The sequence below is a fragment of the Elephas maximus genome, chromosome 9, assembly GCF_024166365.1.
Source record: "Elephas maximus indicus isolate mEleMax1 chromosome 9, mEleMax1 primary haplotype, whole genome shotgun sequence".
Lineage (NCBI taxonomy): Eukaryota > Metazoa > Chordata > Mammalia > Proboscidea > Elephantidae > Elephas > Elephas maximus.
The window spans coordinates 81,215,171-81,499,484 of NC_064827.1; the positions used below are offsets into that span (position 1 = coordinate 81,215,171).

General features: G+C 50.4%; 2 protein-coding genes across 7 annotated transcripts; both read left to right on the plus strand.

Annotated features, from left to right (window-relative positions):
- The first annotated feature begins 765 nt into the window (after positions 1 to 765).
- On the plus strand, positions 766 to 161,575 carry HMCN2 (hemicentin 2). Of its 4 annotated transcripts, none has more exons than XM_049896977.1 (98): positions 766 to 1,143; positions 20,608 to 20,678; positions 21,928 to 22,086; positions 22,980 to 23,102; positions 31,243 to 31,414; positions 32,069 to 32,175; positions 33,107 to 33,227; positions 35,824 to 36,087; positions 38,438 to 38,582; positions 39,095 to 39,216; positions 40,898 to 41,170; positions 42,335 to 42,476; positions 42,972 to 43,099; positions 43,839 to 43,952; positions 44,240 to 44,389; positions 52,700 to 52,882; positions 54,028 to 54,123; positions 54,421 to 54,548; positions 56,753 to 56,897; positions 60,381 to 60,493; positions 60,609 to 60,768; positions 62,420 to 62,585; positions 71,457 to 71,584; positions 74,318 to 74,572; positions 75,415 to 75,501; positions 79,966 to 80,160; positions 81,334 to 81,464; positions 81,795 to 81,942; positions 82,405 to 82,531; positions 85,372 to 85,526; positions 86,554 to 86,832; positions 88,698 to 88,976; positions 89,710 to 89,818; positions 90,007 to 90,176; positions 91,065 to 91,219; positions 91,616 to 91,712; positions 92,481 to 92,576; positions 93,508 to 93,684; positions 94,879 to 95,036; positions 96,018 to 96,141; positions 97,584 to 97,759; positions 98,173 to 98,269; positions 98,416 to 98,535; positions 100,510 to 100,671; positions 101,618 to 101,899; positions 103,262 to 103,429; positions 104,671 to 104,784; positions 105,299 to 105,385; positions 106,826 to 107,017; positions 107,891 to 108,064; positions 108,202 to 108,318; positions 108,803 to 108,945; positions 109,657 to 109,807; positions 111,134 to 111,352; positions 113,494 to 113,607; positions 114,033 to 114,220; positions 114,966 to 115,062; positions 115,900 to 116,061; positions 116,223 to 116,336; positions 117,486 to 117,688; positions 118,410 to 118,491; positions 120,112 to 120,243; positions 122,748 to 122,891; positions 122,982 to 123,141; positions 123,230 to 123,354; positions 123,818 to 124,001; positions 125,895 to 125,992; positions 126,733 to 126,999; positions 127,574 to 127,758; positions 128,168 to 128,249; positions 128,342 to 128,478; positions 129,071 to 129,212; positions 129,295 to 129,439; positions 130,192 to 130,319; positions 130,911 to 131,067; positions 132,073 to 132,194; positions 133,073 to 133,237; positions 135,193 to 135,300; positions 135,621 to 135,755; positions 136,145 to 136,279; positions 137,691 to 137,881; positions 138,328 to 138,541; positions 139,433 to 139,567; positions 140,579 to 140,769; positions 143,058 to 143,139; positions 145,845 to 146,114; positions 149,999 to 150,148; positions 151,733 to 151,870; positions 151,967 to 152,088; positions 152,537 to 152,774; positions 154,053 to 154,115; positions 154,239 to 154,361; positions 155,114 to 155,248; positions 156,403 to 156,531; positions 157,053 to 157,373; positions 158,295 to 158,414; positions 159,484 to 159,610; positions 160,688 to 161,575. In XM_049896977.1, exons 1-98 carry the CDS (start codon positions 894 to 896, stop codon positions 161,031 to 161,033), a joined length of 15,210 nt encoding a protein of 5,069 aa, XP_049752934.1. In that variant the 5' UTR covers positions 766 to 893; the 3' UTR covers positions 161,034 to 161,575. The 4 variants fall into 4 exon arrangements, with proteins under 4 accessions (XP_049752934.1, XP_049752935.1, XP_049752936.1 ...); XM_049896978.1 differs by having other exon boundaries at positions 108,205 to 108,318; XM_049896979.1 differs by lacking the exon at positions 145,845 to 146,114.
- A 15,480-nt stretch (positions 161,576 to 177,055) lies between these two features.
- On the plus strand, positions 177,056 to 232,032 carry ASS1 (argininosuccinate synthase 1). Of its 3 annotated transcripts, XM_049896997.1 has the most exons (16): positions 177,056 to 177,153; positions 182,006 to 182,067; positions 183,971 to 184,080; positions 186,529 to 186,597; positions 189,689 to 189,877; positions 194,639 to 194,695; positions 197,148 to 197,222; positions 200,974 to 201,044; positions 201,709 to 201,739; positions 206,499 to 206,589; positions 209,663 to 209,747; positions 210,397 to 210,461; positions 219,193 to 219,324; positions 224,865 to 225,021; positions 230,297 to 230,362; positions 231,720 to 232,032. In XM_049896997.1, exons 3-16 carry the CDS (start codon positions 183,976 to 183,978, stop codon positions 231,763 to 231,765), a joined length of 1,239 nt encoding a protein of 412 aa, XP_049752954.1. In that variant the 5' UTR covers positions 177,056 to 177,153; positions 182,006 to 182,067; positions 183,971 to 183,975; the 3' UTR covers positions 231,766 to 232,032. The 3 variants fall into 3 exon arrangements, with proteins under 3 accessions (XP_049752954.1, XP_049752955.1, XP_049752956.1); XM_049896998.1 differs by lacking the exon at positions 182,006 to 182,067 and having other exon boundaries at positions 177,072 to 177,153; XM_049896999.1 differs by lacking the exons at positions 182,006 to 182,067; positions 183,971 to 184,080 and having other exon boundaries at positions 177,085 to 177,153.
- The last annotated feature ends 52,282 nt before the right edge of the window (positions 232,033 to 284,314 follow it).

Here is a 284,314-nt window from a genome sequence, read left to right on the forward strand (position 1 = left end):
AAGAGGGCAGAAGGGTATCATCCAACTTCTGGATTCACCAAATGACCTGCGACAACATTTAGGGAGACAGCAGAGACCAAGGGCTGTCTCTATCACTTGAGAACTCTGTGGCCTTGGCTAGTGACTCCACTTCACAGAGCCTCAGTTTGTTCATTGGTAAAATGGGTTTAATGTTAGTGTCTCCTGGGGTTGCAGTGAGAATTCAAGGAAATAGTAACTATGGAGATCTCCTAGCACGTGGTAGGTGATCAGCTTATGGTGGTTGATTATAAATAATTGTAATAATCACAATAAATTTGGGAAGCACAGAGCCCTGCAGAAAGATGAGGCCTTGTAGAGTTTGTGTGTGTGTGGGTGGGGGATCTCTTGGGGGGATTGGTGGCAGAGCCACAAAAGCCAGGGCCCACTTTGGCTAACTTGGGGGTAGAGGGGAAAGGCCTCGCATCGCCCCCTCCTCTCGCTCCTGCAGCAAGTTGAGCCCGGAGCGCGCCATTGGTGGGCGGCGCAGGTGTCTGCTCTGTCCAGTGCATCCTCATCCCTCGTCGCCTTGGCCGCGGCCCCAACTCCCTTCGGCTAGCCGCCCCGCGTCCTCCCCTAACCTCAGGTCTGGACTGGAGAGCAGCGGGGCCGGGAAAGTTTGAGTCACGGTGGGGGGGAGGGGAGGAGGCGGGCCCGTGACCCAGAACGGAATGGGCTCTAGGACCCGCCTCCGGCTCCCAGTAGGAGGACCCCGCCGCGAGCCCAGGTCCCGCGCGCACCGGCTGTTGCCTGACAGGAGCGAGGCGCCGCGCTGCAGCAGCGCGTCGGGCTCCCGCTGGTGCGCTCGGGCGACCGCGCCGCGCTCCGAGCGACCCGCGTGCCTCCACCCGCAGCAGTCGGCCGCGCCCAGCACGATGCCCGCGGCGCTGCTCCTGCGGCTGCTGATGGCCCTCTGCGCTGCAGCGGCCGTGGCTGGAGCGCCGGAGAGCGCGCTGACCCCTACCAAGGGGGACGCCTCCCTGGCCTTCGTCTTCGACGTCACTGGCTCCATGTGGGACGACCTGATGCAGGTGATAGACGGCGCCTCGCGCATTCTGGAGCGCAGTCTGAGCAGCGGCAGCCACGCTATCACCAACTACGTGCTGGTGCCCTTCCACGACCCAGGTAGCGTCCCCGTGGCCCCCGCCGGGCGCCCGGTCGCTGTGCGCTTACCTGCCCGCCCGCCCGCGACTGCACCCCGGGCGTATCTGGACGCCCATAGACTGCACGGCGGCCAGCCGCCACCTTCTCAAGCACATTCATCCTGCTTGGACCCGGGGCCCTCGGGGCAGGCCTTGCAGCCACCCTTCCCTCCCCGGGAACCTGCTCGCCCTCCTCTCTGGCGCCTCCCGGGCTCTCGCTCTCGGGCGTTTGGTGGAGAGTTGGGGTAAGGGGAGAGGGGCGCCACTTGTCCAAATCCCGCGCAGCCACTTCCTGGCTGTGTGACTTCGGCAAGGGAGTTCACCTTCCTGAACCTCACTTCCCCAATTTATGAAATGCGGGTGAGAAACTTCTAGAGCAGTTGAAAGGAGGTATTCGCATCAAGGGCCTAGCATGGGATGAGCGTTTGCAGGATTCTTGTTTTTACTTTCGTTAATACTTAGAATTCGCTCCCAGCCTGGGCTTTGAAGGCCAGAAAAGCCCAATGGCGGGACATGGGCTCCACTGTGGGATGCAGGGAAGGAGCAAACTCATCCTTGCCCTGTCTTGCCCCCTCGCCTGTTCTCCCTGGGAAAACAGCAGCACCCCTCACCTGCCAAGGTATACCCTCGCCTTTTCCCGCCCTGTTCTCATTGCCACCCCACCCCACACCTTGTCTACCCTGCGGGGCGTCACTTCCCCTTCCCCAGGATCCACCTTCTTTCAGCGCTGTGTTAGGGGTCCACCCCTGAAAGAGGTCCCTGGGAGACCCCACTGTGGGGGTTTCAGGGAGAACGCTGCAGAGTATGTCTGAGGCTCCCAACCTTCTAGAGTAGAAGGACCTTCCCCACACTCCAACATTTTATCATGAAAATTTTCAAATTTACAGAAGTTTTGAAAGAAAATCGAACATCGGTAACCGCCTAGATTCTATGATTACTATTTTGCTCTGTTTGCTTTATCAGATATCTCTCCATCTATCCTCCCCTCCATCCAGGATAGCTTTATAAAGCCATACATACATACGTACATTCATACATACATAAATTTCACAGATCTCCTGCAAAATTGTACTGCAGGGTGTTCCGCTGCCGAGAAAGTACACAATGACCAAGGCTGTAGGAGTTAGTACGCCCTTTTAGGAGGATTTGCATTTATTAATCACAACATCATTGCAGATATTTGAAAAATAGGCAACAGTGGGCAAGGCGTGGTTCCATGCAGTCTTCAGGCTGTGTTTGTTGTCTGGGGGCTTTGAGGCCCCCTGCTTCCAGATGTTCCGGACTCTTCAGGGCTCTGCAAACCCAGAAGCCAGGGATGTGGAAAAAGGTTTCTAGGAACATCAAAAGGACAGTCCTGACCTGGGGGTCAGGGAACAGCACGGCTGAAGGAGGTGGGGAAGGTTAAGTGTGTGGAGTGTCCTAGGACTTCAGCAGACACAGACCACCCTCAGTACCCCTAACTCTCTCACCTTGTTTCTGGATTGTCCTTGGGCTTCCAAAGACATTATTACATTGAGGGAGTTAAGAGATCATACCTAGTTCACCCCTGTCTTACAGATGGGGAAGCTGCGGCTCAGGACACTGACGGGACTTACCAAAGACGACCTACCAGGGTGACTTCAATTCCGATTCATAACCCATATTTGTCTCTAAAATACCTGGCTTCAGTTGCAGGGCAGGATAACAGCCTTTGAGAGCCAGACGTGGTGTCCCGAGGCCCAGACCAGGGCTCCTGAGGGCTCTCCCTACTGCACCCACCTCTGACCACCAGCTTCACGAAGCCCTCCTTCCATCTCCCAACCTCTCCCTTCTCTCTGGGGCCCGAGCTAGTGTGAAACTCTCCAAGCTTCTCCGGGTTCATCCTGTCATTCCATCCTCTTAGAAACAAAAGCCCAACCCCACTTAGCCCATTCCCCAAACTACCTCCCTCCAAACACCCAGGTCCAGATGTGGAAGGGACTTCAGTGCTTATTGAGCACCTGTTGTGTGCAGAGCCCTGTGAGGCTTGCAGTGTGAATGGGGCAAGGTTTGTGCCAAGCAGTTGGCAAGTGTGTTGGCAACAGGCTAGGCGGAGAGTAGAAAGTGTCACGTGCTATCTCAGGTACAGCTCCTGGCCATCAGTCAGCAAGGAAGGGAACTAATAAAAGACTACCTGAGCAAGAAGCATTGGGTAAGTAAATAAGTGTTTGTTGGGTTCTGTGTGCTGGCTCATACTAGGTGCTGGGGATACGGTGAGGATGGAGAGCTCCCTACGCCTGGCTTGCTGGGTCTTCTAGAGGATGGTCTGGATGGTTGACACGGAGGGACAGGTGTGTGGGGAAGGCAGGGTGTAGGAGGAGTGAAATGAGAAACGTGGGGAGGGGAGAAATGGGGTCCGGCCATGCCTGCCAGGCTGAGTTTGCAGGATTTAGATTTCCTTCTATGGGTTGTGAGCAGCCACTGAAGATTTCCGAGCAGCCATTGGAGCTGTGGTTTAGGTTTACTTGCGCCTTTTGAATCAGCAAAGGAAATTCTCTTTGGTGGAAGAGGCACTTGAGAAATAGAGGCTTCAGGTCCCCAGGGCTACATACTGAGAGCTTTTTAAAAAGAAAGCCTATCTTAAGTCCCAAGAGGTGGGTTGGAACCAGCCTGGCGTGGGGAGTGCAGGGCAAATATGGTGGTTCTGGGCTGCATACACTTGGAAATAAACCGTGTAACTGGTACTTTGGAAATTTAAAAAAAAAAAAATTTTTTTTTTTAATGATATGATTACGTTCCCAGAGTAGAGAAGTTACAATTTGGCAGACTATGTCATTTTGATGGCAGAAATGGTTAAGCACTCAGCTGCTAAGTGAAAGGTCAGAGATTCAAGCCCACCAGCTGCTCTTCCGGAGAACAGACCTGACGATCTGCTCCTTTAAAGAGTTCAGCCTAGAAAACCCTGTGGGGCAGTTCTACTCTGTCCTTTATGGTCGTTTGGAGTTGGAAGCCACCCGACAGCACAGAAGAACAACAACATGTCATCTTGGCTGAAAATTTAGATTGTTTTTCATTTTTCTCTATTACACTGTTGCAAAAAATCCTGTTGTGTGTGAATGTCTGCATCCTTGACTGGTTTTTCCCTAGGATTAAGTTCCTCAAAGTGGAGTTCCTAGCCCATTTTTAAGGCATGGAGTAGGTCATTTTCCAGAACGTTCTGGGAGTTTAAACTCCTTCCAGAAGCATTTGAGGGCCCATTTCAGTGCAGTTGCCCCCAACACTGGGAATCAGGAGCAGAACATTTTTTTTCTAATTGTAAAAGCAGAAAATAACATCTCATTGTTTTAGTTGCTAGTGAGGTTCAACACATTTTCAGACATTCACTAGATTTTTTTTGTGTCTGTGTATTTCTTCTTTTGTACATTGTATACCTTTCTGTTGGAGTTTTAGTGGTTTTTCTTATCAGTTGGCAGGAGGACTACGGATTGATGATATTTTGTGTTTTTGGTATATGGTTAGTACTTTTCCTGGTTGTTTGCCTTTCAGTATTGTTTGTGAGTCCTGATTTCTGAAGTTTAAGCATTCAGGTAGAGAAATGTATTTTTTCCCTTTGTGATTTTTTCCCTTGCATGCTGAGAAAGTTCATAAAATCAATTTCATAGTCGTTCTAGTTAGGTTTTTTTTTTTTTTTTTTTTAAATGTTTTCTCTCTCTTAACATTTAATTCTTTAACCTGGAAATTACAAACATTGGTGCATGATGTAAAAAAAAAATCTAATTCCTCTAGAATGGGGTAATTAATTGTTCAGGTACATTTTAACAAATAGTCCTTTCCTTTTCATTCACTTGGATCCTGAGTCTCAAATTACTGTAACAGGAATATATCTGGGCTTCACATTCTGTCCCATTGTATGATATGACAATTCTTGTGCCTGAAACACACCATAATAATTATTTGACCTTATAATCTGCACTAATAGGGAACATTCTTCCTCACATTATTTTTTTCCAAATATTTTTGGAACAGCTCATTTATAGAATTAATTGCAAAGGTAGTACAGAAAGTTCCCATGTATCCCTTCTAGGCCTTCTTATTGACAGAGCAGGGAGATATATGTGTATGTACTAACCTGTATGTATACCAAAAACCAAACCCATTGCTGTCAAGTCGATTCTAACTCATAGTGACCCTATAGGACAGAGTAGAACTGCCTCATAGGGCTTCCAAGGCTGTAACCTTTACAGAAGCCGACTGCCATATCTTCCTCCCACAGAGTGGCTAGTGGTTTGGAACCAATGACCATTGGGTTAGTAGCTGAGTACTTTAACCACTGTGCCACCAAGGCTCCTTTGTATATATACACATATCTATAACTACTTCTATATGCACCATCTCTATGTTAAGCTAAGATGAGTTCTTACTGATGTCTCAGACTCTAATCAATAAGCACATGGATCATTCTAACCTCCTCCCCTTGCTTATCTATAACCTCCCACTCAAACAGTGACAAACCTGGCTCCTACCATCCGCCACCCACCACCATTTACATAATTGTTCAATTCCTGAGTACATTTATAGTGTTTTTAGAGTTGTTAGCCCGTACTCCCCATTCAACAACTTTATTAACTAGAGTACAGCTCTGTGCCTTAGTCTTACAGACTCCACTCATTTCCAAAGTTTCAGTATTTTTTTCACAAATAATGTACCCACACATATAACCCGCAGAAATGATAAAATTAAATTGGCAAAAAAAGTATAAGTGCACATTATTCGCAAGAAATATGGTACTTATGTCAGCACCTTATTCATATTCTTCCTTTTCAAAAAAAATTTTTTTTTATTGTGTTAGGTGAAAATTTACAGCTGAAGTCAATTTCTCTCACAAAAATTTGTACACCTATTGTTATGTGACATTAGTCGTGATCCCTATAATGTGACAGCACACCCCCCCTTTCTACCTCGGCTTTCTTGTGTCCATTCAACCAGTTCCTGTCCCTTCCTGTCTTCTCATCTCACCTCAGGACAGGAGCCCCCCATCTGGTCTTGTGTATCCACTTGAACTAAGAAGCAGTCTTCATGGGTATCATTTTATGTCTTATGGTCCAGTCTGTTCTTTGTGTGAAGAGTGGGTTTTGGGAATGGTTTTAGCTCTGGGTTAACAGAGTGTCCAGGGGCCACGGCTTAGGGGGTTCCTCCAGTCTCAGTTAGACCATTAAGTGTGGTCTTTTTACGTGAATTTGAGTTCTGCTCCACACTTTTCTCCTACTCCATCAGGGACTCTCTGTTGTGTTCCCTGCCAGGGTGGTCATTGATGCTAGCCAGGCACCATCTAGTTCCCCTGGTCTCAGGCTGATGGAATCTCTGGTTTATGTGGCCCTTTTGTCTCTCGGGCTAATATTTTCCTTGTGTCTTTGGTGTTCTTCATTCTCCTTTGCTCCAAGTGGGTTGGGACCAAATGATGCATCTTAGATGGGCGCTCGCAAACTTTTAAGACCCCAGATGCCACTCACCAAAGTGGGATACAGGACATTCTCTTAATAAACTTTGTTATGCCAGTTGACCTAGATGCCCCCTAAAACCATGGTCCCCAGACTCCGGCCCCAGCTATTCTGTCCCTCAAAGTGTTTGGTTGTGTTCAGGAAACTTCTTAGCTTTTGCTTTAGTCTGGTTGTGCTCACTTCCCCTGTATTGTGCATTGTCCTTCCCTTCACCTAAGAAGATTCTTGTCTACCATGTAGTTAGTGAATTCTCCTCTCCCTCCCTCCCCACCCTCATAACCAGCAAAGAATGTTTTCTTCTGTGTTTAAACCTTTTCTTGAGTTCTTATAATAGTGGTCTCATACAATATTTGTCCTTTTGCAACTGACTAATTTCACTCAGCATAATGCCCTTCAGATTCATCCATGTTGTGAGATGTTTCTTGGATTCATCATTGTTCTTTATTGTTGCATAGTATTCCATTGTGTGTATGTAACATAATTTGTTTATCCATTCATTCATTGATGGGCATTTAGGTTGTTTCCATCTTTTTGCTATTGTGAACAGTGCTGCAGTGAACATGGGTGTGCATATATCTATTTGTGTGACAGCTTGTGTTTCTCTGGGATATATTCTAAGGATTGGAATTTGCTGGATCATATGGAACTTCTATTTCTAGCTTTTTAAGGAAGCGCCAAATTGAATTCCAAAGTGGTTGTACCATTTTACATTCCCACCAGCAGTGGGTAAAGGTTCCAATCTCTCCACAACCTCTCCAACATTTATTATTTTGTGTTTTTTGGATTAGTGTCAGCCTTGTTGGGGTGAGATGGTGTCTCCTTATAGTTTTGATTTGCATTTCTCTAATGGCTAATGATCGTGAGCATTTCCTCATGTATCTGTTAGCCACCTGAATGTCTTCTTTGGTGACATGTCTGTTATATCCTTTGTCAATTTTTTAATTGGCTTGTTTGTCTTTTTGTTGTTGAGGTGTTGCAATATCTTGTAGACTTTAAAGATTAGACCCTTATCGGATATGTTGTAACCAAAAATTTTTTCCCAGTCTGTAGGTCCTCTTTTTACTCTTTTGGTGAAGTATTTTGATGAGCATAAGTGTTTGATTTTTAGGAGCTCCCAGTTATCTAGTTTCTTTTCTGGCATTTGTGCATTGTTAGTTATGGTTCGTATTCAGTTTATGCCTAGTGCTCCTAGTGTTGTCCCTATTTTTTTCTTCCATGATCTTTATCATTTTAGATTTTCTGTTTAGGTCTTTGGAAACCCTGGTGGTGTAGAGGCTAAGTGCTATGGCTGCTAACCAAAGGGTTGGCGGTTCGAATTCGCCAGGTGCTCCTTGGAAACTCTATGGGGCAGTTCTTCTCTGTCCTATAGGGTCGCTATGAGTCGGAATCGACTCGACGGCACTGGGTTTGGTTTTGGCTTTGGTATTTAGGTCTTTGACCCATTTTGAGTTAGCTTTTGTACATGGTGTGAGGTATGGGTCTTGTTTCATTTTTTTGCAGATGAATATCCAGCTATGCCAACACCATTTGTTAAAGAGGCTGTCTTTTCCCCATTTAATGGGCTTTGGTCCTTTGTCAAATATCAGCTGCTCATAGGTGGACCTTGAATATTCTGGAACATTTATTCTTTCAGATGAAATAAAGAAAAACTTAGTCAATTTCCAAAAGAAAAAAAAAAAAAAACTTTTCCTGCTGTGATTTTGCTTGGAATTGTGTTAAATCTTGATTTTGGGAAGAACCATCATTTAAAAAAAATTCACTTGTTTCCATCCAGGAGCATGGCGTGGCCCCTTTTGTGTTCATGTATTTGTTTCCTTTAGTAAAGATTTATGGTTTTATTTCTATAGTTTCCACCCATTTCTGTTTGAGATCATTTCTAAATATTTTGTTTTCTGTTGCTATTTTGACCTGGATTTTTTTTTCCATTACATTTTTTTGCAAGTGAGTATTGCTGGTATGTTGGGAGGCAATTCATTTTCATATATTTATTTTGCTTCTAACTTTTTTTTATTGAAAAAAAAATTTTTAACCAGTTTTAATTTTTTGGTAGAATCTTTTTGAGTTTTCTGGGTGACAGTGTAGCCTATCCAAATTTTAGTATCGTCTCCTTTTTGTAATCAGTTATTTTGCTGTATTATTGATCAGCTAAACTTTCAAAACAACATTAAATAATGGTGGTGGCAGCTGTCATTCTGGTTTTGCTTCTGATTTTATGCCATTGTATGACCTTGGCTTTTAGTTTGAGATTTTATTTATCAGGTGGAGTATGAATACCTTTAATTTATTAAGGCCCCCCCCCCCAAGAAAAAAGAAAGAAAGAAAATATCCGTATGGGTGCTGAATTTTAGCAAGTGACTTTCTGGCTTCGGCTGAGATGTTTGTATAATCTTTTTCCGGTTGCCTGTACTATTCCTGTACTGATGTGTTTTCTTAATTTTTAACTATCTCCGCATTGCTTGCTTCAGCCCTGGTTGGTCATGGTGTATTATTCTTTTAATGTACAGCTGGATTCTATTTGCCAGTATTTTGTTTAGGATTTTTGCATATCACTTCGATAATTATGATTTTTTTTTTAAGGGATGGTCTTTCTTTGTGCTTTGTCAAGTTTGTTTTTTTTTTTTTTGTAGAAGAATTTATTTTCTCACAGTTCAGTGGGCTAGAAGTCTGAATTCAGAACACAGTTCTGGGGGTGGAGAGTGTCCTTCTTTGTCTCTCTCAGCTTCTAGTAGCCAGAGATTCTTGGAGTTTCTGGCTTATAAGTGCATCTGCCATGTGTGTCTGTGTTCATATAATGTCTCCCCCTGTGCCTGTCGCTGCATCTGTTCTGTTCCGTTTGCTCAGAGATGATTAACCTACTCAGATATGACCTAATTAACGTACCAAAACCCACATTTTCAAAAAGGGTTATATTTATAGGTACAGGGCTTAGAATTTCAACACATATTTTGGGGGGCTTTGTCGAGTTTTGACATCAAGACTTAGTTCTTTCAGTTAATAACCCCTTTCCTTCAAAAATTGCAACATTAATACATGCTTGTAAAATATTCTAATAATACTACTCTCAAGAGATGCAAACACTGTTAATAATTTAAAGGCCTTCCAGACTTGTGTGTGTATGTGTGTGTGCACATTCACTTGTATACGTGTTGTTAGTTGCTGTTGAGTTGGCTCCGACTCATGTTGTTGTTGTTAGGTGCTGTCCAGTTGGTTCGAACTCATAGCGACCCTATGTACAACAGAACGAGACACTGCCCTGTCCTGCGCCATCCTTACAATCGTTGTTATGTTTGAGTCCCTTGTTGCAGCCACTGTGTCAATCCATATCGTTGAGTGTCTTCCTCTTTTCCTCTGACCCTGTACTTTACCAAGCATGATGTCCTCCCCCAGGGACTGATCCCTTCTGAAAACATGTCCAAAGTATGTAAGATGCAGTCTCATCACCCTTGCTTCTAGGGAGCATTCTGGTTGTACTTCTTCTGAGACAGATTTATTCATTCTTTTGGCAGTCCATGATATAGTCAATATTCTTCACCAACACCACAATTCCGACTCATGGCAACCTTATTACATACCATAGAATGAAGAGTTGCCTGGTCTTGCACCGTCCTCAGATTGTTGATATGTTTGAGCCTGTTGTTGCAGCCGTTGGGTTAATCCATCTCGTTGAGGGTTTCCCTTGTTTTCACTGACCCTCTGCTTTACCAAACATGGTGTCCTTTCTAGCGATCGGTCCTTTCCTGACAATGTGTCCAAAGTAAGCAAGACCAAGTCTCGCCATCCTTGCTTCTAAGGGACATTCTGGCTGTACTTCCTCTAAAATTGATTTGTTCATTCATATACACACCTATTTTTTTTTTTAATAGGGGTAATGGGATTATAGTAGACATACTGTTTTGCTTTTTCCCCACATAATATATCATGTATATCTTCCTATGTCAGGAAATATACTAGATCTACCCCATTGTTTTTAATGACTACATAAGATGCTATAGGAGGGATTATCTTAATTTATCCAATCATCCTACAATTGTGGAAAGTAGGTGGGTTAATTTCTTTACAATAAACACACACACACATGCATTTGCAAATTTATCTCTAGGAGAGATTCCCAGAAATGGAATTGCTTTTTTAAAGTGTATGAACATTTTCAATTTTGATAGATCCCACCAACCTGCTCTCTAAAAATGCTGTACCATTTTGTCCTTCTACTGGCGGAGTATGAGACTGTGTTTTTCCCACACCCTTGCCAGCATCTGGAACATGACTTTTTGTCAATTTTTGCTAATTTGATAGGTGAGGAATGGCATCCTGTTTTAATTTGCATATGTTTGATCTTTGTTGAATTCAGGCTGCTTCTAGGGTTTCTCCCACTGCAGCCTCTGGGTGGCCAGGCTCACTGTAAGCTTTTCTCTGCTTGGAGGCTTGGGCGGTCTCAGCGCCAGTGAAGTATCAGCTGGATTAGGTATGGCCCTGTCATTTTGAGGCCACCAGCCTGTGGGAGCTGCTTGGCTGGGTCAGATAATGCTAGGTGGCAATCTGTGCAGGGAGGGTGCGAGGAGAGAGAGACAGGATAGGGGCAACTTGCAGAGGAGGACAAGCAGGATAAGGAAGTAGGAGGGTCTGGGGTGGGCTGGCGCATTAGGCAACTTTTACATGTGTTGGTCTGGACTCTGGGATCCCCAGCAGACCCATTATTCATTAATTCAGTAGGCAGTTCTTGAGGGCTTTCTGTGGGCCTGGCACAGTGCCAGGCCCCAGAGACCCGGTGAGCCAGCTTGCTATGGCACCTTCAGTCCAGCCAGGCAGGCCCACAGTCAAAAGCCAAGTTCACAGCTATTTAATCACAGTTGTGGGTGGGGGGAATGGGGGAGGGTCAGTAAAGGACTGGGAAGAGTGCTCCAGGCAGAGGGAACAGCATAAACAGTGGCTCTGAGGTTGGAAGAAATGTGGATGTCAATATCTTCTCTGAAGACAGAGGTGGGAGTTGGGGGGGGGGAGGAGTGGTGGGCAGGGTGGGGGTGGGGTAGGGTTTAGCCGATGAGGACACCTAGGGCATGCCGGGTTCAGAATCCATGAGCTGTTCATGGAAAGGCCTAGCTGGCTTTCTTGAGGAGGCTCAGAGCAGACTCGGGTTCTGGGGTCAGTTTAGCTCCTTTGGGCAGAGCTGCTTGCCCAGTTGTTTCCTGTCCCACCATGTCTGTCCTTTGGAGGTGTCTTCAAGGGAATCATGTTTGCCTAGACTTGGGCTCAGGAACCGTTGCAATTCTAGAAGGCTAGAGGTCATTTTCTCTAGCTCCTGCCTTTTTGAGATGGGAGAATGGAGGCCCAGAGAGGGGAGACAGTGTGCCCATGATGATGGCCGAGTGTGGACCTGAGACTCTCTGAACTACACACACCCTGCCTGGGTCCCTGTGCAGTTGGAGGAGCGGGGGTGGGTATCCAGGGTTGGCCTCAGGATTTAAGCCCTGCTTTCGGGTGAGGATAAGGGGTGAGGACAGGCCTCAAGATGAGCTCTCAACATGAGGTCTTTCTGAGCACTGGACTCCGACAGCCTGGCTGTAGCCTTGACTGTCTGCACTAGCACAATGAGTGCCTGACTTCCCACTCTGGGGCCCAAGAGCTTGGGTGAGGGTTGTCCAACAGCTGGAGCACCACCTGGGCCATCTGCCCTTGCGTGCTCCTCACATGTCCTAGGAGTCCTCCAGGTCAGGTCCACCTTCTTCTTGAGAAGTGGAAAAAACGTGCCTATAGAAAGATGGTTTCAGGCCAGGCTTCTGGGGCTCATATGCATGGGGCATGAGCCAAGGTCATGGGTTTAATCATTGCTGAGGCCAGCAGTCCCTGCTTGGAGGGACTGCACGCCAGAACTGCCCAGCTGTTTGGCAAATGCCCACCTCTAGTCACAAACCTGTCCCTTCCTCCTCAGGAGCAGGAATGAGACACTGGAGAAGGAGCTGGGAGTATCTGCAGCTTCATGCCTGGTTGAGAGCTTGGATCTGGGGTCAGACTGACCCACATCTGAATCTCATCTCTGCTTATTCCTAGTTGTGAGTCCTTGGATATGTCACTTTACATCCCTGGGCCTCAATTTTCTCATTTGTAAAATGGAGATAATAAATAGTAGACTACATAGGTTGCTGGAAAATCTTTAAGTGTGAAGGTACGCCAAGTGCATAGAACAAAAGCTAGTGCTTAATAAGTGGTAAATCAATGATAGCTATCATCATCATCATTATCACCATCATTGTCTTTGAAGGTAGTGTAGCAAGTGTTGAAGTGCATGGGCATTGGAGCGAAACAGATGTGGGTTTGGGCATTAACTACCACTTAGTAGACGTGTGAGCTTCACCAGGGGGCTTAACTTCTCTAAGTCTTGACGTCCTCAGTTGTACCAAGGAAATGTTAATAGAATGGACTTCAGGAGATGTTAGAAGGATTTGGTGAGCTGAAGCCTGTAAAATAAGTGATCAGTGCATAGAAGCTGTTGTTTCCACCACCAGCATCCTCCCCTCATCATCATGCCCTTCTCTAGGAAGGGGCAGCACCTTAAGATGTAAGGTGGTCTGAGCTTTTTAATCCAGATCCAGCTCTGCCTGCACAGGGTGAAGGAGGGAGATGGTGAGGGACTCATGGGTCAGAGAGAGAGAGAGAGAGGACATGCTATGCTGCTGGCTTCGAAGATGGAGGGAGGGGCCACGAGCCAAGAAATGTAGGCAGCCTCTAGAAACTGGGAAAGACAAGGAAATTATTCTTCCCTAGAGCCTTTATGGTTTAGAGCGTTTAGGAGGAACGCAGCCCTGCTGACACCTTGCTTTTAGAATTTGAGATAAATAGATGTGTGTTGTTTTAAAACCACTAAGTTTGTGGTGAATTTGTTAGAGCAGCAGTAGGAAATGAACAAAGGCCAACCTTAATTCTTTCAAAGGCTCCCCAGCCTCTGGGATCCCTCCTGGCTCCTGAAATTTCCCAGGCCTTGCTTTAGCCGTGTAGTTCCTGGCACTGGGATGTCCTGACTGAGGACTTGGGGCATGAGGAAGTCACATGAGGAGGTCACTGTTTGGGGAAGCCTGGGCCTTGTTGAGTATGTGGGGGAGTCAAGATTGGATGGTTTCCTAGAAGAACTTGCCTCTCTCCCAGGGTGCGGAATCTTCCACAACTGTGATGGTGATAGAAAGCAGATCTTAGGTGGTGGGTTCGCCAAACTCCCCACATCTCAGCCACAAAGCTGGCCACCCAGACTTCAAGTTTTTCAATTCAGTAAAACTATTAAAAAAAAAACAAAAAACAAAAAACTAAAGGAAAAAAACCAGAGGGAACTGACATAGGTGGCCAACGTTTTGTCTTGCCAAGTAGATCCATGAACAAAATCAACTCCTTTTGCTATTGTTGTCCTCCCATGAGGGAAAGAGCAATTTCTAACCCCTCAAGTAGGAAGCTTATGCACCATAGAACAAAGGGCAGCCCTCCCAATCAGAATGTTTTATTTATGAAAACCCACTTCATTTTTCTCATGTGGCTGCAATTGGGGGAGAACGTGGTCAGTCTAGCTCTGGCCCAGCATGGGGAATGGCCCAGGTAGGTGGGCATTGCTGATAGGTCTTGGTGGAGGAGACAGGGCCAGGTAGGTGGGCATTGCTGATAGGTCTTGACGGAGGAGACAGGGCTGACCAGATTTCAGCACTGGAACTGCAGAGGCTTCGCTGGGTTTGCAGGCAGTGAACTGTCACAGTTGATCCTCAAGCTGGGGGAATGTGAGCAAAGTCGTGATCAAGGTACCTTCTCTGGCACTGGCAAGCAGGATGGATGGGAGGCAGGAGTGTCTGGGATGAAAAGACTGCTATGAGATTACTGAATTTGTATCTTTACAAGTGCCCTTGACCATCCATCCAGTCATTCTATTTATGGGAAGTTATCCCCAGGAAACAACTGAACTAGTGCCTAAAAGCTATGGCTACAAAGATTTTTTTTTTTGTAATATAATTTTATTTTTTTAAATTGTACTTTAGGTGAAAGTTTACAACTCAAGTTAGTTTCTCGTACAAAAATTTATACACACATTGTTATGTGACCCTAGTTGCTATCCCTATGTTGTGACAGCATGCTCCCTCTTTCCACACCAGATTTCCCATGTCCATTCAACCAGCTTCTATCCCTTTCTGCCTTCTCATCCTGCCTCCAGACAGGAGCTGCCCATTTAGTCTTGTGTATCTACTTGAACTAAGAAGCGCACTCTTCACAAGTACCATTTTATGCCTTATAGTCCAGTCTGACCTTTGTCTGAAGAGTTGGCTTTAGGTATGGTTTTAGTTCTGAGTTAATAAGAGAGTCTGGGGGCCGTGTCTTCTGGGGTTCCTTTAGTCTCAGTCAGACCCTTAAGTCTGGTCTTTTTACTGGAATTTGAGTACTGCACCCCACTTTTCTCCTGCTCTATCAAGGACTGTCTGTCGTGTTCCCTGTCAGGGCGGCCATTGGTGGTAGCCAAGCACCAGCTAGTTCTTCTGGTCTCAGGCCAATGGTGTCTTCGGCGTATGTGGCCCTTTTTGTCTCTTGGGCTAATATTTTCCTTGTGTCTTTGGTGTTCTTCATTCTCCTTACAAAGAAGTTCTTAATAACATGGTTCGTTATAATAAAAATTGGAAACCAAACAATATGGGCTTGGGCAAGTCCATTATGAGGCTTTTATACAAAAGAAATACATTGTAGCCATTAAAATGATGTTGAACTAAATATTTAACCTTCTGGAAAGATGTTCACAAATGTTATTCACTGAAGAAAAAATCAGGTTAAAAGTAGTATGTTATATATGCTTTAATAAAAATATTCTGCTTAAAATAGTATGGATTTATGTATGATATATTTATATGTTTACAAATATACATAAAAGTTTTGAAAGCTATATACAAAAATAAAAATGACTATCTCTGGTTGGCAGAATTACAGGTAATTCTACCCCCACCCTTTTATTTTTTTTCTGCTTATCTGAAATGTCTATGTAAGTTTCTTGGGTATAGTAGTTAAGAGCTTGGGTTCTGGAGTTGTGCAGACCTGGGCTATATGCCAACTCTGTCACTGACTGGCTGTGTGTCATTGGAAAGTTACCTAACCTCTCTGGGCTTCCATTTTCTCTTCTGTAAAATGTGGGTGAGACTGGGACCTACCAGGTACTGGAAGGATTCACTGAGCTAATACTCGGGAAGCATCTTAGTGTGCAACCTGGTGCTAAGTGCTTAATATATGTCAGTATCAATGCGATATTGATTTTTCTTACAGTGAATATGTATTATTAGGAGTCCCTGGTTGTGTAAGTGGTTAATTCACTGCTAACCAAAAAGTTGGAGGTTCAGAGCCACCCAGAGGCACCTTAGAAGAATGGCTTGGGGATCTACTTCCGAAAAAATCAGCCATTGAAAACCCTAAGGCTGGATTAAGGCATGTGAGGGCCCTAAACACTGAAAATCTGTGGTGCCCCCTCCTCTGCTAACTCACGAATTCAAATAGGATGTGTGAGTTATACATATTCTTGTGTATATGTATGTGTGTGTGTATATATATATATATATATATGGAGCCCTGGAGACGCAGTGGTTAAGAGCTTGGCTGCTAATGAAAAGGCTGGCAGTTCGAATCCACCAGCCACTCCTTGGAAACCTTATGGGGCAGTTCTACTCTGTCCTGTAGGGTCCCCATAAGTTGCAATAGACTCTATGGCAATGGGTTTGGCTCTCTCTCTCTCTCTCTATATATATATATTCAGCCCCTGGCTGAAGTTGTTGGATCAGCAGACATGAATGTACAAGATGGTTCTCTCGAAATGGAAGCGGTCTTTTTCCCATTGTTATGGGTTGAATTGTGTCCCCCAAAAATGTGTATCAACTTGGCTAGGCCATAACTCCCCGTATTGTGTGATTGTCCACCATTTTGTCAACTGATATGATTTTCCTATGTGTTATAAATTCTGCCTCTATGAAGTTAATGAGGCAGGATTAGAGGCAGGTATGTTAATGGACAGAATTCAGTCTACAAGATTAGGTTATGTCTTAAGTCAATCCTTTTTGAGGTATAAAAGAAAGAAGCAAACAGAGATACAGGAGGACCTCATACCACCAAGAAAGTAATGCTGGGAGCAGAGCATGTCCTTGGAACCCAAGATTCCTGCACTGAGAAGCTCCTAGACCAGGGAAAGATTGATGACAAGGACCTTCCTCCAGAGCCAACAGAGAGAGAAAGCCATCCCCCAGAGCTGGTGCCCTGAACTCGGACATTAGCCTACTAAACTGTCAGAGAATAAATCTCTGCTCGTTAAAGCCATCCACTTGTGATATTCCTGTTATAGCAGCACTAGAGGACTAAACCAAAAAAAAAAAAAAACAAAACACCAAACCTGTTGCTGCTGAGTCGGTTCCAACTCATAGAGACTCTATAGGACTGAGTAGAAGTGCCTCATAAAGTTTCCAAGAATCACCTGGTGGATTCGAACTGCTGGCCTTTTGGTTAGCAGCCGTAGGTAGCATGTAACCACTACACCACCAGGCACCTATTAATATAGTCCATCCTTGCTCAGTAACTGCTCATGTTGGATCCAGTTATATATTGGGTGAATGTAGCAAGAGTTAGACTCAACATCCCACTCCACCTTTTGTTTATTAAAAAGAAATAGTATACTCCCAAGAGACCCACTGAGATGAAGAGTTTCTATTACATGGGAGGAGACTGTAGGGGACAGATGTCAATGAAGGTATTGAAGTGATAGGGGCCTCGTAGCTTAAACAACCTTTCCCATGGGTGCCCTCGTGACCTTTCGTGAACTTTATTTCTGGCCAGCACATTCTCACATACTGGAGCTGGCATCAGTTTCCCCTGTTGCCTTCCATGGTGGCACCCTCTTTTTCTTGTGTCCTGTCTGCTTGGCATCTGTGAGTCTTTGCTTTGGACAGCTGGTGCCTCTGTTTTGTTGATGCCCTAAGCACGTGCTCACCTTGATTATTCAGTAATCTGTCCCTGGAAAACTCTGTAGGGTACAGTTCTACTCTGACACACAAAGAGTTGCCACGCGTCGGAATGAAGTTGACTGCAACTGTTCTTTTCAAATGTATTATTAAGTAATAAAGAAATAAGCAAAGTTGGGTAAAATTATTGCTCTTCTTAGTCAGAATAGAACTTGAGGACCTCATATTTAAGCAGGGAATCTTCTTTGAATATTTTCATAGTGTAAAGCTGCCTCCTGGAGCACGGACAATCCATGCTGATATCCGCAGTGCAAGCTCTCATTTGCGGAGACTTTGCTGTGTGCCAATCTCCATGCTAAGTGCTTACCTACCTGGCTTCACTGAAGTCTCACAGTAATGACTCAGTATGGGGAGGTGGTGTTCTTATGTGCCCCATTTTACAGACAAGGAAACTGAGGCTTGGGACAGTGCAGTGAGCTCCACGAGTTCCTGTAGCTGGTGAAGGATGGAGCCAGGATGCTACTCATGTCTGTCTTCAGTCAAAAGAGCCTGCAGATGTGACTGAATTGCTGCAATCTTATGATAAAACTTTAATGGATGAGGAGTTGCTTCTTATGGATGAACAAATTAAGTGGTTTCTTGAGGTGGAATCTACTCCTGGTGAAGAAGCTGTGAACATTGTTGAAAAGACAATAAAGGATTTAGAACATTACATAAACTTAGTTGATAAAGCAGCAGCAGAGTTTGAGAGGATTGTCTCCAATTTTGAAAGAAGTTCTACTGTGGGTAAAATGCTATCAAACAGCATCATTGCGTGCTACAGAGAAATCTTTTGTGAAAGAAAGAGTCAATCCATGTGACAAACTTCATTGTTGTCTTATTTTGAGAAATTGCCAGAGCTACCCCAGCCTTGAGCAACCAGCCATCTGATCAGTCAGCAGCCTTCAACATTAAGGCAAAACCCTCCACCAGCAAAAATATTACGACTTGCCGAAGGCGCAGATGATCGTTAGATTATTTAGCAATAAATATTTTTTAATTAAGGTATATACTTTTTTTTTAGATATAATGCTATGGCACACTTAAAAGACTACCAAGCCGAAGCCCGTTGCCATCGAGTCGATTCCGACTCATAGCGACCCTATAGGACAGAGTAGAACTGCCTCATAGAGTTTCCAAGGAGCGCCTGGTGGATTTGAACTGCTGACCTTTTGGTTAGCAGCTGTAGCACTTAACCACTATGCCATAGTGTAAACATAACTTTTATATGCACTGGGAAACCAAAAAAATTGGTGTGATTCACTTTATTGTGGTGGTCCGGGATCGAAACCGCAATATCTCCAAGGTATGCCTGTAATTGTAGGTGAATTCTGGATAATTCCGTGGGCTTCACTTTCTAAGAAGGACTGGGGCCTCTTGAGTAATTACCGAGCATGGAAGTTTTTTGTTTTTTAAGTGACTGGAATTTAGAATTCATAAGCTAAAAATAACCCATTACTAGAGTTCACCAAGGACTCAAATTAAATATTTTCATAATAAATCTCGTGTCCACACAAGCTTACAAAATCCCGATTGTATGCATATCCACAGGGCTAGCTGGAATTCTAGCTGTTTTCAGTCCACTGATAATGTCTTGTGTTGGCTGTGGTCTTCAATTACTATCTAGTCTTTAAAAACTTTTTATTACAGAAAATTTCAAATAAATACAAAGTAGAGTAGTATAATGAATCCCCATGTACCCATCACCCAACATAAAAATTATATATAAAAAATCCTGCCATTCTTGTTTCCATCTATACTTCCACCCACTCCCCACCCCCCACTCAATTATCATTTTTTATAGTTCTTTTTTTGTAAGCTAAAATTTACAGTCATTGAAATGCACAAATTTTAGCTGTATAATTTTGACAAATGGATACACCCGTGGAACCCACACCCCTATGATAATATAGAATATTTCTGTCTCCTCAGAATGTTGCTTGTATCTCTTCCAAGTCAACTCCTCCAACCCCCAGGCTACCTCTGTTCTGATTTTTTTTTTACCTTAGATTTACTTTGACTGTTCCAGAACATTTTATAAATGGAACTCAATAGTATGTACTCTTTGTGTCTGGCTTCTTTCGTGTAGCAGTGTGTCTGTGAGCTTCATGCACGTCATTGCCTGTATCAGTAGTTTGTTCTGTTTTATTGCTGAGTAATATTTGATTACATAAATATAGCACAGTTTGTTTATCCATCACCTGTTAATGAACATTTGGACTGTTTCAGTTTTTGTCTCCTAGAAATAAACACTCTTGTGCAAATCTTTTGGTGGACATATGCTTTCATTTCTCTTGGGTATATACCTAGAAGTGGAATGGCTGGATCATATCATAGGTATATGGTTAATTTTTACAGAAACTCCCAACTGTCTTCCAAAGTGGGTTTAACCATTTCTGCATTCCTATCAACAGTGCATATAAGTTCCAGTTGCTCCACATCCTCGTCAGCATTTGGTGCTGTCAATCTTTGTAATTTTAATTGCTGCTCTTTTAAAGTTAACTAATATATGCATAGAGTTTCCAGGAAGTTTTGCTGTTATTGATCATTCTAGTGTTGGGTAGTTGCTCTGTGATCCATTTCGATTATTTGTTCATTTCTTTGTCTTCCTAGAGTTCTTTTTTCCACTGAGAGTAAGGATGAGTGAGATGGTAGAGGGGAGGCTCTAAGGCAGCCTTGGTCACAACAGGTTGGGAACTGCTGTTCTGAGGGAGGCACTGAGGTTTACCCCTCTGCCCCCATCTCTGGGCTCCCCTCAAACGCGAGGCCCTAGTTTGGAGCAGGACAGGGGACTAAGTGGTCTGTACTTCCTTTCCAGGCCAGGTCCTTGGACGGGCAGCCCTGGAAGCTGCTCTCTTATCTCTTCTCATTTTGTGGGAGTTTCCAAGGCTCAGGCCTCAGTTCCTCTCTCCTCTGATCAAAAGTAATGTAACTGCTGTCTTGGCCCACTGGGGCTGTGTATCTGGGAGTCCCAGCCCACCAGGCCTTGCTGTCTCTTCCCCGCAGATATTGGCCCAGTGACCCTCACGTCGGATCCAGCAGTGTTTCAGAGGGAGCTGAGAGAACTCTACGTGCAGGTGGGCTAACTCCTCCCCTGACTGCTAGCTATGCCATTTTCCAAAGCTGCTTGTCCTCTGCACTGTCCTTCCCAGTCCACACCAAAGGCCAAGGTTTTTGCCCCTCCCAGAGGCCAAGATGGCAGCTTCCTCCACCCATCATGACCTGCCTCCCAGCTCTGCCCAGCTTGGGATTTCTGGTGATTCTGTACTTACTGGAGTTCCTTACTTCATTCAGTGAACCAAGCACCTACAGTAGCCTCTGTGCCTGGCCCTGTGCCTGGCACATAGTAGATGCTTTTTTATGTACTGACTGAACGAAGAATGTGGAAGTGGGAGGCATTGATGCCCAGTTTAGAGTGTGTGTGGTGGCTGGGGGAGAATCAGAGATGGCTCACGTCAGCTCCCACAACCATACCTGAGATTGGGTCAGCTGCCCCGTGGCCACCTGTGCTGTTTTGACACACCGAGTGCCCTGGTTCAGTGTCAGTGCCCTCCTCCCCCACCCCCACTGAGGCCATGAGCTTCCTGGAGACAGGGACCACACATATCAGTCTGGTTCACTACCAGATCCTCTGGGGCCTAGAATAGGGCCAGAAACATGCAGGGGACTCAGTAAGTCATTGTGGGGTGAATGAGTGAGTCAAGGAAAGAGTGTTTGCTAAGAAGTTGCCTTGTCAAATCCTGCTGCTGGGTGCACAGACTGGGGCAAGATGAAGAGGTGCTTCCTCTGGCAGAGAGCTCCCATGTGGTGGACAGGGAGGGGAGCGTGTGTGTTTACTTGGAATTGGTACCAGGGCAGGCCACAAAGATTTTCACAAGCGACTCTGAATGCTTTCCTTTTCCTCAATGCCCACCTCTGCCCTCCCCTGGCTGACCCCTCCAATCCTTCAAGCTTTGGCTTACATGTAGCTCCTTTGGGCCCTTTCTTAGATGTTCTCATGGCTCCCCCCCACCCCCGCCCCACTGTAGCACTCATCGCAGTGGTAACTAAATAATCATGTGTGCTTGATTATTCATGTCACGTCTGCCGCCAGTACTAGATTCCAGGAGGAATGGATGGGTGTGTGGATGGATGGATGAATGATGCTGCTTGTCCTAAGTTAAAGTTGGCTGGATGCTCCATTGTGTTTCAGGGGAAGGAGTGGCTGGGGTTGTGGCCTGGCCCCTGGCTGGGGCCCCCTAACTCCTGATGGTTTAGGAGGTACCTGTGGGTGGTCCCCAACTGGAGGAGGTGGGCAGCAGCCGCCGAAGTTCTCCTCTCCTACAGGGAGGTGGTGACTGCCCAGAAATGAGTGTGGGGGCCATCAAAGCTGCTGTGGAGGTTGCTAACCCAGGCTCCTTCATCTACGTTTTCTCCGACGCCCGCGCCAAGGACTATCACAAGAAGGAAGATGTACTGCGTCTCCTGCAGCTTAAACAATCGCAGGTGAGCCACTCAGCCTTTCGGGGCTGGCACTGGGGGGCCACAAGAAGGTCCCGAGGAAGCTTGGGTCTCCCACTTGGACAGCCCTAAGCACCCACCTGGAGGCAGTGGGCTGGGTGCTTTTCTTCGACAAGGCACGGCCAGTGAGCCATGCGAATGAACCAAGCAGGTCTGGTGAATTCCAAGTGTGTTCTCATCCTCTGGGCCCCCTGCCCACCAGCCGGGCTTACAGCCTCTCTGGTGAGGCATGCTCTTGATAAAGACCACACCACCCTCCTCCTTTTACACCCTGTCAAAGTCAGTGCAATCCATCTTCCTCCTGGCTTGGCCTCCGCTCCTTGTTTCTGCAGCTCACGTTGTCTCTGCAGCTCACGCTGCCCTGTTCCCAAGGTCTCAGGGTTTGGAAGATGTGTCAGGGCTCTCTGATTTTTGCATTCTGCCCTCCAGCAAGGGCTAAGGGAAGGGATGTGAGTGGGGAAAGGGAGTAGGACTGGCCCCTGTGACTTCCTAGGGTGAAGACCTTGAGGGCTGGGGCAGCTTCTCTGCTCCTGCGTCTAGAGCAAACTGGAGCTCTCTGAGGTTCTTCTAACTCTGAAGCCTCTGGGGGTCACTTGGAGATGAGGTGGTTTCTTTTCTTTGTCATAGGTTTAATAACATCCCCGATTTATTGAGCACCTACTGTATTCCTGGCTTTGTGCTGAGCGCTTGACCTGCATTAGCTCCTAATACCCATGAGATGGGTACTATTAATATTTCCGTTTTACAGATGGGTCACCTGAGCCCAGAGAGAGGAAAGAGCTCTCCCAGGTCACCCCTCCCTGGCTCGGAACCTACCGCTTACACCTGAAGTAGGTGGCTGGGGAAGCTGTGAGCCAGGTTACATGTCTTTCTTCCAGGTGGTCTTTGTGCTGACAGGGGACTGTGGTGACCGTACTCATCCTGGCTACCTGGCCTTCGAGGAGATCGCTGCCTTCAGCTCTGGACAAGTGTTCCACCTGGACAAGCAGCAAGTGACTGAGGTGAGCCAGGGAGGAAGAATCTTCCCCTGACCTCCTGAGCCTGTTCCCTGGGGACGGTGAGGACATTGAGCACCTAGTATCTCTGGGCAGCTTTGCTTGATGACTGAAGAGCTATCATAGCTGACAGTGCTGAGCTCTTACCTCGAGGCAGGCACAGGATGTGCTGTGCCCAGGGGCTTTACAGCATCCTCTCACCAAACCCTCCCACCTACCCAAGCCTGGTACTGCGGGTTTTCCTATTTTGCACATAAAGAGGCTGAGGGTCAAAGAAACAACCTGGGTTTTGGCCTGGGTCCCACAGCTGACCCAGGCTGGTGGGGTGGACCTAGCAAAATCTGGCAGAAGTGTGGGCGTGGGGTTTCTTCTGAGCTTCCTCCAGAGTCAGGGAACTTAGGGGTGGCTGGAGGAGTGTGTGGGGAAGCAGAGGGTCACTGGATTCTAGCTGTGTTGCTGGGACAGAAAATCCTGCTTGGGGGCTGGTGGGTAGGAGCTGTCTCAGCTCTGTGGCCTGAGGTACAGGGCTGCTGATGGTCTGGACTCACTCAGAGCCCAGCGCTAAACAGGTGTCTGCATTCTGGTCTTGCTCCTGGACCACATGCCTACTCTTCCTCCCCTCCAGCTCCCTCTGCCTGCTCAGGGCTCTCCCTACATTCTCTTTCCCTCACACTTCCATTCCTTCCCAGAAAAAAAATTTTTTTTTTCCCAGAAGCCAGAGAAATTCTTCCAGTGGTATACAGGTAAATGTTTAACATTAGTCTTTATGGAAAGAACAAAGATGCCCGTTTCCATGGTGTAAATACTCCCACCTTGGCCAATTGCAAGCTACCGTCATGAAGTTACTGAATGAGGAGTTGGGAGGTGATGCTAACAATTGACTTCCATGAGCTGATGTGATCTGGCTCCTAAATACCACTGGATCCTTCTAAAGCAAATCCAGCCAAATCCCTCCCGGTCACCCCCTGGAGAATGCCCAGGCCCTGATCTGAACCCTCCTTCTCTCTGATCTCATCTCCTGTGTTCTCCACCTTATCTACTACTGACCTCTTCTCTGTTTCTTCAATGGCCGTTACTTTTCCTCAACCCAAGACCTTTGTTCATGACTTGTGTTTTTTCCGGTCCCCTTTCTCTGGCTTTTTTGCATCTTCCCAGTCTTAGCTGAAATGTCACCTCCTCAGGGAGGCCTTCCTTGATTTCCCGTCAAGATTAAATCTTCTTTCATATCTTCTCCAGCTCTTTATATAATTGTAATTATACAATTATTTAATGTGACTAGGCTGTAGCTGTCCAAGGGCAGTGACACTGTGGGTCCTGTTGGCCACGGTGTCCGCAGCACCTAGCACAGAGACCAGTGCACAGCAGGTGCTTGGTAAGTAGCTGACGACTGAATGGACATGGGTCCCTCGAGCCTGGGGCCCCCAGAAAAGGAAGGCGAGAGGCAGTGGCTCTGAGGCAGCTCTGGCCTCGAGCCAGCCTTGCTGTCTCCTCCAGGCCAGTGTTTCATGTGTTGTATATTTATAAACTGCCGAGGACGGTCTCCAGGGCTGTATTTAGATTAGCATGCCTTAACTCCCTGTTGACAGATGGCGTTTACGGTTCTCTGAGACACAAGAGGCTTTGTATTTTGGCATATCAGCCTACCTGGCACTGAGCTGCCAAGAAAGGGTGGAAGTATTCCACAGCAAAGCGTCAACCTGGTCCTTGCTTTTGGGGTAACTCATCTGGGCAACTTGCACAGAAACTCAGTTCCTGCCAGGGGCTGATCAGACAGCAGGGCAGCCAGGCAGGTTGGGGAAGGAAAGCTTGCCAAGGTGTGGGGCTGGAGCTCCTGGTCTCTCTATGGACACAGGGACCTGGGCTGACTCCACCGGGTCCTGGCTGTGCTACCTGACCTGCTCTGAGAGCCTGGCTGGGCAGCTCCTGCCTGACTCGGTGTGGCTGCCAATGACCAGGACTGGCCACCTCCGGGTAGGGGCCTGGATTCTTCGCCTACCCGGACACAAAGCTCTGTCCTTCATTAGCTTAATGCCTTGGACCTGGCCCCTTCCAGATGTTCCCAGACATTTAGCAAGCCTGAGAAAGTGGCCGGAGCAGCCAGGGCTGTGGTCATCCCCTCAGGAAAAGCAAATAGTACCTTTGCCAGAGCCAAGGGGGCTCCAGCTGGGAGAAGGACTCTTCGGAAGTTACACAAGTCCCCAAACCAGGCACGTGCAGCTCAGTCTTTTACCTTCTAAAAATACGTCCAGGGCTGTAGGAAGGAGCGGCATTAAAAAAAAAAAAAAAGTTTTATATGTAACAAAAAGTTGGCTGTTTTAGCCATTTTTAAGTACACAATTCAGTGACATTGATTATGTTCACCATGTGCAATCATCGCTACTATCTATTTTCAAAAATTTTACATCACACCAAGCAGAAACTCAGCACCCTTTTAGCAGTAACTTCCATCTCCCCTCCCCCAGTCCCTGGTAACCACTAATAAGCATTGGCTCTATGTATTTGCCTATTCTAGATATTTCATTCAAGCGGGATCATACAGTATTTGTCTTTTTGTGGAACCGCACATATTGCATTATCTCTTCTGCTCAGTTATTGAGTGCCTGCTGTGTGCCAGGTACAGCTATAGGTGCTTAGCATGGAGGAGGTAATTGCTCAAGCTTAGTTTCCAGCGATTTTGAGCATTTAGATTTTTCCTGTTGTGGAGTTGGCCTCACTAGTACCAGGAGCCCTTTAGGGGTGTCAGTGTAGCTAAAAGAAGGTGAAGAGTCCCCTCCTTCCCGGTGGGAGGAATGTGGAGTTTTACCATCCTTTAACAGATAGAACCATGACAGAGGCAGGTGGTGTGGCCCCTTGAGCCTGTCCCAAAGGTGAGCAGTTTTGATCAAAACTTAGATAGGTTCAACAGTCCCTTTCCCCCCACATAGCATCCCACAGGCTTCCCCCAGCTCGAACTGAGCTGGCTGCGGTCACCAGCTCCAGTGGTGTAGGTGGGGACTGGGTCAGAAGGGCGAGACAAACCATATCATGTCGCAGCTTTCCCCGGGTCCCAGGAAGTCCTCTCTGTCTTCCTGTAAGGAGGGCTCTGGGCTTCTCATTCTCCTTTGCATCCTCCCTCTTCCCCCTCCCAAAACACACACCAGCACAGACAGTTCTGGGGGCTTGGGGCCCTTCCCACATGTAGCACCAGTGGGTATGGATACTGCAGATTGCCCAGCTATTCCCCATATCAACTGGGGGAAAGGCGGACACCTTCTAAGACAGTAAGGGGGAAGGGAAGCTTCTGACCAGCTGGTTCCGATTAACAGATAAGGAAGCACAGGCCTAAGAGATGACTTCATCGTGGACCCGCCCTAAAGGGAGGCTGTGCAGTGAAGTGGTTAAGACTTGGACTCCAGGGCAAGATGCCTGGCTTCAAACCCCAGCTCTGCCACCCATGTGCTGTGTGACCTTGAGCACAGTACTTTACCTCTCTGGGCCTCAGTTTCCTTGTGTGCACAGTTGGGTTAACAAGAGCCCTTACCTCATAAGATGGTGGTGAGGATGGAAGGAAACAGCTCATGAGCAGCACCAGGCATGGAGCCGGGCACCCGGGAAGCCTTTGGTGAGAGCTATTAACATTACTGTAACTGCAGCCCCCCATGCTCTATGTGGGATCTGGAATATGCCTCCAGTTCTGTGGAGGACCCCTGAAGAGTAGAAGCTCTCTCTAGAGAAGGTTCTTGGAAAGGTAAAGCCTGGACGAGTGTCCAGGGGTCCAAGCTGGTGAAGGCAGAGCCCTGAGCCGTGCTGTTTCTCTGACCCTCCACACTGAGCTTCCTGACACAGGTCCCCCATACCCCAACCCCTCAGTTTTCTGATCTGCAGCTCTGAGGCCCATTTGGCCTCCTGGCTCCCTGCTTTGCTTCCCTAGCCGCCCTGGCTGTCAAGTGTCCTGGAAGGAGCCACAAGGGATGATTTATCTGCTGAGAACGGCAGAGTGGCAGCCATCTGGCCGGGGCAGCAGTGCCAGATTCTTTTGTTCTTTCCCCATCAGAAGCAGAGAGATGAGCCCGAATGCATCGCTGATCCTACACCCCCCTCACCCCGCTAACATCTGGAAGCCATTGACTTCGCCAAATAAACATTGAACTTGCTTAATGAAGGTTCTCTGCTCAGAAAGCTCCCCAGATTCCACTCTGGAGCCCTGAGGAGCATCACAAAGCCCAGAAGGCCTTGCCCCCAGGCCTGGGCCTATCGGGCAACCAGCTTCACTGTGGACAAGAGGGTCAGCCCCCAGCTCCCGAGTGGTGCTGTGCTTGCAGGGCAGGCCCACCTCTTGGTCGGGTCACTGGCATCCTGTCTTGTTGTGTTTCCTCTCTCTCCTTGGTTCAGTACCCTGAACTCCTGGGCATCTTCCCTTCCTAAGAACATCCTAGAACAAGCTTGTAGTGACAGTTGCAACACAGTAGCGGATGTGACTTGTCTGGGTAATTATTGACTGGTGCTGCCACCACCTTCTGGTAGCTGTGCTCAGTTACACTTTCCTCCTGGTCACTGACAAGTCCCAGCCCCCCGGGGAAAGAAGGCAGTGGTCATAGCTGCTTCTTTGCTGTCAAGGGAGTTGCCTTGCTTACTTGGCTAGCTTCTGTCCACCTCTCCAGCTGGGATTCTTTGGCTGCTGTTTCCTTCCAGTCCACCCCCACATGAACGTAGTACCTTATCCTCAGTGAAGGCAAGTGGGACCTTTTCAGAAGAAATATTACTTAGAAAGCTAGGCAACACAAAAGAATGAAGTAGCTCCAAGTATAACAAGAGATGAGTTTTCAGAACACAGCATTCTTATCCTGTGATAGCTGAAGTCTAGCCACAAACTTCAGCTCAGTCCAAAGAAAAAATATACATATTCTAAATCTCAAGAAATTCTTCCAATTCCCTTCTTTTCCTCTTCTCTCCCATGAAAGCTCATATGGTAGGCAGAGCTGAAGGGCTATGATTTAGAAGAATGGCAAATATGTAGCATACAACACACCACTTTCTAATCCTACATCCGTGGCAGACATTGCTAATCAATCACAAAACTTCTTCTGACTAAGGCTGAATGTGGCCTTGCATTGCTTCTAAAAACAGTACTCCAGGAAGCCATTCTCACTTGACTGGAATTGGCATGCAACAGGAAACTGCTGTGTTTGCCTAGGTGTATATTAAAATCATGGCATGTATGTCCTTTTTAAATGACTTTTACTTAAAAAAAAAAAAAACTTACTATGAAAAGTTTCAAAAATACAGAAAAGTAAAAAAAGAATATACCTATCCACTAGAGTCAGCAATCGTTAACATTTTTTTCTCTACTTGCTTCATCTCTCTCTCTGTATTGTTTTTGCTAAATCACGGCACCTGTCTTAGCTAGGCTGCCTTCACAGAAATATCACGAGTGGGTGGCTTTAAAGAACAAAAATTTATTTTTTTACAATTGGGGAAGCTAGGAGTCCAAGTTCAGGGTGTGGAGCTAAAGGGAAGTCCTTCTTTACTTATTTCAGCTTCTAGTGGCTGGTAATCCTTAGAGCTCCTGGGGCCTGTGATACATCTGTCTCCATTGTCCATCTCCCTCTTCCTCCCGTGTGTGTCTCTGTATCGATTCTCTACTTTTTATAATTCAGAAGTGATTAGGTTTGGGACCCGCTCTACTCTGGTATGACCTCATGAACATAACAAAAGAAACCTCTGTTTCCAAGCAGGACCATATTTACAGATTCAGGGCTTAGGATTTCAACACGTATGTTTTGGGGAGACAGTTCAATCCATGACAACACCTTATCCATAAACAATTTACCGTGGATCTTAAAACAAACAAACAAACAAACAAAAAACTTCAATGCAACCACAATAGTATCTAATAAAATTAACTATTGTTTCCTGATATCATCTAATACTCAGCCCATACTCAAATTCCCTGCTTGTCCTCAAAATGTCTTTTATAACATTTTTTGCCAGATCAGGATTTAATCAAGGACTGTGCATTTCATTTGGTTGTTATGTCTATAAAGTCCCTCAAAACTGGAGCAGTTCATATGTGTATATATATATATATATTTTTTTTTTCCATGACACAAACTAGTTGAAGAGTGGTAATTTGTACCATGTCCTGTGTCCCAGATTTATCTGATTGTTTCCTTATGGTGTTGTTAACTTGTTCCTTTATCCCCTATGTCTTCCCTAAACTGGGAGTTACGTCAAAAGGGCTGATTGGATGGAGGCTAACGTTTTTAACAAGAATGTTTCATAATTGATGCTGTATGTACTTTCCGTTGTCTGATTGTCCTACTATTAATGATGATAAGTTTGATTACTTGGGTTAAGGTGATGACAGGCAGCCCTCTGAATTGTAAAGCCATATTTTCCGCTTGTGACTCAAGTCATCTATGGCATCATGCTCTGGCTCCATGAGGACACCTAGTCCCCCATCAGCTTTTCATCCAATGGTTTTAGCATCCACTGAGGGTCCTCACCTGAAACAACTATTTCATTAGAAACTACAAAACGGTGATTTCCTAATTACATTATTCTTTCCACATTTATTAGCTGGCATTCTCCTAGGATCAAGAACTTTGGCTCATCAAAAGCAATGATTTGGTTTCTCTGAAGGGCAATCCCTATTGAAAAGGCAGGAATCACATTTAGTTCTTTCTCTTTAATTAAGAAGTCACCTCCAATGGTGGCAAAGGAGGTTTTATTATGATTTGCTTTGTATTTTGCCTTCTCTTTTTGAGTATCCGAGTATCCTTAGGGACACATGGAGCCTTGGTGGCTCAGTGATTAAGAGCTTGGCTGCTAACCAAAAGGTCGTCAGTTCACATCCACCAGCTGCTTCTTGGAAACCCTATGGGGCAGTTCTACTCTGTCCTATGGGGTCACCATGAGTCAGAATAGACTTGATGGTGACAGGTTATGTACACATGGGTTATTTAATTCAATGTGGTTCAAATAATTGCAGTCATTATTCTTTAAGTCATTATTCTTAAAGTTGTCCCAAATTTAGCCAATGGGAGCTTCTTCAGTTTAGTTCCTGTGTCCTTTTGACATGACCCCATTAGTCTTTGAATACTTCCTTGCTTTATGGACTATCCAGTTATCCCAGGCTTACCTTGAAAATTCCCTGTCGCATACCTGGAATCAGCCGTTTCTCCAAGGATCCTTAGTTTCCTTTAGTAGAGAATGGTATTTAAAAAATAAAATGTGGGTACTGGAAGTGGTCATTAATACTGGGATATTGGGGTGTCATTGCTTCTGGGTATATATGTATATGTACGTTGAAGTCCATTTGGAGAAACTAAATAAATTTGTGCTCAGTGAGATACCGTCTTAGACTAGTTCAAGTGTTGTTAACATGGGGTCATGGACTGACATGGTCTTGGATTCATGGGGCATTTCTGAGGGAGTTTGAGAGCTGCCTAAAATCATACCTAAATGTATACCTAAATGGTATGATGTTCTAGGGAGAGGGCCCTTAGCTTTTATTTGATTCTCAAAGGGACCTGTCCAAAACCTGTAAGATTTTAGATGGAATGAGCAATTATAGAAACCAAGGACTTAAGATTTCTCAGTGTTGCAAAAAAGTCAGTCCATTTATTTCTTCCCTTTTGTGAATCAGGAAGAGATTCTGTGTGACTTTGTAGCAGATCCTCCCTGTTCTGCTTAGACAGCATGGTGCCCTTTGTGGGTGAGCATGAACTACATGGTCTGGGGAAGATTCCAGATCTCCAGGGTCATCCATGTCCAGGAAGCATCAAGAAGGCTTCTTGAAAGAATTGATGGGCATAGTAGAAGTTGGCCAGGTGAAGAAGATGGGAAGAGTCTTCCCAGTCCAGGGAATACCTTCTTGCTTCTTTCCTCTGAGCTGAGTCCTCTGGATGCCTCAATTCAAGTGTCACAACTCCGAACCCTCAGAAGCCAGGAGGGTAACAATGTGTGAGTGGGGCCTGGTGTAGGCAATGGGGAGTGGTGTGGCCTTGGCTGACCTGGAAAGCCTGCACACAGCGTTAAAGTCTATGAGAAACTGGATTCTGCCTGCAGTTGGCACTCAGTTAAGGACCCCACCTTGGATGGGCCAGACACAAATAAGAGGTTATGGGTACCTGCTAGCATCAGCTTCTGCTACCTGTTTCCACAGGTGCTGAAGTGGGTGGAGTCAGCGATCCAGACCTCCAAGGTGCACCTGCTGTCCACGGACCATGAGGAGGAGGGCGACCACACGTGGAGGATCCCCTTTGACTCCAGCCTGAAGGAGGTCACTATCTCCTTGAGTGGACCAGGGCCTGAGATTGAAGTCCGAGATCCGCTGGGTATGTTTTGCCCCTGGGTGGGCCTCTTCTTTAACCCTGAGACTGAGGTAGGTGCTCAGGGTAGAACAAAGAAAGAGACTCAGGGTGGCAGGGGGTTTGGACACAAGCTCCGATAACAAGGCAGGCAGGGAGGACCCTGAGGGGGAGGGTAAAGAGGGTGCCCTTGGTGGGTCAGGAGGCAGGTAGGCAAGGAGCAGCCACGCAACAGAAACTGAAATAATAACAGTTCCTGGAGTTTGAGTCTCATTCCAAGCTTTCCACATGTTACTTTATGAGTTGATCAGGATGACAATGAGTAGCACATTTTCAAATGGGAAGCTGGGGCTCTGAGAGGGGAGATTGCTTATCAAGGTCACACAGCCGGGCAGGGTCAGGATGATTTGGACTCAGTCACCTGACCCCACAAAGCTCTGAGGATGCCAAGAATATCCAGGTCTAGAAGCCAGGTGTACAGCCAGCACCTGGGCAGGGATGAGAGTGGCTTACTGAAGAGGGTGGAGTCTGAGGACCTCCATAGCCCAAAGGCCCTCACATCAGTTCCTCCCGGCAGCCTGAGGCTGGAGTTTGGTGGCCATGGGTTCCTAGGGATAGGGTGGGGCCCCTATCACTCCTAGGAAAGGGTTGAGAACTGAGCAGTCTTTGGGGCACCCACAGGGAGGATCGTGCAGAAGGATGAGGGTCTCAACGTGCTCCTCAACATCCCTGATTCAGCCAAAGTGGTGGCCTTTAAGCCTGAGCATCCTGGGCTGTGGTCCATCAAGGTAGGGGGCACTGAGTTGGGGGAGACTTGTTTCACTGGCCTGGGGCACCATCTCCCTCTTTCCCGCTCTGGGGGGCCTGGGGCCCTGGGAAGCTGGGGACTGGGGCTTGGGTGGGGATGTCTAGGGCATATCAATAGAAGTAAAGGGCCAAGAACAAAGGAGGGGCATTCTGTTTTGCACCAGTGAGAGGAACCCACATGGAGTGGTGTGGGGTTAATTTGGGAACATTTCAAGACTTGGAGTGTCCAGAGGTGAGTGACCAAGCTGGCTTATGACTCAGACACATGTCCTGTGAAGAATGCACAAAAGAAGCAAGGGTGGCTTTGGAGGGTTGACTCAGAGAGACAGAGCTGGCAGGGGGAGTGGGATCTACTCTAATCTGCAAGACAGGCACTGGAGACAAGCTCACGTTCAAGCTACTCTGGCTAAGCATCCTGGGATAGGACAGGTGGGTGCCTTGGAAGGAGGTGAGCGCCTGCTGATTGGGAAAATGTTTATTGTGCACCTCCTGGGTGCCAGAAACTATATTAGGTGCTTCAGGTGAGGTGTCAGCATCAACCACTTGCCTTTCAAACCCTGAGCTTCTTTGAGCTAAGAGCTACAAATGCCAATGGGGAAGGCAAAGCAGGAGGTTAGACTTGAGGTGGGACAGACAAGGCCTGCAGGAACTGGTAGAGAACTGGGAAGGCAGAGCAGCTTCAAGAGTCCCACTCAGGATAGTGTTGTAAGCTGGGTTTCTTCCACTTCATTTGGGGGGTGCCATGCTGGGCCATCAGGGAGCAGGTAAGTTGCTCACTTGTCTGCAAAGGCTGCACCCTGGGTGTGGCAGCCTCTCCCAGCCCAGAGTTTGGTTAGGTTGGCTGCCCCCTCTCATATGGCTGGAGTGCTGGGGTTGGATGCTTTGATGATGTGGGACCTGGGCCTGTGCTAGGTCTACAGCAGCGGCCGCCACTCAGTGAGGATCACGGGCATCAGCAACATTGACTTCCGAGCTGGCTTCTCCACTCAACCCTCTCTGGACCTCAACCACACCATTGAGTGGCCCTTGCAAGGTACTGAGATCCTAGCCCTGGAGGTGATGTTGAGTTGCCTTCTGGACAGATGGAACTTGGTTTTGGAAAGTGGTGGAAGTTCAGGGTCTGGCTTGGCTGTCTGTCTATGTGACTATGGACACAGCAGAGGCTAAATTTGGGTCATTTTCCCATGTCATAGTCATGTAAACAGAGTTCCCAGGCCAGCGTCACCTCTGTCAGTCCCAGCCCATGTCCAAAAAAAAGCCAAACCCATTGCCGTCAAGTCGATTCCAACTCATAGCAACCCACTAGGACAGAGTAGAACTGCCCTATAGGGTTTCCAAGGAGGACCTGGTGGATTCGAACTGCTGACCTTTTGGTTAGCAGCCAAATTCTTAACCACTATGCCACCAGGGTTTCCTAGCCCATGTCACACTGTGATAATTTGTCCTTAGAACATCCTCTCTGCAACCAAAGGCCTCCAGGACCCCTATGCTGTCCCCCTTATTACTGAGTTTACACCTTACCCTTTCTTTTTCTCCTTTTTTTGTTTATTCTGTTTATATATATATAAAATAAAACATTTGCCATTGCAACCATTTTTACGTGCATAATTCAGTGACATTAATTATGTTCGCCATGGTTTGCAACCATCACTACTGTCCATTTCCAAATTTTTTCATCACCCTTAACAGAAACTCAGTGCCCTTAAGCTATAACTCTCCTCCTTTGCCCTGTACCTGCCCCTGGTGACCACTAATAAACTTTGGTCTCTACTTCCCCTTTCTTTTTATCAAAACCTGTCTGTCCCAAATCCCATGTTGTCAGTTTTCCAGTAAATACCGGGTTACCCATATCCATACCCATTGCTGTCGAGTTCATCCTGACTCATAGCAACCCTGTAGTTAGTTGAATAAAATAATAGGTGCTAATGAGTTGATAACTTGGCCTCAAAGGAGAAGAGTTCCATACTACAAAGAAATGAATGTCCTAGTCAACCTCTAGACTCCCCAGATGCTGATGGGGGTTGAAGTAGCCTGGAAGGATGTTGAAGTTGGAGGCTCAGGGTCAGAGTTTCCTGTCTGAATCAGCCCGCCTGGGTCTGAGGGTGTCTGAGCACCCCATTCCTGTTCCTGGGCCCCAGGGCAGACGGGAACTCTGGCTTAGCCTGCATGAATGCCACACCAGAAAATACCATCTGATGGACAGATCAGGGGTCCCAACTTGGGGTTTGGAAAATGCAGTCCTTCACCATGGGGTCACTTGGCGGAATTTGCTGGAGTAGCTCACAAGAGAGGCTGAGAGGGGCCTGAAGCAGGTCACACTGACTCTGTGGACCACTGAATAGTGACCAGGGGCCATGTGTGCCAGACCCTTAGATCTTTCTTTTGAGGCTGTAATCTATAATGTTTGCTGTTCTTGTCAGTCCTCATCAGTTTCCCTGCCAGGGCCAGCAGTGATATCTTTAAAGTAAAAAGTGGGCTGCTGGCTCATTTTGTGTTTGTTTTGCAAATAGCAAGAAGGAGGAGAAGGAGAGAAACTTAGGTCCTGCTCCAAAGCCAGGCTTGGAGAGAGAAGAAATTCTAAATGTAGTGCCAGAGTGGGGATAGAAAACTGAAATGTCCCCAGGGCAAGTCCCCAGTGGGAGTGGGTGCTGGGAGCCACATGACCTTCTTTTGCGTCTCTGCTTTTGATAGAGATGGTGGGTCCAGGACAGTTTTATAAGGAAAAGCTGCAGGAACATTGCAGTGATTAATAGTGATTGACACTTGGCCTCAGGGAATGGAGGAGGCTGTGGCTAATTGGACACTGGACTCCCCAACCACATGGAGCAGCCACCACATCCCAAGAGCGGGTTGTCATCATGTGGGGATAAGGACCTGGGATCGATGCATTTCATTTTTCAAAAGAATTTGGACATCTAGATTTTTATGAACATTTTCCAAATTGTTCAGTGTTTCTTCAAAAATTTTAAGGCATTTCATGGACCAAACCAACCACAGCCACAGGCTCCTGGTTTGTGATCTCTGAGAGAAAAAAAAAAAAAAAAGAATAACTGGAAAGAGAAAGACCTGACCAAAGTTCCAAAATCAACTAAGGAAATTATGAAACTTGAGTCCAGTTCCATCTGCTCTGAGATAGTGTGTAAAGTACCACATTTACGTCAAGTTAGAAAGGAAAATCAAAGAGGAGCCGAGCCTAGGGAAAGATTGGGCAGAAGTCAGAGCCCCCAAACTAGGTTGTGTACCTTATCAGAGGCCGTTCCCAGAAGCCTGCCTGGTGATGGCCAACCCCTGAGCTAATAGAGGTGGTGATGGAAGGAAATGCTCCTTCCCAGTTCTACCCCATGAGAAATAGAGTCTGTGGAGATGGGGGAAGCAGTGCAAACATCTGGGAAGCATGCCCTGGATGGACAGTGGTGTTTCAGGACCATGGACAGCAACAAGGGCCCCTCTCGCCTTATCTTACCCCCAGCATTAGCTGGAACAAAGGTAGGTAGAGAAGGTAGGGGAGTGGGTGAAGGAAGGCCAAGAAGGTTGGGTCCCTCAGGTATGGCCCTGAGGCCCCTGCTTGGGGAGGACCACGGAGTCCACTGCAGATGCCAGCATCTCTTTCCTCACCCTTTCCCCTGCAGGGGTACCCATCTCCCTGGTGATCAACTCCACGGGCCTGCAGGCACCTGGCCACCTGGACTCGGTGGAGCTCTCAAACAGCTCAGGGCAGCCCCTCCTGACATTGCCCACCCTGCCCCTCTCCAATGGATCCACCCATCAGTTGTGGGGCGGGCCGCCCTTTCAAGCCCCCCAGGAGCGCTTCTACCTCAAGGTGAAGGGCGAGGACCATGAGGGGAACCCCCTCCTTCGTGTCTCTGGAGTTGCCTACAGTGGAATGGCCCCAGGTGAGTGGTTGGCTCACTTATCCTCTAGCTCAGCTGGCTCCCTTGGGGCCCATCTCTTCTTGGAAGACTCCTTCAATTAGATTAGATCAGCAAATATTTGTTCTTTATGCATCTGTGGGCAGCTATTCCTTGTAAGGTATTATGCTAAATATTGGAGGTGTTTCAGATGTGGTCCTCAGTTCAAGGATTTAATACAGTCATCCATCCATCCATTTATCAATCCATTCATCATCCATCCATCCCTGTATCCATCCACCTGTCCCTCCAACATCCATTCTGAGCATTTACTATATATCAGTCATGGTGCTGGGCACTGGAGACACAACTGTGGGCAGGGAAGACATGGGTATTTGCTCTTTCATCATCATCATCATCATCATCATTCTTATTATGGTAATACTTATTCTACCAACCATTTTTGAGCACTTCCCATAGGCCGGTCCTTGCCATGCATTAGCTCATTGACTGTTTACACTAGTTCTGAGATGTGTACCCATTTTATTGATCAGCAAACTGAAACCACCCACCTTGCAGGGCTGCTCTGAGGGTTTCCTAAGCTAATGCACATAACGAGACTGCATGTGGGTGCTCAGAGGTTGCACTCAGGCTATGGGAGCTGGGGACCAGGGCCTTCCACAAGTGGCAGCTGCCATTGCATTCTTCCCGCTCACTTCCCCCCTTCCTCTGGGAGCAGCCTGGGAGGAGCTCACAGAGCTGGATGTTATTGACATTCTGGCATCTCTTCGCCAGGGATCTCCATGAGAGTCAGACTCCTCTGTCCGTTTCAAAAATACATAGAGGGAGGGAAGATGCCCTTCTCCTGGGCAGCTCCAGAGGCTGGCCAGGGTGCCCACAGTGGGGCAGGGGGTTTTGAGGACCTGAGTGGGGCAGGGCAGGACAGGGCTGGGTGGGGGAGCTAGGATCCCTTCTTTTGATCCTGCTGGCCTCCACTTCCCTGCTGAGGTTCCTCATTTGGTCTTCACAGCTTTGAGGAGGGATTTTCAGGAGGAATTTCTAAGGGGGAATAACAGCCTCTGTTTTCTCTCCCCTGTTCTTTGACAGATCCAAGAGCTTAGAGCTCAGCTCTGGCTTTTGGTCTCCATCTCAGCTCCAGATTACAGAGGCGGGAAGTGGTTTGGGCTTTTGCTCTCTCTTCAACCCTCCAGGCCTGGGAGGCTGGAAGCTTGGCTTAGAGCAGGAGGCTCTGAGCTTGGAGATACGGGGGCTGTGAGCTCTGGACCTGGGGTGGGGATCCCTGAGCCCTTTTGGCTCATGGAAGCTGGGAGCCTGTACTAGCTGTGCTGAGGCTGCCAGTATGTGTGGGTGAGCAGCAGCCGCTTTGCACACAGCTGAGGACGTGGCTGGATGGTTCAACACCCCTCTCCCCTGGGAGGTGGCAGGGAGCCTATAGAATGATGTCACCACCTCCCTCCCCACCCCCAGCTCTGTGTTTTGAGGAGGTCTAGCACATTGTCTCACCCTTGGAGCATCTCTGCTGGGGAGAGGGGAGAGGACAACACAAGAGGTTGACTGCAGGCCAGGGGAGTCACCACCCAGTGAGACACTCTCGGGCTGTGGTTGACCCCGTGGTGGAGTTTCTCAGACTTTTCCATTGAAGTAGTTCCAACAGCCAAGGAAAGCGAATGTGTCATCTCGAGACCAAGGGTCAAGGAGGGGGGCAGTGGTGTCTGGTGGGGGCCCCAAGGGGCTGATCATAGCCATGAGATTTCACTGAAGTCTCTTGTTTTATCTTAAAAATGCGTGTGAATTTTGCATTCACGGCCATGCTTTGGCAATGGTTATTTTTAAATAAAAGGCTATCCTCCAACATTTTTGGGTAAAGCGGACCCTCCAGACAGAGGACCAGTTGCACAGCCCCACCCATGCCCCTTGGGAGCCTGATCCCAGACTGGTAGCATTTCAGCAGCTTTCAGAATGGCTGCAACTCCTCTGTCAAACACAGTTGAGCAAATGGTGACCCAGAGTCGGGAAGGGACTTGTCCATCTGGCTAGTCTCAAGTTAAATAGTCTCATAAGCCAGAAAATAACACTAGCTTTGATTGATGGTACTTTCGATGCATTGTGCATTATGCCAAGTCCTTTCATGCACCAGCTCCCACAACAACAGAATGAGAACAGTACTGCGATTACCCCCATTTCACAGAGGTAGAAAGTGAGGCTTAGTGAAGTGAAACAATCTGTTTGTGGTGGCCACCAGACGGTGGAGCCAGGGCTTGAGTCCTGGCCTTCTTGCCCCTGGTTCCTCCCTAGGGGTCTCTATGTACCTGGCTGTGGGGAGAGCAAGCTGTGAGTGGGAGGGAGGAACCTTGAGTCCTGGTCCTTGCTGCAGGCTCCCCACTGGTCAGCATGCCCCCCAGGATTCACGGCTACCTGCAGCAGCCCCTGCTGGTCTCCTGCTCTGTGCACAGCATCCTGCCCTTTAGGCTGCAGCTGCGAAGAGATGGAGCGAAGCTGGGTGAGGAGAGGCACTTCTGGTGAGTGGCCAATGGCCGGCCCAGTGTTCCCACCTCAAGGCTCCTGGGAACCTGGTGCCCTGGAGGGGCCTGAGGGGAGTGGGTGACAGGAGAGGGACCTTAATCTCAGTCATATCGTCCTCCTGGGCAGGGACGGAGAGTGGGCCCTGAGACCCAGCACCCCATGAAATTGCCATGGGCCTTCCTCAGCCTCTGGAAAAGGCAACCCACACAGGGCCTGGCTGCTGACAGGCTCTCTGGGATCAGGGCAGGAGGACACTCCGAGACCCTCCCCTTTGGATAGAAGTCTACAGCTCAGAACAGGGAAGGGGCTCCCCCAGAGTCACGCAGCAGATCATGGAATTTGCAAGGTCTTCGCTGCTGTTTCATCTTCCCAAGCCTCACAGAGGATTTGGGGCCTCCCCTCTGGGCAGGATTCAAGGGACTAAGGTCCCTGAGGTGCCCATGAGACTGTGGGGGACCCTGACCGGGGCCAGTGTGATTGTGTGTCTCCCGCTGTTCCCTGTTGACAGGGAGTCAGGAAACAGCAGCTGGGAGATCCCGAGGGCCTCCAAGGCTGAGGAGGGGACATACGAGTGTATGGCGGTCAGCAGGGCTGGGACCGGACGAGCAAAGGCCCAGATTGTCGTCACAGGTCTGTCCTTTTGGCCCCCTCCAAGTCTCCCCTCCTACCGCCTGGCTAGATTCTTCCCTCTAGGATTTCCTCCTGGGATGTCCCCATCTGTGGGGTAGCATGCCAGCCAGCCAGCTGCCGGGGGCTGTTCACCAACCAGGGTCTGGCGGTCTGTACTGCTGCCTGCCTGTGGGCCCCCGTTTGGGGCTGTCTCTCCCGGGAATGGCCTGTGGGTCTCAGTTAGAGAAAGACTGAGAACCTCGGCTTGGGCCGTGCCTGCCCTGCCCAGCCTTAATCCTACCCTGACTTCTTGGTCTGGCCTTTGGGACGTCCTGATCCCAGGTACTTGCAGAGATCTTATTGTCTCACATCCTTCATCCCTTGTTGCCTCCAGTTCCCCACCCAGGATGGCAGTATCGAGCTCAGAGGAGGTTGGAAATGACACGGACCATCTCAAAATGAAATTGGTTTTATATTATGAACTTTAGCTGTCTTGAAGAGAAGAAAAGGAACCTAATGAACGTGGAAAGATTAGCTACTCCACGTTCTTTAATCTTAAAAAAAAAAAAGACACATGTTCCTTGTAGAAAAGTTGAAAAATATAAGCAAGCAAAAAGAAGATCAAAATAACCTGTAATGCTTCCACTCTAGAGATAACCTCAATAGCATTTTCATTTAGTTCCTTCCAGACCTTTTCTTGTGTATGCATTTTACAAAAAATGGGATAGCATTAGACTGACTCACAACCTGCTTTTTATCACCCAGTAATATAGCATGTCAACAAATTTGCTTCTATGGCATAAATTAATAAAATTTTACTTTTTATAAATTATGAGTACAGAAGAGTAGAGAGAATAGTATAAAGAAATGTATACACACATTGCTTAGATTTAACAATTTTTTTAATATCTTGCCAGGCCAGGGTCATTAGTGGTTCAGTGTAGAATTCTTGCCTTCCATGTGAGAGACCTGTGTTTGATTCCCGGCCAGTGCACCTCAGGCTCAGCCGGCCCCCCCACCCCCTCAGTGGAGGCTTTCGTGTTGTTATGATGCTGGACAGGTTTCAGCAGGGCTTCCAGACTAAGATAGACTAGACGGAAAGGGCTGGTGATTTACTTCTGAGGAGCTGTTTCGGTTCAGCTTTTTTCTGGTGGCTCTGATGCTCATATCCGTGTGTTGGACAGTCTCCAAACTTGTCTCTCTTATGACTTTTTCCTATCAAGAGAGCGGTTTGCTTAGTTCTTCCCTCATCTGGGACAGTGACCATATTTCTGAATTTTGGCTATTATAAATGACCCTGGTGTTTGCACAGAGAATAGCTTTGTACACAGTATGCTTTCACCCTTGCTGTTATTTCCCAGGCTTTATTCCCTAGGGTGGAATTATTGGCTCAGGGGGTGTGAAGGGTGGTGGAGTGCTTGTTAAATACTGCTGCTGGCTTTGGTGTGGAAGGCACACGTGTGCCATGCAGCCCTGGGAGGGTGTGACGGCAGGGGTGGAAGGAGCCCTCCCTCAGGTGGCACTGCCCCTGGGGATGGAGAACAGACTCTGGTTAACTGTGCTGCCGGCCAGCGTGTCCTCAGGGCTGTGGTGTATGATGCGGGCTGACCAGAGCCTCGGGGTCAGAGCTGCAGCTGGGGCAGGCTTCTGGAGTTTGGGCCGTGTCAGTGCCTCAGACCCTCCTGTGCTCTTATCCCTGCAGATCCCCCACCACAGCTGGTCCCTGCCCTCAACGTGACCGTGTCCCCAGGGGAGACTGCCCTCCTGTCCTGCCAGGTCCTGGGTGAGGCCCCCTACAACCTGACTTGGATTCGGGACTGGCGAGTCCTGCCGGCCTCCACGGGGCGAGTCACCCAGCTGGCCAACCTGTCCCTGGAGGTCAGTGGCGTCATCCCTAGTGACAGCGGGCGGTATCAGTGCATCGCCAGCAATGCCAATGGGGTCACAAGGGCGTCCGTCTGGCTCCTGGTGCGAGGTGAGGCCCTTCTTGTCACTGCTATCTCTGCAATTCAGCACGCTACCTAACATTTAGCTCAGAAGGCATCTGTCTGCCCCTCTGCCCCACACATCATCTCTGGCAGGCAACATCAGCCCTTCTGTGTTTTCTGCACCTTTAGGGAAAGAGGAAGCTGTAGCCTCCTGTGACTGCCTGTGCCAAAGCCTAGTGGTCCTCATTGTTGGGAAGTTCACCCTAATATCTAACCTGAGTTTCTACTGCTATAGGCCAGACCAATTTTAGCTTCTTCTGTTCTTTTCTCCTGCTATTGAGTACCTCTGTTGTCCTTCCCCTCATCCCTCTTCTCAAGGCGTAGGACAGGTATCAGGATACTGGAAACTTGTGAAAGTCCAGAGGTCAGATGTGCTTGGCAGGGTTTGGACAGCAGCAACCAGAGGGGTGTGGAAGAAGCAGGGGAAGAACACTGGTCTGGGAGTTATGAGACTTAGGTTGTGGCCTCAGGTCTACCCAGGATTTAGACAGATCCTCCATCTTAGGATGCTTTTTCCCAAGTGTAAAAATAAGGGCGTTGGAACAAATTTTCTCTCCCATGCCAGCTACTCTTGCTTGACAGTGGCTGCCTCGAGTGTGTTGAGAGGGATTCTGAGGCCATAGCCAGGCTCTGCAGGAAGGAGATCTATTAGTTATGTCTGCCGCGGGTGTGGGAGGGGTATGCTTGCCATTTCTAGATGAGATGGCCAAGATGTCTGTTTGAGCCTGACAAGTCTGTTGTACTGTGAGCTTCAGAGAACCAGGACAGAACATAAGTTTGGAGCCAATTCTGGGGTAGGCCTTGTGGTTCACCAAAAGGCCCCTGGGGACCAGAGCCATCCCAGCTCTGGCAGCTGCTTGACATCTCCTTAAGTCTCTCAGAGTAGGACTCCAGGGAGCTTGGAACTCCCAGGCTGAAGGGTGTTGGGAAATCCACTCTCCATGTTACTCAGGGGTGTCTTCTGGGTGGCCTCCTTGTCCACCCATTCCCAGGGAAGTCACTCCCAGGGGTTCAGGTCGTTTGAACCTTTGCTTCTTTTCCCTAGCACATATGTGGCTACGGGGAAGGGGGAGAAGGCTGTGCCCTGGTGCCTGGAATGGCACGGCTGCTCTGAAGGGCTCTTCCCTGTCTGCCCACTCTTTGGGCCCCAGAGGCCCCACAGGTCAGCATCCACACCAAGTCCCAGCGCTTCTCTCAGGGTATGGAGGTGAGGGTCAGCTGCTCAGCCTCTGGGTACCCCACACCCTACATCTCCTGGAGCCGAGAGGGCCATGCCCTGCAACAGGACAGCAGGTGAGGGACCCAGGATGCAGGGCTCTGGGACTGGGAGCAGGTGGACAAGCGTCCCAGGGCACTTGTGCCGTGTGGTCTCTGTGGACCTCAGTCTTCTTGCCTGTAAATGGGGGAATGCATTTGCCCTGCCTTCCCCCGGGATCATTTGAGCCTCAGGAACATCAAGAGGCAGCAGGGTGGGTGCAGCGGTCAGGAGCACGGGCTCTGGAGTCTGACAGACGTGTGCTTGGATCCTGCCTTGACCATGCAGGCTGGTGACCTCGGGCGAGTCCCATCACCTCTCTTAGCCTCGTGAATTAAATGAGACAATGCATGTAAAGTGCCCAGCACATAGCTCGGCACAGAGCAGAATGGCGTTCAGTGGAGAATGTGGTCACTAAGGATGTGGTGAATTAATTTGTTATTAGTGATGGCTGTAGAGCACCCCTTTGACCTAACCAGCCTGACCTAACCAGCCCCTGCTATGGGACATGTTGTTTTACGGCCTGACTCCAGAGTCTTTGTGGATGCCCAGGGAACGCTGATCATTCAAGGAGTAGCCCCAGAGGATGCTGGGAATTACAGCTGCCAGGCTACTAATGAGGTTGGCACAGATGAGAAGACTGTCACCCTGTACTATGCAGGTACTAGGGCCATGAACATCGTGGGAGAGGGCCCCTCCTCCTTTCCTCCCTCCATCCCTCCCTCCCTCCATCCCTCCCTCCCTCTGTCCCTCCTGCCCTCCCACCCACCCACAAATCTTTATTGAGCGTCTACTGTGTGCCAGGCTCTGAGGTACAGCAGTGAACACATGGCCTCCGTCCAAGTGGAACTTATGTTTAACAGGGGAGGCAGGAAAGAAACATGCAAATAGATAACTCAGTTAGATTCTTTCTGATGGTGAAGGTCCTTTCAAGAAAATAGAGTGGTGTGGTGTGCCGGAGTGATGTGAGGGTGGGGCTGAGAGGGAGGTGGCTCTGAGGAGGTGACCCTGGCCAGAGCTGTGGACGGGAACAGCATTCCAGCAGAAGGACAGGCAGGGCACAGGTCCTGCGGTGGGAATGGGCCTGGTGTGCTCAAGGGGCTTCAATGATGCTGGGAGGGGAGCGGGGGGAAGGAGTGGGACCTTACAGGATTTTGGCTTCTATTCCAGGTTCAATGAGGAGCAGTAGGGGGCTTGGGGAGGTTTTGGTCAAGAGAGTGATCGACTTTAATTTAAGGTCCTAGGTGGGTGGGAAGCTTCTAAAAAACTAGCTGTAGCCAGATCTTTCTGGGGTGACTGTCTCTGATGTGTGGAGGTGGGGAAGAGGCAGGGCCCTGGAGTGCCACCTCTGTCCCCTCAGGTCTGATGCCCGATCCCACATATTCCCCTCCTCCGCACAGAACCGCCGTCAGTCTCTGCCGTCAGTGCTGTGGTGCTTGCTGCCGTTGGAAAGGAGGCCTTGCTGGTGTGTAAGGCGTCCGGGGCCCCCCCGCCCCGGGTCGTCTGGTATCGAGGTACGCTGGGTGGGGAGGGGAGCCTGAGGAATTGTACACTGAGCCTCTGGAAAGTCAGCTTCCCAGAAAGGTCATTGGGGAACAGTAGGAGTGGGGTGTCTGGAAGGGTTGGCCGGTTCCAGCAGCCCCTACCCTCACCCCCAGCCCAGTCTCAACACAACTATACAGGGTCCTAGTGTCATGAAGTCACAGGAGCCCCTGGGGTCAGTAGGGCTCGAGCAACCTGACACCCTGGCCTCCTGTGGTGATCTCCTACTTGTCCCAGTGCTTTCTTGTCTTTGTTCCAGGGGGTCTTGAAATGATTCTGGCCCCAGAGGGCTTCAGCTCTGGGACCCTGCGGATCCAGGCAGCTCAGGAGAGGGATGCTGGCGTCTATACCTGTCGAGCCATCAATGAGATGGGCGACGCCTCTGCAGAAATTCGGCTGGAGGTTGGACGTGAGTGTACACCTTGTCCCCACCTTGCCCGTCCTTGCACCCCTTCCAGCCCTGGGCCCAGCCCTGAGAAGGAAAAAGAGAATTCCCCAGAGTAGACTGCCAACATGGAATTGCATCATGTGAACCCAGAGCATGTGGGTACACGGGTTGAATAGAAAGACAACAGCGTATGAGTTATCTCTTGCTGTGTAACAAATTGACCTAAAACTCTGTGGCTTAAATAACACATATGTATTTCTCATAGTTTCTGTGGGCCAGAAATCAGGGCGTGGCTTACTGGATAGCTCTGGCTCAGGGTCTCTCATGAGATTGCCATCAATACGTTGGCGAGGGCTGCAGTCACCTGAAGGCTTGACTTGGGCTGGAGGGTGCACCCCCAGCTGACTCATACGGTTGTAGGCAGGAGGCTTCAGTCCCTTGCCACGTGGGTCTCTCGGTAAGGCTGCTCACGACATGGCTTCCCCCAGAGCAAGTGCTGAGAGAGACAGAGACAGACAGAGAGGGAACCTGAGATGGAAGCCACAGTCTTTTATAGCCAGCCACAGTCTTGGAAGCGACATACCACTACTTCTACCTTATTCTGTTGGTCACGCAGACCAACCCTGGTACAATGTGAGAGGGGCCATCCGAGGGTGTGAATACCAGGAGGTGGGGATCTTTGGGGTCGACTTAGAAGCTGCCTACCACAGAGACAGTTTGGTCAAGCTTGGGCATTGCAATCCTGAAACATGCATGCCAGTCTTGGCTCCATCACTTACCATCTACCTGCTTTGGTCAAGTTGTTGGCCTCAGTTTCCCCATCTGTAAAATGGGGCTGACCATATGTCCTCCCTCACTGGGTTGCTTTGAGAGTTAAATGAGTTGGGCCTATAATGCTAAGCTCAGGGCCTGGCCCATAGTGAGGACTTAATGAACGAAGGGATTATCGTCCCCTTTTTGCAGATGCGGAGCTTGGATTTTTCTGTGACTGGTACATGGCCTTGTCTGTGGTTCCTGTGATGCCTAAGTGCCAGGCCTGGATTCCAGGCACTGGGGATTGCTCGGAAGCCGTGGGCACAGCTCCTTGGCATGCTGAGCCAGGACGGATTGGGCTCTGAGGGTTTGCTGTGGCCACAGCGGGAGAGACAGGTGCTGGGAGTTGGGGAAGCACAGAGAACTGAGAATGTGCTTATCCAGGCCAGGTGGCCGGGCACTGGTCTCCCAAGCACTCAGCCGGGGCTTTGAGTCAGCCCAATTAGAAGGGTCTGGCCCCCGGCAGAAAGAGTGCCACCTCAGGGTTGGGGTCCTCCCAGGCTTGGAGTGCCCTTTGCCTTCATTCCTTTATTCATTCCATCACTCGCTTCTCCAATATGTGGCCTTTAGGGTGCCTGTGTGCCAGGCCCTGTGTTGGTGATACAGTGGCCGACGAGTCACGCTTCTGCCTGTGTGCGGCTCATGGAGTTGAGGAAAGAGAAGCGTAAACAGGCAATTAGAATCCAGTGTGCCAAGTGTTTGGAAATGGCATCCTCAGGGGTCCATGGGAACCCAGAGAAGGGGGCTAACCCTACAGTGGGGACCAGAAAGGCTTCTTGGAGGTAGTGATGTCTAAGCTGAGGCCAGAGGAATCAGACAGGTGAAGAGCTGGGGGACAGTGTTCCAGGCAAAAAGAACAACATGTGGGAATCTCCCAGTGGCACAGGAAGTGAGGCAGTGAGTGAGATACAGAGTGGGCAGGGAGAGGCGAGGCCCTGCCTGCTATGGATCACCCTGAGCCTCAAGAGCTGGGCGTAGGAGTTTGGGCTTTGTCCTTCGAGTGGTGTTGGGAGGTTTTAAGGAAGGATGTGCTCAGACTTTCCCTTATAAAGAGCGCACTGCGTGGCTGGACTCTTGGGTGGGGCAGGCTGGGTGTGGGAAGCTGTGGGTTGGGAGCCTGATAGTAACAATAATACAAATATTAGCTAACACTTCTATGCTATTTGCCGTGTGCCAGCTCTAAGCACATTTCATGTACTAGCTTATTTAATCTTCTCAACAACGCCTTATCATTTTTTATAGATGGGGAAAACGAGACACAGAGCAGTTAGGTGACTTACCCAAAGTCACACAGGTGGCAAGCGGCAGAGCTGGAATCTGAACCCCAGATTCTGTGCCATTAATCTCTGTATACTGTGGCTTCCAGGGCTGGAGCTCGACAACCTTGAGAAGAGGTCACTTCTCCTCTCTGAGCCTCAGGCTCCTCATCTGTAAAATGGTCTTAGAGATGTTGTGGGAGTGAGAGATAAGAAATGCCTGGGCCACAGTGTGCTCTGGCAAATGCTGCTGTCACTCTTATTGGATGAGCAGAGAAGTGAGGGCACCCCGGGGGCAGTGGGGCTGTACTTGACATTGCTGTGGGCAGGTATCTTTGGTTCCCAGACTGATGCATCTGCCTGGTCCTGTTCTTTTACCTCTGCCTTTAGCCTTGGGGTCGTTTCCCCATGTCAGAGGAAGTAGGTGGCTGGCACCTCAAAGCAGAGCTTCTGAGCCATGGGGCCACTGGCAGCCTCTGGCCTTAGGTCAGGGAAGGGCTGGAGAATGGCCCAGCACCTGTGGGGCTGGGGCGAGCCAGCTTGGCGATGGTGGTGGGAAATTGAATTTCCTGCCCATCTGGGTGGCAGCTGTGGTCCAGCCTTCCTGGCCAGGCTGGGCCTTCCGGGACAGGGAATGGGTGGGAGCCAGGCCTACTTCCTGCTGTTGAGTTGGGAACTGGCTTCCTGGAGGAATTTGGGGCCCAGGAAGGAGGGCAGCCTCCTTCTGCACCAACACTGAATGCCTGTGCTCACGGGCCAGCCTGCAAAGAACTTTTATAGCATCTTCTGGGCCTGGCTTTTGGCACTTCAGGGTCCTAGGTCAGTGTCTGGGTCCTGCTGCTCGTTTGGCCAAGTTACTGCTCTGAGCCTCACTTTTCCCGTCTGTGAAATGGGGATTATAATAGAGCCTTGCTCAGAGGGTTCTTGAGAGATTTAATGAGATAATTTGCTTAGCTCAGGGTTTGCATGAAATAAGATACTTAAGCACCCTTCCCCTAACCCCTGCCTTCTGTGCTATGGCTTGGGCTGGGCTGACAAGGGCTTGGTGAGGGGGTGACTAGCCCATGGCTGGTGACCAGGGCTGTGTTGCTGGCACCTGCTCCTCAAGTTAGTACCCTTTCTATTGCTTGAAAAAACTGCCCCGAGCTAAGATGTCTGTGCTCTCTCTCTATCTTTTCATTTCAGTCTCTGCTTCTTATTCCCTTACCCCAGAAGCCTCTGGTTGCTGGATGAATGAGCAGGGAAGCAAGGTGCATGCTTTTGAGTGTGCTAAAGACCCCGTGGCCAGCCTGAGGGAGGGCAAGAAGCAGGGCCAGGCTCTGTGATAGGTGTGGCCAGCAATGGGGCCTCCCCAGCAGATGCAGCCGGTGGCTGGGAGCCTGCGATACATTTTAGGGGCCCATGGAAATGTTCGAATTTTAACTTCTTTTAAAATCAGAAGAAAAAAATGAATATAATAATAATGATGAGTAGATAAAAATGAATTTGCTTGGGTTGTATTTGTCTTTATACCATTGCAGTCATAAAGTATCACTTTTATTATTTTGTAACAGAGGAAGGAGCCCGTGACAGTCATCCTGTGGCCCTGGCCAGTGTGGCTGTGACTCCAGGACCAATTGCAGGAACTTTCAATGGGGGAAGGATTCTGCAAGCCCTCAGGGGAGGGTCTGTGGGGGCCATCTCCCCCCACCCACCCCCCTAGGCTAGGCCCTGCCCTGGCTCAGTCACAGACACATCAATGACTCTGAAGGCGTCCCCTAAATGCAGGTGGGCCTGAGGCTGGCCTCTCCCCCAGCCCACTTTGTCCACCTGCACACTTTCAGGGCTCCTCAGGCTCAGGACGGCTCTCCCTCCCTCCTCTCACCCTCCTGGAGAGCTGGCTGCACTACCAGCAGCCCTGCCTTGTGGGCTCTGAGCTAGGGAATGGGAGGATGGCAGAGGAAACTGGGGGCTGCAGGGCCTGTGGTCTCGGGCAGCAGAAGGAAGGAACCTTGGGATTTTAAGATATTAGAAATTTAAGGTATTTTAAGGGTAAAAACCAAGTTACCTCTTTGCAGAAGGGGAAATTGAGCCCCAGAGTGGTGAGGGGATTCATCCACAGTTGCCCTGTGGGGCAGAGGCAATGTGGGGGCCTGACCACGCCTTGGGCCTTCAGGCTGGTGGCCCAAGCTCTAGGGGCTGAGTAGGAGGTAAGGAAGGCGTCACCTCTGTCATTGTCAGTTTACCTTGGGTGTTAAGAGTCCACAGGGGCATTTCCCCCTGGGAAACCCCCAAGAGAGGAGTGTGGCTGGGACCTGCAAGGTCCAGTTACTGGCATCCTCAGCTCCTCGGAAGAGCGCCTCCCTGCAATTAGTAGCCTCACTGCAAGCAGGAAGAAAAGAAAGTAAGCTTTTAAACTGCTTCAGCTACCATACTCCCCTGGGGTGTGCATCCTTCCCTCCTTCATTCTATCCATATTTCCAGAGCACCCACTGTGTGCCAGGTGCTGTGCTGGGCACTGGGGGGACAGCCTTGGACAGGTGGGCAGTCCTGCCCCATGAAGCCCCTGTCTGATTTACTTGATCTGGGTCTCTGTCTCCCTGGGGCTGTGAGCACCAGGAGGGCAGGACTGTGGCTGGCAAAACCCTCCTGTGTCCCCAGGGCTGGGTTGTAGCAGGGCTTTCAATACATATTTGCCAGTATAAGCAAACCTAATGGATGGAGGGCAGGGTGGAGGGTGAGGCTGGTGGCACAGCTGGACTGCAGGACATCATGAGCCTTTCTAAGGCACCCAGACTTGGTCCTGAGCGTCTCGGGAGCCACAGACGCATCTTCAGCAGGGGAACCAGAGTTGGACTGGTGCATGGAAAGGCCACTCCTGCTCCCACAGTGAATGTGGGTCGGTGTCGGTGTGGGAGGCAGGGAGACCAGCCTGGAGAAGCCATGATGGCTGGGTGGGTGCTGGGAGTCTGAAGTCAATGGGGAGTGATGGCATGAGGAAGAGGCAAGATGGCAGGGATGGTAAGAGGTAGGACCCTGCACCGCTGGGAGGTGATAGGGAGGGCAGTGCCAGGGGTCCTGGCTCACCCTGTGGGCAGTGGTGAGTGGGGGTGGGATGTGGGAGCAGCAGCGGTTTGGGGGCCATGAAGGGCTCGGCTTTGGATTTGTTGTGAGTGAGGGGCCTAGGGGACACCCAGGGGGAGGCTGAATGAGGGCAATTGGACACAGGGTTTGGAGCTCAGCACAAGACCTGGGTTGGAGAAAGTTTTGGGTGTGGGTGTCTCCTTGAGTGTGGCCAAGATTCCGGGGTGTGTGGGCAGGGAAGGGGGAAGGGCAGAGGCAGCCCTGAGCAGCCCAACAGCGGGACAAGGGCATCCCCTAAGGTAGCCAGACCCTCCTGTCCCAGCCCTCCCCCACTCCAAGTGGCTGGCATTCTTCAAGGGGCCCTTCTTTCCTACTGGGTATTCCAGGTTCCCCACACAGAGCCCCTTCCCCACAAACTGGCAGCTGTGGCCATCTGCTGCAGTCTATTCCAGCCTCGCTGAGGCACCATCCAGCTGCCTCTGGGCCAGGGCAGAAGGCTCATGCCTGGGGAAATGAGATGGCAGTGGGGACAGCTCGCCGGTCCCTCCCTGAGTTACTGCAGAGGGTTACCTGGGGTCTATGTGAGGAGGGGGCTCGGAGCCTGGGAGGAGAGGTGGCTGAGCCTTGTGAATGAGGCTACAGGAGGAGCACTGGGCTGGGAGTCCACCTCTCCCAGCCCTGCTCTGCTGATGTGCTGCAGGACTTGGGACCAGCTCTCTTCTCTGGGCCTCAGTCTCTCATCTGTACAGTGAGAGGGCAGATGAACAGAGAACCTTCTAGGTCTGGCATGCAAGGGTTCTGGGTGCCACCTTGTTTGGGGGCTCCAAGTGAAGGGGGGCACAGACTACACAGAGAAGCCTATGTTGCGATTTTCCAAGCAGGGCAGCTGAGCTCAGGACGTGGGCTGCTTTGGGGTTCACCCAGACAAGAGGATAGAGGAGGTTGGTGTGGCTGTCCCCAGCTCTTGGAGGAGGCAGGACACTTGGTGGTTGAGAGCTGGATTTAAGCATCAGCCAGACCTGGCTCTGATCCCAGCTCTACCATTGACTTCAAGCTGTGACCTTGGGCAGATTCCTTAAGCTTTCTGCTCCTCACTTTCCTCATCTGTGAAATGGGGATTGTGATAATATCTGCCTCAGGAGTTTACTGAAACAGTGAATGAAACCATGTTTCTGAAAGCACTTATCACAGTGCCTGTGACTTAGTAGGCATTCCAAATGCTATCCTTTATGCCTGTCATTTGCTTCCCATTATAAATGACCTGTCCCTTCTCAGGTGGGAGGCTCAGGACCAGGCACTAGGAGGGGTGTGGGAAAGAGAGTGGGCTTCAAAGGATCCCAGAGTCAGAGACAAAGTTGGGTGGGGAGGGGGGACAAGAAGCAGTCTGAGGGTGGCTGGAGGAGGGGAGGAGCTGGGCAGAGCTGGGCAAGGCAGGCTGTCCTGGATCCTGGCCCTGGGGTTCAGCCTCAGCCCTGCCCAAGGTGGAGGAGGGGAAAGCCATACCTCCTGGGGCCATGGTTCAGCAGGACCAGTGACCTCGTCTGGCTCAAGCCTGGAGCTAATGCTTTCTGGGATTCTGAGTCAAGGCGGCTGCCAGATCCCATGAGAAGGGAAGAAGTGCTTGGGTGGTGTCCGAGGTTAGGTCCAAGGCTGTCTTCCTCCTTGCAGTAATTTTCCAAGTTGTGTTTATATCACCCTGGAACTTCCCTAATCCCTGAAGCCAGGGGGAATTTTGATGTCATGATTTGGATGGGCCAGGGAGATTTCTGGAAAGGGATGGAAAGAACAAAGGGATGGAGTTTTTCCATGTCGCTGGACTCAAAGTGTTAAATACAGGACGGGGACCTCTCTGGTGAGTGGGTCTGGGGAGAGCGACCTGACCTGTGGACAATGCCAGGAAGTGGGGCCTGGGCCTATCTGGGGCTGGACCTACCTACTGCTGGCCTGAAGAAGGACAGATAGGATCAGGAATTTCTTCCCCCTGACCCTGCCGCCCCCGCCCCGCCCCATGTAAAAGTAACACAACACTTAGAAAATAGGTTTGGAAGAAACGCCACACATTAACAGTGATTCCTTTCGGGGAAGGGTGTAAGATTTGGAATGGGTGGGGCAAGAATTAGGGAACATTCCACCCCTTTTGTATTGTTTGAATTTTTTATATCTCAGGTGAGTGGGATTGTCCTTGTTTGGGCCTATTGTCATGATGTAATTATTAAATACACCCCCTTTTTACTCTTGGGGAGTCCCTGGGTGGTGCAAACAGTTAAAATGCTTGTTGGCTGCTAACAGAAAGGTTGAAGGTTTGAGTCCACCCAGGGTGCCTCGGAAGAAATGCCTCACCTACTTCCGAAAAATCAGCCATTGAAAACCCTGTGGAGCACAGTTCTACTCTGACACGCACGGGGTTGGTGTGGGTTGGAGTTGACTCCACGGCGACTGGTTTTGGTTTGCTTTTTCACTCTTGAGCATCTCTGTTTGGACCATAAGTTATAAGGTCACGCTATTTATAATAAGCACGTTTTAATTTTGTAATAGAATCTTACATGCTCGTTACACTAAGTTCAGCACACACAGAAAGGTGTAGACAAGATTACAGATGACCTGTAATTCCCTCTTGAAGTTGGCCCTTTGCAGTGCTTCAAGTAGAAAGGGCCGTGGACGTGGTTGCCTGAGCCCAGCCAGCCCTCCCTGGCCTTGTTCTCCATTTGCAGAGGAAGCCCCCTATGGCCAGGGAGATGGAGGTGACAGGGTGGGCAGGGGAGGAGAGTCTGAGAGACGGTGGGTCTCACCTCCAGCCCCCATGTGGGTCCCTTCCTGGCCAACCACGGTCAGGATCAAACTTGGCAACATGCATGTGCCTGTGGCTGGGGGTATCGTGCAGCGCCTCAGAGATGGGCTTCTGGGGAAGCGTTTTAGCCAGGAGTGGGAATGTTGTTCCCCCGCACAGTTAGGGCAAACGGGGCCCCTGTGACCTCACACAGGGGTGCACAGGCTGGTGGTGGCCACCATTTCACGAAGCTTAGATTGGACCTGGAGCCTTGGACAGGAGTCAGCCCCACGGGCTCACAAGGGCAAGGCTGGACGAGGGGAACCTCCCAGTGATGGAAGGGAAGCAAAGGGGAGACAGGCGTCTGGAACAGTCCCTGGTGGCTGGGTGAGGCCAGCTGCCAGACACGGCTGACCGGTCACTTCTCTGCAGATGCGCCCCGGCTGATGGAGCCGCCGCGGGATGTCACTATGGAGCTGGGGCGGAGCGCCCTCCTGGTGTGCCGGGCCACAGGCCGCCCACCCCCAACAATCACCTGGCGCCGCCGAGATGGCCAGCCGCTAGGGCGGGGCAGCAGGACAGGGCAGCCGGATCCAGGAGTGCTATTCTTTGAAAGTAAGAGATTGGGGCTGTGGTTGGGGAAATGCCACTGTTTCTGACGCCCTAAACCCCCAGGCCAGGCCAGGAGCAGGACTCTGACCTCCAGCACTGACCATAGTCAGGCTGACATGTGGCCATGTATTGGCTGGGTAAGCCTGGCCAAGCTGTTCCTCCACTCTGAACCTAGTAATAATTGTGGTAATGACACTACCTACCACCTGGGGTTAACAACAGTACCACATTCTAGGGTTGCTGTGTGGGTTACATGAGGTAATACACAGTAAGCACTTAGCACAGTTCCTGACATATAAAATAAAAATCAAACCAGTTACCATCAAGTCAATTCCAACTCACAGAGACCCTATAGGACAGAGAAGAACTGCCCCACAGGGTTTCCAAGGAGAGCCTGGTGGAGTCAAACTGCCAACCTTTTAGTTAGCAGCCATAGCTCTTAACCACTACACCACCAGTGTTTCCAAATAAACAACCACGAAGGGACTTGAAGCCTCAGTCTTCTGATCTGGTATCAGACGCCTTACCCATGAGGCCACGTGGCCACTCCTGACACATAAGCGCTATGTAAGTGTTCGCCATTACAACTACCACTACTGCTACTGCTGCTACTATTTCTACTACCACTGCTCCCACTAGTACTTCCACCACCGCTACTGCTACTTCTACTATTTCTACTTCTACTGCTGCTAATTCAGCTACCACTGCTACATCTACTGCTGATAATTCTACCGCCACTGCTTTTTCTATTGGTTCTTCTGCTACCGCTGCTATTTCATGCTACTGTAGTAGTGTGCTGGGTGCTTTATTTGCATCGTTTCATTGACCGCTCCCAATTACAGTAATTATTCCCATTCCACAGATGAGCAAACTGAGCCCTTATCATCCTTCCAAGGCCCAATTATGTCCCCTGATCCCTCTTCTCTCTGCCATCCCAGCCCTCTCACCTGTACTTTGTAGGGCCAGGCTGTGTGGCCTGCCAGCCAGCCTCAGGGGTGGCCTCTGCCCCAGGACACAGCCCCAAGGGGCTCTCATAGGCCTCTGGGGGTACAGAGGGATTTCCCCACAGCCTGGGGAGTTGGAGATTGATGGGGGCTAGAGCCAGGGCATGTGCTGGTGGTCAGGTTTGCCTGTTTTCTGTCTTTCAGGTGTGGCATCTGAAGACGAGGCTCCGTACGTCTGTGAAGCTCGCAATATCTTCGGGAAGGTGCAGGTGGAGGCCCGGCTCATTGTCACCGGACATGGTTCGCTGGTGTTCGGGAGAGGGAAGGTGGGGGAGGAGCAGCCAGGTCACAGGCATTCCCGGGGAGGCCTTCTATGACTACCCCTGTCCTATGGGACAGATGTGTCCATGTCAAGTTCTCCAAGAGGCACATCTCTATCCCCACTTCCTGGGCAGTGTCTGGGGGCCCTTTGACCCTTTAGGATCCCCAATCCTGATGTGCCCACTTGGGAAGGGGAGGGTGGGAAGCAGGGCCTCTGTGTTCTGACGACACCACACAGGGAGTCCAGCATGGCTGACACCACCTCTCTCCCCACAGTTGCCCCGCAGATCGCCAGCAGTGCCTCCATGGTCCGGGTCCTGGAGGGGCAGCCCGTGTCCCTGCCCTGCATCATCCTGGCGGGGAGGCCCCTTCCGGAGAGGCGCTGGGTGAAGGCCGGCCGGCCTGTGAGTGCTGGGCCTCTCAGGGTGCAGTGGGCGATGGTCCTCAGGATGTGGAGGGGGCTGCTCACTTTCACACCTCAGCCTTCGCTGTGCTGGTCCTCCTTTTTGGAATGTCCTCGTCCTCCCTCTCTTTCCTGCCCCTTTCCAGAACCTTCTGTGATAATGCACTGATAGCACCTGTCGCCCTCTAAAGCCCTGCTGATGGATGGATGGTGGCTGTGGCCGCCATGGGGCTCAGCAGGAGCACCTTGGTCATTATCAGTGTGCGGGCTGGGGGCCAGGGAAGTGGCAGGTTAGTCTCCATCCAAACGCAATGCATTCATCACCCCTGTTCTCATTGTTCCAGGGTAGAGATGTGACATTGGCTAGTTTAATATTTGCCCTGAATACCTAGCACATTGACATGCTTGGGTATAGTTTACCTACTGAATGAATGAATCAAATTCATTCATATCGATTTGATTTTCTTTATTTTCTTCTGTTTCTGCTCTCCTATTCACTCTTTGCCTTTCCCTTTTCCTTCAATTTTCTGCCCTGTCCTCAGACATGCCAGGAGTCCCTGTACCCTTGAGTCTATAAAGAGGTGTCCTTATCTCTGTTTTAACTGAAGGGGCCCCAGACAAGCAGAACATAGACACCAGGCCTTGCCTTCCCCTCTCAGGCTAGTACCAGAGCTTCCTGACAGGGCTCCAGCCAGGACCACCCACTGCCTACCAAAGTCAGTACCAGCCCCTTAGCCTATGTGCCCAGCCCCACCTGTTGCCATTTTAACTATTTCCCTGTATCTGTTTCATGTTCCTGCCAGGCCTTACAACTTACTGCTCCCCAAATGAACCTTCTGCTTTCCTGCAGCGGTGCTTTAGCACGTGCCATTCCTGCCACCAGGAACACCTTTCCTTGTCATTTCCACCTGCCTATCCTTCTCCTGTCCTTTAACAACAGCAGTTATAGAAGTAGAGCGGCTGGGTGTTGAGTACACAGAGGCCAGTGCTGGGCATGCCCCCATGGGTGTTTTCTCTTTCAATCCTCACACCTAACCTGGAAGGAGGGGTCTGTTGTTTCCCTCATTTTACAGGTGAGGAAACTGAGCCTTATTTAGCAAGATTAAATCACGTGTTCAAGATCACAGAGCTAGTCAGTGGCCAAGCTAGGACTGGCACCCAGGTCTGCTGACTCCACAGCCCATGCTTTAAAACCTGAGGCAGGAGTTAGCAAACTACAGCCCGCGGGCCGCGGTCTGCTTTAATAATCCACGTTTTATTGGAACCCAGCTGTATCCACTTGCTTATGTTTCATATACAGCTGCTTTTATGCTACAACAGCAGAGTTGAGTGTGCCAGAGATCATATGACCTAAAATACCTACTCTCTTTGGCCTTTAGAGATTACATGCCATCCCTCCATAAGGCCTTTGTTGGTTTCCCTAGCTCGAGGGATCTCTCTCTATACATCCCTATGGTTTAGAATTAATTACCTGTTTTTTTTTCCCTCTGAAAAAAATTTTTTTTTTAATTTTGACAGAAGATGCAGCCAGGGCTCACAGGACAGGGATGAGGGCCACCAAAAGCAGGCTCAGCCCTGGTGGGAAGGCTTTATGGGTTTCTTCTCCAGAATGGACTGCCTGGAAATCCTTATAGGGTTTGTCCTAGGCCCTGTCTGGACCAACACTCACCCACCTCACCCTAGTCCTGAGGTGGACAGACTGGGGAGCCACGAGGAGCTGCTTTCTCTGCCTCTGTCTCTGGGATCATAGCTCAAGTGGTGCCACCTTGCTCTGCTCTGTTCCCTTCTTCTCTGCCTGAAGGCGGGTTGTCCTTCTTCTCTGTGGCCTCAGAGCCCTGGGCTTCAGCCCCAACTAGTAAAGACTCTGGCCTCAAGCCCACTTCCCAGGAGACACTTCAGGTGGTCCTGCTGGTTCAGATGTCCAGTCGACCCTGGTGCAGCCAGCCATGGGAGAGGTGGGGTCGGGTGGGCAGGGCCCAGACCCACAGCCCTGCAGGGTCTGTGGGGGGTGGACGAGTCTCAGAGTAGGGGTGGGGGCTGGGCAGTCATGACACCACCCATATCACATCCCTCAGCCCCTCAACCCTGGCTTCTTGATCCCTCCTGTTCCCTGCTGGGCTGGTGGACAGTGTGGTTTCTTGAGAGTCCTCTCGTAGCTGGCTCTGAGGGGCCCATGGCCCAAGGTGTGTTTCCCACCCTCACCAGCTCCCGCCTGGCAGCCGACACGCTATCCGAGCGGACGGCAGCCTCCACCTTGACCAGGCACTGCAGGAGGACTCGGGGAGGTACAGCTGTGTGGTCACTAACACCGCTGGCTCTCAGCAGCGGAATGTGGAGCTAATGGTCCAGGGTGAGTCCCAGCCCCAGGGCGGTGGCAGTGGGTGGGAGTAGGTTGGGGTGGGGGAAGGTGCATGGGGGAACTTGGCCTTGAGACACTTTATATAAAAAAAATCACACAAATAATACATATTCACTGTAGGAAAATTAGGGATTTGACAGGTAAAAAAACCCAAAAACAAACCTGTAATACCACTTTTCTAATACCACTAGCTAAGAATAACCGGATTTTACATTTTAATGTGTATCTTTTTGTACTGTATACACACGTGAACATGTACACATACTATATATAAATGCCATGCTATGTATATCTGTGTGCCAGTGTGTTTAAAGGTCCCTGGGTGGCATAAATGGTTTATGTTCAACTACTAACCTAAAAGGTTGGCTGTTGGAACCCACCCAGAAAACCCTGGCCATCTGCTTCCATAAAGATTATAGCCAAGAAAACCTTATGGAGCAGTTCTACAGCGTAACACATGAGATCACCATGAGTCAGAATCAACTTGATGGCAATGGGTATACGTACAGGTATTCCCTGATTTACGATGTATTCATGTTATGACAAACCACACTTACGACCGTTCTTTATTTTTGTACATCTTATTGTTAGTAATGGAAACCCTGGTGGCGTAGTGGTTAAGTGCTATGGCTGCTAACCAAAGGGTCAGCAGTTCGAATCTGCCAGGTGCTCCTTGGAAACTCTATGGGGCGGTTCTACTCTGTGCTATAGGGTTTCTATGAGTCGGAATTGACTCGACAGCACTGGGTTTGGTTTTTTGGGGGGTTTTTTGTTAGTAATATGTACTACATTGAATGTTGCCATGTGTAATTTTCTTCTGTTGTCATTCTCAGATGTAATGTTTCCAACCCCTAAAGATAAATGAAGATTGGATTTATAAAGATACTGATAATAAAAGGCAACAATAATGAAAAAAATTGTTAAATGAGGTATTTGACTTGTATCAGAACCAACTTATAATGGTGTAGACAGAATAGAACCCTGTCGTAAATTATAAATTTCTATGTATTATATATAGAAATTATATATATTCTTATATATATATCTGCATATTTATATCTATAAATTCTTCATATACCAAAAAATCAAACCTGTTGCCATTGAGTTGATTCCGACTCATGATACGAATAAATATTTTGAAACCAAACTGGGCTGCATTGTATTACTGTCCTGCAGCCTAAGTTTAACAATGTATCCTGACTGTTTTCTCTGTTACTAAGCATCGAAAGCACAGGTTTCATGGCTGCCACGCTCCGTTTGAAAGTGCCATGATGCCCTCTGCCTGCTGTCTTGGATGTGCCATGATGCCCTCTGCCCGCTGTCGAGTTTTTCACTAGTGAGAGTGAACATTCATGTACTAGAGCTCTGCCCACACGACCAGTTCTTTCCTTAGCATCACTTAATTATTGTGGATTGATTTTGAGTCACGGAAAATGCACTTTTAGTGTATTTGGCCCAGTTGTCCTCCCACTCCCAGCGTCTGAGGGTTCCTGCTTTCCTGCCCTCGCCCAACCTGGTCTTACTGTTCTTTTTAATGTAAGGTGAGAATTTTAAAACTAAGTTTGGTGATATTTTGTAATTTACCAAGCACGTTAATATTCCCCCCTCCCCGCAATCCCCCATTTGTTTCATAAAACTCCTGAGAGGTAAGCAGGAAGAACACCCTTCCCAGTTTTAGAGAGAAAGAACCAGAGTTCAGAGAGGGGCTGAGCCTGGAACCAGGTGTCTTCTCTCCCTCAGTCCCAGTAAATAATCACAGTGGAAGGCTGAGCACTTTCCACATGCCAGCCCTCTCCTGGGGTCTGTATTTGTTTTCACTTAAATTTTAATGGACTTTTCTTTTTTAGAGAAGTTTTAGGTTTACAGAAAAACTGTACAGAGAGTACAGAGGGTTCCCATATGCCCTCTCTCCCCCTGCACACATCTTCTCCTCTGGTTAACAACATCTTGCATCCGTGTGGTCCATCATCTGTCATAACTGATAAACTAAAGTCCACAGTTTACACTAGGATTTACTCTTTGTGTTGTACAGTTTTATGAGTTTTGACAAATGCATAATGTCATGTATCCACCATTACAGTAGCATACGGAATAGTTTCACTGCCCTAAACTGATTTCTTTTCGTCACTGGATAATAAAACACCATCGTATGGGGCTTTCACAACTACCCTAAGAAGCCTGGAGCCCTGGTGGCTCTGCTGCTCACCAAAAGGTTGGCCCTTCAAATCCATCAGCTGCTCCTCAGAAACCTATGAGGCAGTTCTTCTCTGTCCTGTAGGGTTTCCATGAGTCAGAGTTGACGTGACAGCAATGGGTTTTTTTCCTAAGAGGCAGGCTTTTTAAAGACTCCACATTTTGAAGTTAAGGCAGCTGAGAGGTGAGGTAACTCACCAAGACCACACACCAGCAAACAGCACGCCTGGGATAGACCTGGACTACCTCCTGCACAATGTCACACCCCTGACTTCCCACCCTGCATGGCACAGCCCATCTGCAGGGCTGGCTTGAACCAGCACGGTCCCTCTTGGCTCAATTCATTTCTATCCAAAGAATATTTATTGACTTGTTGGCCACGGTCCCTGGATGGCACAAATGGTTTGCATTCAACTGCTAACCTAAAGGTTGGCAGTTCAAACCCACCCAGCAGTACGGTGGAAGAACGGCTTGGTGATCTGCTTCCATAAAAAATTACAGCCCCCACCCCCTGAAAAAAACCTATGGGGCAGTTCTACTCTGTAACAGATGGGGTTGCTATGAGTCAGAATCGACTTGATGGCAATGGGTTTGATTTTTCTTGGTTTTGGCTTTGGCCATCTAGGAGACTCCAGAAGACATTTCTGTCCTTAATGGAGCTTCAAGTGGTACAGTTGGAGGCCATGGCTTCTGGCTCCCCTCCTGACTTTTCCACGCCCAATTTCCCCTTCCCTCGCTTTTCTAGAGACCACCGTTTTCACGGCTGCAGATCTGGGTGGTGCCCAGCATGGGTTTGACACCTTTTTTGAGTTCTCTGTGTTCCGTGAACACTCTTTTCTGCCATTTCTCATCTGTCTATCCCTGCGGGAGTGGGCAGAGAACTGGAGTTAATTTCTCCTTTTTTACTGATCAGGGAATATGGGTATAAGAGATTAAGTGGTTTATCCAAAGTCCCAGAGCAAAGAAATGAGCACAGCTGGTTCCTGACTGCAGGCAGCCCTCTCATTTGGGGCAATGAATTCGATCATGGTCAGGCACTGGTGGAGCCCTGGTGGCACAGTGGTTAAGAGCTCAGCTGCTAACCAAAAAAGGTTGGCAGTTTGAATCCACCAGCCACTCCTTGGAAACCCTGTGGGGCAGCTCTACTGTGTTATATAGGGTCACTTTTTTATGAATTGGAATCAACTTGACGGGCAACAGGTTTGGTTTGGTTCAGGCACTGGTAGCTGTAGATGCAATGTCATTTTTATTCTCCTATTGAAATTGGTTTACTTTTAAAAGTGCCACCTAGAATCCAGCCCACTGCCACCCACCATGTCACCAGTGAAGGCATCTCAGCCTCTCTTCCCTGCTTGGCCTCAGGAGTTCCCACACCAACCATTATGTGGACCAAGGTAAGTAGAGCCCAACACCAGATAGGTGAGCCCCAGTACATCATGGGAGGGGGACTGATGCAAGTTGCTGTGGGGTGTGAGGGCTCTGCTGATGTCACCTGTGGCTCTGCCCTAGGAAACCAACGCCCTGACTTCCAGGGGTCCCCGCTACAATGTGAGTAAGGATGGCACTCTGGTCATTGCCCAGCCGTTCGCCCAGGATGCAGGGACCTATGTGTGCACGGCCACCAATGCTGTGGGCTTCTCTAGCCAGGAGATTCGACTCTCTGTGAACAGTGAGTGATGATGGCCCCAGTCCTGGGAGAGGGGCAGGGGATGGACAGCCTGACTGTACCTGCATCTTCCTTGCAGTGACCCCTGGCCAATCCTGTATCTAAATTGTTTTCTTCTGAAAGTACATAAACCAAAGTTCTCCTCTCTTGGAGCACTGTCCCAAGTGGTGTGGGTAGACTTTAAGAGCAGTTCCAACCAGCCCCTTGTAACAAGCCTGGGAAAGACCACAAGGCCTTGCACTAGACCTCACCAACATCCCCTCTCTCCCAGTTAGTCCCCTCTCTAGCCTCTTTCCCTGCTCTCTGTGCCCCAGACCCTCTGGCCTCCTTTCATTTTCTTAAATGCTCCTTCCTGCCTCAGGGCCTTCGCACATTCACTTCCCTCTGTATGAAATGCCTTCCTCCCCTCCCCTCACCTCTTGTCCCAGCTGACTCCTCCAGCCATCAGATCTTAGCTCTCGCCTATCTTGCTGCCTGGATCAAGTCATCTTGCTGTAAACGTTCTGGAAGTTCCCTTTCATAGCAGTCAACACAATTGTGATTAAACAGTACTTGCATATTGAGCTGACTGGTGCCACTATTCCCCATGCATCTTAAGAACCATGAGGATAGGGACTAGGCCTGTCTCCTTTGCTGGTGTGTCCCCAGCATCCATGACAAGGCTGGGCACTCAGTAGCTGTGTCAGTGTTGAGTGAACAAATACACAAGCCAATCTTTTCCATCCTACTCTCTTGGAGCCCTGGAGGTGCAGTCGTTAAAAGTTTGGCTGCTAACCAAAAGGTCAGCAGTTCAAATTCACAAACCACTCCTTGGAAACCCTATGGGGCAACTTTACTCTGTCCTATAGGGTTGCTGAGTCGGAATAGACTCAACAGCAATGGGGCTTTTCTTTTTTTTCTCTTAGAGCCAATATTTTTATCTTGCAACCTTTTTTTTTTTTAAGGGAGAGTTTCTTTCTGAATGAATGACTCCTGGTGTGATTGTGTGGGGGACAGATGAAGGCTAGATGGGCTGATGTCCCCACCTGGCTGGCTTGTTTAATTACTGTTGTCAGACATGTCTCTGGTGCCTTCACTGTATGAGCACAAGCTAGACATTGGGGGTGGGGGCATAAGGAAGGAGGAGTACGATGTAACCTCTGCCATCAACAGCAATTTTCAGCTTAACAGGAGACGGAGGTGATGTGCACAGGTAATTATAAATCCCCTGCTGGGCTTTGAGAGAACCAGAGAGAGAGTTTGGTGGATGTCTGGGGAATAAATGAGATGATCAAGCAGGAGAAGGGAGAGAGGAGGATGGAATTTGCCAGAATGTCCCTGGGGAAGGGACACCAGGATGAAGAGAAGCCAGAGGAGGTATAGGCACTGCAGCAGGAGAGACCATGTTCGGGTCATCAGGGAAAGAAGTTTCTGAGGGAGAGTGGTTGTGGGGGGCGGGTGGAGGGAGAGGATTGAGCGAGAACTTTTGGATCTGAGCCCCACTGGTAGCCTGTATCCTCCCTGTTATAACAGAGCCACACCCACCTTCTGGGCCTCCTGGGGGTCACAGCACCACCTCTGCTTCCTTGGGGAGCTGCTCTGGTCTCCTCTGCACCCCTCCCCCATCCTATTCATCCCTGTGCCGCTCATAGCTCCTGCTTGCTTTCACCCACAGCCAAGCCCAAGATTCATGTGAATGGCTCACAGGATGCAGACGGGTCCCTGAGTGTCACGGCTAAGGCCGGTGAAGAGGTGACCCTGGAATGTGAGGCCCAGGGTTCCCCATCCCCACTGGTCACCTGGATGAAGGATTCCCGCCCGATGCCGCTTGTCCGGGACAGGTAACCAGTCGAGCAGCCTCGGGTGGAGGAAGGGGTAGAGCTTGGGGGTTGAGGGATAACTGGCCTCAAGGCAACCAATGACCAAGCAAGTGTGTTGTTGGACTGTGTGGACCCCCTAGGGGGTGTTCATTCGCTTCCGAACACAGGCGTGTTCCGCAGGGGATCCATAGACTTGAAGCTTCTCAGTGGACCTCTAAGGGTGCATGGACATCCAGGGCGAGAGCCCCTTCTGAGTACCCCACGCACTGCTGCTGGGTCAGTTAATCCTCTCAGCAGTCCCTGTGATCTGGACTAAGCTGGGGCGATTGAGGCTCAGAGAGGTGGGGCAAGTGGCTCATGGCTCTGCAGCAAGAGAAGAGAAAGCCAGGGTTGGGACGGCGTCCTGACTGTTACACAGGCTGCCAGCGCGCCTACTGCCGCAGACCCAGGTGTTTGGCAGCCGGGTGTTTGGACTCAGAGTTTTTATCCCTCACCCCTCCAGGCCCTTGGCAGGCCCCACCTTGGGATACTGGGGGTGGGCAGTGAGCTAGGAGGCTAGCTGGTGAGCTAGGAAGCTGGCTGGTGAGCTAGGAAGCTGTCTTTGGGCATTCTTCAAAGCCAAGCCTTACCCCCCAGGGAGGAGTGTGTGGGATGGTGGTTCTGGCCTATGGGACAGGAATCCTTGACCTTGAGAAGGGACTGCAGCTCTGGCCAGTGACATCAGCTCTGGCAAGGTCTTTGAGAAGTTCCAGATTGAGCAGGTGTCCAAGCAGCCCCCTCTCCCTGACGACACCCACACATGTGTCTCTGTGTCTCAGAATGTCTGTTTGGTAGGCCGTTCCAAGCCTTAGCCAATACCTGTGCACCCCAAGCATGGCTGGGGACCTCTGCCAGCTGAGGGAGAGAGCTGCGAGGGCTCCGGGCTAAGTCTGCCATGTCTCTCCACCCCTTCCCCCAGGTGTGGATGAAGCTCTGTGTCATGGGGAAGGTGTGTAGGGGACTTTTCACTCTTAGCTGGGTCCAGAGGAGTCTGCATCTCTCCCCAGAAGGCGTGGTCCTGAGCGCCTAGGCTGGGTGGCGTGGGCCACATGCTTGTTTATTTATGGCCTGTTACTGAAATGGGGAGCCACATTCCTATTTGTCCACCCCTCCTTGTTGTGATGCGTTAATAGGTCAACCGGGAGCGATAAATTTGCAAGAAGTGCTTTTGCAATCCCAGAATTTTGTTCCGTTCTTTCTCCTTTGCCCTCTCCACTTCTCGCTGGCTTGCATTTTTCCCTTGAGATTTATGAGATTCTGGGAGTTTATCTAAATGAGGAAGGAAAATATGCCTTGGGCAGAGGGGTGGGGGAGGGGCAGTAGGTTAAAAGCTCAGACGGGGAGTTCATCAGACCCGACTGTGAACCCACACTGCTTCCTTCCTGGTTTCGGGTGAGCTCCGGTGGCTACTAGTCCTCTGGGCCTGTTTTTCCATCTATAAAGTGGACATTATTTAAATACCACTCTTGTGGTATACAGAGGTGACTGGCGTTTTTCACAGGCCATGGAAAACAAAAGCACATGGTTGTAGGGGAACTGGGATCCCCAGCTTCTACCTCCCAGGCCTGGGCCTTAATGCTTACACAGATGTGTACACATAGACACCCACATAGGCACGAACATATGCAGACATGCACAAGACGTGAGCACACACAGGCGCAAGGATACAGGCAAGCACACAGACACAGCACACATACATACAAACATGCACACAGACACAAATATCCACAGATATGCACAAAGACACACACACACACACACACACACACACACACACACACACACACGCTTCCCGGCCCAGGTCAGGCAGGCAACTGTTTTCTCAGGAGATTCTGGAGAATATTTTAAACTCATAGGTATGCTAGATCCCCAGAGTCAGAAAATTCTATTAAAAGAAAACATATCAGGGGCTCAAGTAGCCATTGAATTCTAAACGACCCACCTGTGTCCACAGTCCCTTCTGCTTCGTTGATGAACATGTAGATGCTTTTTAGAACCTAACTTTGTGTGCCTTGTATTCTGGCCTTATTATTGATTTCCCCCCTTTATCCCTTTTCTTCATTCATCCTGGCCCTTGTCACTTGCTTTCCATTTGAAAGGGCAAAAGGACATTCCAGGGCGTTCAGCTCCCACCATTGCTAAGCTGTCCCTCTGTTCGGGGCATGTGATTAATTGCCAGTTTTAGACAGCACTAGATGGGGCTGCTGGAACGTCTTTGCACAAATGCTCCTCTTTATCTTCTGGGTTATTTCCTTGGGGTACAGTCCCGAAAGCAACGGCTAAGTCCAAGTGTGGGAATGATCATCGGATGCTTATTTTCCTGAGGGGCTGTTGTGTTTGAAAAGAGTGTCTGGGTTGTGGACTCACAATTGAAGCCTACAGCATTTATTGAGCAGTATCATGTGCCCAGGACTGTGCTGAAATAGCACCTGGGAGAGAACTCATTGGACACGTGAATTAAGGTGGAAAGAGGCCTGGGTTCTGATCCCAGCTTTGCCCCAATTCACTATGTGAACTTGACCAAGACCTCCCCCACTCTGGACCTCAGTCTTCCTGTCTGAGAAATGAAAGGGTTGGACGGGCAGTGGTCTAGCAGCTCTGGTCCCATGATTCAGCCTGGGGATGCTGGGGCGAGGCGGTGTTTCTAGGCAACAGTGTTTGTTTGGGATTCTGATGTGTGGCTGGGACAGCTGTGAGCACTCCTGGCTCCGGCTCTGGCTCCCGGGGGCAGCCGGCCAGGGTCCCAAACGGGGCCAAGTTCAACTGCAATCGGGGGAGGCAAGGGGAGCAGTGGTGGAGAGGGGGCGGTGAGAGGATGGCGCTGCTTCTGTCTTGCTGCTCCTAGTTTTCTTATTTTTATCCTCCCATCACCCTTCTCCCCTTCCCCACTCCAGAAGATGCTATAGGGTAGTCAACTCATCCACCGCCTCCTCTGCAAGGGAGCTAGGCCCCAGGTAACCCAGAGCTGAGAGGTGAGGGCAGCAGCTGGGGTACACGTGACCCAGGAGAAAAGCTTCTCGCTCCTCGTAAGCCAGTGGTGTGGCCTGGACAGGCCAGGGGCCCCTTGTGGGGTGTCCACCTTAGTAGATTGTCACAGCTCATGCTGGTTCCTGGCCTGGCAGCTCAGAAGCCGGGTCACGTTAGCCTGAGGGAACAGTCATATTAACTAAACCTCAGAGTTGGACATTTATATCACCACAGCAGTGAGGAGCATGGCTGCAGTCCAGGAGTCGAGTCTCACTTCTGTCCTGAGCAGCTGTGTGGCCGTGAGCAGCAGGACTTCATCACCCTGAGTCTCAGTCTTCTCCTCTCTAAAAGGGGGTGAAGATGGTAGGACCTGCCTGACTTACAAGTGACTTACATTCAAGTGAGAATGTGCATTGGAGGTGCTTAGCTGCATGGCGGCACACAGGAGGCGCTCAATAGTTGACAGATGCTGCTGGCGTCTGCACCATCGCTGGAAGACCTGCCTTATCTGGGCTTTTGGGATGTCATATTCTCTCTCTCATATTGTGTTTGGCTGTTAGGTTTCCAAAGCTCTGTATCAAGCCCCTCTTCCTAAATTTTTCCAGCTTAGCTTTTCCATTTGTGGCTGTTTATAAGGGTCAGTGATGGTTCAGCCACAGTACGGAGATGAGGGCCAGGGCTGCCACTTGTGGCAAAGGGGCCCCTCCAGGCTGACAGGTCCCGGTGGGTGGGGCCCTTGTCTGGCCCAGGATCAGTCCCTGCCCAGCCCCAGCAGACACAGGGCCTGGCATGAAGTTGGCATGCAATGGGCATCTGTTGAGTGTTGCCCAACTGTGTGCCCTGTGGGTTAGGCTCAGCCCTCAGTGGGATGGGTAACTGTGGAGAGTGCAGTTCCTTGAATGGCCATTGATGGGACTCATGAAGGTCTCTGCTGACACCATGAGGCTGGGAGTTTGGGCCCATTATAAATTGAGGCAGCAAGATGAACATCACGAGAGACAGCAAGAGGGACTGGGGCACAGGTGACGAAGCCAAACTTTAAGCTCCCTGAGGACAGGGTCATTTCCTCAGCCTCAGCAGCACCTGGGCTGCCTTGAACCCATGGCTCTTTATCAAATGAATGAGTGAGCAATTGGCTGAACTGGGCTTGATGCAGCTCAGAGCAAGAAAGTTGAACTTGGCCTGGAGTCATCAGAGAAGATGTCATGGAAGAGTTGAAGCCTGTGCAGTCTTGAAGAGGGGCTGGAGAGCACAAGAGGCTTTGAGACAGATGGGGGAACAGTGCCGTGGACAGAGGACAGCTGGAATTTGTCATCAGGTATTTATTGAGCACCTATTATGGGCCAGGGCCTGGGCTAAGAACCAGAGATACTCTGGGACCAAGGCAGACCTGGCTTCTCCTTCCAGGCAGTGACAGGTAGTCACAGGTGTGATAAACCACAGGTGTGAAGTCTTCAGGAGCGTGTAACTGGGAGCCAGCCTCATCTGAGTCACAGAGGGTAAGCAAGAGTTGGAGAGATGAGCCGGAGCGGGGCTGCCTAGGAGGTGTGAGTGGGGAATGAGGTAGACAGGTTGCCTGGAGATGTGCATTACCCAAGTACTGCCCTTTGGTCTCTCTGGCAGGTGGGTCCTCTGTGGAGCTCTAGGGCAGCGTTCTGCCTGTGAGGTCACCTCTGGGGCCCCGCTTCCCCCATCTGAGCGCGTGGGGCTGGCTGTGCGAGCTTTGCTGCTGATGGGGAAGGCTCAAAGCCTGGTGGATGTCATAAACAGGAAATTCCCCACAAACCTCACTGTGCTCTCATCTGGGTGCTGCATGGAGCCATCTGGCTACATGCACCACGGTGGAGTCCTTTCCACTAATTACGCTGCACGCTCCACAGCTGCCTGTTCCTTGGAGAGACTCGGTGTCTTCCCGTTTCCTCCCACCTCTCCTGACAGGCTGCAGTTCCAAACCTCCAGCTAAGCCTCCGGCAACAAAGAAGGAGAGCTATGAGGGGACAGAGGCAGGAGGTAGTGGGCTGCCCTGGAAGCCCCCGTGGCCACCTCCTGTCCAGCCAGGCCCAATTGCTCCTGCTTTACCCTTTGCCCAAGTCTCACTGGAGCTCGACCAGGGGTCACAATAAAGGGCATTGCTCTGGGCTAGATTAGGGCAAGGTTCTGGGAATACAAAGCCTGATGGGAATGTGCTGTTTTGGAGCCCACAGTCTAAGGGGGAGTCAGGCAGGTAACAGGCAGTCATAAGCCAGTGTGGTAAGAGCTGTGATGGGGGAGGTGCAGGCAGCTGAATGAACCCATAGGAGGCACTTACCACCCTGGCACATCCGGGCAGGCTTCCTGGAGGAGGTGGTATCTAATTATTGAAGGATGAGCAGATGCTATCCAGGTGAACAAGAGCTGGAAGAATATCCCAGGGAGAAAGAACGGCAATGTATGTGTGGAGGTGACATGGACCTGCCCCTCTAAGAAAGGACAAGTGATCCAGGGCCACCATGCAGGAGATGCATGTGGTAAGGTCAGGGGACAGAGGGGGCTGGACCGTGTAGACCCCTAAAGGCCATGCTGCTGAGCTTGGACTTTGTCTGGGGAGAAGTGGGCAGCCATGGAGGAAGCAGGGCAGTGACATGGCCAGATTAGAATTTAGAGCAGGCACAGGCTCTGCAGGGCAGACACTGGGTCCTTTGGCCTTTCGAGGCCTCAGCTTGTAAATCTGTAAAATGGATTCTCCCTTCTTCCATTTCTCTTTTGTGATACAGCACCCCTTTTCTGAGAAATGATCTGGGTGTGCTGGTTATAAGAAGGGCAACATGGTGCCTACTCTTATTGTTGAGCGTTGTTTCCACTTTTGGAAGTTTCTTGTATATTTTTTTCCCACGGTACTCCCACCTCCTATCCTTTTAAGGGCTGGACGAGGGAGGGAGTGAGGGGTTCTATGGTCTTTAAAGTTCTCAGAAGAACTGAAAGGCAACCTCTGAGATAATTGAGTGCCTTTCTGAATGTGAAGAATGTGAAGCTCAGAGATGTCAATTGCCCTGCCCAAGGTTGCCCAGCATGTCTGTAGCAGAGTTGGACCTTGGACCCACAGCTCCGGATTCCTGGTCCAGACCTTTTCCCACTGACCCCTGTTGTCCCTGTTTTGCTAGCTGAGGGGTTGCAACAAGGTCTGGGGCAGGAACTGCATCCTAGCTCTGAGTGCAATTGGGTGTATATGATTCAGCCTCAAACGAATTTGGCCTTGCTTGGTGAGTGTTGACACGTCAATATGATTTAACTTAAAAAACGCCGTGGATGAGAAAACCCAGGCTGGGGAAGTGGAGTCATGCAAGGGAAGTGTTTACCCATCCTGAACAAATAAACATGTATGGTCTTTTTCCTCTTTTTCCTCCACACTTTAAAGATAAACTGACCGGCTCAGGGTTGCCCAGCTGATTGGAGACTGGGAGGCTAGAACCCAGACACTAGCAGGGGTTCGTGTCATACTAATAGTAGGGCCATCCACTGAGCACATGCTATGTCCCAGACACTGAAGCTTTACAAGCATCTTGTCATTTCATACCATGTCCATGAAATGGATATGCTTATCATTCCCATTTTCCAGATAAGGAAACTGAGGCTCAGGGACATGGAATCCCTGGCACAAGGTCAGCCTGTAAGTGGCAGAATGGTAGTTCACATCAGGGCCACTTGCTGCCAAAGCCCTGCTCCTATCTGCTCTGCTTCCTGGGGCAGAGGCAGTTCTTTGTATCCCTGGACAGTGTTCCCAAGGGGTGATCCTCTGACCACCTGTATCAGAGCGGCCCCCTCACACATACACACACACATACACACACACATACGGAGTCAGGAGTCAGTCTCTGGGGAGGGGCCTGGGAATCTGCACATTTCACACACCCCTGGGAGATTCTGATAAGGGCTACTGCCCTGCAAGGAATGAGCGCTGGACTCTGCCTGAGCCTGCGGTCTAGCAGTGCCACCCCTGTGTATGAGAGACAGGAGTGACAGCACGCAGAGGGCTCTGTTGGTGAGGGGGGTTTGGGAAGAGAGAACAAGAGGGGAAGAGAGACAAAGCAAGGAGGGAGGGGAAGGAGGGAAGGAGAAAGAGAGAGAAAGCAAGCAAGCAAGAAAGAAAAGAAAGGAGAAACGAAGAAAGAAAACAAAAAGGAAGGAGAAGAGAAAGAAACTAAGTGCCTAAATATCCACCTAAAGGGGAATTCATTAATAAAATCTGGGATGGTCACACAAGGGATACCATATAACAGTGAAAACCAATGAACTAGCCTGTACACTTCCACACGACACCATTTACGTCAATGTTTTAAAACATGCAAAGCAGTGTTGTGTATCCTATGCGGAAGCGCAGCCATCACCGTGGTAACAGCTGCCCTTTGTTGAGGCATCTCTGCCCCAGGCACTGTTCTGTGAATTATCATTCAATCCTCTCGACAACCGTGTGAGGGGTGATATTACCGTCTCTATTTTCCAAAATGAGACAGCCTCAGGCAGCAAGCATATGGCAGAGCAGGATGGAGACTCAGGTGGTCTGGCCCAGGGTTGGGGTCAACAGTCCTCAGAGAACTTGTCCCATGTGCATGCTAGATGCTTGGGACAAACTGACGGGGGGATGTCACTGGGCAGGAGGATTATTGCTCCATTTTACAGATGGAGAGACTAAGGCCCAGCAGGGCAAGGCGAGTAGTTTGAGGCTGCACAGCGAGTGAATTGACCTGTTTGGTAACTCTGTCCCCCTGAGCTTTGCTTGTAGCACCTCACGTGATCCTTACAGCTGCCTGAGAAGTGGGGGCTATGATGATCCTATTTTACAGAGGAGGAAATTGAGACTCAAAAGAAAGGGAGGTGGGAACCAGGACTGGAACCCAGGCCAGTCTGGCTTCAACACCCAGCTGGTAACCTTTAATGGGCTAGACCCTGGAGGACTGGCCTTGGGGTTTTCCACCCCAGTGCTGGCTGCTTGCTCTTAGGGCCATCCAGGGCCAGTGGCCATAACTTCCCTCTCTTTTATGGGGGCAAGGACTGCAGGGAGCTAGCACATGTGGGCTGGTGACATCATGTCTGCAGGGGCCCCTTGGGGTCTGGCCCAGCTGCAGGAACCTGGCTGGGGATCCCAGATTACTGTGGGATGAGGGTCAGGTGACTTCAGCAAGGTGGGCTGGGTTGAAGGGGGGGTCGGTGAGGTGGGGGCTCAGCAGCTTCCTCCTGGAGGGCCCTCAGCACAGATCTGGGCAACAGAACAACAAAAGGCACTGATTCAGGAATCAGGCTGGCCCCAGCACTGAGAGCAGAAGACCTTGGGGCTGGTGGCCATCTTCTCAAAGCCGTGGTGTCTTCCTCAGTGGGGTTTATCCCCACCATGCAGGCTGTTGCCAGCAGTCAGCAGGGATGGCACGGTAACCAGGTGCCAGGCCTTGGCTGGGCCCACAGTGGATTGATTCTTCACCAGCCCCAGGGGCAGGCCCTTATTCCCATTCTCCAGATGAGGACACAGAGGCACCAAGAGGTGAAGCGACTTGCCCAAGGGGACATAGCTAGGAAGGGTTCAGAGTTTGGACCCAAACCCAAGCTGGTGAACTCATCTAGTGCTCTTTCCCTGTTACACCAGGAAGGGTGGGATTTGGCCCTGGCCTGGCAGCTCCTGAGCCTTTGCTCAGGGAAGTAAATGTGGGGTGGGGTGGGGGTGGGGGTGGGGGGAATGGAGGACATGCTGGATTCTGAGGGCCGAGCCTGAAGGGGGCCCAGATGTCAACCTGATGAAAACTGATGTAGTCTTGGAAGGCCTCCCAGGGGAGGCGGCTGGTTCGAGTTCGGTCCTGAGGCCTTTCCAGTGGTGCAGGGGTTGGTTAGGGTCTCACCAGTGTCCCTCTCCTTCTGCAGGCACAGCCTCCTCCCATCTGGCTCCCTACGTCTGACCCAGATCCAGGTCAGCGACAGTGGCCACTACCAGTGCAAGGCCAGTAACCCCGCAGGGTCTGCCACCCGCCACTACATCCTCGGGGTACAAGGTAGGGCCTGGGTCTCTCTCCCTCAGACCCTGCTCCCCAGCCCTCAGTGCCCTGCTCTTCCTTCTGTCTTTTCCTTAGCCCTTCTCAGCTCACCCCTGATCTCCCTCGACTCTTGTTTCCATGCCCAGCTCTGCCATTCCATCCATGGCACCCTACAGCTCTTCCTGTCCTTCCCAAGTCCTGTCTCTCCTTCTCCTCCAGCCCCTTTCTCTATCTCTCTCTATGCCCCTCAGTTGGGCCTGGACAGGCTCTTCAGAAGCCCCATGAAAATAGAGGGCAGGGCCTAGCAGGGGCCTAGGCTGGTGGGGGACTTGGGTTTTCAGAGGGGCACTGTGAAGGGGAGCAGTGACAAGTGGGGCCTGAGAGCGTCTCTGCCCAGTGCCTGGGCCCAGCCACAGGGGCCCAGAGTTTGTAGGTGTCAAGAGGCAGTGGCTCATGGGATGCCTGCTCTGAGCCTCCTCTTGCCCCTGCTGCTCCCAGAAGAGGCCCTTCCCAATCCCCCACCTATGCCCAGTCACTGAGGCACTTGGAACACCAACCACGGTAGTCCTTGCCACCTAGTGAGCACCGGCTGTGTGCCAGTCCCCATGCTGTGCTTTCTACGTGCGTCGCTTCCTCTTTTGGTTCATAGACCTGGGATCCCACAAGTGAGCATTCACCTGGGTGTCCAGGACTCACTCAAAGGAAGCCAAACCAAACCAAAAACACAGTGCCATTGAGTTGATTCTGACTCATAGTGACCCTATAGGACAGAGTAGAACCACCCCATAGAGTTTCCAAGGAACGCCTGGCGGATTCGAACTGCCAACCCTTTGGTTAGCAACCATAACACTTAACCACTATGCCACCAGGTTTCCCAAAGGAAGCTAGTCAATTACCACATCAAAGAGGCAGAGAGTTGACATCTCAAAGAGCCCAAGGGGTCATCTAAGACAGGGGTCAGCAAACTACAACCTATGGGCCAAATCTGGCCAACGACTTGCTTCTGTATAGCCCTCAGGGAAGAATGGTTTTCCCATTTTTTTAATGACCAGAAAGAGAAAAAATTCAAATTTCAGTGTCCATAAATAAAGTGTTATTGGAACCCAGCCATGTACACTTGCTTATGTATTGTTTACCTCTGGTTTTGCGCTGCATCAGCAGGATCGAGTAATTGAAACAGAGATGGCCCGGCCCACACATCCTAAAATATTTACTATCTGGTCCTTTGCAGAAATAATTTTCTGACCCCCAATCTAAACTAACGGCCCATTTCACAGATAGACAGGCTGAGGCCCAGAGAGGGAGAAGCTCCAAGGTTTGTATAAGCCTGTAAGAGAGATATGAAGCAGGGAGGAAGGATAATGAGCAGGGCCTCAGAGTCAGCAGAGTTGGGTTCAAATTCTGGCTCTGCCACTCACTGCTGTGTGACCTGAGGCCAGATACTTGGCTTCTCTGAGCCTCAGCTTCTCCCTTGTAAAGTGGGGTCCATGATAATGCTCATCTCATAGTTGTAAGAAGGTGTTGGTGACGTAAAGCACTCAGCACAGTGGGAGCTGTTATTATCTTTAGCAAACATGTGAGAGACAGACAGACAGACAGGTAGAGAGGCATGTATACTCTCGTGCTCCTGGGTAGGGAGCCCTCCTGGTCAGTGGGGTCCTGGGCCAAGGGGCGGTTTCTGCCCAGGGTTCAGATTCTCACCTACGGTCTCATCTCTGGGCTCCTCCTCAGAAGCAGGGAAGGGAGTGAGTGTTTCTCAGTCTCCCCTGAGGGCCAGGACCACTTGTCCCAGTCTGTCACACGGCACTCAAAGCCAGGTAGCCCTGGGCTATAAAAATTCACCTAGGCCCATCCGGTCTGGCCCCACGAGGGGCCCCCTGGGTTCCTGGCCACACAGACCCAGAACTGATGCCTATTCCAGCTCCTGCCAGTTAAGTGAGCGGGTGACTCTGACCAAGTCACATAACCTTTCTGAGTCTCAGCTTTCTCATCTGCAAAATGGTCCTGGCATCCCCTGCCCTGTAGGAAGCACCAAATGGAATGGAGGACAAGAAAGTGACTTGAAAACATGATTCCAAAAGAAACAAAATCCACCCTGCACCCAACCACCAGCCGAGGGAAGGGAAGGAGAGAGGTGGGAATAATGAGAATAATTGTAGCCTAATAAGAGGCACCCACTGTGGGCCAGGCTTTTGGGTTGATCACTTTAGTGCCAAGTGAGTCTCATGTCATCCTCAGGGAAGCTTTGTCATGCGGGGGAAACTGAGACTCTGGCTGGTGTGCGTACTTGTGCAGGGTCCTGTGGCTGGTGAGGGGCTGAGCCATCTTACCCGGTCACGGGCTTTGAGCCTCCTCTGTGTGCTGCCTCCCAGCCTTACTGTGTGTCTGTCTCTCCCCCTCTGGGCCTCAGTCTCCCCATGTGTGCACTAAGCTGGACGCTTGCATGGTGGTCCTCAAGTGAGTCTGGGGCGAAATAAACCAACTAAGCATCAAGGAGTGAGTGATTCATGAGAGCGAGAGCGTGTGGGTAAAAGGCCAGATTCTACTCACTTTTGGAGGTCTAAAAATAGGGTGTCCAATTGTCTCTTCTTGACAAAGCAAGAAGTTGGCAGGCTTAAATTGCCTCCCACAGTGGTAATGTTGCTGGTAGGTGAAGTATAGGGGTGTGGGGAGCCCTGCTGCAGGTAGGGCCCTCGCCATGGACCAGGGGTCTGGGATCCCCTGTCTTGACCCCTCCCGTGGCCCTGTCAGTCCCCCCTCAGGTGCAGCTTGGCCCGCACATGCTGAAGGTGCTGACTGGAGAAGCCTTGGATCTGAACTGCGTGGCGGAGGGCAGCCCGAAGCCCCGGCTGAGCTGGACCAAGGATGGGGTGGCCCTGCAGGACCAGGAGCCTGAGGGTTCTGTCCACTTTACAGCCATCAAAGCCTCCGATTCTGGGATGTACCGCTGTGAGGCCTCCAACAGTGCTGGAGTGGACACATGGGAGCTGGAGCTCAGAGTGCTGGGTGAGTCCCCCCGAACCCTAGGACTCACGTCTCCTTATCTCCCTCCAACCACAGCTTAGACTTGTGAGATGCTTGTCTGCTGCTCTGGGCTTGTCACCTTCCTTCCTGGGGTCAGAGCCCTTGCCCTCTCTGGGACTTCCCTGGGCACAGCACCCCCACCCCCTCTGAGTGCAGCTGTTGGGCAGGCCGGGTGTCTGAGAGCCTTGGTCAGCCCAGTGGGTGGTGGTAGGTAGGTCCTCCCAGCCACCACCAGGGGATTCCCTGTTCTCTTTCCCCTCAGGCCTGTAATCTGTGGGGCTTCTGAGTTCATGGGGTGGTCAGAACACACCCTGGGCTAGTGAGCCCAAGTCCAGCCTTTCCCACTTATTAGCTGGGCAGCCACAAGCCGGTCATTTATACCCTGTGATCTCTAGTTCTCTCATCTGTAAAAGGTGCCCAGTAATATGTGAGGGGTCAGCAAGAGAATGTGTGTGAAGTGCCTGGAGCACAGAAAGTTCTGGGTCAACAGTGCTAGGATTTTTCACTATTATGAATATAAATATTTATTAATTTAAAATGAAGTTGCAAAACTGCTACTAGAAGGACAGTGCTCAGCCCCTTGTGATTGGGAACTCAACCAAGCTCAGCCTTCCATCCTGTGGGATTGTGGCCCTGGGGACTTGTCCTGCAGGTGGCAAGCCAGCTCCACTGGCCCCGTGGGCCAGACCATGGGGCTTGTGCCCCTCCTTATGTCCAACTGGGGTTCTGGAGAAGGGATGCCCTCCCTGCTAGCCCTGGATCCTTGGGGGAGTGCCAACCCTTGGGTCCTGGAGATTGAGCATGTTCATGTCGCCTCCCACCAGAGCCACCACACTGGGAGGCTGATGAGACCAATGGCCTGCTGGAGCGAGTGGCGGGAGAGAATGCCAGCCTCCCATGCCCTGTCAGAGGTGAGACTGGGGCTGGAGTGAGCTGGGGAGGTGAAGGGTGGGCCAGGCTAGGGAGGAGTCCCTCCTTCCAGTCCACATTCCAGTGCCCTGGATCACACACTATGGGTAAAATGGGTAGTACCTATGAATTATGGAAGCTTATGGGGTCCTTGCTGCTTGCCAGAGCTATGCCAGGCATTTTGTCCCATTGATCACCCTATAGGATGGGTATTAGCATTAAAAATAGCCCCCTTTTATTAGGGCAATCAGGGACAGAGGGGCTAAGTGACTTGCTTGGGGTCAAACAGCCAGGTGGTAATGACAGAGTGTTGTCTGGTTTGACACCATCCCTGCCTCTTTCTTTAGCCCCATGCCCCTCTGTGTCTGCTGGGGGAGACCCGAGGCAGGGAACCTGGGTGATTGTGACAGCTAGGGCTGAGGAAGGCCCAAGGGTCCTTGTGCATTGGGGCTTGGTGGCCCTGCCTCTCCCCAAGCCCCAGACTTGCTCATGGAGGATGGGTTCACTCAGTCCTGGGTAAACCAGCTCTTTGGGGCCCCCTTTGGGGTGGCAGTGCAGCGTGGAGCCAAGACGTATACCTCTGCCGTTAGCTGCTCAGCCTTGAGGTCTGCTTCGACCCTTCCTGTCTGTGTAACTTGGGGCAGTTTACATTACCTTTCTGAGCCTCAGCTTCCTCATCTGTATAGTGGGGTACTACCAGTGCTGGGACAAGTTGGTGGGACAGCATGAGTTTTCCAGGTCCCAGCACGGTGCCTGGTGTGTAGTGGGAGCTCGGGGGAATATGTGGAATGAAAAATGCCACTTTTCTGTAAAGCCTCCCTGCCCACCCAGCTGGTCCCACTCCCAGACCAGCTTGCTTCTTTTGGCTTTAGGCTCATGTATGAGTATTTTCTGTTTGTCTTGTGAGCTTCTTGCCTCCTGAGGGCATAATGTCTTCCCGCGATTGGGTGGCATCCCCTAGAAGGGTAGGTGGATAAGTAGCAAGCGGCAGATCAGGAAGAGCCCTGGCAGGAGCCAGGAAAGCTGGTTTTAGTCTCAGCTCTGCTTCTTCCTGCCGCAGGGCTCCCAAGGGGGTCCCTGGGACAGGTCAGAAGGGGAGGCAGGGAAGAGCGGGGCCGGCTTTAGCTCAGGGATGGGTGGTGGCCAGCTGCCCACCGCATCCTGGGCAGGAGGCAGGCACCCTGGATGGAGCTCTAGGAACCTGCAGGTTCCCCTGACTACAGCTGCCCACCCTGGAGTGGCCCCAAGTTTCCAGTCCCTTGACCATGGCGCCACCTTGTGTCACTCTCTGATAATAATAGCAAGCAAATGTTCTGCTCTGGGGAGGTGGGAGCCACCAGCACAGGCCTCCTGCCCTCTTAATACTCTCCTGCTGCCCATAATCCCCACATTCAGCCCTGGCTAGTCAGGGGCCTATCCAGTGTTCAGCCTCATCAGCACACCCCGCCAGATAAACACTTCCTTGCCCTGACCACGGTGAGCCCTTGACCTTCCTTTTTAAGTAGGTGACTGCCTGTGTTGCTGACATTGGACAAATCATTGCTCCTCTCTTGACCATGTAACACGGGGGGTGGGGGTGGGGGTGGGGGCGGGGTGGGAGGGGGTGAGCTGAGTGATTTTCAGCTGCAGCTCTGTGGCTCCTGGAATCTTCCCTTCACAGTGCTTCAGGGAACTTCTGCAGTTAAAACTATTTTATTGGTTAGGGTTTTTGCATTAAGAAAAAAAAAATTCTGCTGTTGAAAACCCAATGCCTCCTCCAGGCCAGCAGCTGGCCCAGATGAACCCTTACAATCTCAACAGCCCTGAAGTCCTTGTTCCCTGGGTAGTGGGAGGGATGGAGATGGGACAAGATCTCAGGGAGAAGCTGAAGGAGCTGGGAGGGGTGTGTGTGTGCACACAGGTGTATGTGCGTGTGTGCACGTGTGTGTGTCTCAAGTGCTGAGAGCAGGGCCCTGAGGATGGGGCTCTCCAGCCAGCATCCTGGGCAGGTTCAAAGGAAAATGGCAGAGGATTCTATGAGAAAACAGGCACAGAGAGATTAAGTAACTTACCTAAAGATGCACAGAAAGTGGGTGGCCATGAACACAGGCCCCCCAGGCCCTGAGCCCTTTCCCTCACACCAGAGGCAAGTACCAAACAGGAAAGGAGTTTCCAGCACTTTAAGGTGGGAGCTGTTGATGTAGGGTGGAGTAAGGCAGGGGAACCTCCTGGAAGAGGTGATACCTAGGATGCCTCTGGGTGCCATATCTGAACTCCCTATCCCATGCCCATCTAAAGGGGCTAGCTCACCCCTCCCTCCATTAGCCCCTTCTTCCCTCACAGCAAAGAGGATGAAAGAGACAGGGAGAATTTGTCTTCAAAGGGTGCCCCACACTGCTAGAGAGATGGCAGATAAAGTGGGGGGTGTTATTCCTGATAACTATTATTAGCAATTTTGGGGAGTCCTGATGACAGGTGTTGGCAGAAACGATGGGTGCTGTGTGATGGAGGGGCGAGGGTACTGACCTGTGAGTTGGGGGTGCAGCCCTGACATCTGACAGCCCGCAGCCTGTCTTCCTACCCAGTATTAAAGGAGATAAGAAGGCAGGTGAGGGCTGAGTGTGCAGAGTGCAAGTGTGGCCACCGCTCTCCTGAGGATTGGGCAGGTCAGGCAGAGCTGGGACTCGCACAGGTCATGTGCCCCGAACTCTGCTGTGACCACTAGGCGGCGCTGCATCTCACCTGTGTGTGCTGCTTGGATGGTTGGGCCATTCATTCAACACTGGTGTGAAGACTTACTGTGTGCTAGGCCTGGCTCTAAGGGCTGGGGCTTCAGAGAGATGGCTGCACACACAGCCAAGTGAGGTGACTGCATGTTGCACACCCACCACACACCAGGCCCTTGGAGCTGACAGGCCGGGGGCAGAGACAGACGGTGGACAGCCCAACATGAGGAGTGTCCCAGGAGGGAATCCATGGGGGTCGTGCCACTCACAGAGGGGCTGGGGGTGTGGCCAGCAAAGTGACCACTGGCGTGTGCTAAGTGACCCTGCTGGGCAGAGCAGGTGCCAGCGCCATTCGTGCCTTCATCCGGCGGCAAAATGCAGAGCGTGGAGCACAGCAGCCTCCTTCATTTGTTCATTCAATTAGCAGGGGTTACTGCCCATCTGGAGTCCCTGGGTGGTGCAGAGGGTTAGTGCACTTGACTGCTAACCAACATGTTGGAGTCCAAGCAGAGGCGCCTTAGAAGAAAGGTTTGGTGATCTACTTCTGAAACGTCAGCCACTGACAACTCTGTGGAGCACAGCAATTGGTCTCTATTCACCTGGAGCAACAGAGGAAGAAGGAGAGTCAGGAGTAGCAGGTGGAAGTGGAATAGGTGGCTGCCTGCCCCCACGAACAGCTGCCTCCTTTGCCATGAGACCAGAAGAACTGGATGGTGCCCGGCTATCATTATTGAACGTTTTGATCAAAGATTCTATAGAAGAATCCTGATCAAAAGGGGGAAAATGCAGACCAGAATTTCAAATTTTCATGGACTCCAGACTTTCTAGAGCCATGGATGCTGGATGAACCCCTGAAACTTTGCCCTGAGATAGTCTTTAAGCCATAAACCAAAACTATCCCCTGATGTTTTCTTAAACCCACACAATAGTTCAGCTTAACTAGTAAAAAAAAGTCTGCCTTGAGCATTATTCTCTTTTAAAGAACTAGCTCTATGGGATTAAAGTGCCAACAGCAACTCAAAAGATTAGATAGGAACCTGAGGGGGCAGTGAGTTTTTGTTAATGGGGGAGGAACAACTCAGAAAAGGAGGGTGTGAATGGTTGCACAACTCGAATGTAATCAATGTCACTGAATTGTACATGCAGAAATTATTAAGTTGGTATATGTTTTGCTGTGTATATTCTCAACAAAGACAACAAAAATAAAAGAAAAAAGAAAACCTTATGGAGCACATGGAGTCTCCATGAGTTAGAGTAATACGACAGCACCTGGTTTCAGCTGTACTCCTGCTACATGCCAGGAACCGCCCTGGGGCTAGGGGTGCAGCAGGCAACCAGACAGGTTCTTATGGAATCTCATGGTGGGGGGGTGTGATAGCCAACAAAAAATAAAGACCGAAGTCAAGTGCATTCCAGGGCAGGTTAGAAAGTAGGAGGTGATGAGAAACCCCCCCAAAAAACAAAAATCACACAAGGTAGACTGGGAGTGCTAGGTGGGGGTGCAGTTCTAAATGAGGTGGGCTGACGGGCCCTCACTGAGAAGGGAAACTGAGAACAGGCTTGTGGGCCCCCGGAGAGACAGGAGCCAGTGTGGACATGCAGCGCTGAGGGGAAGGTGGCTCTCGGGGCAGCTGCTCCTCCCAGCCTGGAGGTGAGCGAGGTGCTTGGACCCGGGTACTGAAGGGGGAGCGACGTTTGCAAAGGAGGAGACATGTGGGGGAAAAGTGTGTCTGGTGCTGATGATCCTGTGGGCCCTGCCAGGCACGCCTAAGCCGCAGGTCACATGGAGGAAGAGCCTGTCTGCGGAGCCCCTGCATGGCCGGCCGGGTGTGGCAGTGCTGGATGAAGGGTCTCTGTTCTTGGCCTCAGTCTCGCCCACGGATAGCGGTGACTATGAGTGCCAGGCCACCAATGAGGCAGGCTCCACATCCAGGAGGGCCAAGCTGGTAGTCCATGGTAAGTAGGGACCCCAGAGCTGGGGGGCCGGGTGGTGGCTGCTGCGGGGACCTGGAGAATGGTGTGTACCAACCTCCTATGCCCTGGTCTGGCCAGAGGTCCCTAGGATTCCAGGGCCTGGGGGGCACACTGGGTGCCCAGAGGTGGCAGTGTGAGCTCACTGCAGGGGAGGCTGCAGTCCCTGCCCCTGGGAGTCTAGAGAGGGGAGGGTTTGAGGGTGTTGGGAGAACGACAGGTTGCACTGGGTGCCCCCACTTCCCCAGAGAGATCCCCAAGGAGATCACATACGGGGGGAAGCACCCAGAACTCCATAAATGGCTTTTAAAATGGTCTAATAGGTGAATTGATTTTAGAATGAGCCCTGTTTTAATGGAGAACCTCAAAGCCCACCTCCAGCGTGTAAGGAGGGAGAGGAGCTCTACTGCTTTACCTTAACATGGGCACAGCAGGTGGGGTTCTCCTTGCCAACAGGCTGGATCTGAGCCTTGGTTGGTTTTACTGCCTCTTAATGGTCACCTTGGAGCCCTGGTGGCACTGTGGTTAAGAGCTTGGCTGCTAACTAATAATAGGTCAACAGTTGGAATCCACCAGTTCCTCCTTGGAACCCCTATGGGGCAGTTTTACTCTGTCCTATATGGTTGCTATGAGTCAGAATTGACAACGGCAATGGTGTTTTTTTTTCTTTTTAATTGTCACTTTGTAGTTCCCATGACCAGCCACCCGGCTCACCATCTAATGAATTGCTCTGGTGGTTTGTTACGAAGACATGCCCATGCTTCAGATCCTGACTCTGGGGACTGGGGTGGGGCCTTCCTGGGGACTGTGACCACGAGCTGTTTCTAAGGACAGGATGGACCCAGAGGTCTCAGTATCTTGCAAAGCTGAGTATCAGAGAGGGCAGCACCAGTGGCTGGGCCAACCAAGGGTGTGCCCATTCTAGCAAGGCTGCGGCAGCCTCCTATTTGACATCCTGAGAGATGTAGCATCCCCAGGCCTGCAGAGCTCCCCAGGCCACAGCCAGACGAGGAGCTGGGATGACTGGTCCAGAGAATCTGTAGGTGGGGAGGGAGCCACGGCTTCCTGTCCAGGCCACGGAGAATGACCCAGGCTAGGTCCAGGTGGATGTGCCTCTCCAAGGCGGGGCAGCTCCTCTGCTTCTCCTTGTTCCTCAAGTGCCCCCCAGCATCCGGGAGGATGGACGCAAGGCCAACATGTCGGGCATGGCTGGGCAGTCCCTGACGCTGGAGTGTGATGCGAATGGCTTTCCTGCCCCCGAGATCGAGTGGCTCAAGGATGGGCAGCTGGTGGGTGACCCCCTGGGGCAGACAGCTGGGGATGGGATCTATATAGGGGACTGACCTTCTGGACAGGTGTTCTCCATAATGTTCCATGGTGTGGTGGTAAGACGGTGACAGGTGTCTTTGGGGATGGCAGGGAGGTGGGATTCAGGTTAGTAGGGATAGTGGTATCATGATCAAGTCTGGGAGACTACATGGTAGAGAGAGTAGGTCACTGGGGTTCTGGTTACCAGCCAGCTGTGGGACCCTGGGCAAGTCCCTTGCCCTCCCTGGGCCTCAGTTTCCTCATCACTAAAGTGGGTGGCTCACCAGCTCTCTCTGGCCTTGTCCACTCAGATCCCTGAGGCTGGCAGCCACCACCTCCTAGATGGGGCCCGGTCCCTCCACTTCCCCAGGGTCCAGGAGGGCGACTCTGGCCTCTACTCATGCCGAGCTGAGAACCAGGCCGGGATGGCCCAGAGGGACTTTGAGCTCCTGGTGCTCAGTGAGTGAACCCCGGGGGCCAGAGGGAGAGGGCAGACTTTGCAGGGGCTGGGTGGGGTGATGGATGGCTGGAGGCCCTGCACCCTTCGCTTGTGTGTGTTCAACTGTTTGTATTGACCACCAAATGTGTGCCAGGCTCTGTGCTGAGAGCAGTGGCCAGGGGGACCTCGACAGACCAGGCCCTGCCTCACAGAGCTAAGGGGTGGGGGAGACTTTAGACAATCAAGTAATTTCCATTGTGTTAGCACTATAAAAGAGTGTGACATTCACCGAAGAGCACAGTGCAGGGGCCACTCCAACCCAGGAGTCTGGAGGAGCTCATGAAGGATGAATAGGGAATGGAAGAGTGTACTCTGTAGGGCTCCCCTCTACCCGCCACTGCCCCGCACGTGCATGGGCCCTGCCAGTGGACGGGCTTAGTGGGTTTGAGGAGTTTTCACCCCTTGCCCCTGTCGCTCCCCAGCCCCGCCTTCCGTGCTTGGAGCAGGGGCTGCCCAGGAGGTGCTGGGCGTGGCAGGTGGAGAGGTGGAGCTGGAGTGCCGGACTTCAGGGGTCCCCACGCCCCAAGTGGAGTGGACCAAGGACGGGCAGTGAGTGGTTCCCCTGGCAGGTGGTGTGGAGGTGGTGCCCAGGATTGGGGTGGGGGGTGGATGGAGGGCATTGGGAGGTTGGACTCTGGAGGGGGGAAGGGGAGACCTGACCAGCATTGCACCTGCCTCCGGCAGAGCCCTGGCACCCAGTTAGAGGGCAACTTGAGCACCTTCCATCCCCACCCCTGAGATTACCCAGGGCAGACCTCTGTTCTTTTCTCAGCAGGCCCTTCCTCATGCTGACAGCCCCTTTACTCAGTCTTCCTCCTCCTCCTCCATCTTCATCTCTCTCTCTCTCTGTCTCCTTTTTTATTGAGGTAAAATTCATATAACATAAAATTAACTATTTTCAAGCGTGTAATTCAGTGGCATTCAGGGCATTCACAGTGTTGGGCAACCATCACTTTTGTCTAGTTCCAGAACTTTTCCTCACCCCAAAAGGAAACCCCACAACCATGAGTAGTCACTCACTGCTCCCCCCATTCCCAGTCCCTGGCAACCACTAATTCACTTTCTGTCTCTATGGATTTACCTATTCTTGGGCATTTCATGTAGATGGAATTACACAATACGTGGCCTTTTGTGTCTGACTTCACTTAGCATCATGTTTTCAACGGTCTTCATGCTGTATAGCATGTATCAGTGCTTCGTTCCCTTTTATGGCGGAATAATACTCCATTGGAAACCCTGGTGGCGTAGTGGTTAAGTGCTATGGCTGCTAACCAAAGAGTCAGCAGTTCGAATCTGCCAGGCGCTCCTTGGAAACTATGGGGCACTTCTTCTCTGTCCAATAGAGTCGCTAAGAGTCAGAATTGACTCGACGGCACTGGTTTGGTTTGGTCTGGTAATACTCCATTTGGAGCCTGGTGGCACAGTGGTTAAGAGCTTGGCTGCTAACCGAAAGGTTGGCGGCTCAAATCCACCAGCTGCTCCTTGGAGACTATGGGGCAGTTCTGCTCCATCCTGTAGAGTTGCTATGAGTCGGAACCAACTTGACGGCACCTAACAAGAATAATAATAATACTCCATTGTGTGGTTATACCACATTTTGTTATTTATTCCCCATTTGGGTGGTTTCCACCTTTTGGCTATCATGAATCGTTTGACCTTCCTTTTTACAAGCATTTTCATTATTATTAAAGCAGCTGTGCCATTGCATGAAAGTGAAGGTCAACTTAATGCTGACAGAGCACTTCCTGTGTGCCAGGCCCAGTGCTGGGCACACGGAGAGAGCTGTGAGCAAAACTGCCCCTGTTCCTCCCTCGTGGGCTCTGGAACCATGGGGAGACGAACCCAAGCAAGCATTTTCAGCGCTGTTTCACAGGGCCTGTTGTTGGGTGCTGTCGAGTCTGTCCTGACCCATAGCAACCCCAGGTGACAGAGTAAAACTGCCCCCTAGGGTTTTCTTGGCTGTAATCATTACAGAAACAGGTTGACAGGTCTTTTCTCCCTTGGAGCTGCTAGGTCGGTTTGACCTGCCAACCTCTCAGGTAGCAGCTGAAGGCTTAGCTGTTGTACCACCAAGGCTCCTGGGGTGGGGACTAGCAGCAGGATATCCTGTTTATGCTGAGGCAGAAGCCCAGGCACGGGAAGGTTAGGTAAACTACCTGTGGTCACCCAGGGTCAGCACTAGAGGCAGGACTCTGGCTCCACGGTGCAAGCTTTTCACCCCATATGCCATTACTAGGATTACTAGGATGAAGTGGGTCTTGAACTAGACCTTAACAGCCAAGTAGGACTTGGAGAGGATAGAGGCAAGAGAGAGCACTGTAGGTGGCGGAACAGCATGGGCAAAACTGTAGAGGAATAGAGCCCAGGCTGTGCCTAGAGCTCTAGGAGATAAGGTGGAATGAACCCACATGAAAGGCAGAGTCTTAACCTCTCTGTGACTCAGTTTTCTCATCTGTATAATGGGGCCAGGAGTCCCTGGGTGGTCCAAATGGTTAACGCACTTAGCTGCTAACTGAAAAATTAGCCATTGAAAACCCTACGGACCACAGCTCTACTCTGACACGGCATGGGTTGCCACGAGCCAAGATCAACTTGATGACAACTCTTTTTTTAAATAGTGGGACCTACCCCATGCTGGAATGCTAGGTTGAGGGGGTTTGGGCCTAGCCCCTGCGTGTACTCACTCTCTAGGTAGGTGTGGGAGGGAATGGAAAGGCTCCTGACCAGGACTCACAGGCTGGAGGGGCCAGGTCAACTTTGGCTTGCAAACAGGCTTCACTTGACAGGCAGGTTTTAAAATTTTAAAGCAGTTTACTGGAGTATAATTTATATGCCATAAAACTCAACCATTGTGAAGATCCAGTTTAATGATTTTTAGTAAATCTGTAGAGTTGTGCAGCCATCACCACAACTCAATTTTATAACATTTCTATCACCTCCAAAAGTTCCCTTGTGCTTGTTTGCAGTCAATTACTGGTTCCTGTTTTATCCTTAGCCCCAAGCAACTGGTGATCTGCTTTCTGACTTTACAGATTCAGCAGGGGTTTTAAACCCTCTTAATTTGAGGCCCAGGCCTGGGAGGGGGGGAGACAGCTGGCATTCGTGCGACCCTGAGAGCAGCAGTTCCGTAGTTGCTGCACCTGAGATGCCTTACTTGCCTCAGCCTATCTGTCCTGGCCCTGTTGAGGCCCACAGGCCAGGGCACCAATTGCATCCCCAGGGTCTCCCTCCACCCCTTGTTGTCCCACATACCCTGCCTGGCCATGAAGGGCAGCAGAGTTTCTGGTCCCTGCCCAAGTTTGCTGAGGCTCGGCTGAGCTCCCTTCTGGGCAGCCTGCCTTTGCCAGGGCCTGGCCTCACTGACGGTTTTCTTGTGACCATCTCCCCAGGCCCATCCTTCTGGGAGACCCTCATGTTCAGCTCTGGGAGGACAGCCAGGTTCTCAGGATCACCAGCAGTCACCTGGGTGACGAGGGGCGGTACCAGTGCGTGGCCTTCAGCCCAGCCGGCCAGCAGACCAAGGACTTCCAGCTCAGAGTACACAGTGAGCCCCACCCCCTCCCCGCCCCTGCCCAGACCCTAGGGTGCCCCACCCCCACCATGGGCGACTCCAAAACTTCCTGCGTGGCTGCCTCTGCCTTGAAAGAAGGATGATGGCAGAAACGGGGGCCCTCGGGGGAGCCCCCTAGGCCAAGGAAGCCGAGGTGGGGAGACTAGAGGGCGTTCCAGCCCGTCCATCTTTCCCATCCTCATTTTACTCTTCCTGATACCACTTGGTATGATTTTTAACTTTTTCTTTAAATCAAGTCACATTTTTTTACACTGAAACACATGTATTTAAAAGGATATTTAGTATTTCAACTGTAAGTGGAAAACCAGGGCCACGTAGCATTAATGGAAGGGAGCTAAAAAATACAGCGTGAGAGCAGTATGGTAAATTCTCGCCGGCACCAGCTGCCTACAGAGGGCGCCGGGCCCATGCCTGTGCCCTCAGCTAAAGAGGGGAGAGTAGAAAGTGCTGGAAGGGTTAAGGACATAGCACCTAATGGAGCCCTTCCATTGTCATAATCAGGATGGAAGGGAGGAGATTTGGAAAGAGCAAAGCTTTTCCCTTTGGAGACTCAGTGTTATTTCATGCCATGTCCATGTGCTACCTACAGTCATCTTGGGTGCCACCAGTGGTGTGTGACCTGCCCTGTGGGAAGTCCCGATCTAGCCCACCCCCTAACTTTACAGATGGGGAAACTGAGGCCCAGTTGGGGAAATGAACTACCCTGGGTTATACAGTGAGTTAGAGGCAGAGTGGGGTCCAGAGCCTGAACCTATGTCCCCTCTCCCTGCCTGAGATAATCGGCCATGATTCCCACGTCAGCATGTCCTGAGCTGGCCCTCTTATCTGTCTGCCAGGTTTCCACTCTCCCTGTAGCCCCACCTTCCTCGCCCCTGTGGTAGAAGCCTTGGGACATGGAACGGTGCTTTTCGCCCACTGGCATGTGCATGCCACTCTAGGGGAAGACACCAGCCACCTCAGGGGGCTCCCTGTGACCAGGCTCCTCCATTGTTCTCCTCAGCACCCCCCACCATCTGGGGCTCCAATGAGACCAGCGAGGTGATTGTCATGGAGGGCCACCCTGTGCGGTTCCTGTGTGAGGCCCGGGGAACTCCCACTCCTGACATCACCTGGTTCAAGAATGGGGCCCCACTGCCCATCACTGCCAAGGCAGTCTACACCAGCGGTGGCCGACAGCTGCAGCTGGGGAAGGCCCAGGGCTCAGATGCTGGCATCTATACCTGCAAGGCCAGCAACGCTGTGGGGGCCACAGAGAAGGCCACTAGGCTGGAGGTTTATGGTGAGTGGGCCGGGGTTGCACCTGCAAGTGTTGATGGTCAGCTGGGGTGGCCAGGGGAGGAGCTCTGGGCTGTGGCAGCCTCCACTCATCCCCAGGGGTCAGTGGGGGAGTGGCAGCTTTGAGAGGCCAGAGGCTAGCACGATAATAGGACTATTAAGTTGTCCAGGAAAAGGATCATCTCAGCCCCTCCAACTTCCCTCACACAGGCAAGGAAACAGGCCAGGAGAGGTGGGGGCTTGTCTAGGAGTCCACAGAAAAGTCTAGAATCCACGTCTCCTCCACTCATGGTTTGGGGTTTTTCACTAAGCCATATCAAGATTCTCATGACCACTATTAATAATTAACTGCTTTTAATTAATCACTTACCACAAGCTAGACCCTATGAGGCACTTGACAGCATTAGCTTGTTTAATCCACCCTGGGACCTACACAACATTAAGTGCTATACACTTAATGTTATGTAGGTCCCTGGGTGGTATGAATTATTAATTCAATAGCTGCTAACTGAAAGGTTGGCAGCTCAAGTCCATGCAGACATACCTCAGAAAAAAGTCCTGGCAATCTACTTCTAAACACTCAACCATTGAAAACCCTAGGGAGCATGGTTCTACTGTGATACACATGGGGCTCCCATGAGTTGGAATCAACTCAAAGGTGACTGGGTTTTTTTGTTTGTTTTGATTCAATGTGGTATAGGGACTCGGGTTTGAATCCCCACGTACAGTGAGTGTGGTGGGGCCCAGAGGTAGGAAGTGGCTCATACAGGGTCACACTGCTAGGAGGTGTTGGAGCTGGGCTCATACCTGAATGGGTCTGACTCCAAATCGCACATTGTCAACCTCAGCATTGCCCTGACTCTCAGAGAGGTTTGGCTCTGAGGACGTGTGAAGGGGAAGAACATGGAGGAAAGAGTGTAGGTGGGGGGCATGAATGGTGTCCCAGGAGGGACTCCAGTCAAGTCTGAGAGGCCAGAATGCAGGTGACGAGTCAGCTCTGGAACTCTGGCCCCCATCTGCAAAGGGCTTGGTTGCTGGAGCCCCAGGGAGCGCAAAGGGAAGTTGAGGATGGGCCTAGCTGCTAGTCCAGGGACCCTTATTTTGGGATCTGAGGCCACCCAGGAATTGAATGAAAAATGTACTTAGGTGTGTTTTTCAGTACATTTTGAAAGGGGCTTGTGGCCCAGACTAGGCTGAGAAGCACAGCCCAGTCTATCATTGCTCTTTGTCCCCTGATAATGGCTCCATCAGCTCAGCAACTGGGGGCCTCCGTGGGGGAACACAGACATTGCCTCCTCCGGCTTGGCTATGAGGGTTCCAAGCACAGTTGGTGCCCCGGGCCATCGCTGGCTGCGATGGGCTTGGGTCCATTCCAGTCGTCTACTCCCTCAGACCAGGGAGGGGACCTCTAGGAACAGTGGCTCTGGTCCTGGACATGGGGGCACCCATCATGTTGAGTTCAGCAGATATTGGAACCTCCTGCGTGCAGATATTGGAAACACATGGATAGACAAGCCGCTGTTCTACTCATGATGAGCTTGAAGTGGGAATGGAGGGAAGGGTCAGTCAGCAGTGGGGATGGAGGAAGGATTGGAACAGTGTGGGAAAGAGGGTAGTCAGTGCCCTAGGAGTGCCACCAGGGGGTAGAGGAGGGAGAGGCTGCTTCCAACCTTGGAAGGCTTCCTGGAGGAGGGGATGACCCAACGGGGTTGCAGGTAATGGAGGTGAAGGAGGGAAGCATTTCACGTGGGGTGGGGTCAGCTAGGGGCTTACCCAGTCCCGTTGGGCTGAGTGGGCATAGGCCCCTGTGCCAAGAGTGGGCTGGTATCAGACTGTAGTCCCTGAACAGCTCCCATGGCTCTTCCCTAGTCCCACCTACCATCAAGGGTGCTGATGGAGGACCGCATGTGGTGAAGGCTGTGGCTGGGAGGCCCTTGGCACTGGAGTGTGTGGCCAGAGGCCACCCACACCCCACCCTCTCCTGGTACCACGAGGGGCTACCTGTGGCAGAGAGCAATGCGACGTGGCTGGAGGCGGGAGGTGCCCTGCGGCTGGAGAGTCTGGGGGAGGCATCTGGAGGCCTGTACAGCTGCATGGCCGGCAGCCCTGCCGGGGAGGCTGTGCTGCAGTACTTGGTGGAGGTGCAGGGTAAGCCCCCCAGGCCTGGCCCATCCATAGCTACCCGGGTTTGTGGGCTCTTCTCCCAGCACTAATTGGACACTTACTGTGTGCTTGTCCCTCACAGACTCCTAAGGGAATGGAGGGTGGAGGAGAAAGCCAGTGTCCCACACTCTATGGGACAGATGGGGACACTGAGAACTGGGCTGGGGGTCCCACAGGGCTAGGAGGGGGCAGGGTTGGGCATAGAGCCCAGGATCAAGGGCCCTTGCTCCTGCCCAGGACTCTGTGAGGAGTCCTCCAGGCAGGACGGAGGGCATCATTTCTGCCTTTCAGGAGATGCCCATCAGAAATGTACTGAGGCCCCAAGCTGTTGGCCCCTGGGATGGGGTGGGTGGGGCCTTTGCCTGCCTTTTCCTTCATTTGACAGGCATTTGTCAAGCATCTGTTGTGAGCTGCCTGGATTGGGGTTGGATATAACATGGGGAAAAGGGCGATAGGCCTCCTGCTCCTGGGGAGCCCTCCATCTGGTGGGGAGATGGGCATTAAATGAGCAGACTCAAGCCAGTGGGAGAGTCAGAGGGGGTCCTCATTTGTCCTTGGGGGTGGTCCTGGAAGGTCTCCTGGAGGAGGAGCATTTATGTGGAAACTTAAAGCATGAGATGAGGGCTTGGGCCTTCCCCTGAGGGTGGTGGGGACTTGGGAGGGCTATAGGCTGGGGTTTGCTCAGCTCTAAACACCCAGTCTTGGGTCCTGCCTCCAGTGCCCCCACAGATCCTGGTGACTGAAGGCTTGGGTCAGGTGACCACCATCGTGGGACAGCCCCTGGAATTGCCCTGCCAGGCCTCAGGCTCCCCGGTGCCCAGTATCCAGTGCGTAGGGGTGGTGAGGCCTGGGCTAGAGGTGGGGGGCAGAGAATGTGTGCTTTGGGGGTGGGTGGGCCAGGGAGAAGTACCTCTCTTTCCCAGAGCATGGAAAAGGCAGATGGGAATGCTGTGAGGCTGCCTGGCTTGCCCTGCCTGCCCTCTCTCAAGCTGATCCCCTCTCCCCACCGCCTCAGGTGGCTGCAGAACGGCCGCCCCATCGAGGAATTGGCTGGGGTGCAGGTATCCTCGCAGGGGGCCACGCTGTACATTGACCACGTGGAGCTGGGCCACGCGGGCCTCTTTGCCTGCCAGGCCACCAATGAGGCAGGCACTGCTGGGGCAGAGGTGGAGGTGTCTGTGCACGGTGAGCAGGCATCTGGGGTTCTGGGGCCTTGAGCTGGCTAAGATGCCAGGGCTGTGGCCATCTATGCCCTTAGCAGGCCTGGAAAGGGCATGGGGCCTGTCTTCTGTGGACAGCGTTTCTGGGGCAGACTTTCTGGTTCTCCAAAGAAGGGCAGGGTGTGAGTGACAGGTCTCGCCACTCAACATGCTTGTCATCTGTCTTGTCCAGCCCATAAGCCCTTGCTCCCCTCTCCAGCCTCCTTTCTCACCACTCGCTGTCTTTGTGCTGACCATGTGGAACTTCTTTCACTTCTTTGAACACATCAGCTCTCTCTTTCTCACGTCCAAGACTTGTGTGTGCTGTTTCCTCTGCCTGGGACAGTCTCCCTCCTCTTCTGCCTGCCTAACCCCTCATCTTTCAGATCAGTGCTAAAGCACCCCTTCGTCCAGGAAGCCTTCCTCGATTTCACTATGTTGACTCTGCCCAGTCTTTCAGGGCCATAGCCTGCCACCCACTGGAGTGGGATTCTTTGTTTAGCTGTCCATCTCAGCTGCCCAGCTCTGTGAGCTCTGAGAGGACAGCCCTGAAGCCACCGTTCTCTGCTGTGTTCCTGTGCCCAGTGGAGATACGGGCTCAGAGTAGATGCTCTACACACATAACAATAAACGGATGGATGGACGGATGGATTGGTTGGTTGAGAGAATGTCTAAAGTGCTGGCTCCTGGTTGGGAGCTCTTTCCCTAAACTGGTGTCTGAGGGGCAGGGTGGGGGGCTGGAGGCTAGAGATCAGCACTTGGACAACCCTGAAATGCCACCCCCTCAGTCCTCTGGGGATTGAGGGGGTTGCTGGGTGCCCACTGCACCCCTCCTGACCCTGACCTGGGACCTTTCTGCCTCTCCCCTGGCCAGAGCCCCCATCGGTTGACATCATTGGGGGTGAGAACATCACAGCCCCTTTCCTGCAGCCTGTGACCCTCCAATGCATAGGGACTGGGGTGCCTGCCCCAAGCCTCCGCTGGTGGAAGGATGGGATGGCCCTGGCAGCCTTGGGGGGCAACTTGCAGGTATGTGTAGGGGCTCTAGGGTGGAAGGGCCACTTCTCTGGGTCCCTGGAGACCCTGAGGGGAGCCCTGCCAGCCTGGGGGTAGGGTGGGCACAGTCCTCACTTACCCAGGAGATCAGGAGACCCTGGGGTTGCTGGACCTGAAGAGGGGAGGGGCCCTTGGACTATTCCAGGTCCCAGGAACTGGACCTACAGAAGGGAGAAAATGGGGTGGATTGCATGCCCAGGGGTCAGTGGAATCTTCTAGAACCCTGAGTGCTTGGCTTACAGCTCTACCCCCAGAACTAAACTTGACCCCCTGGAGGTCAGCAGCAGCCTGGCCACTTGCTGTGTCCCACTTGGTTCCCTATACTCACATCCCCACAGCTCACACTCTTTCCTCTTCCTTCCCCTCTAGATTGAGAAAGTGGACCTGAGGGATGAAGGTGTCTATACTTGTGTTGCCACTAACCTGGCTGGGGAGAACAAGAGGGACTTGACACTAAAGGTCTTGGGTGAGGACATGGACCCAGGGCCCCAGATGACGGGTGATCCGTTGAAAGCCCTCAGGGCTGGGGTGGGTTGTGTCATTGTTGTTGTTAGGTGCCATCGAGTCAGTTCCAACTCACAGAGACCCTATGTACAATAGAACAAAACACCACCCGGTCCTTGTGCCATCCTCACAGTTGTGAGCCTATCATTATAGCCACTGTGTCGACCTATCTTGATGCGGGTCTTTCTCTTTTACGCTGGGTTGTGTGTGTGTGTGTGTGTGTGGCGGGGTGGGGGGGGTTTAAATCATAGTCATGCACTTAACTTTAGAAGAAGTAGAAAGCCATAAAATTAAAGTGTGAGCTATTGCTCTGTGCCCCCTTTCGGTTGTTTTCTAGGGGCTTCCTCGTTGTAGTCCCTACCCGCCTTCATATTTGCCTTGGTTCTTGTACTGCATTTTTTGGTTCCCTTGAGTCCTTGTATATGTAGGCAAATCCCTGCATGTCTCACCTGTCACGGCTGAGCAGGATTCTTACTCCCTGCTGTACGCACCGGCTATTCCTGGGGAGCTGGGCACTAGGGCTGTTCTTGTTGTTGGATTGTAATGGAGATTTTGGCCAGTTGCCCCTTGTTCTTGGGCTTGGTTCCAGGAATGTATATGCTGCTTCGGTCAGTGGACTGGAGCCAGTTTAGAGCCCTTGTTGCCCAGGACTCATTAGAAGGATGGAGAAAGGCATTGGGAATGGTTGAGATTTGAGCTTCCACCAGGGTCTCTCCTTATCTCCCCCTAGTGCCTCCCAACATCGAGCCAGGTCCAGTCAACAAGGCAGTGCTGGAGAATGCCTCAGTGGCCCTGGAGTGTCTGGCTTCTGGTGTGCCCCCTCCTGGTAAGACCCCTTCTTTTGGCTGAAAGCCTCCTCTAGCTGGCCCAAGTCCAGGCATCACTGCCTGTGGACGTAACCAGGAGAGATCATCAGGCCCTTCTCCCTATTTCTGCTATTTTCCTCTCTCCTTCTCAACAGCTGTGTATCCAATGCTCAGTACGTGCAGGTCACTGCCGGGGCCCAGACCCTTTGCACTGGTGACTGAAGCAAACCTGTGGGGCTTCTACTCAGAGTTTGCAACTTCACAGGGCTGCTCCAGGGCTGGGGGCTGAGGCCCGTGACCTCCAGCTTGCCATCTGGCCGGCCTCTTCCCTAAACCAAAAGTTGAGGGAGGGGCAGGGAGCATGGGGCTAGTCACGGGTGCTCTGCATACAGAATGACGTTGGGCTTTTCATGGGTCCAGGAGGAGGACCCATGTGCTGTGTCCCATCTGACTCAGGTCCACCCTGCTTTGCCTGGGGTAGGTGAGCCCTGGGGCGGGGGGGAGGGTCTTTGCCCTTTCCATAGGAGAACCTTTTGGGTGCTGGATGGGCCCCTGGTAGAAAGTAAGGAAGCTGAAGATACAAGGGTCCTATCCTGACCCATTAGGCTGCTATTTTGGAGTGGACCATGGTCTCCCCGAAAGCTCTCCCTGGTGAGATGATCTCCTGGCAGAGGGAGGAGATGAGGGGAGCTGGGCTGGATTTGACTCTGCCCACTCCTCGATGCCCCACACTCTATCCGATGGGGCTTCCTCTCTGGCCTTGGTCCTGTCTCAGGCACCACTGCTGTTCCACACCCTGTCCCTTTCCTGGAGAACTCTGGCTTTCCTAAGTGCCCGGAATAAAGGCAGGTCATGTGGCCACCCTGGAAGTCTTTCCTGAATGCCCGTAGCACTGGCAGAGTCTGAAAGGCTGGCAAGATCCCTGGCATTTTTCTGTCTTTTCTTCCCCAGATGTTTCCTGGTTCAAGGGCCGCCAGCCTGTCTCTGCCCGTGCAGGAGTGACGGTATCAGCTAATGGGAGAGTTCTCCGCATTGAACGAGCCCAGCTTTCTGATGCTGGGAGCTACCGCTGCGTGGCTTCCAATGTGGCCGGCAGCACAGAGCTGCATTATGGCTTACGGGTCAATGGTGAGTTGCCTTGGTGCTGGAAGGATCCTTGTTCAAAAAGTTGTCTTTCCATCCATTTGTTGGAACATCAGTCCATCCATCTGTCCATTCATTCATCCATCCATTTATCTACCACCCACCCACACTCGTGCCCACCCACCCATCCATCCATCCATCCATCCGTCCATCCATCCATCCATGCATCCATTGATCCAACCCTTCAACCACCCATCTAACTGTCCATTTGTCCATTCACCCATCCCTTCAACCATCCATTCGTTCATCTATCCATCTTCTATCCAACCACATTTATTGAGTACATACTCTGGGGCAGACCCAAAGGCTGCAGCCCTGAGCAAGATGGACCCAAGAGTTTTCAGTCTAGTGGAGGATACAGTAATTAGATAATTCCCCAAATCATTGTTTCATGTTAGTTGTGATAAGAGCTAGAAAGGCGAGGTGCAGGCTGTTCCGACTCCTTGTAACAAGGACAGACTGGCCTGGCGAGTCTGGGAGGCATCTTTGAGACCAAGATGCTTAACCTGAGACTTTTCGCCAAGGTCTGAAGCTGGAGAAACCTGGGTAATTTGAGGAATTTGAGGAGGCTGGGGAGGCTGGAGCACATAAAACAAAGAGAGGAGGGGACATGACAGCGCTGGTGGCCAGATAGAGGCTAGACCTTGAGGGCCTTGTGGGCCATAGGGAGAGTTTGGATCTTTATCCTAAGAGCAGCGGGTGACTGGGCAGGTGGCTGGGACATCACAGTTTGTGCCTCCCAGATATAAATGAATCTTCTGACTTCTTCCTGCTGAAAAGGGGCTGATATTTCTGAGATGGGAAACAAAACCTGTCCGGGGATCCTCAACCCCTTGTCATCTCACCCTACCCCCACAATAAATGGCCTCATGCTGACCAGAAGGGCCAAGTTCAAGCACCGATTCTGCCACAGCCTAGCTGGTTGAGCTTGGGCTGCAGTGGCCCCTCTGGAGCCTCAGTTTCCCATCTGTAAAAGCCTCACATTATTATTGAGAACTGCGGAGCAGCATGGCTGTCTCCCAAGCAGCGGTCCCTGTGCTTTTGTTTGTACCACCACTCCTGTGGAGGTGCTTGGAGCGGTAAGGCTGCTCCTTCAAAGGGAACCCATCTGGGGCCACCTGCTTCACCCAGCTCAGCAGTCAGCTCAGCAGTCAGCTCTTTGTGGTCCCCACCCTGCAGTGCCTCCGCACATCACGTTGCCACCCAGCTTGCCAGGCCCTGTGCTGCTCAGCACCCCTGTTCGGCTGACCTGTAACGCCACTGGAGTCCCCAGCCCCACACTGATGTGGCTGAAGGATGGAAATCCCGTGTCTGCAGCAGGGACGCCTGGCTTCCAGGTCAGTAGGGCTGGAGGTCCTGGCTCACCTCCCTGCTGCCTCCATAGGAGCTTGGGGGTGATGGACAGGCAGTGACAGCCCAGAGGCATTGGCTGGAGGGAGGAAGGAAGGGCTGCTTGCGAGGCACAGAGATGTCCAGAGCTGCACCGTCCAACAGAAACAATGCTCGCCACAAGTACTCACCACATGTGTAATTTAAAACCTAGTAGCTGCAGGAGAAAGAACTGGCAATCTGCTTCGGTAAAGACTACAGCCAAGAAAACCCTATGGGACATTTCTACTCTGTCTCTTGAGGTCGCTATGAGTGAGAATCAACTCAATGGCACCCAGCAACAACAACAGCCATATTAAGGAGCCATGGTGGTGCAAACGGTTAAGCAGTCAGCTGCTCGCCAAAAGGTTGACAGTTCGAATCCACATATCGGCTCTGCGTTTCTGTAAAGATTACAGCCAAGAAAACCCTATGGGGCAGTCCTACTCTGTCACGCGGGGTCGCTATGAATCAGAATTGAATCAACAGCAACTAACAACACTAAGAGAAACAGATGGAGCCAATTTTAATAATACATTTTATTTAATCCAGTGTATCCAAAATATTATTTCATCATGTGATCAATATGAAAAAGTACAAATGAGACATTTCAGGTTCTTCTTTTTGTACTAAGTCTGAAATTGGTTGTGTATTTTACACGTGGGGCTCATCCCAATTTGGACTGACCACATCTCAAGGGTTCACTAGCCACATGTGGTGGTGGGTGGCCACCACAGGGGACTCTTGAAGGCTGGTGAAAGTGGCCTGCCAGTTGGCAGAGGTTATACCTGAGGGCTGGTCTAAGCTCATGGTTTCCTTGCATTCTGGGGGTCTTGAGCGGGCTGCCCAGGTGTGCCAGTCAGCAGGGTCAGCTTGTGAGTGTGGCTGCTGCAGCCTGATACGAATGCAGTGGCTGTTCGGCCTAATGAGGTCTTCTTCTGGGGGTACAGGTCTTCCCCGGCGGCCGGGTCTTTGCCTTGGCCAGTGCCCGGGCCTCTGACTCCGGCACCTACTCCTGTGTGGCTGTGAGTGCGGTGGGCGAGGACCGCTGGGACGTTGTCCTGCAAGTCCACAGTGAGTCTGAGGCCCGGGAAGCCTGAGTGGTCCTGGACAGCAGCTCTGGGAAGGTGGGGCTGGGGATGTCCCTGGCTACATCCAAAGGAAGAGAGGGCTGCAGGCCACAAAGGGCTGCGCTATTCACGGTGGCCTGAGACTGTGGCTGCCTTCATGTGGCAGAGACCTGTGCAGGATCCCTGCTCCTGTGTGTGAGCTCCTCCATGGCGAGCAGGCAGGTGGTGGGCAGCAGCCTTGCATGGCCAGGAGCTCTGTGTTTGGGGAAGAGGTGGAAGGGATATGAAGTAGCAGGAGGAACACCAGGCCAAGAGCCAGCAGGCCCAGTGTCCCCACTGTTTGGATCCAATGGGCGAGTCCATTCTGGAAAGTCAGTGGTGGGGTGGTGAGTAGGAACAGAATCTTCAGTGTGGGGGACCTGGGGTTCCAACTCTGCCTTCTTCACTTACTAGCTCTGTGACCTTGGGCTAGTCAGTTTGCTTCTCTGGGCCTTAGCTTCCTTGTCTATAAAATGGGGGAAAAAATGGCAGCCATATCCCAGGTTGCCACGGGGATGCATTAAGCCCACTAAGCACACAGTTACAGTTGCTATTGTTTCTGAATTCCCTCCTATGGGCTTCCGTGGGAATCTTTTGAGGTTCATGAAAGGTCTCTGGGGAATGCTAAACCTTGGGGAAGCAGTGTGGGAAGCGTAGACTCCAGCTTTCTTCCTTGGCTGGAATGATGATAACGGTGACAGGTATTGCGTACTCGTGGTCCACTGGAGTCTCTTCTAATCCTTATAGTGGCCCCACGAGAGGAGTGCTTTCTTTATCCCCATTTTACAGATGAGGAAACCAGGGCTCAGAGAGGCCAGGGAACGCCTCCAGGGCCTCACCCGGCGAGTGAGCCATAGAATGCAGGAGTCCACCCCGAGAGTTCTGACTCCTGACCTTGTGTTCTTAACTTCTAGGCTACCATGGTTATTTTGATCTCAAAGCGAAAGGTGGCTCTGGAGCCTACTTTTTGAAAAATTATTATTAATTATTAAGTTTTAGTTTTGCGATAATTCTAGATTCATATGCAATTATGATAAATAACTCGGAGAGATCCTAGGTACCTTTCACCCCACCTCCCCAGTGGTAACATCTTGCGGGATTGTACAGTATCGTATCTGGTCCACCCATTGCCTTCAGATTTGGGGACCTCCTTTGGAAGCAGGACTGTAAAGGGACTTGAGGGGTGGGGAAGGGAGGTTGAGTGGGCAAGAAGGTTGCAGCTCAGGGGGCAGACCCGAATCTTGAAGGCGACTCCCCCATCCCCTGGTGTTTGCTCCTTGCTGCTGAAGGCAGCCTCAGAGAAGGCCAGGCCTGACCCAGGTCACACACAGCCTCTGTCCTGCTCGCCCCACCCCCTCATCCCTGACTGAGCTAATTTCCTGCTCTCCCCCCACCCCCTCCCCACAGCTCCCCCTAGCATCCTGGGAGAAGAGCTGAACGTGTCAGTTGTGGCCAACGAGTCAGTGACCTTGGAGTGCCGGAGCCATGCCATGCCTCCTCCCAGGCTGAGCTGGTGGAAAGATGGGCACCCTCTTGAGCCTCGGCCTGGAGTCCGCCTCTCCGCAGACAAGACCTGGCTGGAGGTGTGTGGCCTCTTCTGGATCTGACCCTTGAGGTCAGGGTCCTCCCGCCCCCACCCTTCCTCATTCCCCACCTTTTCTTCTGGTCTGTTCTGGGCTTTCCAAAGAGGCTGATTAGGGGCAGGAGGGTGTCTAACCCAGCCAGGGACATCCCTCCACCCCAGCAGGGCTGGGCTGCCCAGAGCAGGTGGTTAGTACTGTGGATGTGGAGTGAGGCCGCAGGGCTGCCATCCACAGAGCCAATTCTGTGTGCCCGGCCCATGTCAGGCCTGCCACAGGCATCGCCTTCTGGAACCTCTTCTGTGCAGGAGGTACGAGAGGTGTGATCACTGCCCTGTGTTCCAGCGAGGTACAATGACAGGTCTCAGATTACAAGTCTGTCCAAGGGGCGGCCCCATCTTTTTCCTCTTGGCCAGGTGGACCAAGTGGAGGTGTGGGATTCAGGACGCTACACCTGTGAGGCACTGAACCAGGCGGGCCGCTCAGAGAAACACTACAACCTGAATGTCTGGGGTGAGGGTCTCCAGGGCTGGGCTGGGGCTCCCTGTTCCCTACCCCAGGGTGCCCTCCACCCCCACCATAGCTGGGTGTGCTTCGGCTGAGCCCTCCTCCCCTATCCATTCCCTGTCCCAGCTCACTGCCTTTCATCTCTGATTCAGTCCCTCCAGTGTTCCCCTCAGGGGAGTCCCAGACCCTGACTGTGATGGAGGGGCACCCTGCCAGGCTGTCCTGCGAGTGCCAGGGTATCCCCTTCCCCAAGATCTCCTGGAGGAAGAACGGTAGGATCGTTGTTTTCACCCAGCCCCACCTCATTGCCCAGCACCAGGAGGCTACTCCCCACCTCCCACCCCTAGGTCGAGCTGAGGTGGGTGGGCTTATTGACCTAAGGTCTGGGGTGGCACTTCTTTCAGCCTCTCTTTTCTCTGTCCCTGGGGCCTACAGTCCCCTCTTCCTTGGTCCTTCCCAGCTAGCGAGAGCTGGATTGCTCCTTAGGCCTCACTTCCAATATCTCTTTTTCCAGGAAGCCCTCCCTGACTTCCACCTCCAGCTGACATAGGGCTTCCTTAATGCAGCCCTATCATGCTAACTTGTCATGTCACCCACCTTAGTCTTTCCAAGTGGTCATGAACCACTGTCTTGGCCACCACTGAATTCCAGGTTCAATGCCTGGTACAAGATAGGTGCTCAATCAATATTTGGAATTCATTCATTTAGCTGTTATTTATTGAGAGCCTCACTCTGCCTGTTCTAGGCACAGGGAATACAGCAGTGGACAAACACAGACAAATCCCTGCCCTCAGAGTGGGGGAAGCCAGATAATAAACAAAAAGTTACTAAATGACTTGGCACTTTAGGTGATAAGTACTCTGGAGAAAAATAAAGCCAGGAAGGGGAGTATGTGCTAGGGGTAGGACTTTCAACTTTAAGTCGGGTGGCCAGAAATGTTTGACTGTGTAGACTTGAAGAAGGTGAGGGATGAACATGAGAATTTCATGGGGAGAAAAGCATTCCAGGCAGCAGTAATAGCAGGTGCAAAGGCCCTGGGGCACGTGGAAGCCCAGTGTGTCTGAAGAACAGCAAAGAGGCCAGTGGGGCTCGAGTCAAGTCAGCAAAGGAGAGCGAAGCAGAAGATGGTCACCAGAGTGAAGATGTTGTGGCTCTCAAGGCCTCTGCAGGGCTCTAGACAGAGGAGGAACACAGTTTAACTTACATTGTAACAGGACCACCCTGCTGCTGGGCTGAGACTAGACCATTGGGAGCAAGGGTGGAAGTAGGGTGGCCAGTGAGGAGGCTTGTGTGGGGCTCCAGGCCAGAGATTCTGGCAGCCTGGACTAGGTGGTGTCCACGAAGTGGTGAGAGGGAGTCTGGATGTGTTTCGAAAGTGGTGTTCCCAGGATTCCTGCAAAGTTGGATGGGGATTGAGAGGTAGGGAGGAGTCAGGGATGGCTCCCAGGTGTTTGGTCTGAGAGCAGGGGAGGCTGCCAGACAGGCTGGGGGAAAGGCGTGTTAATTTTGAGATGCCTGTTAGACACTCAGTGAGGTGTCAAGTGGGCAGGCAGATGTAGGTATCTGGCGCTCAGGGGAGAGGTCTGGTCTGAGAATAAATCTGGGAACAATGAGACAGGATGCGGTCCCTGGGGTGGGGTGGGAGCATGGATCAGGAAGAGAATGAGCCTTGGAGCTGCAAACATTGGAGGAAGAAACCTTTATATGACTGACGGATCCCCTGCCACTACTGGGACGTTCATTGATGAATGACTGGAGTGTGGAGCATAGTCCTCTATACATAGGTGCAGGACGACAGCAATTGGTGTGATCTGACATGTCAAGGTTCACAAAGACCTTCTATGTTGGGGTCTTCTTGCAGCCAAGTGTACTAGCCCCTTTGATGGGTCATTCATTCAATAGCCTTCACTGAGCCCTGCTGGGTGTCAGGCCCTGGGAGCCTCTAAGGACCCCATGGGGAAAGTGAAGCAGGGTCTGCCCTCCTGGAGGGCCCAGGCTAGTGTGAGATTCAGATGGGATACTTGCAGGTTGATCTGGGATGGGGAGAAGCTCGGTGGTTGTGGGAGCTCAGAGGGAACTTGGGACCAGATTTGGCACTCAGGGGAGAGGTAATATATATATATCTACGTGGACACCTGAAGGATGAGTAGGAGTTGGCAAATATGGGATGCCAAGGGTTTCAGGTAGAAGGACCACGTGTACTCGCAAATGCCCTGGAGCAGGGGCTTCTTTCCCATTGCACCCAGGTCAGCCCCTGCCTGGGGAGGGGGCCAGCCTTGAGCAGGTGTCAGCTGTGGGGAGGCTGTTGTACCTGGGGCAGGCCCGGCCCAGCCAGGAAGGCACCTACACCTGTGAGTGCAGCAACGTGGCGGGGAACAGCAGCCAAGACCAGAAGCTGGAGGTGCACGGTGAGCCAGGCCAGGTGGTGGAGGGGTCAGAAGGGCAGAGAGGGGGCACACTGACAGGGCGGACCACCTACCCACACCCAGATCCCTAGCAAAGACAGGAACAGCAAGGATGAGGATGCTTCCAGGTTCTCTCTTAGATGATTGGCACCTTATTAACTTCCCTTCCCTGTCACATTTCTTACAGCTCCTAACCTGAGCATGGGAGAGTGGGCAACATGACCCCTAAGCACCCCCGATGACCCACAATATACACACCCAGCAGGGCTCAGTGAAGGCTGTTGAATTGAATGACCCATTCAAGGGGCTAGTACACTTGGCTGCAAGAAGACCCAATATACACAATATACACCCAAAATAACACAGTTGGAAACAAGGAAACTGTCAAAATTATATGAAGCTCCATGTACATCGGAAACCCAAGTCTACTTCTATTTGTCCCGCACGGACAAAATTAAACATTGTAGACTTGTAAAGATCCTGTTAGGAAACAAAACCAAGCAAAACTCTGTTCAGGGTCCTGTGGTAAACCCCCCAGTGGAATCATCCCTGTCCCCAACTTGTCCCCACCACTGTTTAAGCTCCAGGAAGCCTCTGGTTTCTGAATTAGAAAAGCCCTCACAAAACTAAAAAGGCAGTGGGGTGAGCTGTTCCCCAAACTGTAGGCCCATGGGGTGGGGTGCTGCCGAGGCTCTGTTTCAACTGGGCTGCAGATCGGGGTGGATGAGGGCATCTGGGGGCGGCGGGGGGCGGAGGGAGCGGAGACCATGACTCCCAGGGTGTGGGAGAGGTGGCAGCGGGGCACTGTTATGACCCATTACAGAAATGGAAAGTGGCAGCACAGAGAGGTGGGGTCACTGGCCAAGGTCACACAGCCAGTGAGTGGCAGGGTGAGGACATAGGCTTAAATGGGGGCAGCTTTCCCTGATGTGCCTTTTCCCAACCCCAGTTCCCCCTCAGATTGCTGACCCCTGGGAGCCCCATACACAGGTCTTTGTGGTCCAGGACAGGGAGACCACTCTGGAATGCAACGCTACAGGGAAACCCCCGCCGACGGTGACGTGGGAACGGGACAACCGGCTGGTCAAGGACGAGCCTGGCCTGCAGCTGCAGAATCAGGGTCAGAGCCTGCACGTGGTGCAGGCACGGGCTGCCCATGCCGGACACTACAGCTGCGTGGCCAAGAACGCGGCCGGGAGGGTGGAGAGGAGGTTTGCGCTCTCCGTGCTGGGTGAGGACTGCAGCCCTTGAGGAGGGCAGGAAGGGGCAGGGCTGGAAACAAGGCTTTCAACCTCCAGGCACAGCTCTGCTACTGGCCTCACCCCTTGTTCTCTGGACTTAGGTCTCTGATGAGGGCCAGTGCTGGGGGAAGCCACCGACATTGCTCTCAAAATCTGGGACTGGCCCCAAACTCCCTCCTTCCCTTCCTTTGTTTTTTCCTGTCTTCTTCCCTCCTTCCTCCCCTCCTTTCCTTCTTTCCTCCCTCCCTCCCTCTTCCCTTTCTTTTCTTCTTATTTATTGTTCCCCTACTCTGTTCCCGGCACTGGGGAAATCTTTATTCTACATGAAAGAGTCCCTGGGTGGTGCAAATGGAAACACTAGACTACTCACTGAAAGATTGGCAGTTCAAGGGTACCCAGTGGTGCTTTGGGAAAAGGATCTGGTGATCTGCTCTGAAGGAAAAAAAAAAAAAATCAGCCATTGGAAACCCCATGGAGCACAGTTCTACTCTGACGCACATGGGGTTGCTATGAGTCAGGTTTTTTGGGGGGGTATCCTGCATGACTGGCGCATGATGGGGGAGTTCAGAGGCCTGTGAGAGACCAGAAAGCCCCTGAACTCTTGTGGGAAGTCAGGGCAGCCTCTTGGAGGAGGTGACCTTTAAGCTGAAAATAAAGGCTAAGTAGGATTTAACTGGGTGCAGGGGAGGGGAAGAGTGTACCAGGCAGAGGGAGCAGACTCTGCAGAGGCCTGGAGGAGGGACACGGCTCATTCAGGGTGACAGGAACAGCCTCGTTCATTCCAGTTACGTTTTGAGCTCCTACTGTACACCTGGAGTATAATTCAGGGTAGAGGCAGGGAGTGGTAGGAGCTAAGGCAGGAGAGGTGGGCAGGGGTGGGCTTACAGAGGACCCCCTCTCATCATGCCCCCAGCATGGGATCACGAACATCGGCCTGTTACCCTCGCCTTGCTGAGTGCGGCTTCCTTTACGAACGGGTCCTTGTAAGCCTGCAGAGCCACCCCTTCACTCCGGCGTGTGGTTTAGGGAATGTGTCTGTGCTGACCCTTACCCTAGTGCCAGTCTCCTTTGCTCGGCGGTGCTCTGGGCCAGGCACTGTGCTAAGTGCTTCACACGTGTTCTTGTTGAATTCTCTCCACATCGTCTGATGGGTTGGGGAAACTGAGGCCAAAGTGTTCATCTGACTCCAAAGCTCAGCCTGTGCCCTTGTGGGTGTCACAGCCTCAGTAGGAGCAGCCCTGATCTTGTCCCTTCTGCTCCTCAACCTTTCCTGATGTGGGAGATGGCGGTCTTTGGGGAAAGCACCCAGTCCCTAGCATGCCTCCTGAGTACAGCTTCTTCTCTGTGTCTAGTGCCTCCAGAGCTCATCGGCGACTCAGACTCGCTGACCAATGTCACTGCTGCCTTACATAGCCCTTTGACGCTGCTTTGTGAAGCCACTGGCATCCCACCCCCGGAGGTCCGCTGGTTCCGAGGGGAGGAACCCATCAGCCCTGGGGAGGACACCTATCTCTTGGCAGGTAAGGTGCCAGCCTAAGAAGGTCTAGCCCTCTACCTCTGCCTGTTATGTGTCCATGACTTTTGACACTGAGCTGCCAGACCTGTTTGGGGTAACATTCCAGCCATTGGTCCCTACATAAAAACCAAAACCAAACCCATTGCCATCAAGTCGATAAAAACTCATTGTGACCCTATAGACCCTGTAGGGCAGAGTAGAACTGCCCCATAGGGTTTCTAAGGAGCTGGTGGTGGATTTGAACTGCTAACCTTTTGGTTAACAGCCATAGCATTTAGCCACTGTGCCACGAGGGCCCTGATCCCTACATAGTGTACCTGAAAACACTGGTCAGGTGAGGCGCTCCAGGAAAAAATAGCTTTTGAGTTGAAATAAGTTTGGAAAAGCCTTCCAAATCTTCTCCTGTCCTGGAGACCCACAGTAAATGGATGTGATAAGTCCTGGAGCAGAAAAATCAAGGGGCACTTACAACGCCTCATAGGACAGTAACCAACTTTTGGAAATGCTGAACTTAACACCTTTCTCCTCTGAATATTCATTCTTCTCACAAAGTTGGTTTGCAATAGTTCTTCCTAGTATACAAATGGGGAAACTGAGGCCCCAGAGGCAGTATCCCATTCAAATCTTGCAAAGACTGTGGAGCCTCAGTGACCCATCAATTGTTCCACCTAGCTAATGCTGGAATGGCGAATATGTTTCCCTGCACACACCACTTCTGAGCACTGGCTGCCAGATGCATCGCAGAAGTATGAATTCAGAGGCTGCACCTGGGCCTCACAGAAACGAAAGCAGTGATCGATTAGTGATTCCTGGTGCAGGAATGGCAGTGACGGCATGTGTACTGTGTATCTGCTCTCCCTGTGCTGATCTTGGGGGACTCTTAGATTCCTTCAAGGGGAACTGGCTCACTTTTGAGGGGAGAGTGGGGGTCAGACTTGGGCCAGGACCCCATAGCCCATTGCTGTCCTGTTAGCTCCAGCCAATCCTCAGAGCCAGAAGTGGTCAGAGCGACAGACCCTTCTTGCTAGAAAAGGGTCCTCAAGTTTACCCTGGTGACAGGTCTCATGTCCAGGTGGCTCTATCCATCTGTTTATCCTCCCTGAGCCTCAGGTTTCCCCACTAAAAGATTGGAACACTGAGGGAGACAGACATGTACACACTTAATTATAGCACCTGGTGCTCTCTCCTTCCTGGGCTGGGCTACTCACAGCCATGCTTGGATCCCACTCCCCTCCCTCTCCCCAGGTGGCTGGATGCTGAAGATAACTCAGGCACAGGAGCAAGACAGAGGCCTCTACTCCTGCCTGGCAAGCAATGAGGCTGGGGAGGCGCAGAGGAACTTCAGCGTGGAGGTCCTGGGTATGTGGTGGCCCCATTCTCATGCGCACCCCACAAATCCCTCCTTTTCAGCTTAAAAGCTTCCAGGGGCAAGACCCAGATCTAAAACCAGGGGGCCCAGAACAGGGAAAGAGGGAGAGGCCAAGCCTTGTTTTCTTTTTCTCATCAGTAACCTTTGCTCTGAGGCTGCCATGGTACTTTCCAGAAAAGCAGGGACTAACCCATAGTAAAAAAAAAAAAAAAAAAATTTTTTTTTTTTTTTAATTTATAGTAGAGGGGGGCAAATATTTTCACCACCGCCAAACCCGCCTTCCTATGATCTGGGGCCTTCGCCAGAGGCACTGGTTCTTTCCCTCAGCCAGCAACAAATGTTTATTAAACTCACTGCCCTGTGGAAGCAGGTATGAGGGGATAGGGAAACTGAGGCACAGGAAAGTGAAGAGAGGAGTTGTGGGTTCTTGGCTTCTTGCTCCATAGATTTCAGCCTGAGTGACCAACCCCAGGCAGTAACCGTCTGTCTCCCTGTTTCTCCCAGTTCCTCCCAGTATCGAGAAGGAGGACCTGGAGGAGGTGATCAAGGTCCCAGAGGGACAGATTGCCCACCTGATCTGCAACGCTACAGGTAAGAGCCATCACCTAGATGAAGGGTTGAAAGAGGAGTGAGGAGGCAGCTTTGAAAAGGAGGGGTGCCCTGGGGTTCTGGCCTATCTGCTTCCCACCTCACTGCTCCCCACCAAGGTTCTCTCTACATTTTGGACTCAGCTCTGCATCCCTGCTCATCTCTGCACTTGCTGCCCCTTCTATCCCAAAAGCTTTTCCCCATTCCTCACTTGACTACAGATCTCAGCTTCCAGAACCTTCCATCAGGAGGCCTTGGCTCACCACAGCCCCCAGTGCTACTCTGTCCCAGCACTGACAACACCAGGCCATAGAGGTGTTGTAACATCTGTGTTCCCAAGCCAGGTCTGAGTTTCTTGAGGACAAAGGGGCTACCTTGTCACCACGATTTTCCTGGTGCCTGGCATAGTTGTTGCTAGTTGCCGCCAAGTCAGTTCTGACTCGTGCAGAACCCAAGTGTACAGAGCAGAACTGCTCCATAGGGCTTTCAAGGCTGTGACCTTTTGGAAACAGATTGCCAGGCTTGTCTTCTGAGGTGCCTTCGGGTGGGTTTAAACCATCAACATTTTGGCTAGTAGATGACCTCTTAACCATTCGCACCACCCAGAGACGACTCCTGGTAGAGTTGTTGTGTTGCTAGGTGCAGTTGAGACAATTCCAACTCACAGCGACCCTGTGTACAATAGAATGAAACACTGCCCGGTCCTGTACCATCCTCACAATCATTGCTATTCTTGAGCCCATTGTTGCAGCTACTGTGTCAGTCCATCTTGTTGAGGGTCTTCCTCTTTTTCACTGACCCTGTACTTTACCAAGCATGATGTCATTCTCCAGGGACTGGTCCCTTCTGAGGACGTGTCCAAAGTAGAGATGAAGCCTTGCTATCCTTGCTTTTAAGAAGTAGGCTGATCAGGCCTCCATTAATGCTTGTGGGAGGGAGGGAGGGAGGGAGGGAGGGAGGGAGGGAGGGAGGGAGGGAGGGAGGAAGGAAGGAAGGAAGGAAGGAAGGAAGGAAGGAAGGAAGGAAGGAAGGAAGGAAGGAAGGAAGGAAGGAAGGAAGGAAGGAAGGAAGGAAGGAAGGAAGGAAGGAAGGAAGGAAGGAAGGAAGGAAGGAAGGAAGGAAGGAAGGAAGGAAGGAAGGAAGGAAGGGTGGATGGGCAAATGGATGAAAGGAAGGAAAGAATAACTTGCCTTCTTATCTTGCCTATCTGTATCGAGCCTTCTCTGCCCACTCCTCAGTGAGGAAAAGGCAACCAAAACACATAGAAAAGGAGCCCACACCAGGCCTGGTGGCTGCTTCTGTGTCCTGCCCTCCTGCCCAGGCCTCTGGACCTGGATGGAGAATCTGTGTCCCCTGCCCCATTCCAGAGCAGACTTCAGCCCCTGAGCCAGCCTGATCAAGCCTGCTGAAGTGTTTCACCTGCTTCCTTTCGTATGTGGACAGGCTACCCACAGCCCAAGGTCACATGGTTCAAAGATGGTCAGCCCCTGACTAGTGGAGATGTCCACTACATCTCCCCAGATGGAGCCCTCCTGCAGGTCCTCCAGGCCAACCTGTCCAACGCTGGCCACTACTCCTGCATTGCAGCCAACATGGCGGGGGAGAGGACCAAGCACATCCAGCTTAGTGTCCTGGGTAAGTGCCGGGGCATCTCCTGGCCACCCTGGGTGCTGGCAGGAGGGAGAGCCAAGGTGTTAGGCTCCATACAGATGTCGTCCCATAAAGCACTCTACTATCTTTCTTCTGTTTCTCCAAGTTCAACAAACGACAATAAGAGCAGTTATATTGACTGAACGTGTATCACGGGCCAGGCCTGTTTGGCTAATCCTCACAAAAACCCTTGAAGGTGGGAGAGTGGGAGATATGCTTGTCCCCATGTCACCATTGAGGCTTCTGAGCCATAGAGAGGAGAAGTGACTCCTGCAAGGCCCTGGGGTGGTGGATTCACACCTAGGGAGTCTGTCTCTCCAGTGTACCACATACTGTCCTGTTAGGATGGAGAAGCAGGGACTCTATAAAGATGAGGGGGACACAGGCTGCTTTGGTAAAACTTGTTTCTGAAAATGCTAGTGGGGAAAGGGAGCATCCTCTGCAGGGGCTGAAAGAAGACATTTTAGGGCCAATGAAAGCAGAGGTATGCCATCCTGCAGGGAACAGAACAGTGGCTCCTTGCTCAGGGGATGACATAGACTGGAAACATAAACAGAATTGAGAAGGTTCTGGTTACATTCATAGATAACCTAGATATTGAGAGGTTGTTTGGGAAACTGAGGATAACAAATTATCCAGCTTAGTGGTAAAGAGCCTGGGTGCTGGGTCAGCTGGGCCTGAGTTCAAGTCTGGCTGCACTGTGCATGGGCTTTCTGAGTGCCCATCTCCTCGTCTGTGTAATGCAGATAATGATGGCACCAAGGCTAGGTGCCAGGGTCTGAGGCTTTCCTGGTTCCATGAGGCTCCTCAGGGTTGGGGATCCCTGTTCATGAGTGCTCTTCCTGTCCCCCACCACAGTAGTTCCCACCATCCTGGGAGTGACCGAGGGCAGTGCGGACGAGGAGGTGACTGTGACCATCAACAACCCCATTTCTCTGATCTGTGAGACGCTGGCCTTCCCCTCCCCCACCATCACCTGGATGAAGGATGGGGCCCCGTTTGAGGTTTCCCAGAACATCCAGCTGCTCCCAGGTGATGCTCTCAGCGGGAGGAGTGCGGGGACAGGTGACATGTTATCAAACTGGGTCACAGGAAGGGGACTAGTGAGCCTGAGCCTCGTGCCTAATGAGGCTGCAGCTGTGAGGTGACCCTGGCTGCTGCCCCCCAAGCAGGTACCCATGGGCTGCAGATCCTGAATGCCCAGGAGGAAGATGCAGGCCAGTACACCTGTGTGGTCACCAACGAGCTTGGGGAGGCCATGAAGAACTACCACGTGGAAGTCCTCAGTGAGTCTAGCACCTTCCAGAGCACCAGCACCTGGGCCACACTGGACCCCCAGGGTGCCCAGTACTTATCTTCTCTGAGGTTCACAAGGCAGCTGGGGTGGGCTTGGCCATTTCCATTTGGAGCTAAGGACACTAAGAGCAAGGAACGGAGAGTTAGGACATGCGCCACGTGGACTCCCAGACCCACACCAGTCCTGGCCTCCTTCTGCCACTCCAGTATGGAGTGCAACCAGAGGCTCCACAGCTTGAGACCTCAGGATCCCCAGGATTGGCCCCCAGATGTCAGCCTAAGAATTCCCCTGCCTACACCTGACCTATCTCATAACCATTGCAGACAAATGCTCTCTCCTAAGTGAGGAGCCCCAGGGCTTCTGTTCCTCCACCCTCCGGAGCCAGCCCCTCATTTCTGGGACTGTCTCAGGACCAGGGTGCATGCAGGGTGTCAGCACTCCCTCCTTCAGGCCTGATCCCTTGTGGTTTTCAGTACCTCCTTCCATCTCCAAAGACGACCCCTTGGGGGAGTTTGGCGTGAAGGAAGTGAAGACCAAGGTCAATAGCACCTTGACCCTGGAGTGTGAGTGCTGGGCCGTGCCCCCACCCACCATCAGCTGGTACAAGGATGGACAGGTGAGTGGGGACCCCCTGGGTGGCCTTAGGCTCTGACCTCTAGGTCCTCTTGGTTCTTCTTAGAATCTTCCAGAAAAGGCAGTCCTTAAAGCACCTGGCACCAAAGCTAGCCTGGGCCCCCAGTCTACCCTTTATTTTTGTAATAAGAAATTCAACTAGGGAAAAGTCTCATGCACATTAAATTCTACTACATTTACCCATTAAAAAATTTTTTTTTCCAATTTTTAAGGCACATTGATATGGTTTTACAAAGTTGTTATCAGGACATTCCCATTACTCTATGTTGCATTTAAAAAATTTTATTAAAATATAAATACACTTGTCTAGGGGGCATCAGTGGTTCAGTGGTAGAGTTCTCCCCTACCATGCAGGAGACCCAGGTTTAGTTCCCAGCCAATGCGCCTCATGTGCAGCCACCACCTGTCCGTCCATGGTGGCTTGCATGTCGCTATGATGCTGAACAGGCTTCAGCAGAGCTTCCAGAATAAGGCAGACCAGGAATAAGAAAGGCCTGAGGATCGACTTTGGAAAATCAGCCAATAAAAACCCTACGGATCGCGATGGTCCAACTGATCCCTTTGTGCACGGGGCCACCGTGAGCTGGGGGCTGACTTGACGGCAGCTAACAACCACAACACTCATCTTGCTGCTTTTTGTCCCCTCCTCTTTGATCTCTGTGCCCCTGCCTCCTCTTTCCCTTGCTCCCCCCAGCCTGTGACCCCCCATGAGCGGCTGCACATCCTGGGCGAAGGGCGGCTGCTCCAGATCCAGCCCACGCAGGTCTCCGATTCGGGGCGATATCTGTGCGTGGCCACCAATGTGGCTGGCGAGGACGACCAGGACTTCAATGTGCTCATCCAGGGTGTGTGCTGGCCAGTAGGCCAGGGGCCCCAACTACGGGAGCAGAGGGGGTGTGGCAGGCCGGCCAGCGGGAGCAGGTGGGGGCACTTGGTGGTCAGAGCTAACCCTGGCTCCTTGGACTCTCAGCACCCTTCACCTGGCCAGCCCCACCAGGCAGCCTTGCCCAGCGGGTCCTGCCCAGACTCCCGCCATCCCTGCAATTTCACATTGGAGCCATTCCCTCTGCTTAGGGCATCGCCTCAGAAAGACCCACAGCAAAACATGAATGCATTTCCGGAGCGCTCTCAAGGGCGTCCTGACGGCACCCCAGCTTTACAGATCAGAAACAGGAGTCCTTGCCCCTTAGTGCCTGTAGAAGAGAGCCTTCGTGGAAATAATGGCAGCATTCACTTAGGAATGAGGCTCAAAGAGATGAGCTGACTTTCTCCCAAATCACAGCTTTAACTGATGGAGCCTGGGTTTGAACCTGGTCTGGCTGAGCTAAACACTATGCTCTTAACCCCTCTGCTAGGGCCTCTTGCTTTATTAGACTTGGGGTCTTGCTTCGGACTGATCCAGGGTGAGGACGAGATGAGCAGCTGTGAGCTGATAATTGTCAAATCTGGTTGTGGGTACCTGGGGGCTCATGATATTATTATCTCTGGTTTTGCATATACTTGACATTTTCTTTAAAAGGAAAGAAAGAAATACAAGGAAGAAAGAAAGGAAAGAAGTGAGGGAGGGCAGGAGGGAGGGAGGAAGGAAGAAAGAGAGAGAGGCAGGGAGGCAGACGGGCTTCAGAGCCACGTTTTGCTGTGTGATGCTTCTGGAGTGTCCTGGCCGCTCAGACCCCTTTTCTGTGCTGCCTGGTGCACCCAGCACCCTACCACCTCCTCCAGGAGAAGAAAGGCGAGACATTGTGCTCTAGCCCTGGCTCTGTCACGAACTAGTTGCGTTACCTTGGGAAGTCACTGGGCCTTTGTTTGGCCTTTTGTAAAATGTGTGTGATCAAATCAGGTAACCTGGAGAGAGCCCTTCTGGTTCTTAAAGCTGATGATTTTGTGCTCTGTGCTTCCATAAACAAACTCTAGCTAAAGCCTGGTATCTGGCTTCCTCCCCTGAAAAATATTTCCGCATTACAAGGCATCTTTCAGAGTCCATTAGATATGAGCTCCAGAGGGCAGGAACCTTCTCCTAGTGCCCAGCATGTAGCTGCTGAATAAACATAAGCTGAAGGAGTGAGTAAATTTTTAAAAATGCTTTGAAGGAAATGGCTCAATAGTGGAATATCTGCACCTGGGATGGGAATCCCTAATGCCTTTGTCTACCCACCCCGGCCCCGATCCAGTGCCCCCCATGTTCCAGAAGGTGGGCGATGCCAGTGCAGGCTTCGAGATCCTGTCCCAGGAGCAGGAGGTCCGGGGCGGGGTGACAGAGTACCGGGAGATTGTGGAGAACAACCCTGCCTACCTGTACTGTGACACCAATGCTGTCCCACCCCCGGAGCTCACTTGGTACAAGGAAGACCAGCCCCTCTCAGCCACAGACGGGGTGTCTGTGCTGCAAGGTACGTCAGGCCAGGCTTGTACCCACATCAGAGCTGGTCCCCTCAGCCTCCTTTCCATCAATCCTTTGAGTCCTTCTTCTGTGCTCTACTTGCTGTGCAACCTCAGCCAGGGTCTGTGACCTCACTGGACTTTTCTTGTCCTTTGTAAACTGGGGCTAGAAGTCCTTTGCCTGTCTGAAGGCAAGGACTGGGCCCGCTTTGGCGCCTACATTTTACAACAGGGGTTCTCACTCTGGGCCATGAGGTTCTCATACTTCTGGGCTTCGAGATCTGTTAACGTCCTGAAATGATGGACAGAAGTTGGAGAAATTGTTGGTTCCTTTATTAAGCTCCTCAAGAAGGCGTACGGCTCAAACGCTGAAGAAGCTCCCAACAGCCTTTGAGGACCACGCTGTGGTTGAAGCTCCTAGCTCATTTGGCTTTTTTCTTTTAACCACTTCATATATTTATTTAAGGTTATTTAATTTTTAAATAACCTTTTTATTTTAGAATAGTGACTTACCTGCCTTGAGCATTGTGTTCTTTTAAGAACAATCTATACAGGATCAAAGTGACAACAGCAACTCGAAAGGTTAGATAGGAACCTTAGGGGGCAGTGAGTGTATGTTAATGGGGGAGGGACAACTCGGAAAAGGAGGGTGATCATGGTTGCACAACCTGGAGAATGTAATCAATGTCACTGAATTGTACATGTAAAAATGGATGAATTGGTTTATGTTTTGCTGTGTATATTCTCAACAACAACAAGGTACAGGGAGTGGGGCTCAGAAGTGCCCAGCATCCTGGACTGCTTGTCCCACCCCTCTCGGGCTGACCAGCCACCACCGGGAGGGATTCGAGGCACAGATCCCTGCTGAGAGCCCCGGTGTGAGGGGAGACTAGATAGTTTAGCATTAGGATTTGTACTGTGTCCCACTAGGTCTGAGCCAATGGAGGGGCGGGTGGGGGGAGATGAGGTTGCACCAGCCCTCGGACAAGCAGGGTTATAACAGGGTTTGGACCCTGGCTATAGCAAAAGACAGTGGCCCCTTGGAGGAGGCAACGCTTACGGCACACTAATTGCTCCTGTTGGAAACCCCTGGGCTGATCCCTTATCCTGCCCACTAACCTCCAGCCTGAACGATTACCCCAAATCCTGGGTACACAGTGAGCTCAGTCATGCCCTGACTCCCTAACTCAGACCTTGACCGCAGAGTAATTTTAACCATCAGCCAAGCCCTGACCACAGCCACTGACCCTCTAGTACTAGCCATTGAGCTCCAGTCCCGCCACTGACCCCTGACCCTGGCCACTGCCTCCTAATCCTGGGTGTAGAGTGACCATGATCATACATGGGTCCTAAGTCTAACCCTGATCATAGATTAACCTCTATCAATTGACCCCTGCCCATGGCCACTGCCTCCCCATTCCTAGCCACTGTTCCTCGACTCTGCATGCAGTGAGCCCTGGTTCCAACCTTGGTCACTAGTCCACCTGTAATCTAGGCCAGCGATCACCCAACCCAGAATCGTGAGCAAACAGGGACCCCTAACTTGGCCCCCACTACAGACCAACTCCAGACCCATGTAGATGCTTGTCTTGTCCCTGGCTGTTCCCAGAGTTTCCTGGCCCTTGTGTAAGCACTTGATCACAGTGGTCCCCAGGTGATGCCTCCCATCCTGCTCCCAACCCCCTGAAACCTGGATGCTGCCTTCTTTGCCCCCTGAGAGCCTCCTGACTACAGCATCTGCCTGGACGCTGGCCCAGCCCTCCTGGTCTCACCAAGGAGCTGTGCTCAGCATGGCAGATCACCTGAACATGATCTACTGCCCTCTTGCTAGGCACTCTCGGGAAGCCTCAGTTTTTCCATCTGCAAGTTGGGAGTAATGACAACAGACACCCCACGGAGTCATTATTGTGGGATAAGGCCAGAAAATGATCAGCCAGGATGTGGCACACAGCAAAGCCATTACTGTGCTTTTATTTGATCCTCACCTTGACCCATGCTCCAAGCAGGGGAGGGATTATTGTCTCCTTTTCACAGATAGAGCAGACGGGGCAATGATGTGTCCCAGGTCCCCTCCAGAAGGAAGAGTGTGTTTCCTTGCTCTTGGGGGAACCTCTTGCCCCTGAGCTTGGGCCTTGTCCCCCTGTCCCTGCAGGGGGCCGAGTCCTACAGATCCCCCTGGTGCACGTGGAGGACACCGGGAGGTACTCATGCAAGGCCTCCAATGAGGTGGGCGAGGACTGGCTGCACTACGAGCTGCTGGTTCTGAGTGAGTGTCGGGCCTGGGGGAGGGACTGCTGCAGGAGTCCCTGGGCAGGGGTGAGCTGGTGGGGGGCTCCCGCCTGGAGGGGGATCAAGGTAGAGAGCATTTTTAATCTTGCAGTCCTCAGAGGTTGGTAATACAGAGGTGATGAGCTTGAGCTCTGAAACCATGTAGAACTGGGCTCAAATTCTACGTTAGCTGCTTCCTAGCTGTGTGACCTTGGGCAAATCACCAACCGTCTCTGTCTTCAGATGCCTTAGCTGCATCAGAGGCTGGAGGGTTTGGTGAGCAAGGTATGAGGAGCCCCAGTCAGATCCTGGCACCAAGCGCAGCTGCTGCCCTTGTCTCTACATCCTCCTCCTTCCAGGGCCTTTCCTCAGGGTGGGGGCCTCAGGCCACCCGCCCACATCCTCCTCTCCGCCACCCCCCAGCCCCACCTGTGATCCTGGGTGACACAGAGGAGCTGGTAGAGGAGGTGACCGTCAACGCCAGCAGCACTGTCAGCCTACAGTGCCCGGCCCTGGGCAACCCCACGCCCACCATCTCCTGGCTCCAGAATGGGCTGCCTTTCTCCCCAAGCCCGCGGCTACAGGTCCTGGAGGAAGGACAAGTGTTGCAGGTCAGGACAGCTCCCCGGGTGGACTCAAGAAGCAATGGCTGTTTGGACCTCAGGCCTCCTTGTCTTGGAGCCCGGGAGCTGCCATTTTCTGTGCCAGTTGAGGCTTTTTGCCTAAAATGTACCTGGGATTTAATTCAGCCAAACAAATAATCATCTAACTATATATAAGGAGCCTTGCTGGGCAAGACAGGCCTACACACAGCACCTGAAAGTTCAGGCAACCCCTGGAAAAAAAGAATGAACATGCATGTCACTCCTAGAGCCCAGCGTGGCACGGAGCATCCTTCTTTGGGAAGCCCATCTGCCACAGGGCTGTGTCCAGCCTTGGTGCCTCAGGCCGTACCTGGCACTCTCAGCCACCCAGTATCCAGCACACGGAAGTGAATGGGGTCCCTGGAGCCCAGCACATCACAGAGCTGGCCTCCACAGGGTTGGGGGAGACAGTAGTCAACACCTAGTTTGCTGCAGAGATACAGCGCCAACCTCATCACTCCCTCCCCAACCAAAAGTCCCACAAAGGGCTAGATGGATAGCAGTCTGCTGTGCCCATCAACGGGGCATGGTCAGTCCTGCTCCTGGTCTCCATAAGCTGCCTGTTGCCCATTATGCCTGCTAGGGGTGGGAGGGAGCCCTCATAGTAGTTCCTGAAGTGGCAGGCTTCAGGAGCCCCAGAGGAGCCTCTGGCTCTGCCCAGAGCTGTCTGGCCTGTGGCATCTCCCAGGCACCATCTCCCTGTACCCCACAGGTTTTCACTGCAGAGGTGGCTGATGCTGCCACCTACATGTGTGTGGCTGAGAACCAGGCGGGCTCTGCAGAGAAGCTCTTTACCCTCAGGGTCCAAGGTGAGCTGGGCTGAGCAGGCCCCCAGCTGAAGTGAGGCTGGTGTGCTGGGCCTGTGGTCCCCCTTGCTCCGGCTTTGCCACAGAGCAGCACTGCGTGTCAGCCATGCCAGGCTGGGGCAGACAGGTGCAGACACAATATCTTGTTCTGGCTCAAGGGCACCATCTGGGTGCTTCTGATATCCTGGGCTTAGATCCCAGCCTGGCACCAGCTGCACCCTGGGACAGAGAGCACTTGGGCGGCCTTGACTGCTAGTGGGGCAACCCTAGGTGATTTTAAGTACCTTTGGAGGCAGCTGGGAAACAGCTCTCCTGAGGCCTTAGAGCACTTAATAAGCACTTGCTTGTAGCTGGCACAGGTCTGGGCACGTTCCCTGTGCTGACTTCTTCCAGCAGAGCTATGAAGTTAGCCTGGTTTTCCGGCTGTGGAAGCAGACTCAGAGAGGTCACATGGGTGGGGAGTTACACTGCCCCCGGAATCTGTGCCCTGAGCTCCTGCAGTCTCGTGACACACTCTGTGCCTCAGTGGTCGTGAGTTCTGCCTCCAGGTGTGGTTGGCCACTGCAGCCTTGGGGAGGGAGGGTGACAATGCTGAGCACACAAGGTCTTGAACTCAAAGTTCACTTCATATTTTGGCTCTCCCACTGACCAGCTGTGTGGCCTTGGGAAAGCGACTCTCCTTCTACGAGCCTGTTTTCTCATCTGTAAGACAGTTATAATACGTAGAGGCTTCTGCATAGGGTTGTTTGAAAATGTGTGGAGGGGATGGGCTCTCTGCCTTCCTACTGGTGTGCATTCTCACTCACATGTCTTTCTTTATCCTGATGGCCATGGGGACAGTCCCACCAAGAATCACAGGCTTGACCTCAGAGAAGGTCACTACCATCCTCAATAGCAGCGTCTCCCTCCCTTGTGATGTCCATGCTCATCCGAGCCCTGAGGTCACTTGGTACAAGGATGGCCGGGCCCTCTCCCTGGGCGAAGAGGCCTTCCTCCTGCCTGGTGGGTAAACTGAGGCTTCAGCCCAGCCTGTGTGGGGAGCCAGCATTGCTTTCCCAAATCTGGGGCCAGACTGTGAGCCTGGGAGGGATTTAGGATTGGGGGAATAAGTCTGGGGGCTGGGACCAGTTTGCTGGTGCGAGAGGCTGGGCTCCCCTTTGCAGGCACCCACACACTGCAGCTGGCACGAGCACAGCCATCAGACTCCGGGGTGTACATGTGTGAAGCCCTCAATGCCGCTGGCCAAGACCAGAAGCTGGTGCAGCTTAGTGTGCTGGGTACGTTTCCTGTCAGTCCCCCTACCTGCACTGTCCCTGGCTCGCTCAATCAGCCCTCTGCCCTAAGCCTTCAGCCACTTGTGTAGCACAACCAGGAGAGGGACAGCCAACATCGGGTGAGGCTGAGACACCTCATGCCCTCTCCCAGGGATGGTGTCCAGGTGGCACTGTCTTGCACGGTGGTTAAGATCATGGGCTCTAGAATTGGACACACCTGGGTTTGGAGCTCAGCTGTGCATGTACTTGCTCTGTGACCTTGGGCGAGTTTGTTGAGCCCAGCCAACTCTGCTCTACTAGTCGTGGCTGCTTGGGCTGCATGGCTACATCTTGGCTGAGCAGGAGAGAGTGTTGGGATTGATTAGTGATGTCCGCCCTGGCACAGGATAAGGACCCTTCTCTGAGCTTCAGATTTCTCATCTGTAAGGTGGCACCTGGTATAAGGACTAAATGATGGTGTGCATAGTGCTTAGCCCAGTGCCTGGTGTGCAGTAAGCTCTGTTGACGGTGAAGTTGAGGAGGAGCAGGATGACAAACCCCTAAGAGCTTGGCCCAGGAAGGGGCCTTTCCCAAGCCTGTTTGGTCACCAGACTCTGGGCATGGAGACTGTTGCAGGGCTAGTGGTCTTTGGAATCCTTTGGGGAAAAGCTGGTCCAAGGTGTCATGGGTCAGGACTCCCTGGAAAGTGCTTTATAGCCCTGGGGCTTGTTCATTTGTTTGGCATGTTCACCTATTATACTCCAGGTGCCACGCCGAGTCCTGAGGGCTCATAGCTGAGGGTGGGGGCGTCTACATTGGTAATTACTACACGCGGGAGGAGTTGGTTTGCTGAAGGGACAGGGACTCTGGGGCCCCTGTGGAGGGCTCTAATCCAGGTAGGAAAGAGCCCAGGAGAGACATCAGAGCATCTCAACCCATGTAGGAGGCTGAGGCCCATAGAGGGCAGGAGCCTTTCTCAGGTCACCCAGCATGTCTTTGTGTGACTGACCTGGATTCTCTCACTCTGAATCCCCTGTGTCTGTGCCAACCCCTGGGGTTCAGGTCTTCTGTCTGACCCTCGTAGGCATCTGTAGACTGCTTTCCTGTGGCTGGGGCCAGGGAGTTCTAGGGGGAGGACACAGCACCTTACTCTGCTCCATCTCCTGTCCTCAGTTCCCCCCACCTTTAGGCAGGCTCCCAGCGGCCCCCAGGACACAGTTGTGGTGCGGGCTGGGGACAAAGCTGTCTTGAGTTGTGAGACAGACTCAGTCCCTGAGCCTGCTGTGACCTGGTACAAAGACGGGCAGCCCCTGGTCCTGGCACAGCGGACCCAGGCTCTGCTGCGTGGGCAGAGGCTGGAGATCCTGGACGCCCAGGTGAGCAGTCTGGGAGACATGGGAGGCTGTGGGTGGCTGCGAGAGAATTGTTCCCCAGCTCTGATGAGCCTGGGGGTGGGTGGGTGGGCAGGGGGTCGAGGCTGCTGCCTTCTCAGCCTGCAAAACCATAAACCGAGAGTGGGGGTTAGACATGGGGGGAGAGCACAGGGCTCCACCTCGCTCTACACTGACTCACAGAGTGACTGTGAGCAGACCCCTTCCACGCTCCTTGCCTCAGTTTCCTCATTTGTTAGAAAATATATATAGGATCTAGAAACGTTTTGCAGACCCTTCTGGTTGTGACAGGCTGTGTCCCTCTGGGACTCTGTTCTGTCCTCCTTCCCCGGTATGGATTAGACACGCTGAAGTGTATGTTGGTTGACTATCTGTTGGCCTTCTGGAAATCCATCCTGGGCCCCTCCCTCCTGGCCCAGCTGCATCCCCACAGCGAGGAGGCTTGGCTGACACACAGGCCCAGAGGAGGGCAGGAGTCTGCAGCCTGTGTGCAGAGCTGTCTGCCCTCCTCCTGCCTGTCCTCCTTTTCCTCAAGGCTCTTGTAAAAGGCCAGTAGGTCTCACATCCCTTTGGCTTCCTAGGCAGGACCAGCCTATTTGGGGAGTTGCTACTCTTGAAGTTTTTGAGGCCTGGATGTTTTGGGGGAGTCCTAGTGCCCCCTAGGTACCCCCATGCACATACTCACTATGGGCTCTCTCTGCCCCAGGTGTCAGATAAAGGTCTGTACAGCTGCAAAGTAAGCAGTGCGGCTGGGGAGGCCATGCGGGCATTCATCCTCACCATCCAGGGTAAGCTGAGCATTTAGCGTGTGGGGCCAGACTTGTGGCATTTCCATAGAACCCCGAGCATCACACAGGGGCTGCCAAGGATGAGAATGGCAATACCTGGAAGGAGGGGTGCTGCCGAGTGGTTAACGAGATGAGATCTAGAATTAAAAGTGCTAGGACCCAAATACGGCTCTGCCACCAGCTTGCTTTGTGGGGCTTAGTAGAGTCACTTTGTCCCTCTGAGCCTCAGGTTTATCCTCCATAAAAGGGGGCTAAAACAGCACTTGCCTGCTGGGTACATAGGAAACACTTAATCCAATGGGACTGCCATAACTGTCTCTAAAAAGTGCTGGGCACAGGGCCTGGTGTGGCAACAAGGCACTGGGACAAAGGAGCCCTCAGAGAATAGACACTTGGGAGGCCTGGGGCCATGTCATCTCCACTCTTGAAGCTTAGGGGGATCATCCCATCAGCCCAAGGACAGAACATGGATGGCATTTGATTGGATATATGGCTTGAGCTGTGGGGAGGGGAAGCCTGTTTGAGCTGTCTAGGGAAGCAAGGGATGGAGGCCTGGCCATATTCTTGGCGTCAGATGTTGTGTTAGTCAGAGTATAGACTAAGCTGTGTAACAGAGAATCCCCAAAATACAGTGAATTAAGTGAAAGAGAAGTTTATCTCTCTCATCTAAAAGCCCAGAGATGCATGTCTAGGCTAGTGGGGTAGCTTAGCTCCATGTAGTGATTCAGGGACCCACGTTCCTTCCATCTTGTTGATCCCCCATCCTCTAGGGTATTGTCCCTGTTCATGTGGCTGAAGCTGGGACATGTCACATCCTGTCCCAGCCTATAACAAACAGATAAGAGCAGCAGTGAAGGGCGAGCATTTTTACCTTAAGCAAGTGATGCCAAAGTTGTATCGTCCCTTCCATTGGTGAGAACCTCATCAGCTGGCCACAGCAGGCTGCAAAGAAGATTGGGAAATGTAGTATCTACTTTAGCAATCTTGTGCTCAGCTAAAACTCTGCTGTGGAAGATGGGAAGAGCAGGTTGGGGGACAGCAGCTATCTGCCACACATCGCAAAGTCAGTAGCCTCCCTACTAGATGAGCAGTGGGTAAATCCAATACTGAGCCAGATTGAGTAAAATTGTTAGAAATGACTGATACCAGGCTTACTGCTCAAAGGCTACAGCCCCTTCTCTTGGTGGTTACTTTGAGGAATGGTGGAAAGTGGGGAATATATTGTCCCTAAGGGCAGAGACCATTTATTGTGCCCAGCCGACTCTGTTCCACTGGCAGTAGCCACCTGGGGCACATGGCTACATTCTGGCTGAGCAGGAGTGTTGGAATCAATTAGCGATGTCTGGCCCTGGCATAGGATGAGGACTGCTGATGCATCAGCCATGCATTGACCATCCTTGGTCTAAGTAGCCTCTTCCTGGGCTCTACTTTGTAACAGCCAGCTACTGGTCCTATTTACATCTGTGAACAAAACAATCCATGTCTCCATCAACAGCAGAGCATAAAATGTGAACTCTTAACTATAGGAAAGGGCTCCTCAGGCATCCCTGATCTGTCTGAAAGGAAGGAAAATAGGGGAAGATTCTCAAGATCCTGGGAATCTGGGTTCTTTTCCTGCAGTGCCCCCAAAGTTTGAGAACCCCAAGATGGAGAAAGTGAGCCAGGTGGCTGGGAGCCCCCTGGTCCTGACCTGTGATGTGACTGGAGTCCCCGCACCCACTGTTACGTGGCTAAAGGACAGAATGCCTGTTGGTGAGTATGTTGTGTCTCCCTTATCTTTTTAGTGTAAAATATCCCTTTATATAATGAAAGGACGATGAAAGCAGAAGAAGGTTGTTGGTTGTTAAATATTCTTGGCAGAATAAAATGCTGGCAGCGCAGTGTGGGTTCCACCCAGCCCCCACTTTGTCTTTTAACGTTATTGGCTGTTGAAATCCAAATGTTCATCGGAAACTGCTCCTGTGGGGTCCTGATGTCTTCAGTCAGCTCTCAGGAGGCACAAGACGTGGACTCTGAATTGTGCAGGGTGGGTGCTAAGGGCCTGACACCAAGCTTGCCCCAGAAACAACTCCTTCTCTGGTGACTCAGCTCTGTCTGGGCCTCACCTTTGGTTGCCAGCCCCGTCCAGACCTTTGCCCTTGTCCTGCCCCCATCATTCGGTCTGCAGATCCCCTGTCCTGTCAGGTGGTAAACATCTCTGACGCCAGCTCTCCACCCCACAGCCTCCTCCTGTTCTGACCACCACTATCCTCCTCCCTCCCCTCTAGTGAAGCCAGCACCCCACCCCCACTGGTCTACTGGGCCCACTCTCCTGCCCTCCAATCCAGGCACTGCACGCTGGCCAAGGGATCTGAAAGTGCACCTTTGGGTGGCTCATTCGTCTGTTGACCATCCTTTCACTGCTCTAGCCCTCAGAGCCGTGGCCCCGGGGGACCCTGCACTGCCGACCCACCTCTCCCCACCCACGTTCCCTGATCCAGCCAGACCCTACTACTCCTGGCTCCTTACACGCTCCCTGTGTTCTCTCTCTCTCTCTGTATTCTGTATAACAGCTTTATTGAGATATAATTCACGTACCATCCAATAACCCATTTCAAGTATACAATTTGATGGTTTTTAATATTTTCACAGAGTTGTGCAATCATTGCTACAATTCATTTAAGAATATTTCACAACCACAGAAAGAAACCTCATACCCGTTCGCCACTTCCCATTTCCCCCAAACCTCCCAGCCCTGGGCAACCACCGATCTACTTTGTCTCTATGGATTTAGAGATTCCGGACAATCCGTATAAATGCAGTCATACAGCATGTAACCTTGTGTGACTGACTGCTTTCACTCAGCATTGTGTTTTCAGGGTTTGTCTATGTTGTAGCATTTATCAGAGCTTCATTCCTTTTATTCCCGAATGCTATTCTGTTGTGTGGATAGACCACGTTTTATTAATCCATTCATCAATTTTGTTCGGGTTGTGTCCACTTCTTGACTGTTAGGAGTAACGCTGCTAGGAGCCTGTGTGTACAAGTGTCTGTGTGGACAAATGTTCTCAGTTCTCCTGAGTATGTACCTAGAGGTGGAACTGCTGGGTGCCCTGTTCTCTCTTGCTTCTAGACCTTTGCACATGCTGTTCCCCTGGCTGGAATACCCACCCCGACCCTGATCACCTCCACTTTCACGGGCTAAATCCTGTTCATTTTCGACTCTCAACTGAGACTCACCTCTTCAGAAGCTTTCCCTGCCTCCCTTGCCCCAAGGTCCCTGGGCCCCATTAGGGGATTCACAGGGCTTGTCCCACTGGGCTGTGCTTGTTCACTGTCTGTCTCCTCTGATACATTTTGAGCCTCTTGAGGACAGGGGGAAACCCTGGTGGCATAGTGGTTAAGTGGTGCAGCTGCTAACCAAGAGGTCAGCAGTTTGAATCCACCAGGTGCTCCTTTGGAAATTCTATGGGGCAGTTCTAATCTGTCCTATAGGGTCGCTGTGAGTCAGAATTGACTTGACGGCAGTGGGTTTGGTTTTAGGTTTTGAGGACAGGGACAGTGTCTTATTCATCTTTGATTCCCAAGCTCAAGGTTGGGGCATATAGTAGGTGCTCGATAAATCTTGTGCTGAAAGCTGGCTGGACAAACAAATATCTGGGGGCAGGTCAGTCAGCCTGGGTTGATGCAGTTAGAGAAGGCCTTGGGGCAGAGGTGGGGCTGGAGAGAATGAAGAGGGGGGCCTCCCAGGCTGGGGTAGGGGCACAGCCTGAGAGAGGCCTGGGGGAGGCCTGAGTGTGACCTGTGTCAGGGTCAGTGAGTGGCTGGTCCACCTTGGTAGGTAGGAGGGAGGTGCAGGGGTGGAGCTGGAGGGAGGGTGGGAGCGCCAGGGCTGGGCTTGAGAGTCAACAGGAAGAGGAGTAAGTGTTTAGGTTCTTGGACACTAAAGGGAATTGGGTGCCTTGGGAAGAAGTGTCCTCAATGGAAGAAAGTACAGTGGGGTTTTAAGGAACAGAGCAATCAAAGAAGCCCAGGCCGCAGAAGGTTATGATGTATACAGGAAGGAAACCCTGCCCCACTCTGGGCATCAGTTTCCCTCTGAGCCCAAAAAGGGGTGGGCGATTTGAGAGTTCCCAGGGGTCTTTCTGGCTTTGTGAGTGTGAGGGATGGTGATCCTCTCAGGGAGCCATGTGACTTCTGTGTCTGTGCCCAGTGGTGGCACACTGGGTAGTAGGCCCCATGCAGCTGCAAGCCTGGCATGTCCTTCTTCCACACAGAGAGCAGTGTGGTCCAGGGTGTAGTCTCCCGTGGGGGCCGCCTCCAGCTGAGTCGCCTGCAGCCAGCCCAGGGCGGCACCTACACGTGCGTGGCTGAGAATGCTGAGGCTGAGGCTCGCAAAGACTTCCTGGTGGCTGTGCTGGGTAGGTCTTTGTCCTGTGTCTCCCTCCTGGGCCCTCCCCCATGCCAGCCCTTACTGCTGCCCCGGGCCTCACCCAAGCCCCCCACCACAGTGGCCCCCCGGATCCAGAGCTCGGGCATTGCTCAGGAGCACAGCGTCTTAGAGGGTCAGGAGGTACGGCTGGACTGTGAGGCCGAGGGGCAGCCACCGCCAGACGTGGTCTGGCTGAAGGACGGTGGCCCGCTGGACCAGGGCGTGGGCCCCCATCTCCGGTAAGGCCAAGCCTGTGCCCTCCCCCTGCAGGTGGCAGAGCCCCCAGACCCTCAAATACCTACCCTCGGCTTTCCCTCCCTGTGGCAGGTTCTACCTGGATGGCAACTCCCTGGTGCTGAAGGGTCTGAGGGCCTCAGACTCCGGCGCCTATACCTGCGTGGTCCACAACCCCGCCGGGGAGGATGGCAGACTGCACACTGTGAACGTGCTGGGTGAGGAAACCTGGGGGCTAGACACAGAGAGCAGTCCCCACCATCCCAGGCCTCCAGCAGTCTGGCCAACATGGGGGCCTACAGTGGGGACATCTGGGAAGATGAGAGCAGGGCTGGGCTGTGAGAGACCTAGCTTCAGGGCCTAGCTCTGCCCTTACTGTGCAACCCAGGCCACTGATCAGACCTCTCTGGGCCTCCGTCCTCTGTCCCTCATCCACAAACTAGAGACACAACCACTCCAGCCCTAAGGCGGCAGGGGAAAGTTGGGGGATGAATGGAATGAAGAGAGCCACACGGTGAGGCCGCCACCCCTTACAGTGGCCCTCATTCCTCACGTGGGGTGCATGTGACTCTAAGAATCCCTGGCCATGATGGTTGCTTGTAGTGGAATTCCAGGTATTGGCCCCATCTCCTGCCCCCCAGATCCCTCATGGTTTCTTCCTGTCCTCTCCACCCTCCCCAGTCCCTCCCACCATCGAGCAGGGAGTAGGCAGTACGGGGAACCTGGTGAGCAGGCTTGGCGAGCTGGTGACCATGGCGTGCCCTGTCCGGGGCTCGCCACCCATCCATGTGAGCTGGCTGAAGGATGGCCTGCCCCTCCCGCTGTCCCAGCGCACATACCTCCACGGCTCTGGCCGCACCCTCAGGTACGGGAGCGGCTCCCCATCACGGATCGCAGGCCCCAGTAACACCCTTCAGGCATCTTGGGTTTTAAACATGTCTGAATGGTTTTGGGAATAAAAATAATATAGATGGATAGAAGCTTATGATGGAGAGAGTGAGAGGACCCCAGCCCCAGATGAAACTCCACTGAGGCTCAGAAATGAAGGGACCAACCACCCTCGGGTACTCACACAGTCCAGTGGGGGAGACAGACTCAGAATCCGGTCGTGACACCTGGTGGCCCTTGACTCAGCCTGGCCCCCAGGGCAGAGGAAATCAGGGAAGGCTTCCTGGAAGAAGGTACCCGAGGAAAGTCTTCATGCATTCAAAGACACTTATGGTATGTTTAGTGTTCCAGGAACAAGGATAGAGCAGTGAGCAAGACAAAGTCCCTGCCCCTGCAAGCTTCAGGGGGTAGGGGACAGGTGTGTGTGTGTGTGTGTGTGTGTGCGTGCGTGCGTGTGGAAAACAGACAGATGTAAGAACGAAACATCAGGAGGGATATATGCTCTGAAGAAGAATGAAGCAGGGTGAGGGAATGGAAGGTAGCTGTGGAGAGTGCTTTTTTAGGGTATCAGGGTGACATCTGAAGTGAGACCTGGAGGTGAGAGAAGGGGGCAAGTAGATTTGGGGGAGAAGAGCATCCAGACGGAGCAAACAGCTTATAGGGGTCCTGAGGTGGGGATGTGCCCAGTGTGTTCAAGGAGCAGAGTGAGGGTGGAAGACAGTGGGGGGAGGCCAGCGGCTGTAGGACCTTGCAAGTCCCTGGAAAGACTTGTGGGTTCTCCTCAGGACAGATGGAAAGCCGTGGGGGTTGTAGCATAAGAGCGCCACGATCTGACTTAGGTTCCTCAAGGACACTTTTGGCTGCTGTGTGGACAAAGACTGTGGGGCAAGGGCAGAAGCAGGAGATGGGGCAGTTACAGGCTGCTGTAACCATCCGGGAGAGGCAGGATGTGGCCTGGGCCAGGGAAGGGGTTTATGAAGAGCTGAGAATGAGAAGATTCAAGGATGACGCCAAAGTTTTTCTCCCAAGGAACTGGAAGGTTGGGGTTCATGTTTTCTGAGATGGGACCACGGGGGAAGAGCAGACTGAGAGGGGACGTTCTAGAGCTCAGCTTTGAAAATACAGGTTTAAGAGGCTCTTAGAAGGGACTTCTGGCCAATAGTTTGAGGGGCTCTGAGACAGGAGATGCAAGAGACAGTTGGCTATTCTATGGCAGAGTTCGGGGAGATGGACATTTGGGGATTGTCAGTGAACAGGTGGTATTAGAAGCTGGGACTGGTTGTAACCCCCAGGGTGAGTGTGGATGGCAGCCTTGGCTGCCAGCTTAGGACAAGTCTCAAAAGAGAAGGGCCAAGGAAGAAGGTGGAGCAGGAGCAAATGAGGAGTAGGAGGAGGTGGGGGAGGGTGTGCGGTCGCAGGAGCCACGTGGAGATAGCAATTCAGGGAGGAAGAGACCAAGGACCAAACGAGACAAGGCTTGAGAATTGACCAGTGACCTTGGCAACATAGCGGTTAATCGTGATCTTGACAAAAGAAATTTAGGAGGACCAGTTCGGGCAAGAGCCTGACTGGAGTGGGTTCTCGAGAAAGTGGGAGGACAGAAAGTGGAGACAACTCTTGTAGAGTCCTGAAGACAAAGAGGCAGGCTGTCCTCACGGCAGGACCACTGGAGGCCTAGAGACCTGAGAAGCTTCCAGAATTTGGGAATCAGGAAATCTGGTATGGAGCCAGATGAGGTCAGATGGCAGCAGGGCCAGGCCCGGGAAGAGGAGTTTGGGGCTTTACTGTGGGGGCACTGGACTTGCTCAGGCTCACGTGTTAAGGCATGTCCACTGAGCCTGCCTCTCTCTTGATCCTCTTGGGTGTTCAGGATTTTCCAGGTGCAGTTGGCAGATTCGGGCATCTTCACCTGCGTGGCCGCAAGTCCAGCTGGCGTGGCCGACAGGAACTTCACCTTGCAGGTCCACGGTATGGAGGAAGGGGTGGAGTATGCAGGTCCTTTGGCCTCGAAGGGTGAGAATCAAGACCCTTGGCCCCTCTGCTAGTCTTGGTTGAAGGAAGGGCCAGACTTCGTGGGTATCAAGGCAGGACCAACATGGGGACCGGCTTTCGATGGATTCAGTTGTTCATTCATTCATCTCACAGTGGTTATTGGATGCTCTGGTAAGCCTGGGACTAGCCAGGCACTGGGGTGCAGCTGCGTGCTGCAGTGGCCCCTGCCCACAGGAGGTCAGTGTGGGAAGCAGTAAAGAGACAATTGCAGTTGTGGGGAAAGTAGAGGATACTGAGGAGTCCCTGTGTGGTGCAGATGATCTACGTGCTCAACTGCTGAATGAAAAGTTGGAGGTTCAAGTCCACTTAGAGGCGCCTCGGAAGAAAGCCCTGTCAATCTAGTTCCAAAAACCCAGCCATTGAAAACCCTATGAATCACAGTCCTACTCTGCCACACATGAGGCTGCCATGAGTCGACTCCATGGCAACTGGTTAGAGGATGCTGAGGGAGCACAGAGGAGGGCATTCACCTGGCCTCAGAGGTTCAGGGAAGGCTTCCTGGAGGAGGTGAGGTCTAAATCCAGAATTGAAGATAAGAAGGAATTGTCCAGGAGAAGGGCTTTCTGACCAATAAGAACAACCTGTGGAAGAGTCCAGAGGTGAGGGCCCCCTGGCATGGAATAAAATGACTCCTGCCCACCTCTTTGCCTCCACAGTGCCCCCTGTCCTGGAGCCCATGGAGTTCCAGAAAGACGTGGCAGTGGTCCGTGGCTCCTCAGTGGTCCTCCCCTGTGAGGCCCGGGGCAGCCCCCTGCCTCTCGTGTCATGGATGAAGGATGGGGAGCCCTTGTTTCCCCAGAGCCTCGAGCAGGGGCCTGGCTTGGAGCTGGAGACAGTGGGGCCTGGTGACTCAGGGACCTACTCCTGCGTGGCCACGAGCGAGGCAGGTGAAGCAAGGAGGCATTTCCAGCTGACAGTGATGGGTGAGTCATCTTCCCTGGCAGCGGGCATGGTGGAGAGGATGGAGAGGGAAGTGAGGCCCTCAGAGGCTTGGGGATGCTGCCTGGGAGCAGGGCTTAGGAAACCGGCTGGGTCCACATGGATTGCTAACCTTGACCAAAGGGACGTGGGCGGCAGGGATGTCTTATTCTCTTGGGGCTGTGAACCTCGGTCTGGTCCACCAAACCCTGATGGCATAAACAAGAATAAGAGCCACCGAAATCTAGGGACAGAGCCCTAAGTGTCAAGCAATAATTTTGTGAATGTTGTGCTATGCTGGAAAAATTCACACGAACTGTGCCTTCCCTCCACACTGCACCCTTGCTGGTTTGCAACACCACTGCTTGTTGCTTGCCTTTGAGGGTCAGTGCTGCTTCCGGAAGATGGGCCATGCTTTCTGATGTTTTCAGTACCCTCCAATAGACCACTCACTTGCCTGTCGATGGCCCTGTCTGCTGTCAGGTCCTGGCAGGCAGGGAGTAGCAGGGAGATGAGCCCCAGCTCCCAGGCCCTTTGTATGACTCCAACCCCTGACTAAGGCGGGGGTGTTTCTTGCAGATCCTCCCCACATCAAGGACTCAGACCAGACTGCAGAGCTGTTGCTGACCTCTGGCACCCCCTTGGAGCTCCTGTGTGATGCCCAGGGCAACCCCCCACCCAACATCACCTGGCATAAGGACGGACAGGCCCTGAGCAGACCAGAGAACAGAGCCGGGCGGGTGCTCCGGGTCAAGGGTGTGCAGGTGCCTGCTGTGGGATGGGCCTGAGGGGAGGGGAAGGGGCCTTCTTTGTGCCCAGCCCTGTGCAGGTGTTAGGATGTGGAGACGACTCACGTGGGCCATGCTCTCGGGGACCTCCCAGCCAGGTCAGAGCCAAGGCTGATGTACAAACCAGATAACTGCCCATCCAGGGAGCCCTGGGGGCAGGGGAGGGCTGGCAAAGTCAGGGAGGACTTTCTGGAAGAGGCAGGCCTTGCCCTAGTTGCTGAAGCAAGGGTGAGTTGGAGGTAGAGAAGGAACATTCCAGAGAAGGGGAATGGGTTGGCTGGGATAGCAGTATGGGGGAGTGAGCAGGCATGTGTAGGAAGGAAACCAGGTTGGAAGGTGGGCAGGCAGGGGCCAGAGACAGGTGCTAACTCCGCTCTGTCCCCAGGTGAGCAATGCTGGGCTGTACACTTGCCTGGCCAAGAACCCTGCTGGTGAAGTCGAGAAGAGCTTCCGGGTCAGAGTTCAAGGTAGGGGGTGCAGAGGCTGGGGCAGAGTTGGGAGGCAGGACATAGCGTACAGGGGAGAATCCATCTCTCCTGTCCTCTCTGCCCCTGCCCAGCCCCTCCAAGTGTTATTGGACCTCAAGGTTCCCGCTTTGTGGTTGGTCTGGCCCCAGGGCAGCTGGTCCTGGAGTGCTCAGTGGAGGCCCAGCCAGCTCCCGAGATCGAGTGGCACCGAGACGGTGTCCTGTTGCAGGTGGGTGCCAGGCTGGGGACCTTGGAACTCTGCCTTCTGTACCTCTCAGGCTCCAGACACTGACCAGACTAGATCCAGGGTGCTGAGGGCACCCTTTGCATATTGCTCTCCTATCTGCATTCTCCCACCCCATTATTTTTGTCATCTCCATTTCATGGGTGGGAACACTGAGGCAAGGCTGGGATTTGCACCAGGGCTTCGTCCCATTGCACCTTCCAGCTGCACTTGGAGGCTGTGTGACTTGGGCCAGTTTCTTAGTTTTTTGAGCTCTTCCCGCAACACCACTTGGCTGCCGTGTACCCAAGGACTGCAGGGTCTTGCAATGGGAGCTCCAGCTCCTTATCTGAGCATCAGTCCGCTCTGCAACACCCCGGACAGGCAGAGCTCCACAACAGGCTGCTTAGTCCCTCCCAGAGCAGCCCTTTTCCCCAGAGGCTTCTCAGCCAGGTGTCAAGTCAGGGGCTCCAGGCCAGCTCGGAATGAGGCAGAGGCCGCTGTTGGTTCCTTGGTCTTCCTTGCCTATCATTGGCAGAAGGGCCTGGGGCCTGGCACAGAGCTGACAATGGTCTCTCTGTCCCGTGGGGCTCTGCAGGCAGATGCCCACACACAGTTCCTGGAGCGGGGCAGGTTCCTCCAGCTGCAGGCCCTGAGCATTGCTGACGCTGGCGACTATAGCTGCATAGCACGCAATGCTGCGGGCAGCACCAGTGTGGCCTTCCACGTGGACATTCACAGTGAGTGTGCCCCGCCCCTGCCCTGCCTACCCCCAGGACCCCCACAGGCTCCCAGCACCTGCTTCCTCTGCTCCTCCTCCAGTGACGCCCACCATCCGGCCGGGGCCACCGACAGTGAATGCCTCAGTGAACCACACAGCCCTGCTGGCCTGCCAGGTGGATGGAGTGCCCCAGCCCCTCGTGAGCTGGCGAAAGGATGGGGACCCCCTGGATCTTGGGAACCCAAGGTGGGAGCTAGAAGGGGGAGAGCACTGGGGAGGGTCTGAGGTGCCACTCTGGGCATAAACAAAAACCCATTTAGGCATTTGGAGCAGGACATTGACTGTATTATCAGAACATAGGGTGTCATCAAAACATAGGGACAGACAGGTCCACTGATTGAGGGTGTGGAGATGCTGTCTGCTTCTGTGTGTGTGTGAGCTTCATGCCTCTCTCCTCTCAGACCAGTTTTCACACCTTGCTCTGTGCACATGGCAGAGATGTGCCCAGGTTTAGAGTTCCTCAGTTCACGCAGCCTGCAGAGCCTAGTGAGGTATTGTGAATCCCAATTCCAAATTTCCAGGGCATAGAATTCCATTGGCCCAGTCTTAGTGACGAGTCCATCCCCAATCCAATCAACTGTGGCCAAGGGCAGAATTACACAGTGCAGAGCTGGCCTTTGGGAAGGGGTAGTTCTCAAAAAGAGGGGAGCTACCTCTCCCTGCTGACTCTCTGGGAGAGGGTGGGCTCAGGCAGGAACATGGGAGGCCCTAAGCAGCTCCTCTCTCACCCTTTCTGATGCTTGGTTGGGTGTGGGGAGCTGTGACCCTCTGACCTTTGCCTCATGGACTCAGGTCTCTGACTCCTGAGTTATACCCTCTTACTGGGAAAGCTGGGAGTGAGGAGGAAGGTTTTGCTGGAGACACCACCAGGGGTCCAGCCCCTCACAGAGCCCAGGTGGGTCTGCCAGTCTCCATGGCAATCCCTTCCTCCTTTCCAGATTGGAGATTCTGCCTGAGGGTTCCCTGAGGATCCAGCCGGTCCTGGCCCAGGACACTGGCCACTACCTCTGCCTGGCATCCAACTCTGCTGGCTCTGATCGGCAAGGCCGTGACCTCCAGGTCTTTGGTAGGTGAATGAGGAAAGGTCTGTTCCCTGCCTTCAGCATCCAGCCCCGTCTAGACTGTGTCCTGCTTGGCTTCTGGGCCACCCCGGATGTCCAGAGCCGAGAGCAGTGATCTCCAAATATTTTCGATGGTGAAGCCCATTAGTAAAAAGTTTTGAGCATGCACATATAATTTTCATGCATGTATTACATGTATTTACCACTGTATTATTACCTTAAATATGTTGTAAGGCATGCACAAAAAAGTAAGAATTTGAAAGGATAAGACTAAACATCACTGTTATCCAATGCTCTAATCTCTTCCCACTTCAATGGACACTTTGGTTGAGGCCACTCTGGGGGCCCTGGCTTTGGGGGCCAATGGGGCCAGTGGAGCTCTAGAGGTCTTATTCAAGGAGGGATGACTTAGGGGACACCAGCCTCAATCATAAGGAAAAGCCCCAGATGCCCCAGTTTCAGGAGCCTGTTGGAAGTTTTCCCTCTGGCCCACTCTCCTCTTTCTTCCCTGGGGATGGGTTGAGGGTAGTAGCCAGGGCTCTTCTGCTGCCACCCTCATCCTGCGCCCTGTTTCTTGATGACTTCCCTCTCCCCAGAGCCTCCGGCCATAGCCCCTGGCCCCTCCAACCTGACCCTGATCGCCCACACCCAGGCCTCACTGCCTTGTGAGGCCAGTGGCTCCCCCAAGCCCCTCGCGGTCTGGCGGAAGGATGGACAGAAGTTGGACTTCCGCCTGCAGCAGGACACCTACTGGTAACACGCTGGTCCCTCCAATAGTTCCAGGTGATGCAAAGGTGGGGAAGAGTATGCCTATCTCACTGAGGAAGAGCCTGGCCTGAAATTGAGGCTGGGATGTGCTTGAGGTCTCACCAAAAACACCAAACCTGTTGCCATCTAATCAACCCTACAGGACAGAGTAGAGCTGCCCCATAGGATTTCCAAGGCTGTAAATCTTTACAGTGCAGACTGCCACATCTTTTTCTTGGGGAGCAGCTGTTGGTTTGAACCACAAACCTTTCGGTTAATGGCTGGGCTCCTTAACCACTGCGCCTAACCATTGCACCAGCTGGGCTCCTTCACCAAAGCCCAGACCAGCACTTATATCCCGACCTTGGGGCCAGAAGGGTCTTTACACTAAGATGGACAACTGGCAGTAGGTGGGAGCATTTGGGACATACAGCCAAAGAGAAAAATGTATGGCCTTTAAAACACTGACAGTCACTATTTGTTCAAAAAGGACTCAAGTTAGTGCTGGCTGATCCTGGACACATGACTTCTATGGGATTCTCAGTCTCGCCATTTTCTCAAGTGCAGCCGATTGTTAAATATCAGTGGGAGCATTAAAGGAGCTGATTCACCAGTTACTTTCAGGAAATGTTTACTGTGTTAGGTGCTGGGTCTAAAGCAGGTGCTCAACAAACAGGAGCTGTTGTAATTAGAGGTTTGAATTTGGTTATGATTGTAAAAGTGATCATAGACAGTTATTGTAGAAAACGTGCAGGGTTAGAGAAAAACACAGGGATGAAAACAAAAATCACCCTCAACCCCAGCAGCTAGAGTTAACTACTGCTGATCTTTGCGGGGTAGAAACTTCTAGAAGAAACTTGTACCGTAAGGGCCAGGGTCTAGATGCAGGGAGGGGAAATGGTCATGAGACCCCCACATCGGACTGTCCTGGCAGGGAGGCCATGGTGGTTATACCAGGTTGGCCTGGCTATTCACTCGGCAGTCAATGATCTATCCATCTGTCTCTCCCAGGCTCCTGCCCTCCAATGCCCTGCTCCTCATAGACCCCAGCCCCCGGGACTCAGGCCAGTTTGAGTGTGTGGTGAGCAATGAGATGGGTGAGGCCCGCAGGATCTACCAGGTGACTATTCACGGTGAGTGGGAGGTGGGCGAGGAAACCTGGGGTGGGGTGGGGGGAAGCACCTTCCTTTTCTTGGGTACTCTCTCTGCCTGCAGGGGCTTGTGCTGGTTTCCCCTCGGCCTTCCTGCTTCATAGGCCACCTCCTCCAGGAAGCACTCTCTTATCCCAGCTCACCCACACTGACACAACCCCAACTGCAGCATAGTTCCTGGCTTGCAGGAGTGGCCCCTCCCCAATCCAGAACTTTCTAAACCCTAATCGGACTTTGTCATCAACCAAGTTAAAATCCCTCCCACCATGGCTGCCCACTGCCCTCAGAACCGAGTCCAAAGTTTCACCACAGCCACAAGGTCCTTCATGGTCCAGCCCTGCTGCCCCCAACCCCTCAGCTTCAGCTTGCCCCACAGCTGGCGTTACTCTGGGATCCAGTCACGCTGCTTAGCTTATTGTTCCTCACCTGGAGCCTTCACACATGCTGTTCCCTCTGCCGGGAACACTCTTCCCTTCACCCTTCACCCAGCCAACACCTGCTTGCCCTTCAGATCTCAGCTTAAGTTCCACTTCCCCCAGGAGACTTCTCTAGCTTGCCCCTCTCCAAGCTGGATTGCTCCCACAAAGCCCCCTTCTCTTGTGAAACACTCCCTCCTGTGAAGTGACAGGGCCAGTGTCTCTACAGAAAGCTCTTTGGGACTGTATCGCTTCCCCCAACAAATATATTTGCTGAGTGAGTGAACGTGACTTCCCCTCTGTTGCACATCCTTCCCTGAGCCTCAGTCACTGATGGTTCATTTTGTGCGTTAGTTTCCATTCCTAGTTAGCACCCTCCGGTCCTTGTGGCTGTGTGTCCCCAGTGGACCTCAGCAGGAACTCAGGCCTTATCTTGCATTTCAGTGCCTCCCACCATTGCCGATGACCAGACAGACTTCACCGTGACCAAGATGGCACCCGTGGTCCTCACGTGCCACAGCACGGGCATCCCAACCCCAGTTGTGTCCTGGAGCAAGGCAGGCACCCAGCTGGGGATGCGAGGGAGTGGCTATCGTGTCTCACCTGTGGGTAAGTAGGGGTGAACCACAGAGAGATGCTGCTAAGGGAGATCAGGAGACCTGGGCAGAGAACGTGAAAGGAGCTGGTTGGGGTCACATGGTGAGGCAAAATGGAAATTTTGGCCTGGTTCTGCCATTCTTTTGCTGTGTTACTTTGGGAACTTCATTGCCCTTTCTGGGCCTCAGTATCCCCTTCATGCACTACAGTTTTGAGATCCGTCAGTGGCTCCCTGATGCTAGGTGGCCTATCAGAGCTGTTTCACAGCAAAATGAGAAAAATAATAACAACATACAGCATTTTCATAAAGCTAGGCTTTTTTTTCTTTTTTATTTATTTATTGTGCTTTAAGTTAAAGTTTGCAAATCAAGTCAGTCTCTTATATAAAAAGTTATATACACCTTGCTATCTACTCCTAGCTGCTCTCCCACTAATGAGACAGCATATTCCTCCTCTCCACCCTATATTCCCTGTGTTCATTGAACCAGCTCCTGTCCCCGTCTGCCTTCTCATCTCGCCTCCAGACAGGAGTTATCCAGAGTCTCATGTGTCTACTTGAGCCAAGAAGCTCACTCCTCACGACTACCATTTTCTGTCTCACAGTCCAGTCCAATTCGTGTCTGAAGAGTTGGCTTGGGGACTGGTTCCAGTCTTGAGCTAACAAAGGGTCTGGGGCCCATGACCTTCAGGGTCCCTCTAGTCTCAGTCAGACCATAAAGTCTGGTCTTTTTACAAGAATTTGAGGTCTGCATCCTGCTCCATCAGGGATTCTCTGTTGTGTTCCCTATCAGAGCAGTGATCGGTGGTAGCCGGGCACCATCTAGTTCTTCTGGTCTCAGGCTGATGTAGTCTCTGGTTTATGTGGCCCTTTCTGTCTCTTGGGCTCATCTTTACCATATGTCTTTGGTATTCTTCATTCTCCTTTGCTCCAGGTACGTTGAGACCAATTGATGCATCTTGGATGGCCACTTGCTAGCATTTAAGACTCCAGACACCTCTCACCAAAGTGGGATGCAGAACGTCATAAAGCTAGTCTTATCCAATTAGAAGGATTGTCCTTTATTCTGAAATGATGCTCTTCTTAAATTTTTTGAGTTGAAAACTCCTTTGTTTTATGAAGCTAGGGTAGTCGTGGATGGTGGTTTTTTTCCTAATGTCCTTGCTTGTCAAAATAAAAAGTTGGCAACTTTATGGGGATTCTTAAATTAAATTGATTTATTAGTTGGTTAGTGGAATCCTAATGTCTGGAAGCCACTGGCTAGATCTGTAGTTTTCAAACTCTTGTGAAGCTATAGAGCCCTTCCTTCTAACAGCCTGTTATAGGAAATCCCAGCTTATAAAACAAGCTGTGCTTTCAGTTACAACTGGGTGGGGATGTGTGGGTGGTCCCAAGTTCAGTGGGCCTCCTTTCCTCGCCCACCCCAGCAGGCTTTCAGGGGTCCACAGAGGATGACTTAGAAACCACACGACTGCTGAGGTATAGTCTGTAGTCTAGGAAGGTTAAGGTGATGTTCACTGAGTACCCAAGGCTGAGGGGAGGGAAAGAGGTGGCAGTAATCAGAGGAGGCTTCCTGGAGGAGGAGAGTTCTGAGCAGAACGCGATGAGGAGAGAAGGGCAAGGGCTGGTGGAACTGTGGGTGGGCCAGGGCAGACCCTAAAACACCACAGCCAGAAGGATTTCAGAAACCATCTTATCTGATTCCTCATTCAACACATGGGGAAACTGAGGCCCAGAGAATGAAAGGGACTTGTTCATGGTTATGCCCCGGGCAGGGAGAATTGCAGGCCTAGAACCCGGGTTCCCACCCTGTCTCATACCCAGTGCTATTTACACATGGGCGGGGGAGGCAGGTTAATTGGCCTGGAGTAGACACCAGGGTAGGGTGGGTAAGAAGCCGTCCACTCCCTCACTGGGCACATCTGCCCCAGTCTCCTCAATCCTCTCCGTACCTGGTTCCCATCCACAGGTGCCCTGGAGATCAGACAGGCCCTCCCTATCCATGCTGGCCGCTACACCTGCACAGCCCGCAACTCTGCTGGTGTGGCCCACAAGCACGTGGTCCTCAACGTGCAAGGTAAGGGTCCCTGGGCAAGAGAGCCCTTGGGGCAGTGGAGCAGGTGGCAAGGTAGAAGCAGGTGCAGCTAGAGGACTGGGGATGAAGGTGAGGATCCTGGGGCTCCAGATGCCTAGACCTGCCTCTAAGCTGACTCCCTGATGGAATTCATTGGGAGAAAAGAATCTTTCCGCTTGCCAGATCCTGCCACCTCCTTGGGGAGGTTTCCAGAACACCCTGGTCCCTTTAGAGGCCTCTCTCTGCACTGCTCAGAGGCCACCTGGTTGGAGGGAACTGGGTACTAAGGTGTCCCAGGGACCTCTGCCTCTGATCTTTCGCAGCCTCCCCGGTGGTGAAGCCATTGCCCAGCATAGTTCAAGTGGTGGCGGGGGAGGAGGTGGTGCTGCCTTGTGAGGCCTTGGGCATCCCCCGGCCAAGCATCACCTGGCAGAAGGAGGGGCTCAGCATCCCTGCAGGTGAGTCTCCATGGCAGCCAGCAGGGGAAGGGGAGAGAATGGTGCAGGCTTGGGCATCCTCCCTCCTGCCCAGGACACTCGGCAGTCCTGCTGAGAGCTTCCAGAAAGCCCCTGCCCTGCCACATGCACGACCCCTCCTCCGCTCCCTGCCCTGGCTTTACCCCCACCCCTTTCCCTTCACCTTTCACCACCCCAGAACCTGAATTCCATCTGGGCACTCGGAGATCGAGTTGGGAGGTTGGGGCGAGGGGTGGCCCACTGCACTCTCAACCAGGCTACTCCACTCACTCACCCTGTTGACCACAGCAAGTCACCTTGGCTGCCTGATCAGACAGAACAATCCAAGCTGCCCCAGCCCCCAGTCCCTGATTTTCTCCCACCACATTCAGGAGCAAATACCCAGATCCTCCCCAGTGGACAGCTACGGATTATCCATGCCAGCACAGAGGATGCTGGGAACTATTTCTGCATCGCCCAGAACAGTGCAGGGAGCGCCATGGGGAAAACGCGGCTGGTGGTGCAAGGTGGGCTTGAGAGAGGGGCTGAGGTGGCCCTCAGTAACTGACAGCTCCTGAGAGCTTTTTCCTCTGATGGAGCGGGGTTAGGGCTGACTAGATCAGGGCATGCCCCAGTAGCCCCCCAACCCAAGCACTGCTTGTGGGTATACATAGAAGGAATTGAGGGAAAACACACTCTCTCATCTGGCCCCCAAAATCTGGCTTCTGACAGTAAATTCTGGTCCCCACTGCCTTCTCTCTGGCCCCTCCCGTGACACCCCTCATTAATTTTGACTATCCAGTGTCAATAGACGTTTCTGTCCCTTTTGTTGCACAAACACAAAATTAAATGTGCTGTTCCCTTAGTTTGAATAATCATGGTCTCCAAAGATGAAGGAGACATAATTGACCAGAATTCTGCAAAATATCCCGGGAATGTTCAGTACGGATCAGTCTGTGCTTTGATCCAGGTGGCAGCTGTGCCTGCGGCTGCTGGGTGTCACTGGGGTTGACTCTGCCGTCACACTCCAACTTTGGCTGTGAACTCAGAGGGGCTCCTGGCTCCATACCAGCTCCCCGAGGTTCCTTGGCTAGTGTGTCCTTTTCCCTGTGACTTGGAGCATTGCTGCTGGTCACCAGACAACCCAGATCCCAGGCCTGTCCAGCCAGTGGCCTTCACTCTGCCCCCAGCATCACTCCTCCCCAGGGGAGGAAGGTGCATGGGCTTGGTGACAACTGTCCTGCTTTTGGCCCTGGGGGTTGTCCGACAGAAGGAGTCTATGCCCAAGTGGAGCCTGAGCCTGAGTCAGCGTGTGTGTGTGCGCGCGCACACGTGTGTGTGCCCAAGTGCCACGGGGTCACCCTGCCACAGTATCTTAGTTACCTTGTGCTGCCATAACAGGAATACCACAAGTGCGTGGCTTTAAAGAACAGTTCTGGAGGCTACAAACCCAAATCAGGGTTTTGACCGTGTCATTTCCTTCCTTGTTGATGGCTCTGGGTGTCCCTTAGTTCCTGGTCTCATAGTCAGTCCTCACTTGGCATCTGTCTTCTCCTGTGTGTGTGTCTCTGTGTACGTTCTGCTTTTTATAATTCAGAAGTGATTAGATTTAGAAAGCATCCGGCTCAGGTATGATTGAATTAGCATAACAAAGAAAACCCTATTTCCAAAGAGGATCACATCTACAGGTATAGGGGCTAGGATTCCAACCCACCTTTTGGGGGGACACAATCCAATCCATAACATAAAGCTTCACCAAACTCTAGAGAATCCTGAACTCATCCAGGCCACAGGTGATGACCTGTGGGCCAGAGAGTTTGTAGGGACAGCAAATGGGGATGGAGGAAGGGGCTGGGGGATCGTGCCAAATGCCATGGACCCTGGGGCAGGGGCAGCCCAGCCAGGGTTCAGCCCTTGTGGACCTTCTCTCCCCCCTAGTCCCACCCATGATCGAGACTGGCCTCCCCGACCTGTCTGCCACTGAAGGTTCCCACGCCTTCTTGCCCTGCACGGCCAGGGGCAATCCCGAGCCCAGCATCACTTGGGAGAAGGACGGTCAGCCCGTGTCTGGAGCTGAGGGCAAGTTCGCCATCCAGCCTTCTGGGGAGCTGCTGGTGAAGAACTCGGAGGTGAGGGCCCCGCCGTTGGGGAATAATTGTAGCAATGACAGGAACAGACATCGGCTGAGCACCCACTGTTTCTCATGTTCTGTGCTGAGCCCCATGTAGTCTTTTAATACCCAAAACCTTGGGAGATAGATGTTATCATCCCCACATACAGATAAGGAAACCAAGGTTCAGAGTGTACCTAGTATTCTCAAGACAAGTTGTGGCCAAGAGGCAGAACAAAGATTTGAACCTGGGCCTCCATAGCTGGCTCCTGGTGGGGAGGAGGGAGCCTAGGCCTAGGGGTAGGTGAAGTCTTTGTGTCCCCAAAGTACACTTGGTTATTCTGAAACCACCCTGACTTTGGATGTCCTCCCCAGTCTCAGTCACTTTGGGGAGTGAGTTCTGAGGGCCTTCTGGCCCAGGCCAGGGGCCCAGTGCGCGGGCTGACCTCTCCCCTCTGCCCATAGAGCCAGGACGCTGGCACCTACACCTGCACAGCCCAGAACGCTGTGGGCCGTGCCCGCCGCCGCGTGCACCTCACCATTCTGGCGCTGCCCGTATTCACCACTCTGCCTGGGGACCGCAGCCTACGCCTGGGGGAGAGACTGTGGCTTCGGTGTGCGGCCCGGGGCAGTCCCACCCCCCGCATTGGCTGGACCTTCAACGACCAGCCGGTCACAGGTCTAGGCCTGCTTGGGGTGGGTGGGAGGGCTCCCAGGGCCCTGGGGGCTCAAGGAGGGGAGAACAGGTGGGGAAACCCTACCTAGTGGAGGCAAAGAGGGTGCTGGTTAGTCCTATGGGTTCTGGGTCTCCAGACTTGGCTCTGTGGGGGGAGCAGGGGATGTCAAGGCAAGCCCATCAGTGGCCACCCTGCCCCAGCCACACTTCAGAGCAGGCGAGAAGTCACCTACGAAGAAGTCTTACCCTGAAGACCTCAGGGCCAGGTGCAGAGGCTTGGTCTTCAAACCTCTTCCCCTGGGGGGTGCTCTCTTTCCACCTGGGACCTAGGAGATGTTCAGAAAGGCACAGAACCCTCAGGGTTCATCCTACGTGCTTAATAAGCATCTGCCGAACTGATGAATCACAAAGGCAAAACGACCCTTCCCTACATTAGAATATGACATCAGGAGCTCAGCCCCTCCGCAAATGCCCCATCAGTGATGGCATTTGTCCCTACTGCTCTTGTAAAAGTAACGTCTAATCCATGACAAAAACTGTTTTAAAGTGCATTAATAGATTCCATCTGCACACAAACCACTGTGATGTTTAGTATATGCCATATGTTAATAGGTCCCCTGAAGACCTGCCCTTGACCCCTCATCAAAGTCGCTGTGTGTACCTGAAAATGAGAAAAGACGGTCCATTTGTCACATCCTCAAATATGGCCTGTGCCTCCCACGAACGTGTCTGACTTGGTTAGGCTTCCACCTGGGGAGAAGGGACATTTGTTTTCTACACCTTTATTAAGCATCTGCTGGGTCCCCGGGCCTGAGTTAAGTATTCAGGGCAGGAGGTCCCTGTCACCCTGGGCTCAGAGTCCCCCTGGGGTGTCTGTCTTTTTCTCCACCACAGAGGGGGTGTCAGAACAGGATGGGGGCAGCACGCTGCAGCGGGTGTCAGTCACCAGAGAGGACAGAGGGATCTACGTCTGCTGGGCGGAGAACAGGGTGGGTCGTGTGCAGGCGGTCAGCTTTGTCCACGTGAAAGGTAGGGCGCGCCTGAGTGGCCTTTCTCTCTTGGTCCTCTTCAGAACCAACCCAAATAACTGTCTTTTTAATGTACTGGCCCCCTGACCTGTTAATGAATATTTCTTCACCCTGGCACATTAGAGCCCCCTAGGGAACTTCATAGAGTACTGAGGCCCAGGTTCCACCCTAGACTAAATCGGAATCTCTGGGTTGGGGCCCAGGCACCAGTATTTTTAATGCTCCCCAGAAGACTCTAGGTACAGGTAGAATTGGGCATTTGACAAATTGGCCCCTAGCACTCACCCCAGCTGGGCAGTGTCAGTGTGGGGGGAAGGCATGGAGGCCAGGGTACCCTTGCAGAAAAAAATGCCTGCAGGTTGTCCTTGATGGCCCTGCTCTTCCAGGAACAACACTGTAACCCTCAATGACAGTACAACTTAGTTTGCTCAGCTTCAGAATGGGTGGGGAGGAATGGGGCTTGATGGAGGGGAGTGAACAGCCCAGGACACCAGGACACAGCTGTGGCTTTTGGTAGATTCAACCTCAGGAAACCAGAAAGGATGGAAACTGCAAAGGGCACCCAACAATGTTTGAAATTCACATGAAATGAGGATCAAAGAAATCTGTTGCTGTGTACAACAGAGGTGTCTTAATGATCATATGGTTCTTGTTTTCCAAAGTACTTAGCAAGGGGCTGTGCAGATGGGGTAATCCTTCTATGACAGCGAGTATCTGATACACAGAACAGTGTGTTCCTGCCTGTGCCTGTCTAAGGCATCACTAATCTATCATAGCACTATTCCCACTCAGCCTCAAAATCCTTCTCAGCACAGTGCTCCTGGCAGCCCCTACCAGTCTTTCTGATTTGACCCATGACATGGAAGTTGTTTGCCTTCCTTCATTCATTGACTCTAAACAGCCATGCTAGGCTACTAGGAGACTCTGAAGGCCCCTGAGGGCAGAGGTTGGGCAGAACTGAGCCTGAAGGGAACCGCCTTCTTGACTACTCGTCTGATGTCACTCTGTGCAGAAGGTCCCGTCCTTCAAGGGAAGGCCTTCTCCTACCTGGTGGAACCTGTGGGGAGCAGCGTCCAGCTGGACTGTGTGGTCCATGGAGATCCGGTGCCCAGCATCCGCTGGATCAAGGATGGCCTTCCACTGCGGGGCAGCCGTCTCCGGCACCAGCTACAGAATGGCTCACTGATCATCCGCAGGACTGAGGTAAGGAGGGGCTTGACGCTTGGAGGTGGGGCCACCAGGGACAACCCTAGGCTCTTTCTGATTGCTTAGGAGGGTTCTTCAGGCTGGCACTGCACTCCACAGTTTACAAAGCATTTTCCTACCTGCTATCCAGAGATCCTCCCGGTGACTTAATTTTTCTGTGCCTCAGTTACCCCACCCATTCACCAAACAAAATCCCACTGCCATCAAGTTGATTCCGACTCATGGTGACCCTATAGGACAGAGTAGAACTGCCCCATAGGGTTTCCAAGGCTGTAATCTTAAAGAGGTACGCTGCCATATCGTTCTCTCGCAAAGTGGCTGGCGGGTTCGAACTGCTGACTTTTCAGTTAGCAGCCGAGCTAACCACTGCATCATTCAGTGGGGCCTATATTGTTTCTACCTCGTAGAAATCAGTGAGATGAAGCATCCCAAGTATTTAAGCATGTCAGGTCCATGGGTTGTGGCCAATACATGTTACTATTTTTAATAACCTCATGGAGCAGGGTAGGCAGGTGATAGTGCCCCAGTTCTACAAATGAAGACACTGAAGTGCAGACAGACAAAGTGACTTGCTCAGGGCCCCACAACCAGCAAGTCACAGAGGCAGGACATATCACTATGTATTTTATTCTTTTTAATGCTATTGTGAATGGAATTGTTTTCTTAGTTTATTATTATTATTATTCATTGCTAATATCTAGAAATACAATCAGGTCTCCTGATTCCTACCCCATGCTGTTTCCAAAGCCTTGGGCGCTGGGGCTGTCCCTTCCCCTCCTCCTTTTCCATGTTCCAAGTCCAGTGATCATACAGAAACCTACAATTCAGTCCTGACTCAAGCTCCTCTTAGGGGTCCTCGATCTCACTAGCCTGGAAGCCTGTCTCTGGATAGTAGTAATAATAGGGTTGGTAATAATAGCAACACTAGTAGTAAAAGCAGCAATAATATCTACCATTACCTGAGTACTTACCATGGGCCAGGCACTGTGCCTCACACTTTGCAAACATCATTTTATTTAATGCTCACAACAATCCTAGCAATTATTATACCCATTTTAAAGATGGGAAAACTGAGGCTCCAGAAACATGGTAATGTCCTAGTAATGGGGTTAGTATGGTAAACAGTGGAGCTAGGATTTGGTCCCATATTGGTCTGACTCCCAAATCTACACTCTTCCCTGTGCGTTGTTGCTCCTTGATGGTCCCCTGGATGCAGCCTCCAGGATGTCATCATACAGGTGTGGACAGCAGTCCCAGGCTACACCCTAGCTCCATTGCATGGCAATGCTGCTACCCAGAAGTGAATCTGAACCAGTGTTTTTCCTGAGTTCCATAACATCCATGTCCATGGATATTCTGTGAACAAAATGTCCCACGATGTAAACTTTCCTCTCTGAGCCTCAATGTCATCACCTATAAAATGGGGAGACTATGGAGCCCTGGTGGCACAGTGGTTAAGAGCTTGGCTGCTAACCAAAAGGTCAGAAGTTCAAATCTACCAGCTGCTCCTTGGAAACCCTATGGGGTAGTTCTACTCTGTCCTGTAGGGTCACTATGTGTTGGAATTGACTCAACGGCAGTGGGTTCTTTAAGGAGCCCTGGTGGTACAGTGGTTAACGCACGTGACTGCTAACCAAAAGGTTGGCACTTCGAACTCACCAGCCACTCTGTGGGAGAAAGATGCAGCAGTCTGCTTCTGTGAAGACTGCAGCCTTGGAAACCCTGTGGGGCAGTTCTACTCTGTCCTGCAGGGTCGCTATGAGTCGGAATGGGCTCCTCTGCAACAGGTTTATCACCTGAGTTAGCAAAATGCCGCAAACTGACTCCCATCCTGCAAGACTCACAATGCCTACTGGTGCAGTCAAAGCCCCGAAAAATCCCCCAGTTCAGAAACACTTTGTTATCTAACACAATTTCTCCCAAACTTATTTAACCACGGAAACTGTTTTCCAAGGAGGCCCCAACAACGTGCCATGGAACAACAATATTTCAGCGTACACAGTTTGGGAGGGATGGATCTAAACTGTGGTATTTCCAGCATGTGGTTCCAGGGTGGGGTCCAGCGCTGCACTCACTTTGAATCTCTATAGACAAGTGACCACAAAGGCCTTTGGTACTTTTGGGGGAATCTGTGGGACCCCGGCTGGTTTATACTCTAAGCTCCTTCCTGATTAGATGGGTCTTGGTCCAGTGCCCCTGTCCATGCCCAGCAGCCCTGAGCTGCTCCTCTCTTCCTTGTCCCCCTCTCCTGACACCTCGCTCTCCCCTTCCACGCCCACCTGCAGATGGATGATGCAGGACGGTACCAATGCCTGGCGGAGAATGAGATGGGCTCAGTGGAGAAAGTGGTGCTCCTCGTACTTCAGAGTAAGTCTCAGCCTCCCCTTTTCCTGGCCTCAGTCTCTTCTCAGAAAGGCAGAGACGGGGACAGTATGAAGTGGGCACTCAGGGGGGAGTTATGCTGAAGCCGTGACTTGTGGCCATGGCTGTCTGATAAGAACAGAGGAGAGAGAGGCAGGACAAGGCAATTAGAAATCTGCTGCAAATATACACTTGTTTGCCAACCACTCCCTCCCCTCAAGAGGTATTTTTGTAAACATGTCATGCTATTTTTTTTTACAAAATGTTAAAAAAAAAAAAATTGGCATAGTGGTGCTTACGAAAATATCTCCGGGGGGGGGTGGGGCAGGAAGCAGTTGGCAAACAAACAAGGAAGTACGTGTTATTTGCGTGAAAATATGGTATTTATTCAGAACACACAATTCAAGTCTTACGAAATGCTGTTCCAAGTGGAGCAGTTACTCAGGGTCAGGGCTGATGAATACCCAGACCTGGAGGGAACCGGGCATGCAAAACTCAAAACCGGCCCGATCACAGCAACAGCCCTTGCCTTTGCTAAGCAGCTTCTAGTTTACAAAGCACTATTTGTGCCTCAAAATAACCCTGTGAAACAGTCTAGATAGGGATTTTTAAATAAAATTAAAAAAAACTTTTTTATTGAAGATTAAAACACATATAGAGAAGTACACATTAAGTATCCTTAAGTGTACAGCTCAGTGAATTTTCATAAAGTGAACCCACCCATTTAACCCGCATCCAGATCAGAAAGTAGATTAGTATTCCCTCCCAGAATACTCACCTACGAGTCTTTGTGTGGATGTACGTTTTCACTTCACTTGGGTAGATACCTAGGAGTACAATTGCTGGATTGTATGGCAAGTGTATGTTTAACTTCTTAGGAAACTGCCAAATTATTTTTTGCAAAGTGGCTGAATTGTTTGTTTTTCCCATCAGCAGTACAGGAGAGTTTCTGTTTCTCCACATCCTCACCAACCCTTGGTAATGTCAGTCTTTTATTTGAACCATCTTAGTGGGTATGAAAGGAGCCTTGGTGGCACAACGGTTAAGTAATCAGCTGCTAACTGAAAGGTTGGCGGTTTGAACCTACCCAGCAGCTCCTCGGGAGAAAGACCTGGCAATCTGCTCCTGTAAAGATCACAGCCTAAAAAACCCTATGGAGCAGTTCTACTCTGTCACATGGGGTTGCTCTGAGTTGAAATCAACCTTATGACATCTAACAAGAGTAGGTGTTAAGTGGTTTTAGTCTCCATTTCTGTAATTAATGATATTGGGCATCTTTTCAAGTCTTATTAGCCATTCATATATCTTTCTTGGTCAAGTGTCTATTGAAACCTTTTGCCTATTTTTTAATTGGGTTGCTTATGCTTTTAATGAATTGTGAGAGTTCTCTACATGAAATCAGGATACAAGTCCTTTATCAGATATATGATTTGAAAGTATCTTCAAATATTTCTGTCTTTATATTTTCTGAATGGTGCCTTTGGAGAGCAAAAGTGTTATTATTTGATTAACTCCAAATTTATTAATTTTGTTTTTTATGGATCCTGTATTTGGCATTATATTTTTTAAAAAATCGTTGCCTAACCTAAACTCACGTTTTCTTCTAGAAGTTTTATAGTTTTAGTTCTAACGTTTGGGTTTATGATCTGTTTTTTGAGTTAAGTTTTATGTGAGGTAAGAATCCAAATTCCTTTTTTTGCATATTGAAATCCAGTTTTTCTAGTACAATTTATTTAGGTGTTCTTTAATTTCTTTCAGCAATGTTTTGTAGCTTTCAGTATATAGGTGTTGTACTTTTGTTAAATTTATTACCTAAGTATTTTATCCTTTTTAGTGCTATTGTGAATGGAATTGTTTTCTTGGTTAGATTTTTCTATTGTTCATTGCTAATATATAGAAATGGAATTGATTTTTATATCTTGATCTGTATCCTACAACCTGGATAAATTAGTTTTTTAGTTCTAGGTTTTTTTGTTTTGCTTGCTTTTGTCAGATTCCTTAGAATTTTTTGCATAAAAGGTCATGTTTATGATTAAAGATAATTTTACCTCTTCCTTTCAGTCTGTATACCTTTAATTTCTCTTTATTGCCATATTGCTTTGGCTGGAACCTCCAGTGCGATGCTGAATAAAAGGGGCCAGGGCACATCCTTGCCTTGCTTTCACTTTAGGGGGAAGAACATCCTGTCTTTCACTGTTGCGTATGATGATCTTAGCTTAGTTTTTTTTCTAGATGTCTTTCATAAGGTTGTAGAAATTCCATTTTACTGTTAATTTGTTGAGAGTTTTTGTCGTGGATAGGGGTAGGTTTCTGGTTCCAGACAAGTCTGTCAATTCTGCTTTTTGATCGGAGTATTTAGCCCATACATACTAATGTAGTTATTCATATGGTTAGATTTATGTCTGCCATTTTGCTATTTGTTTTCTGTGTGTCTCATATCATTTTTGTTTCTTTCATCTTCCTTTACTATCTTTTTTTCAAATATAAACTACTGTGGAGTGAAATAAAAAGTGGGTATGTGCAATGTGATCATATTTTCATAAGGAAAACAAAAACACATGGAAATACAAAGTCTGGAAGGACATACTCAGTCAGGAATGTTAACGGGGTAACAGGATCTTTCTGCCTCTTCATATTTTCTAATCTAAGTGAATATGTATCTCGTGGACACACAAAAATGTTCCTAAAAAGCTGCCCTGGGCCTCCCACAGGTGCCCCAGTGCTCCAGGTGGAGCCCCAGGACACAACGGTGAGATCTGGGGAGGATGTGGTCCTGCAGTGCCAGGCCACTGGAGAGCCAGCACCCACAGTGGAGTGGCTGAGGGCGGGCCAGCCCTTGCGGGCCAGCCAGCGGCTCCGGACCCTGCTAGATGGGAGCCTGTGGTTGGAGCACGTGGAGGCCAGGGACGCGGGCATGTACGAGTGTGTCGCTCACAACCTCCTGGGGTCTGCCACAGCCCAGGCGTTCTTGGCCGTGAGAGGTATGGGGTGTCCCTACCAAGCACCTTCATGGACAGAGGGAGGATCTTCTGCATGATGGAGATTTGAGTGTTTTTGAGGGAGCTGGCCTACTTACCTACTAGTTCCTCAGTTCTTCTCTTTGTTAAGAGAACTCAAAATGACCCAGTAGGGTCTTAGTGATCATCTTATCTACCCTGCTCACCTGCAGTTGGGGAAACTGAGTCTTAGGGATGCTAAGTGTTTGGTGCTCATCTTGGGCAGTGAATCCTGGCTACTCCAGCTTCCTTGACAAAGACACATGTCCTCTCTTTAGACACTGTACAGCCTAGGAAGTGGGCAGAGTAAAACAAGGGCATCCATGGTGCCTACCTTAGGGGTTGCTGTGAAAGTCTATGAATTAATGCTTGCCCTGAGCTTCACACATTGCCTGACCAGGGTAGGTGGTCAATAAAAAATACTGCCTATGGTGTTACCAACCCCTGCCATCTCAAGACTCCCTGCTACCTTGTGCCAAACCAGACTTTAAAACTGAGAAAAGGACTATCCTGAGAAACCACCATAAAATGACTCAGACCTGCATAAATAAAATGCACAGAATATTATTTCTGAATGGTCTGTGCCTTTCAAGTAAATACTTCATATCTGTTGCTTCACGTCTTTGCCTCTGTCCGTGGCAGACGTCACTAATCTATCTCCACACATGATGTCAGAATCTTTCTCCATAGAACCCTTTCCCAGTTAGTGCCTCTTTACTAATTGGAATTGGAACTGAAAGAGAAGCCCACTTCACACTTTGTCACTTGAAACCCACTTTCAATCAACTCTGGGATCCTTTCTGGCTCCTGGTCTCCTCATCTCTTGCAGCCAACAAATGCAGCTCTGAAAATTCAGTGGTTAGTTCAGTGCAAAATTCAGTGACACCAGCCCCAGATGCCATATCAGACCTGAGAAGACCCTCCCTTTATTTCAGAATTTGGCCCCAATTCTTACCCTTTCCGACTAATAAGAGACCCTATAGGACAGAGTAGAACTGCTCCATAGGGTTTCCAAGGAGTGGCTGGTGGATTTTAACTGGTGACCTTTTGATTAGCAGCCAAGCTCTTAACCACTGTACCACCAGGGCTCCATTCTTTCAGTTAGCCCTCCACAAACCACAGTGTGGTACCATCTTTGTGTGCTGGTCTGAATATTTCTGTAGGATAAATTCCTTTAAGGGGCATTGCTAGATAAAAAATGTTCTAAATTTTAGAAGCCCCTAACTATAAACTGAGGGAGCTTGCTTGGCAGAAGCAATTTGCAATCGGCTGCAAACCTAAAAGTTGGTGGTTCAGGCCTACCCAACGGCTCTTTGGAAAAAAGGCCTAGTGAACTGTTCCTGTAAAGATTACAGCCAAGAAAGCCCTACGGAGCAGTTCTACTCATGGTGTTACCATGAATTGGAATAGACTCGATGGCGACGGGTTTGGGTTTTTGTTTTTTTGGTTGGCTATAAACCTGGGTGGAGCAAACAGCTAACATGCTCGGCTGCTAACCGAAAGATTGGGGGGTTAAGTCTACCCAGAGGCACCTCTGAAGAAAATCCTGGCAATCTACCCCCCAAAAATCAGCCACGGAAAACCCTGTGGAACACAGTTCTACTCGGATACACACGGGGTCACCGTAAGTTGGAGCCGACTTTATGGCAACCGGTTTTTATTTAACTACGAACTTGACTTTCCTTCTCTCCCCGTGGCTGTGTGGGAGACAAGAGGCTGCTGAGTCACCCAGTTCTCTGAGAAACTCGGCAGCAGTTTGCCTTTCCTGGGTTTCAATGTCCTGGGCCCTTGCAGTGTTGCCTGGGCCGTGCTGCTGCCTTTTTACCTGCGGCTCTCCCACTTCCCTCCTCATCCCCTTACTGAGAGCCCAGGGTTAGATTACTGAACATTTTGATCAAAGATTCTATAGAAGAATCCTAATCATAAGGGGGAAAATGCAAAACAGAATTTCAGTTTCTCATGGAATCCAGACTTTTTGGAGCCATTGAGGCTGGATGAATACCTGAAACTATTGCCCTGAGATAATCTTAAAACCTTAAACCAAAAACATTCCCAGAAGTCTTCTTAAAACCAAACAAGATTTTAGCTTAACCTCGAGAGTATGGCCACCGGACACCCTTTTAACTCAGTAATGAAGTCACTCCTGAGGTTCACCCTTCAGCCGAAGATTAGACAAGCTCATAAAGCAAAACGAGACTAAAGGGGCACACCAGCCCAGGGGAAAGGACTAGGAGGCAGGAGAGGACAGGAAAGCTGGTAATAGGGAGCCCAAGGTCAAGAAGGGACAGTGTTGACATGTCATGGGGTTGTTAACCAGTATCATAAAACAATATGTACACTAACTGTTTAATGAGAAGCTAGTTTGTCCTGTAAACCTTCATCTAAAATACAATAAAAAAAAATGTATTTGAAGGCATGGGGGGACAGAGAAGCTACATTAATGGAAATAATACAACCAAAATGGAAATAACGAGAATGCTGACATATTGTAATGAATGTAACCAATGTCACTGAACAACATGTATAGAAATTATTAAATAAGAACCTCATTTCTGGTGTAAACTTTCACCAAAAACACGATAAAAATATTTTTTAAAAAGGAAGAAAAAAATAGTTTAGCTTAACTAGTAAAGAATGTCTGCCCTGAGCATTATGCTCTTTTAAGAACTATCTATAGGGGATCAAAGTGAAAACAGCAACTTGAAAGATTAGATAGGAACTTTAGTGGGCAGCGAGTGTATGTTAATGGGGGAAGAATAACTCAGAAAAGGAGGGTGAGAATGGTTGCACAACTCAAAGAATGCAATCAATGTTGCTGAATTGTACATATAGAAACTGTTGATGTATGTTTTGCTGTGTATATTCGCAACAACAAAAACAAAATAAATAAAGTTTAAAACACACACACACACACACACAAAGTTCAGGGGTAGGTCCACGGCCCTTCTCCTCTTGTCCCTCCCATCAACCCCAGAGCAGTAGACATTGACGAGAGACATCCCAGATGCACATCAAATCTCATCAAACCCCAGCTTTTGGCTGCAGGAAACGTACTGCTTCCTGGAATTCAAAATTAACCAGCCCCTCAATTTACCCATCTGGGATCCTGCCAGTTGAATGTTTTATGTTATTTTTTGGACAGATCCTGGGCAATTTGTTGTTAATTTCCCCCGAGAGCTGATGAGCAGAGAGGCAGGATGACTTCTGTCTCTCTCCCCTGGAATGCCATCTGCCCAAATGAGTCAGCTGGTCCATTAGGCAGAGGAAGCACCCCTGTGTGCCCCACCATCCATCAGATTAGTGTGGAAGGGTGTCTGCTTGCAGACTTCCTGGCGGGTACCACCCAGCCAGGCCGACCGCCAGGCGGCTGGAGCCAGGGCCTCTGATGGAATGGAGAAAGGTCAGGTGGCGGTCCTCAGCCCCCAGCCTAATGCTCTGCCTTTCACCCTTGACTCCCCCAGCGTACCAGCTGCTGCCATCATGGGCTCCCAGCGTTTTAGAACCGAACAGGTCTTTGGCCTGCCTGTGGTCCCACCTTCTCACTTTATAAATAAGTAAACTCAGGTGTGGCTTGGGGGCCTGATGTGCCCAGGTTTCAAGGAAGGTGATGGCACAGCCAGAATTAGAAGCTGGTGCCCCCACCTCCAGCACAGGGTTCCTCCCAAAGGCCTCTCATCTCTCTCAGAGCAGGATCCCCTGGGCTTTGAGTTCATCGCCTGTTAGCCACGTGCTCTTGGGCAAGTTACTTCAACTCACTCAGCCTGGCTCGGTTTCCTCCTTCGTGAAATGGGAATGACAACAGTACCTGCTTATACTGAGGGTCTGAGGTGGATTAGAAGTGTTATTGTTACCGTCTTCCTTCCTTACAGGGGAGCCCTGGGGGAGCCGGGGCAGGATGATTGGGGTGATCAATGGCCAGGAATTTGGCGAGGCCACTCTCAACACCAGTGTGCTACAGGAGGCACGTTCTGGGACCACCACCATCCAGAGCAGCATCAGCCATATCCCTGCAAATGTGGGTAAGTGGAGGCTAGAGAGTCACTTGCATCTGGGCCCTTTGTCCCAGCCCACGGGGACCCTCTGGTACACGCTGGGCCCCGGAGGAGGCAAAGCCTGTGCTCTGAGCTTGCTCAGGGCCTGTTTCCTGGAGGGAGGTCGGCTGCCTGGCATTGCAGCCTCTACTGGAAGCTGAATCCAAGCCGAGGTGGACTTAGGTGCAGGCAGCTTCCTCCCTACCCCACCACCCCCTCAACAGAACAAAAGAACTAGATTTAAAATTAGACCGACAGAGAGTGTAAACTAATCAGGGCTATGTGGATGCATGAGGTCAGATGATGATTTTTGAAGCCACTGATTGCTGTGGGTGTTTTTTCCAACTGTTGAAGTCAAGGGCCAAAAGAAAAGCAAAGAGATTGCCGGCAATGATTAAGGGATTGTGAGCTGGAGGGCCCAGAAAAGGGTTGGGGTGTAGAGAATAAAATTAGCTAGAAGACCCAGAGAACCAAGAAACATCCACTTTAAAACAAATTCATAAAATAGTGTGTCCTAAGCAAATGGAAGGTGCTGGAGAGATGTTCACCATCTCAGCATCTTCCTGGGGCATTACTGCAAACCCTGACTTAATGGACCTTGAAGTCTCAGCCTTCCCAGGGGATCCTGTGTCTACTCGTGGGGGTTCAGAGCAGGGGAGAGGGCAGCACTGACATGGTGTTTTCTAGAAGTAGCCCCTCTGAAACTGCCTTTGACCACAGACCTTTGTGAATGGTGTTGGGTCAGGGGCTTTGGCTGAGGAGTCACTCAGAGGTGGCTGTCAGTAGAGAGTGAATAAAGCAAGATGCTGGTTAGTCCAACAGGAGCTGTGGAGGAATGTCTGGCCCCAAGCCAGGTGGGCCAGGCTCTGTTTAGTGGAAACAGAGGCACAGACAGGTCGAGAACGTTATGCTCCATAAACATCAGTCTCCTGGCACTTCTCTTTTCTTCTGAGTTGACAATTGCAGCAAAGCTGAGAAGCTTGATTGACCCTAAGCCTGAGCCTGAGCAAGCAGGACCTTTCCCCTTCCCCAATCCATGGCCCAGCCCAGCCTCGACAGCAGGACCAGGCATCGTGTGAATGAATGTCTGAGAACCCATGTCCAGGGCAATTTTTCAGCTCTTTTTCAAAGTCAGTGGTTGGGAACCATTCTTCCTCTCCTGGGCTTTTGGAAGGTGTCTACAACTTATGAAACTTTGTTGGATTTCACTTCAGTTAAGCAAATATATATTGAGGGTCTATGGAGGCCCAGGCTGTATGGTGACCCCATAGGTCCCCAATCAATCTTTGTTGGATTGAGTTGAATATCAACAATTTATGTACATTTCTTCGTATAAATGTATCTTATTAATCTTCACACCAATGCCGTGAAGTACATAGATATTTGCCTTTGCCATTTTTCAGATTCCAGTTTAAAAAACTGGCCCAGGTAGTCATGGGGCTGAGTGTGGGCAGGGAGGGAAGGGTTGATGCTTTCCTGAGGACAGTAGGGAGTCACAGAGAGTCCTTGAGCAAGAGAGCGGCTGCCCTCTGGACCCAGCCCTAACCTGGCCTCCCTGCCCTGCCTGCTCAGGGCCGCTGATGCGCATACTCATCGTGGCCATCAACCCCATCTACTGGGCCCTGGCTGGAGAGAATGGGGAGGCCCTGAACGGCCATTCCCTGACAGGTGGCAGCTTCCAGGAGGAGTCACACGTGGAGTTTGCTACAGGTAAGCAGGGTCTCCCCCAGGGTGGGCTGGGTGGGGCTGAGGCCGGAGCCCTGGGCTTCTCCCCAGTGGTGACTCTGGGGTGGGTGGGGATTGCAGGTGAGCTGCTCACAATGACCCAGGTGGCTCGGGGCCTGGATCCCGATGGCCTCCTTCTTCTCGACGTGATGGTCAATGGCATCATCCCCGAGAGCCTGGCTGATGCAGACCTTCAAGTGCAGGTGGGGGTTGAGACTGTTTTGTACCCCTCAGAGTACCAGCCCCAGGGGCTGCGCAGATGGGGTGAGTGAGAGAGAATTGGGTGCCCTGCCACAACCAGCCCCCTAGCAGCTGGGCCCACTTTCCTTCCTGACACCTTCACAAGGTCTGGTCATGGCTTGGCATTGGACTTGGGGAAGGACTAATAGCTTGGACTTGGAGCCCAGGGGGAGGATGCTCTGAGCCCAGACACTTGGGGCTGGAGCATTCTCCCCATTCCATAAACAAGAACACTGAAGGGAAGTGGCTTGCCTAAGGTTACCCAGCTGGGTGGAGGAAAAGCTGAGAGGCCCATGCAAGTCACCTCATCTAGCATCCCCCCTGGCCCGGCCCCTTAAGTGGAGGCCAAGGGTCCCAGGCCTCTTGGGAGCTGGCACCCCAGGCATTCTCCCTTTCTTCTTCCACAATTAGGACTTCCAGGAACGCTATGTGCAGATGGGGCCCGGCCAGCTGTTCGTAGACTCCACGCAGCCCTTCCTGCAGGGCGGCCTCCCAACATTCCTGCATTGCAACCGCAGCATCCAGTACGATGCAGCCCGGGGCCTCCAGCCTCAGCTGGTGCAGCACCTGCAGGCCTCAGCTGTGAGCACAGCCTTTGACCCCGAGGCTGAGGCCCTGCACTTCCAGCTGACCACAGCCTTGCAAGCTGGTGAGGCCCCACCCTTTGCTTCACCCCCCTTCTCCCAGTTAAAACCCTGCCTAGGGCCAGTGCACCTGGCCGATAGCCAAGGTGACACCAAACACACACACGCACCTTGCATCTGCTGACCAGAGACCACACATGCTCAGGGACTGAGACAGCTCACTGCCTGGTCTGCCCACCTCTAACCTGTCCCTGTCCCTGTCCATCTAGCTCTACCCCCAATAGGGATAGCTCTTCATTCAGGCCACTCCTGTTCAAAATTCTCCGGGGACTCTTCCCGGGGCCCCAGGATGTAGGTCCAACCACCCACCCCACTCCACAACCCTCACACCTGTACCCCCACTGATGTCCAAGACTCAAGCCACCCTCCACCCTCTTTTACCAGGGGCCCCACCCAAGGGGCCAGGAACCACTGTTTAAACCCCTGGAGACTCATATGAACACGCCCTATTTTCTCAACCAATGGATGCTAAAGATACAAATGTTATCATATTCGAGGTCCCAAAACCTTTTTAACCTTGAATAAGAGACAGTGGTAAGAACATAAGCTTTGAGACCAGACAGTCCTTGGTTCAAATTCCTGCTGCACCACTGCCTGGCTGTGTGATCTTGGGGGCACCCTGGCCCTCTCTGAGCCAGTGTTCTCAACTGCACAATGGATATGACATCACCTGCCTTGCAGGGTATAAGGAGTACAGGTTCTATCTCTACAGACCTAGTCTGACACCACTGGGTGCTTTAGAAATGGTGGCTGTCATTGCAGTTATTTAAGTAGTCTGGTCTCCTTCCTGACTCCAGAATACATTTTTCCCTATCCCCTGCCTTGTTTTTGCTATCCTCAGCAGCTGTTACCGTTCACCCATTCTTCGAGCCCTCCCGGCCTAGCCAGCAGATTCAGGTCCTCTGAATTCTCACAAGCACAGTTTTGCACGTGAGGACCTCCCGCTCTGTTCTTTTCTTTAATGATTTCTCCTGTGTCTGCCTGACTCATTGCCTCAGCCCTACCATGAGCTTCTCAAGGGCACCTTGACATGACGCAGCATATCCCCCAGCCAACCCCTCCAACAGGCCTGGGCCAGGAATGGGTTCTCTGCCTCGCTGGGCACCCAGCCTGGCTCAGGATGGCCCACACTCTTTGTACCTGGCTCAGGGGCACTGACCTGACCAAGCAGGCAGGAGAGAGCCATGAGCTTGGGCTATGTCCAGGGCCACTCTCTGTCCATGGGTGGCCTTGGGCAAGGGTGCCCTCCATGGTCTTTAGGGCCTCCCCCGTTTGCCTTGCAGAGGAGAATGAAGTTGGCTGCCCAGAGGGCTTTGAGCTTGACCCCCAGGGAGCATTTTGTATAGGTGAGCGTCCTTACTCCCACCTTGGCAGGGAAGAGTGAGGCCTGTCACCCCTAGCTGAGCACTCTGCCCAGCTGGCTGCAGGGGCCGCTGTGAGCACAGACCACCAGACCTTTCCCCACCCAGACAGAGACGAGTGCTCAGATGGCCCCAGCCCCTGCTCCCACTTCTGCCACAATGCACCTGGTCGCTTCTCCTGCTCTTGCCCAGCCGGCTTCACCCTAGCCTGGAACAGCAGGGACTGCAAAGGTGAGTGGACCCTCATGTGCAGAGGATCTTCTCGACCCGGCCCAGCAAGGAGGAGTGTGCAGGGGGTCCCTGGAGCCAGGGCCTTGGCTTGGGGCACATACCTCAGGGGATGGCCTGTTGCAGAGGGCACTGGATACCAGCCTGCAATTTCCAATACCCTGACCCCACTGGGACTCCCTCCCTGCTGTGAGGCTGCTGATGAGAGAGGTGCAGACATTGGGTGGGGGGCGGAGGTTTCCTTGAGCACATACACGAGTTTACCATGTGCTCTTGGTGTTTATTCTCACTAAGTGTGGACATGGCCTTAGAGGCTTTCTCAACACCCAGCGGTCATTTCCAATTGATGGGTGTTGGCAAGTGTGCTGACGTCCATTTGCCAGCTTGCTCTACTTGACCCCCTCAGCAAAGTTGCCAGATGGCAAATCTGATCATGAGAGAGCTGTCCTGATGGCTGAACCCCAATCTGCGTCTCACCACTCATATCCGGAGGGCCTAGCACTGCACTCCAGAGCCAGGTCTCTGTGGGCTTCAAGCTGGGCATCTATAGAGGAGATTGTCTGCAACCTCATCTCGGAAGCTGCAGGCCAAGGCCCTTGGATCCCCTGGGCTGGGTCCTGTGTTTCAGAGAGGAGAGAGGGATGATGGAAAGAACTAGCAAGAGGGGTGTGTATAAGCTGAGCCAAAGTGGTGGTGGCAAGGAGGGCCTGGGGGATACACGTTGATGGAGCCATCGGCCCCTCTCTCACCCTCAGATGTGGACGAATGTGCATGGGATGCCCACCTCTGTCAGGACGGGCAGCGCTGCGTGAACCTACTCGGGTCCTACCACTGCCTTCCTTACTGTGGGCCTGGCTTCCGGGTGGCTGCTGATGGGGCTGGCTGTGAAGGTGACGGGGACAGCTTAGGGCCCATCCATTCTCCTGGGAACCCAGCAGTTGTCAAGAGTTTAGCTGGAGGAGGACTGTGTGTCACTGGGGGGCTGGACTTGTGGGGAGATCTGAACCTCTCTGGGCAGAAGGAGCCCACTGAGGCCAGATAGAAAGAGCTTTAGCTGGGGCTCAGGAGGTCTGGGTTGGTTCTAGCCCACCTTGACTACTGGCAACTTGAGGATCCTTTCACAAGTGTCTTTTACTTTCTGAGGCCAGGTTTCTCATCTGTTCAGTGACAGGGAAACTGGGTCAAGGATGGCAAACATACAATATATCTGCTGCCACATCCCCTGTTTCCCCTCATAGGTCATGGCCCTTTTTTCTGGCTGGGCCTAGACACCAGCTTTGAATCCTTCTCAACACAGCTTCACCAGCAGCCATTACTAATCAAATGCAATTGGCATTAGAGATGAAACCTAGCTGCCACCCCTGGGTGGACAACCTCTAGGGTCTTTTCCACTCTAGCATTCTTCAGTTTCATGATTCTGTGTCCCTCTGGCTCCTCTGAGAGAGAAGCCATCCAACGGAAAGCATGATGGGTAAACTTGAACTCTGAAGATGCACTCATTCAACTTCAGTGGGCCTCAGGGTCCTTGGATTGCTTTGACTCTTTATAGGGCTCTTCTGCCTGCTGCCTGCTTGTCTTCCACCCTCTTTCCTTCCCTTCCTTCTTTTTCACCATTGTTCGAGCTCTTCCCACTTACCAGGATCCTAAGCCCTTTACTTGCGTGATCCAATTCTGTTCTCACCAGAGCCCCATGAAGTGGCCCCGTCCTTACGCTCTACAGATGAGGAAACCGAGGCTTAGAGAAAAGAATTCACACTTTCCCAAGGACTAGAAATGGCAGAGCTCAGTTCAGCTTGCACCTGGGACTTTCCACCTCCAAAGGCCACCTCTTAAGCCCCTTCCTTGCTTGTGGACCCAGAGCCCTCTTAACATCCAAACCTGGTGTAATTGGGAGGGTAGTTGCAAGTGTTGGCTTTCAACCTTGTGTCACTGAAGCTGGAGAAAGGGACGGGGATGAGGCCCAGACGGGGCGTGGGTAGTCCATCCCTTGGAGGAGGGCCTCTGAGCTCAGATCCCACGCCTGACCCCACCCCTGCCTCCCCAGATGTGAATGAGTGTCTGGAGCAGTTGGACGAGTGTCACTACAACCAGATCTGTGAGAACACCCCAGGCGGGCACCGCTGCAGCTGCCCCAGGGGGTACCGGAGCCAGGGCCCACGCCTGCCCTGCCTAGGTATGGGGACACCCAGCCCCTCACCGGGCCCTGGTCAGCACTGCTGGCTCACATGCAGTCGGTGTTTATGACAACGTTGGTGTTGAGTCCTGCAAATGACCGAAACTGTGGCCTGGAACCAAGATTTACCTACATTATCGCACCCTCACCCCAGCCCTGTGAGGCCACCGTCCCTGGGCGCCCAGGAGGAGGGAGAGGGTAGAGAGAAGTGGGTGGACCACAGAGAGGGTTAGAAGGTAGAATTGACCTCACTAGGACACCAAAGGAATGCGGGGTTGGAGGGAGTTGGAGGCAGGATAATGCTCAGAGCTGGGGAAGATTGGGACCTCTGAGCTGTAGAGGTAGAGCTGGAGAAGAGACTGGTGTGGTCCAGGAGGGGAAGGCTTGGAGGAAGGCCTGGTGCCTCCTGTGAGGCTGGCTGGGTTCTGGGGAGGCAAGAGTAAGAGGGGCAGCTAGAGCAGATCGTGTGACAAATCCTGATCTATCCTCAGCACCCCTGCCTGACCCTGGCCCCTTTCCAGATATCAATGAGTGCCTGCAGCTGCCCAGGGCCTGCGTCTTCCAGTGCCACAACCTACAGGGCAGCTACCGCTGCCTATGCCCGCCAGGCCAGACCCTCCTCCCTGACGGCAAAGCCTGCACTCCAGTGGTACGGAGTGGACAGAATGTGACCACCATCAGCCACAGGGGCCCCTTTGCACCCTGGCTGCAGGCCCGCACCCCCATCCCTGGTGGCTCCTACCATACCTGGGTCTCCTTCCGGCTGGGTCCTGTATCTCTGAGCAGCATGGGCCGGGCCTGGTGCCCCCCTGGCTTCATCAGGCAGAATGGCATCTGCACAGGTAAGGCCGGGCCCAACCATCTTCCCGGGGGCACGCCTGCTATGTTACCTCAGGCTTCTAGGCTGAGTGGGCTCCAGTCACCATGTTCAGAAACCCAGTCCCCAGGCAGTCTGGGTAGGTGGTGAACGCAGACTGGGTTTTGGATGGTGTTTCTCAAGACATACACTTGTTCCAAGGGGTGTCAGTAGATGTCTGGTGAAAAGGGGGGGGTTCCATGGCCAAGGAGTTTGGGAAAGGCAGGACCAGGCAAAGTTGAGGCTGCTTTCTTGCTACAGAGCATCTCAAGCCTTGTCTGTGCTCATGGGCAAGTGGCCTCCGGGCGCCGGGGGTGGGGGGGGGGCGGGGGGGATGGGACACCTTCCAAACTATTTGACTTTGGATGCTTCCCAGAGGGAGGGTCTCCTGGGCAATAGTTCCCAGGAACCCACTTCGAGAAATACTGTTTTTGGTGCTCAGAGGTCAAGCAATGAGAGAGGGAGATTTTCAGGAATGAAGGAGAATACTCCAGGTAGACATGAGAATGTGAACAGGGACTGGTGGGTGCAGGGTGGGGGTGGTCAGGGAAGGGGCCCCTGGGCTGCAGAGAGGGGAGAGGAGGAGGTAGCCTCCTGAGGGCTGACACACTTCAGCATTCCCACCTAAAGAGAGGAGTCTGGAGTGGGAGACAATGGTGCCTTGGTGAGCAGGGGGCGGGGAAGGGCAGGGCTCCTGACTCTTGGCAAGGCCGGGAATCCCCAATCCCTGAAGTCAGAATGGGCATTGGGTGGCATAGGGTGGGGAGAGGGTGTGGGCCGCCCAAGGAGGGGAATTTCCCTGGCCTCCTCCAGAGCCTGGCAGGCAGGCATACATCCACGTGGGCATGTGTGACTCAGTGTCTCTGCCCCTGCTATCCCCCCTCTTCCATGGCCATGCTTGGGCCAGACCTGGATGAGTGCCAGGTGAGGAACCTGTGCCAACATGCCTGCCGGAACACAGAAGGCAGCTACCAGTGCCTTTGCCCCGCCGGCTACCGCCTTCTCCCCAGCGGAAAGAACTGCCAGGGTGAGTATACCCAGGGTGGGGCCATCATCCTAGATGCCGGAGGGGACAGGGCACGCCAACATGAGAAGGGATGTGTTGGGATCTTACCCTCTCTGCTCTTCCAGCCCTTTGTAGTCCTCCAGGCCACTTCACTACCATCCTGTGAGATGGGGCAGGGAGATGAGCTCAGAGGGGTCAAGAGACCACCCCAAGCTCTCACAATCATGTGGGGGTTGGGCTGGGCCCCACCCACATTTGAAATAAGAATCTTAAGAGAATAAGTTTACAGGCTCTGTAACCCTGGGATTACATCCCAGCTCTGCTGTGTATCCTTGGGCAATTCAATCCACCTCTCTGAGCCTCAGCCTCCTGTGTGAAATGGGACTAACACTGCGCCCCATCCCTAACCCCTAAATGGCTGGGATAAGACATGTAGAGCCTGGGCACAGAGCAGCACAGAGCCAATGCTTGCCACAAGGTGGCTGCTGGTGGTGGTTGTAATCGATTTGACTGCGATGGGTTTTTTTTTTTTTGGTTAACTGCCAAGTTGGGCACACTTTCTTTTGAGCCCAGCTCCACCCATAATGTGCTCCAGGGCTGGGGCCAGTCATGCTGCTTCCCCATCTGGAAAATGGGACTCCTGCCTGCCAGGCCTGTCTCCATCCCTCATGTCTGTCCTGGGGGTCAGTGAACATGCTCGGAGAAGGGCAAGGCTCCCACTGGTGTAGATGAGAACTGGAGGCCGCTCTGCCTGTTGGTAGTGGACACTCTGGATAAAAAGGACAAAATTGGTCCCCCCGAGCAGTCCTCCACTCTCCTGGGCTTTCCACTCTAGCACTGGGCTCCAGAAGGACCTCAGGTTTCCCACCATGCCCCTGAGGAGATTTGGAGGTACCAGAGGCCTCTGGGCTGGAATGTCATGGGCCAGGCTAGCCGGGGGCAAGGGGAGTGGGGCCTCCCACCTCTGGGCCTCCGAAGGTATTTTTTCTCCCACTTACCCCACTTCTCTTTCCTGGTCCCTACCTTTGGGCCTTCTCCTTTGGTCCATCTTTCATTTTCCTCTTCCCTGGGCCAACCTCCCCCAACCCAGACATCAATGAGTGCGAGGAAGATGGTGTAGAGTGTGGCCCCAGCCAGATGTGCTTCAACACCCGCGGCAGCTACCAGTGTGTGGACACACCATGTCCCACCACCTACCGGCAGGGCCCCAGCCCAGGGTAAGGGCAGAGTCAGCTGGGAGTGGGGAGGGGACCAGGCCCTTCCACTCTGGCTCCTGTGCAGCCAGACGCCACCTCCAGGAAGGCCATCAGTCACACTTGGTGGTGGTATCTCAGGCCTTGGTGGGGAGGGCAGCCCCATCATGTTCCTCTCTTTGTCAGGACCTCTGTGCCCACAGGGCAAGGCAGTGTGCCTTCCTGCAGCCACCCTGGGTGCCAGCTCCTCTTGACAAGCACCAGGGGCTGGGAGAGGCTGGAACTGGGAGAGAATGGGGCTGATGGAAGAAGAGTACACACAGAGACACACAGGGACATACAGCAATACACAAACACACACAGACTTATAAACATCACCCAGAGACACACACGCAAAATCTCTCAAGACAGACAGACACACAAAACAACCCCCTGAGGATGGGAGGAAGGAGCCGGCCCACCCCCACCACCTAGACCTGGCTACCGGCAGGGCAGAAGGCCCTTGCCCACACCACCCTGCTGTGGCAAGTGGAAATATCATTTTCCACTGCCCCTATCATCAGCAAGACCACGCACCATGGCTACAGATACTCATAAAGACACAAAGAGACTTGGGGGCCTTGGTGGCCAGAGCGACAGTGGTTAGGGAAGGTTCACTGGGACAGGGCTTGTCCTGGGCCTTACAATCAGAACCCCAGCAGGAGCTGGAGTGGCGCCCTTGGCAAGGCAGAGCACCTGTCTTTGGGAACGGCCCTCCTTACTCCCAGTCTGTCTGAAGCTGGTGATTCAGCCCTGCATGCCCCTTCTGGGTGGACCCCAAGAGCTCTGTTTTATCCCTGCCCTATGCCAGCAGGGCTGCCCTGGGGCGTGGGCTGGAAAATCCACTGGGGGAAACTGCTCCAACAGGAAAGGGCACTTCTCTGGCTTTTGGGGGCTTAGTTTTTTGATCCCGAAAATGGTTTAACAGTGGTGCTTGTGAATGCATTTGGGGCGCGAGGGTACCAGCAGAGCGCAGGGAGAGCTGGGGTAGTGGGAACTCGGGTCTGAGGACCAATTTATGCGGCCGGCCTTGTTCCAATGGCCGGTCTCTCCGGGCCGCAGGACCTGCTTCCGGCGCTGCTCGCAGGACTGCAGCGAGGGCGGCCCCTCCACGCTGCAGTACAGACTGCTGCCGCTGCCCCTGGGCGTGCACGCCCACCGCGACGTAGCTCGCCTTGCCGCCTTCTCCGAGGCTGGCGTCCCAGCCAACCGCACTCAACTCAGCGTGCTGGAGCCCGACCCGCGCAGCCCATTCGCTCTGCGTCCCCTGCGCGCTGGCTACAGTGCGGTCTACACCCGCCGCCCGCTCTCCCGCTCCGGCCTCTACCGGCTCACAGTGCGCGCCGCGGCGCCACGCCACCAAAGCGTCTTCGTCCTTCTCATCGCTGTGTCACCTTACCCCTACTGAGGGAGAAGGGGTCATTGGTAGCAGCTCCTGGGCCAGAGACCCCTGGGGATGGGGGGAAAGGAGCCGACCCACCCCCACCGCCTAGACTGGCTCAGGAGGAGCAGGGCGGCCCTTGCCCACACCATCCTGCTGTGGCAAGGGGAAATGTCATCTTCCCCAGTCCCCGTGAGTCAGCAAGAGCTTCAGCAAACATCACCCTGTGCTCAGCCTTGGCTCCCGGACGCAAGGACCTGAGCCCCCCACCCTGTGGCCACTCCCAGTGTCACGCCAGGCAAGTGCCAAAGGCTGCCCTTCTAGTGGCAGGGCCTGGCATCAGGTCTGGGAAATAAAGCCTACAGGTCTGGTCACCCCTCCACGTCTGCCCCAAGCACCAGAGGGAGCTCAGCTGGACGCAGTGCACCTGGGGCAGGGACACGATGTACCAAGGCATCTGAGGGGTGGGGTAGACCCTGTGAGGGGTAGCAGCAACTGTCACCCACCCATGCCTGGCTCTGTTATCCCAAACCTGGTATGTGTGCATAATATAAAAACAATTGTCCTTAACCAACTTAGTTTTTTTGTCCAATTATTTGCTTTGGTAATGGAGGGCTTTGGTGAGGGGGAGACCACCACCCATCTGTTCTGGGCCAAGAGCACTGGACTAGGAATCCAGCAGCCCCAGGCTGCTCATGAGTAGGGCGGCCTTGGGCAAGTCACTCATCCTGTCTGGGTTCTGTTTCCTCATCATAAAATATGACTATGACAAGAGGTCCCCCTCCCCACCACACACACACACTCACATAGGGCTGTGAGAATTAAATAAGCACAGACAGCAATACACAGTAGCAAAAAAAAAAAAAAAAAAAAACCTTAATATTTTTGAATGAATGAGTTAAATTTACTCATTCATTCACTCATTAAAGAGTCATTGAGTCCTACTTAAGTGCCAGGCAGTGAGCATAAAATCATTGTGCTAGGGAGAAAGACAAAGTTGGAAAGGTTGGAGCGTAGGGCAGTAAGAGGATAGTTTTAGATCAACTGATCAGGACAGGCCTCACTGAGGTGACGTTTGAACAGCGACCTGAAGAAGGTGAGGGAGAAAACCATACCAACATCTCAGGGAAGGGTGGTGCAGGTCAGACAAGGGGGCCAGGGCAGCTGGAGCTGAGTGAGGAATGGGAGGGTAAGGAAGTGGGAGATACTCTCAGAAAGGTAAGGTGAAGAGATGGTGGGGAGTCTTCCAGCCACAGTAGAAAATTTGGTTTTGACTGAGCAAGCTGGGGAGATACAAGATTCAAAATGTCCATGTCCAGCGCACTCGGCCTGGGTCTGAGTCCCTGGGCGAGAGCAGATGAGTGGCGCTCAGCAGAAGCCCAGCACTACTTTTCCTCCCATTTGTCCACCCCTGCCCTCCTGGGCTGGCTACAGTCCCCACCTCCAGTGGCCTCCCTGGTGCCAGCTGCCTGCAGACACAGTCTCTGGGAGAAAGAGGCTGTCTCTTTATGCGCTGTGTTTTGGAGAAAAAGGCTCCTTGCTCTCCTTGCTCAGTGTGACAAGGGCACCTCCCCGTTAACATCCAGTTCTCTCATCTGGGCAATGAGGAAAGCAGTCTGAGTGAGCTGTTTCCCTTTAAGGGGTGAATGACAATCAGACTGTCTAAATGCTACCTTCCAGCAATGCTGGGGGTAAACAGGAAAGAAATCGCTCTGTCCATTTTACAGATGCAGAAAGGGAGGCTTAGGGAGGGGGCATGAGTTGACTGACAAGTGCCTGGCTAGTGGCTGGAACAGGGACTCCCATGGCTACTTCTAATTTCGAAACTGGTTGGTTTCCTTTAAGCTATGAGCCTGCAAACTTTTTTTTTTTTTCTAAACAGCCAGATAGTAAATACTTTTGGCTTTGCAGGACATACAGTCTCTGTCACAACTACTCACCTTTGCTATTGCAGTGCAAAAGCAGTCAGTCACAGACAACCTGTAAACAAATAGGAGTAACTGCATTCCAATAAAAATTTATGGATGCTTAAATTTGAATGTCATATAATTCGCACATGTCACGAATTCTTTTAAATTTTTTCCAACCATTTGCAAACATGAAAACCACTCTTAGCTTGCAGCCTTCACAACAGATGCTGAGCCCTGCTTTAAGCCAAAGAAATCACTAAAAGTGGAATTTCCTGCTGGGGGGAGGAGAGATTTGGGGTAGGAGGGCAGAAATGGGGGGTCTCCCAGGCCCTCTCACCACCCCCCCATTCGTCTAGGGCTCCCTGTGAGTGCCTTCCTTGGGCTGAATGCCCCTCTTTGTGCAACCCTGGGGCCCATGGGTCAGAGCTAAAGCCCTACCCTTTGCTGAGCTGTTAATTTTTTATGGAGCCAGGGAGTTTGCAGACCAGGAGGAGAGACAGCTCAGCCCAGGGGCAAGACATTTCAGAGGCTGAGGCCTGCAGAGGGCCGGTGCTGACTCCCCTCTCACCGCTGAGCTTACCTGCTTGCCTCTCCTCAGTCCTGCCCAGGCCCTTCAAATTTGCTGAGCTACCATTTGAGTCCTGTCCAGTGCCTTATGGACCCAGGTTCATTTAATTCTCCCAGGAACTCCAGAGGCAGGAAATAGTATCCCCATTTCACAGATGGGGACTCAGAGATGAGTCACTTGTCTAAGGTCACACAGCTAGATGTGAAGAGAAGGACTTAACCCAGGCCCATCCAACTGCAGAGCCCAGGGCTCTAACCATTAGGTTCCTGTGCCTCCATTCTCTGCCAAGGAGAAGGATGACGGAGGAGAAAAAGGCCCAGGAGGAGGACAAAGTGCCATTTAAGATCTCAGAAGCTGCAAAGGGAGAGTCCGTTCAGTCTGGCCTGCTTCCTCTTCTACCTTCTCCTCCTTTTCCCATTTGAGGTGAGAAAATGGGGCCTGGAGAAGAGTGATTTGCTCAAGGTCTTACAGTAAGCCAGTGGTAGAACCAGGCCTTGAACCTGGGCTCTGACTCCCAGTTCTAGGCTCACCCCCTCCTCCCTGCCCACACCTACAGGGTGGATGGCCACTGAGGAGAGGAGGCATCTCCCCAGGGAGCTGCAGGTGTAACTAGCTCTGAGAGGGCTGTTTTCCTCTTCTGCTTTTATAGCTGCCTGCTATCTTTGGCCAGGGCCCCATCCAGCTTCCCAGCCTCCTCACACTGCCTGACCTCTGAGACTGTTGTGCACCATCCGGGGTGAAAAACAGCTCTGCAGGTCACTCATTAAACCCTCTGATGCAGCTTTTCCAAGAACCCAACAACTGGACTCTGTGTTCCTGTGGGTGAGGACTAGCAACCTGGGATCCAGCCTGCAGGACACTCTCTGTTTCTGGGGCCAGTGTCCAGCCTGGCCACCAGCAAAGTGGCTTCTGGTGCCAACAATGAGAAGGTTACAGGGTGAAGACACAGAGTCCTTGAGGCAGAGGAGAGACAGAGGACAAGATCTCTACCTGTGTCAATAGGTTAGTCGGGCAATTGAAGAGATTACACCTGTTGAGTTTGTCCTTCAACAAGTTGGACAAGTGGCCACAAAAGTCAAAGCTGATTGTCATGAGACCAGAACTGGATGGTGCCTGGCTGCCATTACAGAACATTTTGACCAAAGATTCTGTAGAAGAATCCTGATCAAAAGGGAGAAAATGCAGAACAGAACTTCAAATTCTCATGGAATCCAGATTTTCTGGAGCCATAGAGGCTGGAGGAACCCCTGAAACTATTCCTCTCTGATAATCTTTAAACCTTAAACCAAAAATATCCCCTGAAGTTTTCTTAAAACCAAACAATAGTTTAGCTTAACTAGTAAAGAATATCTGCCCTGAGCATCAATGGTGTCACTAGGGTTACTGTCACCCAGTGCACTAACTTCTGGTGTCACTCTCCCTTTGGATATACATGGAAGCTTATTATCAATTTTAATCATAGAATAATATGAGATATAGTTGTAAATTGCTTAAATGTATTATTTCTTAGATTATATGAATACTAACAACAACAAAATTGTTTTTTAAAATCTTTCTACATTGAATTGCATCATTAGTCACAACATTGTTAGTAACTAAGCAGAAGCCTTTTTTAACTTTCCTTCTTGTTTTCCTTTAATTACTACTTCATTCTTAAAAAAAAAAACCCAGAAAATTTGACAAAATCGGCAACTATAAAAACAGCAGCAGCAACAAAAACAGCAGCACATGCCTGTAGCGTGCAGACGAATCCACGCGATTCGAAGCACTGTAACTGGGTAACAACGATAGCTCTGACCGGAGCGCGTTAGAGGGTTCAAAAAGTAAATTAGTATAGAGTTTTAGCCTTGTAGGTATAGCGATGCATGTAAGCTAAGTTTATGGGAAAAATTTTTTTGGTTGTTATGACTGACTACAAGGATTTTTTATCAAAAAAAAAAAATTTCTGCTAAAACGCTGCACAAAAATTTTGTGGAAAGTCATTTTGGTATCACCCTGTAACTGCCTCATCCAGTATGATCTACATACCCCACGCCCTCCTAGAGGCGCCACTGTTGAGCATTACGCTTTTTTAAGACCTATTTCTATGGGATCAAATTGACAACACCGATTCAGAATATTAGATAGTATCCTCAGAGGGCAATGAGTTCATGTTAATGGGGGAGGAATAACTCAGAAAAAGAGGGTGAGACTGGTGGCACAAATTGAAGAATATCATCAATGTACACGTAGAAATTGTAGAATTGGTCTATGTTCTGTTGCATATCTTCTCATCAACAACAAAAATAAAATAAATTAGGTATTTTTTAAAACAGCTAGAACTGACCAATAGAAAGACCACCCTGGCTGCAGTTTGGAGGGGGGACTAGAGGGGGCGGTGAGCGCAGGCAGGAAGACAGGTGAGGTGTCTCCTAGAAGGGTACAGTGAGAGGTCATAGTGGTCTAGGCTAAGACAACAGCAGTGGGGAGAGAGAGTGGGGACAGAGCCCTCAGTTTCCTCCATTTTGCTGCTGGAGACTTTAGCCATCTACTCAGTGCCAGCATGAGAGCATGTAACAAGGGCCTGATCAGGTAGGGGGAGAGGGAGGGATCCCCAAGGAGCAGAATGTTAGGCCAAGACCCAGGAATTAACTAAGGAAAGATTGGGGAGGCAGGGAGCATCCTAGCTGAAGAGGCAAGTTTGTGCAAAAACCACAGGCAAGAAAGAGCTTGGCACATTGGAGAAACCATAAGCAGGCAGTGTGGCTGGAGGGGAGTGCGTGAGGGCAGAGGAGGGAGAAGTGTATGGTTCCAGATTCGATCCTAAGAGTGATGGGGACCATCAAAGTCCCTTTTAAAAAGCATTTCATTCATTAATGTTTCAGTATCTATAAACTCAAAGAAACCTTTTTTTTAAATACGTAACTACAATACCATTATCTCACCTAAAGAAAACAACAGTGATTTCTTACTATCATCAAATATCCTGTCAGCATTCAAATTTCTAATTGCTCATAAAGATGGTATTTCTTTTACATTAAAAAAAAATCAAGATGCCAATAAGGTCTATGCATGGTGATCAGTTATATCTTTTAAATCTCTTTTAATCCTCCACCTCTTTTTTCCCCCTAAAAAAAGTTTAATAAATTTTACTGAGAAATAATTATTTCAGGAATGCAAGTTTGGTTAAGCACTTGAAAAATCAATCAGTGTAATTCATTGCTTTTCACCACATTTATAGGCTAAAGGAGAAAACCACACACTCAACAATAGAAGTAGAAAATGCATCTGACAAAATTCAGTATATACTCAGGATAAAAACTCTCAGGAAAGTGGAAATACAAGAGAATTTCCTCAACCTGATAGAGTATCTATGGAAAACCTACAGCAACATCATACTGTATGATGAGATGGTAAAAGACTGAATGAATGCCTTCCCCTAAGATCAGGAACAAGGCAATGACAGCCACTTTCACCAATTCTAATCAATGTTGTACTTTTGTTGTCGTTGGTTGCCGTTGAGTCAATCTGACTCATGGTAAACCATGTGTTCAGAGTAAAACTGCTCCATGGAGTTTTCAAGGCTGTGACCTTTCAGAAGCAGATTTCCAGGCCTGTCTTCTGAGGCACCTCTGGGTGGGTTTGAACTGCCAACCTTTTGGCTAATAGTTGAGGACTTAACTGTCTGTACTACCCAGAGACTCCAAGCCATTTCAATAAGGCAACAAATTTTCTTTTTTAAAGAGGCACAAAGATGATAAATGAAAAAATAAAACTGTCTGTATTCACAGATGTTATTGCCTACACAGAAAATCCTAATCAGTGAGTTTAGCAAGGTTGTAGAATACAAGGCCAATTCAACTGTATTTCTATAAATAGCAACAAACAATTAGAAAATGAAACTAAAAATACCATTTATGACATCATCCCCCAAACCTTCAAGTACTTAGAAATAAGCTTAATGAAAACTAGGTAGGATTTATACACTAAAAACTGTAAAACATGGCTCAGACATCTGAGCTAAGTAGGCTTCGTTGGCACTTGTGTTGAAATTGAGGACTTTTATATCACCTATCAAAGATGGCCCGATCTGCAAGGTCTTACTCTTCTCTGAGTAGAAGATTTGGGCCTTTGTCTGGGAAGAGGCTTCCACCTGGTCCTGGCAAGTCACTCAAGGTGTCCAATAAAACATTCTCTTCAAATGTTGGAGAGGCTGTGGAGAGATTGGAACACTTACACACTGCTGGTGGGAATGTCAAATGGTACAACCACTTTGGAAATTGATTTGGCGCTTCCTTAAAAAGCTAGAAATAGAACTACCATACGATCCAGCAATCCCACTCCTCGGAATATATCCAAGAGAAATAAGAGCCTTTACATGAACAGATATATGCACACCCATGTTTATTGCAGCACTGTTTACAATAGCAAAAACATGGAAACAACCAAGGCACCCATCAACGGATGAATGGATAAATAAATTATGGTATATTCACACAATGAAATACTACTCATTGATAAAGAACAGTGAGGAATCTGTGAAACATTTCATAACATGGAGGAACCTGGAAGGCATTATGCTGAGTGAAATTAGTCAGTTGCAAAGGGCAAATATTGTATAAGAACACTATTATAAGAACTTGAGAAATGGTTTAAACTGAGAAGAAAACATTCTTTTGTGGTTATGAGAGGGGGGAGGGAGGGAGGGTGGGAAAGAGGTATTCACTAATTAGGTAGTAGATAAGAGCTACTTTAGGTGAAGGGAAAGACAACACAATACAGGGGAGGTCACCACAACTGGACTAAACCAAAAGCAAAGAAGTTTCCTGAATAAACTGAAGGCTTTGAAGGCCAGTGTAGCAGGGCAGGGGTTTGAGGACCATGGTTTCAGGGGACATCTAAGTTAATTGGCATAATAAAATTTATTAAGAAAACATTCTGCATGCCAATTTGAAGAGTGGCATCTGGGGTCTTAAACACTTGCAACCGGTCACCTAAGGTGCAACAATGAGTCTCAACCCACCTGGATCAAAGGAGAATGAAGAACACCAAGGACACAAGGTAATTATGAGCCCAAGAGACAGAAAGGGCCACATGAACCAGAGACTACATCATCCTGAGACCAGAAGAACTAGATGGTGCCCGGCTACAATCGATGACTGCCCTGACAGGGAACACAACAGAGAACCCCTGAGGGAGCAGGACAGCAGTGGGATACAGACCCCAAATTCTCATAAAAAGACCAGATTTAATGGTCAGAGTGAGACTAGAAGGACCCCGGTGGTCATGGCCCCCAGACCTGTTGGCCCAGGACAGGAATCTTTCCCAAAGCCAACTCTTCAGACATGAGTTGGACTGGACAGTGGGTTGGAGAGGGATGCTGGTGAGGAGTGAGCTTCTTGGATCAGGTGGACACTTGAGACTATGTTGGCATCTCCTGCCTGGAGGGGAGATGAGAGGGTAGAGGGGGTTAGAAGCTGGTGAAATGGACACGAAAAGGAAAAGTGGAGGGAGAAAGCGGGCTGTCTCATTAGGGGGAGAGTAATTGGGAGTATGTAGCAAGGTGTATATAAGTTTTTGTGTGACAGACTGACTTGATTGGTAAACTTTCACTTAAAGCACAATTAAAAAAAAAATTTCCTTCAGAGCTGAGCCCTGGAGCAGCCATACCTGTGACCTTACCTCTTCTAGCATGAAAGGTGATCTTGTCACACCGATGCCACAGACCCCAGACTTTTCCCACAGTGGTTACATATTCTCTCCCAACTGGAGAATGCCCACCCCCAGCAGGTCCATTTGGAACACCTCATCATCTTCAGAGACCTTATGAGCCTCCAGCTCTTCTAGCTATGCATCCTGCTAGTCTATATCCTTAAAAAAGAATCTTACCTGGAATTTTACACTGACACTAAAGGGCATATACTTCAGCACTGTCTTAGATATACACCTTTGGTTTAAAACATTGCATTCATTACAAACGAAGATCATCTCAAAATGACCCAACTACTTTAGTTTCTTTCCCATCACTCATGTAAATAGCAATTAATACTTTTGAGTAAGTGGTTCATTTTTTTTTTTTTTAATGTTGGGACAATTAAAGAAGATACAAATAAATGGAGAGCCATACCATGTTCATGGATTGAACACAATATTGTTAAAATGTCCATTCTCCCCAAGCTGATATATACATTCAATGCAATACCCAATCAAAATTTCAGCAGACATTTTATATAAATCACAAATTAAATGAAAAGGCAAAGATCCTAAAGTAGCCAAAACAGTTTTGAAAAAGAACAAAGTTTGAGGATGAACACTACTTGACTTTAAGACTTACTATAAAGCTGCAATAATCAAGATGGTGTGATATTGGCATAAGGATAGATAAATAGATCAGTGGAACAGAATAAGGAGTCCAGAAATAGGGCCACACTTAAACGGTGAATTAATTTTCAACAAAGATGCCAAGGAAAGGGAAGATAAGCAATGTTGCTAGAACAACTGGATATCAATATCGGTGGAAAAAAACAACCACCAAAGAGTTTTAAGAAGGGAGTGACCTGTTCTGACTGGTATTTTTAAGAGTTCTCTGGTGGAGAAAGGATTGGAGGGGGAGCTGGGGGGAAGCAGAGAAATCATCAAGGTGGCTATTACAATGATCTGAGTAAGAGAAGACTAGACCAGTGTGGTGGAGACCTCTGGATATATTTAGAAGATACGTCTTGACTCTAGCACCTCAGATTCTCTACTTGGTCAGACAGACCTAGGTGCTGCTGTGCTTTTAAGGACACTACCCAAGGCCACTTAGCCAGGAGGTGTGCAGGCTCCTTAAGGAGCCCTGACCTGGAGGTAGGCAGAATGGGTGGAGGGCACAGAGTGAAAGGCAGAGAATTCCCTGGGGCCATGGCCCAGTTCAGACCCCTGGACCTGCTCTGCAGGATGAGGGATGGGGCAGGGTTGAGATGCTCACCTGGCAGATGAAGAGGGTGCAGATGAAAAGTAACTCACTCGTGAGCCAGCCAGCCCACCGCCACCTTGATCTCTGCCACTGGGCAACCATCTCTCCTGGTGCTTAGTGAGTAGCTGGCAGCTTGGGTCTCTCTTTTCCTCTCAGGAGAGTTGTGACCTCACTGGCTCTCATGTCACCAATGCTTGTGCATAAGGAAGGGACAGTCCCCCGGACTGAAGCCATGTCTGTTACAAGGAGTAAAAGTCCCCCACATCCTGTGACTCTGAGACGGGGATCTCAGCTACCCCACAGTTCAACTCAAGCCTGAGGTAGAGTAGAGGGTTTGAACCTGGGCTTACAGGGATTCTAGTCCTGCTCTGACACTTACATGCTATATGGCCTTTGGGAAGATACACCCCCTCTCTGTGCTGCAGTTTCCTATATATAATAATACTAATGTTTTGTTGTGTGCCTTCAAGTTGATTCCAGCTCATAGCAACCCTATAGGACAGAGTAGAACTGCCCTATAGGCTTTCTAGGCTGTAATCTTTAGGGTATCTACACTGGTAATAAGGAAGCAGTCTTAGCTGCACGGAAGGTATTCGTGAAAAACAAGGCTCCAGGAATTGATGGAATACCAAATGAGATGTTTCAACAAATGAATGCAGTGCGGCAGGTGCTCCCTTATCTATGCCAAGAAATTTGGAAGACAGCTACGTGGCCAACTGGCTGGAAGAGATTCATGTTTATATCCATTTCAAAGAAATGTCATCCACCAGAATGTGGAAATTATCAAACAATATCATCAATATCACACACAAGTAAACATTTGTTGAAGATAATATAAAAGCAGTTGCAACAGTACATCTACACGGAACTGCCAGAAATTTAAGCCAGATTCAGAAAAGAACATGGAATGAAGGATATCATTGCTGATGTCAGATGGATCTTGGCTGAAAACAGATAATACAAAAACAGTGTTTACCTGTGTTTTATTGAGGCATTCGACTGTGCTGATCATAACAAATTATGGATAGCATTGCAAAGCATGGGAATTCCAGAACACTTCATTGTGCTCATGAGGTATCTGTCCATAGACCAAGAGGCAGTCATTTGAACAGAACAAGAAGATACCACATGGTTTAAAATCAACAAAGGTGTGCATCAGGGTTGCATCCTTTCACCATGCTTATTCATTCTGTGTGCGGAGCAAATGATCTGAGAAGCTGGACTATAGGAAGAAGAATGTGGTATCAAGATTAGTGAACACTCATTAACAACCTGCGATACGCAGATGACACAACCTTCCTTGCTGAAAGAAGAGAAGACTTGAAGCACTTACTGATGAAGATCAGAGACCACAGCCTTCAGTATGGACTACACCTCAACATAAAGAAAAGAAAAATCCTCACAACTGGACCAATAAGCAACATCATGATAAACAGAAAAGATTGATGTCAAGGATTTCATTTTACTTGGATCCACAATCAACATCCATGGAAGCAGCAGTCAAGAAATCAAACGATGCATTGCGTTGGAGAAATCTGCTGCAAAAGAGCTCTTTAAAGTGTTAAAAAGCAAAGATGTCACTTTGAGCAGTAAGGTGCACCCAACCCAAGCCGTGGCGTTTTCAGTCGCCCCATGTGCACTTGAAAGCTGAACAATGAATAAGGAAGTTTAAAGAAGAATTGATGCCTTTGAATTATAGTGTTGACAAAGAATATTGAACATGCCAAGGACTGCCAGAACAAACAAATCTGTCTTGGAGGAAGGACAGGTGAAATGCCCCTTAGAAGTGAGGATGGCGAAACTTCATCTCACGTACTTTGGATATCGTGCTTGGTAAAGTAGAGGGTCAGTAAAAGAGAGGAAGACCCTCAACGAGATGGATTGGTACAGTGACTGCAATGATGGGCTCAAGCATAGCAACGATTATGAGGCAGTGTTTCATTCTGTTATACATAGGGCCGCTGAGTTGAAACCTACTTGACAGCACCTAACAATGACAGCAATCTTTACAGGAGAAGATTGTCAAGTGTTTTCTCCCACAGGGCAGCTAGTGGGTTCAAACTACCAACCTTTCAGTTAGCAGCTGAGTGCTTAACCATTGTTACGTCTGGGCTCCTTAATAATAATAATACCTATTTCATATAAAGTAGTCATGAAGATTAAATGAGTGTAGGGAGCTTAAAAGGCACCTGGTAATAACCATGAGTGTTGTGGTTATGGCAAAGATCCACCCGGATGACCTCCCTTTTTATCCCCGCCCCCAGCTTGACCACGCCAAACAGGTAGGGCTCGTTCCTCACTCTGCCCTCCTTGTAAGGTCTGGGTCATGGTGGTTCTCCCTGGGGCCATCACTGATTTTGAGAATCTTGAGGGAACATCAGGCCTCACTGCCTCAGTTTCACTTTCAATCAATCCATCACATTCTACCATTTGTCCCCCCAAAATTCATGTCTTTGCCACATGTAAAACACTTTCACCCCATCATATTATCCCAAAGTCTTATGTCAAACCCAAGCCCAAAGTCCATCTTGGGGCAAAGTTTCTCTTTATCTGTGTACCTGTGAAATCTAGAATACAAGTTATCTGCTTCTAAAGTACAATGGTGGAATACGCACAAAGTAGACATTTCCATTACAAATGGGAAAAATTGGAGGGAAAGAAGGAATAACTTGGTTCAAGTTAAAAACCCAGCAGAACAATTTACATTAGCTCTCAAGGCTTGAAAATAATCCTCTATTCTCTGAGACTACCTAGGCAGTGGCCCTGCCCTCCAGACTCTGGATGTTGGCCATGCTCTCTGGATTCTGTGCTGAGGCCCCTCAACCTTGAGCTTTATCTCTGCCTTCTAGGACCACTGGGATGGCAACTCTGTTCCCTCCGCTTTGGGCAGCCCCATTCATCTGCCCCTTGGGCATCAAAGCCCCCCCCTCCCCGCCTAGATTTAGGCGGTGGCCCCACCCCCCAGCACACCTTAACGGCAGCCCCACTCTCTGGAACCACGTTGGCGAAGATCAATTCTTTGAAACCTAGAAGGCTATGGCTCCACCTTTTGACCAAGAGACTATGGCCTCACCCTTTGAAACCAAGAAGGCCCTGTTCCTCATAATCTTTCCAACAGTTCTACTGATCTCTGAGCTGCTCTAGGCATGGCCCTTTTCTTTTCTTGGAGGACAACAGATGTAGCTCCTTTGGCCTGTTCCTGCTTATAGAATTCCAAGACGCAGACAGCGTTCTTTCCTTTCATTCTTTCTCTGTCCCCTTCAGTCTAATTTAACAGGTTTTCTGCTGTGATAGTCGGTTAGATCGATCAGTCACAGGCTTACTCTCTTTAACAAAAGATTGTGTAGCCACATCCTTGGTGAAAATTCTAGAATATGTTTCCTTAGTTTGTACAACAGAATTTTTAAAATCTTTCAGTTCTGTTTTCATTTTTCACAGTTAATTTTTAAGTCTGTCTCTCTCCTCTTGCCTTTTACTATAAGTAGCAAGAAAAAAGCACGTGGCGCCTTTAATATCTTACTTAGAAATCTCATCAGCCAGATATCCAAGTTCATCACTTACAAGTTCTACCTTCCACCAAACATTTGAACACAATTCAGACAAATTCTTTGCTACTGCATAAAAAGTATTCCCCTTCCTCCACTGTCCAATCACATGTTTATCATTTTCTTTTAAAGACTCACCGGGAACACATTTAACATACACATTTCTAGCAGCATTCTGTTGTTGGCACCATATGTACTCTCTAAGACAATAGAGACTTTCCCTATAGCTCTCCTTACTTCTTTCCGAGCCCTCGCCAGAATTCCCTTTGATGTCCATAATTCCTCCAACAGTTTTTTCAAGGCAATCGAGGCTTTTACTATTAGGCTCCTTAAAAGTCTTTCAGGGTCTAACCATTATCCAATTCCAAAATCACTTCCACATTTTAGGTATCTGTTAGAGCAGCACCCCACTTTTCTGGCACCAAATTCTGTCTTAGTTACCTAGTGCTGCTGTAACAGAAATACCACAAGTGGATGGCTTTAACAAACAGAAATTTATTCTCTCACAGTTTAGGAGGCTACAAGTCCAAATTCAGGGTACCAGCTCTAGGGGAAGGCTTTCTCTCTCTGTCAGCTCTGGGAGAAGGTTCTTTGTCTCCTTTCAACATCTATGGGCTCCGCTTTCCTTGGAAATCTCCAGATGTCTTGTCATCAATCTTCCCCTGTGTCTAGGAGGTTCTCAGTGCCCTGACTCAAGGTTCAAAGGATGCTTTCTGCTCGGGGTTCTTCTTTCTTTGTGGTAGTGTGTCCCTCCCTTTTTGCTTTTTATGTCTTGTAAGATAAAAGGTGATGCAGGCCACACCCTAAGGAAACTCCTTACATCGGATCAGGGCCATGACCTAAGTAAAGGTGTTGCCTCCCGCCCTAATCCTCATTAACATGGCCTAATCCTGCCTCATTAACATAGCAGATAGCTCAGTCTCAAAGGGGACCATAACCACAGGCATAAAAACACAGTAACCAGTTCCCATCTAGTTGCTAGGATTTACAACACATCATAAAATGGAAGATAATCAGATCACAAAAGGAAGTACAACCACACAATACTAGGAATCACGGCCTACCCAAGTTGACACATATTTTTGGAGGGACATAATTCAATCCATGACAACTTCTGTAATAACTCCAAGGAGATGATCCCTATCCACCCACCTCTCCCTAATTTTCTCAAAGGGCAATAACATATTAAAGGAAGAAATGAGGACAAAACGAAGACAGAGTGTAAAGTCTTAGGCCCTGATGGAGACTCAGAGAAGACTTAATGTAACCCTCCCGCCCCAGGGTGGCTCTGCAGATGAGGAACTGAGCCTTGAGTGGGAAGCGACTTTCCCAAGGTTATACAGCTGCTGCAGGTGTTGTCTGGTGGCTGTTCCTGATTTGCTTTCTGCTAGTGTGGAAGGCTCAGAGGATTCATGAAACCCAGCACTGACCCAGTGAGTGGGCTAAGGGGCTGCAGTCACACTGTCTCCCAGCAGGAAGATGCCTCAAGTTACCCACAGTCACCGGGGCCTGTGTAAGGGGTTGCACCAAGCTTGTATAGCTCACCTGGGACCTTTGCCATCACAGGCTGTGGACATAGGTTTGGGTTCCAGAGGGTAAGAAGCTTACAAGGAACTTGAAGCTATCGCTTTGTTAACTGGTTTGATGCCTTTTCCCTCCTAGAAGGACTTCCAGCTACTGAAGGAACTGGCCGACATGTGTGAGTGACTAGACTGCCCATGTGATGGGGTGGGATAGGGGTCTGGCTGGCAGAGGCAGATGGTGAATCAAGAGAGTGCTGGCATCAGAGTGGCAGCTGGACTGAGAGGCCCAGTGACTAAGGAAGCAGGCTCCACTTATCCACTTAAGGTCCCTTTCTCTGGCTGCTTCCTGGTTGCGGGAAGGGGCCAGGACAGTGCCACATGCCTAATATCACCTATCACCCTTCCCCTCATTTTCCAAGATGGCTGAATGGCAAATCTAGCAGTTTAGGCTTGGGTCTGCTGCCCTGCCTCCCCTGTGTTCAAGAAGCTGCCCTCCCTGGGTCAGTCGAATTGTGGGGTGGTGGCCTTGGATAGGGTCCCAGACCTGAGGTTTTATTGGGCTTGTGGTTGCAGTGATTGGCGCTTTGAGGCTTGTAAACCAGGTTGGGAAACTTCTGATGCAGAGAATCTTCTGAAGGCCAGATTAGGTTCACAATTCCTGGTTCCTTTTTGCAAGCAAGAGGCTCACCTCTGTGAACCTCGGCCTTCCCTACTGTCCAGTGGGTTAGCAGCTGGCTAGTCATTTATTTATCATTTACTGGGTGCCCTCGGGAGACAGCCAGGAATCAGCCCCGGACTGAGAATGTAACCCTGGCGTTCTCGCGCCAGCAAAGTCTCCGTCTTCTTCTTTGTGCAATGGGCACCCCGTGGGTGAAAGGAGGGGCTCTGAGGTCTGCAGAAAGGTCCAGGACCCTGGGCACAGGATGAGTGGGTACCGTGTTCCCAGGAGTCTTGGTGGTGCAATGGTTAAGTGCTTGGCTGCTAACCAAAAGATTGGCGGTTGGAATCCACCCAGAGGCCTGATGGGAGAAAGACCTGTGGCTCTGCTCCTGGAAAGATTACAGCCTAGAAACACCCATGGGAGCAGTTTTACTTTTACATGGGTTCGTTATGAATCTAAAATCAATTCAACAGCGCCTAACAATAGCACGATCCCCACCGCCAAGTGATCTTTTATCCCCACTTCTACCTCGAAGCGCTTTGAAAGCTCCCAAGGGCCAGGCAGCAGGTCTCCGGTAGGGCTGCTGCGGTCACCCTGCCAGCTGCCCAGATTCCGGCCCTGGCCGCCTTGTGGGGCGCTGCCTGACATCGGACCAGGGCCGTGAGACGCGCACCGCGTCACCCCTGCCCGTGCTCCCTCAGGAGGGTGTGCTAGCTCCCGCCCCTGCGAGAAGAGCCAGGGGCCGGAGGGTTTGAGGTGGGTGGTGGAGAGAAAGCCGAGAGGGGAGGCGTGAGACGGGAGGGAGAGGCGAGTCCCCGACCACTCACAGGTCGCCGCGCGCGCAGAGAGGCTCCCGGAGGGGGCCGGGCCAGGGGGCGGGGCCTGCTGCGCGCGTCCCCCCCACGTGTCCCCTGTCCCCGGCCCTGCCCCGGCCGGGTGCTTATAACCCGGGATGTGCGTCGCTGCCGGCCCTGCTCCGCCGCCTGCCACCAGCGCCTGGCCACCGGTAAGCAGCCTCGGGCCTAGAGGGGCCGGGGGTCCCCCCTTTCTCACTCCCTAGCCTAGGGTTACCTTCCCCGGAAGCCCCCTCCTCCTGCGCGGCCCGAGGGCAAGCCAGGGACGGAGGGCGGACCTCTGAGTCGCTGCTCGCCTTCGGCTGTAACCAAGGCTGGAGGGAAAGAGGCAGACACCAAGAATTCTGTTGCTCAAACTCCTGCGGCCGGATTCCTGGGCTCCTCCGGCGGCGGGGACGGGGCGGGGCACGAGTCCCGGTTTGAGAAGTCGGACTATATCCCCTTTCTTTCTGGATTTTTTTCTCCCGTTCCAGCTTCCTCTATGCCGCGAACTCCCCAAATGGAGAATTTGAGGAGTATAGAGAGTGTGGGGGCTCTCGACCATCTCGCCCCCTCTCTGATCCACTGTCTCTGACTCTGCCTTTATTTTTCTTTCTTTCTTTGCGTGAAACCAGAGTTCCAGCTCCACCTCAGCCCCTCACTTCTGGGGCTTGGCCCTATAGCTTTCTCCTAAGCCTCAGTTTACCCTGGGCAGACGGGCACCTTGACCCTCTCTGCAAGCCCCATTGCCATGAGTGTGATTGCGCTCTCTCCCCTGCAGGGGGCGGCAGACGCGCTTTAGCCTCCTAAAGGGTATTTGCTCGGTACCCAAGAACGGGCTAGTGGCCTCGCCTTGGGCGGCGTTGCCTGGTCTCCGCCTGGCAATGGCTCGGGCGGTGGGAGGAGCAGGTTCTCTGGAAACATCTGCGGTCTGGATTGCTGTTGCCTTTGGCCCCTGTGGATGGCTGCGCCCTCGAGGGAGAAGTGTAGGAAACTCCTCTCCCATCCTGCCAGAGCTCCTCCTGACTAGGAGGCCCAGTGACTGCGTTACCTCCGTGTTCCTCTCTGTGGAGTGGGGGCGTCTCCTTGGGAGTAGCCCTGTCTGGCTGCCATCTCCAGGCAGGCACAGACCTGTACTTTCCCCAGGGGTAGGTCGGGAGGGCCCTGGGCCTTGATCCCTCCTCTCCAAGTCTACAGCCGAGTGACAGGAGGGGTAGGTTCTGGAGTCCAGCAGACCCAAGCCCCAAAGGCAGGTACAACTACAGGATACCTTGGGCCTGCACCCCCAGCTTCCCAAGCCTGTTTCACCATCTGCCTGAGCACAGACTCAAGGCTCAGAGCTCAGGAGACTTTTGCAGATATTAAGAGGCTGATGAAGAACTCTGTAAACCAGCCCATTTAACCCTTTGGTGACCCAAATAGTTTCTGCTTTGAATTTTTTGTTGATGTCATGTGTTTTCATTAACGGAAGCATGCTGAATCACTGACTGTGTCTGAATTTTTGGTAGGTAGTATGGATTTTTTCATCTTACTCCCTCCCACAAGCCTACCCTAAGTGTTTAGTGTTACATATAAAGGCTTGTGAGGTCCGCTGGCTCTGATGGTAGCCTGTTCACCCTAGTCCATGGTCCCAGAGGCCTTGGGAATGGAGCCAGGGTTTGTGCCCAACTTGCGGAGGTTGGGTAAGGGTGGCCAGGCCCAGACACACCTGCTGTGTAAGCACTTTCCCATGCCCCATGGGTCCTAAGAGGCAAGGACAGCCAGATGCCTTCATCTGAGCATGCAGCCCCTAGGGTGAGTGGCTTGCCTATGCATGGGTACCCATGTGGACAGAGGTAACCTCACTGGAATTAAGGGTCCAAGACCCTGGTTACTGCTGCGACACTTTGGCTTTGGCCAAAGTTGATCTTCTAGGCACTGGTTCCCTCCCTTCTGCAAGACAGGCTCCCTCCCTAGACTTGAGGTAGGCCAGGCACCCATAGGTACTTACTTCAACATTATGAGCAGGATAAATAAATGGATGAGTGTACTCTTTCCAACATAACCAAATGCTCTTAAGAGAGGGTTTGTATATCTCTCACCGGGGTCTGGGAAGGCTTACTTAGTCTTCCTAACCCCTTCCTCAGGGCATTTTCATTAATACCAGAGACTAAATCTTCCCAAGCCAAAGCAGACTTCCAAATGACCCCCGACACTGAGAGGAGGAAGGTGGCTGGAGTGTTGGGGTCCCTGAGAAAGTTTGGTGTTCCTGGTTTGATTCTCAGGCCTCAGGAATCCTGCAGATGAGAACTTCAGCCAGCTCAGTGTGTGGCTCCCTTGGGCAAGCCTGTTGACCTCACCTGTCAATTGAGAAGAAAATCCCTCCCCTGTCTGTCACCATGGTTGTGTAGATAAAAATGAGCTGAATCTTGTTAGTGAATGGGAAGACTGAATCCAGTAGAAGGAGGACAGTGGCACCTTCAGGTCAAAGTATGTGATTGCAGCCTAGCTCTATTAGACACAAATTAGGATTGCCCAGTGATGAGAGCTGAAATCCTAGACTGAGGTAAGTAGGAGAGAATTCTTACAGCCTAGGTGGAGCCATGGTTTTTAAGAAAGTTATAATGAACCCAGCTCAGCTGAGTTAGAATGTTGTGGAGAGGTTCTAGAGGAACATTCTATAAGGCTGTAGACCTAAACTGCATCATGCAGGACGTTAAGAGAAGGAAAGACCAGTGGTGATTCATTGGGGATTTTATTCTCTAGAAGATATATAAAGTGAAGGAGAGAATATATGGGGTCTCTTTGAGGCCAGGGAGGATAGTGAATAGTGTAGTAAAGAGCATGGGGTCTGATGTCAACCTAGATTTGAATCCCAGCACTGCCATTCACTAGCTTTGTGACCTAGGGCAAGTTGCTTAACCCTTCTGAGCATCAGGTTCCTCATACGTAAATAGGAAGTAATAGTAGTCCTTACCTTGAAATGACGTGTGTGGGGGAAATGAACCCGGTGTTTGCTTTTGTAACCATTCCAGCTCTGAAGTGTTAAAGTTGCACAAATTTTCCTTAGTGCTGAGTGAGTGCCTAGGCTGGCCCGGCATGTTCACTGGAAGCTGGTGGTGTGGCTCTCGCTGGGGCCATGGAGAATGTCCCCTGCCTTGCCAACTAAGGCCCAGCTGGCAGACGTCTGGGCATGGGGCCATCTTCCCTTCCAGGTGTTCCTGACCTAGTAAGCGATGTCCATGCTGGCACTGGGAGCTGGGAGGCACAGATGCTCTTGGCAGTGGGGAAACCTGCCCTGGTCCCTTCCTAGAGGAGGCTGAGTTTAACCAGGATGTGCCAGGCGCCTCCCCCAGGAAGGAAGCCCAGTGTCGTAGGATGTCAGAACCAGAAGGGCTTTTAGATTCGCATGCAGATGATGAAACTGAGGCCTAGAGAGCGAAGGACTTGCTCAAGGTCAGCCCATGGCAGGGGCAAGGAAGTTTAGTGGGCAAGTGCTTGATGCCTAGCTCTGAGCTCCCCACCCTCCCCCTCTGCCCCCAGCATCTCACTGAATCCTCGCCATTGCCCTGTGCGGGAATGGAGGACAGGCTGTTCTCACCCCCATTTTGCAGATGATCAGCCAGGTTTAGAGCTTAAGCAACTTGAACTAGGTCTGGTTGACTCAGCCACTGTGCCTTCCTGTAGTGAGTACTCACTTGTGGATTCTAGCTGTGGCTCCTTCTTCATCATCTATCCTTCCCCAGGTCAAAGTCTCAGCTTCATCACATGGCCCAGGGACTGCTGTGGCAGCGAGAGGTGGCAGAGGGAGGAAGGAGCTTCACCAGGTGCTGGGAGGGCAGGAGCTGATGCAAATGTCAGATTGCATCATTTTCCCCGCCCACCTGCCCAGCTAATCTTTGTGCGTTCACACACAGACCCAAATAGACCACACATGCACACATACCCACACATGCTGGCACACTCACACGCATGCACATGCACTCTCTCAGGTGTACACTCCTGGGGCAGCCATTCTTGCATGCTGTTCAGATCCAGTGGTACCCACCATGCAAAGCTCCTCAGTGCCTATATATGCACGCAGCCTGGCACTCAGGAGGGGCCCTATTTCTGGGTGAGAGCATGCATAGCATTCCAGACTGTGGGGATCCTGGCCCCTCTTTTAACTGACAGGAACTGGCCTCCAGAGAGTAGAACCAGCAGGGTGGTTCTGGGTATCTGCCATATGTCAGGCATGGTGGGACCACTGAGGCACAGCAGGGGCAGGTGAAGGTGATCTGTCTGTCTCCACGGAGCTGCCCCTCCTGCCCCCACCTGTCCTCTTGACTCCACGTGGCTTTGGAAAGTGTCAGAAGCAGGGGTGTCTTTTAGAGCCGGGTAGATCTTGGGACAGGATCATCACTTCCTATCTCAAGCCCACCCTAGTCCACGGCCAGGGTGTCTGGGCCACTTGAGACTCGCCAGACCACACCTTCCCCAGCACATTCCTTCCCTGAGCCTTTCCAGAGAGGGGTAGATTTGTACCTACCAACAGGGGGTTATGGAGCCCAGCTGGTCTGAGTTTGAATCCTGGCTCTGCCACTTACCACCTAAGCCAGACCTTGGGCAAGTTCCTTAACCTGAGCCTCAGTTTCCTTGTCTCTAAAATGGGGATAACACTAAAGTGCTCAGCCCGTGATAGACACGTTCATTATCTTGATTGTGGTGATGGTTTCACATGAGTCGAAATTTACTAAATTGTACATTTGAAATATGGGCAGTTTATTAGATCTCAATTAGATTTCAATAGAACTGTTTAAAAAATATGCGACAGGATACACCCCGCCTCTAACCACAGCCACCATCACACACAGACACACAGAGTAAGAACACAGGTACTCCCTAAGAGATTCCTGATGCAGGAGACTGATGCTCTGAGACTTCTGGGCCTCCCTGCTCAATGAGACTGCTCAAAAGGAGTTCGGGTGGCTGGGGAAGCCAGGTTCAGGGCCTCTGGCACCACCTGCGCTGTCATGCCAGGCAGCTGAGCAGCTTTTGCCTTTGCAGAGTGGTTTGCTAAGCTGTGAAGAGAGATTCTGGAAGCAGAGAATCCACACTGCCAATTCCAGGTACTTACTACCCTGAGTCCTTGCTGCCTCCCTCTCCTCCTCTTTCCCTCCATCCTCGACCAGTTGCCCATCTGCGGTTACCATGGATACCATCTACTGGCTCCAGGGTCAAGGTCTCTTGAGTCACCAGCAGGCCAGGTCCTGGGCAATCCAGCCCAGCCAGCCAGGAAAGGGCCTGGCAGGCAGGTGAATACACATTGGAGGGGAGAGTTGTGGACATTGATCAGAATTCCCCTGCTCCCAGCCTCACTGTTCTAGAAGGTGTTTTCCCCTCCCAGTCCAAAGAATAGCAAGGGCCTATGAGAGGGGGCAGGCCAGCTGGTGGGCTTGTGGGATATGTTAGGGACTGCTTGGTTCTGTCCATGTGGCTGGGCTCCAGGTCATACATGGCTGTATGACCCAGGACAGCCACTTCACCTCTCCAAACCTTCAGGCACGTAGGAAGTGCTCAGGACAAAGGAGCCTGCATCACTACAGTGGCAGTGGCAGGTAACCCTTCTAGGCTCCCATAGATCTGTGGAGGGGCGTCTACAGCTTTTCCCATTGATGTCTAATAAGGAGCCCTCATTGACTCCAACTTGGTCAGATTCCAGTGGAAACACTCCCACCCAGACACAAACCTGCCTCCTCTAAATGTGGGACAATGGCCCAGGTGTCCATGGAGCCTGGAACAGATGGCCTGGGTTCAAATGTGGCCCTCCCCTCTGCTGACCATATGACCTTGGGAAGGTGACCTTGCCTCTCTGACCCTCGGTTTCCTCTTCAGCAAAGTGGGCACAGTAACAGCGCCTATCCTCAGGGCCCCATGGACGTGCCAGGGGAGGCAAGAAAAGCCCTAATTCAGCCTGAGGGGTCAGGGAGAGCCTGCTGGACAGAAGGAACAGCTGCTGGAAGGGAAGGGAGACAGGAGGCTGTGGAGCATTGGGGAAGCTTGAGTGTAGCTGAGGAGTGGGAGCAGGTGGGAAATGGGCATCTGTACCTTCTGCAGAGCTCATCCAGGTCTCCTGGGAAGGATCCCCAGGTTAGAGAGAGGCATTATGCCTTGGCCTGTCTCCATCCCTCTCTGGGACTCAGTTTCTCCACCTACACATTGGGAGAGCAGGTCTCTGAGCCCCTCCCCACTGAGCATTTTTATTCACCACAGTGGACCCTGAACACCTCGGTGAATAAAAATTTGGAAGAGCCGCGATTCCTAAAATCCACATGAGCAAAGGGTAAATAGGGCACTGGGTGGGAAAGGTTCAAGTGCGAGGCAGTAAGCACGATGGGTAAGAGCCCAGGTTCTGGAGCCAGACCAAACACGAACATGTGCTCTGACCTCGAACACCAGTGTCTGCCTCTGCAATGGAGATGACAGCACCTACTCCATGGGGTCATGAATAGGGTTCAGGGCCTGGCACTGTCTGCTTCTCAAGGAGCAGTTGTGATTGGGAACATGTGTGCTGCCAGAGGCTCAGGGCTGAGGCTCAGGGCCAAGGCCTCCTCCAAGTTTCCGAACTGCCCAGCAGCCTTCTTTCCTCCTGGCCCTGGCCCAACGGCTCAGCTCAGATGTCTTCTCTCACTGGTGGGGCACTGGCTCAAAGAGGTACCTCCCCCCGCCAGCCCCCAGCTATGCTATCAACACTCCAGGCCCCAGCGTGGGATGGGTTGTGTGTGCAGGGTCAGGGTTCCCCCAGGGTGGAGGGGGTATGACTGGAGAAAGGACAGCTCCTTAGCTGGCCCTGATTACTGGTATACACCCTGTTCCCAACCCGCCAGTGACGGATTGTTCAGGGACTAAGTCCACCCAAGGCAGAGGTGGGGGTTGGGGGCTGGGCTGGGGGACTGGCCGGGGGGAGCTGAGCCAGGCAGGCCAGGCCTTTCCGGCTCCTGGTCACTCACGCTCTTCCTCAATCCCCTCCAGAGAAGATGGCCAGCAAAGGCTCCGTGGTTCTGGCCTACAGTGGCGGTCTGGACACCTCCTGTATCCTCGTGTGGCTGAAGGAACAAGGCTATGATGTCATTGCCTACCTGGTGAGGAGGTGCCTTGTATGTCTGTCTTTCCACCTGTTTGTCCTGCTGCTCAGCCAGCCAGCCATTGGCCAGTCCCTAGCCGGGTCATCTGCCTGTCTGCTCATTAGCACTTGTCCAAGCCCAGCTTTCCCCTCTCTAAGCCTGTCTCCGACTGTAGGGAAATAGCTTCTCATTGTACTGCCTTACTTTCTCCATCTGTAGAATGGACATCCTCAGTGTCCCTGAGGTCTGGGATGCCCCCAGAGCAGGGAGGCTGTCATGCTGATGACCAGAGCGGGACACAAGGAGTGGCTTGGCAGTGCTGCTGGGCCAGCCTGCCTAAAGAGGGACCATGAGCTCAGGCCTGAAGGCCGTGGGGAACGCACACAGTCTTCTCCTTTCTGGAGTCCCCCATCAGCCCCCAGTAATTCAGCAAAGATTGTCAGACCCTACACTGGCTGAGATCACCCAGTTCTGGAATGGTAAATAGGTCATCGGTGTTAAATGACAGATTCTGAAGCTGAGTTATAAAAAATTTTCACAAAGGTTTTGTTTGGGAGTAAAACAAATTGCTGCAGCAAGGAAGCCTGGCACTCAAGAAGAGATATCAAGGGCTTCAGTTTGAGAAATTTTATAGAAACTTTGAGAAAGTTAATTGGAAAAAAAAGGACATAAGTTCTGGGAAGTTGTTATGTAAGCAAAGGCAGGTCCTGTTGAAGCAGGGGCAAGTTTGTGATTAGTCCACACATCCTTTTTTTCATTTGCAATAAGTTCAAGGGTTCTTGGCTTTACTATAAGGAAGTCTCAAGATCAAATGGGCTTGGAAAGTCCCAGGGAAGTAAGGTTTATAATTTCCAGTGGGAGCAACTGGGGCTGGTCTGTGGTTATGGTTGCATCTGGTTGACATAGGTCATAGGTAACAGGCCGTGTATGACGCCACTTCCCTATCCAGGGTGCACAGCGGACATCACTAATCAAATGAGCTCTACTTCTGATGAACCTGGACACAGCCTCTGAATCCTTCTCCATTTGGCTGTGCTATTCAGGACTTTGCTTGCAAGTTCCAAAATCCAACTCAAAACAGCTTAAAGAAAAAAAAAAAAAGACAGTTCTTGGCTCATATAATTGAGAAATCCAGGAGTGGAATAGGCTTCAGGCAAGGCTGGATCCAGGTGCTTATCCAGGATCTGTCTCCATCTCTGCTTGGTTTCAGTCTTGGCCTCACCACATGGCAGGCAAGATGACTGCCAACTAGCCCACACTCACATCATCATGGCCTAGCATTCCCAGAAAGAGAAGATTTCCCCAGTGGCTCTGGTGGCAGGGCCCAGGGAAGACTTTCATTGACCTTTCTGAGTCACTGCCCACCAAGTGTTGGTCACCATGGCTATGATATGGGAGGCTCTGATTGGTCCATGGGAAAGAGACATGATCTGCTCCACTCCATCCATGTGGAAAGGGGTCTCCCCAAGAAGGAAGATTTTGTCCCCCCAGGAAATGGGGATGGGGCTCTGGACAGACAAAAGCTCAGCTGTTGCCAAGAGTGGTTGTTTACAGTTGAAGTCAATATGCCCAGTCTAATTACATCCAACCCCCTCGTTCAGGTGGGGAGAGTGAGGCTCAGAGAGGGGAGGCTGCTTGTTCAGTCACCTGGTAGGTGGAGCCACAGCTTTGAGTGGATGCAGAGGCCCCATGGTGTGCTTCATCTTGCCATCTTCAGCACAGTGGGGTGGTTGGAATTTGGATCTGGCTGTCCAGACCCCTGGGCCACGAGTTGGCAGATATAAAAGCTGAGTGACCTCAGACAAGCACCTGCTGGGCTCTGGGAAGCTCCTGGAATCTAATGAGCAGAGTGCAGGGAGCAAAGGTTCGGGCCAGAGTCTGGGCAGCAGGCCAGAGTCCAGCTGGCAGAAAACATGTCAGTGTCTAGACAGGAGTCGAGGAGCCAGAAGTCGAGGCCCCAGCTGCAAGAACAGCGCCGGGAGCTTCCAAGCACAGGCTTCTCTGGCTCCTGCCGCTGGACACCTCAGGATGGATAGTCTCTGCCTTTGACAGGGGCCTGGCAGTTCCTGACAAACCAACCTTTGTACTGGCTTTAGGGAAGTTGAATTCAAGGGAAATCTTTGACCTCCCTAGGCAATCCCAGCAAAAATTTGCATTCCAGAAGCCTGTGTACACAGGGCAGAGCTTAACCAGTCCTTGGCCCATGGGAACTGCTTTCCGGCACACTTGGGCAATACAGTTCCAACTGCGGTCAGCTCCTGGAGGTAGTTCGACTTTTCCAGACCCTGGTTTGTGCCCTTTCTCCTTACTGTGACCTCAGGCCCATCAAATGGAAACCGCCTCCATTTGAGGGCTGTTGTGAATGGATGGTGTTTGCCCAGGGCTCACCCCAGGGGGCTGATGCTCTTCTCATGCTCTCCTTTCTGCCCCCTGGGCTGATTGGGCCTCTCTGTTTCTGCTCCTCAGGCTAACATTGGCCAGAAGGAAGACTTCGAGGAAGCCAGGAAGAAGGCACTGAAGCTTGGGGCCAAAAAGGTACCTAGTGAGATGCAGGATTTGGGGTTGGAAGTGGGGTTATGATATGGTGGAGGCAGCAGTGGGTGTTCCTGACCCACAGCTTCTTGCCCCTCTATTCCTTCTGACTTGTGCTCTTGCTTCCAAGAGTATGAGCTTGCTTCCTTCTGCTGTCATGTATATGAGGATCATCTTCCTGCCTCCCTCAGGCACCCAGCCACCCACCAATCCCAACTCCCCATCTGGCCATCTTTTCTCCATTCATCCATCCACTCACCCATCCATCTACCTGCCCATCTCCCTTTTATCTGTTTGTCCATCCATCCCTCCCTCCATCATCTATCCATCCATCTACCTGCCCATCTCCCTTTTATCTGTTTGTCCATCCATCCCTCCCTCCATCATCCATCCATCCATCCATCTACCTGCCCATCTCCCTTTTATCTGTTTGTCCATCCATCTCTCCCTCCATCATCCATCCATCCATCTACCTGCCCATCTCCCTTTTATCTGTTTGTCCATCCCTCCCTCCCTCCATCATCCATCCATCCATCCACTTGCCCATCTCTGTTTTATTCTCTGTCCACACATCCAACCCTCCCTCCTTCCATCCACCCATCCATCTGTCCATCCTTCTTTTATTTTTATTTTAAATAATTAGGACTCTCAGGAATTTGCAAAATTAGTACTAAGATGGGGAAAGAGGGGAATGGGGTGCAACTGCTTAAAGGGTCTGCGGTTTCCTTTCGCAGTGATGAAAAGTTTTGGAACTACACAGAGGTGGTATTGCACAACGTGGTGAATGTGCTAAATGCAGCTGAGTTATTTGCTTTAAAATGGTTAATTTTATGTTAATGTGAATTTCACCTCAATAAAAACAAATACAAAGAGTTCCATGATCTCATTATTGTTGTTAGATGCCGTCAAGTAGATTTTGACTCATAGTGACCCCATGTGACAGAGTAGAACTGCACCCTAAGTTTTCTAAGCTGTAGTCTTTACGGGAGCAGATCATCGCTGGGTGGGTTTGAACTGCCAACCTTTCAGTTAATAGCCGAGCAGTAACCATTGTACCACTGGGGCTCCTGTGACCCCATTAGACTCTAAGAAATTACTGAGAGCCCCCAGAGCTTTTGTGGATTACATCTATTGATATTTACCCTGATAGAAATAAAAGCTGACATTTAAAAAACATTAATAGATTTAAAAAGGACGGTAACAACATCACACGTTAACACATTATATATTTACTTACTAAAAAGAATTCTTTTCCAAAACAAAAAATTTTAATAAGAATGTCACTGGTTTACATTTTTGTAAATCTGTTTTAATGACTGGCTTAATAGAAGATAAATGGACTCTTGAAGCCATTTCACCACTCAACCTGCCATGTATTATTTTGGTTGAAGTTTATGAAGAAAATTTGGCCACACAGATGTATCACCAGGAAAGAGAAGAGTATTTTAATAGCCTTTTTCAGAGAATCAGGGATGTTCTTTGATACTGCACCAAAATTCAAGAAGTGGTAGTTTCTTAAAAATTAGTGTAATGTGGAATCTGAAACTGTGTCAATCAACTTTTTGTATTCCGTTGCATTAAAATCCACTGGTCCATCCTATACTTTAAGTGGATCTTTTACTTGGACATAATCGTGTAACATCATGGATTATACCGTTATACCCGTTGCTGTCGAGTCGATTCCGACTCATAGCGACCCTATAGGACAGAGTAGAACTGCCCCATAGAGTTTCCAAGAAGCACCTGGTGGATTTGAACTGCTGATCTTTTGGTTAGCAGCCATAGCACTGAACCACTACATCACGCATTGGTCATTTGGAAAACATCGTTTCACTGAGTTATGCACGTCTTCTAAGTGTTGACACATTTCATTATACAAAATTAAAATATCACATTAATATCACCACTACTCACTTCAGAAGTATCAGGAAGCTGTCAGACTCACAGAGATGGATACAAGCTTTATAATCTAATTTTTGCTTGCAAGCTTGTGTTTTATCATTAGCAACAAACATCCTCAGTTTTTCTTGAGGTGACAGGCTCACTTCATTAATGTTTGTGAAAACGTCTACCAAAAACCCGAGTCTGAATGACCGTATTTTCTGCTAGTTGTTCTTTCGAGGTGTTCTTTCAGTGTTCCGTGAAAAAGAGCAGCTAGTTTAGCTTGCAACTCAAACATGGCCCACTGCTTTTCCTTCGTTGTTTGGTATGCAAAAGTGCTTTATGTGTGCTTCACATTTTGTACTCAAGGGTTGAGATTTAGTAAGAGTAATAGTTTTTATTGCTTCATCAAGGCCATTCGTAAGTGAAATTGGCACTGTGAGATCACAGCATGAAGGATACAGTGGCTCTGAGCGCTGTTTGGAGCCTCTGCCTAAGTTCATGCTAAGCCAGGCATTTTACCCAGCATGCTTTTTCAGCATCAGTGCAAATGACAACATAGTGAAAAGGCAAATAACATCTTAGTATCATTATAAAAACTTTTTGACTCAGAGTCTTCCTGAAAGGGTCTTCGGTACCCCTGGGGAGTCTACAGATCACATTTTGAGAACTGCTCCTCTAAATCAGGGTTTCTCAGTCTTGGTACTATTGACAGGTGACCAGCTGTCCTGTGCATTGTAGGATGTTTAGCAGCATCTTTGTCCTTTACACACTAAATGCCACAACATCCCCCAACCCTGCCAGCTGTGACAGCCAAAAATATCTCAGACATTGCCATGTGCTCCTGGGGTGCAGAATCAGCCCTGGTTGAGAACCACTGCTCTAGATCTTAGATGACAACTAAGTTTCATCTCATGCCCAGAATCGTGTGTTGGGAGGGATTTAGGGACCACATCAGTTTCAGCTGAATAGTGCATCAAGATCGATTAGCAATGTCTGCCATGATTGTGGGAAGGGAAGTATCAGTATAGCATGCTGGGATTAATTAGTGATGTCTGCTGCAGATGCAGGATAAGTAGGGGTACAGTTTGCCACGATCAACTAGCAGATTAGCTGTGTCTGCAGTAGATGCAGACCATTTGAGACCCCTGGGGCTTCGTACTCTGGTTAAGTCCTTACTGAGGCTCCCTCTCATGGGCTCCTTTCCCCATAGGTGTTCATCGAGGATGTCAGCAAAGAGTTTGTGGAGGAATTCATCTGGCCTGCTATCCAGTCCAGTGCTCTGTATGAGGACCGCTACCTCCTGGGCACCTCTCTTGCTAGGCCCTGCATCGCCCGAAAACAAGTGGAAATCGCCCAGCGGGAGGGAGCCAAGTATGTGTCTCATGGTGCCACAGGAAAGGTAAGGCAAAAAACCTATGGCGCTGGGGAGAGGTGGGAAGAAGGCAGCTTTGCCCACAGCAGAGGGGCCTGCAAAGGACACAATGAAGACAATGAGTAATCTTCGAGAGACTTTAGGCTTTGCCTCCCGAATGGAGTCAGATGCTCAGACTGGCCATTGTTAAAATCCAAATAAGAGTAATACCCAACCCACCCAGTGCCGTCGAGTCGATTCCGACAATAGTCACAGCTAATTACTGAGCAGTGGCTGTGGGAGAAGCAGCTGGGGTCAGGACTGGGCCATGGCCATGCTAGGGGGTTTGATCTCATCCTGGGATCAATGGTCTAGGATCAAGGGAAGGTTCCAGGCCAGAAGGGGGTGGCCAGGGACTACCCCAGCAGGATGCTCAGGAATTGTTCTGAACCGCAGTTAGCTCCTATAGAAGAAAGGACTGGTAAGCATTTCTCAGACTGTAGCCCTATTTTTCATTAACATACCAGTTGTGAGCACATTTTGAGCAGGATTATGGGAAACTGGTTGAGGAGAGGTTGACAGATCTGGCTGGTCAGGGCACGTGAGTGCTGTCGTACACTTCAGGGTGTCAGCAGAAGAAGTGCAGGAGAGGCCAGAGGTTAAGGAGTTGGAGCCCAGAAGCTCTCAGAGCTGGGTTCAAATTCTGCCTTCACCATTTGCTGCCTGACTTTGGGCAAGTGACTTCACCTTCGTGAGTCTCCATTTTCTTGTTTGTAAAATGGGGATAAAATAGAACCTCACTGCTGGGTCATTACAGCAGCGAGTAGGATAATTCCAATAAAATGCTCAGCATAGGCCTGGCACATAGTGAATGCTTGGTGGAAGGGAACCACCTTCATCGTATGATAGTCACTTGTTCTGGGAGCTCCAGCAGGCAGAGGGAGGTCAGTGGGAGGCAAATGTCAGCTCAGAATGAAAAAGTTTCTGAGCCATCTCATCTGCCTATGATGGAATGAGTGGGACAGTGAGCTCCCCATTCCAGGAGACATTCACGCTGAGTTGTACCATCAGGGCTGAGGAAAGGTGGCATGCAGGGCTGGTGGAGCGAGTGTATGGGTGTGTGGGTGGGTCTGGCCCTAGCTTGGGCGGCTCCTGGGGTCCAGGGAGAAATTCCATCCCCCAGACTCCACCCACGTGCAGCAGGAAGTGGCCATCAACAGTTGTGTATGCTGTTCCTCCATGTGGCCACCAGAGGTCACCAGAGGCTCAGATTTGAGGCCTGCTGGGGCTGCCTTCCCCAGAGGAAGCCGCTGGAGGGCAAGTAGAAGGCTGCAGTGATGGCCACCCCCCAGGGTCCTCTCTTCCATGCTCTGGGCCTGCAGGTCTTTGGTTCTGGGAGGAACACCCTCTGCGAGACATTCTGTGGCTGCTTGGAGCTTGGGGCATCCCTGCAGTTCACATTCAGGGGCCACAAGGGGGACTTCCAGACTTGGAAGCATCAGTTGGGGGGTCTCTGAGACCTGTGGTGGGAAGGTTGGGAGTTGAGTTCTACTCTGGTCCTGCCATTTATTTTCTCAGCTTTGATGGGCAAGGCATATGCTAGTGCCTTGGTTTTCCCTTCTTTACAGTCCCTGGAGAAGTCCCCAGCAGACCCTGCATAACTTTCTGCAAGGAGGTCACAGAGATAGTATGAGTGCTCCCCATTGCTGAGTGTAAGCAGTTGGGCGACTCCCCCAGAGCTGCAGAGGAGACTCATCCCAGCTTCTGGGAGGGTGCCAGCCCTCAGATTCTGGCCCCTGAACCAGGTGGTGGAGGGAACCATGGACTACAGGTCATTGTGCCAGCCACATAGATATTGGCTTCATTCACCTATTCATTGATAGGGCACTGGCTCTCCCCTGGGCACTGGCCCTTACAGGACAGGCTTGCTGGAGGCCCTTGGAGATTAAGGGGCCTCACCCAGCAGGTGGTCAGGGAGGGTGATGCCAAGACAGTCAGGAAGAGCAAGAGTTTGCCAGTGGAGCTGAGTCAGAAGAGGCATTCCAGGCTGCAGAAACAGCCTGTGCAAAGGTTTGGAGGCAAAGTCACCTCCCTCCCAGGCGCCCCAAGTCCAGGCAGCACTTGGAGCAGAGAGCACTACTCACTGCACTGTGACCTGAACCCTCCCCACACAGAAAGATGCGCAGAAACTGGGGTGGCTCTTCCAGGGCCTCTGCTCCCCGCCCCCCAGATTTGGAAGAAGGGCCCAGAAATATGAGCCTGAGGTTCTGGCGGGGTGTGCAGTAGCAGTTTTGTAAATGGCACCATCTGCATGGCTGTCCCAGGAGCAGATGGGAGACCCCCTCTAGCCCCTCCATCCCAGTGAGTGCTGCACTGCACTTACACACATCTGTACATGTGTCAACATGTGGACACATGTGTGTGAGATGCTACACATCACCCCACTCCACCCAAGTTGCCACAGGGGCTTCCCCTGATGCTTGGTGTGCTGCGGTAGGGAGAGGAAGGACTAGATAGGGCTCTTGGCTCCTGTCTGGGGCAGAGTTTGAACCAAAGAGGGCTGTTTGTTTGGCTTCTGTGAGGGTCTCTGACTCCCGAACAGATGGGTGTCCATGGCGGGGCCTAAGGAGGCACAAGGCGCTTTTGTGTTGGGGAAACATGAAGCCGTTGGGGGAGGGGGTGGGAAAGGATACTTTAGGGGGGAAATAGCCAGGATATGCAACATTTGATCATGAGCTTTACAAATCTAAAAGGAGCCTGCCTTTTATTATAGCAGCCATCGCAGCAGGAACTGCTGGCCATGGGTCCTTGGGCAAGTGTTATTGCCCCATGCCTCAGTTTCCCCATCCCTAAGATGGGGATGATAATAAAGCCACCCTTATGAGGCTGCTGTAAGGATTCAATGAGTTGGTTATATACAGGGCTCAGACCACTTACATGAGTGTGGGCTCTTGGGATAGTCCTGTTGTCTGATGGCTGTGTGTGACCCTGAGAAAGCGACCTCACCTCATCTGTAAAACAGGGTTAAAAATCCTCCTGGCCCCAGGTTACTCTTCCATGTGACAGTGCATGGTAGGTGCTCACTGAAAAGACTGGATGGGGGTGAGTGGGAGTGGCTGGTCTGGAGCAGCTCGCTGCCCAGGAGCTGCCGGGGAGGAGCAGTCTAGCCCCACAGCTCCTGGCTCCACAGAGAGGGGCTGAAACCTGCATTGCCGCGCCTCCTGACAAGCCTCTGGAAAATAACATGTTATTCCCGCCACTGCCTGGCTGCGCCCATGCAGTTTTCGCAGTAGGCGAAAGGTCCCTCTGTTATTTCCATAGCGCTTAAGTCTCCCTCCAGGCACTGAGAAGATGGGGACCAGGCAGGACGCTAGCCGCCATTTTCACTCCAGGGACTGAGCAGGGCTGGCTGGAACTGGTGCTACTGGCACTCCTTGGCCCTCCTCGCCTTCCATTTCCTCTTTCTCATTGTCATTGTGGCCAGTGTGTTACTGGCTATGTCTTAGATAATGTTCACATCTTAGTGGGGTATACAGACTAGTTTCCATTTTACAGTTGAGAACCCAGGTGCAGAGAGGCAGGGCAACCTCCGTGAGTGGTAGAGGTGGCCAGGACACATGGGCTCGTGTCCTGGTTCTGCCTGGCTGTGTGCCTTTGGACCAGTCCCTTTCCCTTTCTGGGCCTCAGTTTCCCTGTCTGTGAAGAGAGGAGCTGTGAAGTAAAGGGCCTCAGCGGTCACCTGGTTTCACCTACTCCCCTCAAGCAGCCGTTGTATACATAGGGAAACTGAGGCTCAGAGAAGCAACAGGAATCCCTGTTTTATGGATGTAGGGGGTGGGGGTTAAAGCATCATGGAGCTCATGCCCTGAAATGAGCTTATCCTCTAGGCTGGAGTAGTGGTGTGGTCAGGTCCTGCAGATGGGTCCTGAGGGGTGTGGGCTGCTTGGGGAAGGGGCAGAGCTGGGCCCTGTCTTACACTTGGAGGCTTATACCTGGAGGCTTACACTTGGAGGCTTATACCTGGAGGCTTACACTTGGAGTCTCGGAGATGCCCAGACATCCAGCCCCTCAGGGGAAAAATGGGTGTGTGCACATCCCCTGCACGCTCTCACATGCACCTCCTGAACATGTGCACATACTTGAAATCTCATGCATATCTTATACCTCAATATGTTCCCAGACATGCACACACCTACACCTGCATACGCTATATTCTGCCCTGTGTTTACATGTGTACACTCCTCCACCCCAACACCTTCTCAGACATGCACACACCTAGATGTGCACACACTACACTCTGCCAGGTGTTTACACATGTACACTCCTCCACCCCAACATGTTTCCAGACATGCACACCCCTACACCCCCTCGTATGTCCACACAAGCCCACCTATACAACTTGACACAGGTCCATACTTGCACACTCACACACAGCATTCACAACCAAGATACACGCAGCTTGGCACACACACTGGGCACATAGGCATGCAGTCCTGCACACACGGCTTAGCTCTGTACAGAGAAAGTCCTGGGTCCAAGTCCTTCAAGTCCTGACTGCACCTGTGGAATAGGACCTGGTTACTCAGCCTCTCCAACAAAACCCCATAGCCTCGTCTGTAAAACAGACTAATAATAGAACCCACCTCAGAAGGGTGTGAGGTTGAATGAGAGACACAGGTGAAGCATCTAGGGGCCTACCTTGGGCAGCCCTCAGTATGCTATTTGTGGCCACTTGTATGCACAACCCACGCCCACCCCCAGCTCTCTCCTATTCTGTGGTTCCTGACAGTCCTCTCTTCTGTGTTTCAGGGGAACGATCAGGTCCGGTTTGAGCTCACCTGCTACTCACTGGCCCCCCAGATTAAGGTAAGATGTTGCTTTTCCCCTTAGGGGGTGGATGCTGGGGGCTGAGACCTCAGGGGAGGGGGATGTCAGGTTCTAGGAGATTCCACAGGACAGGGACAGTGTGCACCTGAATCTTCTCCCATGGTGGGCAATACCCATCAGACTAGATTCGACAGCAGCTGGGAGGATCGTTTCCAGGGAAGCTGCCTTCACTCACACCAGCTGCAGGGAGCGGCATCTTCCCCCTGGCCCTTCCCTCTTCCCAGAGGTGGCTGTCCAGGTGTCTGGGTAGCCCCGGGCACTGAACAGTAGGAGAACATAGCTGCCCTTCAGCAGTGTGCTTGACTTTCCCGGATCTGGCCACCTGGGTACAGACCATAAAAAGTTCCTGGACGTGGTTAGGTTAGCATGCCCTCCAGGAGTGAGAGTCCATGTCCAGACTGTCCAGCTGGCAGCTACTCCCCTCTGCTCCTACCAGCCTGTCCTTGGGCCTGGGCCTGTGTCCATCAGCCCAGCCAGCCAGCCATACATATATTCATCTGTCCATCCACCCATTCATCCATTCACCCACCCAACCACCCATCCATCTGTCCATCCATCCACCCACCCACCTACCCATGCACCCATCCATCCGGCCATACATTCATTCATCTATCCATCCACCCATCCATCTCTCTATCCACCCATTTATCCATTCACCCACCCACCCACCCATCCATGTGTCCATCCATCTACCCATCCACCCATTCATCCATCCACCCATCCATCCATCCACCCATTATTCACTGGGTACCTAGGGCCAGGCTCCAGGAGTACAGCCAACAAGGCAGGGGCTCCTGGTCCAGAGCAGCACTGAGCAATAGAAACAGCACATACCACAACTGTAAGCCCTGTGTATAATTCAACATTAAACATATATATATTTAATGTTATATAATGTATTTTATATATACATCAAAAAATGTACATATGAAAAAGAAACAGGCAACATTAATTTTAATAATGTATTTTATTTAACCCAATATATCCAAAATATCACTGCACGTGTAATCAATATAAAACAATTATTGATGAAATGTTTTACATGCTTGTGTTTGCAGTAAGTCTTTGGAATCCGGTGTGTAGTTGACATTTAGAGCTCATCTCAGTCAGAACTCACTGCATTTCACGGGCTCAGTGGCCACACTGGCTCGCGGCTGCCATGTTAAAAGTGCAGGCCTAAAGTGTGAGCTCCTCTAAAGCACAGCAGGCCACTTTGGGTGAAAGCTAAGGAAGATTTGCCCCTTCCTAAGCACCCCAAGGGGCTCTAAGGGGTTTAATTTTTTTCTTTTAAATGAACCATCTTTCTCTGCCCCTTTAACCAGCCAGCAGCTGTTGGGGGAGGGGAGTGGCCTGGAGGTGAGCAGTAATGAGCTCTAATGAGCTATTTTGACCCCAAACGCCAGGCAGCTAAGAAGCCCTGGACAGTAGCTGCTTGTTGACTTGCTGCGGGCGGGCATCAAGGGCCCTTCCCCCCAGTTCCCACAGCAGCTTGGGGGGCCAGGGTGTCTGATTTCTGGGCCTTTGTCTGACGGAGGCCAAGCTCAGAGGCTGGGATGGGGCTGGTGACACTTCCCAGTGTGGAGCCTGGTCCAGGGGCTGCCCATTCTTGGGGTAGGGAGGGTGGAGGATAGTAACAGGCCCTCCTGTACCACCCCACCCCAGCCACTGCCCTGGTCAGTCCCACAGCCCAGAAATCTAACCAGCTGTTCCATCTAGATGACACCCCCTCCCCATCTGAAGTTGTTGCTGGCAGAGGAAGGGGCTTGGTGAGCTTCAGGGACAAGGGGAGCTGTCCTTCTCAGGGACCTGTCCCTGACCCCCTCAGGCTGGTGAGGCCCACGTGGAATGAGGCTGGTCTCCCTCAGGGCTTGGACTCTCCCTGCCCCATCTCCCTTCCCTCTGCTACCCAGAGCAGCTATAGGGTTCAGGAAGGAAGGGAGCAAGAAGAGAAGTGAGGGGGGCATATGTGGTCTCTGGGCCCCACTGTCTGGGAGCAGAGCTGGGCCAGGAGATGGCAGCTCCCTGGAACCTTCCGTAGTTGCCAGCAGTGGTGGAGTCCTGGCCCTTTGGCAGAGGGTGCTGGGAAAGACCTTGAGGCCCATCCAGTTCAAACCCTCACATCCCAGTTGGGAAGACTGAGGTGCAGAGGGCAGAGACCCACTTGAGGACACCAAGTGCCATTCTGCTGGGGAGCTGGGGGATGGCTCTCTATAGCCATCCCCCAACATGGCAGGATGTGGCCCTCCCCTGTCTAATGGGACCCCCATCCCACCGCCCCCCCGCCGGGCTGCATCGTCTCTGAGGATGCAGCAGGAGATCCCCAGTAGCCAATGGAGCTTTGAGCCCCTTCTCAGAGGCCTGCTTTGCAGCCAAAGGCCCAGAGAAGCCAGCAGCTGGGCCTCTCAGTCCTGACTTCTTGCTCTGTGCCCAGGTTATTGCTCCCTGGAGGATGCCGGAGTTCTACAACCGATTCAAGGGCCGCAATGATTTGATGGAGTATGCAAAGGTATGGTGGCATCTACACCATCGCCCCGCCCTGGCCTACTGCCCTCCCTGTGCTCCTCCCTGCTCGGGGGCTGTATGGCCGTGGTACGAGACCCAGGATGGATCCCCACGTAATGGCAGATTGAACCTCTGTCCTGACAACCCCCATGGCACCTGTTGTCCCCTGGGGGAGTCCCCCAGAGGTGTGGTCATCTGCCTGGTCCTTTGCCCAGGCTGGGCATCTCCAAGGGAAGTCCCCAGCCTGTTGAGCCAGAGGGTGTTGGGCTCACTCTCCCTCCCTCCCGTTCCTGAGGAAACAGGGGCTGGAGCCCTACTTGCCACCTCTGCAGTATGTGTCAGTGGGAGGACGGCCGGGGGCTGTGAGTGAGAGGAAGTTCTCTGCATAGAACCTCAGTTACCTGGTGGCTAATTGTCCCCAGCACTTTCCCAGGAACAGGTAGGCACTCTGAGGGGCAGTGGAAGACAAAGGCTTTTGTCGCAGCAGCCCTTTTGAAGTACAAGTTGCAATAAAATATATTAGAAGTTTTGCATCAGGATCCTTAGCCGCTCTCCAGGGTACCTTTCTTTTTAGCGACTTGATGGCAGCTCTTGACAAACAGCCTCAATCAATCAGACGGGGAAAAAGCAACTCAGTGCACACACCAGAAAATTGCTCAGGTTTTTAAATAGCAGTCACCAGGGCTGGCTGTGAGCTCTTGCCACAGCCAAGGTGCCTCGTGGTAGGAGACACGGCGGGGACACAGCCCTGCCTCTGCCGCCAGCATCCCATTAAGACCTGGAGAGCCGGGAGGAAAGATCTTCTCTACCATCTGTTGTTTTATTATTAAGAGGGGAGTTTACAAGAGCAAGCCCATATGTTGCCAAACAAATTGTCAAATAGCAGAGCTATTAAGAGAGCTGAGGTTGGCGAGGTTTTTTTTTTTTTTCCCCTTGTCTCCTTGATGATATAGAATATGAAGCATGTTTCATCTTTAAGAATAGTGAGTTGGAAACCCTGCCCCATCTACATGCTCATGCCCTGAGTTGTGGTTAAAGAGAGAGACCAAAAAAGCCAAACCCATTGCTACGAGTCGATTCTGACTCATAGTGACCCCATAGGGTTTCCGAGGCTGTAAATCTCTACGGAAGCAGACTGCCATGTCCTTCTCCCACGGAGCCTCTGGTGATTTCGAACCACCAGCCTTTTGGTTAGCAGTCGATTGCTTTAACCACTGTGCCACCAGGGGACAGGGTTGACTAATATGTTGATCTTCATCACTGTTAAGTCCCCCCAACCTCACATACATACACACAAAAAAAGCAGCTCCTGATCTTCCCTGCAAGGTTAAATTTAGGAGCGTTGGCTTCATCTGTCCCAGGTTGGGAGAAAGGCACTTAGCTCAGCTTCTGTTCCGAATAGCCTTTTGAATAGGAAAGTTTGACAAGGAGTTTGGTTCTTTCAACCTTTGTCTCTGTCTCTCTCTGAGCTCTGGGGAATGTGAAGTACATTCTAAAAGTCTGCGTTTCTGCACCCGGCAGATGACCAGCATAACTGTGCAGCGGTGAGGCTTTGTCCAAATTCAGAGACAGCCAGATCTGAGCCAGCTGAGAGAAAAATCAATGGGCCTTTAAAAATCTCTGCTTTCACAGCCTTAAGTAACCAAGACTAAGAGGTGCTACTTGGAACTCATAAAAAACATAATTTGCTTTACTTTCCATCTTCCCCCAAACCCATCGTACAAGGGAAAAACACTCAGAAGCAGTCCATCCTTATCATTATCGTCACAGTTAATTAAAAACCAAAACAAAAAAACGACAGTACAAAGTGGGAGCTGATGAGCAGGTGGGGTCTTGTGGTCTTGTGTTTACATACCATCCCAGAGATGGTTTTATTTTCTGTCCTCAGTTACAATGAGGGTTTGTAGGGAGGAGCTCAGAGCAGAGAGGGGTTTTGGAAACAAAAATCTCTTTGGTCTCAGGATTGTCACTATTGTTGGCAGTTGTGTGTTGCCCTGCTGAGGAGGGGCTGCCTGTCCTGTTATCTACTTCTTTCCTTCCCTCCCTTTCTCCTTTTCTTGCTTCTTGGTGGACGCCCTTTGAAAAAGAGACAAGGCAAGGATATTTTCACACACACACACACCCAAAAGCCCCAGGGAATCCTGGCGACTGTTGTTCTCAGTCACCCAGCTGCTGAGCAAACTGGGAGGATAGAAGATTCTGTGGGTGACATTGGCGCCACCTTGCACAGCACCCTCTTCCGCACCCCTAGCAAACTGCTCACAGACAGCAGGGGGCAAGGGTGTGGGTTTTACTCTGGACAACTCCTTACCCCTAACATGGAGCAACCTCTAAGTATTGTGTTCTCATTTCCTGTGTAGTTTAAATGAAGAGTGTGCACATTCTGGATAATTGTGGGCTTTTTTTTTTTTTTAAAGAGAGTCTCCTGCTAAAGCTTAAAAAAAAAAATGTAAAGAGTTTTAGCCTAATTTATTTTGAAATTGTTAAGTGGCAATCAAGGAAACACAGCACCTCCTGAAGGAGGCCTCTAGAATCTAAGAGTGGAGGAAAATGAGAGCCTCATCAGGAGAGGGGTAGCAGGGCTGAGGCCAGTGGAGACTGTTGGGGTTGGGGCTGGCCTGGTCCTGAGACCGACCGAGAGGGGATTTGGTTTAAAGGTCCCCAGCTGGGCCAATTAACTACTTGTTGTCCCATTAAGGAGTCCCTGGGTGGTACAAATGGTTAAGTGCCCGACTATTAACCAAAAGGTTGGCAGTTCAAATCCACCCAGAGATATACCTCAGAAGGAAGGCCTGGAGATCTGCCTCTGAAAGGTTACAGCCATGAAAACCCTGCGGAGCACAGCTCTACTCTGCACATATGAGGTCGCTATGAGTCGAAATCAACTCGACAGCAACTGGTTTTTGTCCCTTTGAGCATAGGGAGGAAAGCCCAGTGAGTTCTCTAAGGGGACTCCAGTCCTGGAGGAAATAGTCACGTGTGAGGTGTTAGTGAGGGTGGCAACCAGCTTCATCATTCCCCCAAAAGCTGAGTAAGATGGACCTTCTGAGTGGTTGCCAACAGCCTTTGGAGCCCAGGGGCTAAGGGTGAGGAGAGGAGAATGAGTTTTCTCCTTTAACAGTGGATTGGGTCATCTGGGAGGCAAAACGATCAGAACCAAGTATGAGGAAGATGGGGAATCCTTCTGGGCTGTTTCCTTTATAGGGTCTGAAGAGTGGTATGTGTGGCTGTTATACTAGACCAGTAAGCAAGTTTTTTTTTTAAGCAAGTGCTGTGAGCTAGAAGCTCTCACAGTCATTCATTCTGTCACTGGGGAAACCTTACGCACCTTACGCACCCCTGTGGGCTCTGGTGGCAGGTACCTTGGGTCCCATCCTGGCTCCACTGGTGGGAGTTTGATCCATTTCCAGCCCCTGCTCACAGGGTTGTGGTGGGGATCAGTGAGCTGGAGCTGGGAAGTGTAGACTCATAGAATCTTCTGGAAGGAAACTTTGAGGTCAGCCATCCACCCCAGAACACCTCAGACACATGGTCTTGCAGTTTCTGGGTGGCTACATCCAGCGATGAAGACCTCACTCCCTCACCAGGTTGCCAAGTGGGAGGAGACCAGGAGGTGGTCCAGGGTCTTGCCTGAATGGGACCAAAGTTTGGGGCTCTCTTCAACGTTGGGGGAAAGAAAAAAAAGCAGCTGAACCTGACCATCATGTCTACTTCAAGCTGCCTCAGGCCTGCCCTGTGTTAATTCTTACCTGCAGCAACATGGAATCCCCATCCCAGTCACCCCCAAGAACCCGTGGAGCATGGACGAGAACCTCATGCACATCAGGTAAGATGCTCCACCCACCTGTCCATCCTCTGCTTGCTCAGCAGAGCCAACCTTGGTGAGCACCTGCCTGAGTGCTGTGCTGGCACCGGGATGTGGTTGTGACCCTGACACACCAGGTCCCTGCCCTTGTGGAATCATGAGGAAGACAGACATGGGACCACCACTCACCCAATTCAGTCGTTGCTATCCTTGCAGTTCCCCTGAGTGCCGTTGAGGGTGATGCTGTGTGCTAGGAGGAAGATAATGGGCACCTGGCCTTGTAGAGGGCAGGGGGTGTCAGGAAGGGCTTCCCTGAAGATGTGGCATTTGAGCTAAAACTTCAAGGTTGAAGGGGGACAGGCCAGGTTGTAGGGAAGAGCCTTCAAGGCAAAAGGAACAGCATGTGTGAAAGTCTCACGGCCTTATGGGTGCCTGAGAACAGAGACCCTCGCCAGGGGTGGAGCCCTTGTGCTGTGCCCCAGAAGGCTGAGGGAAATGCCTTAATCTTTAATTGCAACCCGCAACCCCCACAGCCAGCCAGGGTGGGCCCAGAATGTTCCAAGCAGGATTGGCACTGGTCTCTGTGGCAGAGAGAAAAGGGCATCACAGTTAGGGGTGTAGGGAGGCACAGCTGTGTCCCTCTCCTTCTGACTCCCTATTTTTCTCTCCCCTCTATCCCCCACAGCTATGAAGCTGGAATCCTGGAGAACCCCAAGGTAATCCCCCATTTCCTCCACACTGGCAGTCTTTAGCGGTAGCCCTTCTGATGCTGACTGATGCACTTGTAGCCTGATTTGAAATTTCACGGGGAGAGGGGTGCGTGCGGCTGGGGCTGAGCCCTGCTTGTGTTCCCCATCCCTCCCTACCCGGCCCCCCTTCGCCTGCCCTCTCAATGCTGTGTTTTAAGACCCCCTCCCTCCTGTTCTTTTTCTAATTGCCGTTGCGATGAATAGGGAAGGAAATATTTCAGGGCAGCGTAGAGGGAGAGTGTCATTGTCAGACAATAAAGAAGCAATTAGGCAGATGAGACACTTGTGGGAGGCGCCCAGCCTGTGCCCACCAGCTCTCAGCCCACTGCTGCGATTATAATGGGGGGGGTGAGTGGTGGCACAGATTAGAGCCTCAGGACCCATTTGTCTGGGCCTCTGCCCCACGCCCGCGGCAGCCTGCCTTGAGCCCTTCATCCCAGCCTCCCAGGCTGGCCCAGCCAAGCCCTGTTTGAAGTTTAGGGTTTCTCTCCCCAGGGGTTTCTCTTTGTATCTCCCCCTGCCCACCGTGGGAGGTGGGGTGGGGGAAGCAGGGGGAAATCTATCATGGGAAGAGAGAAATCTCTTTGTCCCTGAGGGAATGTGATTCGGTTCCCTGGCTCAGCCCCACATCCCTGACTGCTGGTTTGGGGGCTGGGGGGCTGCTTGTCTGATGTTAGGGAAGAAGTGTGCTGGGGAGGGGGCTCAGACAGCTGGGCCTGGAACACCAAGAGGCTAGGTGGAAAGGAGGGGAGGATACTGGCTGGTTTGGGTGAGGGCGGGGAGAGTGTTTTCCCGGTTGTGTGAGCATCCTTATTTTAGGGTGACAAAATGGGGGTCCAAAGAAGTGACTCGCCCAGCGCACCAGTTGCTCAGTGAGGAAGTGGGGTGGTGCCTGGGTCGCCCTGTCATGGAGTGGTGTTCCTGCCACTGTGGTTCCCCCACTGCCCACAGCCCCAGAGGAGCTAGCTCGCCCCCACCTCCCTGCCTGCTCACTCGCTCTGCCCAAATGTGTCACTCAGGAGAGTCCCGCACCCTTGCCCCCGGGAGCTGATGGGCCCCACGGGGCTGCTGCCTGCTGGCCACAAGTTTTTCCAGTTCATGCTCTGCTGACCCCACGATGCTCAGGCCAGCCACCCCTAATTAGCCAGTCAGTCAGCACCCAGGGGGTGGAGGGGGTTGATCGGCACAGAGTGACTTGACTTCATGGCTGGGCATCCTGCTGTCCCCAAACATGCTAGGAAGCCACACACCACCCCTCTCCCAGCAGCTGTGGCCCCTCTCCTCACCTGAGAAGAGGCACCCTGAAAACAGAGTGCTTCAGGACTGGGTGGGCAAAGCTGAGGCGAGGCCCAACATCATCCCTCAAGCAGTGCTTAGGGGGCTGTGGCTTCAAGAGACCTGTGTGGCCACTGACAGATCCTTTCCTCTCTTGGGCGTCTTGTCCTAGGAGGGTGAGTAGATAAGTAAGTGCTAGAGAGTTTGACTTCATTAAGGACCCTGCCACCCAAACTAGATTTGAGACTAGGAAGGCAAGGGGGATAGTGGTTAATACTCGGGTCCCAGAGACAGGAAACCTGGGTCTGAATCTCAGCTCTGCTTCTTACTGCTGTGCAAACTTGGGCAAGCTACCCAACCTCTCTGATCATCCACTTCTCCAAGCATAAAATGGGAAAACCACAGTACCTCCCTCCTGGGCAGCTGAGGATGAAATGAATGTTCCTCTAAAGCACTCATTTTGTCCCTGGCACAGAGCAAGGCCTCCATCATGGAGCCTGGGATCCTACCCTCCTCAGGCCAGCTGAAATTCTTTTGGGAGGAAGAGGCTAGGGTCCCCTCAAAGGACTGCTCTCATTTCCTTAGGGAGAGGCTGTGCTGGGTGTGGGTAGAGGGGGAAACTCTTTCCTGCTGAGCAGCACCCCACGTCCAGCCACTCTGGCCCTGGCCTCCCAGCTTGCCCTGCTGTTGGGCTGGGGGCCTGCACTGGCCTCTAGCTGGCCTAGCCATGGGAGCCCCAACCCCAGACCCACCCTTGCCCCTCTGGAGCCCACGTTCTCCAGTGGCCGGCTGTAGCATCCAGGAATGAGGAGGTAGCATCCAGGGGCCCAGAATGCCTGCTTGCTCCACAGGGGAGAAGCACCCGCCTGAGCAGCCCTGGCCTCCTCGGGAGGAGCAGGGAGACAGATCATAAGGGAAACAGGGCCCCCTCCCCCTCTCCAAAAAAAAAGCCCGGAGACCTGCCGAAGGGAGGGCTTGAAGGCAGATGGCTGGGCCATTTTCTGCCTCCATGAGGGCTGATTGAAGGGCAATGAGGCAGCTAATGCGAAGAAAGATAGAAATTTACTTGCTTTAACTTCATACGGCCCACAGTGAAAGAGTTCATTCAGTCGCCGGCCCCTCCATATCTGATGGATGAATAAACCATTTGCAGCATCGATCATGCCTCTACATCATGGTTTAGTTCATGGGCCATTTGCTTCCAATTTCTTCTTCTCGGGCCCTGTTTCATGCTTTCTTTCGCCCTCTCACCTCATCCCCCAACTCTCTCTCTTTTTCTTCACTCTCTTCCCTCCCCCCCACCGCCCCCAACCAAAGATGGCATTGGAAGTGAGCCCTCCCGCTGGGATGGATAAATAGATGGCATTGGTACTCAGCAACAAACTATTTGTCATTTGAACTGGGCTTTTAGGAGCGAGAGTAAAAAGAAGGCAGGCGCCCAAGCCACCCCGGAATGCAAAGCAAATGTCAGTTTATTTCTATTTAGTTATTTTATTTAATCGTGCTGTCAGGTGCCTGCCAGGGTGTTGCAAGCCCCTCGCCATTTGCTTCCAACTTCCACTGCAGAGTCTGGGGACTTGGATCTTCCGGAGTCTTCCCACCTCCTTCCAAATGCAAACCTTCTCATCCTCTGACTTTTGTTTTGGGCTCAATTAAGAAATGTGGCAGGAGAAAGTGACAAGCACAAAATTGAAAATAGACAGATGGGCAGGCATGGAGCAGGTGGAGGTGGGAAGGGTGGGGTCTTCAGACTATCCCAGTGAGGGGTCCACTGGCGACCTTTGTTTGAGTTAAGCCTGGGCTGGCGGACTAATGGGAGTCCCAGGCAGGCAGGGAAGGGTCTGTGGAGCCTTGTCAGCCACCCAGGGGTCCAGCAGTAGTCCCAAACCTTGATCATGTGGCCTGTGACTAAGAACGGGCCCTCAGGCCTGTGTGTGCCCAAGTGGTTGGCAGAGCCCAGAGGAGGTTGGAGAACCTGACGCCCCACCCATGGCTAATGATACTGAACTCTCCGGCTATACCCCTCACACTGCTTCTTAGCTCCCGGTCACTTAAAGCAGCTAAGAGAAGAACATGGTGTGGTGGAAAGACCACCAGGCTGCAAGTCCAGACACCCCGAGGCTGGCTTCCACACTGGTGGTGGCGTGCAGTGTGGTTTGGAAAAGCTGCTACTCTGGCTTTGCTTTCACATCTGTTCAATGGAGCATCAGGCTGGGGGGTCCTTTAAGGGCCCTTCTATCTTCTTGGGTCTTTGAGGTCAGCTTAGGGTGCTTGTTACCCACCTCATAGATGGAAACAGACGAAGGGATGCTGGTCTTGAGTCACACAGCACTTTGGGGACAGCAGGGAGGAGGTTCCATCACAGGGCAGGGAGGGGGTGCCATCACTGGGCAGGGTGGAGGCTAAAATTCAACCCAAGTCTGTCGAGGGCCTTGTGGGTTCCCTGCCCTGTGTTGGGTGCCAGGGACTCAGTGGGGAACAAATGTCTGTGGTTCATGCCCGCACAGAACTCACAGTTGCAGCTATAGTCGCTTCCCCTCAGCCACAATCTCTTCATCTGTAGGTGGGGTAACGGCGGTAGATTGTTCTACCAAACAGGGTGACTGCAGATAGAAAGTGACATGTGAATGTTTGCAAGGACTTAAACCGAAGGTGTGACGGACTGCAGTGCCCAGAGTGTCAGCAGGTGGACAAGAACAGCCAGGCGGTGGGTGCCCACAGGAGCAGTAAGGTCTAAGGGGCCCTTGTCCCCACAGTGGCAAGTGTCCAAACCACAGCCTGTGGGAGCCTCTGGAGGTGGGAGGGAATTTTAGAATCCCAGGCAGCAAATGTGCCTCTGCCGCTGCTTCCAGACGAAACCGATTTTCCAACGCACCCAACAAAAAATATACATAAAGGTTGATGTGTTTTCAAATGGATTTTTGCTTTGCTCTTCTTTCTCCCTGTGAGTATTAACCTTGGGGACCCTGAGGACGGCTCTGCTCGCCAGAGCACCTGCTGGGGTCACGCGTAGTCATTAGCTTTGCGGTCAGTGCAGAATAAACCCCAATTCCCAGCGCCAGCGAGAACGTGCCGGCCAGCTCCCAGGAAGCCGGCGGAACGCTGCCTTGCTCCTCCAAAGTCACACTTTTCCCTGCCTGACTTGTTCCTCTCCTGCTATTCTACCTCCAGCTGTGGGGGCGTCGAAGAAAAAGATGAGATCAAGTTGAGGGGAAAAATTGTCTGATTTCTTGAGCCCTTTGTTTCCCAGGCCCCTGGCAAGCAGGGCTGGCTCAGAAATGGGGGCTAGGGGGGCCTCCTGGACCTCCCAGCTGGTGGGGACATGCCAGCAACCCCCTGGTTCTGGAATGGGGAGAGTGGGGTCAACGCCTGCCAGAAGCGGGGCAGAGTCTGGCCTGGGATGCTTGGCCCTGGCACTCCATTCTCCAACCCTCTTTCTGTCTTTTGTCAGAATCAAGCGCCTCCAGGCCTCTACACAAAGACCCAGGACCCAGCCAAAGCCCCTGACAGCCCTGACATCCTTGAGATCCACTTCAAGAAAGGTACGTGCCTGTCCTTCAGGATTTAAAGACATCGACAGCTGAGATCCTAGCCCCTTTCCCATCTCTGCCTGGGAGACCAGGCACAAGCCCTCTGCATCCACCCTACACTCCTGAAACCCAGAGTTCAGGCAGGGTGTCCAGGGGATCCCAGCTGCCCCCTTCCCTGGACTTTGTGGTCCATGGAAACATCTAGACTTAGGAGAAAAGCAGAGGGGCCCTCAACTGCTCATCACACTGGTTCACGGACACGAGGTCCAGAGTGAGTGCGTCCCAGTCCCTGAGCAGCCACTTTCCAGCTGTGGGGCATTGGGGAAGTTACTCAACCTTCCTGGGCCTCAGTCTTCTCATTTGTAAACTGGGAATAAGAGAGTGCCCACTGCCTTTCATTTTCACAGTTGTAGAACGAGGGCTGCATGGAAAGCACCCAGCTCAGGGCCCTGGTACCAAGGAGGTGCTCAGCAAGTGATGAGCCATCAAGAGCTGGCCCCAGTGACCCCTCTACTAGAGCCTGAGCTAGTCCCAAATTAGCTGCTTGCTGCCTCAACCCCAACCCCGGTTTCAAAGCTGTGTCTACTGCTGCTCCCCTTGGCAGGGGTGGGCATCCCAGTCTCCATCTCATCTTCACTGCCATCCACAAGAAGTATTTACTGGTCTAAGTGCCGGGTAAGAGCCAGGCATGAGGGACAGCCTGAGATAGCATCTTTTGCCCTGGAGGAAGGAAGGGAAAGGAAGGTATGCCTCGTAACAAAAGGAGCAGGCCCAGGCTCAGCGTGAGGGCTCAGGGTCCGAGGGGGGACCTTCTCAGAAGGCTGCAGAGAGAGATCAGGGAGGCTTCCTGGAGGAGGTGGTGCTGGATCTCGGCCTGAGAGGCTTGGCAGGAGCTGGAGGAGCTGAGAGGATGTAAGAGGTCATCCCAAGCCCAGGCAAGGAGACTGACCCATCCACCTGAAAAGCAGCTTCTCAAGCTGGAGTAGGGGCAGAGAATGAGTGGTGCCCAGAGATGCCAAGGCACCTCAGAGATGGAGTTCAGAGCACACTCCCTCCTACCAGGGTGGCCTTGACAATGAACTTCCCTCTTCTGGGCCTACTTGTCTATAAAATGGGCTTGCTTGTAGGTGCCAAGCGTGCTGTTCCACAGTGTTGTTGTTAGCTTCCAAGTCAGCCCCGACTCATGGGGACCCCATGTACAATGAAATGAAATGCTGGCCAGTCCTGCACCATCCCCTCAATGGGTTGTGGATCAGATCATTGTGATCCATAGGGTTTTCATGGCCAGTTTTCGGAAGTAGGTCATCAGGCCTTTCCTCCAAGTCTGTCTTAGTCTAGACAGATGTTTAGCATCATAGCAACAGTGGGGCTTAGGAAATAGAGGCTGTTTGTACTTTAATAATCTGCCTCTCCCAGGGCTTTCCCAAGAGCCTGGCCAAGCCAGTGGGCATCTTCATCTCTCCCCTCCATCTGATCAAAGCCTGGAATTTCTCACCACTCAGGGGCCAAAGGGACCTTGGTCTGAGGTCCCTAAAGGCAGCTGCAACTCTAAGTCCATCTGATGCCCACACCTTCTGACCCAGGCCTTGCTGGCAGCTGTGGGCCCCCTTGGACATCACCTCTGAGAAGATGGATGGGACAAACCTAGGTGACACCTTGCCTTTCCCAGCAGGTGCCCCCAGGCCCCAGGAGAGCTGTGGGGGTAGAAGCCAAGCCAGAGGCGGTGGAGGGCCTCAGAGCCCAGGTTTCTGGCAGCCCTTCCTCGAGTAACAGGCAGCCCTTGGGCTGAACCAGAGACGAAACGTGATCCATTTTAATGACTTGGGGACAGTCTGGAAAAAAAAATAGACGGGAGGAGCCCTCCCCTGACTACTCTCCATTCATCCTCTAGTTAATTTATTTGAAGTTTTAATCTAATTATTAACTATTTTAAAGGCTAAGAGGCTTTTTCCAGCAGCAGCACCAACAATGTCCCCCCCCCCCGTCCCCGGCAGGCCCCATCCAAGGCCCCAGCGAAGGCCGATAATAGGAATGGGGAGGGAGAGAAAAGAAGAGGGGAGAGGCAGGGGGGTGGTGAGAGGGGCTTAAGGTTCATTATTGGGCAGACTTACATTTAATAGCAATTTACAACCAAGTTATAAAACCCCTGGAAATGGGGGTTAAGAATGGCGAGGCTGACAGCGCCTTGAGGGAAGCCCCTCCAAGCGGCGCCTGGCTAATAAAGACTCGAAAGGCGCTATTGAGCCGTGATTGGCACCCGATCGCTAGCTACATGGTAATGAGTCGGGCAGATGGGTGGGGGATTAGCCGCCAACTTTGAACAGCTTTTCTTTGTCACTGTTACAGCTCTCTTGTTAGCCCCCTAATACATTTATTGCTCATTTCACACCGCTAGAGAAAGTGCCCCTTGCTATTGAAAGTCAACCCTGAACCCACCCACAGCCCCCCCATCCCCCTCTATACAACCCTTCCCTCCCCAAGCAGTGGCTACCTCCCTCCTGCCACCCCAGACCCCATGTCTCAGGATTCATGGACGCCCCCAACACCTTGCCTGCTGGGGCGGGCACCATTTCGCCCCATCAATCAGATGGTGATGAGCGGGTCTGGGGTGCAGGGTCTGGGACGCTGGGGTCTGCCTGACAGACGTGGTGGGGGCTGTGTAAGTGTGAGAGTGTGTGTGTGTGTGTGCGCGCGCGCCCAGCCGCACCTCGGCCAGGCGGCCCCCGAAGCTGGTGGGACAGAAGGTGCTCCCGGCGTAAGACAATGGTGGAGCGTGAAATTCAATTAGTTCAGGGCCTGGTTCCAATTTCACAGCCCCTAAATGCAAAAGGGGCAAAGAGAATGGGAAGGGTGGGGGAGAGCGTTTTTATTGCATTTTCCCTTTCATTCTGGGGGGCTTTCTCGCCCCTTCTCTCCCCCCAGCAGGCCTCAACCTGCACAGGGCTTTTCAAGGAGTCATTTGGAGTCCATATCTGTCACATCCATTCAAGGCGTTGAGGGTGGAGGGGAAAGGGCGGGGTGGCAGGCATGGAGCTCCTCCGCCGGGCTTCGGCCCAGAGGCCCACTGCCCTCTCCTCCGCCCCAGGGGTCCCCGTGCAGGTGACCAACGTCAAGGATGGTACCACCCACCGTACATCCTTGGAGCTCTTCATGTACCTGAATGAAGTTGCGTAAGTGTCCGCAGCCCTCCCCACCCTCCTGGGAAACCACAGAGATGGTCACTGCCTGGGGCTTAGGGTCCAGGGAGGACAAGGGAGTCCCCTCTGCCTGTGTCCTTAAGGCAGCCTTGACCACAGCCCTAGAGGGTCTTCCGGACCAAGACAACTAGTATGACAGGAGAGACCTGAGTGGCCCTTGTTTAAACCCCTTAGCCTTGGAAGGCATCAATCCTAGGAAGTCTACTGCCACTAGGGATGGATAAGCTGGGGCTTCTAGGCCCACGGCTGGATCTGAGAGACCCTGATAGAAGGAAAGATGCACAGAGTTAGCACGGGCACCAGACAGATGTAATGGCATTACATAATTACCAGACAGAGGTCATGGAAGGAGCAAATTAAACTCACTGTGCCACCCAGACAATCCGTCTCTGGGCCTCAGTTTCCCCACCTGTCCAATGGGAGGTTGCACCAGGTGACCTGATTCTGATGTGCTCTGAGTCTTGGGTCCTGAAATAGAGCCTGCCCCTTGCATATGGCTCTGGGGACACAGCCAGGCTCCGTCATGGTGCTGCACCCTGAAGCAGCCCTTCAGCCAGGGTGGGTGGTATTGGACACCAAGCCTGTGGTGGCACCTGGTCCAAGTGACCATTTTCTCCCACAGAGGTAAGCATGGCGTGGGCCGGATTGACATCGTGGAGAACCGCTTCATCGGAATGAAGTCCCGAGGTGAGTCTGCTCACTTGACTTGGGGGCACGCCAACTCTCAGCAACCCCAGAGGCCCCTGGAACCCCCGTCCATTCCGATGTCGTTACTCCCATGCTACATGGGTGACCCACTAGTTGTCAGTTTCCCTGTAAACTGTAAAGTGGAGGTAACGAGCCCCTTGCCACTGACTTCCCAAGTGGTGGGCCTAGATGTTGCTGGGAGGAGCCCTAGAGCATCCCGGAGACGCTCTGAGGAGAGCGGAGGCCACAGGCCAGGCCTAGAGGTCAGGCTGTCTTGTGTCCCAGGCGGGCCGGTGAGGTTTGGAGGCGGACCGTGCAGGGCTGATTTCGTGGTCATTAAGGCTACATTGAGGAGGCTGGCCGGACGAGGCGGGAGTCTTGCCAGCGGTGGGCGCTGTGGGCCGCACAGGCCCCGAGAGCTGGCCAGGATCTGGAGGCCCGTCTCAGGGACGGGAATCGCTGAGGGCTCTGTCTGGGTTCCTGCCACAGCGTGGAGTGGCACCACCTTGGCTGGTCTCCTAGGCCACCCAGCCCTGTATACCCCTCTGGGTGGGTCTCACGGGGAGAGGGGGAGTCGTTGGTCCCCACACAGCTGCCTCTGTCTTCTCTTAGTGCTCAGAGCTCTGTGATGCCCTTTGTCAGTCATTATGCTGTCTGAGCCCTCAGTTGCTTACTGTATCATCTCGACCACATCACCTTCCTGTCTGGGACTCAGTTTCCCCATCCGTACAAGAGGATGTCAGGTCACTGTGGCTCTGCCAGTTTGTGAGAAAGCAGTTCTGTGACCTTTGGGGGCTCTGAGAGGGAGGGAGCAAGATTTCAGCAGTTAGAGCCCCTGAACTGGGCACTGAATTTTTAAATATTGGCAGTGGGGTTGGGGTTCCCCTGTTTTGGTAGGTGTTCGAATTGCTTTGCTTAGGGTCAATTTGGAAAGCCTGGTGGTGTAGTGGAAACCCTAGTGGTGTAGTGGTTAAGTGCTACAGCTACTAACCTAAAGGTCAGCGGTTCAAATCCACCAGGTGCTCCTTGGAAACTCTGTGGGGCAGTTCTTTTCTGTCTTACAGGGTCGCTATGAGTCAGAATCAACTCGACAGTGCAATGGGCGTGGTTTTGGTAGTGTAGTGGTTAAGAGCTACGGCTGCTAAGCAAAAGTTTGGCAGTTCAAATCCACCAGGCGCTCCTTGGAAACTCCATGGGATATTTCTGCTTTGCCCTATAGGGTTGCTCTGAGGGTCAGTTAAAAAGATAACACAACCAAATAAAACCAGGCCAAGGTATAGTTGTGGCCTTTATCCTTCCGGGTCTTTTTATTAAGATTCTAAAATCCAAAGGAGCTAATAATCCCCAGATTTCAGCTGCTACAAAAGGGCAGTAGTGGTCTGGAAGCAGAATGCCTGGGGTCCTCGTCCCAGGTTTGCCCTGCCTTGCTGAATGACCATGAACCAGTCACTTGTCATCTCTGGACCTCAGTTTCCCCAAGTATAATGTTGTAGGGGTGGAGGTGGGAATTGCATCATTTCTGCTCTGACCTGTTTGGGGTTTATCTTAAAAGGTGTGGGGTGGAGAGAAGGGAGGCAGCTGCTTTGCTTCTTCCTGTGGTTTTTTTCCTCCAAGCTCATTGAAGCTCTCTTGGGAAGGCCTGGTTGAGAACAATATTCCTAATCAGCTGCTCCCGTTTATCCTTGCCTACCTTTGTCTCTTACCAGTATTAACATCTGATTAAACATCCCTTTGTCTAAACCTGCCCTTGGGAGCCAGCACAATGTAAGTCCTTCACGGCAAAGCTGGGAGAGACCTTGGAGATCCAAGAGGCCAGCACCCTCATTTTATAGATGGGGAAACCAAGGCTTCTGGAGAGGAAAGAGGGCTCGTTCAAAGTCACAGGCGCATCAGTGGCAGGGCCAGGACTGACACCCAGACCTAGAGAGGCATGGAGTGAACGGCTAAAGAGCTTGGCCTCTGGAGTGAGACAGACCCAAATCCAAACCCATGTGCAACTGCAGGAACTGATGCAAAGGATAGGAGCCCTGGTGGTGCAGCTGCTGTGTGGGAGAAAGATGCGGCAGTCTACTTCTGCAAAGATGACAGCCTTGAAAACCCTATGGGACAGTTCTACTCTGTCCTATAGAGTTGCTATGTGTCAGGATGGACTTGATGGCAATGGGCTTGCTTTTTTTTTTTTTTTTGGTACAATGGAGTTACTTAATAAGCAGTGGTTGGCCCACAGGGGGATGGCAGGAAAGGGCAAAGGCAGCTGTGCCCTTTAGGAAATCTCAGTGGAGCTCAGAGGTGCGCAGTATGGCCCCTATTGACACACCGCTCCCCTGCTCATGGCAGGCATTACTAATCAATTGTGGCATTATCCTGTTGAATGTAGATGTGGTCTCAGAGCTGCAGGGAGCTATTGCCTATGGGTCAGTGTTGGCACACGTGGCGTTAATTCTTTACCTTCCTTTGTTGGAAAGATGAGGGCTGGTCTGGGGTAACTCTGTGAAATGGCATCCTGCTGGGGGAACTGAACTGAAAACAGTGATCACAGAAGGAGATAGTGAGGAAAGCCTGGACTGGGCCTGTTTTGCGAAGGCCTCCTGCAGGAGTTGGGAGTAGAACAGGCTCCAATTGGTAGGATGTGAAATGGAGAGGGTGGGTCAGCAGCATCCCAGGGAGAGTGGTCAGGAAGCATAGGAGGCACCTGAGGTGGCCTGTTGGGTGGTAGGTGGGGTCTGTTGGGGCAAAGTCCCTGGAGACCTGGGAGAGGCACACTGAAGAGCTGGTGTAGAGGGTCAAGGCTTTGGTGTCAGACCTGAGTCCCAATCTTGGCTCCATCACCATTGGGAAAGCAATTTAGCCTCCCTGAGTCTCAGCTTCTCCATCTGTGAAATGAGTTGTTGCGGGGATCGAATGCAGAGAGCTCTTGACACATAGCAGGTGCCATGCCTGTATGATAGATTTACTACCTTTTTTCCCAGAACTGGGGTCATTATCACCAAAGCAGGCCAAGTCATGAGAATAGCAGTCTCTTCTGACTCCTTTGGCTTCTTAACACCCACCCAAGGAAAAGGTTCTGCAGCAGTGTTCACTTTGCTCAGATATTGTGTCTGTCTGAGGGGGAGGTGTCCCCAAAAGCATAGAATTTGGTCTGCGAGCTGTCCAGTCTTTTGGGAAGGAAGTCAGGCAGGATTCTGACTCCACAAGCTTGCTGTGTGATCTTAGGCTAGTTGCTTTCCCTCTCTTCGACTCCACCTATCAGAAGAGGAGCCAGGTTCCGTGGTCTCTACATTTCCCTTTGGAAGTCCTGACTTGGCCATTCTCTTGCTTGGGATGAAGGGTGGGAGAAGAAAGTTGCTTTTTAGTTTTAGGGTGGTGTCTTGTTTTTATGTCTCTACCCCGAAATAGTTAGTTGGTGAGAAAGAGAAAGAGTGGGGGCAGTAAATTCAGGCTCCTGCGGAAGCGTCGTGGATTTCCCCCGCGATACGGTTTTTATTAAGTGCATACTAAGGGCAGAAGCCATTAATCGTCAGTTATGTTGAGGGTAGAGCCAGGAAGATACTATTATCCGTATCTTGGTGTACAAGAGAAAAATGTCATTTGTATTGATTTTACAAAGCTCATAATTGAAATTCATTAAGGACTTGTTTTTTTCTGGGGAGGGGGGTGTGGATAGGGAGCGGAGCAGCCTTAGTGCCCTGGGTCTGGGCAGCCTGGTCAGCAGTGCTTGGGGCCCAGGGGTCAGAGGGGCAGGGGGGCTGGGAAAGCTGCAGGTGGAGTAGCTTTTGCAGTATTGTGGCTGTTCACAGTCGTCATTATCACATTATCTTTTTAACTCTGGAGGGGGGCTAATTAAGTGAAGTAAATGAAATCAGTGGGGAAGAGAAGCGGGGGCAAGGCAGGCAGGAGGGAAGCAGGGGAAAAGCCAGTGCATGTCCTTTGCTCACCTTCTTCCTCCTCTCTGGCCCAGATTTCTCCAGCCACCTCCCATCTCTCCTCACAGCCCTGCCCCACCTGTCTCACCTCTGCCTTCCACCTCCTCTTACTTTCCTTCCTAGCTCCTCTCTTTCCTCTACCTCTGCTGACTCCCTGCTTCTCTCTCCCCTTTCCTCCTCCCTCCTCCCTCATTGCCTACTTTCTCCTCTTCAGTCTACCCTTTTCTTTGCATACGCCTCTTTCCCCCATCCTCTCCTCCTATCTCACTTTCTCCTTGCTCCTCCACTCTTTGGCCAAGAAGGTACAAGAGCCTCTCGCCCAGAGGTTCGGCTCAGATAGAACATTCTGGGCCCAGAAGGGGAGTGAAGGAGGTCTGTGAAGCAAAGGGGTTCACAGTCTCAGAGATGTGGGGTGGACAACTCTAGAGGTCTACCCAGATCCCCAGGATGGGGCCCGCAAGGCAACAGGAGCGTGGAGGATAGTCCCACCCTGGCTGCTTCCCCATCACCATGGCAACTGCCTCCATCCTCAGCCCTGGTACCCATGAGGGGAGCTGCTGGGCTCCAGCCAACCTCCCTTCCCCTGTCCTTTCTAAATCCCTTTCTCTGGATACTGTTTTCCCAAAGGACCAGAGCCTCTTGGAAAGATTAGGGAGGTGTTGAGGGATGGGGGTGGGTTCTCGCAGTGCTGGTCCATGTGCCCCAGGCTCCCCGTGAGTTGCCAGATCCCACTCGATTCTGCCAAATTGCTCAATCCAAGCTAACCTGGCAGCCGTGGGAACAGATGAGAAGAATTTAAGCCACAGCAGCTGTTTTGGTCCCTACCTCTTCCTCCTTGGTCCACTAGCTCACCCTCCACCCCCGCCTGGCCACCCCAGCTCCTCGCCCTTCTCCCCATCTCCCCCCTTCTTGGCAGTAATTATGGTGTGACTGAAGCTGCTCCACTGAGACTGCTGACACGTCTGTCTCTTTCCTGTAAACACCGGGAGATGAAAATAGACACTCGGAGCCGCTGTGCATGTCACTCTGAAGATGTCTGCTGTCTCTTCCACAGCGACACCAAGACTCAGCTGTCATTTCCTCCTTTTTGCACAGTGGTTTGTATGCTGACTGTCAAAAGCCTAAATCTGTAGTCTTTTAGCATCAGGTTTCTGTCACCGTTTTTTTTTTTTAAGTCATTTTTTTTTTTTCCAGAAGAAATACCCAGAAATCATCTGTACCCCCTGCCCCTGTGGAGAAGAGAGAGAAGATCTTTAAAATGCGCACACACACACTCACACACACAGGCACACGTGAAAGCAGCAACCCCAAAACAAGCTTTTTGATCAGTGCCAATTAACTTTAACACCTTCTAAGAAAAGAAGTAGGAATATTAATTGGGCTGGTGTGTTTACTGGCTGTTGGCTTTTCTTCTTGCTCACGACCCTTCCTGAGGCTGCCTTGGAGGGTTGACAACTGTGGAGCCTGGTGCTGTGGGCTCGGGAAAAGGCACTCTCTGCTCCCTATGGTGGCCTGGCTTTCCTGGGGACAGCTGTGATAGGCCATAAGCAGGGAGACCTTGGGCAAGTCACGTCCCTTCCTCCCTAGAAAGTAGAAATCCCTCCTAGCTTTGCACCCTGCCTGTCTTCTCCCTCTGGGCTGTTGGGAGATGATTTTGTGGTGCTGGCCTAGAGTGTTTTAGAGCCAAAACCATCAGTATGTATGCTGTACTAGGAAGAGAATGTGTCCGGATATTCACCCTCCAGGCAGGTCTCAATGGAAGTTAGAATGTAAGAGCAGCACCACTTGCCTGGGGCTCAAAGAGGGGGCCTAGAAGGGCCGAGATCGCATATGAAGGCACACTGGCCACGACCTGTGCAGGTGTAAGTTGCTGTGGGACTTCTAGCTCCAAGCCCCAACCCTGCAAATGCAGCTTGGAGGATGGCCTACAGTTGATTCAGCCACAGACAGAAAAACGGGAGGCCTGGTTCCCCCAAACCAAAACCATACCAAACCCAGCGCCATCAAGTTGATTCCAACTCATAGCAACCCTATAGGTCAGAGTAGAACTGCCCCATAGAGTTTCCAAGGGGCCCCTGGAGGATTCGAACTGCTGACCCTTTGGTTAGCAGCCGTAGCACTTAACCACTATGCCACCAGGGTTTCCCCTGGTTCCCCCAGGAGCTGAAAATGAAGAAGGCTCCTGCCATTGGTCTGCTTCACCTGGGGTGGCACTATCTTTGGCCCATATAAGGACTAGCTTTGCAAGTTTCTGAGTTTTTCCAAAGCGTGGCAATACACATTAGAAGGCTAGTTTCCAACCCAATAAATATTGAGTTCTTAGTGTGTGCCAGGATGAGGACACCGACAGGCCTTTGTCGATAATCTGGCTTGTGGTAGCTCTTGGGAAATTACATTATTCTTAGTGATAAAGTTTCTAAGATAACTGATAACTTGGCCCTTTAACATTGTTGTTATTTCTGCCATTTTGGAGACCAATAATTCCAAACGTCCTGCACACGTCCATCTTTGTAAACAGGCTGCTGAACCACTAGGCCTTTCCCGGTGGCTTGGAGCCATCAGGAGCAACTTGCTCTGTGAAATCACACTGCCCTCGCATGGAACAACCCTGGCTCTGTGTCAAGTTCTTGGGTCTACTTTTCATAGGTTTTTTGTTTCCGTCCTGTTCTCTGGTGTCAGCAGCAGCTTTTCTCAGGCATCTATGTCTGTCTCCACCTCCATCAGTCTTCCTGCCCCTTTTGAGTTGTGCTCTGAGCCACTCTGCAGGAATGGATAGTCAAGTGTGTTTCAGCTGTCTTTGCAAGAGGAAAGCTGAGGCTGAGTGAAGGCCTGAGGAGCTCTGTAGAGGCTGAGGGCTTGGGCCTTGTACATAAACTTGGGGACACTGGTGTTTTGCTGTTGAGGAGGCCATTTTCCACTCAAAGATCACAACTCGATTCAGAACAGTAGAGGTGGCCTAAGAGCTGCGTCCCACACAAGAGATGCAGGGTCGTCTCTTTTGTGACACCGTATAGTCATATCAGAAACCGTGGTGGCATAGTGGCTAAGTGCTACGGCTGCTAACCAGAAGGTTGGCAGTTCAAATCCACCAGGCATTCCTTGGAAACTCTATGGGGCAGTTCTACTGTGTCCTATAGGGTTGCTATGAGCCGAAGCCGACTCAATGGAAGTGGACTTGGTTTGGCTATAGTCATATCAACACCTGGTCTGGGACTGTACGGGCTTTACATACATATATATGACCCCTGAGACTGGGATATCAGGGGCTTACAGATGAGAAAACCAAGCCCCAGAGAGGTTCTCTTTCCTTGGGAACACCTGGGACCACAGTAAAAACTCAGACTTCTCTTCTGCTACCTCAGCATTCAGACTTGCACACTTCCTTTGGTGCTTTGATCAGAATTTGGTCACTTCTGCCAAAGGCCCTGAGAGACAACTTGGAGCAGAGGTGGGAAAGCCAGATGCTGGTCCTGACTCCCTCTCTAGTCAGCTAGGTGACTTTGGGCAAATCACTTCCCTTTTCAGGCCTCAGTTTTCCCATCCGTAAAATGGCATCTTAGACCAGATCAGTGATTTAAGGACTCCTCAGTGGAGCCCAGGATTTACAGAGGGGCCTCTGCTCCCCCTGGCAGGGCCTTGGCTGTCTATGCTGGACTTCTGCCTAAGACTGTGATTGAAAAATGGGTTTGCGGCTAAAAGTTAGGAAAACACTAACCAGGTTGATTCCAGAAGGCCTTTCCTGTAATTTTAAAGCAGCCAGTACAGGAAGACAGTGGTTTCAGGATAAATGAAAACGTGCCCTTTTAATGCTGTAATATTATGTGGTGGGAAGAAAGGAACCTTGTGGGGTAGAATTAGTTGGGGTAGAGGCAGTTATTGTCTCTCCTCATCAGGATAGGGGACACAGAGCAGGTTTGCCCAAGGCTGGGGTAAGAGGGAGTCTGGAATCATGTGAGGTTGGTGCCTCAGTTTCCTCAAATGTAGCGTGGTGCTACTAATTTGACCTTCCTCCCAGGACCAGGCGCCTCCATGTCACTTTGGAGACCACGTGGTCCAAACAGATTACTTTTCAAATGGAGGCACTGGGCCTGAGGTGAGGGGGAGGGGGCCTGAGCAAGAACCCCCCCAGGCCTCTGGGTTTGGGCTTCCATGACCAGTTGACGCACCAGGCGGCAGACAACACTAGTGAGGAACTTGGACACCTAGATTCCATTCCCAGCCCACCTGGGGCCAATCCCTTCTGCATGTGTACAGTGGAGGCCACGCAGGTGATTGCTCAAGCCCTCCGCCACCTCAGCAGTCAAGGGTTCTCTGGAGAGACGCGGCTGCAGGGGAGCCACCAGTGGAAGCCGGCATATGTGTGCACATGTGTACACATGTGTGCATGTGTGTGCAGTTGTTCCCAACCCCTGGCTCCCTGGTGGAAGGGAGGAAGGGATATTTGGGGCCCTGGGCTCCACCATAGTTGGTTTAATTACAGGTTTTCAGCTGCAGGCCGGTGGGCATGCATTGGGAAGGAGGGGGGAACTGTTCCGAAACCCTGTCATTTTCCAACATCTGAGGGCCTCTTCAAAGGGGGGCATCTAGACATTTTCTCCACAAGCTGCAGAGTGGACTGTCGTGGCCCCAGCATGAACATAATGACAGATGCACTTTGCAGCAAGCTGGGAGTGAATGGGTCCGACCGGCTTGTCTCCTGTCAGACGAGTCATTATTATTATTTTTTTTTTTTTGTCATTTGCTGACAGTTTGGGTTTCATGTGTTTCTCTCTTTTTTCTCCTTTCCCCCTGCCTGGAAAAATGGCTAGGTATCTACGAGACCCCAGCAGGGACGATCCTTTACCACGCTCATTTAGACATCGAGGCCTTCACCATGGATCGGGAAGTGCGCAAAATCAAACAAGGCCTGGGCTTGAAATTCGCCGAGCTGGTGTACACCGGTATGTAAGCCTCTGCAGCTGCCCACCCAGGCCCCCAAGCCCCCCACCACCACCCTTTCTGCCTCCCTGGCCTTGCCCTCCCCTCCCTATCAAAATGGTGCCTTCCTGCCAGTCCTGCCCCTCCATTGCCATCCTACTGGAGAACCAGAGGGATGGAGGTTGAATGAGGTTGAGAGAGGCCAGGGGAAGAGGGAGAGGAGAGGGGATGTCAGGACACAATGTGTTCTTGGAGTGCCCTCCTGAGGTGCCTAGCCGCCCCCTCACCTGGGATCTATATGACTCTGGTGAGGCCTGGGAAACATCACGGTGTCATTACAATGGCAGCCAACTTTTATCAGTACATGCAAGGCACTCGTCGCTGTGGGGACAACAGGCACTGTCCCATGGAGTCCTAACTTTCCTAGAAGATCCACAGCTCATTTTACAGATGAGGAAACTGAGGCTCAGAAGGGGAAGTAGCTCAAAGTTACTAAATTGGAAGTGGCCAAGCTGAGGTTTGAACCCAGGTCAGACTGTCTCCAGACAGAACCTGTAGATACTACATGAACTGTCTCAAGGGCAAAGGCTCCCTTGACCAAGAGCTCAGACCCAGGCCTGAGCACTGCATGAGTCAGAGCTTAACCACAAAACACAGGGCGGGCACCGTACCCCCAGCCCTGCGTGGAAGGACCGGTGGACATTAGTAGCATCTGAGCTCCCACTAGCCCTACGTGGGTGGGTCCTCACTTTCCAGGTGTGGTGACTTGATGTCACAGAGCTGAAATCCAGGTCTCCTGACTCCAGGTCCCTCCCTAGTGTTGCCTGACAGGAGTCTGCTAACCACGGTCCATGCGCCAAGCTGTTGCCAGTTTTTGTTCCGCCTGCGAGCCAAGAATGGTTTTTACATTTTTAAATGGTTGAAAAAAAAGAGCAAAAGAAGGATATTTGTGACACATGAAAAATTATATGAGATTCAAATCTCAGTGTCCATCAATAGTTTTTATTGGAACACAGCCACACTAGTGCTTTCGCGTGCTATCTGTGGTTGGTTTCCACTATAGCAGCAGAAGTGAGTAGTTGTAACAGAGACCAAATGACCCGCGGAGTCTAAAATATTAAAATAGTTACTATCTGGCCCTTACAGGAGAAGTTTGCTAACCTCTGCTCTATGACATTCCCGTATCGCTAATTTTGGAAATCACCAAACAGCCCCTCTGAGCTGTAGGGGGGTCAGGCTGCTGCTGATGGAGGCCAGCCTTGGCATCTGTGGGGGCCTGGCCGTAGGCAGGGTGGAACTTAATGTTAATATAAGTTAATGTTCATCATAACTACCTGGGAGGAGCCTACTGCCAGAGCCTTTCCCTTCCTCCCCTGCCCTCTGAGGTTTTGTTTCCTTTTAAACCTCCTAATCACTGTAACTCATCTTGGGATTTAGAGGGCTCAGTGGTTATTGGCTGGCCTCATTTCTCCCTCCCATTGTTCCTGGCAGCTTTGAAGCCCGTTCCCCCCTCTCCAGGTACAGGCAGGTGTTTAAATACCATTGTCTCCTGCGGGCTCTCTTGCTCTGCAGGATTTAAACGCTCAAAGGTGGATTTTGGTTATAAAATGGGAGAGTCATTAGAACGTGGCACACCCAGTGGAGATGAGAGCACCTGGCCTGGGCACTGGCAAGGCGTCAGGAGGGTGAGTGGGGGCAGCCGATGCTGCGGCCACTAGCCATGTTCTCTGGCTGCCAGGCTCCAAGAGGGGCCTTGGGTGGGTATTGTCTAATCTCAGCTCACAGAGGTGAGGAAACTGAGGCCCGGGGTGGGGCAAAGACACTCGCCCAAGTTTCCACAGTTTTGAGCCCAGGATAGACTGTCTTCAGAGGCCAACTTCTCAGATGCCCCAGTAGAGCCCAGAGGAGGTATGGAGGTGGGCTAGGCCATCAGAAAGGGCTAATCGAGGGGGCACGGTATAGCCAGGAAGGCCCTGGTGTCTGAGGCACAGCTTGGCCCTGGCTGTGGGGGCAGTGCCTCTGTACCTGACTACTAGGGTGAGTGTCTGCTGTCACCCATGGAACCTTCCAAATCACAAGATGAGTCACCATGATTAGGAAGTTTGAAAAAAAACAAAACCAGAGTGGAGAGGTGTGGAGAGAGGGTAAGGGAGAGAGGGCTTGTCCCAGGTAGTTATTACTATTAACCTTACTGCTGTCCTCCTGAAGTCTAGGCCCCCACAGAAGTCAAGGTTGGCTCAGAGGGGCTGTTTGATATGATCTCTCAGATTAGCGATACGTGAATGTTACAAAGCAGTGGTTGGCTTGAGCAAGGTACTTAATGTCTCTTTGCCTCAGTTTTCTCATCTGAAGAATGGGAACATGATGCTACCTGTCTCATAGAATTTTAACCAATAATATTTGTAACATATCTAGAACACCGTCTGACACTTTGGGGCAATGTGTTAAATAACTACAAATGCTGGCATGATTTCCAGGTCTGGAGGCAGGACTCTGGGGGCCTTGCTTCTGGCTTTGTTTATGATCTTGGGCAGGTCTGTCACTTCCCTGAGCCTCCGTTTTGCCGCCTGTAAAATGAAGGGACCCCAGGGTCTCTTCCCAGTGCTTCCTAGCTCCGTGGTTATACAGCCCACTACTCTGCTCTAGCACTGGGCTTCCCCAGGGCCCCTGTGGTCTCTTTGCACAGATGGGGAAACTGAGGCATGAGGCAGCCCTCTTGCCCCACCCCTACTCCTAGATGCTCTGGCTCCTGTGACCTCAGCCCTAATCCACCGCCTCCCCGCATCTGTGTGTCTGTGTCTGACTTCCATCTCCCTCTCCTCCCACCCCTTCCCAACAGTTCTGGTCTAGCTGTTAGGGTTCGGGCAGACTCCCTGCCTCGAGGAGCAGCCTCCATCCGAAGACACCCTCGCCCCAGCCCATAGGGTCAACCTGACAGGGCCCAGGCTTCAGTGAGGACAGCATCCCTGAAGGGTCTCCGTGGAGCATCTGATTTCAGGGGGCTTAGCTCACCTCCTCTCTCCTTGCCTCAGTTTCTTCAGATAATGCATAACTCCACAGACAGTTCAGTTGTTCTCCGAATTAGAAAGGATCCTGTGTGTAGAGTGCTTAGCTGGAGCTTGGCCGCACTGCGTGGGGGGACCTCTCTGGCCCAGCCCCAGGCCTGGTGCATCTCCCAAGGTGCATCACAGACTCAGGACATTCAGGGTCTTCTTCCCACCCCCCACCCCCATATGCATCAAGCTCCAGGCTTATTGTCCCCCACCCAAGTCTGGATCCACTGGAAAAAGAAATCTGAGCAGAAGACCCCCCTGGGGGAGGGGGAGGCAGTGATCCTGGAGATAAAGCTCAGGCCAGGAGGCTCCCTGAGGTATCTCTGTCCTTCCTATCTCTGGCCTCATCTCCAGTCTGTCTTCCAGCCTGGGAACTTAATGGGCTAATTATCCAGACTTAGTCAGAAGATGGCCTGGCCCAGGACACTGGAGTGTGGGGGAGGAGGACTTCAGTGTCCCCTCCCACAGCGGTCTCATGGTGTGTTGGGAAAAGCCCTGGGCTAGAGTTCCCAGGCCCAGTTGCCGCTGAGTTGATTTCAACTCATGGCAACCCCATATGTGCCAGAGTAGAACTGTGCTCTGTAGGGTTTTCAGTGTCTGATTTTTTGGAAATAGACTGCCAGGCCTTTCTTCCAAGACACCTCTGGGTAGACTCAGACCTTTAACCTTTCAGTTAGCAGCCAAGTGCATTAAATTTGCACCACCCAGGGGGCTCCACCAAGAGTTAGGAGACTTCAGTTGAGACTCTCACACTGTGTGTCTTTGGATAGGCCTTTTCCCTCTCTGGGCATCTGCCTTTGGGCATACCGTGAGGGTTGACATAGGTCATCAATGCTGTTCACATTGCAAATTCAGAATGCTTAGCCACCTACATTGCCTTCTCGTTGAACCCACACAATCCAGCTGGAGTGTGGTTAGTAGTATTATCTCATTTGCAAATGAGGAAATTAAGGCACCACAGGTTATATTGCTTGTCAGCGTGGGGCTGGGATGTGAACTGAGGGCTCGCCTCCACCACCTCTGCAAGGCAATGGATCCCACCCCAGAGAAGGTCTGCTCGCCTTTCCCATGGACAGCCTCAGCAGGTGCCCCCAGAGGCCTGAGCTGCCAACAATAGCCACAGACCCTGGGCTGACCCGGCCCTTTATCAGGGCAGGAGATCGCACACCATCTGGCCCTGCAGCTGCCCAGGTGGGCTCACCTTCCCAGCTCTGTTTCAGAGAAACCTTACGCCCACCCTGTCCCTCCCCTAATCCTGACCGTCACCCTTCTGCCTGCCCCTCAGGCCTTGGCTTTCTTAGCTAGACTAGCAAGGAGGAGCCAGCTGTCTGAGGGTCTGAGCCTACCTGTCCTCGAGGTATGAGCTCTTCAGCCGGGAACTGATCACCCTGCCCTCCTTGGCCCTTAGGGCTCTGGAGCCTGGGGACAGGGCCTGGGTGAGGAAGGAGATAGCACGCTGCTCAGGCACTTCCTGCCCTGACCTGCAAACTGAGGGATGCTCCAGCCCCTGAGAGGAAAGCTCCAAGATAATTATATGAAGCAGAGTCTTGACAACTTGGGCCAGCTGAGGTCAAATCCCTCCTCTTCCCTTATCAACTGTGTGATTAGAGAAGTTTTTTCAACTTTCCTGAGCCTCATTTCCTCACTTATAAAGAAAGGCAAAGAGAGCTTTTCTCATAGGGTTGTTTTAGGAAGATTTAGAGTGAATCCAGATAAAGAGTTTCGCTTAGTGCTTCTGTTTATATATGTAAAAACATCACATTTGCATGTGCAAATAATGTTATATGGACACTATTTACTGATTTCCATGGTCCCTGCCTATCCTAAGGGGTGAACTCGTCTCAGGTTTTGAATTACCTGGGTGGCAGTGTTCACAGCAGCCCCAGGGTCCACACTCTTTAGGGGACTTCTGGTCCTGTGAGGAAAGAGATAGGTGTCATTCCCACTGAACAGATGAGGAAATGGAGTCACAGAAAGAGACGTGAAGGCCACACACATGGTCTGGCTGACTCCCAGCCACCCCCCAGCTGCCCATATTGGGCACATCCATCGCTTAACCCTGGGCTCTCTGAATCCAGGTGTCATCTGAGGTCTCCTGCCTGATAATTGTCTGCCTCCCTCACAAGAATGGGGCTCCCTGTGGGCAAGGGATGGGGTCCCTTCACCACTGTGTCCCCAGCGCCTGTCTGTGGCATGAAGCAGTGGGTTAGCTCCCCTCCTTCTGACCCTTCTTACCCACAGGACCCTTTCAAGGCTACGGGACAGGGGCACTGTGGGCATGGTTCCTTGGCTTAATCATTTACGAGCTCACACTGGTTCGGAACACAGCAGCAAACAAGACTAACCCAGTCTGTCCTCCAGAGCCCCAAGACTCATGGGGAGATCAAGACCAGGCAGTCACAACCCAGTGGGCAGGGTCTGCTGTGGTGGGGCGGGGCTTGGCTCATCCCTCCTGTACCTGAGTTCCTCTCCTTGCCCTGGCCCTAGCACCCTCACTTCTCCTCCTGCAGGTTTCTGGCACAGCCCTGAGTGTGAGTTTGTCCGACACTGCATCGCCAAGTCCCAGGAGCGGGTAGAAGGGAAGGTGCAGGTATCTGTCTTCAAGGGCCAGGTGTACATTCTCAGTCGGGAGTCCCCACTGTCGCTGTACAATGAGGAGCTGGTGAGGTAGGTGCCCTACCCCTCACCCTACCCCTCCCAGAGGGCATGCTTACCTCATCCTGCCCTGCACTGGGCACCAGGCCCTCATGCCCATTGCCTCTTCTAACTGGCTTCTCTCAATAAACATGTGCCTGAGCACACGTCAGGTGCTATGTGGAACATGGGGGAAATGGTCATGAAGAGCATTCGACACCATTTATGTCCTTGGCACATATGTGGAGCTTACAGGCTAGATGGGGAGAAAGGCATCACTGAAATAATAACACAAATGTAGAATTAGAGAAGTTGATGACATGCTATGACGTATGAAGAAAGTACAGGATACTCCAGTTGGGTATAATAATTGGGGTTGGGGAAAAGCTTCCCTGAGGAAGTTATCTTTGAGCAGATCTCTGAAAGAAAGGAGTTAACCAGGCAAAATGGGGAGGACTTTCAGGGAGAGCACGTGCAAAGGTTTTGAGCTTTGGAAGAGCCTGGCACATCCCAGGCACTATAAGAACACGGGGGCTGAAGGGCCAGGGGGGAAGGTCCAGAGCCAGATCATAAAGGCACTCAGCAATGGAAGGGCATGATCAGATCTGTGTTTTTAGAGATCCTTTCCTCTGCTCTGGAGAATGGGTTGAAGTGTGAGGGAAGCTGGCAAGGGTAGAAGCAACGATACCCTACGGGAAATGCTGGTAGTTTGAGCCATATTGATGGTTCTTGGAATAGAGAGAAGCTGACAGATTTGACAGGTATTTAAGAGGTGGAATCAAAAGGGCTTGGATTGGAGGGAGAGGGAAGGTGTTCAGAATCACCCTGTTTTTTGGTGTGAGCAGCTGGATACTTGTTGGTGGCAATCACTGAGTTGAGGAATGTTCCTGGAAAAGATCATGAATTTAGATTTGGACATCATGAGTATGGGCATCCTTTGAGATAGCCAAGAAGAACTATCTAGTTGGCCATTGAACTCATGAGTCTGGAGTTAAGGAGAAACCTGAGCGAGTGAAGACATTGGAGAGTCATAGGCATTTCTATGTTCTTTGAAGCCATGGGCCAAGAGGAGACCATCCAAGGGGACAAAAAAGGTTTGATCCCAGGGTGTAACCTTGAGCTTCCCTGTTGACTAGCCAGGCAGAGGGTGGCTAAGAAGGAACTTGCCAAGAAGTAAGAGAAAAACCCTGGTGGGATGGGTCAAAGGTGGTGTTGTCGTTGTTACTTGCCGTTGAGTCAGCTCCTACTCATAGCGACCTTAGGTACAACAGAACAAAACATTGCTCAGTCCTATGCCATCTCCATGATTACTGGTATGTTTGAGTCCATGAAAACCCTATGAGTCAAAGGTAGGAGTTGACTATTAGCTGCCACTGTGCTTGTATCATGAATGAGAGAGTGGCCTCCTCTGGAGGTCACTTGGCCAAGCAAGAGGTGGGGGCAGACCCCTGTGTGATGGCACCACCTGACGCAGGTCCCAGGCCCAGCTTCTCTCAGGCTGAAGCCAGCTCTTCTCTCCCGGAGGCCAGATGGGAATTAAAGTACGAGTTTTGTTTGGCAGCCAATATTATTTTTCCTTTCCCTTCTCTTTGCCGTGTTGAGTTTCTCCCCCCTTCAATCTTTCTAAACACTTTATAAGCCATAAATATAACTGAGTCAGTTTAGATCAGTCGGGGTAAATGTCAAATTATCTTCTCTCTTTCTCTCTCTGGCTCTTTCTTCCCTCCCCCTCCAAATCAACAGCCTCTAATAATCTGTCCAACCCTTCATTAAGCCTTGCAGTCTCACTCAGGGAGATTAAATGAATAAAGTAAAAAGGGAAAGGGGAAAAAAAGAGAGAAAAGCAGGAACATTTATTCTCACTGTGTCTCCGACCATTTCCCTTTTCTTTTTGATTTCTACATCACTGACTTGAAAGCCCTTGAGTGACAGCATCACAGGGACCAGCGAGGAAGCCGCGAGAGGTAGCAGAGCTGGAAATGCCGCGGCACAGTAGGTAGAAAGTAACGTAATTATAGAGCAGGTCAGAGCCACTCGAATGAGCAAAAATAAAAGCACAGAGGTTTTCTGTAGACCGTCAGGGGAGGTTAAAAAAGAAATCATTGTAAACTCTTTTCCACCTCCCCCCCACCCCACCCCAACCACAATTTTAAAAAGAGGTTGTTCAATTCCTGAGAAACACCTCTTGGAACTCTTCAGCAGCTTTGGGAGACAAGTTTGTCCCTGGGTGTGGGCCCTCTTTGCAAGGGCAGCTGGGGCAGTCTGGAAGGACCCATTTTGGGGACAGGGATGGAAGACTTTGTTTTGACACGTGAGAGATGGAGGTGAAGACAACTGCTTATCTGTTAGGGGCAAGGGACAGGGAGGAGGGAATTCCTCGCCCTGCCTGCTCCCTGAGCTGAGCACAGGGATCCCTCCAAAGGGGAGGGGGAGATTTGGAGGGTGGGGGAGGCCAGATTTGGAAAGCATGTTCAAGTTTGTGTGTTGGGGGGTGGGGGATGTTGAGCCTTGTTTATCGTGCACGACCAAGGTCTGAAAAGGGATTTGAGGAGGCAGATGTGCTTGGTCCTGGCCTTCTGAAGCACTTACTCCACGTGCAGGAGGGCACTATGTGGCAGACACCCAGGGAGTCTGGCATCTTCTCCCCTTCCAGTGAGCTGCGGTGACTTCTCTGCCTGAGGCCTGGAGGGGGCTGTTGGAGGTGGAAAGGGGGGTGGGAGGTAGAGAGATGAAGGAGGGGTGGGGGTGTGGGGACGTCTTCAGTCTTCATGGAGAGTTCATGTGCCAGCTTCAAGGCCCAGTGAATGTGAGGATAAGGTCATTTGTGGGTTTGCAGAGCCCCTGTCCTGAACAAGTCAAGTCCCCGGGCCAGGCAAAGGCAGAGACCCCGTTGTCCTTGTAAAAAATTCCCAATTCGAGATGGGGGGATAGAGAGGGTTAGAAACTGGCAAAATGGTCACAAAAGGAGAGACTGGAAGGAGAGAGCAGGCTGACTCATTAGGGGGAGAGTAATTGGGAGTATGTAGTAAGGTGTATATAAGTTTATATGTGACAGACTGACTTGAGCACAATAAAAATTATTTAAAAAAAAAAAAATCCCCAATTCACAGAGACAACCACACAGAGGAACAGCCTCTGGGTCAGCTGCTCCGCCCTCTCCCTGTCTCCCACCCTAACCTCACCTCTCCAGAGAGGGCTTTTGAGGGGACAGGCCACTTCCTTGTCATCGAGAACCCTGACCTGCTTTGTCCCAAGGCTGGAGTTCTGTATCTCCAGCACTTTCAGATGGGAAGACAAGGGGCTGATTCAGGGCAGGACATAAAGAGGGGCCATGAGAAACAGAGAGGCTTGGGCAGTTCAGAAGGACCCACCCTTGGATGCCTTAGAGGTGGCCTCATGGAGAACCCGGGGCACCTGGGACCACATCCTCATCATGCTTACCAGTTGCTATGGCGGCCCCATGTGTCAGAATAGAATTATACTCCGTGGGGTTTTCAGTGGCTGAGTTTTGGGAAGTAAATCACCAGGCCTTTCTTCCGAGGCACCTGTGAACTCACGCCTCCAATCTTTCAGTTAGCAGCCAAGCGTGTTAACTGCACCACCCAGGGACTCAGTGCTTATCACAGTTGTATTTCAGGAATGCTTAATGGGTGATCGATTGCTTACGTCTGCTCCCCTGTGGGCACCTTACCTGTCTTATTCTGTGTCCTCAGTACCTGGCACAGTGCCTGGCAGATTTTTGTCATTGTTTTTAAGTACCGTCAAGTCCATTTTGACCAACACCAACCCTATGCGACACAGTAGAACTTCCCTGTAGGTCTTTCTCCCACAGAGCTGCTGGATAGATTCAAACGACCAACCTTTTGGTTAGCAGCCAAGTGCTTAACTGTGGCATCACCAGGGCTCCCTGCCTGGCAGGCAGTAGGTGCTTAATAAATAAGTGAAACAGTGAAGGATGAATAATATTAGCAAAATTGAGTGCTTGCCATGTGTCAGGAGCTAAATATCTACATTATTTCATGTGGAGCCAATAATAACTTTAAGAGCCAACTATCACTGGCCCCATTTCACAGATGAGGAGACCGAGGCTCCAAGGGTGAATATTGCCGTAAGATTTATGGTAGTGGAGCTGGGATCCATACCCAAGTCTATGGGACTTGAATGACTCTGCTGTGGTTGAGAAGAGCTTGGAAGGGCAGCTAAATGAGAACAGCCCAAAAGATGAAGGTGGGCGAATCCAGAAATGTGGAAACTATAGAGGAAAAAGATATGTTCATTTGAGTATAGCAGCCACTGACCAAGCACTTTTCACAACCAGCTGGTGTGTATGTGCTGGGTGCTGGGGTTCAAGGACAGATTAGACAGTCTGACTGGTTGGACAAAAAGATGAAAGGAGACTTAGCAGCCAAATCTTGCCGTGAATGCTGGAGGCTGAAGTATGAGAAAAGCTGTCCGTCCAACCCAAGGCTGTTCCCATGCGTGGTTCTTTGCTTCCTGGGCCTTTGGGCCACTGGACATCATCAGCTGTTCATGGCCACTCCTCTTCAAGCCCCACCATAGCCCCAAGGATGGGGCTGGCTCGGACAGAGCACTCTGGTTCATAGGAGGATTTCACCCAGCTAGTACCGGCTGATGCTGGGTAATGGTGGTTCAGCAGTAGGATTCTCACCTTCTCATTTAGAGAACTGAGTTCAGTTCCCAGCCGATGCACCTCATAAATGCAGCCACTACCTGACTATCAGTGGAGGCTTTTGTGCTGCTGTGATGCTGAACGCGTGTCAGCCAAGCTTCTAGACTAAGACAGACTAGGAAAAAAGGCCTGGCAATCCACATCCAAAAATGAGCCAGTGAAAACCCTATGGATAACAACCATCTGACCCACAAGTGATCATGGGGATGGTACAGGATCAGGCAGCATTTTGTTCCATTGTGCATGGGGTCCCCATGGGTCAGGGGCAGACTCCATGGCAGCTAAACACAAGTACTGGCCGAGCCGGGGCCGCTACTCCCAGCCTCCCCTCACTTATGTAGCAGGGAAGAGGCGACTGTGCTCTCCTTGGAGGCAGGGCCATGCCAGTCTAGCTCTCCAGCCTCTAGCAAGGTACCCGGTCCAGAGTAAGGGGCTCCCTGAATTGGATCTGTCCAATTCCATCAAATGGAATTCAAAGTGCAGGGAGGATTTGGATCAACACAGGGAGAGGAAATGCCCTGGGTACTTGTAAGGAGCTGTGCCTAGCCCTAGCGGTCCCTCCATAGCAGAGAGCAAGGCCATGGGTCATGCTGACAGGCTTCTGCTCTCTCCTTGCAGCATGAATGTGCAGGGTGATTATGAGCTGATCGATGCCACCGGTTTCATCAACATCAACTCCCTCAGGTGAGACCCTCTGGGCCCTGATGGACCCTTAGATCCTCAGATGTGGGGAACAGGCTCTGACCGCTGCTCAGTCTTAGACAAGCCCACCTTCCTGTCCATCGCCCACAGCATCCTCAGCCTGCTCCCAAGCTCAGTGGGGCCAGAAGGAGTGCTCTCAACAGCCATAAGGAGCAGAGGGTCCTGGGCATTTGAATCCCAAGTTCCTGGATCCTGTCCTTTGCCTCTGACACTCATTCTTACCCTCTCCAACCATAGGGGCCCCTGTATGTGAGCCCTTTTCCTGGGCAGATTAGAAATAGAAGTGGCCAGGTAGTGGAGAGGAGCCTCAAGAGGTCACTTCATTCAGCTCATGCCTTCCTCTCACCACACAAGAGCTGCAGGTCTAGCTGGAAACCATCCTAGCCATGTGGATCTCCAGAGCCCAGCAGGGTGGGACACATACTCTGTGGCCGCTCAGACCCGGGTTCAAGTCTTGACTCTGCAGTATTCCCTCAACCCCCTCTGAACCTCTGAAAGTCACAAAGTGGGGATGTTAACAGTACCTGCCTCAGTGCCCAGCAGCAAGCGGTCCAACTTGGCATGGCCTGGGGATGGCATGTACAAGGGCAAACCAGGTCATTACCAGCAGCTACCATGGACTAAGCCACTTCTAGGCCCTCCCTTAAGTTGTCTCATTTAATTCTTATACAAATTTGCAGCTGTAGAAACGGGCCCAGACTGGTTGAGTAACTTACCTGAGGTCACAAGCTAGGAAGCTGGGGAGCTGAGTCCTGAAGCCCTGTCAGTCAGCTCTGGGTTCTTAATCACCAACTTCTTTCTCATGGGGCTTGGAGTTGGGAAGATGCAAGTTGCTCTCCCCTCCCTGACAGCATGCCCTAAGCACAAAGCCACCATCTTCTCCCAGAGCCAGCCTCTGTGTCTGGAGCCACCCCAGCCCCAGAGACACGGAATCCATCCAGAATGCCCTGGACACTCTCCTGCCCACAGTCACCACCAACCTCCCGCCTCCTGCCCCTCTGTTTGTATTTTATGGCTCTATAAACCCTTTTAAATGGCCCAGAACACACCGTGTTTTCATAATGGCCCCTTCATTTCTCCCATTGCCAGTTAACTGCTTTGTCTTCGACAATGACAAGCAATGTTTTCTCCCTACGATAAATTAATTACATTATCCTGATTAGAGGGCAGGAGGGGCCAGGGTGGCAGAGGGAAGAGAGGAAGGAAAATAAAGACAACTTCACACACATCTTAACAAACAGCTGCCCCCCGCCACCCCGCTCCTGCCTGAATTAATTGAATGGAGGGCATGTTGTTATTGTTAATTTACATTTTTCTTTGTTTTGAACCTGGTTTACAGGCTGAAGGAATATCATCGTCTCCAGAGCAAGGTCACCATGAAATAGACCGGCTGACAATGAGGAGCTGAGGCCTCCTTACTTTGCCAATTTCCCAAGTACAAGCTCTAATTGTTGTGATAATTTGTAATTGTGACTTGTTCTCCCCGGCTCAGGCTCCGAGCATCTTGGGGCCGCCAGACCCCAGCTTTGTTCCCTGTCCTCCCCCACCCCAGCCTGTAAAAGTGGTCACCAAAGGAAGAGTGGGGGTGGCTGCAGTGCAGAGCGGTAAAATGACAATTAAAAAAAGGATACATTAGCCTTTTGTTTCTTTATTCCTGCGGGGTGAGTGCGCGTGTGTGCGTGTGCGCACACGTGTGTAGTCAATCACGCTTTTCTTAGCTCAACCTTTGTGCTTTGTGATTTAAGTGCTGCCGAAGACCACCTTTTGCCAGAGAACCTATTTCATCTGGAAAAGTCAACCCCTCTCTCCTCCAGCAAGAACTTGGAATTCAGAAGTGCCCACCTGGGTCGGCCTGGGGTTTTGTTACCAACAGGAAGCCAAAGAGAATTTAGGTGACGTGCTTGAGGAACGTGCTCTGCCCACAGCCCTTTCTCTGGGCACTGATTTTACCCATAGTCTACACAGAACTCCTGGATATGGAGGCCACAACTGACCACACGATGCTTCCCCACCACAGCTGAGTGGACTAAACCAAAAAACCAAACCCGCTGCCATCGAGTCAATTCCAACTCGTAGCAGCCCTACAAGGACAGAGTAGAACTGCCCCATAGGGTTTCCAAGGAGTCCCTGGGGGATTCAAACTGCAGACCTTTTGGCTGGCAGCCATAACACTTAACCAGTACACCACTAGGGTTTCCTAAGCCTAAATTGTGGAGGGCGAAGAACTCCGAGTAAGAAGAGAAGCCTGTGCAGAGAGGAGAAATGAACAGACACAGGATATAGTGGGCATTTTTGAGGGGAGGTGTGTCTGCCCAGGCTACAAAGTTCTCTGTATGGCTAATCCACAAACCAGGGCCCAAAGGGGCCATGTTTTACTGTGACCCCCTCTCCCTTGCTCATATCTGAGCAGACTATGACTGGTCACCTGACCTTAGCTGGGCCAATCAGAGTCTCACTATGGGGATTTGGATTTTTTTTTTTTAATTAATCTTCAGCAAATGGTCAGAACTGAGGACAAGTAAATTTAGGCGTGATGCCTTGCCAGGTACGTGGAGAAGCAGAGAACAATCTGCAGAGAGGGAGAAGAAGGATGCAGGCAGAGAAGCAGAGGAGAGGAGATAAAGAGTGGATTACATGTTTAGAGTCCCAGTTCCCATTCTGAAAGCGTCATGAAAGCTGGTGGCACTTCATGACCTGGACTCCCCGAGACACCCTGGTTTCTTATAACAAATTGCCGTTTAGAGCTTAAGCTTCTGAAGGGAGTTTTGCTGTTGGAAACCAAAAGTATCTTTACTAGGAAGGTCTGAATGCTGATTTCTCTGGGCTTTGCCCTAGTTCTAGACCCAGAACTTGATCTGGTTTGGTTTGGTTTTTTTTAGATGGAAATACAGTGTTGCACCCTGCCTTGGTTATTGAGGGCTTTTTTAAAAGGTCATATTTGCCTTCAATAAAACTTCTTGTTTTCTGATTATGAAAGTTCTAAATATACATGGTAATAATAGTAATAATTACTCAATGAATATTAATTTTGTGCCAAATACTTCACCACACACTTTATTAGCATTATCTCATTGAATCCTCAAAACAGCACTCCATGAGGTAGACACTTTGATCTCCATTTTACAGAGAGGCAACCAAGGTACAAAGAAATTGATTTGCCAAAGGTCACACAACTAGCAAGTGGCAAGCCAAGAGTCAAGCCCTGACCTGGCCGACCCCAAAGACCTTGTGTGTTTATGTTCTTAACTATTGTAATCAACTGTGTCTTAATTGATTTTTTTTTCTTTTAAAAATTAGGCAACAGCAAAAAATGTTATAGAAATAACTATCGCTCTTTATCCCACCGGAAACACTGGTGGCATAGTGGTTAAGTGCTACAGCTGCTTATATCTGGTATATTTTCTTTTGATCATATTTTTCTATGCTTATATTTTTGCCGTTACTTAAATGGAAACCCTGGGGGTGTAGTGGTTAAGTGCTACGGCTGCTAGCCAAAAGGTCGACAGTTCAAACCCACCAGGCGCTCCTTGGAAACTCTATGGGGCAGTTCTACCCTGTCCTATAAGGTCGCTTTGAGTTGGACCTGACTCGAGGGCAATGGGTTTGGTTTGGTTTCTTTTAGATGGAAATACAATGTTGCACTCTGTTTTTGAAATTTTAACATTATATTTTTATCATAAATGGTTTCCTATGTCATTAAAAACTTCAGAAGCAATTTCAAGGAGGCCTGGTGGTGCAACGGTTAAGCACTCAGCTGCTAACCAAAAGATTGATGGTTCAATTCCACCCAGCAGCTCCATGCAAGAAAGACCTGGCGATCTGCTTCCATAAAGATTGCATGATGATGGTTTCTGCTTGTAGTAAGATGGTAAGACAATTTAAAACGAAGTATCAGTACTCTTTCATAGTTTCCAAGTCAACTATTCTCATTTAAAATCAAGAATAAATTTTATAATGTGGTGGAATCTCTTAATAATCAATATGAGTCGGAATCGACTCGACAGCACTGGGTTTGGTTTTGGTTTTACCAAAAAACAAAACAAAAAAGATTGCAGCCAAGAAAACGCTATTGGGCAGTTCTACTCTTACAAGGGCCACTATGAGTCAAAATCAACAAACAACAGCAAGCAATTTCAACAACTGCGTAATATTCATTATACTGATATCTCCTAACTTTACTTAACATTTCCCCACTTAGGGATTTAGTTCTGTCCAGGTTCTAAATCATTTTCCTGCTTTCTTTTTTTTTAATTTATTGAGTTTCTGTGACTGGTTTACTGCTGTATTTCTTTTTTAGTGGCTTTTCTAGGGCCTACAATATGCATCTTTAACTTACCACGATCTACTTTCAATTAATATACCACTTTGTGTGTTATGTAACAATCTTGCTGCACAACCTTTGAACTTTTAACTTTGTGTCATTGCTGTCATGTATATTACTTTTACAAAACCCCACAATACGTTATTACTACCCTTATGCATATATTGATGTAATCATATGATTTTTCTTCTTCAGCCTATTGATACGATGGATTGCATAAACTGATTTTTAAATGTTGTACCAGTCTTGCATACCTGGAATAAATCCTACCTGGTTGTGGTATATAATTCTTTTTATACATTGTTGGATTTGATTTGTTAATATTTTGTTGATGTTCATGACAGGTATTGTTCTGCAGTTTTCCTTTTTGTAATGTCTTTGTCTGGTTTTTTGGTAGGGTAATGCTGGTCTCATAGAATAAGCTGTGTTCCTTCTGCTTTTTTTTTCTGAAATCAAGTGCAGAGAATTGGTACCATTTCTTCCTTAAATGTTTGGTAGAATTCACCAGTGAAACCATCTGAGCCTGGTGCTTTCTATATTGAAAGGTTGTTAATTATTGATTCAATTTTTTTAATACAGGCCTATTCGGATTATCTAGTTCTCCTTGTGTGAGTTTTGGTAAATTGTATCTTTCAATAAATTGGTCCATTTCACCTAAATTATCATATCTGTGGGCATAGAGTTGTTCCTAATATTCCCTTACTATCTTTTTAATATCCACGGGATCAGTAGTGATGGCCCCTTTCATTTCTGATGTTAGTATTTGAACCGTTTTCACTCTTTTTCTTGGTTATCCTGGCTAGAAGTTTAGCAAATTATTAATCTTTTCAAAGAACTAGCTTTTGGTTTCATTGATTCTATCGTTTTCCTGTTTTTATTTTTATTAAATTCAGCTGATTTTTCTTATTTCTTTTCTTTTGCTTACTTTGGATTTAATTCACTCTTCTCTCCTAGTTTCCTAAGGTGGAATTCTGTTGTCGTTAGATGCTGTCGAGTCAGTTCTGATTCACAGCAACCCTATGCACAACAGAATGGAATACTGCCCCGTCCTACACCATCCTCACAATCGTCGTTATGCTTGAGCCCATTGTTGCAGCCACTATGTCAGTCCATCTCACTGAGGGTCTTCCTCTTTTTCACTGACCTTCTACTCTACCAAGCATCATGTCCTTCTCCAGGGACTGGTCCCTCTGATCCTTCCTGATAACATGTCCAAAGGATGTGAGATCAAGTCTCACCATCTTCGCTTCCAAGGAGCATTCTGGCTGTACTTCTTCCAAGACAGATTTGTTCATTCTTCTGGCAGTCCATGGTATATTCAATATTCTTTGCTGATACCATAATTCAAAGGCGTCAATTCTTCGGTCTCCCTTATTCATTGTCCAGCTTTCACGTGCATATGAGGCCGTTGAAAACACCATGGCTTGGGTCAGGCACACCTTAGTCCTCAGAGTGACACCTTTGCTTTTTAACACTTTAAAGAGACCCTTTGCAGCAGATTTGCCTAATGCAATGCGTCTTTTGATTTCTTGACTGCTGCTTCCGTGGGAGTTAATTGTGAATCCAAGTAAAATGAAATCCTTTACAACTTCAATATCATCTCTGTTTATCATGATGCTGCTTATCGGTCCTATTGTGAGGATTTTTGTTTTCTTTATGTTGACGTGTAATCCATACTGAAGGCTGTGGTCTTTGATCTTCATCAGTAAGTACTTCAAGTCCTCTTCCCTTTCAGCAAGCAAGGTTGTGTCATCTGCATACACAGGTTGTTAATTAGTCTTCCTCCTATCCTGATGCCCCGTTCTTCTTCATAGAGTCCAGCTTCTCAGATTGTTTGCTCAGCATACAGATTAAGTATGGGGAAAGGATATAACCCTGATGCACACCTTTTCTGACTTTAAAGCACACAGCATCCCCTTGTTCTGTTCGAATGCCTGCCTCTTGATCTAAGTACAGGTTCCTCATGAGCACAATTAAGTGTTCTGGAATTCTCATTCTTTGCAATGTTATCCATAATTTGTTATGATCCACACAGTCAAATGCCTTTGCATAGTCATTAAAACACAAGTAAACATCTTTCTGGTATTATTTGCTTTCAGCCATAATATATCTGACTTCAGCAGGTATCAGCCCCCTTCTGAATCTGACTTGAATTTCTGGTAGTTCCTTGTCAACGTACTGCTGCAAACGCTTTTAAATGATTTTCAGCAAAATTTAACTTGTGTGTGATATTAACGATATTGTTCAATAACTTCTTCATTCTGTTTGCTCTCCTTTCTTTGGAATGGGTACAAATATGGATCTCTTTCTGTCTGTTGGCTAGGTAGCTCTCTTCCAGATTTCTTGGCGTAGACAGATGAGCACTTCCAGTGCTGTATCTGTGTGTTAAAACATCTCAGTTGATATTCCATCAATTTCTGGAGCCTTGTTTTTTGCCAATGCCTTCACTATAGCTTGGACCTCTTCCTTCAGTACCATCAGTTCTTGATCATCTGCTACTTCCTGAAATGATTGAATGTCCACCAGTTCTTTGTGGTACAGTGATTGTCTTCCTTTCATCTTCTTTTGATGCTTCCTACATCATTTAGTATCTTCCCCATAGAATCCTTGACTATTGCAACTTGAAGCTTGAATGTTTTCTTCAGTTCTTTCAGCTTGAGAAGTGCCAAGTGGGTTCTTCTCTTTTGGTTTTCTATCTCCAGGTTTTTGCACATTTCATTATAATACTTTACTTAGTAAAGTTTAGTTTATTGATTTTAGATCTCTCTTCTAACACAGCGAAGCCTGTGAAAGCCAGAACTCAACAGGACTGCCTCTTTTTTTCCAGGTCTTGAAAGTTCTCCCCCTTTGACAGGGTACAGTCTTACCACTCTTTTGCTGCTATCAGTGGAAAATATTTGTATTTTCTTTCTCTAACAGATTTCCACCTTACACAGGTTCCAGCTTTCGCAGGCTTTACTGTACACAGTATACATTCAGTTTTGTAAATTTCACTCTAAGCAGTGCTTTTGATGAATCCCACAAAGTTTTATAAGTTGTATTTTCATTTTTATTCAGTTCAAGATATTTTTTAATTTCTTTCAAGACTTCTTTGATCTGTGTGTTATTTAGAAATGTATTATTTAATTGCTAAGTATTTGGGGGTTTTCCAGCTATCTTTCTGTTATTGATTTCTAGTTTAATTCCACTGTGGTCTGACAGCATACCTGGCATGATTTCTATTCTTCTAAATTTGTTAAGGTGTGTTTTATGGTCCGGAATGTGGTCTATCCTGGTGAATGTTCCTGGTGAGCTTGAAGAGAATGCGTATGTTGTTGTTGTTGGATGAAGAATTCTATCAATGTTTATTAAACCTATTGCCGTTGAGTCGACTCCGACTCCTAGCGACCCTATAGGACAGAGTAGAACTGCCCCATAAGGTTTCCAAGGCTGTAATCTTTATGAGAGCAGACTGCCACATCTTTCTCTCACTGAACGGCTGGTGGGTTCAAACCGTCAGCCTTTTGATTAGCAGCCAAGTGCTTTAACAACTGTGCCACCAGGGCTCCTTAAGTGTCTATTAAACCTACTGCCGTGGAGTCGATTCCAACTCATAGTGACTCTATGGGACAGGGTAGAACTGCCCCATAGAGTTTCCAAGGAGTGCCTGGCAGATTTGAACTGCTGACCTGTTGGTTAGCAGCCGTAGCACTTAACCACTATGCCACCAGGGTTTCCTAAGTGTCTATTAGATCCAGTTAATTGATGGCACTGTTCAGCAATTACACCCTTACTGATTTTTTGCCTCCTGAATCTGCCAATTACTGATGGAGGAGTGTTAAAGTTTCCAACTATAGTAGAGGATTTGTCTATTTCTCCGTTATTATTTCTGCTTTAAAACCCAAAAACCAAACTCATTGCCATCAAGTCAATACTGACTCACAGCAACCCTTAGGACAGGGTAGAACTGCCCCATAGGGTTTCCAAGGAGCTGTTGGTGGATTCGAACTCCTGACCTTTTGGTTAGCAGCCAAATGCTTAACCACTGCACCACCGGGGCCCCATTTTTGCTTTAGAGTCAAACACCATTTTTAAAAAATTAAAAATGAGAAAAGAATGTGTTTTACATTCATCTGTATATTCCTGGAGCTCTTCATTCCACTGTATAGATCCAAGTTTCTATCATTTTTCTTCTTCCTGAATAACTTTTAAAAAAATATTCCATATAGTGTAGGTCTTTTGACGATGAATCCTTTCAGCTTTTGTTTATCTGAAAACATTGTGTTACCTTCAGTTTTAAGACAGAGTTTCACTGAATATGGAATTCTAGGTTGATTTTTTTTCTTCCTGTGCTTTAAAGATGTCACTTTATTGTCTTGTATCTTACATAGTTTCTGAAATGAAGTCTGCTGTAATTCTTTGCTCTTCTGTATACATTGTGCCTTTAATATATGTATGCTTTTTAAAAATAGCATTATTAAGGTATAATTCACACAAAATTTAAATCATTCATTTTTTCTGTAGAGTAGTAAATTTCGGTAATTGTACACAATCATATGACCTCCAGCACAATAAATTGGTTGAGTCCAGTTAGTCCATTTCATCTAAGTTATCAAATTTTGTGGACTTAGAATTATTCATAATATTCCTTTATTGTCCTTTTAATGTTCATGAGATCAGTAGTGATGGCTGTGTCTTCAAGATCACTGATCTTTTCTTCTGCACTGTCTAATCTGCTATTAATCTCACCAACTATAGTTTTCATGTCAGATATCTTTTTTTTTTTTTCCATCTCTAGATGGGTCTTTTTTTGTGTGTGTGTGCTTTAAGTGAAAACTTACAAATCAAGTAGGACTGTCATACAAAAATGTATAAACACTTTCTATATACTCCTAACTGTTCTCCCCACTAATGAGACAGCGCACCCCTTCCCTCCACTCTCTCTTTTTGTGTTCATTCAGTCAGCTACTGACCCCCTCTACCCACTCATCTCCCCTTCAGACAGGAGATGCCAACATAGTCTCATGTGTCTGCTTGATCCAAGAAGCTCATTATTCCCCTGTATCATTTTCTATCCCATAGTGCAGTCCAATCCCTGCCTGAAGAGTTGGCTTTGGGAATGATTCCTGTCTTGGGCTAATGGAAGGCCTGGGGACCATGACCTCTGGGGTCCTTCTAGTCTCAGTCAGACCATTAAGTCTGGTCTTTTTATGAGAATTTGGGGACCGCATCCCACTGCTCTCCTGCTCCCTCAGGGGTTCTCTTTTGTGTTCCCTGACAGGGTAGTCTTCGGTTGTAGTTGGGCACCATCTAGTTCTCCTGGTCTCAGGATGATGTAGCCTCTGGTTTACGTGGCCCTTTCTGCCTCTTGGGCTCATAATTACCTTGTGTCTTTGATGTACTTCATTCTCCTTTGTTCCAGGTGGCTTGAGACCAACTGATGTATCTTAGACGGCTGCTTGCTAGTGTTTAAGACCCTAGACGCCACTCTCCAAAGTGGGGTGTGGAATGTTTTCTTAATAGATTTTATTATGCCAATTGACTTAGATGTCCCCTGAAACCATGGTCCCTAAACCCCCGCCCCTGCTATGCTGGCCTTCGAAGTTTTCAGTTTATTCAGGAAACTTCTTTGCTTTTGGTTTAGTCCAGTTGTGCTGACCTCTCCTGTATTGTGTGTTGTCTTTCCCTTTACCTAAAATAGTTCTTATCTACTATCTAATTAGTGAGAACCCTCTCCCTCCCTTCCTCCTTCCCTCCTTCCCTCCCTCCCTCCCTCTCTCCCTCCCTCCCTCTACCCTCTTGTAACCATCAAAGAATATTCTTTTCTCTGTTTAAACTATTTCTTGAGTTCTTATAATAGTGGTCTTATACAATATTTGTCCTTTTGCAACTGACTAATTTCACTCAGCATAATGCCTTTCAGATTCCTCCATGTTATGAAATGTTTCACAGATTCATCATTGTTCTTTCCCGATGAGTAATATTCCATTGTGTGAATATACCGTAATTTATTTATCCATTCATCTGTTGATGGGCTACTTGGTTGCTTCCATCTTTTTGCTATTGTAAACAATGCTGCAACGGACATGGGTGTGCATATATCTCTTTGTGTAAAGGCTCTTATTTCTCTAGGATATATTCCAAGGAGCGGGGTTCCTGGATCGTATGGTAGTTCTATTTCTAGTTTTTTAAGGAAGGACCAAATCAATTTCCAAAGTGGTTGTGCCATTTTACATTCCTACCAGCAGTGTATAAGTGTTCCAGTCTCTCCACAACCTCTCCAACATTTATTACTTTGTGTTTTTTTGGATTAATGCCAGCCTTGTTGGAGTGAGATGGAATCTTGTAGTAGTTTCGATTTGCATTTCTCTAATGGCTAATGATCATGAGCATTTCCTCATGTATCTGTTAGCTACCTGAATGTCTTCTTTAGTGAAGTGTCTGTTCATGTCCTTTGCCCATTTTTTAATTGGGTTATTTGTCTTTTTGTAGTTGAGTTTTTGCAGTATCATGTAGATTTTAGAGATCAGACGCAGATCGGAAATGTCATAGCTAAAAACTTTTTCCCGGTCCGTAGGTAATCTTTTTACTCTTTTGGTGAAGTCTTTGGATAAGCATAGGTGTTTGATTTTTAGGAGCTCCCAGTTATCTGGTTCTCTTCCCAGTTATCTGTTAGTAATGTTTTGTATACTCTTCATGCCATGTATTAGGGCTCCTAGCATTGTCCCTATTTTTTCTTCCATGATCTTTATCATTTTAGATTTTATATTTAGGTTTTGATCCATTTTGAGTTAGTTTTTGTGCATGGTGTGAGGTATGGGTCTTGTTTCATTTTTTTGCAGATGGACATCCAGATATACCAGCACCATTTGTTAAAAAGACTGTCTTTTCCCCATTTAACTGACTTTGGGCCTTTGTCAAATATCAGCAACTCATATGTGGATGTATTTATGTCTGGATTCTCAATTCTGTTCCATTGGTCTACCTATCTGTTGTTGTACCAATACCAGGCCGCTTTAACTACGGTGGTGGTATAATAGGTTCTAATATCAGGTAGAGTGAGGCCTCCCACTTTCTTCTTCTTTTTCAATAATGTTTTACTTATCCAGGGCCTCTTTCCCTTCCATATGAAGTTGGTGATTTGTTTCTCCATCTCATTAAAAAATGTGAGTGGAAATTCTCATAAAAAGACCAGACTTAATGGTCTGACTGAGACTAGAAGAATCCCGGCAGTCATGGTCCCCAAACCTTCTGTTGGCCCAGGACAGGAACCATTCCCGAAGGCAACTCATCAGACATGGAAGGGACTGGACAATGGGTGGGAGAGAGATGCTAATGAAGAGTGAGCTACTTGTATCAGGTGGACACTTGAGACTGTGTTGGCATCTCCTGTCTGGAGGGGAGATAGGAGGGTAGAGAGGGTTAGAAACTGGCAAAATTGTCACGAAAGGAGAGACTGGAAGGGCTGACTCATTAGGGGGAGAATAAGTGGGAATATGGAATAAGGTGTATATATGCTTATATGTGACAGACTGGATTTGTAAACGTTCACTTAAAGCTCAATAAAAATTATTTTAAAAAATGTGCGTGGAATTTGGATCAGAATTGCATTGTATCTACAGAATGCTTTTGGTAAAATAGACATTTTTACAATGTTAAGTCTTCCTATCCATGAACAAGGTATGTTTTTACACGTGTGTAGGTTTCTTTTGGTTTCTTGCAGTGCTGTATTGTAGTTTTCTATGTATAGATCTTTTATATCTCTGGTAAGAATTAATCCTAAGTATTTTATCTTCTTGGGAGCTACTGTAAATGGTATTGATTTGGTGATTTCCTCTTCGATGTTCTTTTTGTTGGTGTAGAGGAATCCAACTGATTTTTGCATGTTTATCTTCGATACTCTGCTGAACACTTCTATTAGTTTCAGTAGTTTTCTTGAGGATTCTTTAGGGTTTTCTGTGTATGAGATTACGTCATCTGCAAATAGAGATAATTTTACTTCTTCCTTGCCAATCTGGATGCCATTTATTTCTTTGTCTAGCCTAATTGCTCTGGCTAGGACCTCCAGCACAATGTTGAATAAGAGTGTGATAAACAGCATCCTTGTCTGGTTCCCGATCTCAAGGGGAATGCTATCAGACTCTCTCCATTTAGGATGATGTTGGCCGTTGGCTTTGTATAAATGCCCTTTATTATGTTGAGGAATTTTCTTTCTATTCCTATTTTGCTGAGAGTTTTTGTCATGAATGGGTGTTGAACTTTATCAAATGCCTTTTCTGCATTGATTGATAAAATCATGTGGTTCTTGTCTTTTGTTTTATTTACATGATGGATTACTTTAATTGTTTTCCTAATGTTGAACCATCCCTGCCTACCTGCTATGAATCCGACTTGGTCATGGTGAATTATTTTTTTGACATGGTGTTGAATTCTATTGGCTAGAATTTTGTTGAGGATTTTTGCATCTAAGTTCATGAGGAATACACGTCTGTAATTTTTGTGTGTGTGTGTGGTGTCTTTACCTGGTTTTGGTATCAGGGATATGCTGGCTTCATAGAATGAGTTTGGGAGTATTCCGTCCTTTTCTATGTTCGGAAATACCTTTAATAGTAGTGGTGTTAACTCTTCTCTGAGAGTTTGGTAGAACTCTGCAGTGAAGCCGCCCAGGCCAAGGCTTTTTTTGTTGGGAGTTTTTTGATTACCTTTTCAATCTCTTCTTTTGTTATGGGTCTATTTAGTTGTTCTACCTCTGTTTGTGTTAGTTAAGGTAGGTGGTGTGTTTCTAGGAATTCATCCATTTCTTCTAGGTTTTCAAATTTGTTAGAGTACAATTTTTCATAGTAATTTGATATGATTCTTTCAATTTAAGTTCGGTCTGTTGTAATATCGCCCATCTCATTTCTTATTCGGGTTATTTGCTTCCTCTCCTGTTTTTCTTTTGTCAGTTTGGCCAATGGTTTATCAATTTTGTTAATTTTTTCAGAGAACAAGCTTTTGGCTTTGTTAACTCTTCCAATTGTTTTTCTGTTTTCTATTTCATTTAGCTCTGCTCTAATTTTTATTATTTGTTTTCTCTGGTGCCTGAGGGTTTCTTTTGTTGCTCTCTTTCTATTTGTTAAAGTTGTAGGGATAATTCTTTGATTTTGGCCCTTTCTTCTTTTTGTATGTGTGCGTTTATTGAAATAAATTGACCTCTGAGCGCTGCTTTCACCGTGTCCCAAAGGTTCTGATAGGAAGAGTTTTCATTTTCATTGGATTCTATAGATTTCTGTATTCCATCCTTAATGTCTTCTATAATCCAGTCTTTTCTGAACAGGGTATTACTCAGTTTCCAAGCGTTCAATTTCTCTTCCCTGCTTTTTCTGTTATTGATTTCTACTTTTATGGCCTTATGGTCAGAGAAGATGCTTTGTAATATTTCGATGTTTTAGATTCTGCTAAGGCTTGTTTTATAACCTAATATGTGGTCTATTCTAGAGAAAGTTCCATGTGCACTAGAAAAGAAAGTATATTTGGCTGCTGTCGGGTGGGGTGCTCTTTATATGTCTATAAGGTCAAGTCGGTTGACTGTGGCATTTAGATCTTCCGTGTCTTTATTGAGCTTCTTTCTGAATGTCCTGTCCTTCACCGAAAGTGGTGTGTTGAAGTCTCCTACTGTAATTGTAGAGCTGTCTATCTCACTTTTCAATGCTGTTACAGTTTGTCTTATGTATCTTGCAGCCCTGTTATTGGGTGCATAAATATTTAATATGGTTCTATCCTCCTGGTATGTTGTCTCTTTAATAATTATATAGTGTCCTTCCTTATCCTTTGTGGTGGATTTAACTTTAAAGTCTACTTTGTCAAAAATTAATATTGCCACTCCTGCTCTTTTTTGGTTTTTGTTTGCTTGATATATTTTTTTCCATCCTTTGAGTTTTCATTTGTTTGTGTCTCTAAATCTAAGGTGTGTCTCTTGTAGGCAGCATATAGACGGATCATGTTTTTTTATTCATTCTGCCACTCTGTCTCTTTATCGGTGCATTTAGTCCATTTACCTTCAGCGCAATTATGGATATGTATGAGTTTGGTGCTGTCATTTTGATGCCTTTTTTTCTGTGTCATTGACAGTTTCTTTTTCCCACTTAATTTTTTGTGTTGTGTAGTTTATCTTTTTATATTTTCTTTTCCTCTTATTTGTTGTTGTTGATTTTTTTTCTACTGAGTCTCTATTTTTTTCTTGTATTTTATTTTGATGAGTAGGATAGTCTCCTTTGTGGTTACCTTAATATTTACCCCTATTTTTCTGAGTTTAAACCTAACTTTTATTTCTTTATATCGCCTTGTCTTCCTCTCCATATGAAAGATCTATGGCTACATTTCTTAGTCTCTCTTTATTATTTTAATGTCTTCTTTTACATAATATCATGAGTGTTTCCATGTTTTGAGTGTTTTTTAATCTTTTAATCTTGATTTATTTTTGTGATTTCCCTGTTTGGGTTAATATCTGATTGCTCTGTCCAGTGTTCTAGTCTTGGGTTGATACCTGATATTATTGATTTTCTAACCAAAGAACACCCTCTAGTATTTATTGTAGTTTGGGTTTGGTTTTTACAAATTCCCTAAACTTCTGTTTATCTGGAAATGTCCTAATTTTACCTTCGTATTTGAGAGACAGTTTTGCTGGATATGTGATACTTGGCTGGCAATTTTTTTCTTTCAGTGCTTTATATAAGTCATCCTATTGCCTTCTTGCCTGCATGTTTTCTGCCGAGTAGCACAAGCTTATTCTTATTGACTGTCCTTTCTAGGTGACTTTTCGTTCATCCCTAGCTGCTCTTAAAATTCTCTCTTTATCTTTGGTTTTGGCAAGTTTGATTATAATATGTCTTGGTGACTTTCTTTTAACATCTACTTTATGTGGAGTTCGATGAGCATCTTGGATAGATATCTTCTCATCTTTCACAATACCAGGGAAGTTTTCTGCCAACAAATCTTCAATAATTCTCTGTGTATTTTCTGTTATGCCTCCCTGCTCTGGTACTGTAATCACTCATAGGTTATTCCTCTTGATAGAATCTCACATGATTCTTAAGGATTCTTTTTTTTTTTTTTTTTAACTCTTTTATCTGATTTTTCTTCAAATATATTGGTCCCAAGTGCTTTACCTTCAAGGTCACTAATTCTGCCTTCCACTTGCTGGATTCTGCTTCTCTGACTTTCTACTGAGTTTTCTACTTCTGTAATTTTTTGTTAATCTTCTGAATTTCTGATTGCTGTCTCTCTACGGATTCTTGCAGCTTATTAAATTTTTCCTTATGTTCTTGAATAACCTTTTTAATTTCTTCAACTGTTTTATCTGTGTGTGCCTTGGCTTGTTCTGTGTATTGCCTGATCTCCTTTCTGATGTCTTGAAGAGTTCTGTATATTAATCTTTTGTGTCTTGCATCCAGTAATTCCAGGGAGTTACCTTCATCCAGATCCTTTGATTCTCTGTGTTGAGAGCTTGTTGAAGCGATCACGGTCTGTTTCTTTATGCGGTTTGGTATTGACTGTTGTCTCCGAGCCATCTATAAGTTATTATATTAGTTTATTTTATGTTTGCTTACAGTATCTTAGTTTCTTGCTTTGTTTTGTTTTGATTTGCCCAAATGGGTTGCTTGAGTGAGCTAGCTTAATTATTTTCACCTTTGGAGCTCTGACGTCCTGTCACCAGATGGTAGAGATGTTATCAGGTATAGGAGCTTATGAGTTCATTCACTTTTCTTGTGTGGATTCAGCTCAGGTGTCCAGGTAGCTGGTCATCAAGTGTGTGATACAGTCTCTGTCAAACAGTCTTAGAGGGGCAGGGGTGTTTGGTGTAGGTACTGGTATCTGATTGCAGCAGGGGGTCACACTCTGAACAAGGCAGGGGTCTGAGAAAATCATGTCCCTGTTCCCTAAAGCATACAGGTAGGTGGGTTCTGCAGAGGTACCATGGGTACCCAATGCTTCTGGTTGTAAGGGCTGGGAGGTACCGGTTATCCCTGGACCCCTGTAGCGGGTGGCTGGGTGACCTGAATGGAGCCAGTAGTCCTTAGGCCCCTGATGTGGGTAGGTGAGGACCCTGTTTAATAGGCAAAGTGGTGTCCAATATCAAACACTCAACTCTCCACCTCACAGCTTAAACAGTTTCATTCTGCCAGCAAAGGCCTTTTTCCCTGAAATAGGCCCACACAGGTCCGTGCAGGGGGGAAAGGCATTCAAAGTCCATAGACCGTTTATGCCTGGACAGGAGCCACTTGGGTCCTGAGCTCCCCCAGTTAGTGGAGCTGGCAAATTGTCTTTTCCCCCTGATGTGAGTTTATTCCTTCTCCAAGGCCGGGAGCATGGCTCAGGGTGCTCAAATGGGCCTATCTCAGGCCCAGGGAAATCAACAGCCACTGAAGCTGGCTTGGGGGCAGGGGAGCATGGGAAAATATATGCAAGTACTTAGCTTTTGCTGAGAGCCCCATTCTTCTCTGGTTCCAGAGGTGTGAGTAGGCTGTGCAGCTGGTTACGTCTCCCTGAGGAAACTGTGGCTGAAAGCTACTACCAGCCCATTGCAGCCACTCCTGGGAGTGGTGCCTGAGGGATCTCAGCAATTCAGGTCCGGCAACTCCTCTCTGCTATTGAACTGCCTCTCTCTCCCCCTGCCACTCAGTCCATTTTCTAACTTTGCCTTTGATGTTCAGGACTCCTAGCTTGTCATAAATATAATCGTTTCACTTGATTTTTCCGGTCTTTGTTGTAAGAGGGATCGCCGGAAGCAACTGGCTAGTCCGCCATCTTGGCTCCGCCTCCTAGATGGGTCATTTTTGTATGTCCTGTTTCACTCCTCATAGTGCTTTTGTTTTTCTTTACATCCTTGAGCAAGTGGAGTATATTTATAATGGTTGCTTTAATGCCCATTCCTGTTAATTCCATCACCTCTGCCACTTCAGGGTCTGTTTCTATTGATGGATTTTTCTCCTGGCTATAGGTTACATTTCCTGCTTCTTTGTATGTATATCATTTTTTAAATTGAATACCAGACATTGTAAATTTTACATTGTTGATTGCTGGATTTTCTTGTATTCCTTTAAAGAGTATTGAACTCTTTTTGAAAGGCAGTTCCATTATCTGTGAATTAGTTTGATCCATTCAAGTTTTGTTTTTAATCTCATTTAGGGCATGTCTAAAGAAGTGTTTATTCTAGGACTAATTTGGCTCTACTTCTAAGGTTTGGACCTTCTGGGGTTCCTACTTAATGCCTCTTATATTCAGTGAGGTCTCGCCAAGTCTAACTGGGGAAAACTTAAATAATTCCCAGTCCTGTGGAGCTTCACAGTAATTTTTTTTTTCTTGTCTCGTCTCACAGGATTTCATTCTACACTTGCGGAGATTGGCAACCAGCCAAAGACTCAAGTGTACACCTATGTAGATTGCTGGTGTTCTTTCTCTTAATAGCTGAATCCTTTCTGGTAGTTAGTCTCATAAATTCCAGCTGCCTTGGCCTCCCCAAATTTCATCTCTGTCTCCTCCGTTCAGGAAAATCACTAGATTCTTTAAGTTTCCCCTCCACGTTCTGCAGTTTGGGAATTACTTCCAGGCAAAAAGCCAGGTGATGGTAGGGCTCACCTTGTTTGTTTCCCTTTCTCAGGAATCACTGTCTTGTGTTGCTTGTTATTGAATATCTGAAAAGTGTTGTTCCCTGTGTTTCATTCAGTTTTCTATTGTTTACAGGGAGAGGGTAAATCTGAACCTCCTTCATGGATAGAAGTACATCTATACAAGGGTTGCTTGGGCCCCAAGATGTTAGAATTCTTAGTTTTTCACATACACAGCATCTCTCCACATGGGCATGCAGGTACTGCCAAATTGGCTGGGTTGGCTATGGCTTCAACTAACAGGCCCCAGCTTTCCTAGAACCACCTCACCCTCCAGCTCTCAGTCCCTACTGCAGTGGTCAGCTCATTGGGACTGACTGCCTTCTCTCAAGGAAGATTCCATTGGTCCTCCATGCCCTGACTATGAGACTTCCATGTGGTTGCTCTCAGACAACCAGATGAGACTGGGTATGTCTGAAATCCAGGTCACTGGTAATATTGCAGATCTCTTTCTAGGAATGTTTTTAGCCTTCAAGTCCATCTTGAAATGCAAATTGATATTGGGGCATGGATGGGGCCACCATTTACTGGGGTGCAGAGTATCTTCGTACAGGAATATTGAGATTACAGAAACTTTGGAAAATAAAGGAAAAACATCATTTCTGAATCCAGTATCATAATCAAATATTATTAATATTGTGATGTATTTCCTGATAGTCACTTTTTCAGATGGACATTTATCTTCATGCGTGTAACATAATTTGTTTACATTGTGTCCCTGCACGTTTGTTTAATTTTTACACTTACCATACCAGCATAATTAATTTTCCACATTGTTGATAGATTTCACAACCAACTTTACTTTTTAATGACTTGTACAATATTCAGCTGGAGGATACAAAAGCGATCAAAGACACAGTTCTGGCTTTCAAGAACTTACACCCAAATTCAGTAGATAAGACTTATATACAGGAGGGGAAAAGTATACAATTCATGATAACAATTAGTAGCTCACACTGAATGACTTGTACAGTTTTGGAGGAGGGATGACACTGGGGTGGGTGAGGCGTGAGAAAAAGCTTTAGGGAGGAAATCAATCACTTTGAGCCTTAATCAAAGTGCTCCAAGGGAAGTGGAAAGGAGAGAGAACTGATATGTTTTGAGGGCCCACTATGTATGTGTCAGACACTGATGACTTGATTATCTGCATTTTACTGGTCAAGAAACAAAGGCTCAGAGAGATAAATTCACTTGCCCAAGGTCACACAGCAAGAGAGCTATTATTTGAATCCAGATCTGCTTGATTCATAAGTTCCTGTGGTAGGTGCGAGAGTCGACCAGGGAATATCCCTGAAGGGGAAAGGCTGGGGCCAGATCTTTGATACAGGTGAGGTGATGGGCAAAATGTACCAGGTGGCCTCCAGGTACTGTTAAAGTTTCATTTCTTAAACTGGGTAGTGTGTATAGTAACATACAGGGGCTTGATTTACTATCATTGTTAGAGATTTTATACATTTTAAGCAATCTCGTACAATACTTCACAATGAAACAGTGTGAGAGAAGGATAAACAAAATGTGGCATGTCCATACGTTGGAACACTATTCATCAATAAAAAAGGACAAACTTCTGACCCACACTACAACATGGATGAACCCCAAAGACATTATGCTCAGTGAAAGAAGCCAGACAAAAAAAAAACAAAAAACCCATATTGTATGAGTCCGTGTCTATGAAATGTCCAGAAAAGGCAAATCCTTAGAGACAGGAAGTAGATTAGTGGTTGTCTTGGATTGGGGATGGGAATGAGAAGCGACAGCAGAGAGAAGTGAGGTTTCTTTTTAGGGCGATGGAAATGTTCTACAATTAGATTGTGGTGATGGTTTCACCACCAAAAACCATTGAAGTATACGCTTAAAACTTGTACATTTTGCATGGTATGCAAATTATATCTCAATCAAATGGTTAAAAATATATATATATATGATTTTTTTAGTTTTAACCCATAAAACCCATTGCCGTCAAATCAATTCCAACTCATAGTGACCCTATAGGACAAAGTAGAACTGCCCTGTAGGGTTTCCAAAGAGTGCCTGGTGGATTCAAACTGCTGACCTTTTGGCTAGCAGCTGTAGCTCTTAACTACTACACCACCAGGGTTTCCTTTTTAAATTTAATGTAGGAAAATAAAAAAAAGAATGGCCAGCGTTAAAGAAGAACAAGAGCTAAGAAAGTGACAGGCTGGAGCAAGTTTCTTCATCTGTGAAACAGCCTAGAACTTGGACCTACCATGCAGGATTGAGACAGGGATGTAAGGAAGTAATGCATATATCAAGTTCCTGGAATAGAGTTGGCACTCCATCCATGCTGTTTCTGAAAACTGAACTAGCTGGACATGTGAAACTCCACCACAGGGATATAGTCACCAAAACCCAGACTGTGGGAGACTCTCCAGAAGTAACAACCTAGATTCTTAACAAATAAAGAACAAGGGGAAAAGAAATGGATGGGAATCTACAGATTAAAGAGATTTAAGAGACTTCAGCCAGTCACCATGTGGGCTTCTCCTTTGGATCCCAATTCAAATAAACTGTAAAAAAAGAAGAAGTGACGTCTATAAGATACTAAAACTGTGAACACCGACCCCTGGAGAGTTGATGCTATTAAGGAACTAGAGTGAATTTTTTTTTACATGTGTTAATGATATTGGGGTTGTTTTGTTGTTGTTGTTTTTCCTTTTTTAAAAAAAAAAAATCTTACCTTTAAGAGATTCATACTAAAATATTTGGAGATGACATCATATGGTATCTGTGTTTGTTGTGAAGCGATGTGGGAGGGGGAAAGAGGTGGAGGTGGGGTGGGTTGACTTTGCCCTGGGTGGATGTGTAAGTAGGTATTTATTATAATATTCTAATTATTTTGTGTATTTTCAAAATTCTCCATAATAAATAGGTTATTTTATAAGGAGGAATTGAAGTTCAGAGAGGTAAAGCAACTGGTCCAAGGTCACACAGGAATGCAGGTAGCTGAGCCTCAAACCCAGATTCTCTGTATCCATATCCCAGGTTCTGTCTGTGAATCCACACCGACACTTCTTTAGATGCGAGGCTAGTTGTATGCCCTTCCAGGGGCAAGACTCCACCCTCTATACCCTGTCTTTGTCCCTCTCCATATCTGGCTCCGTCCCCTGAGCCCTGACCTTGCTCTCACAAAGCCTGCCAGCCCCCAGGGCCCAAGTATGAGGTATTTCACCTTTCCATCCCCAGTGCTCTGAGTACCAAAATGGAGGGAGAACGAGCACACCCAGCAGGCCAGGGTGACTGAGGAGGAGGTTAAGACTCAAGAGGGCAAAGATGAAATTGAGATCATGTCACTTCCTGGCCCCAAATCTCCCACCACCTGCCCAAATACTGGCATCAAGCCAGCCTCCCATCCCACTTCTCCCGACTCCACACAGCCTGGCCAGACCTCACCTCTTGATGTTCCACACACACCACCTTCACACATTTGCCCACTCCCTTTGAAACGCCCCTCTCCATGCCTTCCATCTTGAAATCAAAACATATGGAACAGCAGTTCAGAGTCCAGGCCATGGGCAGGTTTCAAACCCTAGGAAGTTCAGCCCAAGCTGGCCCACCTGGGGGGCTGCTGTCAGCTTCATCTGGATCCCAGGCTTTGGCCTGTGGCATCTGTGAGGCCAGCTGCCAGCCGTGGGCTGCAGGCCAGGCACAGGCTGATCTGCACACCTCTCAGGCTGGGGAAAGGGCTCGCCTGAGGTCAGTGCAATCGATATCTCATCTGCAGCTCTCCTAGCGGAAGTGATGGCTATTGGGACATGGTAATGGGTGTTGTCTAGTGGAAGAGACTAATCTTCCCAGCTGTGGAGGGCTCTGCAGGTGGCCTGCACAGCAGGCTCAGCTCTGCTGGCTCACTCATCCTGCGGCTGTGGAGCTGCTGCCACCACTGGGGCTACCGAGGCACTTTTAAAGCCACAGCAGCCTCACTGCACACTGGTATCAGACTCAGTCTTCCCAGCAGCTCCCTGAAGCCCCAGAGATGACTTCAACCCAGTCCTTCTGAAAAGATAGGGAAACTGAGGCCCCTGATTTGCCCAAGGCTACACCGTCAGTTTTTTTTTTTTTTTTTTTTTACACCATCAGTTGGAGGAGGGCCAGAACCAAATTCTGGTCTCTATACTCTCTGTCCAATACTGTACAGAATGAGAATGCTGGCCAGGGCAAGCCCATGGCCACGGGCCAAACTTGGCCCTTAGATATGCCAGGGTTTCCTATTGGCTGACTCGATGCTTCTTGATCCTAGAATTTGAATGGCACCGATGGTGGCCACAGTCCCTATCCCTCCCTTATGTCTCACACTCCTCCAGCTTCACTCATTCTACCACCTCTCTGACCCTGGAGGCTTCTGGGTTGGTCACTCCTGATGGAAGTTTATCTCTGGTTCCCACCTCCAACAAGGGCTCCCCACAGATTGGTAAAACTGAGGTATCGGTATGGTGGAGTGAGGAAAAATACAATCAGCCTCCTCTTCTGGACAGTGGGCCCCTGCTCTGCCTTCCTTATCCTGGCTTCCAGGCCATGGGGGCATGACAGTCTGTGAGCCTCCTGAGAGCATGGGCTGTGTCTGTCTTGCCCATTGCTGTGGAGGACACTCAGTGCATATTTCAACGAATCTTAACTGACCAGCTGCTATATGTCAGCCTCCGTGCCAGGCCCAGGGGGCATATCATCCCAGCTGACATAAAGCCCTTGATTGCAGTGGCTTCATATGCTGCTCCTCCACAGACCCCTTCGGGAACTTGGCGGTAAGTCGTGATGCTCTAGTGGCAGAATCCCAGTCACCTGTTACTCCAAGGGGCTTGATGTCATAGCAAGGGGCTGAACTGACCCTGCACTAACATGTGTGACCTTAGGCAAGCCCCTTAACTTTTGGGGGCCTCCGTTTCCCCAAATGTATAATGAAGGGCCGAAGCTCCATGATCCCCAGACTCCCTTCCTTTTCTAGCATCCTTTTTACAACTTGTGTGGCTATAAAAGCCCCTCAGCTTTCTCCTCCGTGAGACTGCAGAGGTCCCTACTGGTGAGACCTGGGGGGCTCTCATGGGGGCAGGCCATAGACTGTCAGACATGGTTCCAGCCCACTTGTCTGAGTTCTGGATGAGCTCAGGTGGACCAGTACGAAAGAACTCTGGGTTCATTTCCTACTTCTGAAATGGTGGAGCAGAGCTTGCCAGAATGGTCCAAGTACCTGGCATCAGCACCGCTGGGGGTGGGGTGTTTCTTGTTAAATAGGAAGATTTGTGGGGCTCCAGCCCCATTCTCTGAGGCTGGACCCAGAAATTCAAACAAGCTACCTAGGCAATTCTGATACTCACTGTGGGTTGCAAACCACAGTCCTGGAGAGAATGTCAATTGCATTCTTTGAAGGGAAAGCCTGATAGATGGGCCCCATCCTTCTTCACTCCCCTCCCTGCCCCTACCTCCCCAGGATCTGGGCAGAGCCTGAATATCTCCGTGCTTAACCAGAAACATTGATGCTGGTGCAGACTCAGGCCTACAATGGCCTCCCCCATCTGTACACCCACATTCACCAGCCTCCCTGGCAACCAGAGCTGCCGGGGCCTTTCGACTCCCCCTTTGGAGCCATAGGTAACACCTGGGGAGCACAGTGGTTAGAGCCTCCAGTTAGAACTCAGTCGAACCTGGATTTGGAGCTGTAGTTTCGTGACCTCGGGCCAGTCACCTCACCTCTCTGAGTCTCAGTTTCCTCATCTGTAAAATGGGCCCATTAATAGTGCTTATCATATGGGCTTGTCCTGAGGAATAAATTATGCACCTCAAGAACTTAAAACATGGCTGGCACCTAGAAAGCATTCAACGAGTGAGATGTGTTATTACAAAATTATCACTCTTCCACCAGCTCCCAGATCACACCCGTCCTCCCTCAGCCCTTCCCCCACACCCTGACCCTGGGGTGGGGTCAGGCACCAATTGTGACTAATCATGACATTAGCCCCCTCAACGGGGCTCACAGGGACCCAGCCGGCCACTCAGTTAAGACAGTAATGAAGCGGCTGTGAAACAGGAGGCCTTCCCATTTGGGGACCTGGGCTGACCCGACTTCTGCCTAGGGTTTATGAGATCGTTGTGTGGACTCCCCCTCCCCCACTGACTGGTTATCCCTGCCGCTGATCATTTATTTATGTCTGAGTTCCACATGCACAGGCCACGCTCACCCCTGCTCTTCCCCTGGGCCTCACCCTGCCCTGCCAGGCCCGGCTCATGAAGACAGATGTCCTGAGTGGTGGCTCCAATGAAAGCAGCCCCTGGCTCTTGGGTACCGCTGCTTGGAGCAGGGCTGCTTCTCCAGATTGTGTGGGGAGGGTGAGGAAAATAGGAGTAGACAGAAGACAGGAGCTTGGCCCCCTTTCTCTGGATGTGAGCTGGCCTGAGGACGACACTCTGGGCTGTGGGTAAGAGATTATGAAGCCCTAGAAAAGCTTTGAAGCAAAACAGGTGCAGCAGGTTCAAGCCCCAGTGGTGCCTTCTACTTGCTCTGTGACTTGGGGAAGGCTTGACTCCTCCTCCGGAAACTGGGATCACTTCATTCATTCCCCCATTATCTATTGCACATGCCCTATGCATTCAGCACTGCTCTAGGTGGTGAAAACAAAGAGGTGAATGAAACAGAGTCTCCCCACACACTAGACGGGGTAGAGTAGGCAGTTAAACAGGAGGTGAAATAGGGCTTTGGAGGGGGGCATTGGATAGGCAGGTCTGCAAGAATGGGCAGGGGCTGCTATGTGAATAGCACAGGGAAGGGCATTCCAGGCAGAGGGAACAGTACATTCAAAGGCCTGAGGTTCAAGGTCCAAAAGAAGTTGAGAGTGGGCTCAGCAGAGAGAGAGCACAGACAGCAGAGAAAAAGAGGCTGGGGAGTTGGGCACTGGGTTTATTCTAAGAACATCATAAGCAATGGGGGACTCTTGTGGTTGAGAAGAGCTGGGTCAAGAGGAAGCCAGAGCACCCCCAGGACACAGGAGCCCTGCTCCCATGCGCCTGGGGACCCAGCTCCACACTCCATACGCTCAGGGAGGCTGACCACCCAGTCCTGGGCGCAGCTGGCCCCCTGCACCCTGGAGAGCCCTGCGGGAAAGTGTCTCACTGGGGAGTGGGCTCCCTGCTCGCTGGGAGCCCTTACAACAAGGCGGCTTTGTCTGGCAGTTTCCAGAGGACCCCAGAGCTCCTCTCCAGGCCTCCTGCGGTGGCCTGCACAGAGCTCTGAAAGGAGGCATTATCTGTGTCCCAGGCCAGTTTGCTGGGAAGCAGCAGCCAGAGCTGGCACACAGACCAGACAGCAACACGGCCCTGATTCCTCGGGCTGCAGGCACAGAGAGGGGCTAGGGACAAAAGGGTGCCCTGGGGGAGCACGGTCAACCCTCTGCCTCAGAGGAAGACAAGTGGACTACACAGGCATCCCCGACCCCTCCCTGCCCCCACAATCTGGTCACTCAGTTGCAGTGGTCAGTGACATGGTCCTTTGTGCAGCCCCTTCGCTGTGGGAAAAAGGAGGCAGGTAAGGTGGGGCTGGCTGTAACCAGATCTCTTGGGCCCTGCTCCTCTTCTCTGACCCAGGGAAGCAGTGGGAGGGTGGGAGTGGCTTGTCAAGGAGGACACTTTTCCAAATGGAAAGAGATTCTAGAAAAATCTATAACCTAAGCCACCATTGGACAGACACTGGGGAGAATAAGAACCAGAAAGAAGAAATGTCTCCTTGCTTAGTTATGTTGATAAGGGCAATAATGGCATTTGTGAAGTGCCGTGTGGGGATTACCTTCTTTAATGCTGACCCTTTCTGGCAGGTACAGTTAGCCCCATTTTACAAGTGTGTTTGCAGAGGCCCTAACAGGTTAAATTGCCTGCCCAAAACCACACAGCTGGTGAGAGGCAGAATCAGAATTTAAGCCCAAAACACCTGGGGCTCAAACCCAGGCCCTGAACACTGTGCCTTTCAGCTCAGCCAGGCCCGCCTGCCCGCCTGCCATCAATGGATATGTCCAGAGGTCCATGGCTTCGGGCACCTGGAGTGTAAGGGCAGGCCCTCTGAAACCCTCTATGTAGAATTTCCCAAGCACCAGTCAGCCAACTGCTACCTTTAAAAAAAACTAGTGCCCTTTAGGGACCAGCTAATATTTACTTACTGCTTTTTTTTTCTTTAAGGGACTCTGCCCTTATTTTGTTAAAAAGTGAGTTTAACAAGTATTAAAAAGGCATTAAAGACAAATCAAAGGCAGTGGTGTTTCAGGGGTAGAATTCTCACTTTTCATGCTGGACATCTGGGTTCCATTTCCAGCCAATACGCCTCATGCACACCCACCTGTCTGTCGGTGGAGGCTCGTGTGTTGCTATGATGCCGAACAGGCTTCGGTGGAGCTTCCACACTAAGCCTGACTGGATAAAGAGGCCTGGCAATCTAGTTCTGAAAATCAGCCAATGAAAACCCAATGGATCACACAGTCTGATCATGTTGTGTATGGGCTCACCATAAGTCAGCGGCTGACTGGACCACAGCTAAAAACACGACAAAAACAAATCTATCCTAACTCAAGTCTCACTGACACTATGAGAAGGGATGACGGAGAATTAAAAAGGCGACACGTTTATCACAACGGGGTTCAATGTTATTACAGGCAAAATCCTAAATCACCTTGTAGGCCACCAGGTGTGTTCATACGCATTTGGGAAACACTGATCACTGTACAAATGGGGAGACCGAGACCCAGAGAGAAGAAGGTGCGAGCCCCAGATGCCAGCACCAGTCCTAGCAAAACTCTGGCTGGAACCTGGGACAGTCAACCTCTGGATGTCTACCTCTGGCCTCTTCCCAGACACCGTGCAAAGGACAGTGAATGCCGCCAGGAGGGCAGAGCCCCTCCCCCCTGACCTTGCCTCCACTTCTGAGAAAGAAGGCAAAGGCCAAGGAGAAAATGGCTGGATGACCCCCTATCCCCCACCCCTTGCACTGTGTCTGCACACTTGGCCCACCTGTGTTGGGTACTAGGGACCCCACAGGCCAGTGACATTACCTCCCACAGCCCCCTTTAGAGGGCAGCTGAGAGAAGCTCCTGAGGGCAGGAAAGCTGAGGCATGGGGCAGGCGGCGGGGTGGTGGTGGGGGAGTAAGGCCAGTTGGTGGAAGGGGAATTGAGATAGTAATGGCAGCTATTTTTATACTGACTGCTGGGCCCCAGGTGCTGTGCCATCACCTAGGTCATCTCAGCTAAGCATTTAACAGCTGTAAGAGGTACAGGCAGTGTATCCTCCAAAAATATACGTTGAAGTTTTAAACCCCAGAACCTGTGAATGTGACCTTGTTTGGAAATAGGGTCTTTGAAGGTATTTATCAGTTAACCTGAGGTCACACCTGAGTGGAATGGGGTCTAATTCACATCCTTGTAAAAGAGGAGAGACGAGACAGAGACTGGGAGACAAAGCAAAGGCAGTCACGTGAGGCTGCATCTACACACCAAGGACTGCCTGGGGCTACCAGAAGCAGAGAGAAACAAGAGAGGCTTCCCCTAGAGCTGACAAAGAGAGGCTGTCCCTGCTGACACCCTGAATTCAAACTTCTAGCCTCTAGAACTGTGGGACAATACATTTTTGTCATTTGTGGTACTTTGTTACAGCAGCACTGGGCAGCTAATACAGATGAGGAAACTGAAGCTCAGAGAGAAGTTCCTTACTTACACCTGTTGTTAGTTGTTGTTAGGCACCGTCGAGTCGGTTCCAACTCATAGCGACCCTATGCACAACAGAACGAAACACTGCCCGCTCCTGCGCCATCCTTACAATTGTTGTTATGCTTGAGCTCAGTGTTACAGCCGCTGTGTCAATCCACCTCGTTGAGGGTCTTCCTCTTTTCCGCTGACTCTGTACTCTGCCAAGCATGACGTCCTTCTCCAGGGACTGATCCCTCCTGACAACATGTCCAAAGTATGTAAGACGCAGTCTTGCCATCCTTGCTTCTAAGGAGCATTCTGGTTGTACTTCTTCTAAGACGGATTTGTTTGTTCTTTTGGCAGTCCATGGTATATTCAATATTCTTCGCCAACACCACAATTCAAAGGCGTCAATTCTTTGGTCTTCCTTATTCATTGTCCAGCTTTCACATGCATATGATGCGATTGAAAATACCATGGCTTGGGTCAGGCACACCTTAGTCTTCAGGGTGACATCTTTGCTCTTCAACCCTTTGAAGAGGTCCTTTGCAGCAAATTTGCCCAATGCAACGCGTCTTTTGATTTCTTGACTGCTGCTTCCATAGCTGTTGATTGTGGATCCAAGTAAAATGAAATCCTTGACAACTTCAATCTTTTCTCCGTTTATCATGGTGTTGCTCATTGGTCCAGTTGTGAGGATTTTTGTTTTCTTTGTGTTGACGTGTAATCCATACTGAAGGCTGTGGTCTTTGATCTTCATTGGTAAGTGCTTCAGGTCCTCTTCACTCCACATCTACACAGCAGCAAGTCAGGGGAAGAGGTGGGGTTTGAACCCTGGTCTATAAACTCCAGAGCCTGGGCAGTAAACACCTGGGAGGCCGAGGAGAGGCACTGGTGGGGGAGCCCCGTCATCTCTATCACACCAGCCTCCTCACTGCCCTACACAAGCCATTACTCACACTGAAACTGGTATGAGCTTTCTGGAACACAAATTGCATCATGTCACTCCCCCCTCCCCACACCCCCAAGCTGATGTTTTCCTGTGGCTCCTCCTGAAAGTTCCACACCCTTCAGGAATGAAGTTGGCCCTTGTTTACCTCTGTAGCCTTGCCCCCACCTGTCTGGACCCCCTCATTCTTTGTCCCCCAGCCAGACCGACTCATTTACTGTTCCTCAAATGCTCTGCCACCAGCAAGCTGTCAGATGGGACAATGAACCCTGCCTACTCCATAGTCAGCTCCAGCTGGGCAATTCCCTTAGCTTTGCAGAATCTCCGTTTTCTCACCTATAAGGACGGGGACTGTAGGGTGTTTTGCAAACTGTAAAGTGCTGTATCCCCATTGCATGAAGAGAACAAGGAGCAGACCAGACCTAGGCTGGCTAGGGCACGCTGGGCATCTAGCCACGTGGGCCATGGCCTCTCACTTCCCTGGCATACTTGCCTCCCCCACCCTGCCCCCACTGTCCCCAGGGGAGGCAGATCCAAACCCAGATTCACTAGGACATGTTAAGAACATGGTTTGAAGCCATCTCTGAGGTCACTGGGTCATGGCAGTTTCCCATCGATCTATTTGTCCCTCCCTTGGCTGAAGCCCTTTGCCCCCTGCAGCCCCCAGAGCCGTATCAAACTTCAACAGCTTCCCTCCAGCCTCCCTGCTCCCTGACCAGGCCCTGAGGAACCAAAACACAGAGCAGGGCTTTCAAACAGCCACCGGGCATTTTACCAGCTGGGCTGCCGAACCCCTGACCTCGGGAGGACGTGTAATGCATCTCCCTGGTTTAGCTAGATCAATGGTGCTATGAAAAACAGCCTCACGTGGGCCAGTGAGGGCAGCAGAAATCCCACCCGGACAGCCACTAAGCTGGGTCTGTGTGTACACATAGGCTCGGGGCATGGCCAGCTTGTCCACCGTTCCGCCGAAAGTTCTCAGGTGCAAGCCTGCTGGAGCCGGGATTACTGAGTCCAGCCATGTAGGTTTCAAGGGGGGAACTGAGGCTGGGGGAGCTCCTCAAGGTCACAGAGCACGTTCATGGAGATCCCTGGGTTCCCCATAGGGTGCTCTTCCAGCTCAGCACTTCTGCCTCCTCTTATGGGTAAAGATGACAGAGGCCAGTCCTTGTAGGCAGTGGTGGCATTTGGGTTGTCATTGGCACCTCAGAAGCCCAAGCTTGTCCCTCCCATAGCCTTAAGGAGGACCACAGAGAATCCAGTGTGCTTCCAAGGTGGGGCTCCCTGCCTTGACTCCACGTGTGGCAGAAAACAGACCTTTAGGTTGGTATTCTGGCTCAGACCTAATGTCCCACCGATGGCAGAGGCCAGAGGGTAGTGAGCTGCCCTGTGCTCAGACCCCCTTGCTCCCCACAAAGAACAGTGGCCTTTTTTTCAGGGGGAAGGTTAATAAGAGCTGGACAGTCCTGGCTCCAAATTTTCTTCAGTCCTCATGTGGCCACACACACACAACCTGAGCTAGCAGGAACAGCAGGTAGTACCTCAGGCTCCTGCTCCTATCTGGTCCCTGGACAGCAGTGTCACCTGGGAATTTGTTAGAAAGGCGAAGCCCCGCCCATTCCTCCCAGACCTACCGAATCAGAATCTGCATGCTAACAAGATCCCCAGCTGATTCACGTGCTAGTTAAGGTTTGAGAGTGCTGGTTTATAGGACCTCCTAGAGCTAAACGCCACTCCGTCTGTCAGTTTGTTGTACTGCTGTAGCTTGCGTGTTATGCCACTAGAAGCTATGTCACTATTATTTCAAATACCAGCAATGCCACAGGTTTCAGGGGAGCTTCCAGATTAAGATAGACTAGGAACATAGACCTGGCAATCTACTTCTGAAAATTAGCCAGTGAAAACTCTGTGGATCACAACAGATATTGTCCAGTATTGTGCTGGAAAATCATCTCCCTGGGTTGGAAGGCACTGAAATACACAGTGGCCACAACGATGACTTCAAGCACATGAATGATCGTGAAGATGGCACAGGACCAAACGAGGTTTCGTTCTGTTGTACACAGGGTTGCCATGAGTCGAAGCCAACTAGGCAATAACTACTGAAAACAGAATTAAATGAAGAGATGTGTGTGTGAATGTGTGCACAGGTACATCAAGATCTTTATCCTAAAGAAAGAACCTAGAAATGAACAAAGAAGAAAAGAAAGTAAGAGATGGAGAGAGAGAAGGAAAAACTGTATAGCCTGCCTATGTCCAAAAATTATTTGAGGTAACTTCAAAACAGGACATGGCAACTCATTTAAAGAAAAACAAAATAGAATCAGAAGAAAAAAGCAGAAGGTGTAGGGGTTTCAGGCACAAGAATGGAGCAGTTTTCCTACAGAGGCCATGTCCCTGGCTCTAAGCAGCCCAACAGTGAATTTGCTGGCAGCTGGAAGCTCGCAGCTTGCCTGGGACCACACTGCCCCGCCAGAGGTGTAACTAAGTATGGCAGGTAGGGTGTGTGCCCTGGGTGCCACTTGAGGAGGGGCGCTAATGTTCTACTGGCCGTTGCAATTTCCTTCACCAGCTGTGAGAGATCATTCAGCAATTTCAAACTAATTGCCATAAGCGCTGTTTTCTGTAACTAGGCCCCTGCCTGGAACTCGCCTCACATGGGGCTCTGAGCATTTGTAACCTGGGGTAACAACAGCCCTAGCCTGCAGTCTCTGCCTCGGAGTAACTGCTTCCTCATCTGTGGTCCTAGGCTTACTTACAAGCTCCCATGAGCCACTTAAGCCTGAGTTCAAATTCTGGTTCTGAATCTTTCTTGCAACATAATTTTGGACAAATCCCTTAGCTTTGCAGAATCTCTGTTTTCTCATCTGTAAATTAGGAACAGCAGTGGTTAAGAGCTTGGTTGCTAACCAAAAGGTCGGCAGTTCGAACCTACCAGCCACTCCTCGGAAACCCTATAGGGCAGTTCTATCCTGTCCTATAGGGTCGCTATGAGTTGGAATTGACAGCAATACACAGTTTTGGGTTTGGCCCTCCTGCCTGCCCAGCCCTGCTCTGGACTCCACAAATGGGAAAATGGCATGAATACTTGCTGTGATTTCCACGAAAGGCCACCCCCTTCACTAGTGTGTGCAAGAAACCAAAGAAAGCTTGGAAAGGATGAGAGTTTCCTGTCACATAACATGAGGAACTTCAGATTGAGTTAGGACGCCCCAGGGCCTCCAGTTCTTTGAGTACCATGCCAGGCTGCTGGGTGAGCCCTGCCTCTCTCCTCTTTTGGCTCCTCTGCTCTCTCCACCCCTCCATTCCTGGTCATTTCCTAGAAGCCTTCTTGGTTGTGTGGCCTCTGCCAACTCAAGCCTCAAAGTCTCACATTCCTCTCTGAGCCACGGCCATTCCTTCCCTGGGAGAAATTCTGGGGTAGGCCTAATTTTTGCCAAACCTTCTACACTTGCACGAAGATTAAATGATCTTTATAACATCTAGCACAGTGCCTGGCACATAACATCACCCATCCATTGTTTCATTGCGTAAACATTTAATGAGCAACAAGAATATGCTGGACCCTGAGCTGAGCACTGAGGATGGAGCAATGAGCAAAATAAATGGGATCCCAGTCCCTCAGAGCATATGTTCTGGAGCTGCGCTGTCCAAATGGTAGCCACCAGCCACATGTGGCTGTTGAAATATGGAGAGTCCAAATTGAGATGAGCTGTAAGTGTGAAATACACATCAATATTAAAGACTTCATTAAAAAAAGAATAAAATATCTCATTTTAAAATACTAATTATATGTTGAAATGATAATACCATGCATATATTGAGCTAGGTAAGACATAGACAAAAAAAAGTTTCACCTGTTTCTTTTTACTTTTTAAATGTAGAGACTACAAAATTTTAAATTACATAAATTACATTAAATTTTCTAGTCTCCACATTTAAAAAAGTAAAAACAAAGAGGTGAAATTTTTTATTTATATATTTTACTTAGCTTAATATGTCCAAGTTGTTGTCATTGGGTGCTGTCTAGTCAATTCTGACTCATAGTGACCCCATGTGGCAGAGTAGAACTGCCCTATAGGGCTTCCTAGGCTGTAACCTTTACAGAAGCAGGTCGCCGGGTCTTTCTCCTGCAAAGCTGCCAGGTAGGTTTGAACCCCCAGCATTTTGGTTAGCAGCTGAGCACTTAAGTGTTTGCACCATCAGGGCTCCTTTAATATATCCATAGTATTACCATTTCAACATGTAACCAATATATATAACCTAAAATTTTCCATTTTAAACATCTTTAAGTGCACAATTCAGTGACATTAATTACATTCACAATATTGAGCAACCATCACCACTATTTCCAACACTTTTTTTCACCCCAAACAGAAACTCAGTAACCATTAAGCTATAACTCCACATTCCCTCACCCCCTAGTCCCTGGTAACCACTAATCTACTTTTGTTTCTGTGCATTTCCTTATTCTAGATATTCCATATAAGTGGGATCCTACAATATTCATCCTTTTGTGTTTGACTTCTTTCAGCGACATGTTTTCAAGACTCATCCATGTCATAGCATGTATCAGAACTTCAGTTCTCTTTATAGCTGAGGTGTGAAGCTTCTTTTACTCGACACGTGTTTGCGAGATTTATCCATGATGTTGCTTGTGTCAATAATTTGTTTCTTTTCACTGCTGTGTAGTATTTCATTATGTGAATCCCCTACGATCTTTTTACTGATCCTCTGTTGATGGATATTTGGGTGGTTCCCAGTTTCTGGCTGTTAAAATAAAGCTAAGTTTTGCTAGTTTCTGCTGGCAAACATTGCTACTGGCCATGGTGGATACATGGCCAGTTGTGTGATGGGGACACAACCAGCCCTCTTAGTTTCCTAGTGCTGCTATAACACAAATACCATAGATAGGCGGCTTAAAAGAACAGGAATTTATTGTCTCACAGTTCTGGAGACTAAACAGTCCAAATCAAAGTCTTAGCCATGTTGTGTCCTTCTGTGAGCCTCCCTCCTGGTTTCTAGTGTGTGCCAGCAATCTTTGCCATTCCTGTGCTTAAAGATGATCTTCATATGTCATCTGTCTTCACCTGTGCGTGCCTGTCTCTGTGACTATACTGGTCTTTTTATAACTCAGAAGGGATTAAGTTTAGAATTCACCTTACAGTGGTATGACCTCATTGATTGGTCACATTACACTAGATTGCATTATGGAAAGTGATTACATTACCTTATATGTGAAGTAATTACATTACATTACATAACATTACGTTACATAACATTACATTACATTACAGTACATAACAAAAGGTAAGGGAGCCCTGGTGGTACAACGGTTATGCACTCGGCTGGTAACCAAAAGGTCAGTGGTTTGAACCCACTATTGCCTCCATGGGAGAAAAGACCCAGTGATCTGTTCCCATTAAAGATAATAGCCTAGAAAACCCTATGGGGAAGATCTACTCTGTTCTATAGGGTCACTATGATTTGGATTTGACTCAATGGCACATAACAACAACAAAAAGAAGGAAGGTAATCTGCTCTGCCCAAGGCCAGCTGATTTAATCACATGTAACTACCCTGTTATAGCAACAAGATAGTGTTTGGCCAAACCACTTGGAACCACAGCTTAGCTCAGTTCGCACATAAAATTAACCATTATACCCTCCCCCTAGAAATAACCATAAAATGAAGAAAATATATGAAGCAACTGTTTTCAAGCAGAATACAATAGGTAGCAAGACTGAGGCCCCTGAAAGACAGGAAACTTGTGAGGTGAGACCCATGATCACCCAGCTCTCTTCCTGAGGCCGATTTCACGATCACAACTCAGAGGGCTGAAGTCCAAGCAGAGCACAGCGGTCCTGATGAGCTGAGGCGGCAGAGATCAGAATTAGGGGATGCCGAAGCAATTGGAATCTGTGGAGTGGGAAAATAAGAAGCTGGTGGGTTTCTAAGCAAGTCCTAGGCCAAGTTCTAGGCTGCACATGCACAGGACAAGACTTCTTGGGGCTTTCCAGAGAGCTGCTATGAGGTAAGGAATGGAAGAGAGATACTACAAGTCAAACGGTGCTGGGGAATGTTGGAATTCTGGCCCAGCCAGAGAGGACAGACCTCATTAACACCCTGGGCATTCAGCTGAGACTCCAGAAGAGCCACCCCTTAGGAATAAGGACCATGGCCTAGAGTAAGGCCTAGATGCCCTAACAATGCCTAGAACTAAGCCCTGACAAGACACACGGTGAAGAAAAAAATTGGAATTTAAGTCTTGCCAAGTTAGAGGGGCTTGAGAAACACCTTGGGTTTTCCACAGATCTGCCCTAACAGAACATAAAACCAAGCATGCACAAGTTCAAGGTGATCGGCCAGTAATTAAACTGCTTGCTAAAACAAGAACCAATATTCTTCCTAGGAAGATAACAAAATACAGAGTCTCTACAATGTATCATTACAATGTCCAGTATACAACCAAAAACGACTAGAAATACAGAAGGAAAGCTGCTATGAACATTCTTGTACATGACTGTCAGTGGACATAAATACTTCTATGTGGAATTTCTTGGTCTCACATTTGTTTTACTAAAGCATTCATTCATCTACCAGGAAGGTTAAGAGAAAGGAACCCCAATCCAGTCTGTTTCCCTGCACTTTAGACCATTTTAGTGCTATCTATGTGGGGAAATCAATGCTCGACACTTTGGACAACTTTGGGCTCTCTACCTTGTGGGTTTTCAACCAGGAGATGTTGAAGTAGGACTCAGAGGGGCTCTATCTCTCTAACATCTCTCATAGCTACTTCAATATGAGCTGAAGATGGTGACCTCAAATCAGGTTCAATCTTTTTGTTGTTATTGTTGCTCCAAATCTTTCTTGTGTCACCAGAGTCTGGCTACAGAAAGGGAAAAGAAAACCACATTTCATTCATTTGAACAAGGGCCAGCATAGGGCCTGGGTGGTGGAGGCAATGGGGCCATGGGACAGCGAGAAGGCTTTGAGGAGTTGAAGGAAATTCTTGCTTTGAGTGAAAGAGCATCTTTCTCCCCAGTTAGCTGGTTTCTTAGCCCAGACCATGTCTCCCCTACACAGCCAGTTCCACCCAGGCAAGGACTATCCTTGGGGTATCCCCTCACCTGAGCCTCTGGTGCTGACAGTGTTTATGATCATGACTTCAAAAACAGTGACCCATCCTGATCTCACCCCTGTGCTCAGCTTCATGTGGCCTCCCTGGCTCTCACTCTTCTCCCTACAGCTCCCCAGTAACTCCCTCCCAGCTCAGTGCCTTCTCACTACTCTTCTCAAGGCCCTTTTCCTTCCCTCTCTGCCCACCTGAGGCTGCCCATCCTGCAGGGCTCCATCTCCCCAGTACTCCTTGTTCCCCACTTCACCCTCCCTCCCTAGCAACCCCATCAGGGTCTCCTCCTCCAGGAAGCCTTCCCCATCCCTCCAATTATTCCAAGTGACCCTGTCACAGGCTCAAGTGGCACCCTCAGCTCCCTCCAGAGCATGTGTCACAATTTGCATTAACGCTATTTTGGGATTTTTCATTTGTTGCCTGTATCCCAGCTAGATTATGAACTTCTTGTTCACCTCAGTATTACCAGCCCCTAGCAGAACGCCTGGCCCATAATTGGTGCTCAAAAAAAATAAATAAAAATTTATCAAATAAATGGCTGTCTGGGTAGATAGGTGAATGGATGGACAAATAGATTAAATCAAATCTCCTCCTTTTAAAGAAGCAGACACTGAGGCCAGAGAAGAGAAGGCTGACGATGGCTGCACTGAACAGAGGCATAAGGAAAGCTGGTTTTATCTCCAGACCATCTTTTCCTGTCTACCCTTGTGTCACCATTGCCCTCTGTGACCCTCCTCCCTGCTCCCACGGACCCTGCCCCCTATCCCTCCCCAGCCCTTACCCCACAGGTAGCTACTTCCTTGCTGGCTACTTTTTACCAAAACCAGAGCAAAACCCTGGGTGTGAGGGTGGATAGGAGAGGAGCCCTTTGTCCAAGCCTCAGCCCAGGTGGTGGTGGGGGGAGTCTCCCTCCTCTCTGTATCTCTCTCTCTCTGACTTTTGTCCTTGGATAGTCTGCGTGATCAGAAGAGGTTTCATTCTCTGGCAACTGGGAGGCCATTAGGAAGAAGCTGGCGCATTACCCTCTCACAGCACAATAATGGCTTATTCAGTTATTCTGTTTCACCTGAAGACTACTCCCCAGCCAGAGCTTCGCCCTCAGAGAAGGGAGGGCCCCATCTGTCCGACAGTTTGCTCCAATGTCTGCGGCCATTATGCTCCGCGCCGAGCACTGTATGGTGTGTGTGTGTGTGTATGTGCAAGTGGGCCTGCCTACACTCTCTCCCTCTTGTCTCTTTATCATTCTCCCAGGGCTGAACAGAACTTAAAAGAGTGATGTCAGATGTGTGCAAAACAGACCGATAAAACCTAATGCACTCGTTCCCCTTTGTCTGTCTGACTCTTGCACTGAACATTTCCCACTCAGAAAGCCACTTAAAACACATCAGCAGTAACTCCACAAAACAGCCACTTGTTGACTAATTGTGCTAAGCAGCTGCTGGCAGGGCTGGGGGAGGGGACCTCTGGCTTGGCCCTTAGGGAGAAGCCTCTCTGTTCCCCTAGCCTGCAGCCTCATGTCCCTCCCTGGCCTTGGCAGCAAGAGGCTCAGCAAGAAGGCAGACAGCTCTGCCTGCTCACTTGCAGAGGGCGGGGAAGATCCAGGCCTGGGGTCAGGAGGCAGGATTCTATCCCAGCTCTGCATGATTCTATCCCAGCAACTCAGCTGCAGGCCCTGAGGAGTCACTGCCCATGTCTAGGCCCATTTCCCTGTCCACCCAATGAGCGGATGGGACCTCAGCCGCTAAGGGCTCTTCCAGCTCCCAAAGACTGCATGATATAGTGTGCCAGGAGCTTCAGACAGACCTGGGTTCAAACCCTGGCTCTGCTACAGACTGGCCATGTGACCTGTAGCCAGGGACTCACCCTAAGCATCAGTTTTCTCAGCAGGAAGATAGGATAATAGAAGTGCCTGTGCTCATCAGGTACTGTGAGAACTCACTGAGGTGGTACCCATAAGGATCTTGGAACTGGCTGGACACTAAGCTGCTGCAGGAGCCCCACAGTCCCTCTCGCCCTCAGGAGTTCACAATGTGAAGGCAGAGGCAGACACCGAGCAATCAGACAAACCAACTCTATATTCACCACCACATCCAGGGCTGTCAGGGGTGAGGACGGGGCTGCTGGGCTCCTAACAGGCATCCCGACCCAGGGATCCAGGGCAGGTTCAGCTGAAACCTGAAGGATGAGAAGAACCTAGCCAGCACAGGGCATGCAGGAGGGGAAAGAGGGTGCAGGGAAGGGGATAAAAGGTGGCAGGAAGAGCATATGCAAAGGCCTTGGGGTAGGGCTGAATTGGAGAAGCAGAAAGGAGTTCAGTATGGCTGGAGCCCACAGGGAACGGCTAGAGAAGTGGAAGGGTGCTGCCAGCCACACTAAGGAACTTAGCTTTATCCTTAGAGCAACGCAGGCCATGGAAGGGATGTGAGGAGTGAGGTGCCTTTGCCAGGTTCTCTTTTCAAAGATACCCTGGCTTCCAGGTGGAGGAGTTGGGTGGGGAGGAAGATGTCCAGAGCAGAAACAGGGAGCTCTCCTTCCACTGCTCCGACAGCCCATGCAGACAGCTGGCTTGGTGGCAGGCATGACCCATCCTTCCACACTGAGCCCATGTCCCCTGCTCTGGTTCCCCAAGACCCCTTGCTTGCTGGGCCCAGTGGGGAAGTTGCTGCCCAGCCTGGAGAAACAGGGGTTAAGCACCGCAGCCCCGTGGAAATCAGAGGATTACAGGTTTGCCAGCAGCCTGTCCGTTCCGTCACACAGGTGCAATGCACCCTGCTATCTCTGGACTCAACTGTCACTGCCGCACACTGTATCAGGACTCCATTAGGGAGGCCTGGGCGGTGGCTCACAGCTGTGAGCAAGACCCCGGGCACGTCCTCACCCCTTCCAACTGACTGCACTAAGGACAGCTCTGCCCACTGGCCCAGGTGCAGCCTTCTCCTGCCCCTTCTTCAGAGGCGGAAGGGCCACAGGCACAGTCAGGCACATGTGGGTGCAGGGGTGGGAGCAGCCTGGGTGTGAGGCCTGTCTCTGTCACTTGCCTGCTTCCAGGCCTCGGATGCAAGGCTTAAGCCCTGTGAGCCTTGATCTCTCATCTGCACCCACCCCAGAAGGGCATGAAGAGGTTTCATCGAGACACTAAGCACACAGTAAGCACTCAACAAACTGGAGCTGCTGTTGTTATTCTCCTCTTCCCTAGTTCCTCTCATTCTGCCTGCAGCTGCCTCTGCCAGATTCCTGTTTGGTCTTGTCTTTGGAAGCTCAGAGTCAAAGTGAACCGATTGTCAAAATAGCTCACTCTTCCCTGGTTCCTGGTATAATTACTGCCCCCTCCATCGTGGCTTCTGATGCCTCTTCGATATTTTTTCTTCTGAAAGTTTATTTTAACTGTTCTTTGTATGTGTGATTAAAAACCCCAAAAATCTTCCAAAGGAAAATAGCTTAATTGCTTTTCCTGATTTTCAAATTAACACATGTTCATTATACAGGAAAAAAAAAAAAAAAAAAATCCCAGACAATACTGAAAGGTTGAAAGAAAAGAGAGAAAACAAGGTGCTTTTTCAGCAGCCTCAAGTACTCTGTGGCAAAGCAGGAGGAAGGAGGCCTACTCTATCTAAAGCTGGGGCCCTCCCCCATCTGCCCCTCATCCCTGCCTCCTCCCTGGCTCCGACCTCCCCCAACCCCTGCCGTGTGTCTTTGCCTCCTCACCTAAATCCTACCCTTAAGGTTAAGCTCTAGCTGAAGTTCTTGCTCCCCACAAAGGCCCCCTAGGCCCTACAGCCCAGGGCACACTTCCCTTCCACTGAGCTCAGTTCTTTTCATCTCTACAAATAGTCATCATGCGTGTGCTTCAGACCCAGTTACACAATCTGGCCATTTGGACTCATCCTCTTCTGCCTGTGCCTAACTGATGTTGCATGATTTCACTGCCTGCATCCAGACTTCTCCTCCAGCTGGACTGTCAGCTCCTCAAGGGCAGATCCACAGCTTTTGTCTCTTTGTATCCCTACCCCCAGTAGCTATTGTTTCAGAGCAGGACTTCCTGGACACCTGCAGGAATGGTAGCTGGTGTGCTGGACACTGTGCCAAGAACTTTGCCTTCACGATCTCCTCTGATCCTCACATCAGCCGTAGGAGGTGGGCATTGTTACTCCCCCCTCGCAGATGAGAAAACTGAAGTCAGGTGGGTTAGAAAGCTTGCCCAAGGAACCACAGTGATTGAGCTGAGAACTAGAGTGTTACTTTCCTAGGGCTGCCATAACAAAGTACCGCAAAGTAGGTGACGTTGAGCAACAGAAATGTATTGTCTCATAGTCCTGGAGGCTAAAAGCCCTGATTCAGGCAGGGCCATATTCTCTCCGAAGGCGCTAGGGAGCTAGGGAGAGATCGTTCCTTGTCTCCAGCTTTTGGTAGCCTCAATCATTCCTTGGCTTGCAATTGCAGCATAACTCCGTCTTTACACGCCCGTCTTCCTTCTGTCTCCCCCTCTCTCTGTGTCTCTCCTCTTTTATAAGGACATAATTTATACAGGATTAGGATCGACCCTACTCCAGTATGCCCTCATGCTAGCTTAACTGATGACATCTTCAAAGACCCTACTTTCAAACAAGGTCATATTCACAGATACCAGGGGTTAGGACTTTGGTATTTCTTTTGGGGGGACAAAATTCAAGTCATAACAAGCAAGATTCAAATCCCAGTCTCAGACCAAGGCCTCATTTCCTCACTCCTACACTGGACTGCCTCCTTGCACAACTCAATTATTGATCATACAAGGCAGGGTAATAAATGCTCTCAGCAAGGTATGTGCAGAAAAGAAAGGATGCTATCATCCTTGTTGGACCTGAGAAGGAAGGTGTCTTAGTCATCTAGTGCTTCCATAACAGAAATACCACAAGTGGATGGCTTTAACAAAGAGAAATTTATTTTCTCACAGTCTAGTATGTTGTAAGTCCAAATTCAGGGCATTGGCTCTAGGGGAAGGCTTTCTCTCTCTGTCGGCTCTGGAGGAAGGTCCTTGTCCTCAATCTTCCCCTGGTCAAGGAGCTTCTCAGGTGCAGGGACCCCATGTCCAAAGGACTCACTCTGCTCCTGGTGCTGCTTTTTTGGTGATATGAGGTCCCCAACTCTCTGCTTGCTTCCCTTTCCTTTTATCTCTTGAGAGATAAAAGGTGGTGCAGGCCCCACCCAGGGAAACTCCCTTTACATTGGATCAGGGAGGTGACCCGAGTAAGGGTGGTGTTACAATCCCACCCTAATCCTCTTTAGCAGAAAATTACAATCACAAAATGGAGGACAACCACACAATACTGGGAATCATGGCCTAACCAAGTTGACACATATTTTTGGGGAGACACAATTCAATCCATGACAGAACGCTCCTTGGAGCAGGTGATGCTTGACTGAGTTTCAAAGGATGCACCGGAGTTAGCCAAGTAGAAAGCATTCGAAGAGGAAGCAACCACGTGTGGGACAGGACAGAGGTGTGAGCCAGTGAGGAGGACCATGGGCTATTCTTAGAGACAGGAATACAGAGTGCATGTGAAGGAAGCCTGGAGAGGAGGTGAGCTGGGATGTCGACAGGCTACATAGTGATACATCTTATATATTCTGTTCAGGCAACTGGGCTTGAGTTTTAGGCTGAAGGTTCAGACTGAGCTCCCTGGAACCCCAGAGATTCCTCAGATGCACCTCCACAACCTACAGGAAGATAAAGTGAGGCAGCCCCGGGTTCTGTCCCCACCCCTTGTTCTAGACAGGAGCTGTGCTTTCCTTGTTATGTTTTGATTTTCAGTGTAAGGTTTCATTCGAAGAGTTCCAAAGCAAGCATGTTTGAAACCTCTCCTGCAGGCCTTGGGGAGTTCTAAGCCAGGCACGACATGACCAGGCTTTTGCAATTCATTTGTTTTTAAGAAACCTTGGTGGAACCCCATCCTCCACCCTCACTGCCCCAGGCCTAGTTCCTGCCTCAGGCAGGAATTCTGTGTCCCGAGCTTGCGGTCATTATCCTTGGGCCCTAGTCCTGGCTCTACCTGTAACTTGCTGAGTGACACCACACAAGTCTTTGCATCTCTGGGTCCCAGGATTCTGGCCCCTGGGTCTTGATCTGATCTGTGTCTATGGCCAGAGATTGGACATAACCTTACCCCAGCCAGATCTCTTAAGAGCAGACACCAGCTCCTGATGGGGCTGAGGCTGGCTTGGGCAAAGCCCCCCAAACACCAGATTGGAAAAACAGCCACGATAACCACAGCAGCCGCCACAAGTACCCGTACCGGTAACAGGCACTTCCTCTGCCCCCACACTGTGCTGAGTGCTTCAAACACAGCGTCACTGAACCCTCACAACCACCCTGGGTGGGCATTGTCTCATCCTATTTTAGAGATGGGAGAACAAAGGCTCAGCAGTGAAGTCATCTGCCAAAGACACACAGCAACTAAACAGGGGATGCAGGATTCGAACACATGGTCTCTGGCTCCAGAGCTTGCATTCCCAGGGGTGCTTTCCAGCAGAAGGCAGGGGTGTTGAGCCTGTGGCAGCTGTGAACACCCTGCCAGAGACCCTCCAGGCTGTGGTGCTTTGAGGTAGGCTGAATTGTAGGCACCCACGTCGTCAGGTAGACCAGGAAGCTTTTCTAAGGGAGGAGAAAGGTCAAGTTATACTGGAAAGAGGGGGAAAGAGGTATGGGCTGGAATGTTGACTACACTGAGGCTAGGGTCTGGTCCTGTCTGGTTCCCACCTTCAGACACTCTCCTGACTCCGCCGTGGGGGCCCTGAAATCACCAGACTGAGACCCCAGACTGGCCAAGCCCACCTACCCCACAGGAGGGCCTTGGCAACCCGGCATCTGGGCTCCAGATCGAGGCACCTCTGCTGTCCCAGCTCTGAAGTGATGGTATGTCTGCTGGGGTTTCCCAGCCCTTGACTATGGGCAGCCCTCCTACTTTCAGGATGGTGGGCACGGAACTGCCTTGGAGATCTGTGCTGGGACATGAGAAGTCTTCCCTTCTGGCCTCCTGCTCTGCCTCTGGGGGTCCACCTTCCTTCCCACCGGCAACACCAACAGGTGCCTCAGCCCCCTCCTCAGCTCTCACCACAAAGTGTGCCTCACACCCACATCTAGGGATTTGTGGCCTTTCCTGGAGAGGGTTGGGCTGGGGGAGTCCCAGGGAGGTCACTGTGCCTACCGTCCAGCCCCTCACGGGGTCCCACCACACCTTTAGAGGACTTCCCATTCTGCTCCCACTGCTCTGAAGAACACTCCCTGCCTGCCTTCCGTCTTCCTCCCCAACTCCATCTCAGGCCTCTGGACTCCTGGTCCTGCTCTCCACCTGCCAGAACAGGCTGGGCCATGGCCAGCCACTGCTGACACTCATCACGTCTTGTCCAGCCCCATGGCCATTTTAAAAGGGAAATCAGGAAACAGAAGGGGCTGCTAGGCTATCTGCCAAGGTGGTCCCGGTAGATCTGACCCTGCGCGCAGTTAACCGAGGCTGCACTACTTTGCAGCACCGACGCTGGAATAGCCTGCGTGGGAACCAACACTGGCGCTAAGGAGCCAGAAGGGTGGTCCTCCGCTGAGGAGCAGCGCTGCTTCCGGGGGCTTATGTGGAAGGGAGAGGCTGCTGGCACACTTGGAGAATATTCTTTCAACACAGAGAGTTCATTGATCTTTTCTGGGTCCTTCTCATCTTCCTTTTTAAGGGGAAGAAATTCTTCAAATACCTTTTATGATGGAATGCTCATTTTGAGTAGTGTTCCCCAGATACGGCAAGTTTATATAACGGCATTACTGCTGTTAAAAACTACCCGTTTTCATTTATCTTGAAAAATATCTCCTGTGTTTTAGGTGACTACAGCTTGCTTTTTCAGCTCTGGCGGGAAGAAGGTGCCAGGAGAGTGGCTTCTACAATTTTCATTAATTTGTTTATTTGGTGAATATTCGTTGAGTTCCTGCTGTGTCCCAGACCCTGAGCTATGTGCTCAGAGAATAATTTTGAAAGAGGCTGATGAAGGCCCTGTTGTTTTTAGGTGCCGACAAGTCAATTTCAACTCATAGTGACCCCATGTGACCAAGTAGAACTGCCCCATAGGGTTTTCTAGGCTGTACTCTTTATAGGAGCAGATCATCAAGTCTTTCTCCCACAGAGCCACTAAGTGGGTTCGAACTGCCAACCTTTCAGTTAGCAACCGAGCTTCTTTTTTTTTTTTCTAATTTTTGTTGTGCTTTAAGTGAAAGCTTACAAATCAAGTCTGTCTGTCATATAAAAATTTATATACACCTTGCTATATACTCCTAGTAGCTCTCCCCCAAATGAGACAGCACACTCCTTTCCACTTCCTATTTTTGTGTCCATTTGGCCAGCTTCTGACCCCCTCTGCCCTCTCATGTCCCCTCCAAACAGGAGCTGCCCACATAATCTCATGAGTCTACTTGATCCAAGAAGTTCACTCCTCACCAGTATAATTTTCTATCCAATCCCTGTCTGAAAAGTTGGCTTTGGGAATGGTTCCTATCTTGGGCTAACAGAAGGTCTGGGGACCATGACCTCCGGGGTCCTTATAGTCTCAGTCAGACCATTAAGTCTGGTTTCTTCATGAGAATTTGAGGTCTGCATCCCACTGATCTCCGGCCCCTCTGGGGTTCTCTGTTGAGTTCCCTGTCAGGGCAGTCATCAGTTGTAGCCGGGCACCATCTAATTTTTCTGGTCTCAGGCTGATGTAGTCTCTGGTTTATGTGGCCCTTTCTGTCTCTTGGGCTCATAATTACCCTGTGTCTTTGGTGTTCTTCAATCTCCTTTGCTCCAGGTAGGTTGAGACCAATTGATGCATCTCAGATGGCTGCTTGCTAGCGTTTAAGACCCTAGACGCCACTCTCCAAAGTGAGATGCAGAATATTTTCTTAATAGATTTTATTGTTCCAATTCACCTAGATGTCCCCTGAAACCGTGGTCCCCAAACCTCCGCCCCTGCTATGCTGACCTTCGAAGCATTCCGTTTATTCAGGAAACTTCTTTGCTTTTGGTTTAGTCCAGTTGTGCTGACCTCTCCTGTACTGTGTGTTGTCTTTCCCTTCACCTAAAATAGTTCTTATCTACTATTTAATTAGTGAAAACCCCTCTCCCTCCCTCCCCACTCTTGTGACCATCGAAGAATATTTTCTTCTCTGTTTAAACTATTTTTTGAGTTCTTATAATAGTGGTCTCATACAATATTTGTCGTTTTGCAATTGACTAGCTTCACGCAGCATAATGCCTTCCAGGTTCCTCCACGTTATGAAATGTTTCACGGATTCATCATTGTTCTTTATCAATGCGTAGTATTCCACTGTGTGAACATACCGTAATTTATTTATCCATTCATCTGTTGATGGGCACCTTGGTTGCTTCCAGCTTTTTGCTGTTGTAAACAGTGAGCAGCCGAGCTTTTAATGGTTGGACCACCAGGGCTCCTTGACAAAGGCTCTGGCCTCAGGGAACTCACAGGCCAGTGGGGAAACAGGTAATTAGTCAGTTAAGGATAGCATAACAGCCTCATCATGGCAAGTTCAGCACGGGTGTGGGGAGTGTGTAGGAAAAGTGGGGGGAGAGGAGATAGGAAGATGGGGGATGAGGGGAGTCAGGGGAGCACAGAGGTGGGGCTGCCTCACAGCCCCAGGGAGACAAGGAGAGGGTCCCTGAGGAGGTAAGGTCAGGCTTAGGCCTGGAGGAGGAGTATTTGCCATGCAAAGAGGAGTGCTTGCCACATTAGAGGAGGTGTGGGGTGAAAGTCCAGGGGCCTTGACCCAAAAACTAGTAACTCTGGAGGCTAGGGTCGAGAGGTGTACATTCCCATTCAACAGAATTGTCCAAGTACGGACTGTGTCCAAAGACAAAGACGCCTTAGTCCCTGCCTCCAAGGGCTCGAGACCTGGTCGGGGAGATAGATTTCAACACAACAGTTCCGAGAGACAGGCAGAGAGAGCAGCACAAAATGGTGCTTCCTGACAGAGAAGCCCAGGAAGGCTTCCTGAAGAAGGGAGCATCTGAACCAGGCCAAAAAGGAGTTTGGGGTTGGGGGGTGGGGGGTGGATTTAGACCCGTGAAGAGCAGGGAAAAGGCTTCTTGGGGACAGAAATGGCTTGAAGGAAGGAAGAGAAGCTGCAGGTCAGTGCTGAGGCTCTTGGAGGGGGGTGCTAGGGAGTGGGTGCAGACACCTTTTTCTCCTCAGTCTCAATGAGGAGCACCAGAATCAATGTCCCACAGGGCAGTAGCCCTGACCTCGGTCTCTCCCCCCTCTGTCTCCCTTTCTCTCTCCTGCTTTCTCTTTCCCTGTCCCTCTCGCTCCTTTCCCTTCTCTCTTCCTCTCTTGGCACTATGGAAGGCAAGGGAATAATAAAAATAGCTGATACGATAATAAGAATTCTACACCCAGACACAAGAGTTAAATACTTTACATGCATTATTCCCCAGTTTACAGGTGAGTGCACTGAGACTCAGGGAGGGCTGATAGTTTACCTGGCAAGCTGAGGCTAGAATTGGCACCCAGGCCCTGTGACTCTGAAGTCTTTGAAGTCGCACCACAATGCCACGTGCCCTACCATGCCATGTTCCACAGTGATTTTGTTACCCTGCTTGGCTGCCTGCAGACACTAAAGTACATGCAGGGGCAGGTCCGGAAGGGGACTGGTGGCATAGAAATTCAGTGGCCCCCGGAGCCTTTCAGACTATCCACAACTGTTTATTAAGCACCTACTATGTATGAAGCCCTGCAATGCAACAATGAGCAAGGCACACACAGTCTGCCCACATAGACCTTACAGTAGTGGAGGTGGCAGGCCTCATAGGCAAGCTGATGGTCACTGGCAGCAACCGTGGTTAAAATACTAGAATACTTCTGTGTACATTTCCCTCACCTGGAACCTGCCACACACATTTGTCCACAATCCAGCAACCAAGGGGTTAAAGCCCTGCCCAGCCTGGAGGCCTCTGAGACCTTGCTGCAGGGCTGCAGCCAGCATTCATTCTGATGGGGAGGTATCCATGCCAGGCTGCTGTCATAGTTTGTATGTTACCCTGTGTGCAGGGGACCTCACCTAATCCAGTAAGCTAGGAAATATCTTTGAGGAGGTGGCATTTTAGTGATATCGAGGCTGAGGAAGAGCTGGGTGGGTGAAGAGAGAATGAGAGAGCAAACCAGCAAAGATCCCGAGCTACACAGTCTCCAGGTGGGCAGAAAACTGGAGAGGAGACCGAGCAGGCCTGCAGGGCCTTGTAGCCAAGGGGAGAGATTTGGCTTATATCCCAAGACCGATGGGGAGCCATAAGGGAGTCCCTAGGTGGTACCATCAGTTAACATATTTGGCTGCTAACTAAAAGGTTGGAGGTACAAGTCCACCTAGAGGTACCTCGAAAGAAAGGCCTGGAGATCTACTTCCCAAAAATTAACCACAGAAAACCCTATGGAGCACAGTTCTGCTCTGACACACATGGGTGGCTGAGAGTCAGAGTCAACTCAATGGCAACTTTTTTTTTTTTTTTTAAGCAATGGAGGGGGACGGTCTTGTAGGAGTGATGAAAGCTCATATTGGAGCTAGGGCAGGGAGATGGATGAGAAGAGAGGCTGTGGCATCATCCAGAGCAGAGGTGGGTGAGGACGGCCCAGATCAGGGTAGTGGGGATGGAGAGAGAGGTCAACCCCACAGACAAGTAAGAGGTAAAATGGATTGACAGGAACCTCTCTACCCCCATTCATCCCCACCCATTAGGGCCCTGGGGCCTGATGCTCAGCTGTCATTCCTTGGCGTCCTGGAGCCCCCACCCACCCAGGAGAACTTTCTGGATCCTGCTGCAGTTTCCGAGGTAGGGGTCCTTTGCCTGGCAGAGTGGGCACAAGCGAGAGCAGCAGCCTCCAGGCCTGACTCCCCGGAGCACCAATTCCAAAAATGACAAACCGATCCAATGAGGAGGTTGGAAAATGGGCACCTCCCTGCGACTATTGCAGGGTTTGGAAATCGCTAAGATGAGAGGAGAGCTGCAAGAAGAGGATGTCCGCTGGGCAGAGAAGAGCCCCAGAGAAGCTGCCACCGCTGGTGCAGAAAGGCTGAGGAGGGGAAGGAGAGGGACAGAAGGGCCAAGGAGGGAGAGAAGGTCCCAGGAGAGGAAATGAGTGAAGTCAAAGAACAACAAGGACAGGTTCAGTAGCCGGAAAGGACAAACATCGAAATGGACGTGCACAAAAAGACCAGTTGCGGGAGTGTAGCCTAGGAGTGTATGTGTACGTTTCGGGCTTTGAGGAGTAATTCAAAAGCCTCTGGCCCCCTCTGCCCAACTAAGCACCCCCTTTCTCTCTTACTCCCACCAACATACACACATACACACACAAAAAAAAAAAAAAAATGGAGAGAGAGAGTGAGAGAGAAAGAAGGAAAACAAAATATCTACAGTTGTCGAGACAAGAGGGGAAAAATAGAGGCAAACATCCGTAATTTTCTCTGTGGGGCTTTGCGGTAATTGAGCCATTTGGATAAAAATAAAGGCAGCAGGCCCCTTAGGTAAGAAGAGCTCTTGCAATCTAAGAAGCTTGAATTATGAGTCTTGTGTCACTTGAAATCCCCCGTTCTCCCCCTCCCACAGGCGACCCAAACCACTTTCCCTTTTCTTATTTTTTTTTTTAAGTACCCTGTCAGATGTCGTCTGTAGAGCAGAGAATTTCAGCTGTCACAACTAATTTCAATTTTTTCATGTGGTTTTCCCCCCTTGGTGTACCAAGGAGGGGCCTGGCTGGGCCCCACTCCCCTCCCTCTTCCATCCGCTCCCTCGTTTTATTTATCATTATTGTTATTATTTTGAAACCAGATTTACATCGTAAATCTGTCTGGGGGTGTTTAAGGACTGTGGTTTGCTCCTGGGGAAGGCTGGGCCTGGCCCTGCTGGTTCGCTTTCCTCCCCCATCACATCCCTGCCTGCATGCCCCCACCCCCACCCTGAGCCTCCAGGACTTGCATCACCCTCTTCTTGGGTCTGAGCAGCCAGCCCCCCTGACCACCCACCAGGGGAAATTCAGGTGTCAAATGCGAGATCAATTCTGGAGGTTCTATGAGCACCATGGAAACCACATGCATCTCCCCACCAGGAGGGGGTTCCAGGTGCGGGGCAGGGGGAGCAAGCAGCATTTATTTGCCCCACTCCCTACTCTCTCCATCTTCTTCTTTTCTTTCCCACATTTCTCCTCGTCTTTCTTTCTTCCCTTCTCAGTTCATGCACTCATTGCATTGATAGAAGGCCGCTTCCTACATGCGGGCTTGCCAAGATGCTGGGCGCACCAAGATGAATAAGGTATGCTAAGAAGATGACTATCTAGTAGAGTCGGAGAAACAGAGTCAGTCCGATCGGTGCAAAATGGTATTTGTTGTGCTGGCCCAAGGCTGTGCAAGGACAGTGGGGCACAAAGGAAGGAGGCTGACTTCCGGCTGTGCTACTGAGAAGCCTTGGCCAAGGAGTGGTGCTTGAGCTGACTTTTGAAGGCAAATGGATACATGACTGCTGGATGACTTGGGGAAGGGGCTTCTGGGCAGAGGGAACAGCCTGGGTAAAGCCTGGACACGTGAACCAGCGTGTTCTGAGAAGCGTATGTACTTCAACAAGGTGGGTGCTCCGAGTCTGAAAGAGGTGAGGGGTGAGGCTGGTGTGCAGGGGAGTAGATTCTGAGAATTGGGAATCTTATCTGGAAGCGGGGCAGGGGGTGAGTGGCGGGGGGTGGGGCAGAGCATGGGACCATTTTAAGCAAGAAGGTGATATAGGATAAGCTTCCTTAAAGGCACACCGTAGTGATAGGTGAAAAACACTTAAGAGGGGCTGAGACATTTGACTCTTCCCATTCCTGTTCTTCCCCTTCCTCGTGCTTGAGCTGAGCTCTGGCGGGAAGGGACAAATTTACTTCTCCGTGGGTTCGGGGGCCCAGGATAGAAGCTACCCCTCGTGGGCCTTAACCAGAGTTTGGTGAGTGAATAAACAGGCCAGCCAGCTCCTGGTTTCTCGCTCTTTTCCCTTTTTGGTCCCCTTGGTTAATGGCCCTCATGGAACACCCCAGGATACAGAACACAGGATCAGGAACCCTAGGAGAGCTAAGGGTGAGTCAAAGCAGTAAGAGATATCACACCCTTGCCCTTGAGAAGGCACTGTTTTAGCAAGGGAGGTAAGTGACAATATGTCAGTGCTAAGGACTGAACTACGCCCTCCCCCCCGAGATATGTATTGTGAATCCTAACTCCCATACCTATAGATGTAATCCCATTCAGTGATAGGGTTTTCTTTGTTACATTAATGAGGCCATATCAATGTTGGGTGTGTCTTAAACCTATTGAGATATACAAGGAGCAGATTAGGCATACAAGCAAGAAACCACAGATGGAGTAAGATAGATGCCACACCACGTGAAGATTGCCAAGGAACAAAGGAACAGAAGCTGAAAAGAGACAAGGATCTTCCCCTAGAACTGGCGGGGAGAAAAAGCCCTCCCATAAAGCCAGTGACCTGAATTCAGACTTCTAGCCTCCTAACTGTGAGAAAATAAATTCCTGCTCATTAAAGCCACCCACTTGTGGTATTTCTGTTAGAGTAAAAAAAAAAAAAAAATTTGTTTTTTTGTTACAGTAGCACTAGATAAATAAGACAGTCGACAACTGGGACACCACTGCTGTGCCTCCCATGTGTGAGAACAGAGGCTGCAGAAGAAGTCCCTGCCTTGGGGTTGGGGGTCACCAAAGGAGGACTTGTGGATAAGGTTGAGGACTGGGCCCCTACTTCTTCATCCTCTCTCCTTGCTCCTTGGTTCAATCCAAGTTCCCAGTGTGGACCATTTCATTTTCTCCTGCATTATCTTGCCTTCCTCCCCCTGCTGTCCCTGAGGGAGAATAGCAAAAAGTCTGGAAAAGACCACAACTCTTTCCCAGGAGTGTGGGCTCCTAAGCAGTGACATTACCTGGGGTGGGAAGTTGCATGTGCACTGGAATTTCTGGTCACCTGGTTTCCTTCCATACATCCCCAAGGGCAGGGCCTGAGTCATGATGGGTCACTGTTGTGTTCCCAGTTCCTGGCATAAAGTCACACTGTTGAGAACGACCCACTCTTACTGAGCGCTCACCATCTGCCAGGCCCTGTCCCAAGTGTTCTACTTGGATTAACTCACTGTGTTCTCATAATGACCCTACGCAGTAGGTACTATTATTATCCCCCATTTTATGGAAGGAGAAGCTGTGGCAGAGAGCAGTTATATGACCCACCCAAAGCCATACTGCTGAAAGAAGCGAAACTGGAGCTTGAACCCAGGCACTCTGGACTACAGCCTTCACTCTCAGCACACGGTCTACCCCCACAAAGGCCCTGGTGGGTACTCAATACCGATTTGTTTAATTCAGTGTTCACTTCCAGAGAAGCAGCATAGCCCTGTGGTTAAGGGCATGCTCTCTAAACTCAGACTGCAGCTGAATCCCAGCTCTACCCTATCCCAGTTGGACAAGTGGACCACTGAACCTCAGTTTCCTCTTCTGCAAAATTGAAATACTAATCGTTCTTACCACTGGCAAATACTGGCTGCTGGTCACCAAACTGTTTCCATTTTCCTCCCAGGTACACAAGTAGACTATATTTCCCAGCTTCCCCTGCAGGCAGGGAAGCCATATGACTGAATTCTAGCCAATGGAATGTAGGAGGAAGTGAGATTGCCACTTCCAGGCCTGCCCTTCAGATTTCCCAGCCTTCCCTGAAGGAAGATAAGGCCATGTGACTGAGTTCCAGCCAAAGGAATGTGGGAGGAAGTGGTGCTCCTACTTCTGGGACTTGATCCTAAAACTTCTTGCCCCATCCTTCACACTCTCTACCCTGGGTCCTTGAATGACTGCATGGAGCAGAGCCCCCACACCACTCTACACCCCACTTCACATTGGACAGTAATATAAGCAGGAAATGAGCTCTTACTGTGGGGTTCTCGCTAAGGCAGTGTGATGGTTAAGGTTGTGTGTCAACTTGGCTGAGCCATGATTCTTAGTGGTTTGGCAGTTATGATGTAGTTTGGCAGTTGCATGATGTTGTGATCACTTCCATGATGAAATTTCATATAATGTAATCAACTCCATGATGAGATCTGCTATGCATGGCCAATTAGTTGAAAGGGAGTTTCCTTGGCTGTTGGGCCTGCATCGAATACAAGTGGACATTCTGGCAAGGCTTGTGGGCTTTTGCTCACTCTGGATCCTGCAACTGGCTTCTGTTCATCTGACCTGGGACTTGAGCTAGCAGCTTACCTTTGGTCTTGCCTGCCGATCTTGGGATTTGTCGATCTTCTCAGCCTCTGATCAAGAGCCCTGCTCTCTCTGACCTGCTGATCTTGGGTTCACCAGCCTGAGTAGCTACGTGAATCAGGAGAAGCCTCTATCCTGACCCACGGACATGGGACATTCCAGCCTCTACAACCACATAAGCCATTGCCCTTATATAAATCTCTCTCTCTCTCTCTCTATATATATATATGTTTTACTAGTTTTGCTTCTCTAGAGAACCCAGCCTAAGACATTTGGTACTGACAGTGGTTCTAGAGAAGCAAAACTGTAAGAATGAGTTTTCTAAATTGATTTTCAAGTCTGGTTAGTCTTAAAGAGTTTGATGACACCACTTCCAGTAGTAATGAGGACACTGATAATTCATGTTGTGAGGTGGCAATACAAATACGCAAAATATTACCACCAATGGATCAGGTATTAGTGAAAGGCAAGGCTCTGGGTGACTGCAGATGTAATACCTTTCAACAATTTTGTCATAATGAAAAGTATAAGGAAGCCAGTTGGTTGGTCCTACTTTCACTAGACACACTGGTGAAAGAAAGAAATGAGCTCAGGGCTTCAGAGTCAAAGCTCAAGTGCTGCATAAGTGACCTCAAAGTTTGCACTTACGCCTTGAAAGAAAGGCTTATTTCTGGTAGTAATAGAGCTGATATTGCTAAAAACCAAACCCAGAGTCTTATCATAAGAGTGGCTGAATTACAAACACCAACTCAGTTGTTAACCTTGAGAGGTATCTGAAGTAAAAGTGAGGGCATTGATTGGGAAGAAATGGGCCCCTGAAACTTGGGATGGGGACATATGAGCAGATAATCAGGAAGTTGGAGACACTGAGCCCCTATATTCAGTTGAATCACTCCTGCCAATAGAATCAGCCCTCTCATTCCCATCTGAAGAGATTACTCCATGTTTGTCTGCTAAACTGCCCTCTTCAGTAAAACCACTGGCCCCTCCACCCCTATCTAATGAGATTAACCCAGCTGTGTCTGAAGAGCTTTTGTCTGAGTCATTGCCTGGAACATCATCTGAGGCAAATGCTTTACAAGACAATGCTGAATGTTCTCAAAACACTTCCCCACCACCAATTTTGGCTTCTAGGCCTATAACTAGACTTAAGTCCCAGGGTGCCCCACAAGGTGAATTACAAAGTATGACCCAGGAAGAGGTACGCTACACTTCAAAAGAACTGCTTGACTTTTCTAATTTGTGTAAACAGAAAGCTGGGGAATATGTGTGGAAATGGCTATTAAAGGTGTGGGATAATGGTGCAAGGAACACAAAGATAAATCAGTTTGAGTTTATTGATATGGGCCCGCTAAACACAGATTCTTTATTCAATGTTTCAGCTTGAGAAGTTAGGAAAAAATCTAATAGTTTATTTGGTTGAGCTGCTGAAGTATGGATTATGCAGTGGCCTACACTAAATCAAGTTGAAGTACCAGACCTGCCTTGATATACTGTAGAAAGAGGTATCCAAAGGCTTAGGGAAATTGGCATGCTAGGGTGGATTCATCAGGTTAGACCAACAGACTCACACACGGTGTGACCAGAGGACACACATTTTACCACAACTGTGAGGAATAAATTTATGAAGGGAGCCCTAGCATCCTTGAAGACTTCTGTGATTGCTGTTTTATGTAAGTCAGATGTGACAGTGGGAACTGCCCTAACTGAATTAAGACATTTAACTGTAATGGGGCTGATTGGACCCTGTAACAGTAGAGGCCAAGTGGTGGCACACAATTGACAAAGATAAGATAGGTGTGGTTACTGTAACAGACGATGGATTCAAAGCAATAATCAGAATAGTCTGACTCATATGGACTTCTGGCATTGGCTACTTAGACATGGTGTCCCTAGGAGTGAAATAGATAGGAAAGCTACTAAATACTTAATTGATCTTTTCAAGCAGATGAATTCTA

Excerpts from the sequence above, each read along its gene's own strand:
- ASS1 (XM_049896997.1), top strand. The coding sequence starts at position 183,976 with ATGGCCAGCAAAGGCTCCGTGGTTCTGGCCTACAGTGGCGGTCTGGAC. Across the intron at positions 186,598-189,688 it reads TGAAGCTTGGGGCCAAAAAG|GTGTTCATCGAGGATGTCAG; the intron begins GTACCTAGTGAG and ends CTTTCCCCATAG. Across the intron at positions 230,363-231,719 it reads ATCAACATCAACTCCCTCAG|GCTGAAGGAATATCATCGTC; the intron begins GTGAGACCCTCT and ends CCTGGTTTACAG.
- HMCN2 (XM_049896977.1), top strand. The coding sequence starts at position 894 with ATGCCCGCGGCGCTGCTCCTGCGGCTGCTGATGGCCCTCTGCGCTGCA. Across the intron at positions 23,103-31,242 it reads ACAAGCAGCAAGTGACTGAG|GTGCTGAAGTGGGTGGAGTC; the intron begins GTGAGCCAGGGA and ends CTGTTTCCACAG. Across the intron at positions 31,415-32,068 it reads TGAAGTCCGAGATCCGCTGG|GGAGGATCGTGCAGAAGGAT; the intron begins GTATGTTTTGCC and ends GGGCACCCACAG.